Source organism: Sus scrofa, chromosome 1 (genome assembly GCF_000003025.6).
Source record: "Sus scrofa isolate TJ Tabasco breed Duroc chromosome 1, Sscrofa11.1, whole genome shotgun sequence".
Lineage (NCBI taxonomy): Eukaryota > Metazoa > Chordata > Mammalia > Artiodactyla > Suidae > Sus > Sus scrofa.
This window is the reverse complement of record NC_010443.5, coordinates 236,776,718-237,065,075: the sequence shown is the minus strand read 5'-3', so window position 1 is coordinate 237,065,075 and position 288,358 is coordinate 236,776,718. Positions and strand designations below refer to the sequence as shown.

Genomic DNA, 288,358 nt, shown 5'->3' with positions numbered 1-288,358 from the left:
TCAAGTGCAAATTACCATGTTTATCAATATAAATATATGTCACATAGTGTGCTATATTATAACATAGTGGAGTTCGCCTAAAATTTTTATTGAGGCATGTGGATATCCAGGTGTTTTAGGCAATCACCACATTTCAGTTTGATGATTTTTTAAAAAATAGCTCTATCTATTCAATTTAAAGATCATTTATAAAGAATTGGCTTAAAAGCACTTTTCAACCAAATGATGGCATTTATGCCATCACTTTTCAATACAAGCTACTTCTAGTTATATCACTAATGCCTAATTTCAATTTGCCTTCTTCAGTGAGATTTTCTTTTTATTATTTAGTAGCTCTTGCACTCACTTTAAATTCAAGATGAGATTTTCTGAGCTTTTGGCTGGAACGTCTTAGTTTTTTTTACCCCCCTCTCATTTCTTCCCTGAAATGTAAGAAATTGTTTTCTCTGATTACAAAGGTAATAGTTGCTCTGATTCCTACTTTTCAAGTGACTGATTTTTTAAAAAATCATCCTGAAATGACTTTTTGCCTAACATTTGGTGGTTCTACAATCACATCAGCTCTGAAATACTCCCTGTCCTTAATATAACTGTCCAAAGTACTCTCCCACTTAATAATCCAAGTGTATTTTCCAATATTTCTCATCCCTCTGGGCTAGTCTCACTCCCTTCTTATTACCTTCAATCACACCATGTGCTCATCTAGGAAAATGCTTGTTTAAAATGTAAAATAGTAGAATTTCATAGCAGCCTGAATTAGAGAAAGGAGGAGAAGTCAGGGGTGGCCCTCAAATGACTGGGAGGGCGAGAATAACATCCCTGAGAATAAGAACGGAGAAAGCCCAGGTTTATGGGGAAGAGGAAAACATTGTGGCAAGTTGCCTTAAAGTGCCCATGGAAAATATCTGATTAAAGGTGTCCTAAAAAGAAGCCAGAGGAGTTCCCGTTGTGCATGTTCAGTGGTGAATGAACAATTAGCAACCATGAGGATGTGGGTTCAATCCCTGGCTTGCTCAGTGGGTTAAGGATCTGGCGTTGCCATGAGCTGTGGTGTAGGCTGCAGATGCGGCCCAGATCCCGAGTTGCTGTGGCTCTGGTGTAGGCCGGTGGCTACAGCTCTAATTAGACCCCTAGCCTGGGAACCTCCATATACTGTGGGTACTGCCCTGAAAAGACAAAAGACAAATAAATAAATAAGTAAATAAATAAATAAAAAGAAGTTGGATATTTGATATGGACTGAGCAGACTGGGCTAGGCTTTCAGATTTAGAAATGATGTTGCTGGTTGTTTGGCAAGCCTGGCAAGTGGATGAGGTCACACTAGGTGTAATCTAAAATGAGATGAAAGGAAGGCTAAATAGGGGATCCTAGGAAACTTAACTTTTATTTTTTTAATGATCGCACCCATGGCATATGGAGGTTCCCAGGCCAGAGATGGAATCTGAAACACAGCTGCAACCTATGCTGCAGCTGCAGTAATGCTGGATCGTTTAACCCACTGCGCTGGGCTAGGGATCAAGCCTGCCCCTCCACAGCCACCCGAGCCACTGTGGTGGGATTTTTAACCTACTGCGCCACAGCAGAAACTCCAGAAACATTAACTTTTAAGTAGCGGGGCTGAGGAAGTATAGCAGCCAGGGAGGTTGAGGTAGGTGGGAAATTGGGAGCTGTCATGAAGCCCTGGAAGAAGAAAGTTTTAAGAATATAGCTGTAACCAAAAGTGTAAAGAAGGGGTTAAGAGATCAAAGTGGGAGGGCAGAAAAGATTATGTGCATGGGCGGGCAGTTGGATAAAGTGAGTTGGAAAGGAAGGAACGTGGCCAGGAAACACCCCGGAAATCCAAGGACTGTAATGCAATAAAGTACAGTCCCTGGATTTCCACAGAACTTTACTCCCTATGAAATTAAATTGCCTAGTCCTAGAGTCTGATTGTCTAAAACTTTGATAACTACTATATGTAACATATTATTAAAAGAGTTCTGAAGTGGCCAAGAGTGAAAATATAACAAACTGGGAGACAAGAGCTTTGGAAAAATCTAGTGAAACAGGTAGGACAAGGAAAGCAGTTGGGTGTGTTGGGCTAAGGATGAGTGGGGTATATTTCCAAACAGATACCCACTGGAGACCCCACTGTGATGCAGTGGGTTAAGAATCCAACTATTAATGGTTCAGGTCACTGTGGAGGCTTGGGTTCGATCCCCAGTCCTGGAGCAGTGGGTTAAAAGCATCTAGTTTGCCGCAGCTGTGGCTCAGATCCAGTCCCTGGCCCAGGACCTTCCAAATGTTGCAGGTGTGGCCATAACAAAACAAAACAAAACAAAGCAAACATTGTATTGAGTTATGCCTCTCACAAGTCTGTCGCTCCAACCCACATCTTTCTCCAGGTCCTCAATCTTATGAAAATGTTCTTTGGGGACTAAAATTTCAACAACATATCCAAATCAGATCTTTTCTTCTGGCTTACCCCAGCCCACCACCAACCCACTTCTCTATTTCAGAAAATGGCAGGACCAGCCAGCCCATTATCTGAAGTGGAAACCTCCGTCATTCATCCTCTTCTGTCCTCATCTCTTTGGTCTCATCTCATCTCATCTGCCATCATGTTCTGAACTTTCTCCACATCTTTCTTTCTTTCTTTCTTTCTTTCTTTCTTTCTTTCTTTCTTTCTTTCTTTCTTTCTTTCTTTCTTTCTTTCTTTCTTTCCTTGCTTCCTTCCTTCCTTCCTGTCTGTCTGTCTGTCTGTCTGTCTGTCTTTTTGTCTTTTTAGGGCCGCACCTATGGCATATGGAGGTTCCCAGGCTAGGGATCAAATTGAAGCTACAGCTGCCAGCCTACACCACAGCCACGGCAACATGGGATCCTTAACCCACTGAGCAAGGCCAGGGATCAAACCCACAACCTCATAGTTCCTAGTCGTGTTCGTTTCTGCTGTGCCACGACAGGAACTCCGTCTCCACATTTTCTTGATTCCATCCTCTTGCTTTTCATTCCCACCACCACCACCAGCTTATTCAGGTCCTGAAATACTCCTTATCCGTCTACCTTCTTGTAGTCGTTTCTCCTTTTCCCGGTCCATTTCCCACAACTCTAATGAAGCATATCGGATCCTGTCCCTCTGCTGAATACAAAATCTCCCAAGGAGCTCCTGCCGTGGTGCAATGGGATAGGCCAAATCTTGGGAGCACTGGGACGCACGCAGGTTCAATCCCCAGCCTAGCATAGTGGGTTAAGGGGTCTGGCATTGCTGTTGCTGTGGCTTAAGTCAGGACTGCAGCTCAGATTGGATGCCTGGCCTGGGAGCTCCATGTGCCTCGGGGCAGCCAACAATGAAAAAAAAAACAAAAAACAAAAACCCTCCCAATTCCAGTGATGAGAAAGGGAGTCTGACCTCCCTAGCATGACATCATGCAAAGCCCCTGCTGACTCAGCTTTGCCCCACATCTGAGTGGCATTTCGGTGACTTTCTGCCTCCACACTCCTATCTTATCACACCACTAAGTTTCTCCTTGATCTGCAGCTCATCGAGCTCTTTCACACTTGATTCACTGTAAAGATGGAGCAATAGTGCTGTGCTACTAAGATCATAAGCTTGGGTATTGGAGGAGGTTAGATGGGAGAAGTTGATTATAAATGATATGGAGCAGCCCTAGAGACAAGAATAGGGGTGGCAGTGACGCTTTGATAAGAAATGTGATCTTCTCCCATTGGACTCTGTCTTTATTCGACTGTATCTCTTAAATAAATCATAATTCAAGGGAGACAAGTATATCCAACAGAGCTAATTTGGCAGAATTTATGATCTGATGAGAAACCTAAGACAAATAAAATGAGGTAACTAATTTGACTGATTTTCTTGGGTTCATAACAAAACAACAGATTCATGGCTTGACACCCACCTCCATACCTTCAAACATACCAGGTAATTAATAGTAAGTGTGACAGGTGTCGCCAAGACAAGTCCTACAGGAATTTAGAGGAGAAAGAGATTATCTGGGGACAGGGTGTTTAGTTTAGGTTTCACCAGAGAAGTAGGACTTGAAACCCAAGGAGGGTGAGCATGGCAGGAGGAATGCTGTAATTGACGGGGAAGGACACAAACAGAGGCAGAGGAGGATGTGTCCAGGGCAGAAGGGTCTGGGCAGGGGAATAATGTTGGTAAGAATCGGAAGAAGTCAGGGCGTGATTGGGGCGGGACCCTTTAATGACAAGCTTGATCCCCTAGGCATACTTTACCTAGCAAGGAATAGAAGCCACTGAAGTTTTCCCTAAACAAAGAAAATGACTTAAACCAATCTTTTTTTTTTGGCCATGCCCATGGCATTGAAAGTTCTTAGGCCAGCAGCACAGCAGTGACCCGTTGTCAAGCTATGGTGTAGGTTGCAGACACGGCTCAGATCCTGCGTTGCTGCGGCTGTGGCTATGACATAGGGCGGCAGCTGTAGCTCCGATTTGACCCCTAGCCTGGGAACTTCCACATGCTGTGGGTGTGGCCCTGAAAAGCAGAAGAAAAAAAAAAAAAAAGAAGATGAAGAAGAAGAAGCCCCACTGCAATATTTCAAAGGAATGTCCATGTGGGCCCCCACTTTCATTCTTGGCTGGATGTTGACAATTATCTGTAGGCTCTTCCCCAACTCCAGGATTTCTGGACCAATGCCTTGGCTGGTTCCTCAGCCTTGGTTGAGAAATCATGAAATTTCTCCAAAGGATTATTGCTGGCATTGAGTGCAGTTGATCTTAGCCAGATCCTTCAAAGTCCAAGAGAACACACTTCCCACATAGCTCTTTAATGAGCAGTTTTTTAAGAACGTAATTCTGTTGATCCAACATTTTATAACAGAGTCAAAGTTAAAGGCAAACTAGTTCTTAACACTTTTCCAGATCAGCTGGAATAGCTGTGCCAATTAAACTTTTTGAACCCCTATTTGTCAGGGATGGCTGAGTTCTCTCTAGTTTACCTCGCTTCCTTAGCAGACAGGTAAGAAGTAAAATTATTTATTGGCTTAAAATGTAATACTTTCATAGCCTGTAAAAATGCATTTAAAATTTTCCAATGTAGGGCAGTGTTTCACAAAAACATAGTCATTGTATTTATTTGTACTTTTCATCTATAGTTGGGAAAGCTAGCCCAGAGCTGGCTCACTATCACAGGAGCCCTAAAAAACTGATTGGCTAATGGGTAATTGGGCATGTGAATAGTGATTCTATGGTCCAAATACGAATTTCACAAAGGCTTCTCTTCCTGTCATGAGTGCCTTCTTCAGGACATTTGTAAGCCTGTCTTTCACACGCATGGTCTTCCAAAACTGAAGTTGGTAAAATCATTCAGTTTAGGATGTTACTGAATTCTTTTCTTTTCTTTCTTTCTTTTTTTTTTTTTTTTTTTTTTTGCCAGTTTCTTGGGCCGCTATTGCGGCATATAGAGGTTCCCAGGCTAGGGGTCGAATCGGAGCTGTAGCCGCTGGTCTACACCAGAGCCACAACAACTCGGGATCTGAGCCGCGTCTGCAACCTATACCACAGCTCACAGCAACGCCGGATCGTTAACCCACTGAGCAAGGCCAGGGATTGAACCCGCAACCTCATGGTTCCTAGTCGGATTCATTAACCACTGAGCCACTAAGGGAACTCCAGGATGTTACTGAATTATTTTCAGCGGGTGTAAACGTAATCCTCACATGGCTTTCCCAAGAGGTAAAGAGCTGTTTTCCCCTCTACATAATGTAGCCTCGTCAGTGGGAGAGGAACAGTTCTCCCTGTTCTGGGGAGGTGCCCATATGATTTCGTTAGGCTATAAACCATCTGGCTTATGCCGTGATATCTGGCTTGTAAGGTGAGCTTTACCTCTTTATGGACTCAAGAGACTCTGGCAACAATTAAACATGTTGTGGCTGACAGAGTTCCCGTTGCGGTGCAACGGAAACAAATCTGACTAGTAACCATGAAGTTGCGGGTTTGATCCCTGGCCTCGCTCAGTGGGTTAAGGATCCCATGTTGCTATGGCTGTGGTGTAGGCTGGCAGCTGTAGCTTCAATTCGACCCCTAGCCTGGAAACCTCCATATGCCATGAGTGTGGCCCTAAACACACACACACAAAATGTTGTATCTGAGCTAAGCTACAGAGTGGGCTGAGGGGAACAGCAAAGAGAAGGGTATTTTTTAAACAGAAATATCCAGTTTAATCCGGTGATTACTCAGTTTTTTCCATCTGTTAATTTTATCACGATGGAGGTACTTCCCACTAGCCAATCCTCTTTGTATTCAACAGTCAAATGCTTCCGAGAGCTGGTTTAACAGGCTTTGTTAATCGCCACTGTGTCTCTTCCTAAGCATGTGTTTGGTGCCAGGTTTTGTCATGGGTCATGGATAGGTAGCCCTTGGGTAGGCAGCCCATGGATACTGGTCCCGTTTTCTTTCTTTATAAATGGTGGTTATCCAGATGTGTCCACCACAGGAAAATTCAAAATTCAACACATGGTTACTATGTGCAGCTTCCTTTGGGTTATTTTCAATCAGCTTATTTTTTTTTTTTTTAAGTTTTGCCCAACCGATCTCATTTTCTTTTTGAAGGCTTTATCAAATTAGTACATCAGGAGAATGTCATAGACACACATCTTTATTTTAAAGAAGATAGTTTTAAAAATTTCCCGGGACCATTATGTGCAATTCAGAGAGATGGGGGCAGGATAATAGAAGAGTTATGTGAATTATTTTTTTTCCTTTTTTTTTTAGGGCCTTACCCGTGGCATATGGAGGTTCCCAGGCTAGGGCTCTAATCAGAGCTACAGCTGCCAGCCTACACCACAGCCATAGCCATGCAGGATCTGAGCCATGTCTGCAACCTACACCATAGCTCACAGCAACGCGGGACCTACACCAGAGCCACAGCAACTCGGGATCCGAGCCTCGTCTGTGACCTACACCACAGCTCACAGCAACGCTGGACCCTCAACCCATTGATCGAGGCCAGGGATGGAACCTGCAACCTCATGGTTCCTAGTCGGATTTGTTTCTGCTTCACCACGATGGGAACTCCTGAATTCTTAACTAGTAGAACCACTTACCCCTAAGCCGATGATCAAGATCACCCTGAAGAGAGGTGTCTGTCACTGTATGTAAGGGCTCTGTTTAGTGTGTAGAGAGGAAACATAAGGGAGTTCCCGTCGTGGCTCAGTGGCTAACGAATCCGACTAGGAACTATGAGGTTGTGGGTTCGATCCCTGGCCTTGCTCATTGGGTTAAGGATCCTGCGTTGCCGTGAGCTGTGGTGTAGATTGCAGACGCGGCTCGGATCCGGCGTTGCTGTGGCTCTGGTGTAGGCCGGTAGCTATGGCTCCGATTCGACCCCTAGCCTGAGAACCTCCGTATGCCGTGGGAGTGGCCCTAGAAAAGGCAAAAAAAAAAAAAAAAAAAAAAAAAAAAAAGAGAGAGAGAGGAAACATAGGGTAGCAGCCAAGCATATGGGATCAAGAGCTGGGCTCTTTTGCTTAACAGCTGTTGGACCTTAGGGAACTTGTCCTTCTGTACTTCAGTCTATCTATAAAATGGGGATGATAGAATCTACATCTTAAGATTGTTAGGAGAACTAAGTGGGCACAAATAAGGTGTTAAGAATAGTAAGATACTAATCAGTGGGTAGAATTTGTAGAGAGGCAGAGTGCTTTATAATTCAATCACAAGTTGAAGAGCAAGACAAGAAGTTCCCATCATGGCTCGGCAGAAATGAATCTGACTAGTAACCATGAGGTTTCGGGTTCAATCCCTAGCCTTGCTCAGTGGGTTAAGGATCCAGCATTGCCGTGAGCTGTGGTGTAGGTCACAGACGGGGCTCGGATCTGGCATTGCTTTGGCCCCTAGCCTGGGAACCTCCATATGCTGCAGGTGTGGGCCTAAGAAGACCAAAAGAAAAAAAAAAAGGCAAGGCAAGTCTCCATGAGAAGAAATGTCCCCCCAAAGTGGCCCAATGAACAGGGGTGCTATAGAGAGATCATTTCCTTTAATGGGAAGGTTGGATTAGATGATTTCTTAAGGTCTAGGATTCTTTGACAATCTAGTTGTACCCTGAACACTTGACGTTATAATTCTGCTTATATAATTCTACAGAAAAATCGATTATGCTACTATATGATCCTATTATTTTGTCAAGCCATAAGTACTTTTTTCAACTTTCGAGCCCCAGATTAAAGCCAGAGGAAATCAAACCCAACCAACACAACATAATGACTTGAGGAGGAGTGGCCAAGACAGTGGAGCAAGATCCCAAGCTCCCTTCCTCCCAGGAACACACGAATTTTGCAACTATTCACAGACCAACTACCGGTGAGAGCCACCTAAAGACTCGCAGAAAAAGTCTCCTAGGAGCTAAAGGTATCAAGAAGGAACCCCGGGAATTCTCCGGTGGCTTAATAGGCCTTGTCCCTGCTATGGCTCTGGTTATGGCTGTGGCACAGGTTCAGTCCCTGGCCTGGGAACTACCACATACGGTGGGTGTGGAAAAAGAAGAAAGCTGAGTAGAAGAAGAGCAGGAGGAGGAGGAGAAAGAAACCACAGTGAAAAGAGGAGAAGGGGCAGAGGTGCAGGATAGTCAAGACCATACATCTGAGTAGGTGACCCACAAACAGGAGGATAATTATAGTTGCAGAGGTTTTTCCCCCAAAGTGGGGGTCCAAGCTCCACATTAGGCTCCCCAGACCAGGATCCTGAACTGGCAAGATGAATCCCCAGAATGTTTGGCTTGAAGGCTGGTGGGGCTTTCTTTAGGGAGACCCAGAGGGCTGTGGAGAATAGACACCAACCTTAAAGGGTGCAAACAAAATCTTACACACTCTGAGACCCAGGGTGGAAGGAGTTTGAAAGAATCCTGGGTCAAGCCTACCTGCTGCTCTTTGAGAGCCTCTTGGAGAGGCAGAAGCAACTGACACTCACTCTGGGGACAGAGATACTGGCAGCAGCCACTTTGGGGGTTCAACCCACCATAAGGACACTGTGGCTGGTAAGCACCAATTTGAAATCTTCCCTTTAAAAAACAAACAAAAAACAAAGGAAAAAGGGAGTTCCCGTTGTGGCTCAGTGGTTAACGAATCCAACTAGGAACCATGAGGTTGCGGGGTTTGATCCCTGGCCTTGCTCAGTGGGTTAAGGATCTGGAGTTGCCCTGACCTGTGGTGTAGGTAACAGAGGCGGCTCAGATCTGGTGTCGCTGTGGCTCTGGTATAGGCCGGCAGCTGTAGTTCCGATTAGACCCCTAGCCTGGGAACCTCCATATGCCGTGGTTGCGGCCCTAAAAGGACAAAAGACAAAAAAAAAAGAAAAGAAATCTTCCGTTTAGCTTATGAATGCCAGAACCCACCTGTCTACCAGCCAGTCAGCACCAATCCTGGGATAGCCCAGGTCAGGCTGCTAGCTGGGGAGGACATAACCTCACCCACCAGCAGGAAGGACCCCTTAAACGCCCCCCCCCAAGACACATTCCCACCTACCAGAGGGCCCAGGACCAGCTTCACCCACCTAGTGGACCTATACCAGCTCCAGAACCTCTGACCCCTCAATCAGAGACCCCAGGACTCATCTCCACCTACCAGTGGGTAGACTTGCCTTGAGAAGAGCCTCACCTACCAGTGGGTGGACACCAGCCTTGTAAACATCCAGAGCCTGCGGCCAGCTGTGGCAGGACATGGTACACTCACTAGCAGGCCAATACCAACTCTGAGAGCACCAGGGCCCTGCCCCTTCCCAATATGAGGCCGACATTGACTCCAGGACACCTTGGGGCCCACAGACAGCCATGTTAAGATCTGGCCCCATCTACCAGCAAGCCATCACCAGTTCTGGGTTACCCTGGACCTGTAGCATGTTCAGAATCAGCCCCACCCATCAGTAGGCTGACACTAACTACAATACCCCCAGCCCAGCAGCTAGCTGCCCTGGGATCCAGCTCCCACCCATCCGTGGGCTGGCCCTATCCCTGGCATGCCCCCCCTCCCCCGCCCCGCTCAGGGATCTGTAGGCAGTTGCCTCATGATCTGGCCTGGCCCACTGGTGAGTTGGCACCAGGACCAGGATGCCCCTGGCTGTGCAGACAGCCATGCCAAGACCTAGCCTGGTCTACCAGTCGCTGACAGCCTCTGCACAAGTTAGGGCGTTGCGAGCAACCAGAATGGGCACCAACCACACTTACTAGCAGGCCCACAGTAGTCAGCCCACTTACAACAGAAATTCTCAAGCAGCCCATAGGGAGGGCACCCTAAAGCAAATAGCTCTGGTAAGCAGAGACGTGTGTGCTGCCAGGAACCGTAGGATGTGTTCTACATAAGGCCAATTCTCCAAGATCAGGAAGCACATCACTGACCTACCAAATGCATAGAAATAAAAGTAGCAAATTAGGCAAAATGAGGCAACAGAAACTTATGTTCCAAGCAAAAGAAAAAAAAAAAAGAGAAACCTCAGAAAAAGAACTACATGTAGTGGAGATAAGAAATCTATCAGATAAAGAGCTCAAGGCAATGATCCTAAAGATACTCAAAGAACTGGAAGAACAGTGAATAGAGTGAGAAGCTGGAAGTATTTTTTGTTTTGTTTAGTGGCACTTGTAGCCTGTGGAAGTTCCCAGGCCAGGGACCGAACCCACACCACAGCCATAACCAGAGCCCCAGCAGTGACAATGCTGGATCCTTAACCTGCTGAGCCGCAAGAGAATTCCTAGAAGTTTTGTTGTTGTTGTTCTTTTGGGGGGGCGGGGTTTAGAGCCGCATCTGCAGCACATGGAAGTTCCCAGGCTAGGGGTCAAATTGGAGCTATGACTGGCCAGCCTCAGCCACAGCCACAGCCACAGCCACAGCAATGTGGGACCTGAGCCGTGTCTGCAACCTACACCACAGCTCAAGGCAATGACAGATTCCTACTTTCAAGGGAAAAAAATTAATGTTCAATTCTGGATGTTTGGTGGTATGGCATGTACCTTTATATTCCCATCTGGAACATCTTCTGGACTTTCAGTATCACTTGTGGTAGGCAAAATAATAGCTTCCCAAAGATAGCCACATCCTAATCCCCAGAACTTGTGACTATGTTTCCTTACATACCCAAAGAGATTTTGCACATGTGACTGAACTGAGGATTTTTTGAGATGGGAAAATTATCCTGGACAGAATGAATCCAGTGTAATCATAAGGGTCTATTTTATGTGAAAGAGGGAGTCAGGACAGTCAGAGGAGGAGATATGACAAGGGTAGCAGATGTCAGAGAGGCCATAAGCCAAAGAATGGGGGCCGCCCCTGGAAGCTGGAAAAGGCAAGAAAGCAGATTCTCCCCTGCAGCCTAAGGAAGATAAACCTACTGATACCTTTTTTAAAAATTGAGATATATTTGATATATAACATTATATTCGGTTCAGGTGTGTACTGCATGGATCCGACACATATATATCTTGTGAAATAATCATCACAAAAAATCTAGTTAACATCCCTCACCACACATAATCAAATTTTTTTTTCTTGTGATGATACCTATACTGCTTCTTGGATTTTAGCTCCTCAAAACCCATTTCAGACTCCTAACCTCCAGGACTGGAATACAATTGTGTTTTTAAGCCACTATTTTTTTTCCCCCTTTTTACAGCCATGCCTGCAGTATATGGAAGTTCCCAGGCTATGGGTCGAGTTGGAGCTGCAGCTGCTGGCCTATGCCACAGCCACAGCAGCACCGGACCTAAGCTACATCTGTGACCTATGCTGCAGCCCGAAGCAACAATGGATCTTTAACCCACTGAAGGAAGCCACAGATTGAACCTTCATCCTCATGCACACTACGTTGGGTTTGTAACCTGCTGAGCCACAGCGGAAACTCCTTAAGCTACTAAGTTTTATGTAATTTGTTACAGCAGCAATAGGAAACTAATACACCATGAATCTGTGTCCAGATATCTTATTGCCTATTTGACAGCTTCATGTGACTGTCTCATAGGGATCTCAACCCTAACATATTACAAATTAAAACTTTACTATTAACTCCCCAAACCTGGTCACTCCACCAGCTTTTCTCATCTTGGTAAATGGCACCAATCAACCAATTATTAATGCCAGACATCTGGAAGTCAACCTGGTTTCCCTCCTTTTCTCTGACATCCTCTCATACGTAATCCATAATTAAGTTTCATCAGTTCTACTTCCAAACTAAATATCATAGCCATCCACTTCAACTGAATTCCACTGCCACCATTTTTTACAATTAATTTTATTTTATTCTTTTTACTATGGGATGTGTGCATATACTATACAATACAAAAGATATTATAAAAAGGAATTCAGTGAAAAGTCTGTCTCCTCCCAGCCCTGCCTGATGCAGTTAGTGGTACTAGGGTTTTTGGTTGGTTGGTTGGTTGGTTGGCTTGGGGTGTGGGGGGGTGTATCCTTTCAGATACTTGTTTTTCACTGCCACCACTCTTGACTCCCACCCAATTCATCCTCCACAGAGTAGCCAAAGTGATATTTGAAAAAGAAATCCGCCGGCACTTCCTTGCAGGAAACCCATTAATGTCTTTTTTATAGCTGATGCGACGTTTTGGTGGCTCCAGGCTAGCTGCAGGAGAACTAACAGTTCATGAGTTCACATGTATTTTGTAAATTAGAACATCATTAATGGAAATACATCCAGTGCAAAAGTTTGATTGGACTTGAAATTCACTTCATAGCAAGAACCTTCAATGAATTGTTAGATTGTTTAAAACAGTTTCACCCAGGCTAATTTAATGGGTGTGAAAAGAGTTTTAATGTTTTAAACCGCCAATTCAAACTTCTTATCAACGGCAACTAAGACATCTGAAAACATCATTAGAAAGTCTTCATCGGGAGTCCTTTGAGCCTTTTCCTGCCACTGCAATGTTCCTCTCTGCAAGTCTCTAGGGCAGGTAGGCAGGGGGTGGGGAGTTCCCCCGCCCGGGAGGCGGAGGCTGACCTCAGTCTGAGGATCAGCTGGTTTCGGCCTTGCCTTGGTCATCATCAGCACTCCACAGAACCTTCTGGCAGACACCGTTCTGGAGTGGCACGGCTTTACTCTCGAAAGGGCCCTGGATGGACGGCAACACGAGCGAAGTGTTTTGGTCATGCCAATGCAATGACTGGGAGAATGGAAGGCGAAAGAAACTGCACCTCTGACGCAAAGCCAAAACAACCAGCCCGTTGGGCGTTTGGGTTCCAAGCACTCGGTTGGCAAGCGGAGGAGTGGCTCCGGGGCGGGCACTCGAGCGGGCAGCCCACGGCTATGCCACGATCAAGGAAAGCACCGCCCCGCCCCGGCCCGGCCTCCTGGCACAGCCAATCGCGGAAATCCTCCCCGCTCACGTAAGGCGCGGTCGGCGATTTGGCGCTCGGTGGGTGTGCAGCGCGAGCGGGGCGAAGGGGGAGTGCGGGGTGGGGGTCGAGCGCGTCATCGCCTGCGGGGCCGAGTGGCGGAAGCCGAGGGGGCGGGCTCGCGCCGACCTGCTTTCCGGCGTGACACTCGGCTCTCGCCCGTGAGGCCCGGTGGAGGCAGCGGCGGCGCGGGAGGAGCGGTGGACCGGCGTCTGGTGAGAACCGCGCGCCAGCTGGGCACTCGGGGTGGAGGAGGCGGGCTCGTGGAGCGCAGTCTCCCGGCCCCGATCCTGAGGCCTCAGCTCTGTGGCCCGCCCAGAGCTCGCCCCGGCTCCCGCGGGCCTGCACGCCAGGGCCGCTCTTTAGTCCAGATGTGGGCTCTGCCTTTGGCAGGTGGCACAGAGAGGTTGAGTGCGGACCCCGGGGGAATAGCCGGGAAGTTGGGGCGCGGGGTGTTAAGAGGGAGGTCGGGTTGCCTTCCATCCCTACCCGCTGTCCTGAAAGATAGCGAGCATCCCGAGGCGGGGGTGGGCAGGAGAGCGCAGAGAGCTCCAAGGCAGGCAAGTGGCCCTGGGGTGTAAAGCATTGGATTTAAAGATGATCTTGAGGGTCTGCGCCCAACTTTGAGTATTCTGAGTTTCCTTGGAAGTTTGGTAGGCGTTTGTTTTTACCCCCAATCTTGAGCACTCTTGTGTAATTGTAAGAGCACGAGAAAGTATTCTTTGGAATACTGATGGAGAAGAGGGGTGGGGTACAGAGTAGCATTTGGAGAGAATTGGTTAACCTGACTATGCAAGCTCTGGAAGAAGTCACCCCGGAGTATAGCTCAAGATAGGGTTCTGGACTTCAGATCGTTTTATATGGCTCCCTGCTTATTCCTGTGCGTCTCATCCCCTCTGCACTGAAGGAAGTGTGATACATCGCATGTTTCATTTATTCCCATGGTGCCTGGCAGTTCCAGGCACAAGGAAGGTTCTCAGTCATGGGTGTTTATGAAATGAACAGACACAGGCAAACACTGGATATACATGCTATCCTGAATGCTGATTGGGTGTTCGGTTCTGGCAGTTAACTGTGATTCGGGGCAAGTAAATTGGGTTTCACTGTACCTCAGTGTGCCCATCTATAAAATAGGACTTATAGGCTAGGGCTGTGAGGATGAAATGCGTTAATGCTTGTTAAGCTTTTAACACAGTGCTTGGCAGCTAATGACTGTGATGGTTTCTTCTGCTCAGAGCCTGCTGGAGCCAGGTGTTCGTCTTTTTCCATAGTTGAGTAGGAGTTAATTTTTCTGGAAAAGGTCACTTACCTTTTGTCAATATTTATAATGTTTAGTGATGGGTTGAGAGATTGCAGGTTTCTCAGAGTTTGCCTGTGAGTTCAAAGTGAAGGCTTCAAAGTGAAGGCTTTTTTTTTTTTTTTTCTTTTTTGGTATCTTTGTTTTAGTAGCTCTGGTTACTATTAAGGAATTGAGTGAAATGGATGTAAATATCCAATTCCACCTGCTTCCTGAGCTTTAGTCTTTAAGGTCTGTGGATAGTGCATCTTCAGGGACAAAGATTTCTTGTTTTTAATATTTCAAGTATACTGAAAAGGACAGAAGACAATATGACACCCTCTACCAATTATCAAGATTTAACGTATGATAACATGTTACTGTATTTATTTCAGAGCTCTACTTTGTGATTTAAAAAAAATAAATGTTTGGGAAGTTCCTCTTGGGGCTCGGTGGTTAACGAACCCGACTAGTATCCATGAGGGTGTGGGTTCGATCCCTGGGCTCTCTCAGTGGGTTAAGGATCCGGCGTTGACATGAGCTGTGGTGTAGGTCGCAGACGTGGCTTGGATCTGGAGTTGCTGTGGCTCTAGCGTAGGCTGGCAGCTACAGCTGCAATTCGGCCCCCAGCTTGGGAACCTCCATATGCCGCAGGTGCAGCCCTAAAAAGCAAAAAAAAAAAAAAAGTTTGTATAGAGAACAAAAATTCTTTAAGCTCCCTTTTCCTTTCCTTTCCCTCCTCCTTCACAGCTAACTGCTTTCCTGAGTTGATGTGTAATTTTGCTATAGATCAATAAACAGCATATAGTAATGTTTTACTTTTTTTTTTTTTTTTTTTTTTTTTTTTTTTTTGCCTTTTAGCCGTGTACCCGCGGCGTATGGAAGTTCCAAAGCTGGAGGTTGAATCAGAGCTGTAGCCGCCGGCCTGCACCACAGCCACAACAATGTCAGATCCGAGCTGCATCTGTGACCTGCACTGCAGTTCAAGGCAACACTGGATCTTTAACCCACTGAGCGAGACCAGGGATCGAACCTGCGACCTCATGGATACTAGTCAGATGTGTTTCCCCTGAGCCATGATGGGAACTCCATGTATTACATATTTTTAAATGGTGCCCTTTTGTATCTAACTTTTTAGAATTTTCTGTTTGCCTCTAACATGTTTTTTGAGATCGATTGATCTATCTATATTTGCCACACCCACAGCACTTGGAAGTCCCTGGGTCAGGGGTCAAACCTGCACAGGAGTGACAACACTGGATCCTTAAGCTGCTAAGCCACCAAGAGACTCCTAGATTTAACAATATTGATACCTTGAGACATTCCATTTTTTGTTGCTGACCAGGATTCCACTGTGTAAATAAATATTTTTATCTTGTTTTACGTTGCTCTTTGTGCAACTGAAACCCTCCTATTATAGTTAAGTCTATGGGTCACATTTATTCATTCCTTACTGCTCATGGACACTCTGGTCACAGTTTGGTATAAAAAGGGATCTTTGGGCATGACATTTTGTCCAGAACAAATAATAGTGTATACAGGGCTGAAGAAAAAAATTATGCTGCTTGCAGTGCTTCTCTTTGGGAAAGTGAACTGGCAAAGATCTATTATGTAGCCTGGTGTCATGTATTAGATTGTAAGTTTATAAAAATCAGAGGTAAGGTCTTCGCTCCACGTCTCTAAGTTTTCTTCACAGCGCTCCACACAGATTCGATTCTCAACAATTGTGCCATTGGCCGTTTTTACTTTCAGGGTTCTCATAATCCTACATGTATTTGAAAAGTTGTGGCTAGCAGTTTTCAAAACTACGCTTTTGGAGTTCCCGTCGTGGCACAGTGGTTAACATATCCGACTGGGAACTATGAGATTGTGGGTTCAATCCCTGGCCTCGCTCAGTGGGTTAAGGATCTGGCATTGCTGTGAGCTGTGGTGTAGATGGCAGATGTGGTTCAGATCCCGAGTTGCTATGGCTGTGGCGTAGGCCGGCGGCTACAGCTCTGATTAGACCCCTAGCCTGGGAACCTCCATATGTCACGGAAGCAGCCCTGGAAAAGGCAAAAAGACAAAAAAAAACCCCCAAAACCGAAAAAAACTGTGTAATAGCTTTTTTTTTTTTTTTTTTTTTTTTTTGCTTTTCAGGGCCACACCCATGGCATATGGAGGTTCCCAGGCTAGGGGTCCAATCGGAGCTACAGCTGCTGGCCACAGCCACAGCAACACAGGATCTGAGACACGTCTGTGACCTACACCAGAGCCCATGGCAACGCCGGATCCTTAACCCACTGAGCAAGGCCAGGGATCGAACCTGCAACCTCCTGGTTACTAGTTGGATTCATTTCCACTGTGCCACAATGGGAACTCCTGATATCTCTAATGCCTTTAAACTTTCCCATTTTCCCACTTAATTAAGAAACATAATTAAGGGCAGTTTAAAAATCAAAGTATGCACAACAGCTTATAGATTATATTACTAATTGCATAATACTATATGTATAAAATATATTTGTATTTATATATGTGAAGAAATATATGTGCATTTATTTATTACGCATAGTTTATGGAAGGATAGATAAGAAATTAACTCTAAGCCTCCAGGGAAAAGAACTACTTTTCTGGAACAGATGAGAAGACTTTTTGCTCAACAGTCTCATGATGATTCTCAGTTTTAAGCCACGGGAATGTACTACCTAATCAAAAAATAAGTTAATTAAATTAAAATTATTTTTTAAAAATTCTCCCCTTAAAAAAGGATTTTAGTGGTATCATTAAGATTTAATTTTTTTCCTTTATACTTCGTCCTTAGTACATTGTTGTACTTTTCATAGTGTGTATATCTGGCTACCTTACTTTCAGTTATGGTAGAAAAATCTGTTGAGTTACCTTGTAAATGCTAAGCATTTTAGTATTGCCAGATGGAAAGTTTATTGTTCTTTTAAAAATAAATATAGGGAATTCCTGTTGTGGATCAGTGGACATGAACCCTGACTAGTATCCATGAGGATGTATTTGATCCCTGGCCTTGCTCAGTGGGTTAAGGATCCAGAGTTGCCGAGAGCTGTGGTGTAGGTCACAGATGTTGTTCGGATCCAGTGTTGCTGTGGCTGTAGTGTAGGCGAGTAGCTGTAGCTCTGATTCGACTCCTAGCCCGGGAACTTACACATGCCATGGGTGTGGCCCTAGAAAGCACAAGAAATGAACCAAAAACTCCAACAAATTTGCCCACCATAAATGAATTGCTTTGCCTTGTCCAGCAAAATTAAATACCACCAAAAATTTATTCAGCTCAAATTTAATGATGAGTGAAAGTTTATGTGCTAGAAGGCTTAGGACAACCATTTTTGGAAAAATATTTTTGTCTGATGACTAGGTAGTGGTTGGATTGTAGAAATACAACTCCCTTGGCAGAATGCTCATTTCATTATCTTATAAATGCTTTCTGTTGGGTAGGATTAGCTCTCACTGGAGATTATAAATTCTGAATCAGCCTATTGATGGGCAGTTGGTGTGCTTCCAGATGCTCTAGCCTAAGAGAGATGAAGTGTCAATAGCAGAAGGCTACTAATGGGATTTCCACTGAGTTTTCTGAGCTTCCCTTTTTTTTTGGCATCCTTGCTTAAGCTTCTCTGGATTCGTGATTGAAAATTCTAAATGTTAGCACACCTCCTGAGACATAAGCATTGAGATCAGTCCATGAAGAGAAATTTTACATGGATGAAAAGAAGTTTAAAAAGCTCCAGAAAGCATAGCTCTTATCCCTTGTCCCTTTTACTTTTTGAATGGAGGGTGTAGAATGGCAAGGGGGTGGGTGGGCAGTGTCATTGAGCAAGAGTGTACATGTTTGTGGTAGGGCCATAGTGCTCAGAGGTAGGCAGCAACTGGGGTGAAGATGAGCTGAGGTCTGTGCGAAGGCTTTCCTGAAGAGGTGACCCTTAGTCTGAATTTTAAAGGATGAAGCAAACAAACAGACAAACAGGAAGTTCCCGTCGTGGCGCAGTGGTTAATGAATCCGACTAGGAACCATGAGGTTGCGGGTTCGATCCCTGCCCTTGCTCAGTGGGTCAAGGCTCTGGCGTTGCCGTGAGCTGTGGTGTAGGTCGCAGACCTGGCTCGGATCCCACGTTGCTGTGGCTCTGGTGTAGGCTGGCAGCTACAGCTCCGATTCGACCCCTAGCCCGGGAACCTCCATATGCCGCAGGAGCGGCCCAAGAAATGGCAAAAAGACAAAAACAAAAAACCAAAAAAACAAAAAAAAAAAACAAAAACAGACAAACAAAGAGTTCCCGTTTTGGCGCAGTAGAAACAAATCCAACTAGGAACCATGAAGTTGTGGGTTCAATCCCTGGCCTCACTCAGCGGGTTGGGGATCTGGCATTGCTGTGAGCTGTGGTGTAGACGGCAGATGAGGCTCGGATCTGGCGTGGCTGTGGCTGTGGCATAAGCTGGCAGCTGTAGCTCCCATTAGACCCCTAGCCTGAGACCTTCGATGTGCAGCAGGTGCAACCCTAAAAAGTAAAAAGAAAGAAAGAAAGAAAACTTTATTGGAATATAGCTGACTTTACAAAATTGTGTTAATTTCAGGAGTACCACAAGGTAAATCAGTTAAATGTATATCTATATTGCTCATTCCTTTTCAGATTCTTTTCCCATGTGGGTTATTACACAGCACTGAGTAAATTTCCCAGTGCTATATAGTAGGCCCCTGTTACCTATTTGATATATAGTAGTGTATATATTACCAATCCAAACCCCCTAATTTATTGCTCCCCACATTTCCCCTTTGGTAACCATAAATTTGGTTTCACAATCTGAGTCTTTCTGTTTTGTGAGTTCTGTTGTATCATTTCTATTAGATGCCACATTTAGTGATTTCATATGATATTTGTCTTTCTCTGCTTTTCTTCACTTAGTATGGTAATTTCTAGGGCCATGCATGTTGCTGCAGATGGCATTGTTTCATGCTTTTTTATGGCTGAGTAATATTCTCTTGTAGATATGGACCACATCTTCTTTATCCAGTCTTCTGTTGATGGACATGTAGTTTGCTCCCATGTCTTGGCTGTTGTAAATAGTGCTGCAGTGAGCACTGGGGTGCATATATATTTTGAATTATGGTTTTCTCTGGATACGTGCCTAAGAGTGGGATTGCTGGATCGTATGGTAGTTCTATATTTAGTTTTTAAAGAACATCCTTTCTGTCCTCCATAGTGATTGCACCAATTTGCATTCCCACCAACAGTGTAGGAGGGCCCCCTTTTCTCCACACCCTCTCCAGCATTTATTGCTCATAGACTTTTTGATGATGCTGTGAGGTGATACCTCATTGTAGTTTTGATTTGCATTTCTCTAATGAGTGATGTTGAGCATCTTTTCATATGTTTTTTGGCCATCTGTATGTCTTCTTTGGAGAAATGTATGTTTAGGTTTTCAGCTCATTTTTCAGTTGGTTTTGTGTGTGTGTGTGTCTTTTTTTAGGGCCGCACCCACGGCACATGGAGGTTCCCAGGCCAGGGGTCCAACAGAGCTGTAGCCGCCGGCCTACGCCACAGCACAGCCACGCAGGATCTGAGCCGCATCTGCAGCCTACACCACAGCTCATGGCACACCACAGCTAACAGAGCCTTAACCCACTGAGCAAGGCCAGGGATTGAACCCCCAACCTCATGGTTCCTAGTCGGATTCGTTAACCACTGAGCCACGACAGAACTCCAATCTTTCTTTTTTCTTTTTTCTTTGTTTTTTTTTTTGTCTTTTTACTATATTTCTGTTTTTGTGTCAATATTGTACTGTTGTGATGACTGTAGCTTTGTAACAGTATATTTTCTTAAAATGTCAGAGAAAGGGTTGGAGTCATAGTTGGTCTACTGGAATTTTATAACTTGATATGGGTATATCATACAGAAGTGAGTGTAGAAAAAGGTTTAAGAAATCATTTTGGTAAATGATTAACTATAGGACTTAAAACTAAGGACTTAACTGAGGACTTAAAACTGCAAAATTTTATGTTTATATTTAGGATCTGTTGTTCTGATTATAAATAATTTTTATTTTTCCACCTTTAGGAACTCTATTTTGAGAACCTCTCAAAAAGGAAAACACAAATCATGGAAAAGAAGGAGAATAACCGAAAGCTTCGGGTTTGTGTGGCTACTTGCAACCGTGCTGATTATTCTAAACTTGCCCCAATCATGTTTGGCATTAAAATGGAACCTGAGTTCTTTGAACTTGACGTGGTGGTACTCGGCTCTCACCTGATAGATGACTATGGGTAAGATGAAAGCTTTTTCTTATGATATTCTTCACTGCAACATAAGGTACTGGAGAGAACATGGATCTTGGAGCCACACGGACCAGCTTCAAATCCCAGTTTTACCACTTAGTTTATGTATTGGCCTTGGTGAAGCTGCCCAGCCTCTTTGAGCCTCAGGTTGCTCAGTTGGAGTGAAAACTTGTGTTGTAGGTTATGAAGAATAGAGACAGTTTTATAATTATCTATGCAGTAATGCTGCCTAATAGATGCTTGGTAAATTACAGCTACTATTACTATTATTTGCTATTCATTTCAGAAATGGCATTTATAAAGAGAAATTGTGTAACTCTAATGTGAGTCTATGCAACCTGTTTTGTGAGTTCTAATGGTACTTCTGCATTAATGGTAATAAGAATTACTACTGCAAATAAAGCAGTAGATATGGAATAAGATTTTTAAAATCTAATTGATCTACAAGTTAAGTAGAATTTTATATTACCATTACCATTGGTACTTACTTTGGTGACATTAGATTTGTTATGGATCACAGTCTAAAATATGAAAAACAAAACTTGGGAGATCTTTGAGGGAGCAGGATCTATAAACCAAAGATGAACATTCATTTTGTTCTATGTAATCAAGTGGCATTTAGTGCACCCTTGTGGCTTGATGACATTAATGCAGCCTCCAAAGATGGTAAAAAAAAAAAAATATATATATATATATATGTATATATATATATATATATGAAAGATATATGTATATATGTATATATGTATCTGTATATATGTATATATATATATATATATGAAAGAAGCTTGTATTAAAGTAAAATAATCTAGGAGTTCCTGTTGTGGCTCAGTGGTTAACAAATCCGACTAGGAACCATGAGGTTGTGGGTTCGATCCCTGGCCTCAATCAGTGGGTTAAGGATCCGGTGTTGCTGTGAGCTGTGGTGTAGGTTGCAGACGTGGCTCAGATCCCACATTGCTGTGGCTCTGGTGTAGGCTGTTGGCTACAGCTCTGATTAGACCCCTAGCCTGGGAACCTCCATATGCCGAGGGAGTGGCCCTAAGAAAAGGCAAAAAAAAAAAAAAAAAAAAAAAAAAAAGACAAATAAATAAAGTAAAATAATCTTTTTCAGACTGTCCTTTAAAAATAAGATAATGGGGAGTTCCTGTCGTGGCGCAGTGGTGAACGAATCCGACTAGGAACCATGAGGTTGCGGGTTCGGTCCCTGCCCTTGCTCAGTGGGTTAACGATTCGGCGTTGCCGTGAGCTGTGATGTAGGTTGCAGACGCGGCTCGGATCCCTCGTTGCTATGGCTCTGGCGTAGGCCGGTGGCTACAGCTCCGATTCAACCCCTAGCCTGGGAACCTCCATATGCCGCGGGAGCGGCCCAAGAAGTAGCAACAACAACAACAACAACAAAAAGACAAAAGACAAAAAAAAAAAATTAATTAAAAATAAATAAATAAATAAATAAAAATAAGATAATGGACTTCCCGTCGTGGTGCAGTGGAAACAAATCCGACTAGGAACTGTGAGGTCGTGGGTTCGATCTCCGGCCTCCCTCGGTGGGTTACGGATCTGGTGTTGCTTAGTGGGTCTGGATCCTTAGTGGGTTAAGGATCTGATATAGGTTGCACATGTGGCTCGGATCTGGCGTTGCTGTGGCATAGGCCGGCAGCCGTAGCTCCAGTTAGACCCCTAGCCTTAGGAACCTCCAAATGACTTGGGTGTAGTCCTAAAAAAAAAAAAAAAAAAAAAAAAAAAGCAAAAACATAAATACAAATAAGATAATAACAATAGCAAAAGTGAAAACTTGCCTCTAAAAACCAATTTAGCAAATTGCTCTAAGAAAGTACTTAAAGAATAGAGAAGAAACTTCAGGATACTGCAGAATTTTTTTAAAAGAAATTTTATTGGGGTATAGTTGATTTACAATGTTGTTTTAGCTTCAGGTTTACAGCAAAGTGAACCAGTTATACATATATCCATTCTTTTTTCCCATATAGGCTATTACAGAACATTGAGTAGCTCTCCCTGAGCTATACAATAGGTCCTTGTTACTTATCTATTTTATATACAGTGGTGTATATGTATCAATCCCATCCTCCCAATTTATCTCTCCCCTCCATGCTTTCCCTTTTGGTGACCCTAAACTTGATTTCAAAATCTGTGAGTTTGTTTCTGTTTTATAAATAAATTCTTTGGTATCATTTTTTATTAGATTCCACATCCAAGTGATATCATATGATATTTGTCTTTCTCTGACTTACTTCACTTAGTATGATAAGTTCACAGATTTTTTTTTTTTTTTTTTTGTCTTTTCTAGGGCTGCTCCCTCGGCGTATGGAGGTTCCCAGGCTAGGGGTCAAATCGGAGCTGTAGCCGCTGGCCTATGCCAGAGCCACAACAACGCCAGATCTGAGCAGCATCTTCAGTCTACACGACAGCTTATGACAACGCTGGATCCTTAGCGCACTGAGCAAGGCCAAGGATCAAACCCACATCCTCACGGATCCTAGCTGAGTGCATTACTGCTGAGCCATGACAGGAGCTCCTGTAGTTCTAAACCATGTGAATTTATTATTTAAGAAAACATTAAACCAACAGAAACAATAAGCTACCTTTCTATTTCAACAAGTTGTATTTTAAAAAAAACACAGCATTTTTATGCTCTTAAGAATTGGGCATTGGAGTTCCCGTCGTGGCTCAGTGGTTAACGAATCTGACTAGGAACCATGAGGATGCGGGTTCCGTCCCTGGCCTTGCTCAGTCGGTTAAGGATCCGGCCTTGCCGTGAGCTGTGGTGTAGGTCACAGATGCGGCTTGGATCTGGTGTGGCTGTGGCGCAGGCCAGTGGCTATAGCTCCTATTAGACCTCTAGCCTGGGAATCTCCATATGCTGCGGGAGCAGCCCTAGAAAAGGCAAAAAGACAAAAAAAAAAAAAAAAAAAAAAGAATTGGGCAAAAAATCAAATAAATAACATAGACTATTTAGAAATTCATTGGTTCATTTATTTACTCAGCACATTTTTTCAAAGAGGCTAGGACTGTTTCTAAGCATCCTACAATACATAGGTCAGCCCTCCTCAACAAAGATCTATCTGGCCTAAAGTGTCAATAGTGCTGACACCGAGAAACCTTGCTCTATAGTATTCCCCCACAAAAAAAAACGTGAAGAAAATGATGGAAACAGTGCTGTATTTTAGTCTGTAGAGTTGGCTTAATTGTGAGTTAAGTGACCTGCTCCCCTATTAACAGTAACCTCAAATAGATGGGATTCAAATTCACGCTTAGCAAAATTGCACATCACTTTATGGCTCTATGACTTGGCACTTGAGGAGTGCTTGAGAATTTTATTTATTATTATTATTTAAAAATTTTTTGTCTTTTCCATCATAGCTGGTTTACAGTGTTCTGTCAGTTTTCTACTGTACAGCAAGGTGACCCAGTCACACATACATAATATACATGCTTTATCTCGCATTATCATGCTCCATCATAAGGGACTAGATTTAGTTCCCAGTGTTCTACAGCAGGATCTCATTGCTTATCCATTCCAAAGGCAACAGTTTGCATCTTGCTTGAGTTTTTTTTTTTTTTTTTTTTTTTGGTCTTTTCTAGGGGCGCACCTGTGATATATGGAGGTTTGCAGGCTAGGGGTCTAATTAAACCTACAGCTTCCAGCTTACACCACAGCCACAGCAGTGCAGGATCTGAGCCAGGTCTGCGACCTACACCACAGCTCACGGCAACGCCAGATCCTCAACCCACTGAGTGAGGCCAGGGATGGAACCTGCAACCTCATGGTTCCTAGTCGGATTTGTTAACCACTGCGCCACGATGGGAACTCCTTGCTCGAGAATTTTAAAGTCATACACACCAACTCTGCTGTACTGTCTCTGTGTGTGTGCGTATAAATGTAAATAACCTTCTTCCCTCCCGACCCATCCCCACACACACAGTATTTAACACAGAGCCCTGTGCTCATTACATGTGAGCCCTGGCTTCACTCAGTGGGTTAAGGATCTGGCATTGAGGTGAGCCGTGGTGTAGGTCGCAGACGTGGCTCAGATCTGGTGTGGCTATGGTGTAGGCTGGTGGCTACAGCTCCGATTAGACCCCTAGCCTGGGAACCTCCATATGTCATGGGTGCAGCCCTAAAAAGCAAAAGCAAAAAAAAAAAAAAAAAGATTAATGAGATAATCAGGTGTGGTGGTTATGAGTACCCTGAAACCCCTACTGCTGTGAAGAGGGTCAGTTTGGGGACTTAAGATAAATGCACTGGATCAAGTCTAATTTCATTCAGAGAATATATTGATGGCCTGGTTTTGTTACAGTCCCATGGTTTTTTTTTTTTAAATGTTCACGTTGGGCAGCAGTTCAAACTAAATACTTAAGACATCTTTGTCTATTATGGAATTTAATTTAGAAATAAGCTCAGTATTTTATTTTAAATCAGGCCTTGGCAAATACTTCAAGTCTACTTGGTGTTATGGGATAAAGCGTTTTGGTGTTTGAGATCCTCTTCTGGGGGGATTCTAATTCTGGTTCCTGAGAGATTCACATGGTCAAGACATAGCATAGGCAATTTGCCGAAAACAAGAAAATCATGATAGCACCAAGACAAAAATTACATTTCTTCCAGGGGAACAGTGATATGTTATAACTGACTCCTTGACACAGTGAAGACCAGAAGACAATGGAACATATTTCATGCGCTCAAAAGGGGGCGGGGGGGGGGACCTGGTAACCCAGAGTTTTTAATTCAGTATAATTATTTTTCAAAATAAAGTTGCAGGAGTTCCCGTCCTGGCACAGTGGTTAACGAATCCGACTAGGAACCATGAGGTTGCGGGTTCGGTCCCTGGCCTTGCTCAGTGGGTTAAGGATCCGGCGTTGCCATGAGCTGTGGTGTAGGTTGCAGACGTGGCTCGGATCCCATGTTGCTGTGGCTCTGGCGTAGGTTGGCGGCTACAGCTCCAATTCAACCGCTAGCCTGGGAACCTCTATATGCCGTGGGAGCAGCCCTAGAAAAGGCAAAAAGACCAAAAAAAAAAAAAAAAGACAAAATAAAGTTGCAGCTATATTCAGAAAACAGCTAAGCAAATTATCACCAGCCTATGCACTCCAAAAAAGGCAGAGGCAAATTTTGCAAACTAAAGAGGAATGATACCTGTGGGGAAGCTAGATCTACAGGTAGAAGTGACTAGACATGGTAACATACATGGATATATATATAAAAGAGAATGCATTTGAAAGAGTAGACTTTATTCTTTAAAACAGTTTTAGGTCTAGCAGGAAAATTGAGCAGATGATACAGGAGTTTCCCATATACCCCTCTCTCCCCACACATCCCCATTATCAATATCACCTCCCACGCCGCAGTGAGACATTTTTGTTTATAGTTGACAAACCTACATTCATACATTGTCACCCAAAGTCCATAGTTTACGTTAGGGTTCAACTTGGTGGCGTAAGTTCTCTGGGTTTGGGTGCATGTATAATGATATGCATTTATCATTTTAGTATCACAAAGTCATTTCCCTGCCCCCTGCCCCACTCTCTTCAAGCTACTCATCCCCTCCTCTCCCCCACAAACCCTGGCCATCACTGATCTTTTCACCCTTTCCATCATTTCCATGGATTTTTGCCTTTTCCAGAATGTCGGTTGGAATCATGTAGTATGTAGCCTCTTCAGATTTCCTCTTTTCATTTAGTAGTATGCATTTAAGTTCCCTTCATCTATTTTCATAGCTTGAAGTGCAGAATAATAGTCCATTGTGCGGGCATAGGATAGTTTATTTATCTGTTCACTTACCAAAGGATACTTTAGACGAGATTGGATGCGTTCAGGATGGCATGGCCATAGACCTGAAGGATATTTTAATTGCTTCCAAGTCTTGGCAGTTGTGAATAAAGCTGCTGTAAACATCCATTTTGCAGATTTGTGTGTCACATAGGTTTTCAGCTTCTTTAAGAAAAAAGAAGGAGCATAATTGCTGGATTATGTGGTAAAAGTATGTTTAGTTTTGCAGGATACTGCCAAACTGTCTTCCAATGTGACTGTTTTTTTTTTTAATTGAAGTATAGTTGATTTACAATGCCATGCCAATTTCTGCTGTACAGCAAAGTGACCCAGTCACACACACACGTGTGTGTGTGTGTATTCTCTGTCTTATATTATCTTCCATAATGGTCCATCCCAAGAGACTGGATATAGTTTCCTGTGCTATATAGTAGGACCTCATTGCTTATCCATTCCACATGTTGGCTGTATCATTTTGTAAACCCCCCAGCAGTGAATGACAGTTGCTGTTGCTTCACCTCCTTGCCAGCATTTAGCATGTTAGTGTTCTAGATTTTGGCCGTTTTACTAGATGTGCAGCAGTATCTCCTTGTTTTAATTTGCATTTCCCTGATGATATATGATGTGGAGCATCTTTTCATATGCTTACTTGCCATCTTTATGTCGTCTTCGGTGAGGTGTAAAGGTCCTTAGCCTATTCTAATTTTTATTTATTTTTAAAATTTTTATTGGGGTGTGGTTGATTTACAGTGTTGTATTAGCTGCAGGTTTATAGCAAAGTGAATCTTTTTTTTTTAAATACACATACAGGTATTAGTTTGTTTCTTTGTTTTGGCTGCTCCTGTGGCATATTGAAGTTCCCAGGCTAGGGATCGAACCTGTGCCACGGCAGTGACAAAGCCAGATTCTTAACCTACTGCACCACAAGAGAGCCTCAGTGAATCAATTATACATATACATACATCCATTTTTTTCCTTATAAGTGATTACAGAACATTGAGGAGGCCTCCCCGTGCTGTACAATAAGTCCTTGTTGGTTAGCTATTTTATATATAGTGGTGTGTATGTGTTAATCCCATCCTCCCAGTTTATCCGACCCCTTCCCCCCATTGTTTCCCCTGTGGTAGCCATGAGTTTGATTTTGTTTTTTTTGTTTTTGTTTTTTTGTCTTTTTGCCATTTCTAGGGCTGCTCCCGCGGCATATGGAGGTTCCCAGGCTAGGGGTCAAATCAGAGCTGTAGCCACCAGCCTATGCCAGAGCCACAGCAACGCAGGATCCGAGCCGCGTCTGCAACTTATACCACAGCTCACGGCAACGCCGGATCCTTAACCCACTGAGCAAGGCCAGGGATCGAACCTGCAACCTCATGGTTCCTCATCGGATTCGTTAGCCACTGAGCCATGATGGGAGCTCCGAGTTTGTTTCTGTTTTATAAATAAATTCTTTGGTATCATTTTTATTATGTTGCACATATTGGTGATATCATATGATACTTGTCTTTCTCTTTCTGACTTACTTCACTTAGTATGATAATCTGTAGGTCCTTCCATGTACCATTTCATTCCTTTTATGGCTAATATTCTGTTGTATATATGTACCACATCTTCTTTATCCATTCCTCTGTTGATGGACATTTAGGTTGCTTTCATGTCTTGGTTATTGTAAATAGTGCTGCAGTGTGCGTTGGAATGCATATATCTTTTTGAATTTTTATTTTCTCCAGATACATGCCCAGGAGCGGGATTGCTGGGTCATATGGTAATTCTATTTTTAGTTTTTTATGGAACCTCCATAGTGGTTGTACCAATTTATATTCCCACCAACAGTATAGGAGGGTTCCCTTTCCTCCACACTTTCTCCAGCATTTATTGTTTGCAGACTTTTTTTTTTTTTTTTTTTTTTTTTTTTTTTTTTGGCTTTTTAGGGCCGAACCCACAGCATATGGAAGTTCCCATGCTAGGGGTTGAATAGGAGCTACAGCTGCCAACCTATGCCACAGTCACAGCAACGCAGGATCTAAGCCACATCTGTGACCTATACCACAGCTCACGGCAATGCTGGATCCTTAACCCACTGAGCGAGGCCAGGGATCAAACCTGCAACATTATGGTTACCAGTCGGGTTTGTTAACCAGTGAGCCATGAAGGGAACTCTAAGTTTGTAGACTTTTTGATGATGGCCATTCTGACTGGTGTGAGATGATACCTTATTATAGTTTTGATTTGCATTTCTTTAATTATTAGTGATGTTAAGAACTTTGTTTTGTTTTTTTAGGGCTGCACCTGCAGCATATGGAGGTTCCCAGGCTAGGAGTCGAATTGGGGCTGTAGCTCATGGCCTACGCCACAGCCACAGCAATGTCAGATCCAAGCTTCGTCTTCAACTTACACCACAGCATGTGGCAACGCCAGATCTTTAACCCACTGAGCAAGGCCAGGGATCGCGCCCTGGTTACTAGTCGGATTTGTTAACCACTGAGCCACGATGGGAACTCTGAGAATCTTTTCATATGCTTTTTGGCCATCTGTATGTCTTCTTTGGAGAAATGTCTGCCCATTTTTTGATTGGGTTGTATGCTTTTTTGATATAAAGCTGTATGACATGTTGGTTTATTTTGGAGATTAATCCCTTGTTAGTTGCTTCATTTGCAGAGATTTTTTTTCCAGTTCTGCAGGTTGTGTTTTTATTTTTTATTTATTTATTTATTTTTATAGATTAAAGTGTGTTTTTTTTTATTTTCCCACTGTACAGCAAGGGGATCAAGTTATCTTTACATGTATACATTACAATTACATTTTTTCCCCCACCCTTTGTTCTGTTGCAACATGAGTATCTAGACAAAGTTCTCAATGCTACTCAGCAGGATCTCCTTGTAAATCTATTCTAAGTTGTGTCTGATAAGTCCAAGCTCCCGATCCCTCCCACTTCCTCTCCCTCCCATCAGGCAGCCACAAGTCTTTTCTCCAAGTCCATGATTTTCTTTTCTGAGGAGATGTTCATTTGTGCTGGATATTAGATTCCAGTTATAAGTGATATCATATGGTATTTGTCTTTGTCTTTCTGGCTTATTTCACTCAGTATGAGATTTTCTAGTTCCATCCATGTTGCTGCAAATGGCATTATGTCATTCTTTTTTATGGCTGAGTAGTATTCCATTGTGTATATATACCACCTCTTCCGAATCCAATCATCTGTCGATGGACATTTGGGTTGTTTCCATGTCCTGGCTATTGTGAATACTGCTGCAATGAACATGAGGGTGCATGTGTCTCTTTTAAGTAGAGTTTTGTCCGGATATATGCCCAAGAGTGGGATTGTGGTGTCATATGGAAGTTCTATGTATAGATTTCTAAGGTATCTCCAAACTGTTCTCCATAGTGGCTGTACCAGTTTACATTCCCACCAGCAGTGCAGGAGGGTTCCCTTTTCTCCACAGCCCCTCCAGCACTTGTTATTTGTGGATGTATTAATGATGGCCATTCTGACTGGTGTGAGGTGGTATCTCATGGTAGTTTTGATTTGCATTTCTCTTATAATCAACGATGTTGAGCATTTTTTCATGTGTTTGTTGGCCATCTGTATATCTTCTTTGGAGAAATGTCTTTTCAGGTCTTTTCCCCATTTTTCCATTGATTGATTGGCTTTTTTGCTGTTGGGTTGTATAAGTTGTTTATATTGTGTTTTTATTTTTTTAGTGGTTTTCTTTGCTATCCAAAAGCTTTTAAATTTAATTAGGTCTCATTTGTTTATTTTTGATTTTATTTTCATTACTCTAACGGGTCGATCAAAAAAGATACTGCTTCCACTTATGCCAAAGAGTGTTCTGCCTGTGTTTTCCTCTAATAGTTTTATAGTATCAGGCCTTAAGTTTAGATCTTTCATCCATTTTGAGTTTATTTTTGCATATGGATTGGAGAATGTTCTAATTTCATTCTTTTACATGTAGCTGCCCAGTTTTCCCAGCCCCACTTATTGAAGAGACTCTCTTTCCTCCATTGTATATTCTTGCCTCCTTTGTCATAGATAAGTGGGGATTTTTTTTGCCACACCCATGGCACATGGAAGTTCCCCAGCCAGGATTGAATCTGAGCTGTAGCTGTGATCTGTGCCACAGTTGTGGCAATGCTGGATCCTTAACCTGCTTTGCCACAGTGGGAACTCCTGTAATAGGCTAGGGGTCTAATTGGAGCTGTAGCTGCCAGCCTCCATCAGAGCCACAGCAATGCAGGATTCAAGCAACATCTGCGACTTACACCACAGCTCACAGCAATGCCTGATCCTTAACCCACTGAGCAAGGTCAGGGATCGAACCCACAACCTCATGGTTCCTAGTCAGATTCGTTAACCACTGAGCCACAGCAGGAACTCCCTGTCATCTCATTTTGACTAACTTTCTGTGTTTATGGTCTTTTTTCCACAGGCTGCAGGATTGTAGTTCCTCTCGTTTCTGGTCTCTGCCCCCTGGTGGGTGGAGCTGGATCTTGTCCATCTGATGGTCAGGGCTGTGTTGAGGGGTATGTTTAGAGGTGACTACAAGCTCTAAATGACTTGAGGGAGCCTGTCTGCATTCAATTTCATTTATTTTTTGGTGTGAGGGCTGTTTTTTATATGGATGTCTGTCACCTCTTTGCTCAGGGTATGCTAGCTTTTATCCCCTTGATAGATGCAACTGATGTTGTAGTGACCAGAGCCTGTACTGGATATTGAGGGGGTCTCTTCTTTGCTCTGTGGTTGTCACTGGCCTTTTGGGGGCAGGGTCTGTATCCTAGTTGTTGGAGTAGTAGTCCCCAGATGTTTCTGAGCTGTATTTCTGTGGCACGAGGTAGGTGGGATTGGAGCACTCCCAGTAGGAGAGGAATCCCTGAGTGTCTCTTTGTCGGTCCTGTTCACCTGTGAGTATGCTCTGTTGTATCACCTTTGACCCATTTTGCAGATTCACAGAGTACACTGTTATTAGCACTGCTCTGCTGGCAATTGGGCCTGGTGTCTCTCAGGCATTGTTTTCACTGGGCTACCAGTGAAGATTCACTAAGGTCAGGTCCCAGGACTGCAGTAGTTGTGTACCTGGGCCTGGTGTGGGCGCTAGGGAGGCAGCTCAGACTTTGTTCTGGCCCAGACCTGGTGTGTACATGCCCACAAAGTCCACAACTGCTAAAGCCAGACCCGTCTCAGTCTTGAGGACACTTATTTGTTCACATGCTCCCCAACTGCTGAATGTACAAAGCCAGGAATGGAGTTGCCCATCTGTGATTCTTGCAGCCGGGAGGAGAAGTTTCAGCTCTTCTTCTTCAGTCCAAGGCCCCTTGGCCTCAGCTGTAATTTCAACTGCACATCCTCGTGTGGGCAGTGCACTGAAGACTGCTTCCAAGGCAGCAGACATCGGCCCTATCCAGGCAGGAGGGAGGGTGGGGTGGTGTCCTGGTGTACAAACCTGCTCAGAGGGAGGTGAGCTGGGGATCAGGCACATGGGCTGGGGATCAGGTACACAGGCTTACTCCATGGGAGTGGGCTGGCAGAGTTTGCTGTGAGTGAACTACTCCGAAGGGAGGCTTGGGTGGGGCATGCCTGCTCACTCTGGCAGGATTTATTCAGCCCATTTTTAAATCTGGATGTTTATTGTTGAATTTTAAGCTAAGGGGTCAAATAAGAAATCCTGTAGCAAAATTAGACAGTATTTTGAACTGAGTAATAAATATTACAATATGTCAAAATCTGTGGGTATAGGTAAAGCAGTGCTTGTGGAGAAATATGTAGATTTAAATACTTATTTTAAAAAGAAAAGTTTAGGAGTTCCCAGGTGGCTCAGCGAGTTAAGGGTCCAGCATTGTCACTGCTGTGCCTTGGGTCGCTGTTGTGGTGTAGGTTTGACCCCTGGTCTCAGAGACTTCTGCATGCCCCAGATGCAGCAAACAAACAAAAAAACAAGCAAAAAACATCAAAAGTTCAGAGCAAAGGATCTGTCTCCTCTTTAATAAATAAGAAAAGAGAAAACTGAGCCCAAAATAAGTAGAAGGGAGGAAGATAGAGTGGAAATCAGTGAAATATAAAAGAAGATTGGCGGTTCCCGTTGTGGCGCAGCAGAAACGAATCCGACTAGGAACCGTGAGGTTGCAGGTTCACTCCCTGGCCTCGCTCAGTGGGTTGAGGATCCGGCGTTGCCATGAGCTGTGGTGTAGGTCACGGATGTGGCTTGGATCTGGCTTTGCTATGGCTGTGGTGTAGGCCAGCAGCTGTAGCTCCGATTAGACTCCTAGCCTGGGAACCTCCATATGCCGCAGGTATGGCCCTAAAAAAAAAAAGTAGATTAAATAACAGAGAACATTAATCAAGGGAAAAGTTATTTCTTTGAAAATACTAATAAAATTGACAGACTCCTGCAGAAATAATAAAAAGGGAACACAGAAATCACCAACAGAAGTTGACAGAGGATATCACTACTGATCTTACAGCTGTTAAAAGAATAAAAGGGGAATGTTAGGCCAGTAAATTTGACAGTCAGTTTAGATGAAGTAGACAAACTCCTTGAGAAACACTGCTTACCAGAGCTGACAGAAAAAAGAGAAAATCTCAATAGCTCTATATCTATTAAAGGAATTGGATTTATTATCAAATACTTAAAAATAACTTCTTACAGAGATGGCTTCACCTTTGAATTCTATCAAACGTTTAAGATCTTCCACAAACTCTTTGAGAAAAACAGAGGAGCCAGGGGACTTCCTTGATTATTTAATAAGGTCACCATAATCCTGATATCAAAATCTGACAAAGGTATTATAAGAAAATTCAGATCAGTATCCCTCATGAATGCAAACATCAACATTTTAAACAAAAAATTAGCAAATCATATATAGCAATATACAAGAACCAGATAATACATCATGACCAAGTGGGTTTATCTCAGGAATTCAAAATTGATTTAATATTTGAAAATCATTTAGTGTGATTCACGTGTTAACAGAATAGAGGGGAAAATCAACACAGTCATCTCAATAGGTGTTAAAAAAGCCTTTGAGAAAATTCAACAACTAGTTATGGTAAAAAACAAAAAACAAAAAAAACCCACTTTTAGCAGACTTGGAATGGAAAGGGAATTCCTCAGCTGATAAAAGTAAAGGAAATTCCTCAACTGATAAAGGCAATCTGTGAAAAACCTATAGCTAACATAAAATTTGTTTTCCTCCTAAGATTGGGAATAAGGTAAGGATACCCCCTTTCACCACGTTTCCATGCACTACATGTAACAGCCAATGAAGCAAGAAATGCAAAGACACAAAGTTTGTCTTTATTACAGACATCATCATTGCTTCTGTAGGAAAATCCAGAGGAATCTATAATATGACTGCTAGGCCAACTGTATGATGTATGTAAAAAATCCTTCATAATCTGAGAAAACATCATAGTGTCATTAAATGGATTAGGTAGATACTGAGTTGTGCTATGAATGCATTCTCAACCATGTTAACATGCATAAAATGGCTAGAAAGAAATATATCAAAATGCTAATACTAATACTGCAGAGTGGTAGGTTTATGCATGATAATTTTCTATATTTTCCAATTTGTTAATATGTATTTTTTTTAAATGTTGTATCTTTGGAGTTCCCATTGTGGCTCAGTGGTTAATGAATCCAACTAGGAACGATGAGGTTGCAGGTTTGATCCCTGGCCTTGCTCAGTGGGTTAAGGATCTGGTGTTGCTGTGAGCTGTGGTGCAGGTTACAGACATGGCTCAGATCCCGTGTTGCTGTGGCTCTGGCGTAGGCCGGCGGCTACAGCTCTGATTCGACCCCTAGCCTGGGAACCTCCATATGCTGCAGAGGCGGCCCTAGAAAAGGCAAAAAGACAAAAAGACCAAAAAAAAAAAAAAAAGTTGTGTCTTTTAAAATCTAGTCATAACAGACAGGAAACTTTCAGGCATTGAGAACTGCTATTGTTATTAAAGCATGAAACAGACCTGAAACTGCATTTCACACATAATTTAAAACCTACCTTTTCACCCCAATCAGAATTATGCTGCGTTAATGGTACCATATAAAAAGAATTCAGGAAATAATTTCCATCATTCATACAGTGACATATAAGGTATCCTGGTTCCATACTATTTTTTAAATGAGCGTTGCTTTTTGTTTTTGTTTTTGTTTTTTTGTGGCCACAGCATGCAGTGGCTTGATTCGGGACCTCAGTTCCCAGACCAGGGGTTGAACCCAGGCTGCAGTGTTAAAAGAGTGGCTAAGTCCCAACCACTAGACCACCAGGGAAGTCCCAGTGAGCTTTGCTTTTATAAGTAACATTTTTTTCTATAAGTAGCATATTTCTTTTTAAAAATTATATATATATATATATATATTTTTTTTTTTTTAAGAAGAAAAAGTTGCGACCACTATACAACTTGGTCTCTTTTTTTCCTAATGAAAATATTCTCCCTCCGATGTTTCTCTCTCCAGGGGGTCACTGAAGGGGGCGAAAGTAAGACCCCCGCCCTCCCCCCACCCCCGAGGTGTGGGCTGTGTTGATCTGGGTGGTGGCCTCAGGGGTGTTTGTGTAGAAAAATTAAGCAACCTATCTTTATGGTCTGTGCTTTTAATTTTTTTTCCTGAATGTGTTTTATTACTTTTAGAGTTGTACAACAATCATCACAATGTGCTTTTAATTTTTGTGTATAAGTTTTACTTTTTTTTTTTCTTTTTGCCATTTCTTGGGCCGCTCCTGTGGCATATAGAGGTTCCCAGGCTAGGGGTCTAATCAGAGCTGTAGCACCAGCCTACGCCAGAGCCACAGCAATGCGGGATCCGAGCCACGTCTGCAACCTACACCACAGCTCACAGCAACACTGGATCCTTTAATCCCCTGAGCAAGGCCAGGGATTGAACCCACAACCTCATGGTTCCTAGTCGGATTCCCTAACCACTGAGCCACGATGGGAACTCCAAGTTATACTTAATTTTAACAAGGAAATTTTGTGAAATATTTTTCCCTCCAGGGTTGACATTAGATTGCTTTTGTCCAGCGTTTTTATAGCTCTGTACTTAAGAACATGCTTTTTCGCCTTTTCATTTCTCTCCCACTTTAGAAACACATACCGCATGATTGAACAAGATGACTTTGACATTAACACCAGGCTACACACGATTGTCAGAGGGGAAGATGAGGCAGCCATGGTGGAGTCAGTAGGCCTGGCCCTTGTGAAGCTCCCAGATGTCCTTAACCGCCTGAAGCCGGATATCATGATTGTCCATGGAGACAGGTTTGATGCCCTGGCGCTGGCTACATCCGCTGCCTTGATGAACATCCGAATCCTTCACATTGAAGGGGGGGAAGTCAGTGGGACCATTGACGACTCCATCAGACACGCCATAACGAAACTGGCTCATTATCACGTGTGCTGCACCCGGAGTGCCGAGCAGCACCTGATATCCATGTGCGAGGACCACGATCGCATCCTGTTGGCAGGCTGCCCTTCCTATGACAAGCTTCTCTCCGCCAAGAACAAGGACTACATGAGCATCATTCGGATGTGGTTGGGTGGGTATCAGTCTTTATTCAGCCTAATCCCTGCCTTTGTCAGAAAGGTCGGATGTGCTTCAGTCCTTTTGGAGACTTTGGTGGGTAGAAGGTTGCATTAGCAATCAGGAGGCTAAGGTTTGTAGCCCATATAGATCTCACTCTATGGTATGACGTTAGCTTTCTGAGACTCCCCTTTTCTATAAAAGAGACTTAATGGATTGAATTTTTAAAATCTATGCTGTATTTATACAAGGGAATGCTTTTAATCCATTATATATGATGTTAATGGGTGAATAGTTAGTAGTTACAAGAACAGATCCTGACATATCAAAAAGGGAAAAAAAGCAGGCTATAAAATTATAAAATACGCTATTTTTATAAAAACAATAACATAATAAAAGGTTGAGAAGTGTGTATGCCAAGCCATTTATAATATTTCTGGTTAGTAGAATTATGGGTGTTTTTTCCCCTTCGTTTTTTAGCAAAATGAAAACGATTGTTATTTTTAATTTGAATGCCTTTCTTATGGGCTTGTTGGAATACTCAGGTGAGATAATGAATATTGAAAGCAGTTAATAAGCCATAAGTACTTAATATAAAGAATTAGGATTATTCTTAAAAAGCAGAAGTCATAGGTTACCATTAGCATTTGTTACTCAGTAAAGAAGCCTTAAGGCCTATTCTTAGTGATCTGGATTTTTGGAAATTACTCTTTGCTAATCAGAGGTAGAGAAAATAGGTTTACAAACAATGTCCATTGGTTCATTTGTAGTGAGAGTGCTATCTGAGAGGACACCTAATCTAATCACCTATTAGGTATTTAGGACTCTCCTCCCTGAAGAGGTAGATCTGTTGAAGAGTGAAGTTAATGAATACTAAGTGGAGTTGATGATTGTGTAATCACAGTGATTGTGTATATTTTAAACCCAGAACTCATTAGAATAGGAAAGAAATTGGGCTGTTCTACTATATAAATTAATCCATTCTATGTATTGTATTTCTTTCTTTCTTTTTTTTTTTTTTTTTTTTTTTTTGTCTTTTTAGGGCTGCACCTGTGGCATAGGGAAGTTCCCAGATTAGGGGTCCAGTCGGAACTACAGCTGCTGGCGTACACCACAGCAACATCAGATCCGAGCTGCATCTGCAACCTACACCACAGCTCATGGCAACACCAGATCCTTAACCCACTGAAGCCAGGAATGGAACCCAAAACCTTATGGTTCCTAGTCGTATTCATTTCCACTGAGCCACAACAGGAACTCCCATTCTATGTATTTTTTATCCTTGGACAAATTTCGTAGCTATCAGGGAACCTGTCAAGATAATGCTGATGGGACAGACTTCTGTCTTTTCAATCTCCCCTTTCTGAAAGCTTCTAAGTAAACATTCTTGCATTCTGTTCTGATTATAGTGTTAGCTCTGTCTTCTGAAAAACTTTTAAGTGAATAGAAAATAACCTTTATAAAGCAGAATGCAGCTAAATTGTACTTGTAAGGCTTAAAGTTCTATTTGGAACCATTTAAGCAGTTTCTTTGTGAAATGAAGAATGACAGAATAGAAAAAACTAGATTATTATTATTATTTTTTGCCTTTTTGCCATCTCTAGGCCCGCTCCCACGGCATATGGAGGTTCCCAGTCTAGGAGTCTAATCGGAGCTGTAGCCACAGCAACACAGGATCTGAGCCCCATCTGCAACCTACACCACAGCTCACGGCAACGCCGGATCCTTAACCCACTCAGCAAGGTCAGGGATCCTGGTTGGATTTGTTAACCACTGTGCCACAATGGGAACTCCAAAACTAGATTATTTTTAAAACTAGTTGGGGAGTAAAAGGCATTGAGCCAAAGCCACCTATTCCTGGCAGTAATACCTTTTGTGCAAAGGCTGTATTTTTTTTTTTTTCCACAGATGAAGCATATGGAAGTTCCTGGGCAAGGGGGCTGAATCAGAGCTACAGCTGCCAGCCTATATCACAGCCAAGCCATGTCTGCAACCTATACCACAGCTGAGGGCAATGCCAGATCCTTAACCCACTGAGCAAGGCCAGGGATCAAACCTGCGTTCTCACAGATGCTAGTTGGGTTCTTTTCCACTGAGCCGACTAGGAACCATGAGGTTGCGGGTTCCATCCCTAGCCTTGCTCAGTGGGTTAAGGATCCAGCATTGCTGTGAGCTGTGGTGTAGGTCGCAGACGCGGCTCGGATCCTGTGTTGCTGTGGGATAGGTAGCTCCAGCTCATGGTCCTGTGTTTTCTTTTTCTTTTTTCTTTTTGGTTTTTAGGGCCACACCTGCAGCATATGGAGGTTCCCAGGCTAGGGGTCGAATCGGAGCTGTAGCCGCTGGCCTACACCACAGCCACAGCAACTTAGGATCCGAGCCGCATCTGCGACCTACACCACAGTTAACACGGGATCCTTAGCGACCTACGCTCACAGTTAACACCGGATCCTTAACATACTGAACAAGGCTAGAGATCCAACCTGCATCCTCCTGGATCCTAGTCAGATTCGTTTCCACTGAGCCCCAGTAGCCACTCTTGTCCTGTGTTTTCTTTTTCACTGTGTTTTTTTTCCTTTTAAGATGTCTAGTTTTTGCTCTTTTGTTACCCCTTTTAATGAAGAAACCGCTTAAATGGCTCCATATAGAGCGTTAGGTTACAAAGTGCAATCCTGCTGCTTTCTGCATTATAGGGTTATTTTCTAAATACTACAAATCTTGCTTAATCACACTTAAAGTGAAAGATAAATGAGGTGTGGAAAGCTCTCATGGGGTACACTGCTGGAATTTTTCTTCCTTTTCACCTTCCACTTGGCCCTTAGCAATAAGTCGTGTAGATTGATTCTCTGCACGGGACCAGAGAAGCTCCATTCGTCCTCACTGCCAAAGAAAAATTGCTACCAAGAAAGGAAGCCGCAAAGAGACTTGCCCTATAAGTGCTCTCAAGACCGAGTACGTGAGCAAACTGAACCCGGAAAAGGAGTGTGGGCTGAAGGGACCTTGTGACAAGTACTGTATTTTGCCACCACTTGTGTACCTGTGCTTTAGGGTTTTTTGTATCAGCCACAGGGAATCATGTATGAATAATTCAACTGCTACATTAAAGGCTGACGTCATTCCTCTGTTTACCAGTCACAGAGGAGCTGATGCACATTGTAGAAATACGTGTTAGAGCAAAACTAGCTTGTACTTGTGGCCAGATTTTGGCATCTACATAATATTTCCAGATCCTTTACAACAAATACACCTCTTTTAATGCTGTTTTTCCTCACTTTTTTTTTTTTTTTTTTTTTTTTTTTTTTGTCTTTCTGTCTTTTCCAGGGCCGCAGCCGAGGCATTTGGAGGTTCCCAGGCCAGGGGTTGAATTGGAGCTGTAGCCACCAGCCTACACCACAGCCACAGCAATGCCAGATCCGAGCCACATCTGTGACCTACACCACAGCTCCCGGCAACGCTCGACCCTTAACCCACTGAGCGAGGAGGCCAGGGATCGAACCCACGATCTCATAGTTCCTAGTCAGATTCATTAACCACTGAGCCGAGACGGGAACTCCATGTTTTTCCCTCACAATGTTTTAATCCTCTTTGAAATAGTTTCTTGGTAATGGCCCCAGTCTCTACCTAGTGGATTATCTGAGTTTGTGTTGATTGCATCTTTCTAGACTTATGTTTCTAATCAATTCTTCTAGGCCTTTAGGTCTTTTTTCTACTTTGTTCAAAAATTGAATAATTATATTTCCACCGCCAATGTAGAACATGATGGGACCAATTATTTTTTAAAATACAATTGTGGAGCCTGAGTCTTATAAATCGAATACTACTGAAGATGATCAGCAAAAATTTTCTGATACCGTTAAATCATTAGAAATAACTGCCACTGTTTGAATTTGGATTAATAAACATAGTTCATGAAAAGTTGATCATTAAAACGAATATCAGGAGTTCCCATTGTGACTTAGAGGTAATGAACCCAACTGGTATCCATGAGGACATGGGTTTGATCCCTGGCCTCGCCCAGTGGGTTAAGGATCCAGCATTGCCATGAGCTGTGGTGTAGGTCGCAGATGCGGCTCGGATCTGGCATTGCTGTAGCTGTGGTGTAGGCTGGCAGCTATAGCTCCGATTCGACTCCTAGCCTGGGAACCTCCGTATGCCGCGAGTGCAGTCCTAAAGAGCAAAAAAAAAAAAAAAAAAAAAAAAAGGAAAAAGGCAAGTAGAGCTCATTTTCAGTTTTATGAGGTAATATAGGCCCTGCTGCAAAATGTTTTTGTGTTATTTGGCATAGCACTGTCCATCCAGATTTTTTACATTTTTGCCGAGGAACTGTCCTTGGGATCTTCATCTGGGGATGAGTGAAACCTTTCTGGTCCTTTGAACAGAGTCAGAAGCACCAGCCAGTTGTTGCATCTGGTGCGTGATGGTATGGGGAAGCTGCTTTGCATTGTATGAATTTATTTAATGCCCATTCAGTCTCTAAATGTCCTGCTTTGCAACACATCGTTCTTCATTAATAGTGCTGATAATTCATTAGAAACACTGGTCAGGAGTTCCCGTCGTGGTGCAGCAGCTAACGAATCTGACTAGGAACCATGAGGTTGCGGGTTTGATCCCTGGCCTTGCTCAATGGGTTAAGGATCCAGCGTTGCCATGAGCTGTGGTGTAGGTCACAGACACGGCTCGGATCCTGTGTTGCTGTGGCTCTGATGTAGGCTGACAGCTACAGCTCCGATTCGACCCCTAGCCTGGGAACCTCCATATGCCACGGAAGCGGCCCTAGAAAAGACAAAAAGACAAACAAACAAACAAAAAAACACTGGTCAGAAACTGGGAAGCATCATATTTTCTCATGCTTTGAAGTATTCTGGATTTTAAAGCAATGAGGTCTCATGTCTGCTACCTAACATTCCAAGCCCTGTTGTAAAATGGGAAGTTTGCTGGAGAATCCTTGGACTTGGGCTCTCAGTTCTCATCCTTGGCTCCTAATTTGGATGCCCTGCTTAGCATGTGACGAAACAGTTGTGCCTTAGAATTTTTAAAAGCAGACACGTTGGAGGCTTGCTTTCTGGAATGTGTTTCTTCTTCCTCCCTGAAGATGCTTAACTAATGAAGCACTGTGGTTTGATTTTTCTTTAAACAGGTGATGATGTCAAGTCTAAAGATTACATTGTGGCCCTCCAGCACCCTGTGACCACTGACATTAAGCATTCCATAAAGATGTTCGAGTTAACCTTGGATGCGCTTATCTCATTTAACAAGCGGACCCTAGTTCTGTTTCCAAATATTGATGCAGGTAATTGCACTCGAAAATGAATGAATGCCACCTACCTTTCCAGTGTGATGTGTCTGTGATGTCTTCCTTTGACTGTCTTTCCTGTCTTTCTCACCTTATCCTTGAGAACCGTTCTGTTCTGAGATACATTCTGATTTTCAGAGGATCACCAATTTTGCATTAGATGGAAGAGTGTGTGATATTACTGTCAATCCTGGTAGAATAGACACTTGAAAGAAAGAAATACTTGAAAAAAAATGCCACATCTCCACTCTGGTTTCATGGTTAGTCTCTTGCCTGCAGTGTTCATCCATGAGAAAATGGAACAGGCAAGAGATAGACACCTTAGAATTGGAAAGAGTATCTCTAGGAATGTAATGATCCTACTGACCACAGTAAAATAGCCATTCTTGGTGTTTCTTGTTCTTTCATTTATGTTAGCTATACTTTAATCATTTTTTTTAATTAAAAAAAAATTTTTTTTTGTCTTTTTGCCGAGGGCAGCTCCCTCGGCAAATGGAGGTTCCCAGGCTAGGGGTCTAATCGGAGCTGTAGCCACCGGCCTGCACCAGAGCCACAGTAATGCAGGATCCAAGCTGTGTCTGCAACTTACACCACAGTTCATGGCAACGCAGGATCCTTAACCCACTGAGCGAGGCCAGGGATCAAACCCACAACCTCATGGTTCCTAGTCGGATTCGTTAACCACTGAGCCACCATGGCAACTCCCAGCTATACTTTTATCTTGAGCTTAGGCAGTTTAGATCTGTGGTCCCCAACCAGTTGATCCTTAGGCCTACCCTGATAGATCACCTCCTAGTGGATGGAACCGTAGTCTCTGGTGTTAGTGAGACCTTCGGTTAATGGTGGAGATATGAGAAATAAATGAGAAACGCCAGATCAGGGCCTGATACTGAGGGAGTTTCAAATACTGGTTGTTGTTAGCTGACAATAACTCATTGCTAAGCTTTTAGGTATTTCTTGGTAGAGGAGGCAGGACCCTTTCACCCTCTTACTCTGAAAGAATCCTCTTGGTGTGGCTGGAGTAATCTTTTCTTTTCTTTTTTTTTTTTTTTTTGGTCTTTTTGCCTTTTCTTGGGCCACTCCCACGGCATATAGAGGTTCCCAGGCCAGGGGTCAAATCGGAGCTGTAGCCACCGGCCTGCACCAGAGCCACAGCAACGTGGGATCCAAGCCACATCTTCGACCTATACCACAGCTCACGGCAACGCCGGATCCTTAACCCACTGAGCAAGGCCAGGGATCGAACCCACAACCTCATGGTCCCTAGTCGGATTTGTTAACCACTGTGCCACGACGGGAACTCCTGGAGTAATCTTTTCTTAACGTTAGAGGGAACAAAGTGGGGTGTCAGTAAGGAAAAAAATTCAAGAGCCCCCAATCCTGGAGTTCCTTGGTAGCTCAGCAGGTTAAGGATCCAGCATCATCATTGCTGTGGCTCTAGTTACTGCTGTGGTGCCAGTTTGATCCCTGGCCCAGGAAATTCTGCGTGTCACGAGTGCAGCTGGAAAAAAAAAAAAACCCACCCAGATTTCATCCAGGTAGTATATCAGAATTTCAAAAACCTCATTATTTATTCTTTTCTAATCCTTTAAAATTTTATATATATATTTATCATATAGTTGTATCTCTTGTTCATTATTCATTGTTGGCGATATTTTGTTTGTAATACACCTGCCTTATTGTATATACTTGAGAATTAGAGATACTTTACCCCTATGAAAGGAAAGGGTCTCAGCAATGCCTGAACCACGTCTGTCACTCACGTCTCCTTCTCACAGGGTTTCTGATAAAATGTATACAAGGAACAACAGGGCAGTGAGCATCAAAGCATCACTTTGTCATGATCTGACCTAGTGCCCAGTTCCCTAATGTGGGATTCTCTGGAGAACAGGGTTAGTGCCTGTGGTTTAGACATAGGGCCAGAGAGACACCTTCACCTGAGCCCAAATCTGAACCTTGGAACAGTAGCACCTTCTGGTGTGCCCTGCGTTACAGTTATAGGTGATAACTGGCATGCTGTGGCAGGAGAAAAGTCACCAGGCCTGCTTAAAGTGGCCAGAGTCCTCTATCTACCTTGCCACAGAGAGAACACATGCAGCCCAGCTTCTGTTAAACCAGTGGCTTCTGGAGTTCCTGTCATGGCACAGTGGAAACAAATCTGACTAGGAACCGTGAGGTTGCAGGTTCGATCCCTGGCCTCACTCAATGGGTTGAGGGTCCAGCGTTGCGTGAGCTGTGGTGTAGGTCGCAGATACAGCTCGGATCTTGCATGGCTGTGGCTCTGGCGTAGGCTGGCAGCTGTAGCTCCGATTGGACCCCTAGCCTGGGAACCTCCCTATGCCGCAGGCGTGGCCTAGAAAAGGCAAAAATACAAAAAAAAAATAATAATAAAAAAATAAGTCACATACTATATAATTCACCCATTTAAAGTTTAATATTCACCAACTATTACATATTCACAGCTTGTACAATCCTTGCCACAGTCAATTTTAGAACATTTTCATCACTCTAAAAATAAACAAAAACAACCTTGTACCACTTAGCTGTAACCCTCTAATCCCTAAAAAGACAAAAGACAACAAACAAAAAAACTGGTGGCTCCTGCCTGGTTGCGAACACTGAGTGGTGGCTGTCCTGCTCTCTAACCAGTCAGACTAGCCGTGTTGCCTCCCTTGGTGGGCAGCAGCCAGGAGGGGTGAATAGTGAGGCAAGCAGCAGAGAGGCCTTAAATATTGTCTCCCCCTCCCGCAATGCATCTGTAACTTTTTTAAAAACTAGGTATTTACAATAAACTATCAGCCACAGTATCAGGATCTCTCTGTGTTTTCTTGGAGCTTAGTCCACATAGGTGGGAGTGCTTGCTGTTCCGTTGAGCTGTTGTTAGTGTAACTGTGACCATAGCTGAGGCAGAGGCCCCCCATCACTTTGGTGTCAGGACCCAGAGACCCTTCCGTTTAGGCCCTCACGGCCTGTCTGGAGCCTCTTAATTGTTGAGGTGAAGGCTTTTCCTGGGAAATGAGTGTTTGCATTGTACAGTGCTGTCTGAAGAGACACAACTGCTGCCGTTTAAAGTTTCTAGATGAGTTGGAGTTCCCGTCGTGGCGCAGTGGTTAACGAATCCGACTAGGAACCATGAAGTTTCGGGTTTGATCCCTGGCCTTGCTCAGTGGGTTAAGGATCCGGCGTTGCCGTGAGCTGTGGTGTAGGTTGCAGACGTGGCTCAGGTCCCGCATTGCTGTGGCTCTGGTGCAGGCTGGTGGCTACAGCTCCAATTAGACCCCTAGCCTGGGAACTTCCATATGCTGCAAGAGCAGCCCAAGAAATGACAAAAAGACAAAAAAAAAAAAAAAAAGTTTCTAGATGCGTTGAAGCAGAGGGCTGACCAGATTTTTTTTTTTTTTTTTAGATATTCATCATTCATGAAAAGATCAGTGATTAAAATAACTATTTCCCTAATACCTGTTAGACGTTTTTACAGGGGAGAGTCTTTAAGTAGGGCTGTACCTGCCAGTGCACAGTGCTCCTTTATCTCATAAGCCATGTAACAGTTCTTTTCATTTTCACAGGGAGCAAAGAGATGGTTCGAGTGATGCGGAAGAAGGGCATTGAGCATCACCCCAATTTTCGTGCCGTGAAACATGTCCCGTTTGACCAGTTTATACAGCTGGTTGCCCATGCTGGTTGTATGATTGGGAATAGCAGTTGCGGGGTACGGGAGGTCGGCGCTTTTGGAACACCTGTGATCAACCTAGGAACACGTCAGATTGGAAGAGAAACAGGTAGTTACCTTGGCTTCTATTTCCACTGACTAGGTTTCATATGTATGTATGAGGTCTTACAAGGTATGCATGCATCCGTGCCGGCATAGGTGTTCATCAGTAAGCGAGTGAGTGAGGTGACTGACCCATTCTAGCCTGAAATCTATAAAGAGCACACCATGATGATCAATTTTTTAAGGCTCGACTTACATCTTTATTGTCTTTGTGATTTCAGAGCCAAGAGTTTCTTAATTATGGCCTTTGATGGCTGTGTTTAAGAGAGAATGTGGTTGAATGGGTTGTAAGTCTACGAATGCAAGTCTTTCATTTTCTTGGGCCCAGGAGAGTCCCTGTAGTCAGCACTTCAGAGCATAGCGGTTCTAAGATGCCTCCTTAGTAACTAAAGTGTAAGTAGGATATTATTAATGAATTTCCTCACTGAGCTAGGTCCCCTTATTAACATTAATTCAAATTCTCCTGCTTTCTACCTGCAAATATATTTCTGTAGCTAGTGAAAAAATGTATATAGTTAATAGAAAAAGAACTGGACTGGAATCAGGAGATTAGTTCCAGCTCTGCTCTTTCTCCTCTTCTTCCTAATTGCCATCCTAACTTTCTGTTATCTTTGAACCTTCTTTCCCTTTGCTTCCCAGCGCAGTTCTTTGCTTCCTGCTTCGAAGAAAATAGAAGCCATTAGATAAAAATGCTTTCAACCTCATTAATTCATTCATTAAGAAAATACATAGAGGAGTTCCCGTTGTGGTGCAGTGGAAACGAATCTGACTAATATCCCTGAGGAGGCAGGTTCAATCCCTGACCTTGCTCCGTGGGTCAGAGATCCGGTATTGGCTGTGGGCTGTGGTATAGGTCGCAGATGTGGCTCAGATTCCACATGGCTGTGGCTGTGGTATAGGCTGGCAGCTGTGGCTCTGATTTGACCCCTAGCAGTACCTCTCTATAGCCACAGTGAAGACAGATGCCTTTTAAATTAATGAAGGTTGGAGTTCCCCTCGTGGCTCAGTGGTTAACAGATCCAACTAGGAACCCATGAGGTTGCGGGTTCGATCCCTGGCCTTGCTCAGTGGGTTAAGGATCCGGCGTTGCCATGAGCTGTGGTGTAGGTTGCAGACAAGGCTTGGATCTGGCGTTGCTATGGCTGTGGCGTAGGCCAGTGGCTACAGCTCCGATTGGACCCCTAGCCTGGGAACCTCCATATGCCGCGGGAGTGGCCCTACAAAAGGCAAAAAGACAAAAAAAAAAAAAAAAAAGAAAGAAAGAAAGAAAGAAAACTGGTGTGCAATATCATTAAAGTCCAGAAAAGAAAGTGTTTCAGGGAGATGGTGTTGAATGCTGCTGAGAGTTCAGATAAGATGGGAACAGAGGACTGAACTCGGGATCTGGCACCGTGCTCTCCTATCAGAAGCCATCTGTGGCATTGCCGTGAACTGTGGTGTGGATCACAGACACGGCTTTGATCCTGCGTTGCTGTGGCTGTGGTGTAGGCTGGTGGCTACAGCTCTGATTAGACCCCTAGCGTGGGAACCTCCATGTGCTATGAGTGTGCTCCCCCCCCCCAAAAAAAAAAAAGGAAGCAGCAACAGTCTGTATTTTCTGTCACCATGCTTAACAAACTCATGCCCCTACATCCTTTCCTTCTTACCTTCTTGTCTTTGGAGGGTGTGGGGTGTTGGGTCACCCCTGCCTGTCTGCTGCTCAGCCTCCCGCCTGTGTCCTAATCCCCCACCCCTCTTGCCTTTTTAAGCACCTATCAGCCGTCTTTTCTTTCTTCATCCTTTAGCCTCCTCATCATTTAAATTTGCCCAGGCTTCTGGTAGCTTAAAGACAAAACAATACCAAACAAACCTTGCCCTGACCCCACCACACCCTTGTCCAGCCATTAGCCTTCTGCTTTTGTCTTCTATAGCCAAGTCTTTTGAGAAACATGTCATTACTACTCCCTCACATTGGTCAGAAAATGTATGGAGACAAAGTGACTACATCAGCAGCCCACTGGCTCATTGACTAACTGAACAGCATGGCCTGACTGGCTGATCGAACCCCTGGCTGAGCAGATGGAAGGCAGGGCAGGTGGAAAGAGTGGATGGGCTGGGTGATCAGATGAGTGGCAAGTGGACAATGGGTTAATTACCTGGTTTATTTCAATAAACAAAAGCTGAATTGACTCTCTTTGGTGATAAAGGAACCTAGAGCCCTTCAATATTTGATAGACGGAAATCTTGCTGAGAGTGCTTTAAAAGATACAAAGAAAGTTCTCTCCTAGAAGACTTGTTTGAAATCTTCTGGATGTCAGGGCTAAATCTAAGTGCAACAGACTGCTAATTTCTGTATTTTTTGGTTTTCCCCACTTCTGAATCATTGTAATGGCACTGGATTTACCTAGGGGAGAATGTCCTGCATGTCCGGGATGCTGATACCCAAGACAAAATATTGCAAGCACTGCACCTTCAGTTTGGGAAACAGTACCCTTGGTGAGTGTATACTTTTTTTAAAAAGTGAGTTAGGGAGTTCCCGTTGTGGCTCAGTGGTTAATGAATCTGACTAGGAACCATGAGGTTGCGGGTTCGATCCCTGCCCTTGCTCAGTGGGTTAAGGATCCTGCGTTGCCGTGAGCTGTGGTGTAGATTGCAGACTTGGTTTGGATCTGGCATTTCTATGGCTGTGGCGCAGGCTGGCAGCTACATCTCCGATTGGACCCCTAGCCTGGGATACGCCATATGCCGCAGGAATGGCCCAAGAAATGGCAAAAAGACAAGTAATAATAATAATAAATAAAAAAGTGATTTACATAGTGGTGGGGGTGGGGGCGCCTCCATTATCCAGCTGTGATCACTGTCATTCCATATCCCTAGGGGTCCCTAGCTGCTGGTGAGACAGGGCTCACTAATATACCCCCTGTTATTCTACCAAGGGTTCCATTGGAGAATCATTTGTTTATCTCAGTTAATTTATAGCACTTCTGCTAGGAAGTACTGCTGTAGCCTACTCTGAATTTCTATAAATATTAAAAAGTAAAATAACTGAGTTTTTAAAGAAATAGTACAGTTTGGAGTTCTCGTCGTGGAAACGAATCTGACTAGGAACCATGAGTTGTAGGTTCAATCCCTGGCCTTACTCAGTGGGTTAAGGATCTGGCGTTGCCATGAGCTGTGGTATAGGTGGCAGATGCCGCTCAGATCTGGTGTTGCTATTGCTGTGGCTGTGGTGTAGGCCAGCAGCTGTAGCTCTGATTAGACCCCTAGCCTGGGAATGTCCATATGTCACAAGTGCGGCCCTAAAAAGCAAAAAAAAAAAAAAAAAAAAAAAAAAAAAAGGCACAGCATTTTAATTTAGATGGTCATCCTTTCTATTTCAAATTAAAGAGATTTTCTGGTATTTTAACACTTTTTTCTGAAAATAACTTTTTCCCCACAAAAGAAAAGAAACTAAAAAAGCAAAAAAAAAAAAAAAAAAAAAAAAATAGTACTGTCCCAAACTGTGAAATTTTCTGAAATTGGCTTAACAAAGATAATTTTTCTTTGATGAAACAGGCATTTTGTTAGTGGTATTTCCAGCTGGACATAGTTGTATTTCAATCAATAATGATATTAGAGGAGTTCCTTTCATGGTGCAGCGGAAACGAATTTGACTAGGAACCATGATGTTGTGGGTTTGATCCCTGGCCTCACATAGTGGGTTAGGGACCCGGCGTTGCTTTGAGCTGTGGTGTAGGTTGCAGAAGTAGCTTGGATCTGGTGTTGTTTTGGCTCTGGCGTAGGTTGGTGACTGCAGCTCTGATTGGATCCCTAGCCTGGGAGCTTCCATGTGCCTCAGGTGCAGCCCTGAAAAGATGAAAAAGCCAAAAAAAAAAAAAATGGTATTAGATACTCCATTGATAACATGAAGGTATTTAGTTACAGTGTTGTGGAAGAGATCCAGATGTTACTTTAAAAAGGAGACGGATAAATTACTTATTACGTACGTATTACCTAAAGTTTCAGATTCCATTAAAACCATGTCCTCAATATAATTTAATATGTACAGGAGATGCATTTAATTTAATTGACTTTTTGGATCTTGCAGTTCAAAGATATATGGGGATGGAAACGCTGTTCCAAGGATTTTGAAATTTCTCAAATCTATTGATCTTCAAGAGCCACTACAAAAGAAATTCTGTTTTCCTCCCGTGAAGGATAACATCTCCCAGGACATTGACCATATTCTTGAAACTCTAAGCGCCTTGGCTGTTGATCTTGGTGGGACAAACCTCCGAGTTGCCATAGTCAGCATGAAGGTAAAATAACTCCTAAGGCCTTAACTTTATATCCCATAGGAAAAGTTGATTTTTTTTTTTTTTTTAAGTGTGGTTGGAATGTAGAACCAGAAACTGATAAAAGAGCCTGTAATCCTTTGGCCACCGGAGTGATTTTTGGATCCATTTCAGTGGTTGCCTCACTATTTTACTAAGAACATTGTAAGGAGGAAAAGTCTCAGGGATTCCAAGGTAGTAGCCTTGAGTCAACTCTGGGGAACCCATTAGGTATCAGAGGAAGCATACGCCACCCAGGAGACGTGAAATTCTGTACTCGGTAACAGTTTGGAGCATGGAGTATGCTGCCTACTATCCCTGTCCAGGGCGGGGATCTGCAAATGGTGAAAGGAATTGCTTCTCCTCTAGAACATGATTTTAGTGGAGAACTGCCTACCTTCAGTCTCCTAACCAAATCATCACCATATGGACAGAGCCTCTCTAACACACCAAATTGTCCCTGTTCAAATGATCTCTGATGACTCAACAAGGAAGGATAAACCTCCCAGAAAAATCTTTGTTCGAAACCTTATAGGTATAAGAAGGCACAGGAGTCCATGAGAAATAGCAAGGGTTTTAAACAAAACAAGGTTGTTGAAATCCAATCGAAGCAAAACAAAACATGATTTTATCTGGTGAAGCCCAAAGTCCTCCTTTAGAAACACTTTTTAAAAAGTCGGAGTAGGGAGCTCCCTGGTGACAGAGCAGCTAGGGACTTGGTGGTGTCACTGTTGTGGCTCGAATTACTGCTGTGGCATGGGTTCGATCCCTGGCCTGGGAACTTCCACATGCTGGTGGCGTAACCCTAAATAAATGAATAGATATTCCTAATAGAATATTTTCTCAACATGAACATGACGTATATTCCGTATCAGTGGCCAGCACGCTCTGGGGTGGCATTTCTAGAAGCATTCCCATTAAAATCAAGAGGAAAAGATGGATTTTTCTGCAACATTATTTAACTTAATTCTCAAAGTTATAAAGGGGGTAACGCAAGGAACAGACAGAAATGGCACTTGTGGACGGGGTAAAACAAAGTACATTATTTATGGACAATATGAATAAACCAACAAGCTTATAGAATTAATAAAACAATGGGGAGTTCCCGTCATGGCGCAGTGGTTAACGAATCCGGCTAGGAACCATGAGGTTTGGGGTTTGATCCCTGCCTCACTCAGTGGGTTAAGGATCCAGCATTGCCATGAGCTGTGGTGTAGGTCACAGACGTGGCTCGGATCTGGCGTTGCTGTTGCTGTGGTGTAGGTTGGCAACTACAGCTCTGATTCAACCCCTAGCCTGGGAACCTCCATATGCCTCAGGTGTGGCCCTAAAAAGCAAAAAAGAAAAAAAAAGAAAATACACACACACACCCAGCTCCAGCCCATACTAATTAGATGCTGGCCAGGTGATTCTGGTGCACAGTGAAGGCTGAGAAGCACAATAGGTTTATTTTTAATGACAGTCATTAGTGAGCTTTAACCCCTGTAAGTGGATAAAAATCCGTTAATAATAGAAGAATGGAAAAAGATCCTGTTGAGAACAACAACAATCTAAACCAGAAAACCATGTAATATTGATAAAGAAAATTAGAAAACTACTATAAAATATAAAGACTTGAAGAATATCCTGGGAGTTCCATTGTGCCTCAGTAGTTAATGAGCCCAAATAGTATCCATGAGGACGCGGGATCAATCCCTGGCCTCACTCAGTGGGTTAAGGACCCAGCATTGTCTCGAGCTGTGGTGTAGGTCGCAGACTCAGTTTGGATCCTGAGTTGCTGTGGCTGAGGTGTAGGCTGGTGGCTACAGCTCGGATTAGAAACCTTTGTATGCTGCGGGTATGGCCCTAAAAAGACCGAAAAAAAAGAAAGAAAGAAAGAAAAATATCCTGGATGGGAATGCTTGTCAGCACTTTTAAAGTCAGTTGTAAGTTTAGCATAATTTCTGTCAACATTTCACTGAGGTTTATTTATTTATTTACTTTATTTTCCTTACACTGTACCTGCAGCGTATGGATGTTCCCAGGCTAGGGGTTGACTCAGAACTGCAGCTGCCAGCATATGCCACAGCCACAGCAATGGGGGACCCTTAACCCAGAGTGAGGCCAGGGATCGAACCCATATCCTCACAGACACTATGTCAGGTTCTTAACCCTCTAAGCTACAACAGGAACTCCTCAGTGAGGTTTTTCAAAGCTGAACAATGTACTGAAACTTACTGAAATAATGCAAGAAGAGCAAAGGAAAAAATTTAAAAGCAAGAATAATTGGGACTATCCCTGATTGGTATTAAAACGTATCACAGAGCCCAGTAATTTAAACATCATAGTATATACCTTTATTGGCTTCATTATGGGATAAGCTTAACGATTAAAGCTTAACGACTGAGAATATTTATTTGATTGCTTCAGTATATAAACAAAGACATTTTGTCAACCTAAAAGAGTAAAATATGACTTTTTAATGAAGATTCAGGTGAGCCAACACTGACCTTATGCTTAAGAGAGGGGCACATCTGGGTGGCTGTGGAGTTGTCACTGCTTCAACGGCCATATGCCAGCCTGGCTTCCCAGGAAACGACGTGGGTGTGTCCCAGGGCTGGCCCAAGCCAGACAGTGTCCCCCTTGCCTAGCAGTCATCTAAATCAGCAGCACTGTCCTAGAGCAATGTCTGATCGACCTTGAAGAAGGGCAAAAGAGTCACCGTCTGCTTCTTAGCTAAGACCAGTGAGACACATCTGGTTTTCTCTTTTAGGGTGAAATAGTTAAGAAGTATACGCAGTTCAATCCTAAAACCTATGAGGAGAGGATTAATTTAATTCTACAGATGTGTGTAGAAGCCGCAGCAGAAGCTGTCAAACTGAACTGCCGGATTTTGGGAGTAGGTGAGATTGTGAATCCCACATCCAAGCAATGTTCATTTTAATGCACAAAGTTTGCTGAGCTGTGATGCGTGACGGAACGTGCAGTCACTGTGTGTGTAGGTGGCTCCAGGTCCTGGAGCGGGGCCTTCCTGGGACCCCAGGGAGCACTATGGGAGAAGCAATGATGGCACTATCTGTCTAGGGGGAGCTCCAGGTTTAGCTCAGAACCGCCTCCGTTTCCTTGCAGGCCCTGGTAATGTTTTTCTTAGGAGATCTGGGCTGAATTCATTTATGTTGCAAGCCCAGAAAGTCGGCACACTTTTCTAAGGTGGCTCATTGGAATTATTTTCCTTGTGTTTGTGGTGGAGCTCAGGCATTTCCACAGGCGGCCGGGTAAATCCTCGGGAAGGAATTGTGCTGCATTCCACCAAACTGATTCAAGAATGGAACTCTGTGGATCTCAGGACCCCCCTGTCTGACACTTTGCATCTCCCCGTGTGGGTAGACAACGACGGCAACTGTGCTGCTTTGGCAGAAAGGAAATTTGGCCAAGGAAAGGGCCTGGAGAACTTCGTGACGCTTATCACAGGCACAGGTAAGAGGAGTAGAAGGCTGCCTCAGGAGCTCGAGGGTGTGCACCACTCAGCCAGGCAGTTGACACGTCTGCTTTCACGTCTGCTTTCGCTTTGGCTTGAGTAGAGCCTGAAAGTGAGAGCTGAGGGCCCGCCCAGTTCCTGGAGCCACCTACACACACAGAGCTTGTGCTTGACTCTGTGCCGCATCTGCGGTCTTCTAAATTCCCAGGAACTTGTCAGAGCTATTCAAGGCCCCCATTCCCCAAAGCTTCTCATTTCTTGGCTTTTTTCAATTTTTTTTTCCACGTTTTATTTATTTATTTATTTATATTTTTTTGGTCTTTTTGCCTTTTCTAGGGCCGCACCCGCAGCATATGGAGGTTCCCAGGCTAGGGCGCGAATTGGAGCTGTAGCCTCCGGCCTATACCACAGCCACAGCAACTCGGGATCCATCCGAGCTGCATCTGCGCTGCATGTCCAGCTGCTTCCGCAACCTACACCACAGCTCCCGGCAACACCAGATCCTTAACCCACTGAGTGAGGCCAGGAGTGGAACCCGCAACCTTATGGTTCCTAGTCAGATTTGTCAACCACTAAGCCATGACGAGAACTCCACGTTTTAATTTTTTTATTAAAGTACAGTTGATTTACAGTGTTGTGCTGATTTCTGCTTATAGAGCAAAGAGACCCAGTCACACATATACATACAGGCTCTTTCTTATATTATCTTCCTTTATGATCTATGCCAAGAGACTGGATATAGTTCTCCGTGCTACACAGTAGGACCTCATTGCTTATCTATTCTTTTTTTTTTTTTTGGCTTTTCTAGGGCCGCTCCTGCGGCATATGGAGTTCCCAGGCCAGGGGTCTAATCAGAGCTGTAGCCACCGGCCTATGCCAGAGCCACAGCAATGCGGGATCCATCCGACCTGAATCTGTGCCCTGTGTCCAGCTGCTTCTGCAACCTACACCACAGCTCACGGCAATGCCAGATCGTTAACCTACTGAGCAAGGCCAGGGATTGAACCCACAACCTCATGGTTCCTAGTCGGATTCATTTACCACTGCACCACGACAGGAACTCCTCATTGCTTATCTATTCTAAGTGTAATCGTTTGCATCTATTACAAATGATTACACTTAGTTTCTTTTTTTTTTTTTTTTTTTTTTTTTTTGGTTGTTGTTGTTGTTATTGTTGCTATTTCTTGGGCCGCTCCCGCGGCATATGGAGGTTCCCAGGCTAGGGGTTGAATCGGAGCTGCAGCCACCAGCCTACGCCAGAGCCACAGCAACGCGGGATCCGAGCCGCGTCTGCAATCTACACCACAGCTCACAGCTCACGGCAACGCCGGATCGTTAACCCACTGAGCAAGGGCAGGAACCGAACCCGCAACCTCATGGTTCCTAGTCAGATTCGTTAACCACTGTGCCACAACGGGAACTCCTACACTTAGTTTCTATTACAAACTCCCTGTCCATCCCACTCCCTCCCTTCCCCCCCTTGGCAGCCACAGTCTGTTCTCTCTGTCTCTGAGTCTCTTAATGTTTTGCAGCTTCTCATTTCTCATTCCCCAGCTTTTCCTCCCACTCCCTTTGGTTAATACGTCATTTGCCCCAACTGTGGTCCAATGCCCTGGCAGCAGAGACCAAGAAATATACTTTGCTTTGAAATGTTTTTGACACGCTGTGGTAAATGGAATGACTGGCTTACAGGACCTGCTCTCCCCAGTATTCTGTGATAGTCTATATGGGAAAAGAATCTGAAAAAGAATGGATTGTGGATAACTGAATCACTTCATGGTATGCAGAAATGATCACAATACGGTAAATCAACACTACTTCAATAAAACTTTAAAAAATGAAAAAAATACATTTAAAAATGTTTCTGACAAGTGGCCCCTGGGTAGCTCCCTCTGCTCTCAGAGAGTTCAGAGGTGGGTGAGAGAAAGGCAAGCCCTCAGAGCTGGCCCTCCAAGAACTACCGCAGTCTTTGAGAATAGGGTTTAGTATTGGCATCTGTATTGGGCATGGAGTCTGATGTTCAAAGCCACTGCCAAGCTGAGGATGAGGGTAGCGGTGATGGGACCAGAAAATGCCAGAAATCTCCTATTAAGATTCAGCTGTTTTTTTCCTAATTAGTCCCTTGGTCATGGTAAACTTTCTCAGAGTTGCAAAAAAAGTTGATTCTGCCAGTTTATTCACTGCTTTGGTGGAAGGATGGACTTTTGGGGTTCTCTACTCTGCCCCTTTTGCTAATATCCCAATTTTTAAAATTTCTCAAATGAATTTATCACGTCTGTAGTTGTATAATGACCATAACAATCCAATTCCACAGGATTTCCATCCCATAACCCACGCACATCCCCCCACCCCACAAATTGTCTCCTCCAGAGACCATAAGTTTTTCAGTGTCTGTGAGTCAGCATCTGTTCTGCAAAGAAGTTCAGTCTGTCTTTTTTTTCGTATTCCACAAGTCAGTGAAAGCATTTGATGTCAGTGTCTCATTGTATGGCTGACTTCACTTAGCATGATAATTTCTAGGTCCATCCATGTTGCTAAAAATGCCAGTATTTTGTTCCTTTTAATGGCTGAGTAATATTCCGTTGTGTATATGTACCACATCTTCTTGATCCACTCCTCTGTCAATGGACATTTAGGTTGTTTCCATGTCTCAGCTATTGCAAATAGTGCTGCAATGAACATCGGAGTACATGTGTCTTTGCGAGTCATGGTTTTCTCTGGATAGAAGCCCAGGAGTGGGATTGCTGGATCAAATGGTAATTCCATTTTTAGTTTTCTGAGGAATATCCATACTCTTTTCCACAGTGGTTGCACCAATTTACATTCCCACCAACAGCGTAATAGAGTTCCCTTTTCTCCATACCCTCTCCAGCACTTATTGTTTGTAGACTTTTTGATGATGGCCATTCTGGCTGGTGTAAGGTGGTACCTCAGAGTGGTTTTGATTTGGATTTCTCTAATCATGAGTGATGTTGAGCATCTTTTCATGTGTTTTTTGGCCATGTGTATGTCTGCCTTGGAGAATTGTCTGTTTAGATCTTCTGCCCATTTTTGGATGGGGTTGTTTGTTTTTTTGGTATGGAGCAGCAGAAGGTGTTTATAAATTTTGGAGATTAATCCCTTGTCAGTTGATTCACTTGCAAAGATTTTCTCCCATTCTGTGGGTTGTCTTTTCGTTTTGTTTAGGGTTTCCTTTGCTGTGCAGAAACTTTGAAGTTTGATTAGGTCCCATTTGTGTATTTTTTATTGTCCATTTTTATTTTATTTTGTCTTTTTTTGCCATTTCTTGGGCCGCTCCCGCGGCATATGGAGGTTCCCAGGCTAGGGGTCGAATCGGAGCTGTAGCCACCGGCCTACACCAGAGCCACAGCAACGTGGGATCCGAGCCATGCCTGCGACCTACACCGAAGCTCACGGCAACGCCAGATCCTTAACCCACTGAGCAAGGGCAGGGATCGAACCCCCAACCTCATGGTTCCTAGTCAGATTCGTTAACCACTGCGCCATGACGGGAACTCCCCATTTTGTTTTTTAACGGAGGAAACAGATTCATCTAGTAAGTGTATGAGGCAGCACCTGATCCCATGTGTGCCTGACTTCAAAACTTGTTTGCTCTTAAACTCCATGTATACTGCCTCCCTCCACGAAGCTCATGCACTTGTCTTAGGTTCATGGCAATTTTAGCAAGCTTGGATATCATTTCCTAGTTCAGAGAGTAATAACCTGCAAATTATAGGGGCTGGTGTTAGGGAGTAGGTGCCACAAGAAGTAAGAGATGGCGGGACAGGAGGTCCCATTGTGGTGCAGTGAAAATGAATCTGACTAGGAACCATGATGTTGTGGGTTCGATCCCTGGCCTTGCTTAGTGGGTTAAGGATCCGGCGTTGCTGTGAGCTGTGGTGTAGGCCAGCAGCTGTAACTCTGATTTGACCCCTAGCCTGAGAACCTCCATATGCCAAAGGTGTGGCCCTATAAAGAAAAAGAAAAAAAAAAAAAAAAGAGAGAGAGAGATGGCAGGACAATTCCAAAATGTAGAGCCTGTTAAGGCAAAATGCCCTTTACTCTTTAGTAATGCCTCAACTCCATAACAAAAGATAGTCATTGATATTCATAATTATAGAATCATAGTTTGTTTTTTGTTTTTGTTTTTGTTTTTGTTTTGGCTGTGCTTGTGGCATGCAGAACTTCCTGGGCCAGGGATCAAACTCAGCCACCATATCGGCGACAAGAGTCCCAGTAATGGCAACACCAGATCCTTAACCTACTGAGCCACAAGGGAACTCCTGAATCACAGATTTTTAGACATGATGGTATTAAGTAGAAGCAAAACTGTATTTTGTATTCTCTAAGAAAAGAAGTGATACATAAGACCTTTTAGATTGTCTTTAGTTTCCCCCAAAAGCAGAGCCTGAGACAGGGATTTCGGTGGGGGTATTTTATTTTGGAGGTGATCCTGAGAGGCAGCAGCGAGGAAGTGGGAAGAGTGAAACAGAGCAGGAGAGACATCGGAGGATGCATTATCAAAATTGCCTTTAAGGTACTGGGGGTTCACGCAAACCAGAACCTCCCAGGAAGCCTGCCCAGTACCATCCAGAGTTATCTACTTAATCTGCTGGCTCCAGCCTCTCTTTGGTTGAGGGTTACCTCTGGGCAGTGTGCTTGCATGGCTGTCAAGCTCGTACCTATGTGTTGGAGAAGACTTTGGTGAGAACGGCAGCCGTGTGTGCCTGAGGTGGTACCCTGCCGTCGCGAGGGGAGTCTGAGCTTGCAGGGACTGTCTGCCACAGTCATGGCAGACATGAGCCCATAGCGAGCCAAGCAGATACAGGGCATCGGAAGACCAGCTAAAATTATTTCCATCCAAAATGGGAGTTCCCGTCGTGGTTCAGTGGTTAATGAATCCGACCAGGAACCATGGGGTTGCAGGTTTGATCCCTGGCCTGGCTCAGTGGGTTAAGGATCTGGCGTTGCCATGAACTGTGGTGTAGGTCGCAGACACGGCTCGGATCCTAAGTTGCTGTGGCTGTGGTGTAGCCCTGTGGCTACAGCTCCGATTCGACCCCTAGCCTGGGAACCTCCATATGCCATGGGAATGGCCCTAGAAAAGGCAAAAAAAAAAAAAAAAAAGATTCCGGATAATGTTCTGGTTCTTAGTGCATTTCAGCTGTCTAGGAAAGTAGACACTCCACAGAACCTTACATCCCAAAGCCTTGTAAGCGGAGGAGGCATTGCCACAGCAGTTTTTTGTTTCAGGTGCAGAGCCACCTCAGTGATTGTCATCTCTCCCTGTAGGAATTGGCGGAGGGATCATCCATCAGCATGAACTGATCCACGGAAGCTCCTTCTGTGCTGCAGAGCTCGGCCACATTGTGGTGTCCCTGGATGGCCCTGACTGTTCCTGTGGGAGCCACGGGTGTATTGAAGCCTATGCCTCTGGAATGGCCTTGCAGAGGGAAGCCAAAAAGCTACACGACGGTCAGTTTCTTTCAGCTGAGGAATTCAATCCCAAGTACTTCCCAGTACATGTGCCAAAGAGAGCGGATGGCTCAAGTCAGAACTTGCAACCTTTTCACTCCCTAGAGGAAAAGCGGGGTTCCCTCATACTGCAGCTCAGAGACTTCTTGGACCTGACCTGTATTAACACTCGTAGTCTCCAGCAGTGAAGGTGGACTGGGGTCTTGAGCTTCAGGACAGCAGGGGAGATTTCTTTGTTTTTTGTTATTATTTTTTTGCCTTTCAGAGTTGCACTCGTGGCATATGAAGGTTCCCGGGCTAGGGGTCGAATCAGAGCTACAGCTGCCGGCCTACACCACAGCCACAGCAACATGGGATCCATGTTGGGAACCTACACCACAGCTCACAGCAACGCCAGATCCTTGACCCCCTGAGCAAGGCTGGGGTCAAACCCGTATCCTCATGGATGCTAGTCGGGTTCATTAGCTGAGCCACGATGGGAATTCCAAGATTTCTTTCATTTTTGTTGTCTTGGCCCGTAGCACAGGTTGGGTGAGTCCTTAATACAGATTTTGATGGAGAATTAAATGGATGACAGTTTTTGAACTCTGAGAGATGGATTCATTACAGCTATTTCTGGATATGTTAGAAAAGTCAGGATGTAGGTTAGTCCAGGGCAAGAGGGAGTCATTTAATGTCATTACAACATGATGTGTCAAGTGCAGTGAGAATGATGGCCAGGAAACTTAGATCCATGTAGGAAGGACACCAGTGTTCCCTCCCCACCCTCTCCATACAGGGAAGGGAGCATTAGGGGGCATCCTGGGATTTGAGAGTCAGAGGGTAAATGGAATTAGCGAGGCAAAGGTGGATGAGCAAGAGAGCACTTCCAAGCCCAGGAAACAGTGGTGTTGGTGCATAAAGGGTAAGGCTGGGTATAGTGCAGCTAGAAGTAAGCCAGGACCAGCAGCTAATGGAGTAGCTGCTGAAAATTTTTAGGGAAGACACAGATCAGAATTTTATTTTATTTTTGTCTTTTTGCCATTTCTCGGGCCAATTCCACAGCATATGGAGGTTCCCAGGCTAGGGGTCAAATTGGAGCTGTAGCTGCTGGCCTATGCCACAGCCACAGCAATGTGGGATCTGAGCCGCATCTGCAACCTACACAACAGCTCACAGCAATGCCAGATCCTTAACGCACTGAGCCAGGCCAGGGATTGAACCCGCAACCTCATGGTTCTTAGTCGGATTCATTAACCACTGAGCCACGACGGGAACTCCCACAGATCGGAATTTTAGACTCTTCACCAAACTGTAACCTGTGTTTTCTGGTGCCAAAATGGTAGCTGAGTGGAGGATGGCTTTTAATGACATTGCTAGCATGACTTGCAATTTTCTGAAAGTGCTCCCTTTGGATAACTTTGGGGTTGGGAACATTTGTGGAGGAACTGAGTTTGGCAGGTGGTGGCTGGGAACCAGGGGGACATCCAGGTGGTAATGGATAGGAGGCAGCTGGCTGCAGGGGGCTGCTGCTCGGGAGAGGTGAGTGGGCCCATGGTGGGGATGTGGAATCCTTGGCATTGAGGTGGTCATTCAGCCTGTGAATGAGACTTGGAGGGAGACAAGAGTTAAGAGTGGCATCCTCTGAAACATCAGCAGGGCAGGGAGGAAAACCAGGAAAGGGTAAAGTCACAGGAGCCAAAAAGGGAGTGTTTCAGGGAGACAGTAGTCAGCAGTGTTAAGTGCTAAGTAAGAGAAAACCAGAACAGGTCATTGGCTTTGACCATGAGAAAAGACATCATTTGAAACCCTGAAAACACTGAATTTTTTTTTTTTTTTTTTTGCTTTTTAGGGCCGCACTGGCAGCATATGGAGGTTCCCACGCTAGGCGTCAAATCGGAGCTGTAGCAGCCACAGCCACAGCCACTTGGGAACCGAGCCTCATCTGCAATCTACATCACAGCTCATGGCAATGCCGGATCCTTAACCCCCTGAGCAAGGCCTGCATCCTCATGGTTCCTAGTCGGATTCCTTTGCACTGTGCCACAACAGGAACTCCCCAGTGGTGATTTTTAACCTTTCTTTTATCCTCACCCCTGCTAAGAAGCCTGAACGATTAGACACTTTTTCCTAATCATTCTACCCCATGATACTATAATACCACAGATATGTTGTTTATCCGTTTATGAACTGTCTGTCCGAAAAGGCTAAGAATTTTTTTGCCTCCAAGAACCAACTTTCACCCCCCACCCCCCCTTGGGGGTGAATGCATGTCTGAAAGAAGTTCAGTCAAGGAGTTCCTGTCTGACTAGTAACCATGAGGTTGCGGGTTCGATCCCTGGCCTTGCTCAGTGGGTTAAGGATCCGGTGTTGCTGTGAGCTATGGTGTAGGTCACAGATGGGGCTCAGATCCCGCGTTGCTGTGGCCCTGGTGTAGGCCAGTGGCTACAGCTCCCATTAGACTCCTAGTCTGGGAACTCCACATGCCGCAAGAGCGGCCCTAGAAAAGACAAAAAAAAAAAAAAAAAAAAGTTCAGTCAAGTAGTGGGAACAGGAGCCTAACAACCCTGAGTTAGAAGAGGGAGGAGGCATGGAACCTGTGAGCACATACAGATGGAAAGGAGACGGGGAAATGGAATTGAGGGTTGAGAACGCAGGAGAGGGAAGGGTGGTGGAGAAAGGCTCAGGAGGGGAAAGAGATGAGCGGCAAAGCCTGGGTGGAGGGTGCAAGAGGGGGAAGCAGCGAGGCTGTGCAAACACAGACCTGTTTGCAAGCAGGTGCAGAAAAGGAGGGGCGTTCCTGCCTGCAGGTATCCTTTATCTGAGAGGTCAGAAATAGCGAAATCTTTTGGTTGTGGAGGCGGGGGTAGAAGGTTTGAGGAGATGAAGGCTGAGAAGGGGCAGTGAGTGGGAATGGTGGGAGAGAGAGTGGTCAGAGCAGCTGTGAGGGATCCTGGACGATAGGAGACCACCGCGTGGTATCTAGGTACCCTCTGCTTGGTTGGAATCATCTCCCATCAGTAACAGCAGCTTGATCTGGGTTGGTAACTGGCAGAGTGAGGGGCAGAAAGGCAGAGACTGTAGATAGCAGAGATTATCTACCGTTCATTTAGCATTTACTGTGGCCAGCACTTAACTGAGTTCTTGATGTCATTTTCTCATTTAATCCCTAAAAGAATCCCGCAAGGGTAGTATAATATTACCCCGGCCTTCGAAGTGTGTGGAGGGGACGTGACATGGACAGGGTAGTGCGGCCAGTGGTGGCAGAGCTGGCAGCTGAACCAGGTCTTAAGCACTGCTGCACCTTCCTGCCCTGTTGGACCCTGGCAAGTAATGCAGCTTCACCTTGGGACAGATAAGGAGGGAGATGACGGCAGAGGAGTTCCAGTAATTTGGGATTTGAAAAAACGCTTCAAAACTCTGTTTCATACGGAAGAGAGGAGTGAGGGAGGCTCTGGTCCAAGTTGAGGGTTTTGCCGTTAGGCAGCAAGAGGGCAGCAGAGGCCTGTGGCAAAGGTACGTGGATGGGAGGGCTCGCTACCCACAGGCACAGTTGTGAGCTTGGCCTCCCCACAGGGCGGCCACAGAATGACGGCTGCTTCTCACTTCTGCTTAAACAGAAGACCAGCTCTTGGTGGAAGGGATGTCCGTGCCCAAAGACGAAGCTGTGGGCGCGCTCCATCTCATCCAAGCTGCGAAACTTGGCAATGCGAAGGCCCAGAGCATCTTGAGGACAGGTGAGCATGCAGCACTGGGCAGCTCTGGTGAGCGGCTCGGGGTTGGGGGGGAGCCCTTAGATGCCCAGCTGCCCTCAGGACCAGTGCTCTGGAATGTCTGTCCGAAAGTAATTTCTCTTTCTTCTTTTTTTGCATTTTAGGGCTACACCGGCATATGGAGGTTCCCAGGCTAGGGATCGAATCAGAGCTACAGCTGCTGGCCGACACCACAGCCACAACAGTGCGGGATCCGAGCCGTGTCTGTGACCTACACCACAGCTCATGGCAATGCCGGATCCTTAACCCACTGAGCGAGGTCAGGGATTGAACCCGAATCCTCATGGATCCTAGGCGGGATGGTTAACTGCTGAGCCATAAAGGGAACTTGCAGTAATTTCCTTACTTACTGAGACAAGCAAAAGTCTAGAGCCATACCACCCTGAACGCGCCCAATCCCATCTGATCCCTGAAGCTGAGCAGGGTCGAGCCTGGTTAATTTTGGATGGGAGACAAACAAAAGGAATTGCATTGAAGGTATTCAGCAGCATTGCCTTTTAAAAATTTTATTTACTTATTTAAAAGTATATTGATTTACAATGTTGTGCCAATTTCTGCTATACAGCAAAGTGACTCATTCATACATATGTATACACACATACACATTCTTTAAGGGAAAAAAAATACTATTTTCCATCATGGTCTATCCCAAGAGCTCTCATGGCAGGACACATGAGTTCCCAGGGAGGTGTGGGCTCCTCAGGTGGCGCTCAGTTGCAAGGCTGTCCACCTTGGCAATCTCTGGGGGGACTCTTTGTTTTTGTTTTACGACTGTGCAAAAACTACTTGTTCATTTTCTGGGAATTTAGAGAAATAGAGAAGAGTGAGAAAAAGTATCTTTTGGCTTTACCATTTAGAGATATCAACTATTAACATTTCCTTCCAATCGGTTTTTTTTTTTAACATAGATCACATAGTATAGTACATAAATAGTTTTTTACCCAGCTTTTTTCATTTCAAAGTATCCCATGACCATCTTTTCATCTTAAGGATAAGTCATAAATAGCTTTAGAAGTACAGCTTCTAAGGTAATGCAAACGAACTGTTCCTGGCTGGTGCTCTTTTCACTTCCTCTTTGACTTTTTTCTTTCTTTTTTTTTTTTTTTAATGGCTGCAGCCACAGCATATGAAAGATGCAATGTGGGATCCTTTAACCTACTGTGCCAGGCCAGGGATTGAACTCATGCCTCCACAGCAACCTGAGCTGCTGCAGTCAAAGTCTTAACCTACTGCACCACAATGCAAACTTCCCTGTCGGGCTTTTAATTTGGCTCTCTCCTAGATTTTTTTTTTTTGTGCTTTTTAGGGCTGCACTTGCAGCATATGGAGGTTCCCAGGAATAGGGGTTGAATCGGAACTACAGCTGCCAGCCTACACCAGGGCCGCAGCAATGCGAGATCTGAGCCGCATCTGTGACCTACACCACAGCTCATGGCAATGCCAGATCCTTTACCCACTGGGCAAGGCCAGGGGTCGAACCTGCAACCTCATGGTTCCTAGTCGGATTTGTTTCCACTGGGCCATGGCAGGAACTCCTAGAAACTTTTTTTTTTTTGCTCTGCCAGGGATTGACCCCATGCCACAGCAGCTCCCCAAGCTGCTGCAGTGACATCACCAGATTCTCAACCCACGGCACCCAAAAGGACCTCCACAACTCATTGTAATTTTTGTTTTCCTGTAGCTGGAACAGCTTTAGGTCTGGGGGTTGTGAACATCCTCCACACCATGAATCCCTCCCTTGTGATCCTCTCTGGAGTCCTAGCCAGTCACTACATCCACACTGTCAAAGATGTCATCCGCCAGCAAGCCCTGTCCTCGGTTCAGGACGTGGACGTGGTGGTTTCGGATTTGGTGGAACCCGCCCTGCTTGGCGCCGCCAGCATGGTCCTGGACTACACAACACGCAGGATCTACTAGGCTTCCCGGCAGTGGACATGGACCGAGACTCAAGAGCTCCTTGGCGGAATCAGGTTGTCTTCTAGATGAGCATTTCTTAAAAAAGCAAATTTGGTACTTAGATTTGTTATTTGGCAGGTGACTTTGGCAGGGATGTTGTTGCTTTTAGTCTCCTTTTCCAAAGTCCCTCTCTTCCCAACCCCCATTTTTGTAGCTGCTGCTCTTTCTGGGGTCCTTTCAGCTCAAACCTTGGAAGGACCAGTCACCATCTTCTGTACCAAAAGGACCTGCAACAGTAGATGAGGAAGCCTTAGGACGCTGCTTTCCAGATGTAGTGCTTAGACCTACAGGCCTTGCTGGGGTGTGACCTTGATACCAGCGTTTGGCTCATTAATCCTTCTTCCTCTGACCCTAAATTCAGGACACATAAATGGATCGAGTCAGGGAACAGAAGGAAATCGCATCATGAAAGGCTTATGTAAACTTTGTAAAGACCGTTTTATCAAGGTATTTTTTTTTTTTTACAGTGCACCATTTGAAAAGCTTTGACATACGTACATACCTGTAAAACCATGACCACAATTAAGACTCAGATGAACTCTTCCACCCCCACGTGATACCTGTCGAAAGATGTTATTTGCTAGTACTCTTGCAGAACCTTGAGCAACTTTAGACCAGGGATCTGAGTTACAGTGGCCTTATTGACCTTGTCCTTACCTTCTTAAGGACAGCTGAGAAGCCACTAAGACTTAGAGCCTCTGAAAGATTAGCCTTCCCAGGAGTTGCCACTGTCACGCAGTGGGTTAAGAATCTGACTGCAGCAGCTTGGGTCTCTGTGGAGGTGCAGGTTTGATCCCTGGCCAGTCACAGTGGGTTAAAGGATCTGGAGTTGCCATACCTGTCGCTTGGATTCAGTCCTTGGCCCTGGAACTTCCATATGCCACAGGTACAGCCATTTAAAAAAAAAAAAAAAAAAAAAAGATTAACCATCCCCAAAGAATCTTTGCTCCTGAAAAATAGACACCTATCTCTTCAATAGCTTCTCATACTATGTGGAATGTGACCCTAGCGTGTTGATTAAAGCCGTGTTTGTTGTGTGTCAGACCTAGAGGCCACATCTGTGAATCTGGATTCTGGCTAAGTGAGATTCCATGCTCGCACTGGTGTCAAGTTACAAAAGCCAAGGTGCTTGCTATAAATATCAACCTGGAAGAAATACTAATAGCCACCATTTCTTAAGTGCCTACTGTGTGCCAGGCTCTGAACTTGGTGCTTCATATACATTATTCTAAATTCTTACAATGAATAAGGCAGGTGTTTTTAATTCCCATTTTATAGAACCCCAAACTAAGTTTTTAAGTGGCACGCCGAAAGCCATGTGGCTAGTCTGAGACACCGTTTGATCTGGGGTCCCTCTGTGCTTTTTCTGCTACGCCACACAACCTCTACTCATATCAAAAATTTTCAAAGTGCAAATATATTCAGATTTACTCCAGGCTACCAAAAGCTTTCACAAGAATATCTCATTAGCAGATGAAGTGTTTTATCCCTGACACCATCTCTCAGTGGTGAAGTGAATCATATTTCTGTAGGATGTGGAAATTTTGCCAGTGCCGTATTTGGTCTAGTGACAGATTTTTATGGGTACTTTTTGATGATGTAAAAAAGCATATGCATATGTTTTCCAGATTGTTATTTTAGGAAAACCTGAAGGTTTCTATAACACATTGTTTCAGTGTTAGCATATAAAACAATCAAGATTGCATTTGAAGTATTTCCTTCCTGGTGGGTTAATGTGAAAAGATAGGTTGATTGACTCCTACAACTCTATCAACTCTGATCATCTCCAGGACCTGGTTATGGTTGAAACATTCCACGTCGATTCCTGGGAAGGAAGCTATCTGGCTTGGCTTCTCAGTGTCTGGCGCAAGTTGGTGTACTGTGAAGGGGCATTAGTCATTGTGTTGTGTAGACAGTTGTGTTGCTACCAAGTTTCACACCAAATATTTGGAAGAATGGTATTGAATCTAAAGCCAAATCTTAGTTTTTATTAAATTCGTGGAAAGGCTAATATATTCCAACATAATTATTACATATAATTAAGTGATCACATCTTAATTTATTTTAATGTACATATGTTACTATTCTGAGCCACATTCTAAAGAAAAAATAAATGTCTTTCCTTGTGGAAATTCCGACATTTTTGTATTTTGTTTTTGTTCTTAATTAACTCATTAGCTAAAAGCATTTCCCTTCCCCGGAGGGATTTATTTGTTGCGCTGCTTACTTTTTGAAGGTCATGTAACTTCTGTAAGGCATTTAATATGAACAACTCCCCCCAAAAAACCTTTGATCATAGAAAGCATGGGTATATAACTTTAAAATATATATATATATTGCAAAATGATCACCACCCTGTCTAGCTAACATGGTTACCATACGTAGTTTTTTTTCCTTGTGATGATAACTTTTAAGATCTACTTTTATAGCAACTTTCAAATATGCCATGTAGTGTTAGCAACTGTAGTAACCAGGCTGTACATTTTCATGACTTACTCTACAACTGGAAGTTTGTACCTTGAGGCCCTCTTCACTCACTGCATCCACTTCCCCATCCCCTGCTTCTGTCAACCATCAATCTGGTCTCTTATCTATGAGCTTGGTTCTGGGGGTTTTTTTAGATTCTACAGAGAAGTGAGATCATATGGTATTTGTCTTTCTTAGTCTGACATTTCACTTAGCGTAATGCCCTCAAGGTCTGTCTGTTTCACAGGTGGCAAGATTTTTTTTTTTTTCCTAGTCTTTTTAGGGCTGCACTCTCAGCATATGGAAGTTTCCAGGCTAGGGGTGGGACTGGAGCCGCCACAACCATAGCCATGCTAGATCTGAGCCACGTCTCCAACCTACATCGTAGCTCACGACAACGCTGGATCCTTAACCCACAGAGTGAGGCAAGGGATCAAACCCACATCCTCATGGATATTAGTCAGGTTCATTACTGCTGAGCCACAGTGGAACTGCCAAGATTTCATTTTTTTTTATGGTTGAATACTATACTGCTGTATATATACTTACACATTTTCTTTATCCATTCATCCTTTGATGGACATTTAGGTGGTTTTCATATCGGCTATGTAAATAATGCTGCATAAAAGGGTGCTGTATCTTTTTGAGTTGATGTTTTTCTTTTCAGATAAATACTCAGAAGTGGAACTGCTGGATCATATGGTAGTTCCATTTAAAATTTATTGAGGGACCGCTATACTGTTTTCCATAGTGGCTGCACCAATTTACATGCCCAAACAGTGCACAAGGTTCCCTTTCTCCATCACTTGTTATTTCTTATCTCTTTTATAATAGCCATTCTAACTTTTTTTTTTTTTTTTTTTTGGTCTTTTTGCCTTTTCTAGGGCCGCACCCATGGCATATGGAGGTTCCCAGGCTTGGGGTCCAATCGGAGCTGTAGCTGCCAGCCTACGCCAGAGCCACAGCAATTCAGGATCCGAGCCGCATCTGCAAACTGCACCACAGCTCAGAGCAACACCGGATCCTCAACCCACTGAGCAAGGCCAGAGATCAAACCTGCAACCTCATGGTTCCTAGTCAGATTCATTAACCACTGAGTCACGACGGGAACTCCTATAATAGCCATTCTAAGAAAGGTGACATCTCATTGTGGTTTATCCAAAAAAACAAAAAAATTTTTTTGTCCTTTTTAGGGCTGCACCTGCAACACAGGGAAGTTCCCAGGCTAGAGGCTGAATTGGAGCTACAGCTGCTGGCCTATGCCACAGCCACAGCCATGCCAGATCCGAGCTGCATCTGCGACCTACACCACAGCTCATGGCAACACCAGATCCTGAACTCACTGAGGAAGGTTGGGGATTGAACCCATATCCTCATGGATAGGAGTCAGGTTCGTTTCCACCCAGCCACCATGGGAACTCTTGATTGTGGTTTTGATTTTTATTTTCCTTGATGTTTATTGATGTTGAGCACCTTTTCCTTTACCTATTGGCTTCTTTGGAAATTGTCTCTTCAGATCTTCCGCTTATTTTTAAACTGGACTGTTTTTATGCTATTGAATTTTAAGAGTTCTTCATATACGTGGATATGAACCTTTATCAGATAAATGAATTGCGGACATTTTCTGCCTTTCAGTAGGTTGTTTTTTCATTTTGTTGATGGTTTCTTTTTAAACTTGATGTAGTCCCACTTATTTTTGCTCTTGTTGCCTTTGCTTTTGATGTCCAGTCCCCAAAAATCATCACAAGATGGATGTCGGGGAGCTTACTGTGTGTTTTCTTCTAGGATTGTTACGGCTTCAGGCCTTCCAGTCAAGTCTTAAATCCATTTGGAGGTGATTTTTGTGTATGGTGTAAGGTAATGGTCCAGTTTTCCCCATACCATTTACTGAAGTGACTGTCCTTTCCCCATTGTATATTCTTAGCTCCTTTGTCATAAATTAATTGACCATATATGTAGTAGATTTATTTCTGGGCTCCCTACTCTTCGATTGATCTGTGTGTCTTTTTATGCCACTGTCATACTGTTTTGATGACTACAGTTCTGTGTAATATGGTGTGAAATCAAGGAGAGTGATACCTTTAGCTTTGTTCTCTCAAGATTGCTTTGGCTATTGGGCATCTTTTGTATTTACATGCAAATTTTAGGACTGTGTGTTCTAGTTTTGTGAAAAATGCCACTGGAAGTTTGATAGGGACTACACTGAATTTGTAGATTGCTCTGGATAGTATGGACATTTTATTTTTATTTTTTTGTCTTTTTACTATTTCTTGGGCCGCTCCCGCGGCATATGGAGGTTCCCAGGCTAGGGGTTGAATCAGAGCTGTAGCCTATGCCACAGCCACAAGCAACACAAGATCCGAGCCTCGTCTGCGACCTACACCACAGCTCATGGCAATGCCAGATCCTTAACCCACTGAGCGAGGCCAGGGATCGAACCCACAACCTCGTGGTTTCTAGTCAAGGATTTGTTTCCACTGAGCCACAATGGAAACTCCAGTATGGACATTTTAACAATATTAACTCTTCCAATCCTTAAGCATGGGGGTCTGTTTTTGTCTTCGGTTTCTTCATTGGTGTCCGAAAGTTTTCACTGTACAGTTCTTTCACCTCCTTGGTTAAGTTTATTCCTAAGTATCTCATCCTTTTTGATGAAATGGTAATGGGATTATTTTCTTGATTTCTCTTTCTGATAGTCCATTATTAGTGTACAGAGATGGAAAAGATTTCTGTATACTGATTTTGTATCCTGCAACTTAATTCATTTATTCCAACAGTTTTTTGGTGGACTCCTTGGGGTTTGCTATATATAAAATCATGTCATCTAAAAATAGTTTTAGGAAGTTCCTGTGGCTCAGCAGGTTAAGAACCCAGGCAGTGGAGTTCGAGCTGTGGCTCAGTGGTTAATGAACCTGACTAGGATCCATGAGGACACGAGTTTGATCCCTGGCCTTGCTCAGTAGGTTAAGGATCCTGTGTGGCTGTGGTATAGGCCGCAGCTGTAGCTCCAATTGGACCCCTAGCCTGGGAACCTCCATGTGCCATGGGTGCAGCCCTAAAAAGGCAAAAAACAAAAAAACCCAGGCATTATCCCTGAGGATGCGAGTTTGATCCCTGGCATTGCTCAGGAGCCACGGATCGAGCCTGAATCCTCCCTGGCCTACAGCTCAGATCTGGGGTGGCTGTGGCTGTGGCTGTGGGGAAGGCTGGGAGCTGCAGCTCTGATTGGACCCCTAGCCTGGAAACTAAAGAGTTTTATTTCTTCCTTTCCTTTTCTTCTTTTATTGCCTAAGTGCTCCGGCTAGGTCTTCCAATACTATGTTGAATAATCTCTAAAATTTGACAAAAGGCAAAGTGGCCCCAAGAAAGTAGTTTGAAACTAAGTGTTGAGCACTCATGGATCAACTCCTTTTTATGAAGCCCCATGTGGGTAACACAGGCAGCAGAAATGATCCGAAGTTACTACTGCTGTGTTACAAACCACCTTAGAACTTAAAAGGCTTATTAAACAGTAGTCACCTTCTCTCAGGGTTTCCATGGGTTAAGAATTTAGGAAAGGCTCTACCTGGCAGTTCTGACTCAGCATCTGATGCACTTACCCTTAGACAGTGGCTGGAGGTGGCTGGAAAATTAGGGACTGGCTGTGCATCTCCTTTGCTTGTAGTTTCAGGGCCTTTCAATCTGGTCTCTCCACATGGGCTGATTGGGCTTCCTCATAGCATGGATGCTTCAGGATGGTAGAGCTTTTCTACATGGTGGCTCGAGGACTGCCAGCTTGTGTGTTCCAACACACCAGCAGTAAGCTGCATTGCCTTTTACAACCTAGCCTTGGAAGCCATATAGCATTACTTTTGTCATTATCCAGTTACTTCTTGATTTGGAGACAGTCATAAACTTTACTGACACCTTATAACTGCCACGTCCACCCTCATGAAGACCATCCCAGGTGGAAGGCAAGACCAGTCCAGATGACACCAAGAGTATGAGAAGGTAAGCTGTCCCACATAGGTGGCCGTGAGAGCTCAGGGGGAGGAATTAAGGAAAGGCATGGTGGCCATTGCCTTTGAGCTTGTTCCTAAACCAGATTTTGACATTTTCAGTGGCCTCAGCAAGGCCCAGAAGAAACAAATGGTTGGTGAGCAACAGTGATTGCTTGATTGCAATCCAAAGTAGCTAAAGGAGAGGAATAAGCAAAGAGGCCAGAAACTGGGCCAGATCAAGGAATGCCCAACTGAGAAGCTTGGATGGGGGAGATAGGCAGAAAAGTAAAAGTTCCTTTTCCTTACAGACTCAATTACCATAGGAGATATGGTGGACTTTGCTCTTTGGCAGTGGCAAGACCTACCCCTCGCTCCCCCACCTCCTGAGTGTGGTGTTACAGGAGTTCACATCAGTCTCCAACTTGGGCTACCTAATAGTACCAGGTAACTATTAGATTTCTGAAATACAGCTTTGTTAGTCACTGCAACTATCACCTAAAATGTGACAGGTTCTGAGGGTAGATAATCAGTGTGTTGATGTCTGAATGGAATATACAGTCTCCTGCAGGCACCTGATGAGCAGAGTCCAGAACGCTATGATGACGCAAATGTTCTATAATCGGCCCTCTGCATGTGGGTGCTACCTACCCACATGTGGCTACTGTACTGGCCAGCAAGGTCTAGATGAAGGATCTGACAAGAGAAATAAAATAAGCAAAGTACGAGGGGTGGCACAGACCCCCGAGTAATGCTCTGGGGATTCAGAGTAAGGGGGCCAGCCCACAGGCCAGCCTGACTCAGGTTTACTGGCCGAATCCAAAGGAATAAAAGGTCTCACTAGCCTCTATCCCCCAGAGAAACCCCTGCTGAAACAGACTCTCCAAGGTCCTACAATAAGGGACAGAGCCAAAATGTCTAGCATGGTGAGGGCATTCACAGCTCTACTACGTCTGGTAGGCAGTGAAGGGTTAACTTTTAGGCAAGGGGAACTCCCTTTTCCAGTGGGAACTCCCACAGACAGGAGCTATTTCAGTTCAAGGCAGGTGTGGGCACCCAAGGGCTGTGCCTCCTCTCCCCTGGAGAAGAGAAAAGGAAATTCCTTACCACTCCGAACTGCAGCACATTTTGAGGCCAATAATTATGCTTCATGTTTGTTTATAGTTTTAAACAGAAATTTATTCTCAGAATAATGCACAAAAGCAGAGGTTGAGGCTGCCCTTGGGAGGCCTCCCTCCCTTCCCTGGGCGCCTCCGCTCCTCTCTGAATGCCAGGGAGAACACAGTTGAAGGAAACATGCAATCACAAACAATGATCAACTCTAAAGACAAAAAGGTTTGGTCCAAAAGAACTCAACATAATTAATCCAATTACTGTGAAGAGCTTCACTGAGTAGGATTAAGATATTGCAGATGTAGTGTTTCCACATGGTGGCTCTTCAGTGCACCAGGGGGGCCTGCTTGAGGGAGATGAGGACAGAACGCATGCGGGAGACATCTTTGGCCTGCTTGCTGGACTTGGGGTTAAAGTCACACAGCCGGGCCACCCGTTCCCACTCCGTGCCTGGGGACGACTCTTCAATGTCATTTACAAAGGCTTCTTCTGCTGCCCTGGAAGCAACAACAAAAGATGTTGATTGAGTGCAGAATCCCCCTGTGCTCTACCTGGTGGCTGCCTTGTTATGGAAGCAACTGCCTCTTCATGCCTGACTTAATGGCATTCTGGTTTTCCAAAGAGCAACAGCCCCTGGCCCAGGTAAGACTCGGGGCAGATGCGTGGCCAGCTTTCTTAGGCACAGGGTGCCTGGGCTGCTATGTAAAATGTTGGAATACAGGTGTTTGGTTCAGGGCTCACTCTCTCTGTTGATACAGAGAATTTGAAAACTCCTTAGCCAGCTACTCACTGCCTTCAAGGGCAAAGCAGCAGGCTGGCCAAGAACTTCCGTAGTTTGTTGGGCTATTCTAAGTTTCAAGTAAATTTAGAGACTTCTGAGAAGCCTGATAGCCTCTGCACAATAGCCTCTGGATTTATTCCTAAGGCTGGAGAGAAACAGGGCAGATCAAAAGGAATTCAAGACAAAGCTCCCATGCTAGCAGGCACTAGAGACTAAAAGCCATTCTGGAAGGGGTTTGTTCGGACATTCTCCAGTTCAGCCAAAAGTTTGCCATTTTCCCTCCAGCCTGGTGCCGCGGGCCTCTCAGGGCACACGCTGCCAGCAGCAGGCACCCAACGGCTGAGAGCCAATCCATATCAGTCGCTTTTTGGTAGGATGCTGCTCCAACATTCTTTCACACCAAGGTCAGCCCATCCCCAACTGGTAGGAGCTACAGCCTAAAAGGACAGTGGTAAAAGGAGGGAAGACACAATACTTCATCTACTCCAACAGGCATCACGGGCAAAGCGAAAGCAATGGAGATGACTGGTCTGTGGGGACAGGGGTGGCACTCTCACAGGGATGGCCGTGGCAAACACCGCTGAAGCCCAGAGCCACTACAACACTGCGACTTCATGGCACACACAGGGGCGGTGAGAAAGGTTTACTTAACTGTTCTAGGCTGTAGCAAGGATGGTTTATGTTTGTGCTTAAAGGTGAAGAGAAGAAAAGAAACGAGAGAAACTTTAGGTCAGATACAGAAAATGAGAATGAGCTCAATGCAGATGGTCAGTAAGCTAGACATGCCCTTGCCACTCTGTACGCTTAGGGACGTGCCGCTGGCTTTGCTGGGCCACCCTGCTGCCCAGCAAACCCAGACTCGACCTTTCCAGTCTCCATTTCTACTCCAGAGAGAATGTGCAAAAAGCAAACCCAACACCACCTGTAAATCCAGCATTTCACAAGTCTCGCTGCAAATGCACCCAGGGGCCCAGCTCTGTCTCCCAAGGGGAGGAAGAGCTCAAGGTCACGGGCCCTCAGAGGCTCTACAGCCCTCAGCCTGTCGCCTGTCCTTCCCACAGGTTCTTCTTGCTCCATTCCATCCTTGCCTCCCTTCTAGCAAAAGCTAGTCCTAATTTTGAGGAAACAGAAGTGATTCAGGACTACTGTTTTGATAATAGGAATTCTTAAAAAACAAAAGACTTTTCCAGAGAAGATGCAGTTTTCGTGAGGGGGGGGAAAGCCAAAGTGGCCCAGATCATCAGCTCTGGCTCTCTTGACCTCAAAGCCAGGGAGTGGGGGTGGGGTCTCTTTATGCCAGGGTGGGACATAGGGCATCAGAAGCCAGCCCCCGAACTACACTTTCTGGTACGTGAGACCACAGAGAAACAATTACACAGCCCCCTCTGCTCTGATTCTTCTGCCCTGAGGGAGAGGCAACCAATTCCACATTCTTCAAAGGCACCCAGTGTAGACAGTGCTGCCTTCACTGGCTCCTAACCCAGGCCTCCCCCTCCCCCAGGTAGGGACACCCCCCCTTCCCGCCTGGGGCAGGGTGGTGGCAGCAGCAGTAAGAGGTCAGAGCCCTCCCCCGTCCCAAAGCCTTCCCAGACACTATCACAAATGACCCACATTTTGGAAGGGTGTCAGCTTCCTTCCCTCCTAAACCCCGAAACAGAAAATGGCACCCAGAGTTGCAGGGAGTTGATTCTTAGCGACAGACAATGGAACAGAACCCCAGCTTATCAACCCCTAGGCAGCCCCCACTGTGCCGATTTGAAAATTAAGTTTAAAAGCAAACAAACTGGTGACATAAAAAGAGCATTAACTAAATGAAAAGTAGAAACAATCAAAACAAGAAAAAGGAATTAGTGTTGCAACATACACATAACCAATCACGTCAGCGAAGGGTTGTTTGTAGAAAGCTTCATCTGCCACCCTAGACAGCAAGAGGTCCAAAAGGCAGGCAAGCAGGCAGGAAAAAAGAGAGAACATTGAGAAGCAGAAACATCTCAAATCCACGATAGAGGCACGACTGTGCTCTGCGGACCTGCTCCCAAGGCACCATCCTAACCCAGGCAAGGCTTCCAGGGCCAGACCCTCCAGCAGGGCAGTTTCCTGCTGGTCCTCCTCGCAGGAAGGGTTCTCCTGAGGGAGCGCTGCCACCTTCATCCCCAGGCCTTTCCCACAACGGCGAGCATCTTCTAGGCACCCACTTAGAGCCCCTCAACAGACATGTGTCCATTCGGTCCTCGACCCTAACAACCTAGTGTTCACCCCACACTGTACAGATGAGCGAACAGGGAATGGAGGCCTAGAGAAGAAATAACCTGTTCAGCAGCAATGGAAGAATTCACGACCAGCCAGCCCCCTCCCTGCCAGCCTCGCCAACTCACTGGGCACCCATCCTGCCAGACAGCAGGCACACTAGGTCCCAAAGCCTGTGAGCTTAATCTCAGATTATCCGACTCCTGCTCCCCCACACGGGGCTGGCTGGGATCACCTCCAGCCTCCTGTGGTCATTTCAAAATGCTCATCACCTTAAAAAAGCACCTGGAGGCAAGTGGGGGGAAGACCCGCAGCCAAGGGTCCAGGCTCTGGTCTGTCTCTGAACCCAGCTCCTGTCCTCTCAGGCCCTGCCAGACGCGACAGCTCTGTCCAAGTACAACCCAGCAGGCAGAACGTCAGCCCTCCTTACCCCTCACATGGGAATGGATCAAAAACGGCAACTCCGGGACAAGAAAGAAAGGGGGGCAACCTGGGCTAGAGTTTACACCACAGGGGACAAGGCTGGACTAGACTCTGGGCCCAGCTGGCCCCCCTCACCCCACATGGGTGGCAGGGAACCTCCCCCCAGGAGGCTTACCCTGTCCTTTGCCAGGTCGGTTTGAGGGGTAGGAGTGTGAGGGGTGTTTTTTAAGGAGAGTCATACCTGGTCATTAACCGAAGCTCACATATTTATGTGAAGGGAAATTCTAGTAATTTTAATTTATTTTTAAACTTACACATACCCCTGCTTTTCTCTCATTTTGGTTTTATACATAGGAGGTGTTTTGTGGAAATTTAAGGAAAGCAAAAAGAACAACCGGATTTTAACTCCAAGTGAGTCAGCAGGAAAACAGAGTTGTTTGTGGGCACAATGGGTGGGAGGGAGAGGAAAGGCAGGCCAACTTGTAAGCCTATAATCCTTTTAGTTTACACAAAGGGCTAAATCTAATCAATCTCAACTTGTGCTGGCTTTGACTGAGAGAGAAGAAAGGTTTCCTGATTCCTGTGCAAGGCCTCACTAAGACAACAAAAGCGTGTATGTCAGGCTTTGTGCTCCTTTGCAGTGACAGTAGGGTTACGGCCCCAGATACAAAAGGCATATCCCACAAACACAGGCGGGCCCTCCACCTATTTGTTCTTCACCCACCTGAAAGCAGCACACCTCAGGGGAGCAGGGAAGGAGCTTCGGGAAAGCTGGGAAAGGGGAGAGAAGGAACAGCTTCAGGCCTGACCCTGTGAGCTCAGCAGACCAACGTGAACAGCCCAGGGGGGGCATGGAAAATGTTTGCCACCACTGAGAATCAAGGATTCCCCACACTCTTACAAGCCCTGAAAGAGGTGAAACCTTACGAAAGGTGCAATAGGCTACTGTTTGCAAAGTCGCCACTTGCTGGGTGTGAGCCCCCTCAGTTCCTTTTCTCAAAGTACTCACTATTCACCTGAAGACAATGAGAAAGATGAGTCACTTTATAAATGTTTAGGTTAGAGGGGAAAGGGAGAGCACTCCACACTGCCAAAATCTCCAGGGGAAGGTGTGCACCACTCAAAGACGTCCCTCTGGGTGTTCTGTGATGGCTCCCACCCCAGCCCACTGCATAGTAATTGGAATAAGGTGTACCAACCCACCCTTGTGTCCTGGAACCCTGCTGACAGTGACTACTGGCAAGTGACCCACTTCGAAGGCCTATGTTCTCAGTGTGCGCGAGTTTCAGTCTCTTCCTCTCTCTGGAATTTGAGAGCTTCATCTATTATAAGATCATCCAAACCAACAGTCTGCAATTCTAAGAAAGGTCCCCAAACTCTCAAACAATGCTGGGGGGGACTAAACCTTCACAACTGAGCTCCTAAAAGCAGGTGTGATTACTCTCTCCAAAGACCACTGACTATAGAGAGAGGTTTTTTTTTTTTTTTTTTTTCCTTTTTCTCTTTCAACAGAAGAGATACAAGTTAGCAACACTGGCTTGAAAAAAATTTCTGCAGTGGGAAGCCTATTCCCAACATAATCATTTTTTTTTAAGCCTGAGAATCTGTACATCAATGTGCTTCAACATTAGGGACACTGAACATGGCGGGTCAGCCTTGTTTCTCCATGTTCTTCAGAGCAGGCTCACAGCCTGAGGTGCCTCACCAGGGCAAACAAGGTCTCGGAAGTTCTTTGCACAAAGCACCCACCCATCTGTGTTTAGAAATCTGAACTTACCTCTGGGAGCACTCATCTTGAATGAGCACAGCTCCTTTAGAGCTTGGACCTGTCAGCACTTCAAAATGACCACCATCTCAGCAAAAGCCCCAGTAGCTAATGACACCCTTAGCATCTCAACCCCGACCAGACAACAGCCCCACTGTACTTGTCACAGACCTTCAAATGGAATCCAACAGGCACGCTTACAAAGTCCATGCCCCACAGGAAGGTGGCCAGGACACAGGCTTGAGCCTGGCACCTGGGGCAATGACAGAAATAAGGACAGGAGACAGGTGGCTGAAGGCTGCTACACAAACAGTCCGTCTGTTCTGCCATAGCTGCCCCACAATGACAGAAGCTGTCTGGCAAAGCGGTCAGCTCCCTCTTTTCTGGCAGTGGGTTCCAAGCGCAAAGCATTTAAGACCACAGCTGCTGGGTGGTGGTAACACGAGAATGACTAATTTCTCCTATAACTACTTAACCTTAAGTAAGAGTAAATTCTGAAAAGAACATTTAAAGAAAGTCAACCTGAGATTTTCTTAGACACAAATAATAAGCACCCAGAGAATCCTTAATCCTGAAGTCACTGTGTTGGATCATCTTGGCCACCTAGTGAAAAAGCACATGTCCCCGCTAGCGGACCCTCTGGGAAGCAGCCCTCGGAGCGCTGGGCTGTATTTAGGGGATGTGACACAACCCAGTCGACGTGATCACCTCCAAATACTGAAATCCTGGCAGAGTCATGAAAGCGGCCTTTCACTCCAGGGCTACATTATGACACGTGGACTTGACCCCTGAGATAACTCTTTCTTCTGCGGAACCACAGCATTACAGGATGTGCATGTCAACTCAGCTCTAGTGGCAGAGCTAGACTCACTACAATGGGGGTCTGAACTATTCGAAAGACCACAGAGACCCATGACCCTCATGTTTTAAGTATTTCTTAGAAAACCTGCAAAGACACTCCACACTACAAGAGGTGGCAGCTGAAAGCCCACACTGGCTGCTGGAAATGGACCCGACTCGGTCTTGGCAAATGAGCTGTGCTAGAAGCGGCGCGGACTGACCTGTTGTTTGCTTTCGTCTTTTGTAACTGCTCGTCCTGCCTTGCATACCACTCTTCCAGCTCCTTTATTGCTTTTTCTTTCCACTCTGCTTCCTGCTTCCGAGAATTGGCATCTTTAAAGGGAATGAAAAGAAAGACAACACAAATGAGGCAAAATACAAACTGAATGTTTACTTCACTGTTTATTTGGAGTTTACTAATTTTTCTTTTTTTTGACTTTTTGCTATTTCTTTGGGCCGCTCCCGCGGCATATGGAGGTTCCCAGGCTAGGGGTCGAATCGGAGCTGTAGCCACTAGCCTACGCCAGAGCCACAGCAACGCGGGATCCGAGCCGCATCTGCAACCTACACCACAGCTCACGGCAACGCCGGATCATTAACCCACTGAGCAAGGGCAGGGACCGAACCCGCAACCTCATGGTTCCTAGTCGGATTCGTTAACCACTGCGCCACGACGGGAACTCCTGGAGTTTACTAATCTTATGCTACGTTCGAGTGCATGTTTGTGTTAGAGGGAGAACAGTCAGGAGGGAAGGAAAAAATTCTATTTTCCCTGTTTGTATGTCCAGCTCTGGATCTCGGCTATCTAGTCAAAATGTTTCACCACAATTTCTCCTGGTCCATCTACCCTTTAGTGGATCTCTAGTTTGGGGGTTTTTCTGAGGGAGGAGAGGTGGAAGTACGGCCTTTTTACTTAAAAAAGACTTTGGGGGCACCAATTGGGGAAAATGCAATTACAGGCAATTCTTTAATAATGCTGCCAATACTAGTTCAGGATGGACTATTCACATTAAATAATCTTTTATTATTATTATAAGTTGATTTACAATGTTTCAAGTTCTGATGTACAACAAAGTGACCCAAACACGTTTCCCTGTGCTGTACAGTAGAATCCCATTGCCCTTCCATTCCAATAAATAATCTTTTAATAAAATCTCGTATTTTCCGCACCCCAGGTTGGACCATGAGTGGTTCTGTAAAAGACAAGGTGGCACTCTCTTCACTAAATATGGTAGAAGTACTTCTATGACATAGGGGGGAGGGGGAGGGTTCATTCTTAATAGCTCTCCAAAAAATTCTAGATGAGAGAGAGAAAATGCACACCTAGCAGGTCTGCCAAATTGTTTTCTGAACCATGAACTTTCTCAGGACTAAATATGGGGTTTCCCTAAGACACTGACCTAAAGAAACATGTTAGTAAATGGTAGAAAAGAAAGAAGTACAGGTCACACTATTGCTGCAGTTGACACAATGTTATCCTAATATTTCAATTTAAGCGTATTCCTTTTTGGGGGGCGGGGGGGCGCACCCGAGGCATATTTAAGTTCCCAGGCTAGAAGCTGAGTCAGAGCTGGCACCACAGCCATAGCAATGTGGGATCCAAGCCACGGCTGTGACCTCCACCACAGATCACGGCAGCACCAGATCCTGAACCCACTGAGCAAGGCCATGGATTGAACCCTCGTCCTTACCGATGCTAGCTGGGTTGGTGACCACTCAGCCATGACAGGAACTCCCATTTCAGCATATTCTTAAGGACGTCCTCTCTGGCAGGTGTTTTACAGATGCCTCATTTAATCTTTACAAAAATCCCAAGAAGGCAAACTAGTTCCATATTCAGCAGCAAGTCTGAGCAACTTTCCCAAAGGTTATAAGCGGCAGAGTCGAGATTCAAACCCAGGGTCAACTCTAAAGCACACATGTTTTTACTTGATTATGCTGCCTCCAGAGGGAAGGACAAGAAGGAAAGCAGGCCCAGCAAGAATCACGAGATGCGACCAGCAGGTAGGCACCAGTGATCCAGACCAGAGTCTGGACAGTGCAGCGCCAGAGCCCAAGCTCTAATGAGCATCCTTGAGGAGGAAAGTAGAACGCAAACAACCACTCAAAGAAATGAAACGTTCAGGGCAACTGCAGGCATTTATAAGAAAATTTTTGGAGTAATAATCCATGTCTGTACTACTAGAAACAGCTTAGAAGCAGCCAGAATCTACCCAAAGTTTCAGATTAATAAAGATCTTTATTCGGTTAGCTTAGCAGAAGATGACCTATCACTCAGAAGAAGAATTATTTTGCTCAAATTTTCCACCCAATACTCAAGTGTGATGTGTGTCTGTCCATGGCATCAGGGGTATGTAGAAGAGAGGGCACTGTGAAGCAATGCAGGGAGAGATGCTGTGGGCCAATTGCACCCTGTAGACAAGACTGAAAAAAATTTAAAATAGAAGGTCTCCTTTTCAGAGTTGTGGAATTACTTGCAAGAAATTACAGAGATGTAGTTTTTTGGAAGTAAGTTCACTTTTTGATTGGAGAGTATTTCTTTCTGCATAGTCTAATAATCACATTTTAAATGTTATTATATATTAGGATTAAAAGATGGAAATTTACTGCTGAAAAATTAACCTAATAAAAATTGTGTCCATCTGCACAGATTGTGCATAAAATATTTCCTTTAAATCATCTTCTTGGAGTTCCCATTGTGGCTCAGTGGAAACGAATCTGACTAGCATCCATGAGGATGCAGGTTCAATCCCTGGCCTCGCTCAGTGGGTTAAGGATCTGGTCTTGCCGTGAGTTGTGGTGTAGGCTGCAGATGCAGCTCGGATCTGGCATTGCTGTGGCTGTGGCACAGGCCAACAGCTACAGCTCCAATTTGACCCCCAGCCTGGGAACCTCCATATGCCGTGGGTGCAGCCCTAAAAAGACAAAACCCAAAAAAACCATCTTCTTGTTTTTACAGCTTTATGAAGTGATGCTGGTAATAACAATTTGGAATTCTTAAATGCTTAACCAAGCTGTCATACAATCTCTTTGAGAAGAAGGGGGAGGGGAGGGTGAAAAATCCTCTTAGAGAGCAGGGCACACTGACAGCTGTCTTCTCTGGCCATCCTCATTACCCGATCGCAGTAAATTACCGGAGAATGCAGCCTGCAGCTGAGCTGAAAACCATGGACAGCTATGCTTCTCTATTTTTAGCATCTTGTACTTTCTCACAGTTCTTTCAAGTATAAAAGGTGAAACTGCAGCAACACCTAATTCATGGATCAATTTAATTTGATTCTGTTGGAATATGAGGCCAAATGTTTGACTTCCCTCAGGAAGGCATCCCAAGAAAACAACAGTTTATGGAATATTCCCAAAGAGGCTAATTTGCTATTGAAAAAGAAAATGCAATTTTTTCTAGATATCAAACTATACTCTACTCCCTCCATGGGGAAAATAATTCTGCTACATTTTGGGGGAAGGGAAAAGATAAAGCTGGGTTCTGCAACATGAAAAATACTCCACTAGTACTAATACCAGCTACGTCTTGCCTCTAGGCCTACTCAGAAGAGATGTTCAAAGAGTAAGTATGGACAAAGGCTGCTAGCTAGCACCATGAAGACCTACTGACCTAAAGACCACCATGAAGTCCTATAGACCTAAAGCTGCTATCCAGTACAGTGGCTAGAGTGATTCAAATGACCTGAAATTTAAAATTCAATTTCCCAGTCATACTAGCCACATGTAGCTAGTGGCTACCATACCGAACAACAGAATATTTCCATCGTCAAAGAAACTACTATTGGATAGTGCTGTAAAGGTTCAAACCTAAGTGTGCCTTTTGCTCTGCAAGCCATAGAAATTAGGCTGGAGAGAGAAAAGATTTTATACTAATTGACGGTATTATCCGGGTCAAGTCCCTTCCTATTTCTAGGTGTCAGTTACACCATGTGAGTCATGTTTTTACTAGTTTAGTGATTCGCAGGAAGGAGTAATAAAGCCGACACTATGGTTACATAGAAGACTGTCATTTCTAGATGTACAATAAGATATTTCAATATGAAGTATGTGATGTCTATATCTTAAAGTGGATCTGAAAAAAATGACATGGATATTCACGATACACATATACCTGTGTGTGCACATGAATGTCTAAAATATACACACACACATACATGCCTCACTTACATAAAGATAACCCAGTATGGCAAAATATTTATCACTGAATCTGGAGGAGGAGCACACGTTTGTTATACTCTCACTATGTGGTTTGAAATTTTAATAAAAAGTTGAGAAAACACCATCCTGCGGATAACATTCCCCCCCCCAGCTCTGCCGTATGTTTCCAACCCTCAAGTACAGATACCAATCTTTTCTGATCTTAACTAAGAGATGACACTCCATGGAGAAGGCTCTTCATCAAAGGCCAGGCTGGCTGGCACTGATCTCAGGCTCGGCCTGCCCTAGAGATGGTGTAGGCTAAAGGTAATGCAGCAGAAGGGATGGGTGTGGATTCTGATGCAGGACAATCTTAAGCTGAAATTCTGACTCTACCAACCTCTAGCTGTGTGATTCGAAAACTTACTTGTCCTATGATCCTCACTTTCCTCACCCGTAACTGTAAAAACTTATCTTGCAAGGATATTAGGGTAAGAAAACCAAATTGTACATGTCAGGGTTTCCTGACATCCCTCACATTTTCCTCTTAGACATTACCTTAAATTCAGCCTTCAAATGGTAAATGGGCTGTGAAGTCCCTCCCATGGATATAATACCTTCAGGTTCACAAAGCACTCTCATAAATACCATCTCAGACTCCCTTTGGGTAACACTGATCTTACTTCACTGATGAAGAAACACACTTGGTTTGAGCAACCAAGTACCCATAGCTGCTAAGAGTTAGGGCTGGGCCTGGAACCCCTGTCATTCATTCCAAGTCTCAGGCTCTTTCTGCAGCACCACTCTGCCCTTCCTGAGAGGAGATGATGCACGTGTGGCTCTCTGGGCTGCCTCAATCTCCACACAGTCACCTGTGATCAAGCATCTCCATGTGAGTGGCCTGTGACCTTCACAATAAGAAGGTTATCTTCCCCAAAAGTGGACAAGGACTTTATGGCTAATTCAAGTTAAAACCAGATCAAAGCAGAGTCAAGGTCAACTATTCCACTGAAAACAGACACCCAAAGACAAAAAGGGATTCCTTACCAAGGGCTTCCAAGCGTTCCGTTTGCTCTTCTCTCCATTTACGGATACTTTCAGGCTCTGACTGCAATCGATCCACTTGTGAAATAGCTGCATAACTGTCTGTCGGCCCATTACTCTCCTTTACACAAAACACAATTGTGCTCTATCAGTACTGAAACCTCCCCGCAGAAATGTGTTTCACCCCAGTTAGAACCCCTGGTAATGTGCAGGGGATGACCTCAAGGAATGACCTCTTGAAGGATGACCTTAAGAGCAACAACACAACTTTAAATGCTGACAGGGAGCTTTCAACATTATGCACTCAATTCTTGCAACCCACAAGGGAGGCAGAATGGTTGTTATCCTGTAAATAAGTGGGACATGGGAAAGCTGGGTAGTGGACTTACTGGAAACAGTCTTATCAGTTTTTTTTTTTTTTTTTGGTCTTTTTAGGGCGGCATCCATAGCATATGGAAGTTCCCAGGCTTGGGGTCCAATCAGAGCTACAGCTGCTGGCCTACACCACAGCAATGCCAGATCCTCAACCCACTGAGCGAGGCCAGGGATCAAACCCACATACTCATGGATACTAGCTGGGCTTGTTATTGCCAAGCCGTCAAGGGAACTCCAGAAACTAATCTTTAGAGAATTATTTCACCTATTGAATGACAGAATTAACCTAACGAGACCATAAACAAAGATGAAAAGAGGAGTTCCCTATGTGGCACAGTGGGTTAAGAACCCAACTGCAATGGCTGGGGTTCAATTCCAGGCCAGGTGCAGCAGGTTAAAGGATCCCACATTGCCACAGCTGTGGTTCGGATTTAATCCCTGGCCTGAGAACTTCCGTGTACCATGGGTGTGGCCATTCAAAAAAAATTTATTTACAGTAGTATTAGGAACAAATTAGCACTTTCCATGTGTAAGTCACATGAAAGCTTTATTTCCCAAACATCCTGTAAGCAAGTTTTTATTCCCATGTCACAGCTGAGGGATTAAACAGAGGCACAGAGAAATGACATGTTCAAATTCACAGCCCAGTAAGGGATAAAGCCAAGACGGAACCCCATTCTGTCTCACTCTAAAGGCCAAGCTCTAAGCCAGGGATTGAAAACTACAGCCAGGTCAGCCCCCCATTTTTTTTTTTTTTTTTCTTTTTTGCTGTTGTTGTTATTGTTGCTATTTCTTGGGCCGCTCCCGCGGCATATGGAGGTTCCCAGGCTAGGGGTTGAATCAGAGCTGTAGCCACCGGCCTACGCCAGAGCCACAGCAACGCGGGATCCGAGCCGCGTCTGCAACCTACACCACAGCTCAAGGCAACGCCGGATCGTTAACTCACTGAGCAAGGGCAGGGATCGAACCCGCAACCTCATGGTTCCTAGTCGGATTCGTTAACCACTGCGCCACGACGGGAACTCCGAGCCACCCATTTTTGTAACGAACTTTTACTGTACATAGCTGTCTTCACTCACTTACATACTGTCCATAGATGCTTCCAAAACAGAATAGTTTGACAGAGACCTCCTGACCCACAAGCTTAAAATGTTTACTATCTGGCCCTTGACAGTTCATCTTTGGCTTAAACCAATTCGACTAACCTCGTCCTTCTTGACAGGTAATTGGCTGAAGAGGGGACAGAAGCCCAGGCAGAAGCAAGGCAAGCAAGCTATTTCCCCAGGCCACAGTGATCACCTCCATCTGGTCCAGACGGAAATACAGGACTTTAAGTGGTCGGGAAAAAACTCCACGTTGTTCTAGCTAGTATGACATGCACACAAGAGGCCCAGAGGTGCTAGAGCTATTCTGCCACTATGACAGAGGACAAAACTGCACACTGAGCCTGCAGAAACAGAGTCCTAGAGGAAATGAGTCCGAGTCCCAGTCCAAGGACCCTGAGCCTCGCTTAGAACTCTTTCAATTCTATCGACTAGTAAATTTTCTATAATTAAAGCCGATGCAAGGTGATCTGATAACCAAAGCTTAGCGATACAGAGGGGAAATAACGGTAGGCATCACGAATATCAGCCACCCTCACCCTCAATACAATCTGAAAGCTCAAAGGATCAAATGCTGGCCCCACCACATACTACCTGTTATTTTCAGGCTCCTGGTTTAATCTCTGTGTGCCTCAGTTTATTCATCTGTAAACGGGAATAATAATAGTATAGGTCCCTCAGGTTGTTGGGAGAACTGAAGATTCAGCATGAACAGTGCTTGACGCAGTGCGCGGCACATAGTGTATAAATTAGCTGTGGCTACTGCTGCCACCACCACCACCACCACCATCATCATGAAGGGTCATTTCTTGAGAATAAAGTTGGTACCACTAGGGCCGGGTCAATCACATTTTAAAAGAAGGCCCTATCAATGTCACTTCTCTTCAAACCCTTCTACTTTGGGAGGTAACATACCAGTTACTAATATATCCAGGAAAGTCAAAGGAGTGCAGTCCTTTCTAGGCCAATCAATTCGAATCACAGGAGAGAAAGACTCTCAAGCACTATCATTCAACATAATCATATTCTGTACCTGGTAGTATTCGCCATTCATCACTCCATCAACGGCATCTGCAAGACATAACATTTCAATCTGTCAATCGGGGCTGGTCAAATGCTGGGCCAAACAGTTTCAGAGCACGATACAGTATTGTGTGCTATAGGTACTCTAAGTTGCCAAATGCTAGCCCCATGCTCGGCACAAGACAGAACAATGGACAACTTCCTAGTTAATGAAATCAAGATGTGCTCATAAACAAAAGACTTCACCAAAATGTGGACAAATCTGTCTCAAGCCCCCAAGCCCCAAAGCTTCTGATATTGTCTTCTGGCTCAGAGAGACAACACTTAGGAGCCTGGCAGAAGAGTCTCACAGAGCAACAGTTTCTCTGTGAAAGTTCTGGAGAAGGCAAAGGAGAAACATGCATGGAATCCTTCACAGTGAGCAGAGATGTGCAGCTTCATGTTTAAACCAAGATGCTTTTGGGGGCGGGGGGTGGGGGGGTGGGGGTTAGGACTCTCCATCCTGTGGAGTAGGTTTGGCACCTGAGGGTCTACACTTGAGACTTCTTGCTAATTCCTCTAGTCCACGTGAAATCTGGAATTAGCCCAGAACAGTAAGATTTGGGCATACCAGATTAAATCAGTGTTTTCAAGGATGCAAGTTACAAAAACTCAAAGCATGTACAATCTGACCTTATTAACACAATTAATTGTTCATGAGCTAAAAGAGAAAGTCTATTTCAGAAATATGAAAAATGTCTAGATAAGACCCAGAGATTATCAATCTCTGGTGGTCCACAGTTAGTACTTAAGAGATTTTACTTAAGATAGAAAGTACTAGACCAGGACATTTCACAAAATCAGGATTTCCAGGACTGGGGGGTACAAACAGAAGATCTGGCAATACTGGCCCTGCATTCCTGACACAAAGGCAGCCCTAGGTACAGTATGCTCTGGTCAATTTGCCAGATCCCACTAGCCTCATTTCCTCTTTTAAAACCCATTCTGTATGTCCATAGTTCAGTTACGTGATTGGCCCAATAAGTATGTGTTTCTAACCCATGCCCTGACCCAAGAGCCATCACTGAGACAGTCTGTACTGGGTTCCACACAGCCTTTTGGAGCGGCTGCTCTGCCTCCCCTAAAAGCTTCAATATAGGCAACATAAAAATGGAGCTTCCGGGAGTTCCTGTTGTGGCGCAGTGGAAACGAATCCGACTAGGAGCCGTGAGGTTGCGGGTCCGATTCCTGGCCTCGATCAGTGGGTTATGGATCTGGTGTTGCCGTGAGCTGTGGTGTAGGTTGCGGACGAGGCTTGGATCTGGTGTTGCTGTGGCATGGGTCAGCAGCTGTAGCACCAATTAGACCCCTAGCCTGGGAACCTCCATATGCTGCGGAAGCCACCCTAAAAAAAAAAAAAGAAAAAAAGAAAAAGAAAAAAAATTGGAGCTTCCACCTACATATTCTATGTATCTGTTGGCTGACACCTATTTACTGCCTACTATGTAGGACTTCTGTTATTTTGTCCAACCGTTTTCAAACTACAATGATCATGTCATCACATGGGGTGGGAGAGGAAGAGTAGAGGAGATGAAACTAAAAGATACAAGAATCCAAGCAGTAAAAGGCATGCAGAGAAGCTAGTGTGGGTCCCCATCACAAGGCCCTCGAATATGAGAACTTATCCTAGAAGCCAGAGGGAGGGTCTCTCAGCCGCATTCTTCCCTCTGAACAGGTGAAGATTTTATCAAACCACTCCGCCAGTCTTCTGGGTTGTTATCTAATTAAACCCAACAAGAACTGCCTATTTTGCAAATCAGCCCTAACATTTTATCCATTCTTTTCATTCTCTGGCTCCTCCCAATGACCCTCCTTTTGGCTTTGGGAAGATTAAAAACTCTCATTTCCACAGCGTGTTCCCCTGATAGCAAAACACTGTTTTTACAAAAAGGAAAGTGGAGACAGAAAAAAATGCCTTACCATTTCATTACTCAGCCTATTGGTTTCTTTCTCTCTCTCTCTCTTTTTTTTTTTTGGTTTACCTAATGCATATACATGAAATTTCTCTCAGCAAAATGTGACTCCTATAACATATGCTTTTTAGTAATTCATTTCTATCATTAAATTCTCAACTTTTGAGTATGAAAACACCTACCACTTACTGCTTCCAGTGTGCCAGACACCATGTTAAACGCTTTCTATACATTAAATTTTAATCCTCAGAACAAATCTGTCAGCACTTTACAAACAACCTTAATATACGTGTAGGCTTGCTTCCTTGAAATGAGTAAGGTGTTCTTGAAGGGGCCGGTAATTGATGACAATATTCTCTCTAAATTTTTTATGTTTAAGACATATAAGAAAAATATTAAACTCATGTATTAGGAGACAATCAGAGTTTAAAAACTGGTGGAACACCTGACCAAGCAGGAAGTCAGAAGAAGGATCCTCTGATAATCTGAGGCATGAAAACAAACCACAGGATCTAAGCACTTGCCAACCCACCACAGCTCTGATCCACCTTTCATGTGCTGGTTCTGTATCAATTATTTCAACCTATTTCTCATGCTTTTCTTCATTTCCCTAATTGTTTTATTCCTATGTTTTATTCATGATACTACAAAAATGAGTTTCTTATTCATGATACTACAAAAATAGTTTCCTTGTGGCACAATGGGTTAAGGACCTGGCATTGTCACAGAAGTGGTTCAGGTCACTGCTGTGTTGTGGGTCTGATCCCTGGCTTGGGAACATCTAAAGGCTGCGGGCACCGTCCAAAAAAAAAAAAAAAAAAGGCATTTCTCCTATTTTTTTTTTTTTTTTTTTTTTTTGTCAGTGGCTTTTTACTACTTCAAGCTGTTTGTATGCCACCTACCCAGAGAAATTTAAAGTATTCTATCAGGTTTTGGAGCTATGAAGTTTAGCAAAAAACTAATGAAATTATTTGGGGGCATATTCAATTGGTTCTCAGTAATAAATTACTTGCTGCAGAATTAATGGTTCACAGAACATTTATTATTGTTATTATTATTATTTTTGTCTTTTTGCCATTTCTTGGGCCACTCCTGCGGCATATGGAGGTTCCCAGGCTAGGGGTCAAATTGGAGCTGTAGCCGCCAACCTATGCCAGAACCACAGCAACTCGGGATCCAAGCCCCATCTGTGACCTACACCACAGCTCATGGCAACGCCAGATCCTTAACCCACTGAGCAAGGCCAGGGATCAAACCTGCAACCTCATGGATTCGTTAACCACTGAGCCACGATGGGAACTCCCAGAACATTTAAAGACCTCTAAATACCAGCCATTTTTGCCTCCTTTGGTCTCTCATGTGTTTTTCCACCACCAGCACGAGCACCTAATTTTTCAGGCCTTCAGTGATACTACAGACTGAGTTTTATCATATTTTAAAATTTGTGCTAATCTGATAGCAAGAAAAAGAAATCTTAAAGTGGCTCTGCTGTGCTAATCTTTCCTGTGAGGTGTTTAAGTGACATTTGATTTTCTTCTTTAACTAAACTGCCTGAGTTTCCCCCATTTTTCTGCTTCTTTTGTTAAGTATTCTTTCCATATTATTTGTGCTCTCATGGTAAAAATATTCTCCCTTCTATCTTTTTGTATGGTTTATGATATTTAATACCTAGAACTATTTAACTTGTATGAGATGCTATCCAGTTTTTTTTTCCTTTATGATTGCTCTTTCTGCTTTTATGCTAGCAGACTGTCCTACTCTAATCACTTTTCCTCTTTTCCTCTGGTACTTAAAAAAAAAAAAAGCCTCAGAGTTCCTACGGTGGTGCAACGGCATTGGCAGTGTCTTGGGAGGACTGGGACGCAGGTTCGAGCCCTGGCTGGGCACAGTGGGTTACAGATCTGGTGTCGCCGCAGCTACGTCTGAGGTCAAGACTGCAGCTCGGATCTGATCCTCGTCCCAGAAACTCCATATGCTGTGGGGAACTGAGGGAGGAAGGCAGGCTGGCAGGAAGGAAGGAAGAAGAAAATCTGGGAGTTCCCACTGTGGCACAGCAGGTTAAGGATCCTGCATTGTCTCTGTGATGGTACAGGTTTGATCCCCTGCCTGGTGCAGGGGATTGGTTAGGGATGCAGCGTTGCCACAGCTGTGGCATAGGTTGAAGCTAGCCAGGGAACCTCCATATGCTGCTGTGGGTATGGCAAAAAAAAAAAAAAAAAAAAGCCTCTCTTAATCTACCTGAAATTTATTTTTGTGTAAGAAAAAAGAGTGAGATAATCTTAAATCTTAGCACTTAACAATAGCTCGTCTGTCCAGGCCTACATTCTGGTTAATATATTACAGTTAACACCCCAACTATCCAGTTAATATATTCCAACCCAGGGCCATTGCCAGTAGGAGAGACTTTGATCACTACTCCAGACACAAAACTCAACGCAATTCTTAGCCCATAGCTCCTTCCAGGTCACGTGCTGCCTGTCCTTTAGGTCTGAAGACTCATTCAGATCCACTGGCAAGGGCTTTGAGCTTTTATTTGTTACTGTACTACTGTACCAACATTCAACTGGCTCCAGTCAAAGGATTGTCTGTTGCTGTAGAAACATGCAAAAGAAAAGCCATCCAGGGCCTTGATTTAGTAAGTACAACTAAGCCAAGCAACTTGATGCTCCAGAAGGAAACTTTCTAGGGCATCAGGAACTCTAGACAGAAACAAGCGCCGGGACAAGTTTCCAGAGATGAAAGACTGTCCCAAATCCACCTTCAATCTCCCATGTCTCCCATGTTCCCCAACCACTGGAAATCAAGCAGACCTGGGTGTGAATTCCTGTGCAGTCACGTATTAGCTTGCTACCTTAGGAACCCTGCTTAAGTGCCACAATTGGTCAGTTCTCACCTGAAGTAGGATGACGCTACCACTCTGCCTGTAGAGCTATTGTTGCCGGGATCTGAAAGTTCAGAGAATCTGGCATACTGCAAATGTGCACTATTACTAAGTATCATGCCTGAGGTTTCCCTGAACTTCCTTCCACCACTGCTACCAAGAAAATTCCTCTCCAAGTACAGAAACCTTTCCTTTACGTACCTCTCTTCCCGCAGTCACTGCCTCACTGCCACACTCTCTCAGCAGCTCCTTAATCACATCTCTTATCCTCCTCCATCCTCAGCCCTCATGATTGAAGGCTTTTCCATAGCTCTAGACTTGGCTGCCTCTCTCTTCAATAACTCCGAGCCACTTCACTCCAAGCCTCTCACATCTAAACTTCAGTTTTTCTGATCTTCTGAGAATAACACCAGGCCTAGCCTGTCCTCCACGGGAGTTTTCCGTAAGGCTGGAGTTTAGATATGTTCCTCTCTCCTCAAACTCACTTAGAACCTCCTGCCTATACATCCCTGTCTAACACATCAGATACAGAGATCCCTCCTAAAATCTGTTTCTCATTACACTCCAAAGCCTATAGGGTTTGTAACACCTTTCTCATCCCACTCCCAAGGAATAACAGGTACTGTGTTAATAACACACCAGGTTGTGTGTGTAAGCATTTCACAGGTGCTCACATAATCCTAGCAACCCCGGGAGGGTTTATATCTGCACCTTTTACAGAGGAGAAAACTGAGGCAGGGCAGTGGCAGTGGTGTTGGTTATATAAATTGTCTGAGACCACAAAGCTTAACTCACATTCAAGCAGTCTAGGACAGCACAGAATCTTAACCACAAGAGTGAGTGACTGAGAGAGAGAGAGAGAGAGAAGAGGTAAAGAAAATGTCTAACCACTTCTCTACTCCCCAAAGGAAGTGCTGACCACTGCATGATTTTTTTTTTTTTCTGACCACTGCACTATTACCAACCTCAATTACACTGTTAGAGATCTGGCTTTAAGTCACTAAATGCTTAGTTTACTAAGAAAGGCCTTCGTAGGAAATAAGTCAGCAATCGTCCCTTCCTTCCCTTTGCTGAAAGCTCGATGCACAAGGGATCCATGTCCAACTTTACTCTTTCCCTTCTCTCTCTCCAAACTGTCCATCACCAACAACTGCTGGTTCTACACAGGACCCCTGTACCTGACATTTTCGCACATTCCTGTGAATCTACTACATGCCAGACACCCTGCTAGGCACCGGGGATACAAAAGCGAGCAAGAGCTAACACTGTCCTGAATCAGGACAGCCTTCTGCGAGTCCTGATGCTCCCAACTCTGTCCTCATCAGGGCAGCCACAACTGTCTTTCAGAGATGGCAATCTCTCATCCCACCCCACCTCTGCCTAAAAACGCCACCAGAATATGGTACAATCTAAGGCAGGGAGACTTGGAGCTCAGCTGTTAACATGCCCTTTTTTCTTAAGCAAGTCATTTCTCTGTAGGACTCATACTTCTTTCTATCAAATGAGGGGAGATGAACTAAGGATCTAAAATAAATTTTGATTCTCAGGCAAACAGTGAAGACCACCCATAGCAACTAAGAAACCCTAATCACTGAAAGCCAACTTCGTTTTCCCACCATAGCCTAGAGTTCAGCCCAACATGCCGGCTGTAAATTACCTTTTTTGGCCTATTACCTGTTCTGTAAGTTCATATGGGGGAACTGACTTGCTCTGGAGGCAGCATGGTGTAGTTTAAAAATTCAGGCTGCAACCTAGCAGTCTCCCCAGACCCACTTCCCCAAAGGTTCTGGCTGGCTGAAGACAGACTCCTTAGTCTGACTGCTTTTACAAAGACCGCTCATCGAGCGCACCAACGCCCCAGTTTCCAAAATTCCTCATCATCTCACTCCCAACAGGTTTCTCTCATTTATGTCACCTGCATGGCCCCCTGAAGGTTTGGGTTTAGTATAAACACACCCATCTGCCCCGCTAGCACCCTATTCTCCCTTAATTGGAATGTTTTTTTAAGCAAATGAAAAGCCAAGTCTCCTTTCTTCTACCGAATTTCCTACTTCCTTAAACGATTGAAAAGGTCTCTTGCACTCGTTTCCTCCCTCCTACCACCACAATCCTAAACTCTGCACACCGGTAAGGCATTCAGAGGTCAAACTGGTAGCTTACCACGTGCTCCCTTTCCCTCCTTTTTGCTGGAGTTTGCGTGGGGAGAGGCCACGCCACATTTTCTACTCGCCTCTGGGAAGACTGGTCCAGGCTAATCTCAGGTTCTGTTTAGGCAGCACTCCTACCAAAAGCTGTTCCCGTAGGAAGTTGAGCTTCGGAAGTCCTAGCCGCAATACGTTCGACAAATGGCAAAACTCTTCTTCTCTCTCCAGAGCTAGACCATCTTTCCTGCATTCCTTACTCACTCCTCCTTTCCTCCCTCGAACCCAATATTCTGTACATTAAGTGCTGAATTGCACTGCAATTTGTTTGTGTGTCTCAAAAACAATACCACTATTCTTATCTTTTTTTCCGTCTTCCTTCCTGCTAACTGGTCTGTGTTAAGCTCAGCCTTGTCTGTTAACTCTGGCCAACTGCGCCAATGCGGCTGTGCCTCAGAAGCCAGGTTCAAGTCAAAGCAAGTGCTCAATGAAAAGTTCCTGAATTGAACAGGCTTCTTAAGGCTCCTCAGCCTGTCACCTTCTTTTCTTGGCTTTCTGGCTCCGCCTGTACCCAGGAGGGTTCACACACACTCACAGAACAGACTAGGCTTCTCGAGCCCAGGTTTCTGCATGACTGAACTGGGGTCTCGTTTCCTCTTTGACTCCTCAACCTCCCGGTTAGCCAACAACAAGAGTTACACGGAGCTCTCAGACGCACTCCGGACCGAGTTTCCGGACAACCGCTCCCGCCCCGAACGCGCCGGCACTCACCCGGACCCCCCGGCGGCTCGCCGTGCGGCTGGGGCCCAGGAGCGCCTCCGTCCAGGATGGCGAAGGCCTCGTCGTTCTCGATGCCAGCAATCTCGCTCTCCTGCTGCGCCAAGAAGGCCGCGGCCGGGTCCTCCTCGCCGGCCACTCCGTTCCCCAGCGAGGGGCCGGCGGGGGCGCCGAACGGATCTAAATCAGCCATGGCAGGCGTTCAACTGCACAGAAATCGACGCTGAAAGACACACCAACCGACCCGCCGTAACCGCGCCCGGCAGCGGCCGCTGTGGTGGCAACGCGACCGGAGGACAAGCTGGAGGAGGGAGAAGACGGAAGCGGAAACCCTACCCCCATATCCGGTTGATATAGGCAGTGTTGGAGAGCCGAAAAGGTAATAACCAATCAGAGGACAGAAATGGTTCAAGTGCTAACCAATCAGCAGGAGGAGGGGAAGGCCCCCGAATAAAACTCGTGACTCGGGAAGCACCTGCGTGGAAGGCGCTAAGCCCCTCCAGCCCCCGGGAGCCGGAAGTGGTGTGTGTCTGAAGGCAGCCTTGCCTGACCCGCCTTAGGGGCTGGACTGACCCAGGACAGCCACCTCAGAAGGGACGCTCTGTGTTGAACCGGGAAGTGAGGCGAAGTCAGGGCGGTGATGGCTGGCCGATTGCAAAAGAGTCTAGACACTTAGGCTTTTGGGATCTCATTTTCCGCATTTGTAAAATGGGAACAAGAGTCCTGCACTGCCTCCTTCCAGGATTACTGAGAAAACCGAGTCCTTTTATGGCTCTGTTCTGGCTTTCTAAAGAAAAAAAAGTTTGTTAACCCATTCACCCAGGGGTTATTTTGTCCTTTAGAGCTGCCTGACTTAAATGTAATCGCTTCCCATTCATTGTGACTTTTCTCCTCCATAGTATTGTTATAAAACGGAGAATATAACCCCTTTTACAAAGCCTTTCGCATACAGTACTCTTTTCAGAGCTAGGCAGGAATTTCTAGAACTGAAAGATGCCTTAAGGATTATCTGGTTCATAGGGAAACTGAGGCCCCTGCGTGAGAAGACGTGGTTTTCACGGGGAGTCAGTGGCCAAGAGGAAACCCAGGTCTCCTGAGCAACTCCAAATGGTTCTAGCCACAATCTTTTGTATCATACTCCTTTCCCACCTAAGGGAGGCAGGAACTTTACTTTTTTTATTTTTTATTTTATTATTTTATTTTATTTTTTGTCTTTTTGCCTTTTCTAGGCTGCTCCTGTGGCATATGGAGGTTCCTAGGCTAGGGGTCTAATTGGAGCTGTAGCCACCGTCCTACTCCAGAGCCACAGCAACGTGGGATCCGAGCCTCGTCTGCGACCTACACCTCAGCTCACAGCAGCGCTGGATCCTTAACCCGCTGAGCAAGGCGAGGGATGGAACCCTCAACCTCATGGTTCTTAGTCGGGTTCGTTTACCACTGAGCCATGACAGGATTTCTTTAAACTCAGGTGCATGTTCGTAACATGGCTAATTTTGTCTATACCATAGACAAGATAATAGAGTGATTCCAGTTACTCATGCTCATAGGGGGAAGGTTGCTTATGCACTGGCTAACAGAAGGACCTTCTCCACCACCACCCTAAAAAGTCAAAAACAGAGACAAACCTAAAAGCCAGCCAGAGGTCAAAGTTGCCTCCAGAGGTAGTCCACAAAGGAGAAGAAAGCGGTTTTTGAAAGTAATCATGTATCTTTGTTGACACAAAAGGGTAATTATTTTCTTACAGTATGTACTTACTTTTAAAGTCATTTCAAGTATGGAGTGTAGGAAAGTTTTGAAGAAAAACACATAAGAAACTAAAAACTTTAGGGCCTGCAACTGACTCAGTTACCTCCTCTCCTTGTTTTAATGCTCATTCTAACAAATTGGCAACAATGCATGAAGTAATTTCACATTCACCTTCTCCTTAAAACAACCTATCCTATTCCTGTTAGGAGGATAAGGGACAGTGACTCCCATGCGAGGGTCCAAGGAAGATAACTTTTGGTTGCTCACTAGAGTAGCAGCTAAGTGACAGCATTCTCTCCAGGGCAGATGCCTCACTCTGGAGAAGCTTCCTGAGAGTCACCAGGAGGAGGCACCACCTGTCATCATCCAAAATTAGCAAAATTCCCAACACTCAAAATTGGGAAAATCATCTGAGGTGTTTAGGGATGATGATGTCACAGAGGATGTAGCTTGGAGCTCAGTTATGGAATATGGGTAAGATTTAGAAGAGTCACTTGTAGTGGCCTGCTATTACTGTTGTGCAGAGTTTCACAGCTTGGCATGTTTGGAGGAGGGAGAGTAAATTAGTTTGAGGTTCTTATGAAGAGGAATAATTAAAGGTAGATCTGGAGGCAGGAGTTCCCATCATGGCTCAGTGGAAACGAATCTGACTAGTATTCATGAGGATGCAAATTCGATCCCTGGCCTTGCTCTGTGGGTTAATGATCCAGCATTGCCGCGAGCTGTGGTGTAGGTCGCAGATGTGGCTCGGATCTGGTGTTGCTGTGGCTGTGGCATAGGCCAGAGGCTACAGCTCCAATTCAAAGTTCCCACCCTCTAAACCCCAAAAGGATCTGATACAGGAGCAGGGCAGTGAGAAATGCATACAAATTACTGTAAGAGAGGGGCAGATGGTGATGGGGTAGGGGTGTGGAGAGGGCAGAGAGCAAGCAAAGAACTGAAAACATGGAAGGGAGGCAGGTCATATGTGCGTATATAGAAATAGTTTCATACAGGAAAGTTCTTTCTCCGTGTCTTGTCTCACCACGTAGACCTTGAGGTGAGGGCAGGGGCCATGTCTGCCTTGCTCATCTTTGTATGCTCAGGATCTAGCATTATGCCTGGCACGTAGCAGGTGTTCAGTAAATATGTGTTGATGGAATGGAGTAGCATTTGAGACGGATCTCAAAGAAGTGTTGAGTGAGACGATGAAGAGGGAGAAAGTCCGGGGATGGTGCTGTGCTCTGAGAAGTAATTTGGCCAGATGATGGAAGGTCGGGAAAGTAAATGGATACAGCTGAAGAAAGCGCGTTGGCATCAAATCACGGAGGGCTTAGTGCCCAGGTGAGAAGCATAACCACATTTGCAGAGGAGGAGCCTTTGAAGGACTTTGGGGAGCCAAGGACTTGGTCAGAACCCTGTTCTGGAACAATCTTCGGGCAGCTCAGGCAGCATAGCCCAGGAGAGGGTTCTGAAAGCAGGAAGGACAGTTAGGAAAGACTGCTGCAGTGGCTCAGAGGGAGATGTGGGGCACCAAGGATGATCATCTAGGCCTCAGGTGGGAGGAGAATAATGGAGGTACTATAATTAGTACTTGGTAAATGATAGCATTTGGAAGGCAGAGAGAGGGAGGGAGAGAGGGAAAGAGGAGATTCAAGATAACATTTATAGCTTGGAAAACCCTGGACAGAAATAGCCACAACAGGAAAATCTGGTTGTGTGGAACGGGGAAGGAGATGAGACATATGAAGAGTTCAGTGTGGCCGTGGTGAGTACAAGAGACCTGTGGGGTATTCAGGAGACATTCAACAGTGTGCTGGTAATCTAAGTCTGAAGTTCAAGGATGAAGTCCTCATTCCAGCAATGGTGGGCCAGTTGCTGAGGGCCAACTCTCCTGTTGAAAACAACTAGAAGAAGCTGGGCAGAAAGTTTTTAAAGGGAGTTCCCGTCGTGGCACAGTGGTTAACAAATCCAACTAGGAACCATGAGGTGACAGGTTCGATCCCTGGCCTTGCTCAGTGGGTTAAGGATCCGGCGTTGCCATGAGCTGTGGTGTAGGATGCAGACATGGCTCAGATCCTGTGTTGCTGTGGCTCTAGTGTAGACCAGTAGCTACAGCTCTGATTAGACCCCTAGCCTGAGAACCTCCATGTGCCACGGGAGCAGCCCTAAAAAACAAACCAGTCAGGAAAAGTGATCTGAACATTTGGAGCCACAGTTCCTCTCAAGGAAACTGGTAGTTCTAAAAGCAGAGGCTGAGAGCTGATTGGAGTTTTCAATACACAAGGCTGGTGGAGTTCCCATTGTGGCTAAGCATAATGAACACGGCTAGTATCCATGAGGATGTGAGTTCGATCCCTGGCCTCACTCAGTGGGTCAAGGATCCGGCGTTGCCATGAACTGTGGTGTAGGTCGCAGACACGGCTCGGAACCTTCGTTGCTGTGGCTGTGGCGTAGGCTGGCAGCTGCAGCTCTGATTCAGCCCCTACCCTGGGAACTTCCCTATGCCATGGGTGCAGCCCTAAAAAACAAACAAACCAGTCTGGGAGAAGAAAATAGCTGAAGGCCTCCCAAGAAGAAGATGCCTTGATAAATGTATCAGGATTTTTCTTGGGCCCCCCAAAGGGCTACACACTAGGAAGAAAAGGGGGGAAAGTCCTTGCTTGAATTAAAATGATCAAACTTTCTAGTTCCCTTGAGTCTGGAGCTATTTGCTAGAGTAAATTCTCTCTGATAGGAAAAAATTTTCATCCAAAAATAACTAAGCATGTAAAGACAAAACATACTCAGAGATGTGTTCAAGGACAGACATAGAGTAGAAATCCCAGGGGATTCAGATAATGAAGTTATCAGACCCAGACTTTTTTTTTGTTTTTTGTTTTTTGTTGTTGTTTTTTGTCTTTTTAGGGCTGCACCTGTGGCATATGGAGGTTTCCAGGCTAGGGGTCCAATTGGAGTTGTAGCTGCTGGCCTATGCCACAGCCACAGCAACTCTGGATCTGAGCTGTGTCTGCGACCTATTACCATAGCTCAAGGCAACGCCGGATCCTTAACCCACAGAACGAGGCCAGGGATTGAACCTGTGTCCTCATGGATGCTAGTCGGGTTTGTTACCTGTTGAGCCACGACGGGAACTCCCGACTCAGACTTTAAACTAACTATGATTAATAAGTTTAAGGAATTAAAATATTGAGTTTCAGCAGTTTAAAAATTTGAGAACTAAAATTTACAGTGTCTGATATTAAGAATTCCTTGGAGGGAGTTCCTGTTATGGCTCAGTGGTAACGAACCCAGCTAGTATCCATGAGGATTTGGATTCCATCCCTACCCTTGCTCAGTGGGTTAAGGATCCAGCGTTGCCGTGAGCTGTGGTGTAGGTCGCAGGCACAGCTCCGATCCCATGTTGCTGTGGCTGTGGTGTAGGCTGGCAGCTGCAGCTCCGATTTGACCCCTAGCCTGGGAACTTCTATATGCTGCAGATGTGGCCTTAAAAAGGCAAAAAAAAAAAAAAGAATTCAGTGGATAGATTTAAAAATGGACATAGCTGAAAAGAGAGTTAGTGGGCCAGAAGATAGAGCAGAAAAATATCCAAGCTGAAACAGAATGAAAAGGATGAAAAACAGAAAAGAGCATTAAAAACATGGCATATGTAATTTTAGCAAGGAGAGGAGAAAGAACGAAGCAATAATAGAAGAGAAAATGGCTAAGAATTTCTGCAAATTGGTAAAGGAAAACAAACCACAGATTCAGGAGAATCACCATAAACTCCAAGCACGATAAAACAAACCTCCCCCTCCTCCCAAAAAACAACTTTAAAATCTGCATTCCTGGGGTTCCTGTTCTGACTCAGCAGAACCTGACATTGCCTCTGTGAGGATGTGGGTTGGATCTCCAGACTGGCTCAGTGGATTAAGCATCTGGTGTTGGAGCATGTTGCAGCACCGGTCAAAGATGTGGTTCAGATCTTTTGTTGCCATGGCTGTGGCATGCGTTGTAGCTGCAGCTCCAATTCTACTCCTGGTCTGGGAACTTCCATATGCCAAACAAACAAACAACAACAACAAAAAACCCTACATGCCTGTTATGCTTTTTTTTTTTTTTTCCTTTTTAGGGCTGCACTCACAGCATGTGGAAGTTCCCAGGCTAGGGGTCAAATCAGAGCTACAGCTGCTGGCTTATACCACAGCCACAGCAATGCCAGATCTGAGCCACGTCTGCGACCTACACTGCAGCTCACACAATGCCAGATCCTTAACCCACTGAGCAACCTACTCTGCAGCTCACACAATGCCAGATCCTTAACCCACTGAGCAATGCCAGGGATTAAACTTGCATCCTCATAAATAGCAGTCGGATTTGTTTCTGCTGCGGCACAATGAGAACTCCTGTTGTGCATTTTTAAATTGACATCTAAACTTTTTCATAACTTAATTAGCTGCAAGGGATGTATTTTCTAATATATTGTAAATATCGATGCTTTCGAATAAAATTGTTGCATTGCCCTTTTAAATATATCTGGTGACATCTAAATACCCTGTGATTTGATACTCACCATGATCCATTTCAAAAATGATAAAGCTGTTCATTAATATTTAGAAATTTCAGATTCTTAATTTTGCTCCATACTATCATTCTAACATTTGCCCCTTATCATACTTCCTTGTATGTAATATAATTAACTTTTAAAACTATCCCATAACCATAGGGCTCTGAATGTTAAAATTTTGTTTTGGATTGACGTCATTATTAGTAGTATACGTTTAATCAAAGCAACAAAATATACCAGAAATTTTCATAAATAAAATATTAAATATGTTAATATTATTACTAACTATAAAAGTAAAATTTTGTTAGAAAGAGCTATATAGGCTTGTTTATTGCTGTGTAATTAGACATTAGTACCTTAAAATAACAAACATTATATCACCGTTTCTGAGGGTCAGGAAACTGGGGGGGCTTAGGTGGGTGGTTCTGACTCAGGGTCTCTCATGAGGTTCTCTCACATGGCTGTTGACAGGAGGCCTCAGTTCTCTGCCACATGGACCTCTCCAAAAATTTGCTCATGACACAGAAGTTGACATCCTCCAGAGTCAGTAATCCAAGAAAGAATGACCAAGACAGAGGCGCAGTGTCTTTTTAAGAGGTTTATTAGGTAAAACTCACTTATCATACAGTTCACCCATTTAAAATATTTATAAAGGTCAGTGGATTTTATTATATTTACAGAATTGTGCATCCATCACCATTCTCAATTTTAGAATGTTTTATTACTCCCAAAAGAAACTTTGTACTTTTAGTCACCACTTTTCAGTACCCTCAACACCCCTAGCTCTAGGCAATCACTCATTTTCTATTTTCTGTCTCTATAGAGCTGCCTATTGTGGGCTTTTCATAAAAATAAGAAGGGAATGAGACAACATGTAGTCTTTCGTGACCGGCTTCTCTATTTAGTATAATATTTTCAAGTTTCATCCATGTTGTAGCATGTATCAGTATTTTTTTTTGGCCATGCCCATGGCATACAGAATTTCCCTGAGCCAGGGACTGAACCCATGCACAGCAGCAACCCATAACACTACACCACCACAGTGACAACAACCCCAGATCCTTAATCCACTGAGCCACATTTTTTATTTGCTTTTTTTAGGGCCTCCCTGCAACATACGTAAGTTCCCAGGCTAGGGGTTGAATTGTAGCTATAGCTGCTGGCCTACACCACAGCCATAGCAATGTGGGATCTGAGCCATGTCTGTAATCTATAGCACAGCTCATGGCTACACCAGATCCTTAATCTACTTACAAGGCCAGGGATCAATCCAGCACCCTCATGGATGCTAGTCGGATTCGTTTCCAATGAGCCACAACAGGAATTCCCCCCAAAAAAACACATTAAAAAAAAGACATTATAAAGGTCATAAAAGGATATACTGACAATTGTATGTAATAAATTTGAAAACAAATGAAATAGAGAAATTCCTAGGAAAACACAACTTAAAAATAATGTGAGGAGAAATAGAACTGAATAGTCCTATAAACTAGTGAAAACATTTTTAAGTAAATTAAAACTCCTCACACAGGAGTTCCCATTGTGGCTCAGCAGTAAGGAATCTGACTAGTATCCATGAGAATTCAGGTTTGATCCCTGGTCCCACTCAGTGTGTTAAGGATCTGGTGTTACCATGAGCTGTGCTGTAGGTTGCAGACGCGGCTCGGATCTGGCATTGCTGTGGCTGTGGTGTAGGCCAGCAGCTGCAGCTCCAATTCAGCCCCTAGCCTGGGAACTTCCATATGCCATGGGTGCTACCTTAAAAAATAAAATAAAACTCTTCACACAAAGAAAATGCCCTTTGGCTTCATTGGCAAAAATTCCAGTCTGCACAAATTCCTCCAGAGAATTTTTTAAAAAGATAATATACTTCTCATTTTATGGGAAGCATAATCATGATACAAAACCCAACAAACACGGTAAGAGAAAGGGAAATTATATGTAAAGTCATTCATGAATATAGTTGAAAAAACCCTGAGTGGGAGTATGATGGAGTAAGCAAATGCCTCCTGGCTTTTCCCACTGAATGCAGTCATAAAACCCAGCCAGAATGCATGAAGCAGAAGCAGCTATCTGAGGACTCTGAAAAGTAAAAGTGGCGGACAAATTGGGGACGTTAGGAATGTGAAGCACTGAAGTGGTAATGAGTTCACCGTTTTTTATCCTCTGCTCCTCTGCCACTATGAAAGTGCATGGCAGAGTGGGCTAAGCAAAGCCCTGGCTTTTACTTTTCTCTGGGTGGAGGACCAAAAAGAGAAACCGTGGGGAACTGATTAGTACACAGGAGATCAGAGTGAGTGAGGAGCTTGGGAGCATGACCCCATAAAATTGTTTACAATTTCCTGGGCTCAGCCCTTACCTGTGGTTCAGTTGATCTGGTCCTAGTGGGCATATAAAAATCTTAACTGAATTTACCATCAGCCAGGTCCCAGAGTGGTCGCTGGGTGGTGCAAACTTGGGACAGATCCAAATATTTTTGTAAAGTCTTTGAAGATTGAAATGAAATTCTTTTTTTTGGGGGGGGGTCTTTTTTTTGTTTGTTTTTTCTAGGACCGCACCCATGGCATATGGAGGTTTCCAGGCTAGGGGTCTGATCAGAGCTGTAGCTGCCGGCCTACACCAGAGCCACAGCTGGATCCTTGACCCACTGAGTGAGGCCAGGAATTGAACCCGCAACCTCATGGTTCCTAGTCAGATTCGTTAACCACTGAGCCACGATGGGAACTCCTGAAATGAAATTCTAACCACAGTCCACAACATGTCAGTTGGAACTTATGGCTTGAAACTAATTAGGTCAACTGCTTACTTATACTAAAATTTCAACATCTTTGTAGGATTTAAACAAGACCCAAAGTCTCATATCATATATCTAAAATATTTAAGATACAGTATTTAAGAACTATTTGGCATATGAATGACCAGGAAAATCTCAACTCACAAATAAAAAGAAATCAATAGATGTCAATACCAAGGTGACTTTGACACTGGAATTATCTGCCAAAGACTTTACATCAGCGATTATAAAACTACTCTAAGAAATAATTGCAAGCACCCTTGAAACAAATGGAAAACTCAAAAGTTTCAGTAAAGAAATGGAACAAACAAAATGGAACAATGGAAAAAAATGGAATTTTTTTATGCTTTATATTTTTTACAAAATGGAAATATTTGAACTAGAAAATTTTAAAAACAGAAATTTCGGAGTTCCCGTCATGGCACAGTGGTTAATGAATCCGACTAGGAACCATGAGGTTGTGGGTTCTATCCCTGGCCTTGCTCAGTGGGTTAAGGATCCGGCATTGCTGTGAGCTGTGGTGTAGGTCACAGACATGGCTCGGATCCCTCGTTGCTGTGGCTCTGGCATAGGTCGGTGGCTATAGCTCTGATTAGACCCCTAGCCTGGGAACCTCCATATGCTGCAGAAGCAGCCCTAGAAAAGGCAAAAAGACAAAAAAAAAATAAAATAAAATAAAAATAAAAACAGAAATTTAAAAAACATCACGGGTTATACCCCAAAGCAAAACGGAGATGACAGAGGTAAGAGTTACTGAACATGAAGATTGATCAGTAGATATTAATCTGGACAGTGAGGGAAAAAAAATGCTGAAAAGAGCCCCAGGGACCTGTGGAACAATAAGTCCAACATTTGTTCCATCAGACTTCCAGAAAGAGAGGAGAAAGAGCACAGAGCTGGAAAAATATTTGAAGTAATAGCAACTGAAAAGTTTCTAAATTTGGCAAAGATCTAAATCTACAGATTCAAAAAGCTCAGTGAACCCCCAACAAAATAAAACCAAAGAAATGTACATCCAGTCACATCTTAGTAAAACTACTGAAAGCTAAAGAAAAAAAAAATCTTTAAAGCTGCCAGACAAAAATAACACATTACCACAAGGGGCCAGTGATTTCAATGAGTGTTGAATTTTCATCGGACACCACTAAGGCCAGAGGAGGTGGCACAACACTTGTAAGTTGTTGGAAAAAAGAACTATCAAGTGAGAATTTTATATCCAGTGAAAATATTTCACCTTCAGTGAATATTTCATGAAGATAAAATAAAGACATTTCCAGAAGAAGGAAAAGTAGGAGAATTTATGGTCGGATGATATGCTCCAAAAGAACTGCTCATGAAAAGTTTTCAGAGGAAGGGAAATGACACCAAAAGGAATCTTGAAACATCAGGAATGAAGGAAGAGTGGCAGAAATGATAAATATCTAGGCAAAAACAGTAGACTATTATTTTCCTCTTGAGGTCTTGAAAATAAGCTTGATGTTTGAAAGCAAGAAAGAAAAGTGTCTGACGGGGTTTCCAGACACCATTTGTCTTATATATGACAACTGTAATATAAAGGAGGGAGGGGAAAGGGGCCTAGATGGCAGTAAGGTTTTTATATTCCACTTGAAGTAGGAAAATATTAATTTAAAAAAGATCATTAAGTTCAGTATGTACTTTGTAATCCATAAAACAACCTCTAGAACTTTTACACCAAGAGATATAGTCAAAACACAATAAATTAAAATAGGATAGTAAAATTTTTACAAATAACCCCAAGTAAGGCAGAGGAATGATAGAGGGGAAAGGGGGAAAACAAATTATAAAATAGTAGACCTAAATCCAAACATGTCAACAATTGCATGAAATGTATTTTAAACACACCCATGGGGTGGGGTGGGGTGGGGGGAACAAATGGTTAGAATGAATAATAAAACATGAACCAATTATATTCTGCCTATAAGGTACTCACTTCAAACATAATAATATAGATAGGTTCATAGTAAAACGATGGAGAAAGATATTACCATGCATGTCATGTCATGTCAAAGTAGACTCAAAGCAAGGAAATTTACAAAGGATAAAACCATTTATTACATAATGATAAAAGGATCAATTCACCAAGAATTCATTACAATTGTAAATAATATGTGTGTGTTACAACAATGGTCTTAAAATAGATGAAGAAAAAACTGACAGAAAGGAAAAACACAAATCCACAATTATAGTTGAAAAAAAGTATAATGGATGCTCTTTGACTGCAATGGAATGAAAGTAGATATCACAAACAGAAAGATATTAGGAAAACTCCAAACCTTTGGAAATTAAACAGTACACTTTTAAATAATCCATGAGTCAAAGAGGAAGTCTTGGGGGAAATTAGCAAGTATTTTGAAGTGAGCAAGTGAAAATACAACATTAAAGTAGTTCTTAGAGTGAAATGTATAGTATTAGATCCTTATATTAGAAAAGAAGCAAGGTCTCAAGTAAATAATCTTAAGTTTTCACCTTAAGAAATAGAAAAGAGCATAATAAAGTTAAAGCAAGCAGAGGAAAGAAACAATTAAAAGCATAAATCCATAAAACTGAAAAATAAAGAAAACTTAGTGAAATTAAAATCTGACTCTGAAAAAAATTCCATGAATCTCTATCAAGACTTACAAGTAAAAAGACCCAAATTAGCAATATTGATTGAAAGACACTGGAAACATTAAAAGGATAATAAGAGAATGTTATGAACAACTCAATGTATAGAAATGGGATAATTTAAGTGAAATGGACAAATTCCTGAAAGCTATAATGTATTCAAGCTCAGCACAGATGAAATAGAAAATCTAAATGGCCCCATAACTCTCTAAGAAATTGGGTTTGTAATTTAAAACCTTTCACAAAAATAAACCTCCAGGGCCAGAGAGCATTGCTGGCCAGTTCAATTAAATATTTAAAGAAGTATGACCAATTCTACACAATGTCTTCAGGGAAAGAGAGAGAGGGAAATGTGCATTTCCCAATTCGTTTTATGGGGAAGCATTACTCCAATACCAAAAGTAGACAAAGGCAGTATCCCAAAAACAAAACAAAACAAAAAACACCAAAACAAACAAAAAACAATAAAACTGTAGACCAATATCCCCTAAGAACAGAAATGCAAAAATCCTACAGAATGTTAGCAAATTGAATCCAGCAACATATAGAAAGAACAATACATCACAACAAAATGGAGTTTTTCCCAGGATGCAAAGATGCTTCAATATTTGAAAAATCAATGTATTCTATCACATTCACAGTCTAATGAAGAAAACTCACATAATTATATTAATTCACACAGAAAAAAATGGACAAAATTCAACTTTCACTTTTTATGAAATAATCAGCAAACTAGGAATATAGGAGAACTTCCTCAGCCTGATAAAGGACATCTATGAAAAACTCATTATTTTTAATGGTGAAAGGCTGACTGCTGTCCCCCTAGGGTCAGGGACAAGTCAAGGATGTCCTCTCTCATCATTCCTGTTCAACATTGTACTAGAAGTCCTAGTCAGCACTGCAAGACAAGAAAAAGACATGAGGCATACAGATTGGAGAGGAAGAAATAAAACTGTCCCTATTTGTAGATGAGATGATTGTCTACATAGAGAATATCAAAAAATCTACCCAATAAACTCTCAAAATAAGTGAGATTAGCTAAATTGCAAGGAATATGATTGACACACAAAAATCAATTATATTTCTATACAGTACTAGCAGTGTATGAAACTAACACTTTTAAAATACCACTCACTAGATTTACAAGGAGATTCTGCTGAGTAGCATTGAGAACTATGTCTAGATATTCATGTTGCAACAGAACAAGGTGGGGAGGAATGTACACATGTAAGGATAACTTGATCCCCTTGCTGCACAGAGGGGAAAAAAAAAAACCATTCACAAGAGCTCCATGTGATAATTCTACAAGTATAAAACTAAATGAATATATAGTGGATGGAATCCAGTAATACTTTAAAGAAGTTATATAATTTGAGTCTAATAGTTGTATAAATGTATATTGTATTTTATATAAAAATATATGCATAATATGTCACAACCAAGTTACATTGTCCCAGGAATGGACAGATGGTTTTACACTGATAGATTAATAAAAGTGACTTGTCCTAAAACAAGGAGAAAAAATACTCTTTTTAATAAGGATGCAGAAAAAGTATTTGATAATTCAATATCTATCACAATAAACTTTTAGCAACTTGGACTCAAGGGAACCTTCTTTAAAAAACAAAGTCATTATTTATATATGATAAAACTGTTTATACAGAAAGTATGGAAATATCTACAAATAAATTATTACAAATTTCTTTATATATTCTGGATACAAGTTTTTTGCCAAAGAGGTGATTTGCAAATATTTTCTTCAGTTGTGGTTTGTCCTTCTATCCTCTTAACTGTGTCTTTCCCACTTAGAGTTTTTCATTTTGATGAGGTCCAATTTATCAATTTTTAAATGGATCATGCTTTGAGTGTTCTACTTAACCCAGGTTACAAAGAATTTCTCCGTGTTTCCTTCTAAAACATTTGTAGTTTTTACATTTTACATTTAGAGCTACGATTCATATTGAGTAAAGAGAAGATATTTACTACATGTACAACTAATAAAGGGCTCACATTCAAAATATCTAAAGATCTACAATCTGCGAAATGGAAAATCAATATCCAGAAATCAACTGTATTTCTATAGACTAACTCTAAAAAGAAGAAATAAATTTTTAAAAGGAATACTACATATATATTTTATTTTATTTTTTGTCTTTTCTAGGGCTGCACCCGTGGCATATGGAGGTTCCCAAGCTAGGGGTCTGATTGGAGCTGTAGCCACCGGCCTACACCAGAGCCACTGCAACACGGGATCTGAGCCACGTCTGCAAACTACACCACAGCTCACGGCAACGCCAGATCCTTAACCCATTGAGTGAGGCCAGGGGTCGAACCCGCAAACCTCACGGTTCCTAATCGGATTTGTTAACCACTGAGCCATGACAAGAACTCCTACATATATGTTTTAAAGGAATACTATATATAAGGTATATATTTTAAAAAATATTATATAATTTTTAAACATCAGGTACCTGGGAATAAATATAACAAAAGTTGTGTGAGACCTCTAGAAAGTAAAGTATAAAAGAGAAATTAATGAATACTCTCCCAAATGGAGAGATATATCATGTCCATGAATTATAAAAATTGATATTCTAAATACATGAAATTTTCCTACATTGATCTATAAATTCAGCAGGATCACAACCAAAGTCCTCACAGTTTTTTTGTGCATCTTGACAAACTAATTCTAAACTGAATAGGATATGATAAGGCTGTAAAAATGGAGGCAGTGGTATAAGGCTGACAAATAGGCCAACGGAATAAGAAAGCTCATCATGGACATGTGATTTTAAAAGGTGGCACTGCAGAGAAGAAGGAAAACTGGTACTGGGACAATTACATTTCCATGTGGGATATTTGTGACCCTAGGCTAAAGAATGATTTCTTCAAGTATCAAGAACAGTAACCAGGAGTTCCTGTCGTGGCGCAGTGGTTAACGAATCTGACTAGGAACCATGAGGTTGCAGGTTCGATCCCTGCCCTTACTCAGCGGGTTAAGGATCCGGCATTGCCGTGAGCTGTGGTGTAGGTCACAGACGTGGCTCGGATCCTGCGTTGCTGTGGCTCTGGCGTAGGCTGGCAGCTACAGCTCCGATTCAACCCCTAGCCTTGGAACCTCCATATGCCGTGGGAGCGGCCCAAGAAATGGCAAAAAGACAAAGAAAAAAAAAAAAAAAAAGAACAGTAACCAAAAAGGAAAAGACAAATCAGATGAATTAAAATTAAAATATACCTTTATGAGTTAAAAGGCAAGCCACAGAATAGAAGATGTTAACCACATGTGAAACCTATAAGGAGCTCATATCCAGAGTATATTCAGAATTCCAACAAATCAAAAAGAGAAAATAGTCAACCAAACAGAAAAAAGCAAAGATTTCACAAAAGAGCAAATCCAAACGTCCAATTAACAGGAAAAGGTGCTTAACTGTAATTATCAATCAAGAGAATGCAAATTAAAACAGAACTGAGATAACACTTCATATCCAATTGGCTCTTATTTAAAAATCTGACAATCGCAACTACTGGCAAGCATGTAGAAGCAACAGGATTTCTCATGTGCCGCTGATGGCAAAGTAAATTGGCACAATCACTTTGCAAAACAGTTTAGCCTTATCTAGAAATGAAGACAGTAATTCCACTCCTGGCTATATATCCTAGATAAACCTGAGTACATGTGCACCAAGATACATTCACAAGAATTGCATTGTCTATAATTGTCCAAACTGGAAACAACCCAGATATCTATCAAGAGGAAACTGAATAAATAAAAGGATGTGCCTACAGAACACTATACAGACAAGGCGTGGGAAGAACTACACCTACATACAACGTGGATGAATTGTAAAAACACAATTCGAACGAAAGGAGCCAGACACAAAATAATTCATATGCTACAATTCTCTTATGTAAAGTTCAAAAACAGCCTGAACTAATCTATGTTTTAGACATGCCTACTTGGATGGGCAAAACCATATAGAGAAGCAAGGGCTATACCATAAAAGTCAGAGGGGAGAGAAGGGATTAAAATCAGGAAGGGGGCCACATAGGAGACATTTCAGGTATTGGCAATATTCTATTTCTTGAGCTCGATAATGATTACATGGATATATGCAATATTGAAAATAATTTATGAAGCTATACAGTTATGAGTTGTGTGCTATATTATCGTTTTTGGTCTTTTTGCCTTTTTAGGGCCACACCCACGGCATATGCAGGTTCCCAGGCTAGGGGTGAAATCAGAGCTGGAGCCACCCACCTACACCAAAGCCACAACAATGTAGGATCTGAGCTGCGTCTGCGACCTACACCACAGCTCATGGCAATGCCAGATCCATAACCCACTGAGCAAGGCCAGGGATCAAACTCATGGATGCTAGTCCATGAGCCACGATGGGAATTCCATAGACGTGTGTTATATTCTTAAAAAGATTTTAAATGTTTCTGAGGAGTCTGAATAAAGCCTTCTAATAATAAGTGTTCTAGTTTACATGTGATATATTTACTTTTGTTCAAAGATATAATACTGTTCTTTTGAAAGTAAATGTGGAACTTTTTATGTTTCCTTTAAATGGTACCAAATACACATAGAGCCAAGAGAATGGGAGCTCTTTCTCATTGCCAGGAATAGTGAAGATGCAGAGAGGACATGCTTAGCAGTGGATATTTTCTAACGTACTTTTAAAAAAGTGCAGAGGAAACGAATCCACCTAGCAACCATGAGGTTGCGGGTTCAATCCCTGGCCTCGCTCAGTGGGTTAAGGATCTGGCATTGCCATAAGCTGTGATGTAGTTGCAGACACAGCTCGGATCCTGTGTGGCTGTGGCTGTGGTGTAGGCTGGCAGCTGTAACTCCAATTGGACCCCCTAGCCTGGGAACCTCCATGTGCCGCAGGTGGGGCCCTAAAAAGAAAATATATATATATTAAATATTCTAAGGTAGATGGCTAGGTGGTAAGGAATAGACTCGTCATGATTCTGTGGCCTGAATGAAACAATGCACTATGACTGTCATGTTTCTGAGCCATGCTACCTGTGTTTTGTCCTACAGAACTCTTCCTCAGGAATAAAACTTTCTCTGATAAGAGTTGAGCATGGAAGAAGCAAGGTTATTAAACAACAGTCATCAAAAGTAAGCCCATGAAAAGACATCCAATATCATTTAGGCGTCAGGGAAATGTGAATCAAAACCACAATGAGGAGTTCCCGTCGTGGCTCAGTGGTTAATGAATCCGACTAGGAACCATGAGGTTGCAGGTTCAATCCCTGGCCTTGCTCAGTGGGCTAAGGATCCGGCATTGCCATGAGCTGTGGTGTAGGTTGCAGACACGGCTCAGATCCCGAGTTGCTGTGGCTCTGGTATAGGCCGGTGGCTACAGCTCCGATTGGACCCCTAGCCTGGGAACCTCCATATGCTGCGGGAGTGGCCCTAGAAAAGGCAAAAAGACAAAACAAACAAACAAACAAAAAACACAATGAGAAACAAGAACCTACTGTATAGCAACAGGGTAATCTACTTAATACTGTATAAGAACCTATAAGGGGGAAAAATCTGAAAAAGAATGGAGAATGTACATGCATGATTCCTTTACATTGCTGTACATCTAAAACTAACACACCTTTCCTTTTTTTTTTTTTTTTTTTTGGCTTGCCATTTCTTGGGCTGCTCCCGTGGCATATGGAGGTTCCCAGGCTAGGGATCGAATTGGAGCTGTAGCCGCTGGCCTATGCCAGAGCCACAGCAATTTGGGATCTGAGCCTCGTCTGTGACCTACACCACAGCTCACAGCAACGCCGGATCCTTAACCCACTGAGTGAGGCCAGCGATCAAACCCGAAACCTCATGGTTCCTAGTCGGATTCGTTAACCACTGAGCCACGACGGGAACTCCTAACATACCTTTCTAAGTCATCTATTCTCCAGCCAAATTTATTAAAAAAAAAAAAAAGCACAATGAGATGCTACTTGCTCCCAACAGGATGATAATAAGTAGAAAAACAGATAATAAAGAGTGTTGGTAAGGGTGCAGAAAAATTAGAAGCCTTACACATTGCAATTGGGAATATACAGTAATGCTGCTGCTTTGATGATTAAACATAGAGTTAAGGAGTTCCCGGTCATGGCGCAGTGGTTAACGAATCCGACTAGGAACCATGAGGTTGTGGGTTGGATCCCTGGCCTCGCTCAGTGGGGTAAGGATCCGGCGTTGCCGTGAGCTGTGGTGTAGGTCGCAGATGTGGCTCAGATCCCATGTTGCTGTGACTGTGGCGTAGGCCGGTGGCTACAGCTCCGATTCGACCCCTAGCCTGGGAACCTCCATATGCCGCAGGAGCGGCCTAAGAAATAGCAAAAAGACAAAAAAAAAAAAAACAACAACAACAACAAAAAACACAGAGTTAAAATTTGATCCAAAAGTTTTATTCCTATGTATATACCCAAGAGAAATGAAAACACATGTGAACACAAAACCTTGTACACAAACGTTCATAGGGCTCTATTCATAATTGCCAAGAAACGGAAACAACGCAAATGTCCACAAACTAACAGATAAATGGGTACATAAAACGTGACATATCCACACAATGGAATATGATTTAACTTTGTAAAAAGGAATGAAGTACTGGCACACACTGGAATGTGGCAGACCTTGAAAACATTGTGCTAAGTGAAAGAAGCTAGATAAAGGGTCACATTTTATATGAATGTCTACAATAGGCTAATCCATTGAAACAGAAAGTAGATTAGTGGTTGCCTAGGACTAGGAAAGTGAGGGGATGAGAGGTTTACAGCTAAGTGGTACAAGGTTTTTTTTTTTTTTTTTTAGAGTGATGAAAATGTTCTAGAATTGATTGTGGCAGGGATTGTATTGGTCTGGGAATATATAAAAGTTGTTGAATATTTTAAATGGGTGAATTATATGTGACATATCTCAATAAAGCTTTTTATAATATGTCATCTGGGAGTTCTCGTCATGGCTCAGTGGTTAACGAATCCGACTAGGAACCATGAGGTTGTGGGTTCAATCCCTGGCCTTGCTCAGTGGGTTAAGGATCCAGCGTTGCCGTGAGCCGTGGTGTAGGTCGCAGATGCGGCTCAGATCCCGCATTGCTGTGGCTCTGGCGTAGACCAGGGGCTACAGCTCCAATTCGACCCTAGCCTGGGAACATCCATGTGCCGTGGGAGCAGCCCAAGAAATGGCAAAAGACAAAAAAATTAAAAAAATAATAATAAAATAAAATATGTCATCTGGAGTTCCTCTTGTGGCTCAGCAGAAACAAATCTGACTAGTATCCACGAGGATGCAGGTTCGATCCCTGGCCTCACTCAGTGGGTTAAGGATCCAGCATTGCCATGAGCTGTGCTGTAGGTCACAGATCTGGCTCGGATCCGTGTTGCTGTGGCTCTGGCTGTGACGTAGGCTGGCAGCTGCAGCTCCGATTCAGCCCCTAGCCTAGGAACCTCAACATGCTGCAGGTGTGTCCCTAAAAGATAAAAACAAACAAACAAGTAAATAAATAAAATATGTCATCCTTCCATTGTGCTTTTTAATACTTCTGAACAACCCAACGTGGACCAAAATATTGCAGTTTCTAACTTCACATGTTAACAGAAAGGTATAAATAAGACAGAAAAATACAATAGACTCTTCTTTGGATTTTGCTGTCTTGATGGAAGAAGGCTTCGCCAATGCTTCACTGACACCGGTTTAAACCCTTATGTGGCATCCTGGGAACATTTGGGATAGGTAAAGTTTGCTCTGTGTGTGTATATGTAAAGTGTTTGACAAATAATTTTGAAAGGGAAGATGGGAAAAGAGAACTAGAATGAAATCTCCACCACAGGTCTAGTCTCAGATCGATTTTAGGAAAAAGGTAAATGTTTACACTGAATACTTGTTTAAATAATAATTTTTAGATATCTGAATTAGATGAAATATATTATTAAAATTAATTTCACCTGTTTCTTTTTACTTTTTTTGGTCTTTTTAGGCCTGCACATGCAGTTCCCAGGCTAGGGGGTCTAATGGAGCTGTAGCTGCCAGCCTGCACCATAGCCACAGCCACATCAGATCCAAGCTGTGTCTACGACCTACACCACAGCTCACGGCAACGCCGGATCCTTAACCCACTGAACAAGGCCAGGAATCGAATCTGCATCCTCATGGATGCTAGTCAGACTCTTTTCCACTGAGCCACGACAGGAACGCCCTCTTTTTTCCTTTTTAACATGGCTACTAGGAAAAAATTGCAATGAACAGGGGTGGCTTGCATAATATTCCTGTTACATCATGGCACTGGTATAGATACTCTTCTCCCAGGACAGGGACTGTGTCATCCCCACAACCCCAGCACCTGGCACAGGGACCTGCACAGAGAAGCCTCAGTGAATGGCGTGTGTGTGTGTGTGTGTGTGTGTGTGTGTGCGCGCAACTGAATTGATAAATACATTCATGAATGAATGAGTGAATGAACAAAGGTTATAGATGGTTTTTAAGGACCTGGTCAGTTTCTTCTAATTTGCTGAGGATTGTAAGTACACAAATAAATGAAAGGGAAACAGAGGTAGTTAGAAGTGAGGAGGCTTTGAGGTAGGGAGTTTCAGAGAATATTTTATGGGAACCTCACTTAATATAAGGGCCCGTGAACCTGGACCCTTGCTTCACCATCTTTCTTTTTCTTTTAAAAATGTCCTCCTGCGGCACTTTAATAGATGCCAGAGATTTAGCACATCCCATCACCCTGGGAGGTAGGCCCCTTCTTGACGTCTTTTTACAGATAAGGAAACTAAGGCACAAAGATGTTGGTAACTTTTCCAGGATTACCCAGTAAATGGTGGAACTGTTACTTGAACCAGGCCATCTGTCCTCAATGTCCAAACCCCTAATCACTACACCATCCTGTCTCACATCCTGTCATCCTGCCTAAACATCTCTCCAGCAGAGATGTAGGTTTCTTTTTTCTCCCTTTATTCACCTCTCTCCAGCCCTAGTTCCTCAGATCTTGTATTCCAGGAAAAAGTTCTCCAAGAACCTTGCTTAACTGGGAACAGTTGTAAGGAAACCCCAACTTCCCCACAAATGAGACATACACATACACACCATAGCTGCACAATCAAGCACAACAGCCAAGGAATCCTGCCCCCTCTCCCGTCCCAACACTGTTCCTTCTGCTTCCATCCCTGAGCCTGCCCACCCCCATCTCCTCCCTCCCCAGCCCAGGTGGCTCCGCTCCCAGGCCTGGAGTTGGCCCTCCCCTGCTTTCCGGGCAGACTCAAAGGAAACGGGTGTTGGAGGAGCCTGAGGCTTCACGACTCTAAGCAAATGCTTTACCTGCCAGTCGAGCAGATGCCTGTATGGCAACTACCCGGGTACAGAATAGGGACCTTCCAGACATCACCTTGGCCCATGCCCAGGAGATGCCTCCATCTCACCCACCATCACTCACCAGGGACTCCTTTCCAGCCTCTGCTTGGATGCCTCCAGGAACAGAGTGACCCTGAGTTTCCACCCACTGGGAATCAGTGCCCAGGAGATGCCTCATTCCCACCCACCAGAGACTTGTTTCCAGCCTCAGATTGGATCCCTCCAGTAAGAGCCTGACCCTGAAGTCCCCCCACTGGAAGGAGCCCAGGATCTCCACTTTCAGGGCCAAACAGACTAAGAAGGAACCAACAGGCCATCTTCCTCTCTTTCTCTCTCTCAATAAACTGTGAATAATAATGAATTTACTTATTCTCCCACTTAAAAAGCTGTTTAAATCCTTTGAAGAATCTTGCAAGGTAGCTTGGCCAGACAGCAGGCAGGACAGTCCAGTGCCTCTGGTGGTGGGGCCAGGGTCTTCCACTCGCCTGTCTTTTGGTCCAGCAGGTAGGCGTTTGGATTGATAGTGTAGTCCTTTGTCTGGACATCGCTGGCTGTGGTGACGCCTCCACACACAAACACCTTGCTGTCTCCAATGGAGCAGATCGCATGGGACACATCCAAGGGGCAGTTGTTGGGCAAGAGAGGCACCGAGGTGGTCGTCTTGTTGGCCTTTATCTTCTGCAGGTTGATCTCCACACTCTGCCGGTGGCTGTACACACAGAGGATGTTGTCCTGATGAAAAGAGAGCAGGGGCCGGTGGTTGAACTCGATGGGGAAGGTGATACACTGGACCACGTCCCCAGTGTTGGTGTCGAAGCAGTCCACCACCCCAACCCGGGAGATGTAGCCCTTCACCAGGCACCGCCCAGTGACAATGTACAGGTTCCGGTCACCCTTGGTGATCACGGCTGTGCCGTCCATAGGGATGCTCATCTTCCCTGCGAGGCACCAGGCCTCCTTGCGCTCGTCATAGCGAAAGATGTTGGAGACATACCGCCTTGGGGCGATGCTCCCGCCCACTGAGTACACCGTCCCCCCGCAGGTCACCATGGTGTGGAAGACAAGCCCAATGGGCAGGTCAGGCAACTTGGTCCAGGAGTTGTCATCCATGTCATACCGCCAGGCCGTCTTCAGCCCTGAGATCTGCTCCGTGGTGCCACCAGAGATATAGATGTAGCGACCGGCCGCAGTGGCGCTAAGGGCTGCCGCCCGATAGGGCATCTCTGAGAGCTTCAACCACAGGTTCTCCTGGATGATGTAAGCGAACACGCCATCGTTGAACTTGCCGTGGGCCTTCTGGCCTCCGAGGATGACCACCGAATCAAGCAGGGCCCCTTTCCGCTGGTAGCTCAGCAGACTGGTTGGCCTCTCCTGCTTGCGGTCCACAAGGACACTCTCAATCAGGGTGGAGTGGGCTGAGCTGTTCTCCATGCCCATCAGCTTGTTGCTGGCATACATCAGCGTCTTGTTGGAGACGGCGTTGAGATTGATGTAATTGAAGAACTTCTTGAAATACTTCTCCCGCTCATCCTTCCGGAAGTATACCCAACTGAGGAGTGCCTGGAGAGCCTGGTCCTCGTTGAGCACGTGCAAGTTTTCATCGCGCAGCAGGCGGCCGAAGATGACAGGTGGACAGCGCATGAAGTGCAGGGAGCCCTCGGGGCTGGCCCAGTAGTGGAAGTTGTCGCGAATGCCGGAGTAGGCCAAGTCCGAGACCTCTTTGAGTTCAAACAACTCGGCCAAGAAGAGGTAGCGCAAGCAGTTGGCACGGCGGATGGACTTGATCAGGAAGTCATTGCAGTGAATTCGAAGGCGGGGGGTGTTGAAATACTGGGCCCCGCGAAGCAGCTCCTCCACGTTCTGCTCGGAGATCACCACCTTGCCGCTGTAAAAGTAGTCTAGGAGGTGGTCCACCGTGGTCGGACTCAGGTAGTTGGGGTCGATGGTGATAAAGAGCTCATCGGTGGTTTTCATGTCGTGGTTGGAGATGAGGCTCTTCACCAGCGGAGAGACGGCAGCCAGCACGTTGCGATGTGCAAAGAAGACGTGGTGGTCCACAGTCAGGGCCATGTCCCAGTATTCTTTGCGTTTCCTCTGTTTGTTCAGGTTCTGCAGCACAAAGCTGTTGTAGTTTTTCTCGGTGAATTCCAATTTCATGGTGCTTCTTGCTGGCTGAGGCAGACGATCAGCAGCAGGTACTGGAGAACGGACTTTCTCAGGCCTTTGGGATTCAGATGGATGGTTGTCTGCAGCGCAGTTGAGCAGGGAGGCGGGCGGGTGGGAGAGAGGATGATGTCATAGAGTGGACGAGGTCATCACAATGCCGACCCCCCCACCCCAGGCCTCTCTCAGAGGCACAGGGCTTTTCTCCCCTCCGACGGCCCCGACCTGACCTGCCAAGGCCAGGACGCGTGCTGGGGTCCAGAACTCAGGAGGACACGCAGATGGGTCGCAACTCCCACCTGGGACCCTCAGCCATAGTTCACCGTTGCTGCTAGAACGCCAGAGCCACTTTGGGCAGGAGTTGGTGGAGGGAGGCTGAGGGAGGCTGGGGGAAGGAAAGGGATTATTAGATCATCTAGAAGAATGTACTTTGTGCAGGAGGGAAACTGAGGCTCGGAGAACAGAAGGGGTTTGTCCAAGGTCATGTAGCCAGTCAGAAGCAGAGCAGGGCCTGGGACCCAGGCCTTCTGTAATGCAGCACTTTCCCCACCTTTCAGGACACTCCGAACTACTCAGCTCCTCTGTCTCTGATTCTCAAGCCCCAACGCTCTCTTCTCTGCCAAGGCCCCTGGGTATCAGAGAAAGAGAGCTCTGTTCTATGGCTTCTTACCTTTGGGTCCACAGAAAACATTCCTTATAAAACTGAGAGGTAGGAGTTCCCGTCGTGGATCAGGGGTTAACAAATCTGACTAGGAACCATGAGGTTGTGGGTTCAGTGGGTTAAGGATCTGGTGTTGCCGTGAGCTGGGGTGTAGGGCGCAGACTCTGCTTGGATCCCGCGTTGCTGTGGCTCTGGCGGCGGCTACAGCTCGATTGGACCCATAGCCTGGGAACCTCCATATGCTGCGGGAGCAGCCCTGGAAATGGCAAAAAGTCCAAAATAAATAAATAAATAATAAATAAAATCAAATAAATAAATAAAACTGAGAGGTAGAGGCCAGTCACTGGAGCAAAAATGCAAGTGTTATCCTTGCCCCGGGGGATGGGAGTGGGTTGGAAGCCCTGATTATTTCAGTATTCCCTGAAAACCGGACAGTCTCTCTACATTTCCAAGCCTGTAAAATGTTGGGGGCTGTGATGGGTCAGCTCTCTTCATCACGTGTGGACTTGGACAGGTTGCTTTTTCTCCTTAAAACTCAGTTTTCTCATCTGTGAGATGGGAATCATCATAGTACCCCCCCCCCTTTAAAGATTATTAAGGATTGTGTTACAAGAGAAAATGACGAAGTGTTAAATCAGAGCGTTTGGCTCGAAACAAACGTTCAAAAACGCTAGCTGCCGTTATTATTACATGAGTTCGCCAAGCTTTGGCGTTCCTGGCTGCTCCCTTTGTAAACACTTGTTTACCTGGTTCTGTTCCCTGGAGTTGAGACCTAGCATCCCCCGTCCCCTCCCGGCAGGCTCCCTGCTCTTCCTCCGGCCACGCGGTGGCGCTAGAGGGTCATCTCCCACTTGGGAGCCGGGGCGCCGCCAACGCCTGCGGCCCCGCCCGGGTCCAGCGGAAGAAAGAAGCGGAGCTGCCACCCCTTCTAGGCGCCCCCTGCGACCCTGGGATTCCCTTGGCTGGGCCTCCTACGATCGCCACAAAACACACCTGTGCCCTTTTTCCAGACGTGGGTACTCTGCCTCAGACGGCAGGCGCTTGGCCGGGCAACCAGAGAGGAGCCATCGGGACTGGGGGCATCCCCCTCAGTGTCCGCGGGTTGGTTTCTTCGCAGGCTTGGCTGGCTCAGACTCCCGCAGCACTGCGCCCCCGCCTTCGGAGCACACGTGGGGCTCCCCGAGTTCCCGGGGCGCGGCTGTGCCCAGGAAGGGATAGGGACTAGCCGGAGCCTCCCACGGAGGAGGGCCGGCTCCTGCAGGCCCTACCAGGACCAGCCTTTTAGAGAGCTCCTGGGAAGGGGCTCAACACGCAGACGCTGGTCGCATTGGCGACACCTGCAGAGAGGCCTGGCTCGGCCCGCGCCCTCGATCCCCTCCAACGCGGCCCTACGCCCTGCTCCTGACCCTCAGGCCATCCTAAGCGCTCCTACTAAAAACGCGCCTGTTACTGGAGCCTGGGGAAAGTAAGCTTTTCCCCTCCCTTGGGGCAGTCAAGATCTCATTATTATTCACTCTTTCCCTTATCCTTTCACTTCGGACCTAGCTTTGTCTTTATTGGGGGATTTGGTAATTTGAAAATTATTTAAAAGTGCTTACCTTTTGGAGTTCCCACTGTGGCTCAGTGGGTTAAGAACCTGACAGAGTATCCGTGAGGATGCGGGTTTGATCCCTCGTCTCGCTCAGTGGGTTAAGGGCCCAGCATTGCTGCAGGCTGTGGTGTAGGTTGCAGATGCTGCTCGTATGGTGTAGCTGTAGCATAGGCCGTCAGCTGCAGCTTGGATTTGACCCCTCGCCCAGGAAGTTCCATATGCCACAGGTGCAGCCTTTAAAAAAAAAAAAGAAAGAAAGAAAGTACCTACCTTTGCATGCTGAATTTGTTCACCTTGATGCCTGAATGAGTTAGAGTCACTCTGACTCTTGAGATATGTGTCTGCACAGGGCTAAGACCTTCTATTTTCTCTGAGGAAAGAAGGCTTAGATTCCAGCCCTCCACAAACTAGCTATGTGGCTTAGGTGGGTCCCACCAGGTCTGTTGTCTCCCTATGAGGATAAGTGAGCTCTAATTGCTTCAGCAGCCCAGGTCTGGAGAGGAGAGGCCAGAAGCAGCGGCAATTCACGTGGAGGATGAAGCCTCCTGGTGCTGATGCTGGGTTCTTGCTTTTCACTCCCATTGGCCTCCTGGCCGGCCCACCCAGTAGGAGATGGATGGGTCAGGCCCTGGTGTTTCATCAGTCCCTTGCCCCACATCCACTTTGGTGGAGGAGGCAGCCATGCCCCTTTGTTTTTCTTTCAGGCTGCAGAACACAGGGGCAGGAAGGTCTCTCATCAGATGCTTCCTTCAATTAAGAAAATTGGGCTTATGGAGTTCCCTTATGGTGCAGAGAGTTAGGGACCTGGCATTGCCACAGCAGCAACTTGGGTTACTGTGGTGGCATGGGTTCAATTCTTGGCCCAGGAACTTCCACATGCTGCGGGCATAACAAAAAAAGGAAAAAGAAAAAGAAAAAAAAGCAAGGAAGAAGAAAGTTGGGCTTAGGAGGTGTTATGGTGACCTGAAAGGATCCAGCAGACTTTACTCCATGTGCCAGACCTTGTGCACTGGGATAGATTGGGGCCCAGAGAAGGAAAGAGGCTTGTGCACCTCTGAGTGCACAGAACTAGGGCTGGGACCCAGGTTTCCTGACTCCTTGCTCTGCTCTCTGGCTGCAAAGGGGAGCTGGCTATCTGGCTCGTCTTCTGCTCTCGTTGAACTTGTGGGAGTTGCCGTCTTGAAGAAGTCCATTAAAGTTAGATTAGTGCCCACCTGCTCAGCCAGCTTTCTTGTGTGGCTTGTCAGCATCCTGAAAGCTCCCCAGTTAGGATTTTCCTTATTCCAGCAGCCAAGGAAACAGACTCCTGCCTAAAGAGGCTGGTTGCCTGCCAGTGTCCACCACCTGTTTATGTACGTGTGTGTCTTGGGTAGAGGAACCACTTCCCTGGTCATTGAGTATAGGTTGTTTGTGGTGGGCACTAATCTAACTTCTTTAAGGGACTTCTTCAAGACGGCAACTCCCACAAAGTCAACGAGAACTTGTGAACCCAGGTGTGGTCAGAATAGGACCTTAGCCCCAAGCCCCTCAGCTGGGTCTCTTTACTCCACCCATTCTGTTTCTTGCCCAGCTCAGTATTTTCTGTTCATGGAAGACTCCTAGGGGAGGGGATTCTAATATTCTAACCTTCTGGGGAATCATCAGCTGATAAATCAATTTGTTGGAAAGCCCTGAAAAAAATGAAAGGTATGTTTTAAAGATAAAAATTTGGGGGGTTCCCATCTTGGCTCAGTGGTTAATGAATCCGACTAGGAACCATGAGTTTCAGGTTCGATCCCTGGCCTCGCTCAGTGGGTTAAAGATCTGGCGTTGCCCTGAGCTGTGGTGTAGGTCGCAGACACGGCTTGGATCCCAAGTTGTGGCTGTGGCGTAGGCCAGTGGCTACAGCTCCGATTTGACCCCTAGCCTGGGAACCTCCACATGCCGTGGGAGCAGCCCAAGAAATGGCAAAAAGACAAAAGAAAAAAAAAAATACAGATTTGGCCTGGAACTAGAAAGATCAGAAGAGTCTTTCAGCATTTCCACCCATTTTCTATCTCTTAACAACTGGCTTTCTCACTTGTCTGTATTTCCAACCCCTAACGGCGCTTGCATATAGCTTTGGCTTGCCATGGCCCTAATTCAAATTCATGGCATCCTTATTTTTTCAGTTCAACTGATAAATGCTCCCCATATTTCTTAGCTCAGGTCCCTGGTCCATGGCCAACCCAGGGATTGGCTGCCCTTGGATCACATGTCCACTCTAGTCGGTCAGCTGGGTGATGGAAGATCACATGGTTCAAAACATGGCCACCTAAGGAGCAAAGTCTATAGAAGAGAGGTTAGAGATATTCGGAATCTTCAGTTACCTGAGACGGGAACTGAGAGTTATGGTTTACTTTAGCCACTGATGGAGAATCAGGCATGAGGAGTTTCCTGGTGGTTCAGCAGGTTTAGGATCTGGCATTGTCACTGCTGTAGCATGGGTTCAATCCCTGGCCTGGGAACTTGTGCATGTGTGGCCAAAAAAAAAAAAAAAAATCAGGCATGAATAATGTGGGAGTAAGATATTTCACAAAAGAAAAAGATTTTATTGTTGCCTTAGTCAGTATCCCTGGGTAAAAGGAAGGGCACAGCATGAGACTGTTCACAGTGCAACAGGGCCCTTCGGGACTCATGTTTCAAAGGCTGACCATGCTATCCTACCCCTTGGAGATGCTAGGGTTTCAGGAATACTCAGCATGGCCCCTGGGTTGGTCCCTCCCACATGGACCAGGTCAAGTGGTTATTCAAGAGGACTTCGTGTAGTCTGAGGCAAAACTCAGAAACTAAATGAGCGACTCTAAGTCCCCGCATGGGATATCTCCTGGAACATTTGGGCCTGTCACACATTCCTGGAGGGAGCAGCAGCACAGCTGCAGCCACAGCTGCCAGGAACAGGCCTGGGCTCCCACCCTGTGTGGGGGGAGGGCAGAGGCTGGAGGGCTTCCTCTGGGGGCCCTGAGTGAGCTCACCCTCACCCCCACGCTCACTGACTTCATCGTCCAAGGCTGCTTGGCCAAGAGCCCAGGCTGTGTGAGGGGCTTTCTCTCAGAACAGGCCCTGAGCCACCAGGCAGAGTGGGGGATGGATGAGTTTCAGGCCTGGCTTACTTACTCCCTAGAAACCAGGATGAGGGGGGTGGGGTGGCAGGGCATGAGCTCTGAAATGCCAGAGGGTTTTAAGAAAAAAGGCGGGGTGGGGGAGAGGGAGGGGTGGGGGTAGTGATATTTTCCTATTTAAAGGTAGAAAAATGCAAGGAAGCTTTTTTCTCCATTTGTTCTTTGGCAATCCCATTAGAGAATTCCAGGAGGCGTGTGGATGACATCATGTCTTACATATGAGAAATCGCAATAATTCAGCAAAATGGAGCCCCGGCCTGCCCTAGGTTTCCCGTGGAAGCTGCTTTATATTTACGTGGTTAAAGCCGTCGTTGGTGTCACCTTTCGGTGAGGGTTTAATATTCTTAAACATCTACCAAAAGTAGATTACAATGCATGAAGGTCACGTAAAATGAACTTCGCTGTCTCAGCATCACAAACATGTGGAACACACAAAGCCCAGGGGTGGTGTTCGGAGCAAGAAAGTACAAAAAAGGTGGCTTCGAAAATTTTTAAAAAAAGTTTAAAAAGGGATTTTTTTCCCCCCAAAGTCCAAATAATTGCGGTCTAGGGAATCACCAGAGTGAAGGCTGCGGATGCTCGTCCCTTTGATAAGAATGAAATCAGGCCGACCTGCCTAATCGAGTGTGTGAGCCAGACTCACAGCATCACATACGCAAGCACATACACCCCCAGGGACAGACACACAGCTGAGTTTTTGTTGTTCTAGGCACTTCATATCCACATTCTTAGGTCTGCCGCCTTCCGTTACATTGCACCAATTACTTCTTCGGAGGCAGGACGTTTTCTTCAAAGTAGCCCTGGTTGACGACATTCCCTGCTGGGAAGTATCTGGCCACCACGAAGGAGGACCCATCACTTGCAGACGCCTTCCCCACTCCCATCTTCTTTGTATTCTTCCACACCATGGCCGTGAAGTGTCCTGGGGTGGGACAGGCATGAGGAGGGGGAAACCGTTAGTTGGCAAAGCCTAGAGTTTCAAGAGACTCTTGAGCCCTGGTACCATCTTGCTGTCCTGGGGGAAGCTTGCTCTTTAACCACCAGTCAGAGGAAGGAGACACAAAACACACCAACTGGATGTTCATCTGATGCATCAGGTCCCCCACAATCAGCCACCCAGACCCTACTCATCTTAGGACTTTCCGTTGCCCAAAGGTTTCATGGTCTCCCAGAGATCATGGCAAAGCCCAGTGACCGCTCCCCCAAATTAGGATGCCACCCTACCTGGTGCCCACTTCCACCCCACCTCCCCCTGGCAGATGGCACTCTTCAAGGTCATCAACAAGCTCCCTGTTTCCCCATGGTCACTTTTTGTCTTCGTCTAACTTGCCATCTCAGGAACATTAAAAAGATCGACTCCTCCCTTTTCAAAGTACTCTTGTTTTTGGTTTCCATGATGCCACCCTCTCTGGCGTTCCTCCCATCTCACTGCCTCTTCCTCCCTCCATCTCATCTGTGAATGGTGGAGGACCTGCATCTCCCAAGGCTCAATCCTGGGCTCTCTGCTTTTCTTAGTGCACACTTCAGGCAATTTCATCTTTCTCTGGCTCCCAAATTTCTGTCTCCAGCCCAAATCCCTCCTCTGTGTTCCAAACACAGCTACTTACTTGACATTTCCATTTGGATGACTCACAGGCATCTCGCATTGAACCTACCCAAACCTCACGCTTGCTTTTGGTTCTTCCCATTCTCTTGAACGGCACCTCTATGCACACCTGCCTCGGGGTTGCTCTGCATTCCTCCCTCTCCCTCATTTCCTCACAACAAGCCATTGTCCAATCCTGAAGAATCTATCTCCACAAGATACCTCCAGTCCATCCACTCCCAAAACGCTTTTCTCACTTGGACCATTGCAATAGCCTTTGACTGCTTCTCCAGCCTCCACCCTGCCTCCTCAATTTACTTTCCACTGACAGAGCCAAAGTGATCGTTTTCAGACAAATTACATCTGTTTACTTCCCTGCTCAAAAATCCTTCTGTTGTTGGAGTTTCCGTTGTGGCGCAACAGAAATGAATCCAGCTAGGAACCACGAGGTCACGGGTTCAATCCCTGGCCTCACTCAGTGGGTTAAGGATTCGGCGTTGCCGTGAGCTGTGGTGTAGGTCGCAGACGCAGCTCGGATCTGGTGTGGCTGTGCTGTGGTGTAGGCCAGTGGCTACAGTTCCAATTGGACCCCTATCCTGGGAACCCCCATATGCTGTGGGTGCGGCCCTAAAAAGACAAAGACAAAACAAACAAAAATACCCTTCTGTTGCTTCCAGTTTCACCTAAACTGAAAGTGAGTGCTCTAGCCCAGTGGCCTCCTTTCCATTCCTTCAACACATCTGGTTATTTCCCACTTGGAAGCTCTTCTGATGACCAGGGATTTCTTGTCCCTTAGGTCTCAGCCCAAATGTCACTTGTTCAGAGCGGCCCTTCACAATTTCTCTTATTCCCTGAACACTTCCCTCCCAAGATAGTCTTACTGCACCATTTTTCCCCTCCTAGCATTCTTACATTTGCGATGATATATATGTCTGATTGGTTATTTGCTAATTGCTTGGCTCCTTCACCAGGCTATGAGCCCCATGTGGGCAGGAACCGAACTGGCTTATTCACTCAAGTATACCCGGTACCCTGGCACAGCCTGACACATGAGTGTGTGAATGAATGAATAAATGAATGAATGAAAGGCATATGGAAGAACTGCCATGGACTCGGTTCTGCCCTCACAAGAAGTGCAGGTCTTCTATGGTTTTTTAAAATTTTATTTATTTATTTATTTATTTATTTGCTTTTTAGGGCTGCACCTGCGGCATATGGAAGTTCCCAGGCTAGGGGTCCAATCGGAGCTATAGCTGCTGGCCTACGCCACAGCCACAGCCACGCCAGATCCAAGGTGCATCTGCAACCTACACCCAGCTCATGGCAATGCCAGATCCTTAACCTACTGAGCAAGGCCAGGGATTGAACCCGTGGCCTCATGGATACTGGTCGGATTCGTTTCCACTGCACCACAACAGGAACTCCCAGGCCTTCTATGTTTTGAGCTCTTAGAGACTTTGACAGGCGAAAGCCTCCTTCAGTTCCATCTGCTCTGAGCCACACAGGCCAGATCCTTCTCAAGCTGCTGCTTGCTCCTCCAGACACCTCTGTGGGGCTAGCTGGAGCTTCTCAGCTTCATTCTCCCACTGTTCAGGCTGCCTGACCCTCTGGCAGCCCAAACAGTCTTTTCAAGCTACTAACATAGCTTAGCTTCTAAGTCCCCTCCTGCTTTTGGGTCAAAGAGTTGATGCTGTAACATACTCTTGGCTCAATGACCATAAATGCTCATCTCCTGGGAGTAGAGATCAGGAGTTGATTCTTCCCACTTTTTTGCTGAAGACTCATAGAGATCCTTTAGCAGGTCAATGGGACACTTACTCCCATGCATTTTCTAAAACAACCTGAAAAGATTAGGTGTTCTTTTTGAGGGCAGGCACCACACATCTGTCTTATTGACCACTGGGCTTGGCACACAGTAGATGCTCAATAAATAGGTGATGAACAAAGGAAGAGACAGAGGGAAGAAGGACGGAGGAAAATTGTGATCAGAGTAGCTAAGCTTCCCATTGGGTGGTTAAGAAAGAAAGAGGGTAACCATTTGACAATCCATTAAAATGGATATTATTGTATTTTATTTTATTTATTTATTTTTTGTCTTTTTGCCTTTTCTGGGGCCGCTCCTGCAGCATATGGAGGTTCCCAGGCTAGGGGTCTAATCAGAGCTGTAGCTGCCGGCCTACACCAGAGCCACAGCAATGCAGCATCCGTGCTGAGTCTGCAGCCTACACCATAGCTCAGGGCCACGCCGGATCCTTAACCTACTGAGCGAGGCCAGGGATCGAACCCTCAACCTCCTGGTTCCTAGTCGGATTCGTTAACCACTGAGCCACGACGGGAACTCCAAAATGGATATTATTTTTTAAATGAAACCAAATAACAAATGTTGGTGAGGATGGGAGAAATTTCACTTTGTTGCTGGAAATGTAAAATGGTGCAGCCAGGGTGGAAGACAGGATGGCATTTCCTAAAAAAATTAACCATAGAATTACCATATGATCTGGTAATTCTACTTCTAGGGATACACCCAAAAGAACTGAAATCAGGGGCTCTGATATTTGTACACCAATGTTCATAGCAGCATTATTCATAATAGCCAAAAGGGGAAAAAAAAAAAAAACCAAACACCTGTTGATAGATTAATGGATAAACAATTTTTTCTTTTTTCCTTTTTAGGGCCACACCTGCAGCATATGGAAGTTCCTAGGCTAGGGGTTGAATTGTAGCTGCAGTTGCCGGCCTACATCACAGCCACAGCAATGCCAGATCCTTAACCCTCTGAGCAAGGCCAGGGATCGAACTCACATCATATGGATACTAGTCAGATTCATAACCCGCTGAGCTACATGGGGACTCCTAACAAAATGTTGATATATACATATAACGGAATATTATTTAGCTTTAAAAAGGAATAAAACTCTGATCCATGCTACAACATGGGTAAACCTTGAGGGTATTATGCTAAGTGAAATAAGCCAGATACAAAAGGATAAATATTGTATGATTCTTACAGGTATATAGATAACCTATATAAGTTACCTGTAAAAAGTCCAACAGTCAAAATCATGGAAACAGAAAATAGAATAGTTGGAGTTCCCATCGTGGCTCAGCAGTTAGTGAACCCGACTAGCCTCCATGAGGACACGGGTTCGATCCCTGGCCTTGCTCAGTGGTTAAGGATCTGGTGTTGCCGTGAACTTTAGTGTAGGTCACAGATGCGGCTCAGGTCTGGCTGTGGTGTAGGCCAGCAGCTGCAGCTGTGATTGGACCCCTAGCCTGGGAACCTGCATATGCCTCAGGTGGAGCCCTAAAAAGACAAAAAAAAAAAAAAAAAAAGCCAATAATTCCCATTGTATCTTATATTTGGTAAGGACTAAATAATTGTTCACTGATTTCTGCACCCCCCGTAGATGAACTCCATGTTTATAATTTTGAAATTGAGGTATCATTTATTTCTTCATCTATATCTATAAAAGATCTGAGGTTTCCTTATTTCTATAGGAAAATAACTAAACATAAACACTCATCAATAGAGTTGATGTGATATAAAGCAAAAATTAAAACAAACACCAGGTACGGTTATGCATTCTTACCACTTATCCTTAAACTCATGTCAACTGTTCCTCAATAAATTCTGATTTTCACCTCGGAATAGAAAAAACACTTCTTTCTAATTCATCCTTGGTCCTTACACTTTTGAATCATATCTCCTGACTTTCAGCAGCTTGATCAGGTGTCACTGTTTTTAGAGGCTGTCTTTTCATTAAAGCTCAACCCCGACCCCCCTCCCCTTATTTTTATGCTTTTTAGGGCCGAACCCTCTGCATGTGGACGTTCCCAGGCTAGAGGTCAAATTGGAGCTACAGCCGCTGGCCTACGCCACAGCCACAGCAACTCAGGATCCGAGCCACGTCTGCGACCTACACCACAGCTCATGGCAACACCAGATCCTTAACCCACAGGGTGGGGCTGGCGATCGAACTTGTGTCCTCTTGGCTACTAGTTGGGTTTGTTACTGCTGATCCACAACAGGAACTCCAAGTTCAAGCCCTTTCCATACATACCTTTTCTCCTGCTTTGACCATTCACCCACCCAGGCTCTCTGTCACTCAGACAAGGAAGAGCAGCCATTTATCCACTGATGTCCAACAAAATGATTATAGATGCCACATGCACACCAATGCCATGAGTGCGGGTGGTAGCCTTTTCCAAGCCGATGAAACTAAGTGCTTTTCTTCTGACCTAGGAGGTTTCTGTTTGCACAGAGATAATTAGGTCTGGGTATTTAGAGACGAATTAAAGGACACAACTTCCTTAGCAACCATCAGATACACTCGGGTTTCTAACTCTAAACAACTTCCTTTTTCTTTTTTTCCTAAAGGGATCACATCCTCTTTCCTACTGTGGATCCAAACTTCCTAGAACATACATTTGAAAAACACATTAAATAAGTTTCGGCGTGGCCTCCTAAGAGAATAATGTATAAGAAAGAGAAATCTCTTTCTGTATGGATAGCGAACAGTCTCTGCCAAAGAGAAATCTCTTTCTGTATTGATACGGAACAGCCTCGGCCAACCTGCTGTTTGAAGAAACCAAGTGCCGAACAGACCATCTACCTGACACCAAAGTATAACAAAAGGGGACAAGAGAACACTGACACAAATACTGGTTCAGAACAACCCTAGAATGATATACCAGAAACTGGTATTACTGGTTGGGAGGGAAAGCGCTAGAGGCCAGGGATGGAAGAAAGACTTTGTACTTTATGCATCTTGCAAATTTCATGTCAAGTAAAAGTATTACTAATTCAGAATAAATAGATAAACAAACCTACTTATTAAAAGAGAACACGGGAGTTCCCGTCGTGGCGCAGTGGCTAACGAATCCGACTAGGAACCATGAGGTTGCGGGTTCTACCCCTGGCCTTGCTCAGTGGGTTAGGGGTCCGGCATTGCCGTGAGCTGTGGTGTAGGTTGCAGACGTGGCTCGGATCCCGCGTTGCTGTGGCTGTGGTGTAGGCCGGCAGCTACAGCTCTGATTAGACCCCTAGCCTGGGAACCTCCATATGCTGTGGGAATGGCCCTAGAAATGGCAAAAAAAAAAAGAGAGAGAGAGAACACGACAAAGGGATGGCCAGAAGCTATTTCCCTCTGCTCAGCACAGAGCATAGAGCGGTGTCTGTCATCACCAGACTTTGATCTGGGTGGGGACAGATTGTAGGATATGTCAAAGGCCCTTTCGCCAACAACACGGACTCGGGTCTGGAGCAGCAAGAAGCAGCTCTGGAGGAGGCTGACCATGTAAGATGGGCATGAGCAATTTTAAGGGTCTTGTAAGCACCACTTACATCCCACCCAAAGCTGTGCTCCTGTCTGAGGATCAGACTCTGTGTGACTCCAGGCATTGCCCACGGCCCCCAGGGATGGCACAGGGGCTGCTGGCTCTGTGGTTTTCCTCCTTGGGGGCGGGGGGGAGATGTGGGGCTATAGGTGGGACAAGGGGTCGGTGATCACGGCAGCTTGAGTCCCATTCCCAGCTCTGACACTTGAGAGCTTCCCACTTTGGAGCAGGAGCCACGGGAAAAGCATCAGGTTGAGGACAGAAGGTGAAAAGAAGTCTCTTTCTTCCCCTTTTGGGGGCCTCAGTTTGCTCCTCTGCAAAATGGGTGGAATAAAGCCCCACCTTCAAATGGTGTGGCAGGGTTACACGGTCCCCGAGGCCGAGAGGCTTTGAACTGTCGAGTGGCGTGCACGCATGAGCAACACTAATAACTCACTGTGACACACGTTCAATGGCTCAAGAACCTTGCTCACAGGAAAAGCAGATCCAGATGCTGTGAAATAAAATGTCCTCTGGACACTGATCTTTACGAAAAGAAGACGGGGTTCTGCCAACACATCCTTAGTCACGGGTAAGAGGCTGTCACCATTTCCTCCCTAACCTCTCAAATCTAATTGCTGCAGAACCAGCAATTCTCATTCAGGGCTCGGCAGCAGCCTCCTCATCCGGCCCCGCAGGCCTGAGAGGAGAAAGACCTGGGCAGTTGCCTCTACCTCTGCCCCAGAGTCCGGCCCCCACGATTGCAAGATGCCCTGCTCAGAATCCTGGGCACAAACCACAGGAAACGCTGACTGGCTCTGAGACCATGTCACTTCCTGTTTCTAAAGAATCCTCCAGAGGGTGGGAGGCCACTAACAGCTCCACCCATGGGTGGGATGGAGGCGGGGAGAGGAATCAGGGGGCCCTGTGACTCCCCAGTTCAGGTGCCCTGCTGCTTTCTGCTCAGAAAATCCCCAGCCCCTTCAATTCATCCCGGGCCCTGGGTGGATGTGAGGAGAAAGAAAGGAGCCTGGTGAGGAGTAAGAGGGAGACCAGAGCTCAGAGCACCTGCTGTGGGCTGTAGTCAGCGAACCATTTACTGATCACCAGGGAAAGGCTGGATGCTCCCATGGCAAGCTCCTTCCTGCCCCTACATACCAGCTCTCAGAATTCCCCATAGAGGCCACCACCTTGTCCTCTCCCTTGGGGACAGGGAAGGATGGGGAGTTGACCCAAGTTCACACAACTAATAGGGCCAGAGCTGAGACTAGATGCAGGCTTTCTGCATTTCAAACGAGAGCCACAAACTAGAGCATAAAGGTAAGGGGATGCCTGGGAGGCTGTGCGGAGTGGGGCGCTGGGAGGAAGGATGTGGGGGTGTGAGAAGAGGGAGTGAAGGCCAAAAGAGGAGGCAGCAGCTTGGCCCTTTTCTTGAATGAAGGAAGCCACTGGCAGTTTAATCAGAGCAACGTGGGCAGAGAGGGTCTTAGAATATTCTGGCTGCTGCAGAGCCTCTGGACTGGAAGGAGGCAGGACCAGAAGTAGGTTGGCCATGGAGTTCCCCTCGTGGCTCAGTGGTTAATGAATCCGACGAGGAACCATGAGGTTGTGGGTTTGATCCCTGGCCTTGCTCAGTGGGTTAAGGATCCGGCATTGCCGTGAGCTGTGGTGTAGGTTGCAGGCGCTGCTCGGATCCCCCGTTGCTGTGGCTGTGGTGTAGGCTGGCAGCTACAGCTCTGATTAGATCCCTAGCCTGGGAAGCTCCACATGCCACGGGAGCGGCCCAAGAAATGGCAAAAAGACAGGAAAAAAAAAAAAAAAAAAAAGGAAAAGAAGTAGATTGGCCAGTTAAAAGTGCTGAAGTGTATTCCTGGGGAAAGAAACACTCAGCGGCTTTTATTTATTACTATTATTTTTTTGGTCTTTTTAGGGCTGCACCTGCAGCATATGGAGGTTCCCAGGCTAGAGGTCCAATCAGAGCTGTAGCCGACGGCCTACACCACGGCCACAGCCATGCGGGATCTGATCTGTGCGGCCTATACCACAGACCAGAGCAACGCTGGATTCTGAACCCACTGAGCGAGGCCAGGGATCAAACACGCAACCTCGTGGATGCTAGTCGGATTACTGTTGAGCCAGGATGGGAACTCCCCACTTGGCGGCTTTTAAAATCCACAGCCTCCGCAGACCACATGCCAGTCATTTGAAGAGCTCTGAGCTTGTGGGGCAGGAATCAGCAGCTTGGCTGTCCTTGGACAGATGTGTGTGTGTGTGTGAGTGTGTGTGTGTGTGTGTGTGTGTGTGTGTGTGTGTGTGTGTGTGTTGGGAGAGGTGTTGGGGAAACAGAATTTTGCCCTCTGGGCAAAGTCTAACCAGAGAAATAAGGAAGAGGTAAAGCAGATAGGAGGGAAGTGACTGAATTTCCGAGGGTTAGTTCCTCTCTGAAGTCAGATCCAAACTGCCACCCAGTCCAGGGCCAGGTCACTGGCGTGACTACATCACTCACCTGTCCCGGAGGTGAAGCCAGGCTGCTGGAAGTTGTAGTTCTTAATTTCACTGTACCATCTATCAGCCACTTCCTTTCCTGTAAGGAAAAGACAGTTTCAAACTCACCAGCAAGGCGTTCCCATTGTGTCTCAGTGGGTTAAGAACCGAACATAGTGTCCATGAGGACAGAAGTTCGATCCCTGGCCTCGCTCAGTGGGTTAAGGATCCAGTGTTGCCGTGGGCTGTTTTGTAGGTTGCACACACAGCTCAGATCTGGTATCACTGTGGCTGTGGTGTAGACCGGCAGCTGCAGCTCTTATTCAACCCCTAGCCTGGAAACTTCCATATGCCGCAGGTGAGGGCATAAAAAGAAAAAAAACAAAAACCAAAAAAATTCACCAGAAAAAGCAACCAACTTCCTCCCTTCTTCTCCCGTTAACCCCAAACCACCCACTCCACAGTTAGAGGTCTCATAAAGCACCCACATGCTGACACAGGAACTCTGCCCATGAGCACATCCAAGCTGAAGAGAGGGCCTTGTTGGGGTGGGGAAGAGCCCTGGCCCGACTCCCTGTCTTGCCACAAATTCTCCATGTAATCCTGGGCAAGGTCTGCCCCATTCTGGGTCTCTGTACAATAGGGACGAATGCAATGTACTTCAAGTGCATATTTTTTTTTTTTTTTGGTCTTTTTTAGGTCCACATCCATGGCATATGGAGGTTCCTAGGCTAGGGGTTGAATCAGAGATGTAGCTGCTGGTCTACACCACAGCCACAGCAATGCAGGATCTGAACTGCACCTGCAACCTACACCACAGCTCATGGCAACGCCGGATCCTTAACTCACTGAGTGAGGCCAGGGGATGAACCTGCATCCTCATGGATGCTAGTCAGATTCATTTCTGCTGAGTCACGATGGGAACTCCCTTCAAGGGCTTTTAATGATTCTCTGAGTTTCCAAGAGACTCTGCCCTCATTCCATCCCAAGTCGGCCTCCTGAAACAGCCACAGGATGAAATGTAATAGGGCTGGTGGGTCAGGATCTCCACTGCAAGCAGGGGGATCCTCACCTGGAGCATCCACTGGCCACAGAATTTCCCTGGGAGCTGCTGAGCTCAGGGCCAGAGAGCAAGGAGCCTTGGACCTCAGAGCCGTAAGTCTCAAACTTTAATGAGTGCACGAATCACCTTGTTAAAATGCAGATTCTGACTCCCGTAGAGCTAGGGTGGAGGCTTTGAGTCTGCATTTCTGACAAGTTTCCAGGTGCTGCTGCTGGTCTGTGGCCCACACTTTGAGTAGCAAGGGCTTCAAGAACAGTGGTTGCACACTGGCCTCAGCTGGGGAGCGTTTCAAAATTATGGATGCCTGAGACCTGCCACAGACTAATTGTATCAGTGCCTCTGGAGGAGTGATCTAGGGAGGCACGAGTATTTTTCAAAAGCACCACAAAACAAAATACAACAAAAAAGGAGTTCCCTGGTGGTGTAGCAGGTTAAGGATCAGGCATTGTCATGGCGGTGCCACTGGTTACTGCTATGGGGCAGGTTTGATCCCTGGCCCAGGAACTTCCACATGCCTCAGGCATGGCCAAAAAAAATAATAAATTTCATTTTTTAATTAATTAATTTTTTTTGCTTTTTAGGGCCACACCCATGACATATGGAGGTTCCCAGGCTAGGGGTCGAATCAGAGCTACAGCTGCCCGTCTACGCCACAGCCACAGCAATGTAGGATCTGAGCCGCATCTTCGACCTACACCACAGCCCATAACAACGCCAGATCCTTAACCCACTGAGCGAGGCCAGGGATCGAACCCACAACCTCATGGTTCCTAGTCGGGTTCATTTCCGCTGCACCATGATGAGAACTCCAAAAAATAAATTAATTTAAAAAAATGCATGGAAAAACAAAATAGAATAAAATAAAATCTCTACCTAAGACTCCCCTGTGCAGCGAGGGTGGGGAGCTACTGACTTAGAGGCTGCCTACTTAGCCTTTCTCTGTAGAGATGGGGAAACTGGGGCGGTAAGGGTAGCAGATTTGCTCAAGGCGCCACAGAGAGTGAGTGCAAGGCTGGGATGGAGCAGTTGCCTCCTGCCGGCTCTTTCCTATTCCCATCCAATCTCCCTGGACCCACCAAGACCGGCGGCCTGAGCCGGGGGAGGGGCCGCAGGCCTGGGGCTCCTGCCTTCCTCGGGAGCATGCGCACACTTGTCCTGGAGGGATGGCCCTGGGGAAACCAAGAGGACTCCCAGGGCCTCCCCAGGGAACTCCCAGGAATGTGAGGCCAGGAAGGGAGCAGTTATTCTCCCGTGGGGGTTTGGAGAGAACTTCAGAACCCGAGGTAGCTCTCTCCAGCATTTTTCCTAAAAAGCCACGACAGCTCTGGCTGAGCCAGGAAGCTCAGGAATGTTTGGTGAGTGTGGTGGGATCAGCATTCCAGGCTGTGACACTGGATGAGGAATTGTCTTTCCATTATTAGTATGTTTTCCAACATGGAAAAAGTTCTATCGTGGTTTTTCTCGTCAAAAAAGTTAATCCACCAGCACTGTAAATTAAACGTCTTTAGAAAAACATGAAAGTAAAATTCTGCGGCTGGAGGTGTTTCAGGGCTCAGAGGGTCAGGCTGAGACTCAGCACAGAAACTGTCTGCCCTGCCCCCACGCCTCAGCTGGAAGCGCTTCTGAAGGGGGGCCGGGGGGGCTGTCTGACTCATCTCTGTGTCCCTGGCGCCCAGCACAGGCCTGGCCCTGAGCTGACAATCACAGACTTGTTGTGAACGGCTGTCATCCCTGGGAGCAGTCAGGGAGTACTGGGCTTCTTTTCCCTTTCTGGGCCTGTGGCTGCATCACGGCTACACCAAGGGGCACCGGGGCCAGGAGCAGCCTGAATGTTGGATGGATGCCCTAGGCCCGGCTCGGGCAAGGGGAGGGGAGCCAAGAAATGACCCACCTGTCTGATCGTAGGACGCCCAGGCCAGGTTCTCTCCGCACTGGCCGCGACTGGACTCCGGGCTGTGTTTGAGGATCCTTGTGCTGGCCAGGGCCTCGGAATACCTGCAGGAGTCCATGGTGCTTCCTTAGGGTAGGCATGGCCCAGGGAAGCCCCCAACATAGGACCCCTAATGGGAGATGGCCGAGCTCCCCTCCCCACCCTGGGCTGGCTGAGAAATCAGAAGCATCACACCTGCACCGCTTCTGAGCACCTGCCCTCAGCCCTATTTTATTTAAAAAATTTAATTAATTAATGATTCTTCTCAGGGCCACATCTGCAGCATATGGAAGTTCCCAGGCTAGGGGTGGAATCAGAGCTATAGCAGCCAGCCTACATCACAGCCCTGGCAACGCGGGATCCGAGCTGCATCCAAGACCCAAAAACTGCTTGTGGCAACACCGGATCCTTAACCCACCAAGCAAGGGCAGGGATACAACCCCCTTCCTCCTGGATACCAGTCAGGTTCTTAACCCACTGAGCCACAACGGGAACTCCTCAGCCCCATTTTACAGAGGAGCAAAGTGAAGCTCAGAGGAACAAAGGGACCCGCCTAGGTAAGTGGCAAAGTGGTTATTCAAGGGTGGCTGTATCTGCCCCCCAAAACCCATGTCTCTCCAGCCACCCAAAGCCCATCTGTGATTGCAGCAGTGGCAGCACCCTGAAGGGTCCGATTCGCTGGGGGCACCAGGGTGGGGGGACTCACTGCTGAGCCTCCCGGTTGAGCTTCTTGCAGAGCTTCAGCGGGGGGACACCATGCTTCTGCCGGTACTCATTGTGGGCCTTCAGGACCTCGTCATTGAACTGCTTGGAAGCTGCAATGGTTTCAAGAAGGAGAAGGTCTCACCGTGGAGAAAACAGACCCACTGAACATACCTCCGCAGACTTCAGGGCGAACCCAGCATAAACCTCGGGCTGTGGGGCCAGGCTCTGCCCCGCATCTCTGCACGGGGACACTCCCTGGACTATGGGGGGGCCTTATGGGGCAGGTTAGGGATTTGGGTCTTTATCTGAGGCAATGGGAAGCGAGTGGATGAGAGCAGGGGAGGGAGCTGAGGAGATCTGTGTTTCTGGAAGACCCTGCTGGCTGCTGAGGGGAGGGTGGGCTAGAGGTGCAGAGCAGACATCGAGGGGCTGGACGGGGAGGGGCAGCAGGACTCCTGAAAGACAATGTTTGAAGGAGACTGAACCTTGGTGCATTGTGGGGGATGCTGGGAAGGGCTGCAGGTGGGAAACCAGAGAGAACAGGCCTGACTGGGGTGGAGGGGTGCCTGCTCTGGGCTGGTGAGACCAAGACAGAGGGACAGCCAAAGACAAGAGGACCAGGGCAGGAGAACACCAGCAAGTGGTGAGAGTGGAGAGTGTGGGAAAGACCGTGGTGGGGGGAGGGGTGTGATGCGCTGGGCTCAGGGTTGCGCCCAGGGCAGAGGTGGAACCTGTGCCCCCTGGGTCAACACCTCAGAAGGGGCAAGGTTGGGGACTGGAGCAGGGAGGGAAGTAAAGCCAGGGACAGGCCAGGTCAGTCGTGGACAGAGGTCACGTCCGTTTGGATCTGCAGTGGAACCTCCCATCCATCCCGCATCCTCCATCCATTTCTCCATCACTCATCCATCCGGCTATTGATTCATCATCTATCCCCTTTATAGGCTGGGGGTCCAGAGACAAGTCAGCCAAGTCCTGCCCTCAAAGAGCTCACACACAGAAGGGGGCAGCCTCATAAACAGACCCAAGCCAATGGTGTGGCAGGGCCAAGGTGCAGGTGAGCATCGATCAAGAGGAACTTGGAGAAAAGCAGCCTAACATGGTCCGAGGGATCGAGAAAGTGACCCCTAATTTGGGGCCCCACACATGTCTGGACAGGAGGTGGCCAGGCCAAGGTTGTGAAGAGCCAGCCTTAGGAATCTGGGCGTTCCCCTCCATGGAAAGGGGGAGTGAGTTGGGTGAGTTATGCGTGAGGGCCACAGAGGGTCCTTAAAACTGGTCCCAGAGTTCCCGTTGTGGCTCAGTGGTTAACCAACCTGCCGAGCATCCATGAGAATGTGGGTTTGATCCCTGGCCCCACTCACTGGGTTAAGGATCCGGCGCTACCATGAGCTGTGGTGTAGGTTGCAGATGCAGCTCCGATTGGACCCCTAGCCTGGGAACCTCCATATGCAGTGGGTGCGGCCCTAAAAAGACAAAAAAAAAAAAAAGGAAATTCCAAAAAACTGAGCTGATCCCCTCTGGCAGGAGCCTGTCCTTGAGGCCTGGCTGTGGGCAGAAAAGGTGAAAACCAGAGGCCCTCCTTGCACTGCCCCAGGGCCCCTCCACCAGCTACCTTTCTCCTTTGCTGTCTTTCCCCCGAAGAGGCTGAGGAGACGCACCAGCAGGAGACCCCATGTCTCCTAGGCTTTCGAATCCCATTGGGTCTCTGAGGGGACATGAGGAAAGAAGACCCAGGGCTTGTCCTCAGGCGCCCTGGGTGAGACGCAGACCCGGGAGAGGAAAGGAAACGGCAGGTCCTGCCACCAGTGGGTGGTTGAGTTTCCAAGGAGTCTCTGAGAAATGGACAGTGAGGGGTCCTGGCCCACTCTGAGGCCCAGCAGGGCTGTGCAGTGAGGTCCAGTCACAGGGACGTGGAGTGGGACAGGGATGGGAGAGGGGCACTGACTGCCAGGATCTGGGAGGTCTGGGCAGAGATGCTGAGATGGGGAGATGCTGGGAGCAAAGGCATGGAGGTGAAAACCATGGTGATGGTAACGGGGCACAAGGTGGAGGGCGGAGCTACCACCTGAAGTCTTTAAGCCTTGTGGCCAAAAGATGTCAAGTTTATTGGCGGGAGGGGGAAAAGGAAGGTACTGTTTAATGGGTACAGAATTTCAGATTTGCTAGATGGAAAAGTTCTGGAAATCTGTTTTACAGCAATGTGAATATACATCACTGAACTGTACATGTTAAAATGGTTAAGGGACCGGGAGTTGCCAGCGTGGAGCAGCGGAAATGAATCCAACCAGGAACCATGAGGTTTCGGGTTCAATCTCTGGCCTCGCTCATGGGGTTAAGGATCCGGTGTCACCATGAGCTATGGTAGAAATTGCAGACACGGCTCGGGTCTGGCATTGCTGTGGCTGTGGCATAGGCCAGCAGCTGTAGCTCCGATTTGACCCCTGGCCTGGGAATCTCCATATGCCGTAGGTGTGGCCCTAAAAAGACAAAGAAAAAAAAAAAAAAAAAGACAAAAAATAAAATGGTTAAGAAGGGAGGGAGAGCCCATGGTGGCTTAGCAGTTAATGAACCTGCCTAGCATCCATGAGGATGAAGGTTCAATCCCTGGCCTCGCTCAGTGGGTTAAAGATCTGGTGTTGCTCTGAGCTGTGGTGTAAGTCACAGACGTAGCTTGGATCCCACGTTGCTGTGGCTGTGGTGTAGGCTGGCAGCTGTAGTTCCAATTCAGCCCCTAGCCTGGGAACTTCTATATGCTGCAAGTGTGGCCTTAAAAAGCCCAAATAAAAAAAAAATAAATAAATAATAAAATGGTTAAGAGGGTAAATTCTATGCTATGTGTTTTTTAACCACAAATGAAAAAACAAAAGTTTTGTGGTTTAGCATGTTAACGTGGATGATGGCGTCACAGAGGCTTTTGAAGACTATCTCAGGTAGAAGTGGCGGGAGTCACAGCAACTCCTGGGAACCACACTGGGGCCTTGCTGACAACATGCTAAGGAGTCAGCGGGGTGGCATGGCAGCCAGACACCCACAGGCTCCTGCATGATTTGATGCTTGCCCTGCATGAGCCAGCGTCCAGCAGGAACGCTTTACCCGGCCCAGCCCCTACTTTTCGAGAGAGGCAGCGATGCTCTGAAGTGTGTTCAGAGGTGGGGATGCGGCGAAGGAGGAACTGGATATGGGGTCTTCGAAGAGATGGTTGCAAAGACTGGGTACGTTCATCCTGGAGAAGATCAGACCTGGGAAGGTGCAGTAGAGGGCCCTGTTGGGTCCTGGGACCCCGAAGGGCACAGCCAGGGCCAGTGGGTGGAAAGGGGAGGATGACGGATTTCAGTTCAGCCTGAGAAAGATCTTTCTCTCCATCCAAGCTTTCTGAAGAGAGAAAGGGCTACTTCACATGAGAGTGAGCTTTCCAGCACTGGGGGGAATATAAGCAGGTGACACCTCTCAGAGGGATTCAGGCACTGGAAGCTCAGTTAGATGACCTTCAAGTCCTTTCCAATCCTGAGATCCCATAAGGTCCCATCAGGGTGGGGGTAAGAAGAGGCAAGATGACCAACTGACTCCAGACTTCCAGGAGTTCATAGCTTCTTTAAGGAGACAGAGTCAAAGTGGCAGAGGGTCTCTATCTGAGTGACAGGTCTGGCCAGGCTCATACTAATATACCTTCCAGCTCCCATGTCCCAGGCAGGCCACGATGGGACACCACAGAAGATGTGTGCAACTGAGTGGCATGGACAATGGGGACCACAGATGTATCAGGGAAGGCTTCCTGGAGGAGGTGGTGAGGTGGCATAGGTGCAGAAAGGGCCAGGGTGGAAGGCATCTGGTGTATCCCGGGGCTGTGAGGAGGAGGTGGAGATTAAGAGGAGTGGGTAGATCACTAAGGTGAAGCCAGTTTATTTATTTATTTATTTATTTTAGGGCCACACCCGCGGCACATGGAGGTTCCTAGGCTAGGTGTCTAATCAGAGCTATAGCTGCTGGCCTACACCACAGCCACAGCAATGCCAGATCCAAGCTGCGTCTGTGACCTACACCACAGCTCACGGCAACGCTGGATCCTTAACCCACTGATCGAGGCCAGGGATGGAACCCGCAACCTCATGGTTCCTAGTCAGATTCCCGCTGCGCTGCAACGGGCACTCCAGGTGAAGCCAGTTTAAAGGCAGCCCTGAGTGCCGAGGTTAGGATACACTGCACTTCCAGATCACTCAGGCCCTGCAGACTCCTTGGCAGAGAGGGACATATAAGGCTGCTAAAAACTAGGTCACTGCACTCCCAGAAAGAGGGAAGTAAAGAAATAAAAGTGAAAGTTCTTGTGCTCAGACGCTGAAGCCTGTCACTGTCCCCAGCAGGACAAATGCCCTGGGCTAGGGTCCCCAGGAAGGGGTCAGGAGGGGAGCCCTCTCTCCCTGCCCCTGACTGGGAGGCCTGGGGGCCCCATGACCACACCTCTGGCTGACCCAGGGGTCTCCTCCCACCACGGCAGCCAGTCCCAGCCCAGGTGGCTCCTGTGAGCAGAACCACAGCCTCAGGAAGGCAAGATACCGCTGGTGACCACACCCAGCGTAAGGCACACCCCAGCTCTGTAGAAAAACCCAAGAGGAACGATCAACATAAGGAAAAGGGTCAAAGGAAATCCACTCATCCTCGCACTGGGCAGGGGGAGCCCTGAGAGCCACCACCCCACCAGAGGGGAGCAGAGAACTGAGGCTCAGAGAGGGAACCCAGCCTGGAATGAGGGGAAGTCCTTTCTTCTGCTCGCTGGCTAGCCATTTCCACATGCCAGGCCTGGGCACGATCTGATTTACTCCTCATCCCCTTTGTGGAAGCACCCGCTTCTGTACCCATTTTTGGATGAGGAAACTGAGGCTCAAGAAAGAAGTCACCTGTCCACATTTCCATAACCAGTCAGGGGAGGGGGTCAGCACCTGGGGAGGGAAACCCTGCCCTTATCCCCCACCCCACTCCAAAGGTCACAAGACAGAGGAAATCACTAGCAAGAGACAGAGGGGGGGTCCCAGACCCAGGAGGAGGATCAGGCCCAGGGGGGCGCTGGCAGCTGCCTTCAGATCTCCAAGCAGAGAGAAGAGGAACAAGGAAGAGGAGCAAAGAACTAAGATTTCTCAAGAGCCTCCTCTGTGCCAAGCCCTGGACAAACAGACCTGCCTGAGGGGCCCCAGAGGAAAATCAGGGGCTGTGGAGTAGAAGCTCCAGGGGGCGGATTTGGGGCTTAAGGTCAGAGCTGATGAAAGGTGGAAGGGGCTGCCTGGGCTTGGCTCCTGCGGCTAAGGAAGCACATATCTCGGGTGGGGTTGGACTGGGGGCCCCTGAAGGTCCTTTAGGGCAGAGCCTGGAATGGTCCCTGCCCCTCCTCCCTCCGGGCTGTAGGCTGGGCCGGGCTCCTCCTCCTCAGAGACCTCCCAGAACCCAGCTGACTCACTTCTCTGCCCTCTGCAGACTCACACCAAAGGGGCCCAGGACTGCCAGGGGCCAGAGCAGGAATTATGGACAGGCCTTTTCTGTCCCCTTGGCAAGAGGCTAGAAAGCCTTTGGGGGCAAAGCTGGTTTTGCTAGTTTATCAGGAAGGAAGAATAAAAAGTTGACTTAAAAAAAAAAAAAAAATGAGTTCCAGATGGGTAGCTCTTTCAACCTGGGTTCCAGGAAATTTCAGGGCAAATCCCAGCTCTGCCTTTCACTAGCTGTGTGATCTTGGACAAGTTGCTTTTATTTTATTTTATTTTTGTCTTTTCTAGGGCTGCGCCTGCGGCACATGGAAGTTCCCAGGCTAGGGGTCCAATCAGAGCTGTAGCTGCCAGCCTACACCACAGCCATAGCAACACCAGATCCGAGCCGTGTCTGTGACCTACACCACAGCGCACGGCAACGCTGGATTGTTAACCCACTGAGCAAGGGAGGGATCGAACTCGCAACCTCATGGTTCCTAGTCGGATTCGTTAACCACTGAGCCACGACAGGAACTCCGTTGGACAAGTTGCTTTTAATCACTCTGCGCCTCATTTCCCCCATATATAAAACAGTGATCGCAGTACCCACCTTACAAGCTTGTTGTGAGAATTAAATGAATGAAATTATATAAATGCTTTAGGACAGATCAGAAACAGAGTGAACAGTTACTAAGTATTAATTACAATTATTATCATTACTGTTGGGCAGAGACCCTGGAGGCTCTGGCTTTGGGGAGAAAGGGCTTGTCAGATCCCCTCCCAGATTTTAATGGGAACAGGGCTCCTGGTATTTAACTTGGTCTTTGAGGACCTCTTTCAGTACCTCTGAGCTCAGTGATTTACTAAGTGAATAAATCAGTGAGCACAAGAATAAATGCATGCGATTCTTGCACCAGCACTTATAGGAAATTTGGTTTTTGGGAGGACAGGTGAAATTGCCTGAGGTCACACAGTGAGTCCACATTAGAGCCAGACCTAAAAAGGTCCCTCCCATGCTCCAAATCTCCCACATTTTCAGCCTCATGTACATTTTCCTTTCCCTAAGCAAGAATGACAAGGATGTCCCAGAGTATTCGCCCCAGGCTGCCCCTTTGCGGCTGGACAGTCGTCACTGAAGGGTTGCAGGAGCCAGGGCAGGGAGAGCACTTGCTCCCGCCAGCAGAGAGGCGGGTCCCCTCTCCAGCCCTGCCTGCGGCCACTCAGGGCTGCCCACCAGTGCTGGGCAAGCCCCTGCCCTTCTGGGCCCTGCTGCCCCATCTGTGTGAGAAGGAAGGATGACATCTGTGGTTTTCAAAATATCTTCAAAGCAGGGAAACCCTTTCTTTGAACCTTTCTTTAGAAGCAACAGATAAAAATGGAACTACTGGGGCTGACGTGGCCACACAGCCTTCCCCTGCAGAGGTGTGAAAGCCCCGCTCAGCAGAAAATTCCTGAATTGCTGGGTCCCTGAAGGTCTTTCTGCTCTGATGACCTCTGGGGCCAGGAGATATGGTTGAGGGACAATACGATTCTTGAGATAATTAGAGGGATGGAGATATCCCTATGGGCCGGAGTCCAGGCTGAAAAGCAGGATGACAAGTGGTCAGTGGGAGAGAAGGGACAGCGGCCAGCTGGCAAGTCAGAGAACTGGGTACAAATCCCAGTTTGTCTAGTTACTGATCAGGGCGTGAGACTGGACAAGGTACTCAACCTCTGTACATCTATGAACCTGAGAGTAACTGCCTCGCAGAGCTGTTAGAAAGGTTGGTAAAACATATGAAATACCCACCTCCAAGCCTGCCACACAGTAGGAGCTGAATAACTGGTCATGCTTCTTAGGGACTAGAGGTTTCCACTGAGGCCCAGGCCATTGGCCTTTCTCCGCTCAGCTGCAAACTGAAGCCCAGCACAGAGACCAGGGCCAGGAGCCGGACCCGGGAGTCTCTGAGCCCTGGGCCAGGTGACTCCTGGAATGTGGGCTGTGTTGGTTATGCGACACTTTTCCAGCCATGCTTGATACCCCAACAACTCTGGGGTATATCTGAGGTTGACAATTAAAAAGAGCCAGGCTCCTCTGCAGTGATGAGGAAACTGAGGCCCAGAAGAGGCGGACTCCTTATGAAGGTTTTTATGGAACCACAGAAAGCCCGTGTGAATATGCATCTGTGATGCCTCCTGTCCCTTGGGCACAGACAGCCTCAGGCTGGTGGCCTGGAATGGCAAGGTGGGGCCTGTGTCACCCAGAAAAGTCATTTTCTCTTGGGACCCTTAGGGGAGCCAGATACCATCTGGGGGCTCAGAGTCTTGGAGGGAGACAAATAAAATGCATGTGGCTATGGGCCAGCATTCTGGAAGGTCCCTGGGCATGCGGATGGAGGGAGGGGGCATGGCAACTGCCTGAAACGACTCTAAGCTGCCTTCCACCACCATCCGTCTCTACTCTGCATCTTGTTCTAGAAGCTCTCACCACCTTCCTGCACCTATAGTCACACCACTGACCCTTCTTATTTACACATTAGTCATCAAGTCACAATCTCGAAACCCCCCCCAGTCCCTTAGCTGTCTCTGTCATCTGTTGCCTGAGTAACAGCCACAGCCTCTCCCTGACCCCCCCCCACCCTCTCCCCATCTGATTCACCTCCACCCTAGCACGACTCTGGTCCTGCAGCTTCCAGATTGAGCCTTTCCATGGCACCCAGGTCCTACAGAGCAAATCCAAAGCTCCAAGACACTCTGGGATTGAACCCCCTCTTCCAGGAGCCTTCACTGGGTCCCTGGGCCAGAACCTTGCCCTCTGCTGAGCTCCCACGGCTCTTCACTTGCATCTGTCTTATGGCTTGGATCACTTTCCACCTCTTACTGGAACCATGCGAAACCTGTCTATTCGCCCCGGTCAGCTTTATGATTCATTTCTCAATCCTAAAGAACACTCCTAAAGATGGGGCCATAGCTTCTGTGGCACTGGGTCCACAGCTTGGTCAAGAGCTGATAGGTGTGGGATGGTGGGACAAGACGGAGGGAAGAAAGGATGGATGGAGGGATGAATGAACAGACAGAAGAATGGGCAAGGAGCAGTTCTTAAAACAACAAAACAAAACAAAACAAAACTGTTTCTTAGGGAAGAAGCCAGAAACAACTGATTAAAGTGCAGCTTTAGAGAATGTGTGGGTTTTCTCCTATCTATAGAGAAAGGAACCGATTTCCCAAGGAGGGATTTCAAAGTGCTCTTTCACATCTGCCAGCCTCTTGCCCTACCACCACCTTCCATCCTGTTCTTTAACTGCATGACAATTCTTTATGTCCCCTTTCCGACCTGTGAAAGACCCTGGAGATGATACGGGCCATTCTCACTGTATAAATGAGGCAACTGAGGCACAGAGAGGAAAGGGCTTTGCTCAAGATCACACAGCAAGTGATTAGCAGAGCCAGGGCTGAAAGCCAGACCTGTCACTACAAATAAGGCAGATTAGGACCGATGCCAGAGAAAGCCAGGTACTCCTAACACTGGTATCTCATAAATGCAGATCTCAAGAACAGATTCAAGAAGATCCCCAGCCTTATCCATCTGAGGCTGACAACCTCAGCTTGCCCCGAAGCAGAACTTTTGAACACTGTTCCAAAGCAGTTCATTAAAAGCCTCCTGTGAGGCAGGAACTATGCTGAGATAGACATGCCCCCTCACTGCAAGAAGCCAGGAGTCAGTGGGAAATAAGTCTGTGGCTGGGTAGTGTCCCCATCTGGCTGCTGGGAGGGCTGCAGCAAAGACGTCAGGTGGGAAAAGAGGGGAGGGGCTCCCAGCCCAGGAGTTGAGCCTAGAAACATGGGGAGGATTTTCAACTTCAGAGAAATCGGAGAGGCAGAGTGGTGGTGGTGGTGAGTGCCAGGAAAGGGAAACCAGGGGAAGGGACCCTGTGCCAGCCTCCGCACAGCTGAGTGCGGGGGAGGAAAGGTTCCATGGAGGCAATGAAGAGTTTGTATCCTTTCAACTGTAGACAATGGGATGGAAAGTGTTAGGGAATGAGAGGCGGAGATCCGTATCTTAGAAAGTTCACCAGGACAGTCACGGCGGTGAGGATGGACCGCGACAGGCCAGAGATAAAGGGGAAGCCCTTGTCTGTACCCAGGTGGAGCCTGACTGAGCCTCGCATGCAGTCTGGTACGGGGAGGTGCTCAGGAGAGGAGGGATGACGACAGAAGGATGCTCAGAGTGTCTTTCGGAGGGGGTGGTGGGGCAAGCCGCTTTGCAGCAAGAGATGCTGTCACAGTTCTGAAGCTTTTTCCAACTCTAACTGTCCTGAAACAAAGCAAAAGCCACGCCTGGGCCGGACGCCGAGCGCTAATCCCATCAGCGCCTGGAAACCCTCCCTGACGCAATCTCTGGCTCGCAGACAAGAGGACCCTCCCTCAGTCTTGCCTTCCTTCCCTCTCTCCCAGTGGCCTGCCAGCCACCCGGGTTTCCTGGCTGCCCCGGAAACTGCCCGTGTTGCGCCTCGCGGCCCTTCGCCCCGCGCGCCCCTCCATCCTGCACCCAGTGGTCCCACAGCGCGGCCGGAGCCGTGTCCCCTCGGCTTAGGTGGTCGACTGGCACCCAGGGGGATCCAGGACGCCGCAGCAAGAGTGACAGCGAGCACCCCGGAGCTCCCGTGCTACCCCCGCACCCTGGCCCGGCTGGCCGGGATGGCTTACCTGACTTGCCCATGGCCGGCTCGGCGCGCTCTTCTGCTCCCGCTGAGCTTCGCTGCGCTTTCACCCCGCCCAGCGCCGCTCCGAGAGCCGAGGAAGGAGGCAGGGCGGCCGCAGCCCCTCCCCCGGCGCCGCCCGGCCCCCCGCCTTATAAGGCAGCGGCGGCTGCAAGGGGAGGCGCCCGGGGCCAACCCGCCGGCTGCCTGGAGGAGGCACCGGGCGCCCTGCGCTCCGCGTGCCTCCCCGCCCGACTCCGGAGGACTCTCCCCGCGTGGGGATCCCAGGGATCGTCTACGTTCTCCCAGACCGGGAGCCCGGGGCCTTCGGGATCTCTGCCCCGAGCTGCCCCTCTAGGGACGTGGCTTGGGGGTGCAGAGGGAAGCCCCCGCCTCCCACGCAGTTCCCGGTAGATCTCAGAGGCTGACGCTCTCTACCAGGGCCGCGGGGCTCCCTGTCCGGGTGAGAGGAATTGTTTCGACCCGCGTCACCGTGCTCTCCCAGATGCGTTCTGACCCCCACGAACACCTAAGGCCCCAAGTGTGCCGCCTTCCCCTCCCCAGTGACACGGGGCTCCTCCGAAGGACAGCTCCCTCTTCTCCCCAACACACCCCCTCTGGGGCAAGTTAGGGTTGGAGTTGGGCACCCTCTTACCCTCCTGCATGGCTGTCCCAGGAAGGCTCCTGCAGCCCCAATCTGACCTGTCCTCTTGTCCCTCATTGCGTGTCACACCAAGCCAAATCCCCATCCTGAAGTCTGGCCTCAGACCTGTCTCAACTCCCTAACTTCATCTCCTGCTCCAGTCAAACTAGACTTTTTTGATATTCCCCAAACATACTCAGAGATGCCCCACCCCAGCTGCCTTCCTTAGGCTGTTCCTCCTCCTGGGCTGCTGACCCATTCAAGTCCTACCCACCCCTCAGTCCCTTCAACTTCCACAGGCCCTGACCTTTGCTGACCTTGGGACAGTGGTCAGTACACACCTGGCCCTGGGGAGACATCTTGGTCACAGCCCCACCTCTGTGTGAGAAGAGTGCTTGTGCAAAGACATAGCCTGGGGCACCTGTGTGAAACTCCTCAGCCTAACACTTTACTGGGGAAGGGGCTCAGTAAAGCCTCATTGAAGGAAGCTAATATTAAGACCTTTCAATAAGTGGGCACTGAAGTGAACTGACTTGCTGATTACAAGGGTAGAATTTGTAACACCAAGGGCTTCAAATGTCCAGTAGGGCAAGTGCAAGGCTGGCTGCTGCCCTTTACATCAGGAAAAATACACTTACTGTAGTTTTGTACTTTCAAACAGTGATAGAGTGGGCCATGCTGCTGCCCACTCTTAATCCAGAGCCTTCTGGTGCTAAGTGGGGATCTAATCCCCTCTGATCAATTGCCATTTTGCCAACAAATTCCCAATGAAATGACCACATGAACCCACTAGGAGGAATTCCTTATTACCTCTAGAATCTCTAGCAGGTGGTTTCCATTGTAAATAAAATGTGAAGGCAGTGCCTGGGCTGAGATAGGTGAGCACAATGGAGCCACTTTATAGAGAGGGAAGCCCAGGCGGGGACCACCAAGTTTCACCCACATCTCCTAGTACAGTTTGAGGGCTAGAAGTGAGAGAGAAGTTGAGAGTGGGTAGGGGACAGCAGAAGTTGAGAGTGGGTAGGTGGCATTTCTGGAGTCTGTGTGGGGTGGGATGCAGTGGGCTTTATTTATTTATTTATTTAATTTTTTGTTCTTTTACCTTTTCTAGGGCTGCTCCCACAGCATATGGAGGTTCCCAGGCTAGGGGTCTAATCGGAGCTGTAGCTGCAGGCCTATGCCAGCGCCACAGCAATGTGGGATCCGAGCCACATCTGTGACCTATACCACAGCTCACGGCAGTGCCGGATCCTTAACCCACTGAGAGAGGCCAGGAATTGAACCCGCAACCTCATGATTCCTAGTTGGATTCGTTAACCACTGTGCCACGATGGGAACTCCTTTTTATTTTTATTTATTTATTTATTTTTGGATGCAGTGGGCTTTGGAGTTGGCTTTAGCAGGAGGCATTTGGAAGGGACAGTGTGCTGAATGGAGTTAGGGCAGTGCCAAAGCTGACCCCTACCAAGACCCGTGGGCTCGTTGGACGGAGAGTTACTGCCCCGCTAGCCCCAGAGACAAGAGATATGGCAACAAAATCAGAGAGAGTGTTTGACACAAGTTATTGTTTTTTATTTGTTTTATATCCTATTTAAGAACACCTTACCTACTTGAAGATCATGAAAAGTTTCTATCTTTCTTCTAGGATTTCACAGCCCCCACTTGTGGCATACAGATGCGGCAACGCAGATCCTTAACCCACTGCACCTAGCCAGGATTGAACTGGTGTCTCTGCAGAGACAAGCCAGATCATTAACCCACTGCACCACAGCGGAAACTGCTTACGTTTTGGTAATGGTATGGTGGGAAGTCAGGGTTGCAGTCCTCTCTGTGTCTGTGTCTCTCTTTTCCTATTTGGCATATAAACATGCAGTTGCTCCAATACAATTTCTTGAAAAGATTATTGTTTCCCGATTGGCTCCATGTGTGTGTCTGTGAGTGTGTGTGTACCCTCTATTCTGTTTCCTTGATCTATATACCTATATTTACTAATACTACACTGTCTAGATTACCGCAGCTTTATAATGTCTTGAAATCAGGTAGGGTAAATCCTCCTACCCCCTTTTTTTCTTTTCAAAGTTGTTTTGTTCATTTTAAGTACTTTTTATTTCCATGTAAATTAAAAAATCCTTTTGTCAAAGACTGTTTAAAACAATAAAAAAAATAACCTGCTGGGATTTTGATTGGGATTGCCTTGAATTTATAGATAAACTTGGGGGCGAACTGCCCTCTTAACAATACTGAGCTGGCTGATTCATCAGCATGGTATATCTTTCTGTTTATTTATATCTTCTTTAATCCCTCTCAGTTATGTTTCATGGAGTGTTGGTCTATAGTTAGTTTTCTATTCTTGTAATGTCTTTTTCAGATTTGGGTATCGGGGTAACGTCGGCCTTATAAAATAAGTTGGAAAGTGTTCTCTTCTGTTTTCTGGAAGAGTTTGTATAGAATTTGTATTATTTATTTTATTTTAATTTTTTGTCTTTTTGCCTTTTCTAGGGCCGCTCCTTCGGCATATGGAGGTTCCCAGGCTAGGGGTTGAATCGGAGCTATAGCTGCTGGCCTATGCCACAGCCACAGTAACGGGGGATCCGAGCAGCGTCTGCAACCTACACCACAGCTCATGGCAACGCCAGATCCTTAACCCACTGAGCAAGGTCAGGGATCGAACCTGCAACCTCATGGTTCCCAATCAGATTTGTTAACCACTGCACCACGAAGGGAACTCCAAGAATTTGTATTATTTCTTAGATATTTGCGGCAAATCTTCAGTGAAGGCATCCAGGCATGGAGGTACTCTTTTGAGTGGCAGAGGGAAGATTTTAAATGATAAATTCAGCTTTATTAATAGATACAGAACATTTCAGATGAGGTATTTCTTTTTTTTCTTTTTGTCTTTTTAGGACTGCACCTGTGGTATATGGGTGTTCCCAGGCTAGGGGTTGAATCGGAGCTATAGCTGCCAGCCTACGCCACAGCTACAGATATCAGAACCAGCTGTGTCTAGGACCTACACCACAACTCACGACAACAGCTGGATCCTTAACCCACTGAATAAAGCCAGGGATGTAACTTGCGTCCTCATGGATGCTAGTCAGGTTTGTTACCTCTGAGTCACCAGAGGAACTCCAGAGCTATTTCTTCTTGAGTGAGCTTTGATAACTTGTATCTTCTAAGGAATCTGTCTGTTTCATTCATCTAGGTGGTGGAATTTATAGGCATAAAGCTATTGATAATATTATGTTATCCTTGTCTTCTTCATAATTTCTGACTTGGGGAGTTCCCGCTGTGGCACAATGGATTAGGAATCCAACTGCAGCTGCTGGGATCACTGTGGAGGTGCAGGTTTGATCTCTGGTCCAGAGCGGTGGGTTAAAGGATCTGGCATTGCTGCAGCTGTGGCCTAGGTCACAGCTGTGACTCAGATTCAATCCCTGGCCTGGGAACTTCCATATGCCATGGGTGAGGCTGTAAAATTCAAAAAAAAATAAAAAATAAAATAAAATGACTTCTGATTTGGTATATTGTATCTTCTAGAGGTTTATCAATGAGTTGATCCTCATTATTTGTGGATTCTACATTTACAAATTTACCTACTCACTAAGACTTATTTGTAACCCCCAAATCAATTTCTTTGATGCTTCCATGGTCATTTGAGGGCCTGCTTAGAGCAGTGAAAAATTTGAGCTGCCCAACACACAAGTTCCCAGCTGAGGTGGAACAGGAGACACTCGTCTTGTTTCAGCTCCCATATTGTAAACAAACATCCTTTTCATGATCTATTTAGCACATGTTTTTGCATTTGGGGGGGGGTTAGTTGTTGGTGGTGTGACTTTTCTGCTTAAAATGGCCCCCAGATGAAATGCTGAAGTGCTGTCTAGTGTTCCTAAGTGCATGTGAGAAGGCTGTGGTGTGCCTTATGCAGGAAATGGATGTGTTAGATGAATTATAGTGCTGAGGGCCATGAGTCCAACATTGATGAATCAATAATATGTATCAAATAGAATGTCTTTAAACAGAGATGCACATAAAACAAGGTTATTATTGATTGATGGGCAAAAATGTGACCAGAAGCTCGCAGGAACCTACCTGTGGTACTTCCCCTAGGAGCAACAGTTCAGTCTGTAATTCAGTATTTCTGCAACTTTATAAAAAACATGATTAGTGCAAAAAACATGACTAGTGCACTATTGATCTAAAAAACCCCCCAGCTTCTGGCCTAATTGATTTTCTCAATGTTTTCCCATTTACAAGTTTGTTGATTTCTATTTTTATATTATTATTTCCTTCTGCTTTCTTGGGGTTTAATTTGCTTTTCTTTTTCCAGTTTCTTAAGGTGCAAGCTGAGGTCATTAATTTTCAGCCTTTAAAAAATTTTTTTTTGAAGTATATTTGATTTACAATGTTGTGTTAATTTCTACTGTACAGCAAAGTGACTCAGATATACACACACATATTCTTTTTCCATTATGGTTTATTACAGGATATTGAAGGTAGTTCCCTGTGTTATACAGTAGGACCTTGTTGTTTATCCATCCTATATATATTAGTTTGCACCTGCTAATCCCAAACTCCCAATCCTTCTCCTCATCTTCTTTTCTTTTCCGTTTTTTTTTTTTTTTTTTTTTTTTTTGCTTTTTAGGGCCACACTCGCAGCATAGGGAAGCAATGCAGGATCCAAGCCACATCTGCCACCAACACCATAGCTCACAGCAATGCCAGATCCTTAACCCACTGAGTGAGGCCGGGAATTGAACCCAAAACCTCATGGTTCCTAGTCAGATTTGTTTCTGCTGTGCCACAATGGGAACTCCCCACCTTTTTTTCTAATATAAGTATTTTTAGTGCTATGAATTTTCCTCTAAGACTGTCTTTAGCTGCATGTCACCAAATTTGATATGTTGTTCTTTTCATTTTCATTCAGTTCAAAATAATTTCTAATTTCCCTTGTGACTTGTGCCTTATGAGTTATTTTTAAATGTTATTTACTTTACAAATATTTGGGAAACTTCACTTTAATTCTATGTGGACAGAGAATATAGTTTAATGATTTCAATCCTTTCTTACACTTACTGAGAATTGTCTTATGTCCCAGAATGTGGCTTATCTTGGTAAATACTCTGTGTACACTTGAAAAAATTGTGTGTTCTGCTACTCTGGGTAGAATGTTCTATAAATGCCAGTAAGGTAAAGTTGACTAATAGCATTATTCAAGCCTTTTATATCCTTACTGAATTTTTGTCTTTTTCTTTTTTTCTTTTTTTTTTTTTTTGCAGCATGTGGAAATTCCTGGGCCAGGGATCAAACCTGTACCATAGCAGCAAACCGAGCTGCTGCAGTGACAGTGCCAGATCCTTAACCCACTACACCACAAAGGAATTCCTTTTGTCTACTTTTTTTAAAAAAAATCAAATATTAAGAGAGGCATGTTGAAAGTTTCAGCTATAATTGTAAATTTGTCTATTTCTCCTTTATGTTCTAATCAGTTTTGCCTCATATACTTTGAACCTTTAAATAAAAAGGTTATACTCCAAATAAGGAGCATAAATATTGACAATTCTTATACTGTTTTGAGAAACTGACTGCTTTATCATTATGCCTGGATCTAACTCTGGCAATATTCCTTCCTGTGAAATCTACTTTGTCTAATATTAGTATAGTCACTATAGCTTTCTTTTATTTATTTATTTTGGCCACATCCACAACATGTGGAAGTTCCAAAGCCAGGGATTGAACCCAAGCCACAGCAGTGACAATGCTGAATCCTTAACTGCTAGGCCACCAGGGAACTCCTAGCTTTCTTTTAATTAGTGTTAGTAGGGTCATGTAATATCTATCCTTTAACTTCCCCCCCTTCCTTTCAGCAACTCAGAAGACTACTCTTTTTTTGTCTTTTTAAGGCTGCACCTGCAGCATATGGAAGTTCCCAGGCTAGAGGTTGAATCAGAGCTGTAGCTGCTGGCCTACACCACAGCCACAGCCACTCCAGATCTGAGCCATGTCTGCAAACTACACCACAGCTCATGGCAACGCTGGATCATTAACCCACTGAGTGAGGCCAGGGATTGAACCTGCGTCCTCATGGATGCTACTCAGGTTCATTTCTGCTGAGCCACAACTGGAACCCCAAGACTACTCTTTTACATAGTAAAACACCATTTTGCTTTTGCGTTTTATAGAATTATAGCTTTCCTGGCATAAAGCTTGATTTTGATGTCGTTTGAAGGTTATATATATTGACTGGTATAGAAATATATAAGATAAAATTTGCACACATAGGCAAAAAGATGTATACATTTTGCTTTATTGCAACATTAAATCTCCTGTAACTGAATCTCTGTAAACAAATATAAAAATACAAACTGCCTTTGTCCACTATGTGACTTTGGACAAGTTAATTGACTCTTCTGTAAAATGGGGATAGTAAGAGTATCTCCCTCATAGGATGACTGTGAAGATAAATGAGGTCATACAGGTAAAGTCCTTCATAGTGCTTCATATTAAGCACTGTAACATATTTACCACCACTCCATTCTTTAACTTTTTTTTTTTTACGGCCGCATCTGCAGCATATGGAAGTTCCCAGGCTAGGAGCTGAATTGGAGCTACAGCTGCCAGCCTACACCACAGCCACAGCAACGTGGGATATGAGCCCCATCTGTGACCTATGACTGGACCTGTGGCAACCCTGGATCTTTAACCACTAAACAAGGCCAGGGACTGAACTACATCCTCATGGACACTGTTGGGTTCTTAACCTGCTAAGCCACAAGGGGAACTCCCATTCTTTACCTGTTGACATAGCTGTTTTCTTACATTGAAAATGGCCAGCTTGGATTTCCCATGTGACACAGTGGGTTAAAGATTGTCACTGCAGTGACTCGGATGGCCAGTTGACGAGATATAGTTGGGTCTTTCTTTTTATCCAGTCTGACAAAATCTGTCTTTTACTTTGTGTTAAGACTATTTATATTTAATAACATCATTTTTCACATTTCTGTGGAGCAAGAACAAAAGTTCACCAAATATTAGGTGTTAAACCATGATAAATCTCTAAGAGTAGAAACTGGTCAAAGTTTTTGTATACAATGTAATAAAACCAAATTTAACAAAAGGTTAACTGAAAAGTTTTGAACTATTTAGAAATTAAAAACAAAAGTTCCTCCTAGAGCACTGAAAGGCAAAATCAAAACTGGTGTTTAGAGATGAATGACAGTTCGAATATTCAGTTAAAAGCCTGGGGCGTGGACTTGAAGTGGTGTGGCCCAAGTCCATGTTCTGGCTCTCCTGCACACTCTACGATTTTGATCCAAATGTTTGAAACAAAAAACAATAATGCCTATCTTAGAGGATTATTATTATTATTATTTTTTTTTGTCTTTTTAGGGCTGCATCCAAGGCATGTGGAAGTTCCCAGGCTAGGGGTTGAATCGGAGCTGTAGCTGCCGGCCTACACCACAGCCACAGCAACGTGGGATCTGAGCCATGTCTGCGACCTACACCACAGCTCATGGAAATGCTGGATCCTTAACCCACTGAGCAAGGCCAGGGACTGAACTCAACGTCCTCATGGATACTAGTCAGGTTTGCTATTGATGCGCCATGACAGAAACTCCAAGGATTTTTTTTTTTTTTTTTTTGGTCTTTTTTTGCTATTTCTTGGGCCGCTCCCACGGCATATGGAGGTTCCCAGGCTAGGGGTTGAATCGAAGTTGCAGCCACTGGCCTACGCCAGAGCCACAGCAACACTGGATCCGAGCTGCGTCTGCAACTACACCACAGCTCACGGCAACGCTGGATCGTTAACCCATTGAGAAAGGGCAGGGACCGAACCCGCAACCTCATGGTTCCTAGTCGGATTTGTTAACCACTGCGCCACGAGGGGAACTCCACAAGGATTTTTTTTTTTTTTTTAATTAAATGAGATGGGGTTCCCATCATGGCACAGTGGAAACGAATCTGACTAGGAACCAGGAGGTTGTAGGTTTGATCCCTGGCCTTACTCAGTGGGTTAAAGATCCAGTGTTGCCGTGAGCTAAGGTGCAGGTTGCAGACATGGCTCAGATCTGACATTGCTGTGGCTGAGCTGGCAGCTGTAGCTCCGATTAGACCCCTGGCCTGGGAACCTCCACATGCCACGGGTGTGGCCCTAAAAAGCAAAAAAAAAAAAAAAAAAAAAAAAAAAAAAAAAAAAAAAAATTAAAAGCACTTTTTAAACCTCACTTATTTCTATATCTACACACACAAAAATAAGTATTATTAGGAGTAGCATTTGGTAGTCACAATTTAGATATGTAAAAAGGTAACTGTTTCTCTGTATAGACAAATCCAAATTCTGCTGATGGTAGAAAACTTGCATATTGATAGAAACTTAGTCATATTTACTTCAGTTTCTTGGGGATAAACATCCAAGCAATCCAGAATCTTTCCTGGCCCCCTGTTCACCTCTGGGTCAACTCTTCCAGACTCAGATTCTTGGGCAGGAGCACCTGTTTGGCTGAGCCTGGGTCATGTGTCCTTACACAAGCTTTCAGAAAGAGAACAAAGGAATGTCAGCCCCACTTCAGCTTCCATAGTTAGATACAGGATCTTTTACACTCAACTAGAGACTTCTCCACATGCTGAACAGCCAAACACCAGCAGATATCTACAATTATCTCCCTCTTCAGAAGAGGGAATTTTGTTTCTGTCCCAAATGTTTCCCCATAATGGGCTAAACTCCATGATTCAGCCCTCCTCAGTATCTAAAATCTTATACTATTATGAATTCTCCCCTAAACTATGGCTGAAGATATATATAAAGTTTTTGGAGCTTCTACTATGGCTCAGCAGGTTAAGAACCCAATTAGTATCCATGAGGATGCAGGTTCGATCCCGAGCCCAGCTCAGTGGGTTAAGGATCTGGCGTTGCTGTGAGCTGTGGTGTAGGTTGTAGATATGGCTCAGATCCTGCATTGCTGTGGTGTAGGCTGGCAGCTGCAGCTCTGATTCGACACCTAGCCTGGGAACTTACATATGCTGCAGGTGTAGCCCTAAAAAGAAAAATAAAAAGTACAGATACATACAGTGTTTTAAGCCTTTTAGACTTTGGGTCTTGATCCACAGAGTTTTCTGGAACAAAAAGTTCATTGTAATAGCTCAATGAATACCAGGGCATGACAATGAGAAAAGCAGGGGAAAGAAAAACCATGGCAGAAAATCTCCTTATTTTATTGGGTTATGTTCTTTGTATTATTGTTGTAAGAAAATACATGGGATGCAGACAAAGCTGTACTTAAAGGAAAATACACAGTAAAATAAATATGAGCATAGTTTTTTTAGACCTAAGTTCAAAATACTCCTGCTCTGCCACTCAGCTTTATGACCTTGGAGAAAATTATTTAATCTCCTCAAGCCCTAATTTCATCAACTATAAATGGCATTACTAATATTATTTTATTTGAATTTTTTCTTTTTACAGCCACACTTGCTGCATATGGAAGTTCCTGGGCCAGGGGTTGAATGGGAGCTACAGCTGGGGCCTATGCCATAGCCAAAGCTACATCAGATCCAAGCCATATCTGTGACTTAGGCCACAGCTTGTGGCAACACTGAATCCTTAACCCACTGAATCACAATGGGAACTCCTACTAATACTATTTATCTCAGAGACAGGCTGTAAGAATTGCATGAGCTAATTCATTTAAAATACTTGTCCACTGGAGTTCCTTGGTGGCCTAGCAGTTAAGGATTTGGTGTTGTCACTGCTGTGGCTTGGTTTCAGTCTCTGGCCAGGGAACTTCCACATGTCATGGGTGTAGCCCAAAATAAAACAAAACGCTTGACCATTATGCTTGTGTGAAAGGAATCTTCAGGATTATTCAAGGATTCCCTGGATATCGAGTAACAATAACACTATTCCGAGTTCATCTCTCATTGTTTCAAATAAGAAAGAAAAGCTGTAGTTAGATGATATCACTGTCAAACTTAGATAAGGAAGAGGAAGGTAGGAAGGTGGAAGGGAGAGAAGAGGCCAGCACATCATGTCCATGGGCTAAACTCTAGATGAGCTTCTTACTGTTCCCCCTTCTTAAGAGAAGGGATGCATCTGCCTCTCTGCCCAGAACTTGGAAATCAGTAAAGAAAGATGCTTCACCATCAAAGGGCTGAGAAAAATGTATAGAGGCTGACATTACTTTGATTTAAAAATAAGGGGACTTCAATGAAAATCCCTTCTTATTATTACTTGTATTGCTGTAGACTGAAAGTTTGTGTCTCAGTGAAATTCATATGTTGACACTTAATCCCCAGGGTGATGGTATTTGGAAGTGGGGCCTTTGGGAGGTGATTTGGTCATGAAGGTGGAGTTCTCATGAATGGGATTAGTGCTCTTAGAAAAGAGACCCCAGAAAGCTCCTCTCTCCTCCTGCCATATGAAGATACAACTAGATGTTGGCAGTGCAGTCTGGAAGAGGGCTTGCCCCAGAATCTGACCATGCTGGTATTCTTATGATCTCAGACTTTCAGCCTTTAGAACTTTGAGAAAAGAATTTCTGTTGTTTCAAAGCTACCCAGTCCATGGTATTTTGTTAGAGCAAACCAAACTGACTAAGACATGTATCTTAGAAATCTGAACCATATATATATGTTGTATATATATGAACATATATATATGTTGTCTTTTTAGTTGGATTCGTTTCCACTGCACCACGACGGGAACTCTGCATTTGCTGACTTATAAAAACAATCTACTGGAGTTCCCGTCGTGGCTCAGCAGTTAACGAATCTGACTAGCATCCATGACGTTGCAGGTTTGATCCCTGGCCTTGCTTAGTGGGTTAAGGATCTGGCATTGCCGTGAGCTGTGGTGTACTTTGCAGATGAGGCTTGGATTCTGCGTTGCTATGGCTGTAGCAGAGGCCAGCAGCTGTAGCTCCAATTCGAGACACTTAGCCTGGGTGTGGCCCTAAAAAGCAAGCAAGCAAGCAAACACATAAACAAACAAAAAACAATCTATTACCTAATTTGGGGCCTGGAGGAAGAAGGCTCTCCCTAAAATGGTCTGAAACATGATAGATGGCCAATAAATCTTTAACATTATTTTCCAATTATTTAAAAAGAGAAAAATCAGTAAACACTAGGCAAAAGGAGCTAGACAAGTTACGAAAAAATAAAGAACCATAAACGAATATTGAACTCTAAGGAATGAATGAATGCTAAAATATTTAGGGGTGAAATGTGTCAATGTTTGTAACTTACTTAGAAGTGCATAAAATATAAGATGGATGGATAGAAGGATAGATGGAGAGATAGTGATAAAGCAATTAGCAAAATGTTCATTGTAGAATCTAGATGGTGGGTATATGGATTTTCACTTTCAAATTGTCTATAGGTTTGAAAACTTCCATAATAAAATGTTTAAAATTAATTGAATAAAAGGATTAATATAAAAACAGAAGAGGTAAAAAAAATACATCCTAGAGCTGGAAGACATCAAAGAGATACATTTCTACAAAATCAATCAATAAAGAAGTCTCGAAGGAGAGAAAACTCAAATGTACTACATTAATAATAAAAAGAGGGTGTAACCTCTTTTTTTAGAAGTGTTGAGAAAAATAACATCAGCTCCATTGAGAGTTTTTCTGAATTGGGCAATTTTCTAGGTAAATACAAATTATAAATATTTATTTAATTAGAAGAAAAAAATCAAAACGAACTCATAAACCATAAAAAAAGGAAAATATTACTGCTTACCTAAATAGAGCTGGACACAGGTAAGTTTGCAGGTGAGTTCTCTCAAAGCTTTCAGAGACAGATGCTTTCGGTACTATTTATATATCCTGAGGCATAGAAAACCTCCCCCTTTCATTTAATGAGGCTAGAATGATCCTGATTCCACAACCTGAAAAATACATTTATGAATATAAACACCGAAGTCCTAAATAAAATAGCAGCACCTGAATCTAGCAGTACTTTATTAGAATAATACATCACAACCAGATAAAATTGATTTCAAGGATAATTAAGAAATATAGTCACGAGAGTTCCCTTCATGGCTCAGCTGTGAAAAAACCCAACTAGGATCCATGAGGATGCAGATTGGATCCCTAGCCTCGCTCAGTGGGTTAAGGATCTGTTGTTGTCGTGAGCTGGGATGTAGGTCGCGGACACAGCTGGGATTTTGTTGTTGCTGCAGCTGTGGTGTAGGCCAGCAGGTGTAGCTTCTATTTGACCCTTAGCCTGGGAACTTCCATATGCTGTGGGTGTGGCCCTAAAGAGAAAAAGAAAAAAGAAATATAGTCACAATTCATGTCAAAAGACAAATGTTGTTTAAATGGATGTTGAAAATATCTTTGATACAATTCAATATCCATTACTGATTTTTTTAAAAAAAACCTCTCTTGTTTTCCCTTAGCAAGCCTCCTGGAACAAACAGTAAAACATCATACTTAAAACAAACATCAGGGAGTTCCCGCAGTGGCGCAGTGGTTAACGAATCCGACTAGGAACCATGAGGTTGCGGGTTTGGTCCCTGGCCTTGCTCAGTGGGTTAAAGATCTGGCACTGCCATGAGCTGTGGTGTAGGTCACAGATGCGGCTCGGATCCCGCGTTGCTGTGGCTCTGAGGTAGGCTGGTGGCTACAGCTCCGATTAGACCCCTAGCCTGGGAACCTCCATATGCCACGGGATCGGCCCAAGAAATAGCAAAAAGACAAAAACAAAACAAAACAAAACAAAACAAAAACCAACCAACCAAACAAACAAACAAAAAACAAACATCATGCTTAACAGTAAAACAATGGGGGACATTCCCACTAAAATAAAAAACAAAAGGTTCCTTGTTAACACAACTGTTATTCAACACTATTTTGGGAGTTCTAGCCAACACTAGGACAACAAATAGAGATAAGAAATGTATAGTGGAAAAAGAAAAGCAAAGTTTTCATTATGGCTTCTCCCTGGAAAAACCTAAGAAAATTCATTAACCTAATATAAAAACATTCAAATGATAGCCAGGACCAAGAATAATATTTTTAAGAATCAGTTTTTTTTTTTCTTTTTTTTAAACATGGTATCAATACCATGGGAGAAACTGACAACATCGACGAATGACCCCTTTTTTTTTCTCTCTCTTTTGGCCACACCTGTGACATATGGAAGTTCCTGGGCCAGGGATCGAATCGAGGTGCAGCTGTGACCTATGCCACAGCTTCAGCATTGATGGATCCTTAACCCACTGCACCACAGAGGGAACTTGGCAACCAACCTATTTTAAAACCACTGGAGTATATAGACTTATTTCACTAGACACATGACCAAATTCATTTTTTATTATGAGGATTCTGTGCCTTTCTCACATGTGACAGCCTGGGTTCTTTTGGGAAGAAACTGAATATGCACCCCAAGGAAGGTGCTTGCTCTTGGGCTGCTCCTTGCTGATGGGAAAGGTGAGCTGGATCCTGAGCCAGCTGCCGGCGACCAGAGCCTGGTCCTCTGCTTTGGAGCCATCACAGCCTGGCAGGAGAAAGTTTCTGCCAGGCTGAACTAGTGCAGGCTGTAGCTCTGCTCTAGTGTGAAGCACTATAGGATGAGAGCCGTGTCTGTGGGACTCAGGCAGGGGCAGAGGGCTTTGGGGGTGGAAGGGTGGGGATTCTCGGGGAGCTGGGGAGAAACTCTGGGGCATGTGGGCATGAAGGCAGGCTATGAGAGGAGGATGGAGAAGAACTGAGGAGACTGAGTGAGGTCAGGAAAGGAGGAACACTCAGTGGGACACCTCCAAAGAGCCCTTCCCATCCTGAGTGTGTGCTGGAATGAGTGGGCCAATATTGTCACATCTCCCGTCCTGTCATTGCCCTGGCCTGCTGGGGCATCTTCTTTGGTTCCACTTCCTTCCCTAAATTGACTGTACTCTGCTCTCCACTGGGAAGGCTGACCTATGTAGTTGCCACGGGCTCCCTTGTCCTCTGGTTTCTGACCAGGTTCAGCGACAGGAGGAGACCGGAAGGAGAGGAGGAAATGCCTGCTCCATGCAGTGCTCCCCTTGGGTTCTGGTACCCACCTCACTGCTTTAGGCCTCTGGGTGCTAACAGCCCCACCTGACAGCTCATGTCCTGTATACTTCCTGTGGTTTCTGACATCCTGCTTATACCTTTGTAAATAGTCCCTTCCTCAATTTATCCTGACTGGGGTGGGCCACCTGTTTTCCTGCTGGGTGTAGGTCCAGACAGGATCTCACATTGATGTGGCTGTGGCATAGGCCAGTGGCTGCAGCTTCAATTCCACACCTAGCCTGGGAACCTCCATATGCTACGGGAAGCGGCCCTAAAAAAGACGAAAGACAAAGAAAAGAAAAGAAAACAATATTGGGAGTTCCTGTTGTGGCACAGTGGAAACAAATTTGACTAATATCCATGAGGATGCGGGTTCGATCCCTGGTCTCACACAGTGGGTCAGGGATCTGGTGTTGCCATGAGATGTGGCGTAGGTCAGACACAGCTTGGATCCAGCGTTGCTGTGGCTGTAGCTCTGATTCGACACCTAGCCTGGGAACCTCCATATGTCGAGGGTGTGGCCCTAAAAAGCAGAAAAAAAAAAAAAAAAAAAAAAAAGAAAAAGAAGAAGAAGAAAGAAGAAGAAAACAACACAGCAAACTTCACTTAGGAACAATGAAAGAATGGGTGGCACTGGGGGCAGAGGTGTTAGCGTCCCTGTGTGGAGGCTTCCTGCCTCACCCTTACCCCCACCAGCCTAACTTCCTGAGAAGTTTTAAAGTTTGTTTGGAAGCACAAAAGACCCAGAATAGCCAAAGACATCCTGAAAAAGAAAAATGGAGCTGGAGGAATCAGGCTCCCGGACTTCAGGCTATACTACAAAGCAACAGTCATCAAAACCGTATGGTACTGGCACAAAGACAGAAATATAGATCAGTGGAACATGATAGAAAGCCCAGAATTCAACCCACGCACCTACAGCCAACTAATCTATGACAAAGGAGGTAACAATATACAATGGTGAAAGGACAGCTTGTTCAATAAGTGGTGCTGGGAAAACTGGACAGCCACATGGAAAAGAATGAAAGTAGAACACTCCCTAACACCATACACAAAAATAAACTCAAAATGGATTAAAGACCTAGATATAAGACCAGACACTATCAAACTCTTAGAGGAAAGCATAGGTCAAACACTCTCTGACATAAACAACAGCAACATCTTCTCAGATCCACCTTTTAGAGCATTGACAATAAAAACAAAAGTAAACAAATGGGACCTAATCAAACTTCAAAGTTTCTGCACAGCAAAGGAAACCCTAAACAAAACGAAAAGACAACCCAAAGAATGGGAGAAAAATCTTTGCAAGTGATTCAACTGAAAAGAGATTAATCTCCAAAATTTATAAACACCTTCTGCAGCTCCATACCAAAAAAACAAACAACCCCATCCAAAAATGGGCAGAAGATCTAAACAGACAATTCTCCAAAGAAGACATGCCGATGGCCAAAAAACACATGAAAAGATGCTCAACATCACTCATTATTAGAGAAATGCAAATCAAAACCACTCTGAGGCACCACCTTACACCAGCCAGAATGGCCATCATCAAAAAGTCTACAAACAAAAAGTGCTGGAGAGGGAATGGAGAAAAGGGAACCCTAGTACACTGTTGGTGGGATTGTAAATTGGTGCAACCACTGTGGAAAAGAGTATGGAGATTCCTCAGAAAAGTAAAAATAGAACTGCCATTTGATCCAGCAATCCCACTTCTGGGCATCTATCCAGAGAAAACCATGACTCGCAAAGACACATGTACTCCGATGTTCATTGAAGCACTATTTGCAATAGCCGAGACATGGAAACAACCTAAATGTCCATTGACAGAGGAGTGGATCAAGAAGATGTGGTACATATACACAATGGAACATTACTCAGCCGTTAAAAGGAAAGAAATAACAGCATTTTTAGCAACATGGATGGACCTAAAAATTATCATACTAAGTAAAGTCAGTCATACAATGAGACATCAACATCAAATGCTTTCACTGACATGTGGAATCTGAAAAAAGGACAGACTGAACTTCTTTGCAGGACAGATGCTAGCTCACAGACATTGAAAACTTATGGTCTCTGGAGGAGACAGTTTGGGGGGTAGGGGGATGTGCTTGGGTTATGGGATGGAAATCCTGTGGAATCAGATTGTTATGATCATTATACAACTACAGATGTGATTAATTCATTTCAATAATAAAAAAAATTAAAAAAAAAGAAGAACAAGAAAACAATACAGCAAACTTCACTTAGGAACAATGAAAGAGTGGGTGGCGCTGGGGGCAAGGGTGTTAGCGTCCCTGTGTGGAGGCTTCCTGCCTCACCCTTACCCCCACCAGCCTAACTTCCTGAGAACCCAACTCAGCCTTATACTCAGCATGTGCTGTCCCTGTGCACGCTTTTGCTGTGGGTCAATGAGAAAACAAGGTGGAGAGCACAGTGTAGACTGTCACAGAAAGGGCAGGAGGGCCATGTCTGTTACCTTTATGACCCCTGTTGCTCCTTGGACTTGTCTGTCAGACCCCACCCAGTGACCTGTCTTATCAGTCTGGCCTGACATGGAACCTAGTTCACTCAGTCCACCTCTGGCATCCACCTTCCCGGAGCTCTCCTGCATGGCAGCTCCATCCCTGAGAAGCACAAATGCCACCTAGTTGCTTTGTGCTAGGGAAAGCCCAGACCTGGCCTCAGGCTTGGCTTTGCCTCAACTTGCTTGGTGACGCCTGGGTTAATATTGCTTTCTGGGCCTGTTGCCTTCTGTGTACAAAACAGAAGCCCCCTCTCCAGCTCCATGACAGCTGGACTAGGGAAAGGAATTTCCCTAGGAAGGACCCCTCGGTGTTCCCTTTCCCGGGCCTGGCAAAGCTCACGATGCAGCTGGGAGAGAGAAGAGACGGCAGGGTCTCCAGTCCCTTTGAGAAATAGAGTGTCCTCTGGGAATGTGTGGGTTTGACTCCCAGGGCTAAAGGAAAACCATTCGATCAAGTGGAGGAAAATAAAAGGTTTTCCATGGATCTTGTGGCAAGGCCATCAGTGTTGTTGGTGGGTTTAACTTTCTTCCCAGAGTGGAGCTGAAACAGAGCAGTCTGAACCCTGAGGGAGGAGGGCCAGGCCCAGGGGAAGCCTGGCACCCAGCCTGGCTCCGTTAATATTTCCTCCGTTGAGTCCAGGACGTTCACAGGACAGAAGGAAAGGGAGCATAGCCTGATCTCCCTCATGGGGAGATCTTGAAGGTCCCTTGTGACACTGAAGTTCGATGGCCATAGCTGTACGCACAGGAGCTATCCAGGTGGTCAGTGTAGCTAGGATGGTGAGGCCAGAGGCTTGGGTGCCACTCTGGCCTGGCATTCCAGGCTGCACAACCTGACCTGCCTTATACCTCCCCTCACCACCCTTCCCACGTTGTCAGCCTCACTGCTCTACAAGTGGGATGGACCCAGCCTCTCCTGCTCCTCTGTCTTTGCTCAAGCCGTGCCTTCTACTTAGGGTGCCTTGTCTTAAAGAAATCTGGCAGACTCTCCCTATTGCTACCTGGCCTAGCTCAAGTCAAGCCGCAGGAAGCCTTTTGTCTTCTCCTTGTTAGATTTTCTCACCCTCTCCTTGCACTTCCCATGGCATGGCGTCTGTACAGTTAGATTACCTACTCCCATCTTGTACAGGCAAACTATAGCTGAGGGCAAGGCCACCCAGCTCTTGATTGACAAACTTTCTTACTAGAAATGAATGTCCCACAGTTAGCACTGAAGACATCCGAATGACTGTCTGATACCAAGAATGACACTACGACAAGCTCACCGACTCCTTGAGAACTGAGCCTTGCCTGCCTCCCCTTCCCCTACACTGAGCAAGCATCTAGTGGAGGCTGGAGGCGGCAGAAGAGGCTTTCACATTAGATGCAAGATTGAAGGTTTTTTTTCTTTTCTTTTTTTTTTTTTGGTCTTTTTGCTTTTCCTAGGGCTGCTCCTGCGGCATATGGAGATTCCCAGGCTAGGGGTCGAATCAGAGCTGTAGCCACTGGCCTACGCCAGAGCCATAGCAACGTGGGATCCGAGCCACATCTGTGACCTACACCACAGCTCATGGCAACGCCGGATCTTTAACCCACTGAGCGAGGCCAGGGATCGAACCCACGACCTCATGGTTCCTAGTCGGATTTGTTAACCACGGAGCCACGAAGGGAACTCCTTGAAGTTTTAAAATAACAAAGACAGAGGCCTGAGAAATGAAGCAAGGCTTTTTAAGTAACTGGAAGAAAGTACTCAAGCTATGAAATCAGACAGAATTAGTGTACCTGTCGTGGTTCAGCAGTAATGAACCTGAATGGTATCCATGAGGACTTGGCCTTGCTCGATGGGTCAAGGATTGGGCATTGCCGTGAGCTGTGGTGTGGGTCGCATGTGGCTTGGATCTGGCATTGTTGTGGCTGTGGCGTAGGCCAGCACATGCAGTTCTGATTTGACCCCTAGCCTGAGAACTCCCAGGTGCCTCGGGTAAAGCCCTAAAAAGACAAAATAAATAAATAAATAAATAAATAAAAAATAAAAAATCAGCGTTGTCATGGGGTTCCACTACCTAGCTGGAAACAGGGGTCCACCTAGCACAGCTGGAGGCAGTTACGGTGAAAGCAAAACTTTTTAGATTTATATTCTCACAAATTGAGACTGCCAAAAAACTGGCTTTATCTTGAGGTGAATGCCGTTGGTGGCCTTGGCCTTCTGATGCTTGCCCTCCTGCACCCCGCCTTGGATGGGGCAGTTGCGTGTGCAGCTCCTGACTAGCCAGCTATGGCTAACCTGTTCCCCTTGGCCAAATGTCTGGGGGTGGGAATACGACCCGACTCTGGCCAAGGAGATACAAGGGACAACTGCTGAGGGATTTCTGAGAAATGTTTTCTCAGTCATAAGAGGTGCTGGCAGCAAAGAAGGCACCGAGGCTCTCACCCCCTTTCTTCTCACTCAAAATGCTGTGCTTGAAGCTCAGCTTGGAACAGAGACAGCCACCAGGTGACCATGACAGAGAGGTACTCTCTTCACCATGGACATCAAATGAGGATTTGGTGGCAAGAATGACAAGCATTTGTTTACAGAAAAATGATGACTTAGGAGAGACCAACTAGTTAGTGTCATCCGGTGACAATGAAGCCTTAAAGCCTGGGTCTTTTGTCCTGAAGTCCTTGGGAAGCCCCTTGATAGAGGTGGTTCTGGAACAGGCATTCGGGAGGCAAGTAGAATCTTTCCAAGCTGGCCTGCTTCTTTTTGCACTGATTTAAAATCTCTGCCCTCATCACAGAGGAGAGACTGTGATGAGTTATGATATTTGCTTTGGGGATAACAATTACTTCATTATTTGTCATGTTGGAAAACTCCCTTTTTCAATAGTTCAGCCTTAGAAAGCACCCCAGTGGTTGTTCCTGGACTCCGGAGCTGATGGCCTGACACCTCCAGCAGTGTGCCCGGCCTGAGGGTGAGGCACGGCTGTGTGCTCACCGGCTGAATTGGTTTGGGGGCTGGCAGCAAACAATTGGAGAAATGCACCCTCTTCAGAGGACATATCCAGCAGAAGGCTTCTTCTAGAAACTGAGTCAATTTTCCATGAAAAATCCATTCCATCTGGTTTAGGTGGGGCTGAAGCTACCCTGACTTTCCTTCTCTGTCAGAGGGGTGGGCACATGACCCAGGCCAGGTCTATGGCCCAAGTACTTCTGTAGGCTGGAGAGGGGGCTAGTTCATCTGCTTTTGTAGTATCTTGGTTTCATTACCTATGGCTGTAGGAGCCTCTGAATCTTTCTGTGGAGTTCACTTCTCATGTAGTTACCTTACCAGCTAAATTATCTCTCTTCTGCAGAGCTGCTCTTTCCTGGAAAAGTTCCAGGGGCATAGGAACCTCATTTCTCTCTCTTCCTCTCAGCCCGCCTTTCTCCCTTAGGATCTCGATTCAAGGCCTCTACCAGCCTGACATACTTGACCTTGGGCAGAGCCAGCCAGCAGGGGCTCCGTCCTGCTCCAAGGCTAGGCAGCCACTGACACTCTGTCCACCAGGCAGCCTGGCTGTGCTCACCAGAGATACCATCTCCCTGAACTGACCAGACCTGGGCTTGTTTCACCCGAAACCATCGTAACCATCATCAGAGTTCTCATGAGTGTGTCATCAGGGCAGGATCAAACTTTAGATCTTTTCCTCCCTTGATAGTCCTCTTCCCCCAAACCCAAGCACTTCTCTCATTGCTCTTATTTCCTTCCCAGATCATGGAACTTCTTCCACTGCTTTTCTAATAAGAAATTGAGTCAGTCCTGGTTGCTGTCCTATTCTGATGAGAAAGGACCTCTGCGATAGATTGTATTATTGTTCAAAATGCCATGGTCCCTCCCCCAGCTCCCTCCCTGCCATCTGCCCCCAATGTGCTCGCGCGCACAAACACACACACACACACACAGAAGATGATACATCCCTACCTTCTGAAGTCAGGAGTGGCTATGTGACTTGCTTGGGTCAGTAAGATGTAGGCAGAAACAACAGTGTCGCTTCCGAGCAGAGCCCTAAGGGCCAGTTGTGGTTTTCTGTGCCTCCTTCTTCCCTTCATGAGGACATTGGGTCCTGGAGTGAAGACAGTATAGAGAAGAAGCGAGGCTGAACCAGAGCAGCCCTGTGACAGGAATAAGATGGAGGGTTTGGGCTTTAGCCTCAGCGGATTGATACAGCATTTCAAGCCCTGATCAGCAGGCCCTTCACCTCCACAGCGCAAAGTTCGCTCTGCCAGAGGACGTACCTTGGGGCTGGAATATCAGTCAAGGCGGTGAGGAGTTGAACCGCCCAGTTTGTTCCGGGGTCTTAGAGGACCTGAAGCTCTCTGGGTCCTAAACGCCAAAAGTCAGGGTCTTTGCATTTGACTTTCTGCCACAGCCTGGCCTCTGGTCATGCCTGGGTCTGCTCTGACCAGCTCTGTTCCAGCTGCTCCCTTTCCCAGCTTTGGAATAACAATACTCACACGACTTCTTATTCCAGAACAAAGGATGTAGCTCACCCAAGAGTGATCAGTGGTTTCATTTTACATGTGCATACTGCTTGGGAGTACACATAATCATATAAAAATTATTTTATTAAAATAGAAAGGCTTTCCAGTATATTGCATTGAAGACATTTTTATAGAAAAAGCAATTGCAACAAACATGCTACATCAGCACTGAGATATTCTGAGAGCTTTAAGTGCCCACTTTAAAACAACATTTTGGTATAATAAGCATATGCCTATATATTTCAGAGGGTACATATAACACTGAAAAAAACACTTCATGTAAAATCTAAGTTTAGGTGCATATAAACAAGAAGTATTACACTGAATAGCTTATTTCAAACTGTGAAACACATTCAAAGTATTTAATTACTTAGACAACATGCAAACATTTTAATACTTAGATTGACATTTTTAAATATATAAACCACACTTCTTTATAATTCTATATCAAAAAAGAAGGTCAGAACACTTATCTACACTGTGCATATCACAAAAAGCAGATGTGTCTTCATGAACGGAAAGTACTGGGTTAACACAGATGATTGTCACTTTACAAATATGGCTATTCACCTTCATAATAAAATAGAAAAATCGTGTATTATTTACATGAACTACTAATTATTTCACTTTTTGGCAATTATATAAGTAGCAGCAATTGGTTTAAAGGTTGATGTTTAAAAACTCTAAATTTAACTTGGATGATACCAAAGAATAAACATTTGCTTAATATAAAAATGCATAATGCAAGACACTTTGATGCAACATAATTTCTCCCTTTCACGAAAGTCACAGACACACACGAGGAACCACTGAGACTGTCACTTACAATAGATCATGTAAGTGCCATATACTTAGCTTGCTTTTACTTAACACGATAGATGGATCCTGAATTATATTTCTGTAAATTAAATTTGCTTGATGATCTACGTGGTAATTCCAAAGATGCCTTATCTTTATTTCATTGTCTAGTCTAATAGCAGTGGCTCTTCACTATGACCCCTCACTTCTAGACAGGGTAGGGAATTATCTGTAACACACACACACACACACACACACACACACACACACACACACACACACACACGGCACCTTAATACTGAGAACAACCCTGAAGTGAAGTTTCTGGGATACAAAGCCCATAAAGTGAGTTATCTTTTTAAAAAGTGATCATCTCATTTATCAGTGGCATAGAATTTGTTTCAGAGTGGGGGATCCATCAATGAGCAAATGTAAATTGTAAATTGTAAGGCAGTGATCCACCAGAAGGAGACATCCTCTTTTCATCAGTCATCTGAAGAAGATATTGTGACATCTGTAGAAACAAAACAAGACCCCTACTAACATTGGCAATAAAGAAAAATACTGTGTGGTGAATAGAGGTGAAAAGTGCTTTGACTTGGCCACTATTCAACTACAGACCGGCAGTCCTGTATGTCTTTTCCCACGTAGAAAAATTAGATGGAGGAACATTTCGCACATTTTCTGGCCAGTCAGTTGTGTGTCCAGACCCTGTGCAAGGTGAGGCCCAAGCTGAGGAGGAAGAGGTGGGAGCGGCAGGGCGGCAGGGCCCTGGGGGCGGCCGAGGGAATACTGCTGGAGACCTGCACCTGGGAAATGATGAGGGCAGAGAGAGGGACGTGGGCCGCCAGCGTAGGGCTGTCAGAGTTGATAAGGGATTCGATCTTCTCTGCCTCCTTGTTGCAGGCCTCGATCTGGGAGAGAATAATCAGATTCTTTTAATACAAAACCACAGAACCCATGAAAAGGTCAAGTCAGACAAACTGCACACACATCCCACCATTAGGAAGCTGCTTTCCCTCTGTCCTTTTCTTAGCCAAAGTAACGTTTTAATACAGTCTTAATTTATTATACAAATAACAACAGCATCAGTGGAAATCAAATCAGAAAAGAAATGATCCACACTGCCAGTGCCCTTACCCACTATCCTGTTCGCTGCTTGTCCACACTTAGACATTAACTTTACATGCTTAAACACAGTCACGAGGAGTGACCTTTCAATGCTCACCTACACATAAGGAGGAAAGCAAAAAAAAAAAAAAAAGAAAGGGAAAGAAAAAGGGATAGGATGGCGGCTGCACAGCACATGCTGACACCCACCTGCAAAGCTTTTGGAGAGTGATCCACAGGAGTGATGAGGATGACAATCTCCGATTCAATGCTGAAGTAGCCAAACACGTCACACTGTGGGACAGACACATGCATGCGGATTCTCTGAAGTATTTCCAGAACTGTTATTGGTTTCTTGTTTGTTACCTAGAAAGGGAAAAAAAAATTTCTATTACCTGAACCAAAGAACTCCTTATTACTGCCTAAGTGCCTTGCTACCTTGCCCAAGCCAAGGAAGCTCTTTTAAGCAAAGCACCCCTAAGTGTGGGGCCCGCGCAGGGCCTTGCAGGCTGAACTCTAACTATCCATAGATGGAGTTCTCCTGTGGCATAGCGCGTTAAGGATTCGGCTTTGTCACTGCAGCAGCTTGAGTGACTACTGTGGCACGGCTTCAGTCCCTGGCCCAGGAACTTCCACCTGCCACAGGCGTGGCCAAAAATAATAATAATAAATATCCACAGAACCCATTCCAATTTTTTTTTCCCCCCTGACTGCTAGGTTTTGTGGCTGAGATAAACACTCTTGCCAGGAGCACTATTTTTTTAAGTGACAGTTCTGAGTCGGAGACCATAGGGAAATAACTATAGCCTTTTTGAGAAAATACAGGTATCTTAATTCAAATGGGGATAATTTTCTAAGTAGTGGCGGGTATTGGCTGCTGCATTTCTAGAACTCTGTCTCCACAAGAGTGAGCAGAAAAAGGGATGGTACAGAAAAGAGTAAGGGACAAACTTATCACAGGAAGGTGCCTGGCTCTGGGTGCACCCCTGGAGGAAGGAAGATCTTGTGAGGGTAGGCAACCTTGAAACCATCTGGGCATCTACCAGTCTCCAGCTGCCTGGTTCTGCCTCCAGCCCTCACTCTACCCACTAGGCCAGCAGGGGATCTTTTTTAAGAAATGTTCAGAGCAAGATCACTATATGGCCAGGTTGTAGAGGGAAGGAACACAGGACTGGGAACCAGAGAGCCTGAGCTCAAACCCCAGTTCTCTTATCGTGAGCAGTACAGCTTTGAGCAAGTTGCTTCCTGCAAATTAATTTCCTCATTTATAAACTGGATGACACATTCTGTCTGTAGGATCATTGACAGGTTTATCAATAAGGTTTCAACAATACATGGCACATGAAACAACTTACCTTGGCAATAGTATCCAGTTTTTCTTTGTCAAATAAAACTCTTAACATCCCAGCACATAATGGGCAACAAGCACCTGTGTAACAGAAACAATGTTATGTGTGTTTTGAATTAGAAATGAAAAGAATTCAAAATAGTTGGTGAGGGAGTTCCTGTCATGGTTCAATGGTTAACAAATCTGACTAGGAACAATGAGGTTGTGGGTTCGATCCCTGGCCTTGCTCAGTGGGTTAAGGATCCAGCGTTGCTATGAGCTGTGGTGTAGGTCCCAGACATGGCTCGGATCCCGCGTTGCTATGATTCTGGCGTAGGCCAGCTGCTACAGCTCTGATTCGACCCCTAGCCTGGGTACCTCCATATGCCACGGGAGCGGCCCTAGAAAAGGCAAGAAGACCAAAAAAAAAAAGAAAAAAAAAAAAAGCTGGTGAAATTACCAGCCCTTCATTTTGCGCTAGGAAAGGTATAGGAGCCTTTCCTGACAGCTGCACTTTTAGATATGTTCCCTTACCACCCTGGAGTCTTATAACCTATACATTTACCAAAATCCTTCCTCCACCCCTGCTTCCCTCTGGTACCACTTCTCGGATGAGGCAGCTATGGTGTAATGCAAGTACAGTACAGACAGAGAGACGTGGGGCCTAGACCTGGCCCTGCTCAAAACTCACTGTGTGATCCCGGGCAAATATTTCCTGCCTGCAAAACATGGGGGCAAGTGTTTCAGGGATTCCATGAGTGTTTCATCCAAATTTAATTTTAAAAATTATTTTTTAAATGTTAAAAAAATAACAAAATATAACATGGTTGGAGTTCCTGTCGTGGCTCAGTGGAAACGAATCTGACTAGTATCCGTGGGGTTTAATCCTTGGCCTTGCTCAGTGGGTTAAGGATCCGGTGTTGCTGTGAGCTGTGGTATAGGTCAAGGATGTGGCTCGTATCCCGTGTTGCTGTGGCTGTGGCACAGGCCAGCAGCTACAGCTCAATTCTACCCCTAGTCTGGGACCCTCCATATGCCTCGGGTGAGGCCCTCAAAAAGACAAAAACAGGAGTTCCCATCATGGCTCAGCAGTTAACGAACCCAACTAGCATCAATGAGGACACAGGTTCAATTCCTTGCCTCGCTCAGTGGGTTAAGGATCCAGCGTTGCTGAAATCTGTGGTGTAGGTCACAGACATGGCTCGGATCCCCCATTGCTGTGGCTGTGGCATAGGCCAGCGGCTACAGCTCCAACTGGACCCCTAGCCTGGGAACCTCCATATGCTGTGGGGGCAGCCCAAAGACAAAAAAAAAAAAAAAGAAAAAGAAAAAAAGAGAGAGAGACAAAAACAAAACAAAACAAAGGTTTCCAGGTGGAAAGAGGCTTTGTTTTGTTCACTGCTGTGTCCCCAGGGCCTAGAAGGTGTCTAGCATATAGTAGAAGCTCAAGAAACATTTGCTGAGCTCATGGATGGAGGAATAAACTGGTTAGAGTCCAGATTATTCTGTTCTGTGCAGACTTGAGATACAGTCTCTTCTGCCACCCCTGTTTAACTGAAGAGTATGAGACTGTAAGATAAGATGCTTAAAAATTGTTACCGCTTATATCAGCCTGTATGAAACAAGACTTTCTGGATTATATGCAACCAAAATAATTAAATTAGCTGTTAAGGCCAATCGAAGACAACAACTATCTTCTGTTTTTCTCAATTTAAAATGTTTTTATTTATCAAAACTACTTCATTCATTCATTAGTTACCAATTCTTTATTCATTAACCATATAATATGTAAACATTATGCACTTTTATACTTTAATAACTATAATTGTAGCATTTATATGTTGCTGTTTATCCATTGGTGTTTGGGGTAAGACCGAACAAAGCTTTCCATATTGTTTTAAGACCACCAGACCAGATGATGTCTAAGATAAATCCACAGCTTTTTAAGGTTGGCCCAGAGTATGCATCTAATCAGCATCAGGTGGAGTCAAGACTTTTTGAAAAGTTTCAAGAAGCTAGTCAACTCTCTTCTCAGTGACTCACTCTCTGGAGACAGATAAGCAGATCTTCCCAATCCCACCCCTGCCCCACCCCAAGTACCGCCAGCCTACCGGGTGGGATGATGGGTTTGCATTCGGTCGCTGAGAGCGAAGGACACTTCACAGCAGCACACTCAGCAACAGAACTGTATTCAGAGAGGACCCCGACGGCCTGGCAGGGCCCATAGTAGTCGACGGCCACCCGATCCGAGTAGGCAGCACACACACTGCTGTAGGTCTCCCCGTTGTGCCCGCAGACGGGCTCTGAGGCTCTGCAGAAGGGCTGAGGGCAAGCAAAGCACGTTTAGTCTATAAATATCTACGGTGCGCTTTTCCTAACCAAGAGTGCAGAGTAGGTCTCCCCATTTTCGGGAAGGCAAAAAGAGAGTGTAAATTTTTGGACCCTCTAAAGTAAGGTTCTGAGGTTGCTAAACACGAGGTGGGGGTGGGGTGGGGCAATAGAGCAGCCCCAAGATGAATTGAAGAGATTACTTTTCTCAGCTTCTTGGGCACTTGGGTGCTCATTCTATGCGAACTGATATGAGATAAAAATCCTCCCTCCCTCCAGACTTCTATTATTACAGAAGAGCCTGTTTGAAGCAAACAAGACCAATCTTTATGCAAATGCAGAGGCCTTATCATCTTATGCAGGGTATGGGATAAGGAGAGGGAAGAGTGGAGATCTGCAGAGAGAGAAGACAGACTCTGGATCCATGAGGTCGGTCAGGAATATGGAAGAGAAAACCAGAAGCCAGGAGGAGGGAATAAAAAGAAAAGAAGCCTGGGAATGCAGAGTGACTGTATCAGGGCACTTGGAACATGAGCTCTGCAGGGAAAAGGCCCAGGCAGACGAGCTGAAGGGATTTTCTGACAATGAAGACCAGGAAATGAGAAGCCAGCACGTCAGGTGTCAGCTGGCTGTGGGCAGGGAGTGCTGGCCCAAGGCTGGGCTTTCCCCCCGGGGACAGAGGGGCCAGCACACAGAGCAGCGGAGTGTGTGAAGGCCTCAGTGGGATCGTTCTTGGAGTTATTTTAAAATATGAATACAGATTTCACAACTCTAAAAGACTGGACGATAAACTGATGAAAGACATTAAGTTTTAGAGAAAATTTCCAGTTACTTTTCAGTACTATGGGTGGGACTTCAGTGGGAAGAGTGGAAAAAAGCTCTTTTCTTGGTTGTTTTACCTCACATTCTTCCTGGGCTGCTTTCTAACGAGGGCCCTCAGAACTAGGGGAAGTGAAAAATGCTGCTGACTCATGCCTGGGTTGTGAGACTTCACATTCTTCTCCTAATGGCTGTGGCAAAAGGCCACTCTCTTCTTGCAATAGATGTGCAAAGGCTTACACATGAGCAAGGGGGCCCTCCAGTGTTAGGAGGAAAAGCCAGCTTTGGGATGACCCATTTTTGGTGGAGGACAGAGTGCCCTAGATTTGACGGGGTTCACAGGAGACCCTCAAGGGGTCTCACTGCTGATTCATAAAAAAGATCATAAGCCCATTTCATGCTCAGCACACTTGGGTTGTCAGGCAAACAACAGTACCTGGCACGGGCCTTTGTATAAGAGGCTTTTCCCTCTCTGGTACAAAGTACAGAGATTGTTGTGCTCCATGTGGTTTGTGTCACAAACAGGATCTCGGACCTGGTCACAGGTGAGCTGTCTTGGCAAACACTCATACTGGCTACATCCAAATTTATCAAAAGTTGTCAGGCAGACTTGTGGTTTGGGTATGCATCTGAAAAACACAAATGCCGCACCATGAGCCAATGTCGGGAGAGACTATGGGGAAGGCCAAGCACTGATGGGGGGACAAGAGGCCAAGCAGAAAGTGAGAGAGCAATCAGAAACAGTCCCTGTGCCCAAAAGCTTATGGAGAGTGGGGACTTGAGCATGCACGTAAAACAGGCTATTGGGCAGAAAATCACACACCAAATGAGTCATTCTGACTGGGCAGCGTGGAGACAGCAAGGAGAGAAGGTAGAACCAGGAGGATGAGGACCTGCCAGACCTAGGGGGCAGCAGGGGAAAGATGTGATGCCTAAGACCCTGTGGTGCTGGGGAAAAGGGGACCCCGAGGGCAGGAGCAAAGGATGCTCGGGGAGGAAGAGGCATGATTTGAGGAGACAGAGGGGCTGCAGCCCGAACTGGAGGCCATCTAGTCAATAATAATGAAGCATTTTTAGGGGCTTACTTTTCAGCTTGGCTAATATGAGTCTATCTTAAGAGAAAGCTTCATAGTATGTGCTAAAAAATGCAGGCTTCTGTGCTCATATGGCTGAGGACCTGATGTTGGCTGGTTGCAAATCACTGTTGGGTTTTCCTTGTAGTACCTGGACCTTGCTTCATTCTCAATCCCTGAACTTCTTGAGAAGGTTAGGGAAAATGGTTCCTTTCTTCTTTAGACTTTTTTGCCTCCCTCCTTTCTATAAAGGGTACTTATAATTTTCTATAAGAAGAAAAGACCTATTAAAATGTTAGCTTTCGCTAGGTATCTGAAACAACAGGATACACACATGATAGTAAAATAAAATAAGAGAGGAATATAGTAGGTAGCATCATTTAATTTCAAAGGGCATTACTTCTACTCTTTTTAGGGACAAGTTTCCTGCACTAAAATGACCACCATCACCATCACTATTACCTGTGGTCACCTTGTCTGATGGGATTTAAATGAGAATGCACATAAAAAATTAAAAAAACAATCCCATTTACAATCATATAAAAAAGAATAAAATACCTAGGAATAAATATAACTAAGGAGGTAAAAGACATGTACTCAGAAAACTGTAAGACTGATGAAAGAAACTGAAGATGACACAAACAGGTGGAAAGATTCATTACCATGCCCATGGATTGGAAGAACTAATATTGTTTAAATGTTCGTATTACCCAAGGCAATCTACAGATTCAATGCAATCAATATTTAAATACCAAGAACATTTTTCATAGATCTAGAACAAATAATTGAAAATTTTGTATGGAAATTTTGTATTGTTTTGAAGAGCCAAAACAATCTCGAGAAAAAAGAACAAAGCTGGAGGTATTATGCTCCTTGATTTCAAACTATACTACAAAGCTACAGTCATCAAAATAATATAGTACTGGCACAAACATAGACACATATATTAATGGAACAGAATAGAGAGTCCAGAAATGAACCCATACTTATACAGGCAATTAATCTATAACAAAGGAGGCAAGAATATACATGGGGAAAGATAGCCTCTTCAAAATGGTGCTGGGACAACTCGATGACTATATGCAAAAGGATCAAGCTGAACTAATTTTCCAACCATATACAAAAATAAGTTAAAAATGGATTAAAGGACTTCCCGTGTGGCTCACAACATAACTACTCAGCGTTGCTTCTACAGTGGTTGTGGCTCGACCCCTAGCTTGGGAACTTCCATTAAAAAAAAAAAAAGGATTAAAGATTTAAATGTAACATGGATCAGTGGAACAGTACAGACAGCCCAGAAATAAACCCAATTAATCTTTGACAAAAGAGGCAAGAATATACAACAGGGAAAAGACAGCTTGTTCAGTAAGTGCTGTTGGGAAAGCTGAACAGCTGCATGCAAATCAATGAAGTTAGAACACACCCTCACAATATATAAAAATATACTCAAAATGGCTTAAAGATGTACATATAAAACATGATAACATAAAACTCCCAGAAGAGAACATGGGCAAAACATTCTCTGACATAAATCATGCCAATATTTTCTTAGGTCAGTCTTTCAAGGCAATAGAACTAAAAGCAAAACTAAACGAATGCGACCTAGTCACATTTACAAGCTTTTGCACAGCAAAGGAAACCATAACAAAACTGAAAGATAAACTATACATTGGGAGAAAAGATTTGCAAACACTCAACCAACAAGGGCTTAATTTCCAAAATATACAAACAGCTCATACAGCTCAATAAAAAAAAAACAAACAACCCAATCAAAAAATGGGCAGAAGATCTTAAATAGGTATTTCTCCAAAGAAGACATTCAGAAGTTAACAGGCCCATGAAAAGATGCTCAACATTGCTAATTATTAGAGAAATGGAAAACTACAATGAGGTACTACCTCATGCTGGTCAGAACAGCTATCATCAAAAAGTCTGCAAGTAACAAATGCTGAAGCAGGTGCAGAGAAAAGGGAACACCCCTACACTGTTGGTGGGAATGTAAACTGGTGTAGCCACTATAGAAAACAGCACACAAGTTACTCAAAAAATTAAAAATAGAATTACTATATGATCCATCAAATCCACTTCTGGGTATATAACCAAAGAAAGTGAAAACTAATTAGAAAAGATAGATGCATCCCTATGTTCACTGTAGCATTATTTACCATAGCCAAGATAGGAGAGCAACCTAAGTGTCCATCAGTAGAGGGATGGAAAAAGAAGTATGTGTACACATGTACACACACACACACACACTGAAATATTACTCAGCCATGAAAGGAATGAAATCTTGCAACAACATGGATGGGCCTAGAGGGTGTTATGCTAACTGAAACAAGTCAGAGAAAGACAAATACTGTATGATTTCATTTTTTCAAAAACAGATGGACAAACATAACAAAACAGAAACAGAAGCATACATACAGAGAATAAGCAGGTGGTAATCAGAGGGGGAGTGGTGCAGGGAAAAGAGAAAAACTGGTGAGAGAGATTAAGAGGTACAAACTTCCAGCTGCAAAGTAAGCGAGTCATAGGTATGAAGTGTACAGTATAGGGAATACAGTTGACAACTATGTAATATCCTTGTATGGTGACAGTAACTAAAAACTTATTGTGGTGATCATTTCAAAGTGTATAGAAATACTGAATCACTATGTTGTGTACCAGGAACTAACACAGAATTGCAGGTTAATTGTACTACAAAAGAACAAACTTATAGAAAAAGACCTGATTTGTAGTCACCAGAGGGGATGGAAAAATTAGATGAAGGCAGTCAAAACGTACAAACTCCAGTTATAGGATAAACAAGTACTAGAGATGTAACATACAACATGGTAGATATAATTAACATTGCTCTACAATATATATGAAAGTTAAGAGAGTAAAAAAATCCTAAGAATTCTTATCAAAGGAAAAATTTTTTTTCTATTTCTTCAATTTTGCATCTATATGAGATGACAGATGTTCACTAAACTTAGTGTGGTAATCATTTCATGACGTATGTAAGTCAAATCATTGTGCCATGTACCTTAAACTCCTACAGTGCCTTGTGTCAGTTATTAGCTCAATAAAACTCGAAGAAAGAAATTAAAATGCATGTAGTTATGAATTTATGGGAATTTAAGACATTTGAAGAGAAGTAATAAAAGAAGAATATTTAGAACTTCATGATCTATTAACATGGAAGGGATGAACTTATACTATATGGTATTTGGTAGCTGGAGTTACTCCAACTAACAAAAGCATCTTTTCAAGTGTTTAAGAACCATGTGTATTTCTTTTTCTATGTTTATGTCCTTGGACCATTTTCTATTGGTTATTGATCTCTGCCTATTTTTATATTAAATTGTTGCTGTTTTTCATATTGATTTGTAGGGGTTCTTAATATTGATAAGGACATCAGCCCTTTCTTAGCTTGTCATTTTCTTAATACCATGCAGAAAGTTTTCATTTTATTTTGTTTTGGCCACACCTGTGGAATGTGGAAGTTCTAGGACCACAGATCGAACCTGAGCCACAGCAGTGACAATGCTGAGTTCTTAACTGTTAGGTCACCAGGAACCTCCTAGAAAATTTTCATTTTCATGTAGTTACATTTTTCAAACTTATCTTTTATATTTGTTTCATATTATACCCAGCAAGCCCTTTCCACTTGGAGGTGTCATTGTTCCATTATAAAAGCAAGCCAACATTATTCCAGAAAGGTTAGCAAATGGGGACAATAAGCAAATGAACAAACACGAAAACAACCCTCAATTCTACCTCCCAGCACAACTATATTATCCTTCAGCTTATTTCTTTATCTTTTCTTTTCCTTATGTACAGCACCCTGTCTGTTTTCCATAGGAACTTCCTGGGCTTAGTTTTCATGATGTAAACTTTATCAGGGAGGTGACTAATTCTCTTTGCAATTTCTTTTTTGACACATGAGAAAACCTTCCCCTCCCTCCAAACTGCACCAGGGTTTTCAGGATGGAGAAGCAACTGCTTAGTCTCCACAAAAACTTCACATGCCAAAGACTGAGGCACTGGGATGTGTTTTGCTCAGGTCTCTGAGATGGTCGGTGAAAACTCCAGGTCTAGAAGCCTGAAACCTAAGAGAATCAGCAGGACCCTTGCGCTGCAGCCACCACATGCAGAAATGCATCACTAAGGTAAGGTAAACTACACTTTGAGTTCCTGAGGGAACCACAGAGAAAGGAGCCCCTACTAAACAAATGACTCCATATAATACTGAAGTTGCACTTCCAGAGATTCTCATGTGCAATCCCTGCAATGGAGGCAGGTAAGTAGAATATTTCCTATTACCTTCAGGCCTAAGGAGCTCATAATAAGAATGCATCCATTTCTCTTGGCTCAGCTGCCGCCTCTCTTTGCCTCACACTGTGTTTCAGTCTTCAAGAACTGCTCTGGCTCCTGGCACATACCACGTTCTCTCCTTCCTTCCAGCAGCCAAGACCTTTGCTCCTGTTACTCTCTTTGCCTTCACCACCACCACCTTTCCTCCACTCTGAACCTTGCCTTCAGTCCCTTCCTTTTTCCAGCTGACTATCACATGCTCCAGAGCTTCCCCAGGTCTCCCTGGCTGCATCAACTGCCAACCTCTGGGCTCCCAATCACAGCATGTCAGCAAGCAACTTTACCAGGATCTTTTTCTCCAGACTCCAACTTTTTCAGGGCAGAGAACATCTTAATTCATCTTTGTATTTTCATTGTCTGGTACACAAGAGATGCTAAGTGGTGACCTTCAGTTGAAAAAGATAAGGAGGTATTTGACTTACCTTTGGCTTTTTGGGCAGGGGTTAGGATTACATGGATCCTTTGAGATGCATGATCCAAACTCAAACTGATGGTCTTGGAGGCCCACACAGCGAGCAATGCAGGCGCTGGGGTAAGTGCGTCCATTCTGCCCACACACAGGGACAAACTGATCTGCACAGTTACAGGGCAGACCTGGAGAGAGAAGAGCCTCAACATTGTACACTTGTGCGTCCCCCTTCCCCTCATGTTTCCTTATTAAGGTAAACCACCAATAAGTATGCAGAGGTCTCAGGTTAAAACAGAATTTTACATTGTCAGAAAAAAAAAAAACCTTCCAATCTCTGAGAGTTTTTAAAGGGGCCAAGGTTCCATTTGCCTAGACAATGGCTTTCCTTTGTTCCATATATTGCCACCTAAGTGAGGGCCTCCAGCTCTTGATCCCATGGGTAGAGACCCTTGTAAACAAACCTCCAAGTAGGAGAAGTAAAGAATATTTCTCCCAATTTGGTATATAAAATCTGGAATTTGGATTTTTTTTTTCCCTTTTTTAGGGCCACAACAGTGGCATATGGCGATTCCCAGGCTAGGGGTCAAATTGGAGCTACAGCTGCCAGCCTACACCACAGCCACAGCAGGATCTGAGCCGTGTCTGTGATCTACACCACAGTTCCGGATCCTTAACCCACTGAACGAGGCCAGGGATCGAACCCGCGTCCTTATGGATCCTAGTTGGGTTCGTTAACCACTGATCCACGAAGGAAACTCCTGGAATTTGGATGTTTGATTCTGGCTTGGGGGATGTCTAAGATATCGAAGGGTAATACCCAAAACAAGATAAAGAATGAAGGCTCTAAACACCTCACATAGATTCCTTCCATCTCCACAGGGAGGGAGAAGAACAAGAAGGTATTAACTTGGGAAATTATAATTTGAAACTTAGGAATGTCTATGAACATCTCCTCTGAGTCATATTATGAGACTATCTGGGTCCTCCAAAATGCGGTACACTTTGGGGCCAATAAAATCTCCTTAGTCTGTTAGCTAAAGAGTCATTAATGTAATTTATCCCGAGACATGAAGAGCTCTCCACTGCAAGGAAAAAGGGTCCTACAAGTTGTAAAGTTCATCTTCCCCAAACACTTAGCTACAAGTAAGTAAATAAATAAAATTCGGGAGTTCCCATTGTGGCGCAGTGGTTAACGAATCCAACTAGGAACCATGAAGTTGCAGGTTCGATCCCTGCCCTTGCTCAGTGGGTTAATGATCCGGCATTGCCGTGAGCTGTGGTGTAGGTTGCAGATGCGGCTCGGATCCTGTGTTGCTGTGGCTCTGGCATAGGCTGGCAGCTACAGCTCCGATTAGACCCCTAGCCTGGGAAACTCCATGGTGTAGGTTGCAGACGCGGCTCGGATCCTGTGTTGCTGTGGCTCTGGCATAGGCTGGCAGCTACAGCTCCGATTCGACCCCTAGCCTGGGAACCTCCATATGCCGCGGGAGCGGCCCAAGAAATGGCAAAAAGACAAAATAAATAAATAAATAAAAAAAAAAATTCTTCTATGTAAATCTTTTTTTTTTTTTTTTTTGTCTTTTTGTTGTTGTTGCTATTTCTTGGGCCGCTCCCGAGGCATATGGAGGTTCCCAGGCTAGGGGTCGAATCGGAGCTGTAGCCACCGGCCTACGCCAGAGCCACAGCAACGCAGGATTCGAGCCGCGTCTGCAACCTACACCACAGCTCACGGCAACGCCGGATTGTTAACCCACTGAGCAAGGGCAGGGACCAAACCCGCAACCTCATGGTTCCTAGTCGGATTCGTTAACCACTGCGCCACGACGGGAACTCCCTTCTATGTAAATCTTTAGTTCATTTTTTATCCCTGCATCATCCTACCATTTCTCTAAGCAGAATTAATTGTCCTCATCAGAGCGGAGCAGAGCAGAGCAGATAAAGGCTAAAAGTAAAGGACAACAACAACAAATCAATAAAGCAGCAAAGGCTGGTACTCGCAGGGTGGAGAGAGGATGGGGTGGAGCTAGTCCCGCCTTTACTTCCCCATCAGTCTCCCGTTCACTTCTTACTTCTGACCTCCTTTTTATGTCCAAAGAGGCTGGAGATACAAGATCGGGAAATCCCTGTTCTGTCCTCCTCCTACCCCACTCCATGTGTAATGCCGACTCCATGGCAGGAGAATCAAGTTGTTTACAGCAGCAAGAAATGGGGTAAGAGGAGTTACCTGGTTCCTCTTCGCTCAGAACCAAAGGTATTTCAGATGTGGGAAAAAGCAGATACCAACAAGTGCTACTATTGACAACTGCAGCTCCTTCTCGATAAAAGAACATCTTATCTCACTAGCCTTTTCGCTTATTGTAACTGATGCGAGTATAATACCAGCAGTATAAAGCATAGGAAAGTCAAGAAAGTGGTATTCTTTTTTATTTGTTTATTTTTGGGTTTTTTGTTTGCTTTTTAGGGCTGCACCTGCAGCATATGGAAGTTCCCAGGCTAGGTGTTGAATCAGAACTGCAGCTGCCGTCCTACACCACAGCCACAGCCACAGCAATGCGGGATCCAAGTCATCTGTGACCTACACCATAGCTCACAGCAACGCTGGATCCTTAACCCACTGAGTCGGGGAGGCCAGGGATTGAACCCACATCCTCATGGATACTAGTTCAGTTTATAACTTGCTGAGCCACACTCTAAGAAAGTGGTATTCTTGATTGATTGTTCATAAAAATTCTTCTTAAGTTTCAAAATTACAATAATTTCCCAAGCTACTTGCCTATATCCTCCCCTCTCTAAGGAGAAATGAATGGAAGGAATTTACGTATGGAATTTACAACCTTTGCCTTTGTCTTGCTTTTGTTATTGCTGTTAAACATTCCAAAAATCTCCCAAGCCAGACTTGACACATTTAAATTCTACATTTTATATACTAGATTGGGAGAAACATTCTTTACCTTTTCCACCTATAGGTTTTTTTATAAGGGTCTTCGCCTGTATGAACCAGTAAGCTCAGGTAGGTCAAGGAAGGTGGTTAAAAAACAAATAACAGAAAACAAAACATTAGAACAGAAGCAAATTTAGAAAATACTTGGACACTTTAGATCATAGCAGTAGGGGAAAATGGGTATTTTATCAGGTAGAAAATTGCATTTAACTAAAACCATTCCAATTATTGGCCCCGTCCTTTCTGACTCATGGAATTCCAGAAGGAGCCCAAGAAACCATTTAACTTAATGCCTTAAATTTATAGAGGAGGAAACAGACTCAGAGAGGAAAGTACCTTGTTCTCAGGTTATGTATTTACTTTATTATGCACATTTTCAGTTAAAGCAAGACCAGAGAAGCTGATTTGCAGGGAAAATGGGTATAAAGGGATGACGGCCCGCTGAGGACAGCTTCTGGGTGACGGTTACCTGTGAAGGTACGACGGTCATCTTCTGAACTGTCTGCACTGAGACACAGGCGGGTAGAACACACCAAATTGCCAGCAAAACAAGAGCAGATATTACAGTCAATATTAAAGGAAGTTCCATGACCTGAGAGAAAGAGAAATAAAAAGTTCATCTATGTCATGCATTTATAAATAAAAATTTAATAGTTTAAAGAGTTTTAAAATAGAAATTCTTGAAAGATATCTTTTTTTTTTTTTTTTTTTTTTTTTTTTAATCTTTTTAGGGCTGCACTTGTGGCATATGGAAGTTCCCAGGTTAGGGGCTGAATCAGAGCTGCATCTGCTGGCCTATGCCATAGCCACAGCAACGTGGGATCTGAACTGCGTCTGCAACCTACACCACAGCTCACGGAGATGCCAGATCCTACTACCCACTGAGTGAGGCCAGGGATTGAGCATCCTTGTGGATACTAGTCGGGGTTATTACTGCTGAGCCACAACGGGAACTCTGAAAGATAACTTCCGAATATACAAACTAGGAAGTTAAATTTGTAATATTTATATTTTCAAATTTATCTCCCGCCATATCATAGAAACCCCTACTGTGCACTGGTCTCACCAGACTGCTCCTTATTCTCTGGGAATGTTTCTGGCTACCGCTTTTGCCTCAAGCATTCCTCTCCTCCTTCTGAAACTTCACTTATCTTTCCAGGACCAGCCCTGATGCCATCTTTGGATTGGAGAGTCTCCTGATGCCCTGGAAGGAATGACTAGCTCCTTGAGGTACATGTATGTGGTCTGCTCCTTTGGTGGCTCAAATTCTCTCCCATCTTAGGCAATGCATGATCTCAATCTCTCATCACTGTTTCAGATCCACAAGGCACTAGTCTGTTCTTTTGTATAGACTAGGCATTTAATCAGTGAAAGCTGATGGAAGGAATGAATTTGTTTATCTTTAGATGTACCTTACTTTTTAATAGCTAAGTAAAATATAGACTAAGCAATGAATACCTGACTTGCTGGTCTAGGTAGGAAATCTGCAAGCTTTTTGGCCAGGGACACTCTTCTTAAAATAAGACTTCACACAGAAGACTAAAACAAGAAGCACATAAAAGCTGAACTGCTCTGGTTTATGGATAGGGGGGCAGGCACAGAAGTAAGGGTAGCAGAGTGAGCAGGTGTGAGGGGAGCACATTCTGAACAGCAGTGTTTTTTCCACAATTTTTGAGGTCATATTGACACAAACAGTTATTACGGCTATAAGCAAGAGATGGCTAAGGAAGCAGTGAGAAAGAAGACCCTCGACTTTTAGAGAAGGCACTCAAAGCAGGGGGCACCTTTCACAGTGCTCTCTCCCAACCCTTAATCAACAGGGTAGTTCCTGGAGTTCCTGCTGTGACTCAGTGGGTTATGGACCCAACACTGACTCTGTGAGGATGTGGGTTGGATCCCTGGCCTTGCTCAGTGGGTTAAGGATCTGGCATTGCCATAAGCTGTGGCGCAGGTTGCAGACAAGGCTGGGATCTGGTGTTTCTGCGACTGTGGTGTAGGCCGTTAGCTGCAGCTTGAATTCACCCAGGAACTTCCATATTCTGCAGATACTGTCCTAAAAAACAAAACGGTGTAGTTCCCATCCCCCAGTTTGCTTTCCATGACATCAAACTCTGAATCTTACTTCTGGCAAAGAGGCACAGGGGAGAAAGACTGTGGAGGAAGGGGTGGGGAGAAGACCTATGTCCCTGCCTGCGGAAGGCTTTGGAGTCAAAGAGGCCTGAGACTGATTTCTGCTTTAGTCACTTACTAGCTGGGTGACCTCTGAGCATCAGATTCTTTATAATAGTACCTGTTTCAAAGAGCAACCGGGAGTAAATCATGAGATAATACAAGCCAAGACTTAGCATAGTGCTTGACACACAGTTAAGAGTTCAATAAGTATTAGTTATCATTAGCTTTAAGTCCCTTCTTAATGAAGTTTCTAAGAGAGTTCCCTAGAAGTCTTTGTGTTCTGAAGAGTATAGTTTGAAAAATACTCCCCTGCAGTATCTGATTTATAGACTTTATTCTTTGGTAAAAATCCACCCAATGTTCTCCCTACAAAGTTAATATAACTAATCCCATATTAAAAACAAACAAACAAACAAAAAAACCCAGGGAGTTCCTGTTGTGGCTCAGCAGCAATGAACCCGACTAGTGTTCATGAGGAGGTAGGTTTAATCCCCGGCCTCACTCAGTGGGTTAAGGATCTGGCGTTGCTGTGAGCTGTGGTGTAGGCCAGCAGCTGTAGCTCCAACTTGACCCCTAGCCTGGGAACTTCCATATGCTGCAGGTGTGGCCCTAAAAAGACAAAAAAACAAACAAAAAAAGAAAACAGTTCGACTCACTTTTTCTTTTTCCTCCAACAATACAAGACTTCTGAAGGTCTATACAGTGCATCTCTATGCAGTTTTCTAGGAGTCCACTTTGTCCGCATGAGCAAATTTTGTAACAACCAACTTCCCCTGCTGATGATGGCACCTGGATTAGTGTCCCTTGACGGACAATAAAATCAGAGGCTTCTCCCAACTTGCAACCTGTGCAGACAAAAATTAGCTAAGAAAAATTGTACTGTGCTCTGATATTGTTTTATGACACTAGGTACACCTCACATACATCTTATAGGTACTGCGTGGCCACTAATGATTATATAATAGAACCTCCAATAAACTAAGGAATTGCTTTGATACACAGGCCAAAAACATATCCTTTCAAAGGGAAATTTCATGTTCCGTGAGATAGTGGTGATTAAAGGGCCCATACCCCAAAGTTAGCTATAGTTCTATGCCAAAAATATTGTAAGATATGTAGTTTTTTATTTCTTTGGGTTTATCAAATATATTTTAAAATCATAGATTTTTAAAAATGGAGTATGGAAACTGACAGTAGTTTCAGAATAATCTTGATCATAAAATTTTACTGATAGAATACAAGCAATATCTTAAATTCAAAGAAAAGTTGCATACTTGAGATTGGACCCATTTCTTTACAATTTTAACAAGATGTATTATGATGTTATAGCTGATATACTGTAGTACAATACAAGTATTATAAGGGTACTTTGAGACATACTTATTTAATCTTTTGTTCTTTTTTACTTCACATGTGTTTAAAAATTTGATTCTAACATGAAAAACATTTTCAACTGGGAAATAGATAAAAAGAAGTAAAGTGTTGCCAAAACTACATTCTAAAGAGGCCCACAGGGAGATAAAGATCATAAAAATTCTGTGGGATCAAAATTTTTGAGCCTTGAAATCACATGCATTTCAGCACATTAAATTTATGAAGATAGTTACATATCCTATTGAGAATGCTATTTCTCCATGTATTAAAGGAAAGAAAAGAAAAAACATGAACAACATGCAGTACATTTTCTCAAACATTACAACATAGAAAACGAAGTATAAAAAGCTGGCCTAAGGTTATTTTTTCTTTTGTTGTTAAGAACCCTATAACTAAACCTATACAATGTTCTAAGTCAACTACACTACAGGTACAATTAAAAAAAAAAAAAGAGGAGTTCCTGTCAAGGCTCAGTGGTTAACGAACCTGACTAATATCCATGAGGACGTGGGTTCGATCCCTGGCCTTGCTCAGTGGGTTAAGGATCCACCGCTGCCGTGAGCCATGGTGTAGGTCGCAGACGTGGCTCGGATCCTGAGTTGCTGTGGCTGTGGTGTAGGCCTGTAGCTACGGCTCCAATTCAACCCCTAGTCTGGGAACCTCCATGTGCCACATGTGCGGCCCTAAAAAAGACAAAAAAACAGAGTTCCCGTCATGGCTCAGTGGTTAACGAATCCGACTAGGAACCATGAGGTTGCGGGTTCGATCCCTGGCCTTGCTCAGTGGGTGAAGGATCCGGCGTTGCCGTGAGCTGTGGTGTAGTTTGCAGACGTGGTTCGGATCCCGCGTTGCTGTGGCTCTGGTGTAGGCTGGCGGTTACAGCTCCGATTCGACCCCTAGCCTGGGAACCTCCTTATGCAGCGGGAGCCGCCCCCAAAATGGCAAAAAGACAAAAAAAAAAAAAAAAAAAAAAAAAGACAAAAAACCAAAAACAAACAAAAAAAGAACGCTATGACTCATTATGAGAGTCTGGTTTTGGCTCTCATGAGATTAGTTCACAATCGAAATGACTATTAAAAATTACATTTGTCTTTGTCTTTTTTTGCTTATGTAAATAACACCTGTTTATTGGTAAAACCTTGACCATTACAGAAAAACATAATTTAGAAAATAATCTCATTCCAAAAATAACTCTTATAAAGAGCGAGCAGTGGTACATACCCATGCCCACCCCACGCCCCACTTATCTACCTCTTACCTTGCACACAAGAGTAGGGAAGACAGGGATCTCCAGCTGGACACCCCTTCCGGTTGACCTCACAGAGTTCATGGGCGGGGCAAGGATTTGGGTTACAGGGATGAGTCACCTCTTCCACAATGTTACCTAAAGTGCTTGGCCCTGCAAAAACCAAAAACAGATCAGTTTAACCCACCCAAAAGAGTAACAAAGTTCTGTACATTGTCTGAATTAATGACATCTATAAAAAATGGTGAGGACTGATTCTAGGAAGCTTTTAAAATACTCAGATTCCCTAATCATTAGTACATTTAGCATACACATACATTTATTCATTTATTTACTTATTGGGTGCCTACAATATGCCTGGCAAGGTTCTTGGTACTGGAGATAGAGTAGTGAACAAAATAGACAAATCTCTGATACAGAGTTTACATTCTGGTCAGGAAGTAGACAATGAACAGACCTGGTGTGTGATTAAATTAAAAGACAGATAATGATTAAATAACAAGTAGAGTAAGGGGAAGGAAAGTAAAGGTATATATATATATATATATATATATATATTTTTTTTTTTTTTTTTTTTTTTTTTTTTTTTTTTTTTGGTCTTTTTGCCTTTTCTAGGGCTGCTCCCCTGGCACATAGAGGGTCCCAGGCTAGGGGTCTAATAGGAGCTGTAGCCGCCGGCCTACACCAGAGCCATAGCAACGCCGGATCCTTAACCAACTGAGCAAGGCCAGGGATAGAACCCACAACTTCATGGTTCCTAGTCAGATTCGTTAACCACTGAACCACGACGGGAACTCCAGTAAAGGTGAAATAAGGTGGTCAAACAGGTGCCTATGTATAAGAGGGATAATGTAGCATATTTTACCATAAGTAATAATAATTTACTATGGTAAGTTGGAACCTATACAATGATTATATTTATTAACTTGTTAAATAATGACCAAAGGAGTTCCCATTATGACTCAGCAGGTTAAGAACCCAACATAGTGTCTGTAAGGAAGCGGGTTTGATCTCTGGCCTCACTAAGGGGGGTTAAAAATCTTGCGTTGTTGCAAGCTGCAGCAACATAGGCCCAGATGCAGCCCAGATCCAGTGTTGCTGTGGCTGCGGAACAGGCCTGAAGCTGCAACTGTGATTGGACCTCTAGTCTAGGAACTTCCATATGCTGCATGTGCAGCCATAAAAAGACCAAGGAAGAATCTCACTTGAGATACAGCTATCCTTCAATATCTATGGGGGATTTGTTCCAGAACCCCATAGAAACCAAAATCTGAGGATGCGCAAATCCTTTATATAAAATGCACAGTATTTGCATATAACCTAAGAACCTTTTCCTATATACTTTGTCACCTCTAGATTATTTGTAATATGTAATACAATGTAAATACTATGTAAATAGTTGTAAATACAATGTAAATGCTATGTAAATAGTTGCCAGATGTACAGCAAAATTCAAGTTTTGCTTTTTGCAACTTTCTGTAATTTTTTCCTAAATATTTTTGATTCGCAAATACAGAACCTGTGGTTATGGAGGGCCACATATGTGGTCATACGATACTGAAAGAGAGTTTTTTTGGAGGCGCCGTACCTGCAGCACGTGGAAATTCCCAGGCCAGGTATTGAACCCATGTCACAGTTATGGCCTGCCCCACAGCTCTGGCAATGCCAGATTCTTAACCTGCTGCATCGTAAGGGAACTTCTGAACAGAATATTGAAATTTATTTATTTTTTGGCTACACCTGAGATATGTGTAGTCCCCAGGCCAGTGACCAAATCTGTGCCATAGGTGTGACCTGAGCCACAGCAGGGACAACTGTGTGGCTTAACCACTAGGCTACAAGAAAACTCTTGAGTATTGAAATTTAAACAAAAGTATTTCTTTAAGTTTCCTCCCACTGAAATAGTTTCCTTCTACACATGTGTCTGCCTGCTCTAGTAGAGTCCCAGATTGTGAATACATTCATTTCGCTTATTTGATTTTAGGCCAGACTCAGACTCTAAGGCTAAGAGAGGCTCTTGGAGTTTATCTCATCCATCTCAATCATTTTACAAACAGGGAAGCTGAGACTTGAAGTGATCTTCTTAAAGTCACAGAAGCCTATGCTTCTAGTCTAATGCTCTCTTTTTTGCTATACTGGTCACAAAGGCTAAGGGACATAGTTCATTGGTCTTGAGAAATATAGCAGATATTACTAACTGCAAATCTAGCATCCACTCTTTTCTTCTTACTTACTCTCATAACTCTAATTTTACCCAGGTTGGCAATGGGTCCAAAGGTAAAAAAATCCCAGTTTCCCTTATAACTAGGGGTGGTTTTCCCTTACAATAAGACAGGGTGGCTAGAATTACAGCAGTCATGTTGTGATGATAAAGTACATGTGGTAACCTTGTTGATGGAAGCCAAGCGCTAAGGATGGTGGAGAAAGAAAAAGAAGCCTGGATTCCTGATGATGGAATCGTTATAACATCCCTCTGGACTATTTACTTCTGGGCTTGCTTTTGCTTCTATGTGCTCTATTATTTGCAGTTGAATTTAATCCTATCTAACACAGGCAAACAAAGCAAGCAGGAGCTGAATTCACTGGCTTTCCAGCCAGCTCACAGCACTAGCGCCCCCTGGTGGCAACCAAAACACTTCTCCTACCCTAACTTACGCTGTGTGAGTCTTACTTGTTACTCCCTGGTTTCTACCATATGTAGTCACCTCTGGCCAGGAAGCTTAGCTCCAGAATCCCTCAAGGAGATAGCAACTTTTTCCTCTAGCTCTTGGCAGGAGTATTTGGCACAGAGAAAAGTTCTATTTTCATGTACTAACCTAGGCCGTCATTCCTCACTCCCTATGTGGTAGGCGAGTCAAGCCAACGCCTGGCTAAGGTCCACTGATATTCTGATGACAAAAAGCTGAAGACTCCCTAGGGGAGATTCCACTTAGTCAAATCACGGCAAGGAGACAGCAATGATGTAGAGCTGGTTATGTGAGTACGCTGGGCTTCTGACTGACCACTTGGAATTCCTGACTGACAATGGTTCACTACCTTTCTCAGACTGATGTGATAACTGCTTCTGTGTACATATTTTAAGATGACAATTCCTTCCTGGGCCAAAAAGTCCAAGAAAATAAGATAAGAGCCTGCAATTGAGATACTATCATTAAACCACATGTTCTCAACAGACAGATGTTCATCCAAAGCAAGGATGGCAGAGAGAGAAAGAAGCGTTTGAAATTAAAAAAAAAAAAAGCACTTACTGAGGTAGGTATCCAAAGGTATGCAATTCTCCAGGTCATCTGTAGGTGACAGGAGCTCACAAATACTTTCAGCTGTGTGGTCTTCAGGGAATTTGTTCTGGTCCCCACATTTCTTGAGAATCTCTACACAGTCTGATCTTGAAAAGGAAAATACACACAAATTGAGGGTTCGAAGAATCTCCTCATGTTGTCCAGTTAATATCAGTTCTGTTTCTGAAATTTTCCAGGAGGTGGGTCTTCATAGCTCAGCAATGTTTCACACTTTGTTAGGTGTGAGTATGCCAAAACAGAACAGGAGTGACAGCACACCTTAGGTTGAGGAGTAAGTAATGTATTACACTATCAAAGCATCCCTAACTTTCTCTGACCTGAAATCAAAGGCCTTGCTCAAATTTTACACTCATACTTACTGTTGTTATCATCAATGTGGCTTTTCACTGTCTTTGAAAGGAAATTAGTCTGATTTGCTCTTTGCAAAAATCATATATCCTTTCTCTCAGGACTTTATGCATGCTTGCTTCTTTCTTTCTTCTTCCCTCACTCCTTTCCTTTCTTTCTCTTTTAAAATATCTGTTTAGTTATCAACATTAAGATGTCCGGCCTATAACTGGAAAATCCACGACTTAAAAATTTTCTGTCTTCAACAGGGATTTGACCCCTATAAATTTCTGTGCTAAGAGTTTCTACTAATTTCCCACTTGCTTCTTTGTGCTTATCACCCAATCATCTCTCCCCGACTCAGGCCATCCCCAAGTCAGGTCAGAGGCTGGACTCTGTTCAAGGTTGAAATAATCTGCAACCAGTCATTAAGTGTCCAGCAGCACTGAATGAACCACATACCCACAACTAAGCAACTGAATGTTAATTTTGTTTTGGAAAAGGTTTTTGGAAAAAAAGATGCTTGAAGAGCAGCTGACATATTTTACTATGTAGTTCATGCTTTTGGATTTGCCCACCATAGCAGCTTTCATCTCTACTTTAACATAGATCTTAAGCAAACCAGTCACAAAATGTTTACTAGGAATAGGATTCAATGACTATATTTACTAACTCTGGTACTCATCAGACATTTCTGGAATACCTCTTACAGGTTAGGATTACGTTAATCCCTGAAGAGGAGAAAAAAAGGAAAGAGGTGATAAAAGAGGCACAGAGAATAAACTCCTCAAGGAGAGCAAAGTCTAACAGAATATAAGACAAGTACACAAATTGAAATATGCAAATAGAACTGTGCACTGAAGATACTCAGTTGTACTTGAACTAAGCTCCATAAGAAAATAAAGGTCTAGAGGAATTTGTGGTAAGAATAAACCACTATCAGCTGGAGAAATCCAGGATGATTCCATAGGAATGACTGGTATTTGAGAGGGGCTAAGAAGGATGGGCAATGGGCAAGTAGAGATTGGGGGGGGGAGAACATTTTAAGCAGAGGGGGAAAAAGCAGGAAAGCATTTGACATATAGAGGTGATGGGCAAAAGGAAGTGGTGGGAGAGAAAACTCTAAAGACAGGCTGTGGGTGGGGACCATGGAGGGTCTGAACCAAAACTAGAGAGTCATTATTACGAAAGGAACTTACTTGCAAATAATACTTCCCCGGGATTTACTATGACAAGGTTTGATCTGCAGTGAACAAGCTATTGCTTTCCACATTTCTGGCTGGCACTTTTTAATGTCAAGAACAGGTATGCTGATAAATGGCATCTTTATGCTTCCCTTCTCCCACAGCTTCATGTCATTCATGGCTCCTTGATCTGACTGAGCATTGCAACTCCTGAAAAGTTCTGTTGGCCTGAAGGAAAAAAAGGCCAGAAGGAATCAAGAGAATTATTTCCTAGAGAGGAGAAAACCCTGACATGCTAATGAATCAGCAAAATTATTTTTTTCAAAGAAGTGCATACAACTCATCAAAGAATGTCAGCTTTAAATGTAAGAAGATTCAAAGTAGACACTAGCATTAAGATTTTTTTTTTTTTGGAGTTCCCACTGTGGCTCTGCAGTAACAAACCCAACTAGTATTCATGAGGATGTGGGTTCGATCCCTGGCCTTGCTCAGTAGGTTAAGGAACCAGAGTTTCTGTGGCGTTGGCTGGCAGCTGCAGCTTCAATTTGATTCCTAGCCTGGGAACTTCCATGTGCCATGGGTGTGGCCCTAAGAAAGAAAAAAGATTTTTTTTTTTAATTTTAAATTTTTTTACAGGTGGCACCTGTGGCATATGGAAGTTCCCAGGCCAGGGGTCGAATTGGAGCTGCAGCTGCCGGCCAACGCCACAGCCACAGCAACTCGGGATCTAGCCATACCTGCAACCTACACCCCAGCTTGTGGCAACACCAGATCCTTAACCTACTGAGCCAGGCCAGGGGTTGAACTGCATCCTCACAGAGACATCATCAAGTCAACCTGCTGAGCCACCATGGGAACTCTACAATTTTTCTTTTTAATATGGATTTTTGTGAGCTAGTTAAAAACTTCAAAATACTGTGGACAGGACTGTTACCTCCACCAATGCTATTTCTTTGATTTCACAAAATACATGATGTGATTTGACAAACATGTACATTCACACAGGCATATCCAAATCAATTAAGGAACATTTCCATCATGTCAGAAAGTTCCTTTGTGTCCCTGTCCAGTCAATGCCTTCCCTGTTGACTGCATTCCAGAGGCCACCAACATTTGTGCTTTGATCACCGTAGATTAATTCTGCCTGTAAATACCTGTAAATTCTGTCTGTAAATTCCTTCATAAAAATGGAATCACACTGTATGTACTCTTTTGGGTCTGGTGTCTTTATTTTTCTTTATTTTTTCTTTTTGTCTTTTTAGGGCTGCACCTGCAGCACATGGAGGTTCCCAGGCTAGGAGTCCAAATGGAGCCACAGCTGCTGACTTATACCACAGCCACAGCAACACAGGATCCCAGCCAAGTCTGCGACCTATACCACAGCTCATAGCCACACCAGATCCCCGAACCACTAGGCGAGGCCAGGGATCGAATCCAGGAAACTCCAGGGTCTGTGTCTTTAGCTAAACAATCTTTTTGAGATTTACCCATGTTGCTGTGCATATAAATTATGATTTTTATTATTGAGTAGTATTCCATTAAGAAATGTACCACAATTTGTTTACTTCAGCAGTTCCCAAACTTTTTGATCTCAGAATCCACCTACACTCTTGAAATTACTGGGTTCTCAAAAAACTTCTTTTGGGAGTTCCCGTCATGGCTCAGTGGTTAGCAAACCCAACTAGTATCCATGAGGACTTGGGTTCGATCCCTGGCCTTGCTCAGTGGGTTAAGGATCTGGCATTGCCATGAGCTTGGATCTGGTGTAGGGCGCAGATGTGGCTTGGATCTGGCGTTGCTATGGCTGTGGATCAGCTGACAGCTGCAGCTCTGATTTGATCCCTAGCCTGGGAACCTCCATATGCTGCAAGTGCGGCCCTAAAAAAAAAAAAAAAAATAGACAAGCTTCTATTTATGTGGATTATATCCATCAGTGCTTATCACATTATAAATGAAAACTGAGCTAAGAGCTTTTTCAAGTACTTATTAATTCATTTAAAATGATAATAAATGTATTACATCTTACATGTTATTTTTATGAAAAGTATATTTTCCAAAACAAAAACCAATGAGAAGCATAGGTCTCTTTTAGGTTTTGAAAATCTCTTTAATGTCTGTCATATTTGAAAACAGCTGGATTTTAATATCTGTTTTTGTATGTTAATTTTGTATCCTGTGACTGTTAAATTCAACGATTTAAGGGGAGTTTGTATGCAGATTTGGGGGCCTCTCCTTCTGTGGTTCTTTCTTTTCTGGGATTTTCCACTTCCGGATCCAGTCACTCCGGCAGCTCCAAATCTGATCTCTTAACTTCTGAGCCCAAGACTGCTGCTTTTTGTTTGAATTCTACCCACGGTGCCAGGGGACTGAGGCCCATGAAGGGAAGACTGGATAAATGTGGTCCTCAGTGTGGTTTCTATCTTTCATGAGATGTAGCACCCCCTGTTTGCCACTCTCGAATGCCTTCGATTTTTTTTTTTTTTTCTTTTTAGGGCTGCACCCATAGCATATGGAGGTTCCCAGGCTAGGGGTCCAGTTGGAGCTACAGCTGCTGGCCACAACCACAGCCACAGCAATGCAAAATCTGAGCCATGTCTGTGACCTACACCACACCTCAGAGCAACGCTGGACCCTCAACCCACTGAGCGAGGCCAGGGATCAAACCTGCAACCTCATGGTTCCTAGTCGGATTCATTTCCACTATACCACAAAGGGAACTCCTCAAATGCCTTCAAAACAATTTTTTTTTTTAAATTTTGTGCAGAGGTCATAAATAGTAATTGACAGGGGTGTTAATCTGATACAAACTATTACCAGAAGCTAGAACTCAAATTTAACTTCAAACATTTCAAAGATTTCAAATTTGCTCAACCTATAAACCAGGGCCTCATTGGCTAACACTAGTTGTAAAGACAGCTCAATTTTCTTAGTCGAAATAATAACCTGAATACATTGCGTGAACATCCTCTGAATTTCCTTCTAGCTCAACTGAATGATTCTCTTTCTCTTCTTTTTTGCCCTTTTGATCTTGAGCTGAAGCTCATAAAACCAGCCACCCCCCTTTCCTTCAGGAACTCTCCCCCTTTGGCTCCTCTGATACAGCATCCTCTAGGCTTCTGGATGTACCTTTTCTGTTTTCTTCACTGCTTCTTCAGCCATTAATTCAGTTCTTGGCCCTTACTTTTCTTACAAGAATTGACATTTCAGGAAACACCTATTCAAATTGCTTCTGTAAAGACAGTTTTTATTTATTTATTTATTTATTCATTACAGCTGGTTTACAGTGTTCTGTAAAGTTTTTGTGTGAAACAGGGGACTCCAAGTGGGAACTTTAATCTGAAGGTCTTTCAAAGCAAACTGTCCACAACAGGGCATTCTGAATGAACTGTTTACAGTGTTTCATTCTGCAGTGAATTATTTGCGTGTGTGTTTTATTTTTTATTTTTGTCTTTTGTTTTTATTTTTGTGTTTTTAGGGCCACACCCCCAGCATATGGAGGTTCCCAGGCTAGGAGTTGAATCAGAGCTGTAGCTGCTGGCCTATATCACAGCCACAGCAACGCCCGATCCTTAACCCACTGAGCAAGGCCAGGGATCGAACCCACAACCTCATGGTTCCTAGTCGGATGTGTTTCCTCTGCACCACGACAGGAACTCCCATTCTGCAGTGAATTATTTCCATTGATGGAACAACAGAAGGAAGAGGGTAAGAATGACATACTGAAGGCAAAGGAGACTCTTTTTCTTTTCTTTTTTTAATGGCCACACCCATGGCATATGTAAATTCCTGGGCCAAGGATTGAATCCAAGCCACATCTGGAGCAACGCTGGATCCTTGAACCCACTGCAACCGGCCAGGGATCAAACCCGTAGCTCCGCAGCTATTGGAGCTGCTACAGTCAGATTCTTAACCCACTGTGCCACAACGAGAACTCCCAGAGGAGATTCTTTGAATTCCAAAAGTTTGAAGTATCTCTGGATTAGAAGGTACTTTGTTATAGTGCTTCCTTTCCCAGGTGTGATTTATCAGATGGAATATAGTACTTAAAGACAAAATGATAAAAGATATACTATTTCCTTTTAACGAAATCAGAGTAAAATGGTCTTTTCACTTATTTAAAAACAAGACAATTAAGATAAAATACTTTCATTCCTTGTACAGCAATTTGCACCTACCTGTTGTTAAAATTAGTGCAGTAAGTAAGGTTCCTACAACCCAACTGGCAAGGTTCTCGAACATCTGCTAAACAGGTCAACATGGACACTTCCACTGGATTATATTCGCAAAAGCGATCAAAGTCTTGCCAACTCTGTGTATTGCCCCAGCTCATGCTATAAAGTTTAGTGCACAGTTCCCTGAAACAAAAGCACAAGTGCAAAAACATATAGATAAGCCAAATGAATAAATATTTTACTTGCATAAACCTTGGACTCTATAAACTGTGCTTTAGAACATAAATGAGAAAAAAAGTACAAAACCCAAAACATTAAGCTCTTCTAGAATTTAGAGTCAGGAAAATAATCTTTTCCATGAAAAGCTTTCTTTTTATCATCCCTTTCCTTTTTGACATGGTTGCTAGAAAACTCGGCACTAAATTTAACATTCAATTATAGTATTTGTAGATCCTATTCTTGGAACAATTGTTTCCCTCTATATTTCTTTCTTTCTTTCTTTTTTTTTTTTTTTTTTTTTTTTGTCTTTTTGCCATTTCTTGGGCTGCTCCCATGACATATGGAAGTTCCCAGGGGTTGAATCGGAGCTGTAGCCGGCGGCCTACCCCAGAGCCACAGCAACGTGGGATCCAAGCTGCGTCTGTGACCTACACCACAGCTCACGGCAATGCCGGATCCTTAACCCACTGAGAGAGGCCAGAGATTGAACACGCAACCTCATGGTTACTAGTTGGATTCGTTAACCACTGAGCCATGATGGGAACTCCTATTTCCGTCTATATTTCTGATCTCTCTTTTATCTTTACTTAAAGTAAGGTAAGGCATAAGGTTTTGCCTCCACAAAGATGTAGTTCACTATATTTGTGTTCCAATCACAGGAGGCAAAACTGTGACATGGTTCTCAAACTCCTTTCAATAAGCATTATAGACTTAGGGTTTACTAGTTTCTCCGTGAAAAAGTACCCCTAAGTCACTTCTAGTGCTTAAGATATATCACAATAGGCTATACGTAGAGACTTTATGAATTCCAAAGCTGCTATATACTACTGCATACAGCAATATTTACCATATAGACTATATATATATACTATTGTGGCATGTGTGTATTCTTATTTCAGTACTAGATGGCTACAAAAGAACTTAAGTGGATGTAATAACTAAAATAATACGATTTCCAAAGTACATCCATACATTATTAGTTTAATTTTCAAAATTTATAAGTGTAATACAAGTGTAAAAAACTATGTAATACAGAATTTTAATACTACTGAAATAAGCAAAGTCACAAGTAAAAATTCTCCACTCCCATCACATTTTGACTCTTATAACTACCCCTATGAGGAAGGGATCTTTACTTCTATAAGTTTGCTCATTCACTCTACCAATGTTTATTGTATTTTGCATGAGGCCCTGTTCAAGGCACTGGATACTCAGTGGTGAATAAAAGAGACAAAGTCCCTGCTCTCGGTGGGTCTTACACATAATGGGGATGAGGAAGCTGAGGTCAAGATTCATTAGGTACCTTGATCTGGAAATCAGTCCTTTCTCTAGTCCTAACTTTCTGTATGACCTTGGAAAGATTAACATCTCTGAGTTAGGTTTTTTAATGTAAACAAGCATTATACAAATTGACGTCAGTCATCTTGTAAGGTTTCATGAGGATGAAACAAGATGAAAGTGAAAGCATTCAGTAAACCATAAAATCTTAGATCAAGGTAAGACATGCAGGGAGCTTCTGCCTTGGCACAGTGGGCTAAGAATCTGACTGCAGTGACTTGGGTCACTGTGAAGTGTGGGTTCAATCCTGGCCCAGCATAGTGGGTTAAAGGATCCAGTGTTTCTGCAGCTGTGGCCATGAGTAGCAGTTGTGGCTTGGATTCAATCCCTGGCCCAGGAACTTCCATATGCTTTGGCCAGAGAACTTCCATGTGCCTTGCAGGAAGGCATAAAAAGAAAATAAAAAAATAAAATAATAAAATAGAGTATGATTTTTTTTAAAGGGTAAGACATGCAGTGTTTCTTATGGAAGTTCTGGGACAACACAGCCATTCCAATCTCCAGTGACTACAGGGCATAAACTCTTCTGTGGCCATTCAAAAATTACTCAGCATCCCTTCCATATGAACATTTATTAATTCCTTATAATAGTCATATTTTTTCCTAAAGTCTGTCCAATCTAGAAACCACAGGAAAGATTATTTCACTCCTTGTTTTTTTTTTTGTTTGTTTTTTTGTCTTTTTGCCTTTTCTTGAGCTGCTCCCTCAGCATATGGAGGTTCCCAGGCTAGGGTCTAATCGGAGCTGTAGCCACTGGCCTATACCAGAGCCATAGCAACTTGGGATCCAAGCTGCGTCTGTGACCAACACCACAGTTCATGGCAATGCTGGATCCTTAACCCACTGAGCAAGGCCAGGGATCGAACCCACAACCTCATGGTTCCTAGTCATATTCGTTAACCACAGCGTCATGAAGAGAACTCCTATTTCACTCCTTGTATATCACGTTCATTTCACGATATCTAGTAATATGTGGTACCTTTTCAACCAAAATATATCTAATAAAGTAAACTTGTTTCACCTGTGTTCTACCATTACCTTATCTCCATTTATTCTTGTTTAGCTTGTTTCCTCCACCTTATATTTGTATTGTTAATTTTTTGTCCCTAAGTGTATCACCCAAATGAATGCCAATATACTGCTGTCTAATTTGGGGTACAAGTGTCAACCCAGGTTATTCACTAATGTATACAAAAGGTTGATTAAATTCAAAGTTTCATAATTTAACAAAAAGAACATCCTTTAGATGTCGGGTCAAAATATCTTCTAAATTATAAGCTTACTTAATGATAACTGAAGGATAGAATCCATACTGCATCATCTTCAAATACTTACTGCCCTGACAATGCTAATCCTCCACACCCCAAAATATAGTGTTTTTAGCTCAATGTACAAAAACAACGTTCCACATACACATGCTCTCTCTCTTCCTCCCCCCATACACACACACTCCGTGCCCCCCCTCACACCCACGATGCTCAATAAATACCTATTGGATGAAAGAATGAAAGATTTTATATTTCCTAAATTCTTTTTTTTTTTTTCTTTTTCTTTTTATGGCTGCACCTGCAGCATATGGAAGTTGCTGGGCCAGAGGTTGAATCGGAGCTGCAGCTGTGGCCTATGCCACAGGCACACCAACACCAGGTTCGAGCTGCATCTGTGACCTACGGCAGCTCACAACAACACTGGATCCTTAACCCACTAATCGAGGCCAGGGAGCAAACCTGCATCCTCACAGAGACAACAGCAGATCCTTAACCCACCAAGCCACAAAGGGAACTCCACATCTTCTAAGCTCTTAAGACTACACAGTACAAGGATATAACACACATTTGCCACACTTAAAATCATTAATTAAAACGCTATTTTCTACTGGTTTTAATAAAGGAGAATGAGGTACTGACCTACATGTTGAAGTGTTTGCTTTAGAACAACAGTGCAATTTAGCGCCATCAAGGCCTGTAGAAGGAGGAGGGTGCAGAGTGACTCCAGGGTGAACAGACTGTGAGCTTTCAAGGAAACACTGCCACAACGGATCCTGAGGCAAGGGCTGGGTCTTACAACCCTCGATGAGGCCATCAACAATCTCCATTTCTGTTTTCTTAGACATCAAAATTCTCTTGCAGGCATTTTGGCAAGCATGATCTTCGGCTCTGTCACAGCAATATAAACCTACATTTTCAGAATATAAGTGGCTTAATCAGCTGGGTTTAGGTCAGGCATTGCTCAGACAGAAGAACCTAGTGGTGTACGAGAACCCACTACCACTCTGAGTCATGGCAATAACTGCAGTATCCAGAGCCTACCAAATTCTCTCTCCATTACTTTGCAGTGCAGCAAATAAATGAAAAGCTAAAGGGGGACTAGGCATCCATTACCAGATTCACCACTGTCCACAGTCATCAGATCTCCAGCACCATTCCTATTCCTACATAAATGAAAGGTCCTCTTCCACCCAAGAAGGCCTTATATGCAAGGTAGTTTATGTTCCTGGAAAAGGTATTGCAGATCAAACTGGAATTATTTTATGCTAGAAACAACTACCTAAAAGGGAATATGTTCTTGACATAATGAGAAAGATGACTAATTTAACAGCAATAACCACAAATACTGTATTTCATCATATTCGGAGCTATAAAGCTTTTATAAATCTGTACAAATTAATTTGTAATTTAATAAAACAGCAAACTCTGACAAGATATCATTTGCTTCTGCATCTAAGTTTCTACAAAAAAAATCACAAAGCAAGCGAATAGAGTTCCCATCGTGGTGCAGTGGAAACAAATCTGATGAGGAACCATGAGGTTGTGGGTTCGATCCCTGGCCTTGCTCAGTGGGTTAAGAATCTGGTGTTGCTGTGGTGTAGGCCGGCAGCTATAGTTCCAATCAGACCCTTAGCCTGGGAACCTCCACATGCTGCTAATGTGGTCCTAAAAAGCAAAAAAAAAAAAAAAAAAAAAAAAAAAAAAAAAAGAAGAAGAAAGAAAGCAAGAGAACACTTTTGACCAGGCTACAGAATTCAGAAGGGCTTCTTTGAAGTAGTTTTCTTAGGAGTTTGAATTTTTAGGAAGCCTATTCAAGCATATCTGTCTGTAGTTTTCTTTTCCAGATTTCCTGTGTATTAGTATAGACATTTGAGATGGTTGTTTTTAACCCTCAAAACATTTTTCTGCCCTTTTTTTTTTTGAGTTGCTATCTACCAACTTAGCTTCAGCAGTACCTCTCTATAGCCACAGTGAAGACAGATGCCTTTAAAATTAATGAAGGTTGGAGTTCCCGTCGTGGCTCAGTGCTTAACAATTCCGACTAGGAACCATGAGGTTGAGGGTTCGATCCCTGGCCTTGCTCAGTGGGTTAAGGATCCAGCGTCGCCGTGAGCTGTGGTGTAGGTCGCAGATGCGGCTCGGATCCTGCGTTGCTGTGGCTCTGGCATAGGCCGGTGGCTACAGCTCCGATTCGACCCCTAGCCTGGGAACCTCCATATGCCGCGGGAGCGGCCCAAGAAATGGCAAAAAGACAAAAAAAAAAAAAAAAAAAAAATTAATGAAGGTTACTTATGGCAAATGCTTCACTCTCTGATTATCATCACATAACCCCCAAAATGTCATGAGCCTTAGAGTTATGCTTTAGATGGTGGGCAAACAAGGCACAGAGCACTGCTTTTGACTTTACAAAACAGTCTTTCGATATTCCACTGTAAATCAAAACACTGGCAATCTCGCTTAAGAGTCTTATAAGACTTTTTCCAGTGTGCTTAATTAGTCATTTCTTTGAAGTTTGATCACTCAAAGTTTAAATGAAGAAAATGGATTAGAGGCTGAGATTTTGAAGATTTCATGAGGAGCAAATTAATTGAGACCCTAATTTTTTAAAAGTATTATATTGATGTTTTCATTATAAAAGTAATAACTGTTCATTGGTAAAATTCAAACATTACAGAGATATAAAATGTGGAAGAAACAGGCAGATAACTAAAAAAGTACCTTACTACATACATTTAGTTCTGCAACTTGCTTTTTTTGCTTATCATATCTTGGACTTCTGTAAACATACATCTTTTTTCTGTATTGAAGTAAGGTTGATTTACAATATTGTGTTAGTTTCAGGTATATAGCAAAGTGATTCAGTTATATATATATATTTATATATAATATACATATGTATATATTCTTTTTTGATCCTTTTCCATTATAGGTTATTACAAGATATTGACTGCAGCACCCTGTCCTATACAATAAATCCTTATATCTATTTCATATATGGTAGAGTGCATCTGTTAATCCCATACTCCTAGTTCACCCCTCCCCTCACTTCCCCTTTGGTAAGAATAAGTTATCAAGTAGGTTACTCTAGGTCCATCCATGTTGCTGCAGATGACATTGTTTCATTCTTTTTTTATGGCTGAATAATATTTCATTATGCATGTACACATCTTCTTTATCCATTCATCCGCTGATGAGCACTTGGTTGCTTCCACGTCTTGGCTATTGTAAATAGTGTTGTTATGAACACTGAGGTACATCAAATTAGAGTTCTGTCTTTTCACGTATCTTTTCAAATTAGGTATTTTGTCTTTTTTGGACCCAGGAGAGGGACTGCTGGATCATATGATAATTCCACTAGTTTTTTTTTTTTTTTTTTTTTTTAACATGTGGACATGTGGTTTTTGTTTTGTTTTGTTTTGTTTTGTCCTTCATCTTTTTAGGGCCACACCTGCGGCATATGGAGGTTCCCAAGCCAGGGGTCTAATCGGAGTCGTTGCTGCAGGCCTACGCCACAGCCACAGCAGTGCCAGATCCGAGCCACGTCTTCGATCTACACCACAGCTCACGGCAACACTGGATCCTTAACCTACTGAGTGAGGCCAGGGATTGAACCTACAACCTCATGGTTCCTAGTCGGATTTGTTTCCACTGCGCCAAGATGGGAACTCTGACATATGGCTTTTTTTTTTAAATTATTTTATTGAGGTATACTTGATTTACAATGTTGTTAATTTCCACCACGCAGCAAGTGATTCAGGTATACATATAAACATACATTTTCATATTCTTTTCCATTATGGTTTATCACAGGATATTGAATAGTTTCCTGTGCTATACAGTAGGACCTTGTTGTTTATTTTTATATAATAGTTTGCATCTGCTAATTCCAAACTTCCAATTCATCCCTCCCCATCCTTCCTTCTCCTTGGCCACCATAAGTCTGTTCTCTATGTCTGTGAGTCTGTTGCTATTTTCTAAATAAGCTCATGTGCATCATATTTTAGACTCCACACACAAGTAATATCATATAGTATTTGTCTTTCTCTTTCTGACTTACTTCACTTAGTATGGTAATCTCCAGGTTCAACCATGTTGCTGCAAATGGCATTATTTCATTCTTTCTTATGGCTGAGTAATAATCCATTATATATGTACCACATCTTTTTTATCCATTCATCTGTTGACAGACATTTAGATTGCTTCCATGTCTTGGCTATAGTAAATAGTGCTGCTATTACGAACACTGAGACATATCAAATCAGTTTTGTCCATATATATGCCCAGGAGTGGGAATCCTGGTCCAGATAGCAACTCTATTTTCAGTTTTTTGAGGAATTTCCATACTGTTTTTCATAGTGGTAACACTAATCCATATCCCCCCCAACAGTGTAGAAGGGTTCCCTTTTCTCCGCACTCCCTCCAGCCTTTGTTATTTGCAGACTTTTTGATGATGGCTATTCTGATTGGTGTGAGGTGGTAACTCACTGTAGTTTTGATTTGCATTTCTCTAATAATTACCGATGTTGAGCATCTTTTCATGTGCCTGTTGAGTGACTATATGTCTTCTCTGGAGAAATGTCTATTTAGGTCTTTCGTCCATTTTTCAATTGGGTTGTTTTTTTTTCTTGATATTGAGTTGTATGAGCTGTTTGTTTATTTTGGAAATTAAGCCCTTGTCGGTCCCATTGTTTGCCAATATTTTCTCCCAGTCTCTACGTTGTTTTTCATTCTATTTATAGTTTCCTTTGCTAGGCAAAAGCTTTTAAGTTTGATTAGGTCCCATCTGTTTATTTTTGCTTTTATTTCTTTTGCCTTGGGATAGCGATCTAAGAAAATACTGCTATGATTTATGTTAGAAAATATTTCACCTCTGTCCTCTTTTAGGTGTCATGTCTTTTTTCTTTTTTCTTTTTTTTAATGGCTGCACTCACCGTATATGGAAGTTCTTGGGCCAGGGACTGAATCCAAGACGCAGCTGTGACCTACACCAAAGCTGTGGCAATGCCAAATCCTTTAACCTGCTGCATGGGGCCAGAGGCTGAACCCGCTCCTCCACAGCGACCTAAGCTGTTGCAGTCAGATTCTTAACCCACTGCACCACAGCAGGAACTCCAACATACATCTTTCTTTATGTTGGTTATATAACATTGTTATTATACAGATATATAATTTATTTAATCAATTTAAAAATCAATAACCTATTGATAGATGTTTAGGTTACTTCCAATTTTTCTCTATTGCCAGCAATGCTGTAGTAAATATCTTTTATATAGGTAGATGTATTTTTGCAAATTTGTGAGTTTCCTTGAAGGACAAATTCTAAGAAATGGAATTGCTAGGTTAAAAGGTATGATTATTTGAAGTTCTCTTGGTCATAACCCAACTCCCTCCCTTCAAATATCCATACTAATGAATTCTCCCACTTCATAAAAGAATGCCTATTTCTTCATGCCCTTGATAACTCTTTTTTGGCATCTTTTACCTGTGACAATAATGTCCAACCTGCCAAATCTAAAGACCAAAGGAAGTTTGGTGTTTGCCAAATAACCCAGACTGTAGACACCATCAAGAATTTACTTCCTTTTACAAAATTATTTAACCAAGGATTGAAACGAGAGGAATATGTGCCTTTTACTTACTATCTGTTGGGTTCCTCATTGGATAAGATTGGGTATAATTGTTCACACAGTGTATTAATTGTGGACTAATAGAGGCACAGTAATTTTCCACTGCTTTGATCTGAGAAGGACCAGGAGAAGAGTCTGTTCGAAAAATGGCTTGACAGTATTCTCGGCAGTTTGTGTGATGGCCTGCATAACTGCAACACACTGAACCCACTAGGGGAAAAAAAAAAAAAAAAAGAGATGAAATGAAATCAGTTATATGCTAACATTAAATCACCATAATAATAATGGGACAATATATGTCTTTTTGAATTTGACAAATAAAACCATGCCATAGAAGACAAGCAGTTAAAAATCAGCACTACTCTAAGCATGGTCTTGGGGACATTCAGGTGCTCACCAATCTAAGTCATAATTTGTCAACTTATAGTCTAGTACAGTGCTTCTCAGGAGGAGCAGTACAGACCCCTGGGAGAATCTGGAGGTATGTGGAAGTATGCATTTTTTTAAATTAAGGAGAACCATTTAAGGTATCTGGGAAGAGCTAGATGAGTGGCTGGGGGTGAGATGCAAAATTTATAATGAAGAAGAGCAAGAGGCCCTCATAAGAGAGGCTAAGGGGGCTTTGGGAGGCTAAAGGCAACTAAAAGGTAGAGGTATAGCAGGAAAAGGTTAAGAAAAAGGCAGGTAGGGAAAATCTCTGATAAGTTTTAGGGATGGTTATGGAGGAACCAAAATCAAGTTTCTGGTGAATTCCATAAACCAGGGAATAAGTGGGGAATTCAGGTGGCTTCCAGAAATACGATGATGATAAAATCATAGACTAGTGAGCTAAACTGACAGCAAAACAAGCCTGTTTCCTGGAAGAAGAAACTGTTTCATACGTACTGTGCCACCTAAATTTTGGACTTGAAATTACTACCAAACATACTCTGTTCTTTGCAGGATTGTTCATTTTCAAAACAAGAATAATCATTAACAGCTACATTTATCACTGTCAGCCTCAATAGGGCTAAAACTGGGGGTGGAGGTGAGGGATGCTGAGGACGAAGAGACAAGTGAGGACAGGACAAGGCTTAATGGGCCCATCTTCTGAGTCCCCCATTAAGCTGGCTTCCCTGTGGTATGGGAGGATATAAGATCATGTGCCAAGGACTATCTGGGAGATCTTGACCTAAACCCCAATTAGAAAGGGTAGGAGATAAAGTACAGACAGCGAATGTTTCTTATATGCTAACACGCCCACTGCCAAGTTCACCTAAACAACTCTTTACTGATCAGACGTGTTTCGCCTTCGCTAACTGCTCTCACTGTTCCCTTCACCGGGAATGCCCTTCCTCCAATCTCTACTGTTCACATCGTGTCCACCCTTCGAGGCCCAGCTCAGCTAACGACTCCATGAAGTCACCTCCAAGCACCCCTGTAGGACATGATCCCTCCTTCCTCTGAACTCCCACAGCATCTTATCAGTAACGCTATCCCAGAGCCACCACGTCCCAGAGCTCTTTGTGTACAGGTTGTGGTCCCAACAGATGTACATGTGCCCTGCACAGGGCGAGGAGTCAAGGAATGTCTGCTGAATGAACGAAGGCAGCCCTCAGCAAGCGCTATATACTATATTACATTATATCACTGAAAGTGATCCCGTTGCACCAAACGGGGCATGATCTGCCTCTAGAACCTTCAGCACTAATATCTACTTTGTAGATCTGCAATTAGGACATGGGAATTGTTACAATTCATGAATGGCCCAAACACTGCCTGTGAGAACACTGCTGTGCGCATTCCTCCAGCCGAAGTCATAATGTCAGAGTTTGGGCAACATTTAGAACAGCTGCATCATACTCTGCAAACTGTGCTTTGCTCTTTGGCTTGTTGTATAACCATCAACAATGTACTTACTTTCATTTCTGCTAATGCAACTGAAAAGGGCATTCTGCAAATTAAAGAGAAACAAACAAACAGAAATTAACCACACAGAATTTCTAATTTTATTTCACTTTACAGTTATGTGGAACTCAGGATATCAAACTACTTAGTGCTTCTCTAAATCCAAGATTAAAAACAAAGAAACTGTGACATGGCATCTTGGTGAAAAGAGAAACCATCTTCTAAGAGAGGATGGAGGTCGCGATTACCACCCCAACCACAAACTGACCACGTTACAGCAAACCAAGTTCACGTAAAGTTGTACCAATGAGCTTATGTGGGGGAAACTACAATGTGGTAATCTCAATTATTTCTTGCAGAATATAAAAAAAGCTTTCGGAAAATAATATAATAAAGGACATTTAGGAAAATACATATTTCATATTTGCCTTTTAGAGCTGAAAGGACCTTAGAGATCATCTTTAATTGTTCTCAAACATGGCCATGCACTAGAATCACCCAGGCTTTCTAGGTCGTACTCTCGACTACAGAATCAGAATCTGGGAATGAAGCACAGAAACCTAAATTTTAAACAAGTCTTCAAAGACATTTTTTATGTAGCCACCCTGGGGCCAGAGGTGGTAAATCTCTACCATTTTACAGTTGAGGAAACCACTTCCTTGGCAGGGGAGAGATTGCCCCAGGTCACAGAACAAGTCAAAAGCAGAATCTAAGACTAGAATCAATGTTTCTAGATCTCTTAGATCATTGTTCAGAAAATATCACACTGTGTTAATGTCACTGTAAGGGAAATAAGCTAACAAGACAAGCAAAAATTTCCTTGTACAAAGTGATCTGGGTGATCAGGGCTGTTGCCTAGGATTAATATCACACACTTAGAATGAATGAATTTTTTTCCTTTTCTTTTTATGGCCGCATCTGTACAGAAGTTCTCAGGCTAGGGGTTGAACTGGAGCTGCAGCTGAGGCCTGTGACACAGCCTCAGCAATACCCAGTCTGAGCTGAATCTGTGAGCTAGGCCACAGCTTACGGAAATGCCAGTTCCTTAACCCACCGAGCAAGGCCAGAGATGGACCCTCCTTCCCCACAGAGACTACGTTGGGTTCTTAACCCACTGAGCCACAATGGGAACTCTGGGGATGAAATCTTAATAGAAGTAATACAAGCATAAATAAAAGGTAGATGGAAATCAAGTGCACTCTTACTAATGAATAGAAATAATTTTGGCTTTTAACTGCAGCTAACTTTCAAACTGGTTATATGATTCGGATTTATTAAAGGACCAGCTTTACTAACATTTAAAATCTAGCTTCAAGGATCCACCTATGTCGTCATATGAAGCTGTGCTGCATTTTCTCCACTAAATAATATTCTATTGTAAGAGTAAACCCCATTTGATTTATTCTATTTAAAGCAAAACAAAGCAAAACAAAACACCCAGGCCCCAGAGCTAAGAGCTAATGAATTCACCTAGTATAAATTCTTTCTGTTAGAAATCTCACCAAATGCTATAAAACAGAGAAAAATAAATATTCTTGGTGTTCTTTAATAGTGTCTTTTTTATATCTCTCTTCATCCATGTTTCTTTGCTTTGGTTTGACTTTTCAGCTATCCATTACAGGCAGCTCTCTATTTTGGTTCAATGGTTTTAGGAACACTTTCAATGAAATGATCTAAATTAATATTAAAAAGCCATATGCTACCAACTTTCCAGCCCCTTTTAAGCAGGTTAATAAAATTCTCATTGCCTTTCTCTTTCTGATATGCTAGATGTTCCTTTTGGTTTTGATTTTTTTAGACCTTGTTCCTAAAGAAGTATGTTTATTATCTTGGTGGCCATCCTGGGTGGCACAGTCTGATTTCTTTTTTTTTTTTTTTTTCTTTTTCTTTTTTTGGTTTTTAGGGCCACTCCTGTGGCATATGCAAGTTCCCAGGCTAGGTGTCAAATCGAATCTACAACTGCTGGCCTATGCCACAGCCACAGCCATGCCAGATTTAAGCCGCGTCTGTGACCTATACCACAGCTCATGGCAACACTGGATCTTTAACCCACTGATCGAGGCCAGGGATCAAACCTGTGTCCTCATGGATACTAGTCAGATTCATTTCCACTGAGCCGTGATAGGAACTCCCTGATTTCCATTTTTTATTCTTCTTCCAGTTACTCTTAAAGTCTCTAGGTCTCTGGCTATCAAGTAGGGGTGATCTTGCTTTACAGGGGACATTTGGCAATGTCCAGAGGCAATTTTGGTTGGCATAACTCATGGGTTGGGGCAAGGGACTGACATCTGGTGAGAAGAGGAGTCCAGATATGCTTCTAAACATCCTACAATGCACAAGACAGCTCCCCCTACAACAAAGGATTATCCAGCCCAAAAATGTCAATAGTGTTAAGGTTAAGAAATCCTGCCCTAGAAACTTACCAATTTGTTTAAGTTCGATTTTTTAAAATTTGATTTTAGAAATAAGAGAAATATCACTTTGGGTCAGCCTTATGGATCATGTAGCTTCAGAAAGAGGTACCAAAGGACACAAAATCTGACAGAAGCCAGAGACTGAGACCTAGAAAGGAGAAATACTTATGGACATTGAGCTTTCACCCACAAGTGGGTGGGCAAACTACAGCATCTTGCCTGTTTTTGTAAATAAAGTTTTATTGGAAAACAATCATACCCATTTATTTGCATATTGTATATAGCTACCTCACATGATGTTAGTGGAGTTGAGTGGACAGAGACCATACGGCCTGCAAACCCAAAATACTTGCCACCTGACCCTTTACAGAAAAAATTTGCTGACCCCTGATATGGAAAGGCACAGCTGTCTCACTTGATGTCACAATCAGACTCAGAGATGTTGCCCAAGCATTTCTTGTTTTTCTTACTGTTCCGTGATAGACATTTCATGTGTAAGTTTACTCTAATTTGTTTTGTTTTTATTTTTAGGTCCACACCCACAGCATATGGAAGCTCCCAGGCTAGGAGTTGAATTGGAGCTGCAGCTGCCAACATACACCACAGCCATAGCAATGCAGGATCCAAGCTGCATCTGTGACCTATACCACAGCTGACGGCAATGCTGGATCCTTAACCCACTAAGCGGGGACAGGGATCGAACCTGTGTCCTCATGGATTCTAGTTGGGTTCATTACCACTGAGCTACAGGACTCCATTTACTGGAATTTGCTTAACTAAAACCTTTTATTTCCACATGATGGCACCTCTAGTGTTAATAAATACAATTTTTACATATCTTTATTTTTACTAATTTTAGGTTTAAAATAATGTTTCCTTCACTCGAGCATACTGATATTTGATTAATTCACCAATTCTGTTGCTTACTTTACACCCATAATGATTTTATAAACTCTGATCATACCCCTCTTTTTGATAAGATTCCTAACCTTAGGTAATTATACCTAAGATATAAACTATAGGTAACTACCTTTTCGCTGCTTAAATTACGGATGATTAGTTTGACAGGGCTTAAAACATACACGTAATGTGTTACAGCACTGGCTTAGTTTCTTCATTTCTTAAGACAGTCAATCTTGAGGTCTTAGGCTAGTCAGTTCTTAAGTCAGATGTCTGAACGCCATCTAGTGGCAAAAGTAGGCAGTAACAAGGTTTATACTCAGGCTTAAACAGAGCCTCTTTTGGATCTTCTGCCACCAAGACTAAACTCTATGTGACTCCATATAACAGCTCCCTCACCCCAATCATCTTACTCTAGACTATATCAAAATTAGAGTGTTAATTGAGGTGAGGATCTACCACAACCTCAGAGACCCAAAGAACAAGTCAGCTTGTGGGAGTTGACAGCATCCCAAGAGTTCTTCAAGTCCCAAAGCCTTCACTACACAGCTGGAGAGACAGAGGAACACAGAAAGGGTAGAGCTGGGGAGAGAACCCAGACTGCTCTCTGTGCCGGTGCTCTTTCATGACACTATCCTGTGAGAAGACTTTGGACTTAATAGTCCAAATTATTCTGAATGTAGCCAATGCCAAGGTTGAATTCCATCTATAGAATAATCTATTTTAAGTCTATTTTTATTTATTTATTTGTCTTTTTATCTTTTTAGGGCCACACCTGCGGCATATGGAGGTTCCCCAGCTGGGGTCTAATCCAAGCTGTTGCTGCCAGCCTACACCAGAGCCACAGCAACGCCAGATCCGAGCTGCATCTTCGACCTACACCACAGCTCATGGCAACGCCGGATCCTTAACCCACTGAGCGAGGCCAGGGAGCAAACACGCATCCTCATGGTTCCTAGTTGGATTCGTTAACCACTAAGCCATGACGGGAACTCCTAAGTCTATTTTTAAAATCAGCATCTTAAAATATGAAAAAAATCATTTTCTTTATGTTATTATTACTCCCCTTAAAATATATGATCATGAATTCTTTCTTCAGGCAGCTGCTTTCCTTAACCAGTTCCCTACCAATAAGCAGTTCTCTTCACCTAGTATTGGGAGCAGTTAACCTGTGGAAAAACCTGGCAGAAAAACTAACATACAGAGTAAATGTCAAGGGAACCTTATGTGATCCTTCAGGCCACAGTGACCTTCCTTCTTGGGGGAAAAGCCTTTGGGTCCATCTGGGAGGTAGACTCTTTCCAACCTCTTGTTCAGAAGTTGGCTCTGCAGATTTACTTTCTTGCCCAGCCACCCACTTTTTCACTTGTGACCCCTTCTAACATTTCTCCATTTGTCTCTATCCTTTCACTGTCCATTGCCCTTCTACAACTACTGGCCCCTCGAGCTTCTTTTCCATTCTCATCAATGATGAAAATGAAACAAATATGGAGCATATGAATCTTATAAAAAAAACAAACAAAACCAGGTTTGAACCTTGGATGCTTTAGTCACTTCTGAACAAAGACCCAAAAGAGCATATTTTATGAACTGCTATTTGATGTTTCCTATTCCCAAGGCTACTGCTTAAAAGTAATGGGGTTGCTTTGTTCTTAAGGCTTCAATAAATAAAATGTGTTAGCTTTTCACAGATGGACTGAGATTTCTCCCAGTTTGAAGTTTTGCATGAAAAACCTAGATTATCAAATGCTAAGTCGGAGAGACCAAATAATTAACCTTTTAAAAATACGTTTTTGTGGGGAAATAACAATTAAAAAAACTCTTTATAAAAAATAAAAATATGTTTTTAAAGCTTGACAAGATGTTTTCTCCTTGTTTTGGACACTACGGCTTTTTAGTGAAAAAAGAAAAGTCTAAGGACTAGAATATGTAAAGGAGTTTAATGTGACATGCATATCACTAAACAAAAGATTCTTCAGTTTCTTCAGCCTCCCAAAAAAGAAATATCATTTCAATAGCTGGATAAAAATGAGCATACCAAATTGAAATAAGATTAATAGGTCTAGACTGCTCGGAGAAGTTTGCTATTATCACCACAGAGCACCAAACCCAGCTGGAAGCAAATTTTTTGGCAAATTAACATCTGCAGCATAACACAAGGTCTAGAACAGAGCTTACAAAGAATATGTGTTTGTGGAAAACTGATGGTGGCAATGGCCCCAGTTTTTCACATTCTCTTATCTATTTCTCTCACACTAACTCTGGACTTAGTCGTGTGATTTACTTTAGTCAAGTGGACAGAAAGTGTGAAATAAGTAGAGGCCTGTGTATATACTTGCATGATTCCACCCCCTCTCTGGGGCCCCGTCACCACCATGGGAATCTGCCTGAGCTAGGCTACTAGAGGGGCTGGAAGAAACACATGGAGGAGAGCTGGAGAGCTGAGCTGATTTAGGCAAGGACATCCTAAACCAGCCATGCCCTGCGTGACCTGCCAGCTGACCACAGCTGCATTAAGTGAGCCCAGCCAGAAGCAGCTAAGCCTGCCTAGATCAGAACTGTCTAAATCTGTGAGAAATCACAAATTGTTACTGTTTGTTTAGGCTATGGAGTTTTGGGATGGTTTGCTACACATTACTGGGATACAGATACGGTATTCAGCGCTTTCTCTCCTCGTTCAAAGAATGCCTAATTCATGGACATTTACACAAGGTTTTCACATAAAACTGCTATTTACTCTGAAACAAAGAACCTTGTGTACCATCCAGAGTGGAAAATTCTTCTGTTAGAAAAAATTCTATCCATGGAGTTCCCGTTGTGGCTCAGCAGAAACAAACCAGACAAGTACCCACGAGGACACGGGTTCAGTCCCTGGCCCCGCTCAGTGGCTTAAAGGATCAGCACTGCTGTGAGCTGTGGTGTAGGTCGAAGGTGTGGCTCAGATACAGCATTGCTGTGACTGTGGTGCAGGCCAACAGCTATAGCTCCAATTTAACCCTTAGCCTGGGAACTTCCATATGCCGATAGTGCGACCCCAAAAAGAAAAAAAACAAAAAAACTATCTATAAAAGTAACTGTAGCACCTATCTACAGGCAACAAATTTTTGTTCATCCTTTAAGTCTTACCTGCTCTGTGAAGACTTCCCCAATACCTTGGGCAGGGTTTTTTCTTCCAGGCTTCAACTTGTCCTGTACAGACATCTAGCAATGTACTTGCCTCACTGTTGTGTGATGGACTATCTGCATTTCTCTATTTCCAAGGACTAGGCTATGAACTTCTCACAGAGAGTGGCTAAATCCTCCCATCTCTGTACTCTGAGAACAGTGCCTAATACACATTAAGCATATCAATTCAATGAATGTTGAAGGAATGAATGAATGACAGATGCAAAGGCAACTGAGACATGGGCTCTGCTCCCAAGAACTCATGAGTTTAGTATTAAAAAGTGACATGTAAACAAAGAGTTACCCTGTATGGTGACAAATGCTATAATAAAGCATGAAAAGTGTTTATAAGTAGCAAATAATTTTTTTGTGTGTGGAAGGAAGAGGACTGGGCTGGAAAGATTTTAAAGAGGAACCATATAAGCCAGGTTTGGATAGGGGCTGTAGTATGCTGGGGTGGGGAGACATTTCACAGGGGTGAGAGTAAAGAGGAGATTTGACTTATAATATTTGCTGATATTTTATGGTATAAATATCCCCATCACAGCTGCTTCCAAGTTAAAAACAGGCTTGCAAAATTCCTGAACATTTAACAACCAGCTCTCCCTAGCTGGTAGGAGCTGGCGCCAGCCTATTACTGGGCAGGGATGCTAAGATGGATTCAGGGAAAGGGAATTCCAGCAGGACAAGAGGTGGTACAACTATAACCTGGGACGTTATAAGCCGTGAGCTGCTGAAGTGTTAAGGAGGGAAGAGTCAGGTCAGGGGCTAGATCAAGAAAAGATTAGCTATACCAGGCTGAGGAACATGAACTGTATCTTACAGGTGAGTCATTACAGAGTATCAAGACAAGGAGTGATAAGACCACGTTGGGTCTTTAAAGAGGTCACCCTAGGAGAAGTGGAAACAGTAAATTAGAGGAGAAATTAGGGATAGGAAAGCTAGTTGGGCAGCTATTATAGTAATTTCCAAGTTATATAAAGGCCTGAGATAGGCAGTAATTGAGGATATGGAAAGGAGACAAATTTAAAACAATTTCAGGGGCAAATCTTTAGGGTTTGACAGCCAGTTTTTCTGTAAGCGGTGGTGACAAAGAGGAAATGAGTAGACGATACTTCTTAGGCTTTTAGTTTGTGTCTGGGAGGATTGCACTGGAACAATCAAGCAAGAAATATAAGGAAAATGATGAGTTTTTGTCTAGGGATGTGTATATGTGTGGTGTTGTGTAGCAGAAAGGTGGCGGGAAGGAAAGTTAGGGAAGGTAACAGGTGTCTGGCTGATTTGAAATGTTAGTTGAACATCACAAACACACATAACCAGGAGTTCCCGTCATGGCTCAGTGGTAATGAACGCAACTAGTATCTATGAAGATGTGGGTTTGATCCCTGGCCCTGCTCAGTGGGTTGGGGATCTGGTGTTGTCAAGAGCTGTGGTGTAGGTCAAAGACGCAGCTTGGATCCCGCGTTGCTATGGCGGAGGCCAGCAGCTGCAGCTCCAATTTGACCCTTAGCTTGGGAACGCCCTTAAAAAAAAAAAACAAAAAACAAAAAAACAAAACCACACACATACCCAGTAGTGACTCAGGAGCTCAGAAAAAGAGGTTAGCAAAGATTCTGGAGTTATCATATTGGGGCAATTCAAGTTATGGGAACAGATAAGATGGCCTAGGGAGAAAAATCTGGCCATCTGGATTAGACTAGGTCACAATCTAATCAGACTTGATCAGATTTCCCCTCTGGAATTATCTCATTCAGGCAACTTCTGAGAAAAATGGACTGGAGAGGAAATACAGTAGCTCAAGGAGACTAAACAGGAGTTATTCTCCTCCCCAGTACAAAATATGACAAAACAAAACAACATACAACTGGAACACAATCAAAGTTTTACACTACCTTAAGCCAGTACTGCAGGACCTAATAGGTTTCGCTCTTTTTGGAGCTCATCAGCTGCAGGTAACGGCTCAAGTCCAGTCTGATATAGCATAACCTGTATGGCATTTTACCATTTACAAAGCCTTCATTCAACCTTCTATTTACTATGTACTGACAATTCTCAGAGTTTCCTCTGTACGAACTAAAAGAAGCTTTACATCCAGGTCCCGAAGGCTCTGCTAGGGCAACGTACCACATGATTCTTTCTGCTAAAAAAAAAAAAAAAAATTCTACTTGCCACAAAGCCAACTGTCCACAGCCTAGCCTGTCACCTGCCATCTAAGACGGCCTATTTTTGGATCTACTGCAGCACTGAGACAACCCCACTGAGGAACAGGAGCTCTCCAGTTGTCCAGAGAACCCTGCTCGTCCTACATCCCTGCCCTCCCAGCTCTAAATTTTTAGGGCTATTTTTTCATCCCTTTTCCTTTATGTTTCTGGTAGTGAATCTAGAATCAAGGTTAATTTGAGAGAAAGGAACAAATAAAATTAAAACTCAGAAATCTTTAAAGCAGAATACTTTACTGTTACAGTTCCTGTGTAGCCCATATAAACATTCATAAATATGCACCATATACGGGCATCCAGGGGTATGACAGTGTGCGGTAAGCTAACATGTGTGTTACAGAGGTGTAGAAGAGGAATATATAAATACACACACACATATACATATATATATATTTACTTTTATGTGCATAAAATATCTCTAGTGACTTTAGGAACGGGGCTGTGGTATGAGAGGTAGGAAAGAGACTTTTTATTGTACACCATTTTGAATTTTGAACATGTGAATATTCAAAAAATAAATATTCAAAAAATAAAATTTAATTCATACCTGCCTGCTCTCTTATGGATTTAGTTGTGTGTTGATAGGATAGTGCTTATAGAACTGAGCCTGGAACTTGCAAGGCTGACAATCTTTCTTTTTTCTGGTTCTTAGAGCCTCTGTTTAATATCCTCAGAGTCTTAATTTTATTCAACATTCTCACAGAACCAGAGCCCCAGAAAAGAACATTATTTCAGTTTTCTTTAGCAATAGTTTAGTTTACAACTTAAATGCCTTAAGATTTCTTAACAAAGGCAAATCTTTACAAAAATATCTCCTACTGACTTCCCTTCATAGTTTCTCACCTATGTTATTTCATTAAAAACAACATCAAATAAGTGGACTGAAGAAAAGCTAGGAAAAGTGGTACCTGAAAAACTGCATTTCTGAAAAGAGTATAAAGAAAAGCAGAGAGAAGGATCAGTGAAAGAAGGAACTTAGGTAAAAACAAGTTTGATGACAAATTTGCAGTACTGTATTTCAGTAGCTCATGCAGTAAAAGGTATAATATATTTATGGTCATTATGTTAAGAGAATGGCAGATAAGGTCTAACACAAAAGTACGAAATGGATTTATGAACCTGAAACTAAAATTTATCTCATCATGTTACAGATATTGCCAAGTCTCTGGCAAAACACCAGCCTCATATCATCTTGATATTTATTCCGACATTCAAGAAAATAACTACCAATGACCAAGTTTTGTTTTTAATCACCATTTTGCTGGCTAGAAGAAAATGTTTTTTTTTTTTTTTGTTTTTTTTTTTTTTTTTGGTGGCTGGAAGAAAATGTTTTCAGCCAGTTTTTAGACAGACTGTGCAAAAAGAATTACACCTCATGGAAAACATAATAATGTTTTTACTTTAGTTGTAATCAGCCAATTTGTCCTAGTACGGCTAAACTAGCATGGCTCTAGTTTATATTCTGCATCTGTTCTGACTGTTGGTGTCTATGTCATTCCAGTTGTGGAAGATTTTGAATACTGTCCCTGATCTGGTATCACACATCCATGAACCAACTGATCAATATTTCTGGGTGGGTCATGGACCAAAGCTGTGAAAATGGATGGTGAACTTAGAAGTCAGCATGCCCATGACACTTGAACATGCCCATGATGGCGTTATCAAGCCACTGGTTGATTTTGGTACCTCTAATCAAATGGATGTGATTCTGAAAGAATTACTCCCAAGTACTGAAGGAAGTACACTTTCTTAGGTTTCCGTCAAAATAAGAGAACTGCAGAGATGAGAGATTAGCCAAATCTCCTGTCCTCTGCAGGAATCCCCTCCAAATGTGTTTATCCAGTAAGTTTTTCCTTGAACGCTTCCACTAATAAGAATTCTCTTTTTCTTGGAATATCTCAATGCAATTTCTCAGTGAATACAGGTGGGGTCCTCCTACCGAAATGTCAGATCTGTATGTAGCTCCTTCTCTTTCAGTTCCCTAAAAACTCTCTCTCTTCTCTCTCTCTTTAACTAGCTATGTCTTTTTAGGGCCATACCTGCAGCATATGGAGGTTCCCAGGCTAGGGGTCGAATCAGAGCTGTAGCTGCCGACCGATGCCACAGGCACAGCAACACCAGATCCGAGCAGCATCTGTGACCTACACCACTGATCATGGCAACTCAGGATCCTCAACCTACTGAGCGAGGCCAGGGATTGAACCTGCGTCCTCATGGATACTACTCATTTGATTCCACAAAGCCACGACAGGAACTCCAAAAATGCAATTTTAAAAATTAGCTGTTTTTTTCTACACTTTTCTCTTTCACAGAGCTTTCTTTCACTCTTGAGGTTCAGGGGTTACTTCATGGTTGATGTTGGGAATATCTCTCCTCGTCTTTAGTCCAGAATTCCTAACTACCTCTGAGATATGGGTTTTTACATTTAAAAAGACCTAACACTCAATATAATTCAATTTATTTAAAATCTCTTCCCATTGTATATGCTGTCTTTGCTGTGTATTTTTTCTCTCTCTCTTTTTGAACTAATACATTTTCATTGTTTTATACAACCTGTCTGCATGTTTTAACTCAGTCACTTTTTTTTTTCTTTATTGGCTGCACCCATGGAATACGGAGTTCCCAGGCGAGGGATCGGATCTGAGCTGCGGCTGTGGTAATGCTGGATCCTTAACCCGCTGTGCCAAGCTTGGGATCGAACCCATGTTCCATCGCTCCATAGACAACACTGATCCTGTTGTGCCATGGTGGGAACTCCATGTATTTTTATCATTCTCATTTTCTCTTACATCTCAAATAATTGTAGATATTTTAGAACTTCCTTTAGAGAAGGACTTCCAAAAGGGTCACAACAATGGTTTTTGTTGTTTGCAAATACCTTAATTTTGCCTTCTTTCTTGAAAAGTATTTTTGTTACATATGGAATTCTAGGTTGATGCTTTGTTTTTTTGTTTTTCCAGAACAGTTTAGGTTTCATTCCACTGTCCCTGGCTTCCTCTGTTGCTACTGAAAAATCAGCTGTTGCTCTCCTTTGAAGACAACGTCTTTTTTTCTGACAGCTTTTAAGAACTTCGGCTATGAGGTATTATCTGTAATGCATGGATTTTTTAAAAAAATCATCCTGGGCATTTCTTGAGCTCTTTAAATACTGCTTCTGCCCCATATTCTTTCTTCTTCTTCTAGTATTACAATTAGAACAATTTCTCTATCCTATATCTCCCCTAAACTCTTTCAGCCTGTCCTTCTACGCTGCTTTTCTATAAATTTCTTCGGTCTTATCTCCCAATTCACTAACTGTTATATCGCCCATATTCAATCCATCATAAATCCTATATGAGGGACTCTGCTTTCAAATCTCTGATTTATCCCCAAATTCTCAACTCTATTGCTATCATCTAGCTTTGGGCCTTATTAGTTTTTAGCAAAGTTAGAGTAATTTGGGGGATCTGTAACTTCGCCTGCATACACCTTAGACTTGAAGCTTTGTAAAATATTGGACTTGTTATTTGTTATGTTGGTCTCCTACTACAGAATTTTCATCATCTCCCTTCACTTAATAATGACCTGAGTCCAAACTATCATTTTTCCAGGATCTGGTCCCACTTTGCCTATACAAGCAGATTCTCAGCTCAGAAAAGGCCTATATTCTTTTTGCCCCCTGCATAAGCCATGTGCATTTTTGCTAACATGCTTTTGATCCACAGTCTTCTAACCTAATCATACCAATTCTTTCAGGCATTTTTCTTGCAAAGTATTCCCTGATAACTCCCAACATGCTCAACTTGCATTCTGATTTCCTTGAGGCCATCCATGTGAGTATAGTACAAATTTTAATTAACTTCACTCAGATATAATTCTTCGGTATTTTAGGTTGAGCTATATCTAGCTTAACCATAAGTCTAATCTGGGTCTGACTCCAAAGTTTGTTTTCTTTCTAATATAATAAAACTGGCTCTCACTATTCAATAATTATTTGTTGATCTGCATAAAAAAGAAACAAGATGATATAAAATCAGACATAAAAATGCTTTGCATTTAACTATCTTAGCTTGGTTGGAACAAAAGAGAGTCTTAAAGGGCATTAAAATTTTTAAACTTTGGAGTTCCCGTCATGGCACAGTTGTGGCACAAACAAATCTGACTAGGAACAATGAGGTTTTGGGTTCAACCCCTGGCCTCACTTAGTGGGTTAAGGATCCAGTATTGTTCGTGAGCTGTGGTATAGGTCACAGACATGGCTTGGATCTGGCATTGCTGCGGCTATTGCGTGGGCCGGTAGCTGTAGCTCTGATTAGACCCCTAGCCTGGGAACCTCCACATGCGGCAGGTGTGGCCCCAAAAAGAAAAAAAGAAAAAAAATTTTTTAAACTTTATTCATGTTAAGTAAATTTCTCAGGAAATCCCCTCAAAGGGGATTCTGTAGCAGCTTATAAGTAAAGATAAACATTAGCGCCTTTAAATATAACCACTTATTTTCTGAATCTCTATTCAAACAGCACACCACCATCCTTCAGGGTAAATGTTACCCCTAAAATTGTAAACCTAAAGTACTAGCTTACATGTCTGAAAGTTCACTTCCCAGGACCATTCCAGTATTAAGGAAAAGGTACTAAAAGTTTAGTTTTATAAATTATTCTCAGGTTGGTAAACAACTAATCCAGTTAAAACAGGTTACACTACACCAAAGTCACCCAATTCACTTTTTAACAAATAGCCATAATGTCTATACTAGACTTTAACAATCTAATGAATAACTGCTATTTGCAGTTTGTAATGCAAAACCCTCTTTCTGTGTTAAAGTGCTCTTGACTCTCTTTTTTTTTGCTAAATAACATTAAAAAAATCAAATTGAGTCTTGAATTATCTTGAGTAATTTACACAGTTTTTTTTTTCTTTTTTTTTTGAAGGCATTTTATTTATTTATTTATTTTTTTTTTGGTCTTTTGTCTTTTTGTTGTTGTTGTTGCTATTTCTTGGGCCGCTCCCGCGGCATATGGAGGTTCCCAGGCTAGGGGTTGAATCGGAGCTGTAGCCACCGGCCTACACCAGAGCCACAGCAACGCGGGAATCGAGCTGTGTCTGCAACCTACACCACAGCTCACGGCAACGCCGGATCGTTAACCCACTGAGCAAGGGCAGGGACTGAACCCGCAACCTCATGGTTCCTAGTCGGATTCGTTAACGACTGCGCCACGACGGGAACTCCCTTTTTTTTTTTCTTTTTACAGCCACGGCTGTGGCATATGTAAGTTTCCAGGCTAGGGGTTGAATCAGAGCTGTAGCTGCAGGCCTATGCCACAGCCACAGCCACAGCCACAGCCATGCAGGATCCAAGCCACATCTGTGACCTACCCCATGGCTTTTGGTAATGCCAGATCCTTAACCCACTAAGCAAGGCCAGGGATTGAACCTACATCCTCAAGGAGACAATGTCGGGTCCTTAACTTGCTGAGCCACAACAGGAACTCCTTCAGTCAGTTTTATATATATATATATATATATACATATATATATATATATATAAAATGTATCTCACATACATACTACATATATGTTTTTTACATTTACATATATGTGAAAGAACCTTCTTGGCATGTCCATTTTTGGAAGACATTTGCTTAATTCTAGGCCAAGTGAGGGAGGACAGACTGGAAAAAGTAAACTACTCTTAGTATTTCTCTCATAGGACAGTGTTTATCTCTCTTACCTTTCCTGTCCCGTCCTTCATCAACACATAGTGGCAGACTTCCTAGGGCAATGCAGATATCCAGACAAGAGAAGGAAGCACACTAAAATAGTGGAGGACAGGCTACAGGAGATGGACAGTGTCAGACATCATGTGGGAGAAAAGGAATTATCACAGTTAGCCACTTTGTTCAAGAGAAACTAAAACGAGTTATTTCAAAGGTAGAGAGATAAGAAAAAAACGAAAGATCTTTTACTTCTTTGTAGAAAGGCTCCTTTCAACAAGAACAGAGAAGAATTGCAGTTAATTTGGGAATCTGTCTTCGGAGAAACAGATATATCTCAGTAAATAGTACACAGGGACGAAAGATAAAAAAGACTGTTTTCCAATTCAAAACATAATTATAGGCTTTGAGAAAAGAAAAAAAATCAGAACTATAATTCAGAAGCAGTTAACAGAGTTGCTCTTTCTTTCTTCTCCAAGAGAACACTGATTATTAAAAGCAATAGGAATCCTAATGTTTATACATAAAAATGATGAATGAGGCATATGCACTTAAGTATGCTTAATTACAGTCTTACACTATGAAAAGCAATAAAATTATTCATTGTTTAACAATCAAGTTCTAAGAACTGAACGAAGTACCGACGAGGAGTTTTTCACATCAGGAACAATCTTTTGTATATATCTGCATGGTATCAAATACCTCCTATACCTCTGCCCCTCCTCAACCCGCTTTCCCCTCCACTCTACATACCACAGTGCTTGAGACACCCCACTGGGAGACAAGAGTCCTTTGGATTTAATATACCCTTTGTAATTTAGTAGGTACTTTTTTCTCAAATGTAAGATGCTAAGAAAGTGTGAAGCTACTCACACTAGCAATGTGATTTTGTTTCTTCCAATTAGAGGTAGCTGATAAATGGATACCTGGATGGATCAAGGGACAGGCAAAAGAGGATATGGAACCTAAGAAAAAATGTTTTAGAACCTTAGGTACAACCAGTTGCTTTATTATGAAGACGTTATAGGTTAAATCCTCTGTATGTGTGATTTACGCATTTCTTTCAAATTAAAGCTTAATTTCAAGTTAATTAAAATCACAACATTTCTAGAAAAGGTAATGGCATTTTTTGTCCCAACTATATTTTCTGTAAAGTAAAAGGCAATTTATGTAAGTGTGAACTCATTTTCAAAATTTGAGTGATTTTTATCTATTCTAATTAGTCTATCCAAATTGGTTAGATAAAATGCATACCTCATATTCTTTTCTGCAAACTCTGGAAATATCATTTTTTGAAGATGCCTAAAAGATAACAAATTTCTCCATTAATTTATTACACATGCTATTCAGCACAGGACAAAAAAGAATGCAAATATAAGTATACATTAATTGCTGGCATAGTAGTCTTTACTTCATCAAGGAAAACTTAATGGTCAAATATTTTAAAGTTCCTAAAATCCAAACAAATTTCATGCAATTTCTTTAAAAACAAACATCAGCTCCAGATATGCTAGAATTTAACTCTGTTATGGCTTTAATCTCACGTAATGACAGAGTCCTTTTGTTATTTCAGAAACTAGATAACTCTGAAGGAAATGTAAATCAGAGGGCTTTTTTTTTTTTTTTTTTTTTTAGCTGAATTCCATTCTGTAGCAAATTTTCTTGTGCAGCTCTGCTGCAGTGGATTTTCTTGTGAAGCTCTGCCAGTGCATTTATGGTCTACTTTGTCTTTAACCCTTCATATTCTAAGCCAATGCTCTGAAAAGATCCATTATACTAGAGGCAGCAACTAAAGAGGGAAAGGCAATGCCAGGCAACTAATAAAAGTTATTTTTAAGTAATTTTCTTAAGTTTATGAAGAACATATTATCCTTTCTACAGATGCGGAAACTGACACCTAGAGAAAAAGAAAGTTATTTACCACATTTCAGTATATACTCTCTATAAAAAACAAGCCAAAACAAATCTGCAAAGGGATGGCTGTTCTTCCACATGGTATCAGTCTCTATTTAGTGATGTGGTTCCAGAGCCATAGCTAGTCCCTCCTGCTCTGTCACCTAGGCCCATGCAATTCTGAACAGGCCAGCTGATGAAGGTGGGGAAAGCAAGAAGCAGAATGGACTGACAACTATTCTATGTCCCACTACATGCATTACAGTTAAAATTCTCTACAACTCAGTTTCATCTCAATGCCTGGAGGAGAGCAACAGATAGCCGGGCTGTATGCTGCCCAAAGAGTATGTCTAAGGCTATACAGTCCAGTAGTCTGTATGAAAATGAAGGTGTCAATACGTCTCATATACTCCCATCCAGAGACCAGTCACTCAAAGAAAGTAAGAGAAGGCTTTCCAGCTATAGTTTCAGGGCCACCCTAAATTTCCCATTTAGGTCTACACCCACCACTTGGAATATGAGGAGCCAAGAGACGAGTTTTCCTACAACACTCTGAAGAACCACCATGAAAATACACACAGTGAGAAAGAATTCAGGGGCCTAACTTGAATTGAACCAGAGACATATCAAATCAAAGAGAAGTCATAATTCACTGTAGGAGTCATGCTCACCTCAGGAGCAAAGAAGGAATACAAGAACATATTCAGAGTAAATCCATGATGAAAGACAGAGGGAAGATGAAAGCAAAATAAGCCAACTGTGTCAAATGCTCTCATCCAAGCATGCTTGAAATTTACGCGAGCATTTGGAGTCATTCAGCACTGACAAAGCATGACCACAGGCAAAGTACAAAAGGCCTTGATTCCTACAATATTCTTTCTTTGTGTGGCAGAGGGAAGTTAAGAATAAAAGAAGGTTGAGTGTCTTACATGCAGTAGCCATAACTGAAAAAGTAGCATGTCTAAAAGGAAGTGGTCTATGCAAGAAATGCTAAATTTTGTAGCTGTTATGGATCATTTCTCCAAAGGCATGAGGTGGGGTAGGTCCAAGACACACGCGCAGCTAAAACTCAAACTACTCCACGCTGCTTAAGAGCCTGATTGCCAAGTGTTACCTGCTTGCATGCCTGTCGACACTCCAAGGTAATAGCCAGTTCACAGCAGCCTAAGCCAACCCAGCCATCAGACTTCTTAAATACACCTTAAAAACAAAATGTTCAAATGTTTTGGTCATAAGTAGTGACAAACACAAACAGCATGCCACTGTCACTGAGACTGCTACAAGTCAAAGCAGGTTTCCATAAGAAAACTGGCTTAGACAGCAGGGCCTCAAAAGCAAGAAGGCTCTCCTCCTATCCTCATTCTCAGCATAATTATCAGGCCCTTGTTTTTTTACTCCTCTTCCCACCCACACTAAACTCTCTTTAGCTCATTCTCACTCTTAAGTACATAGCATCTCTCGAGGACATACAGGTTATGGAAAGCAAGGAGAGGCCTTCCTCACCTTTGGACCGTGAACAGAGGCAAGGATTCCAATTTAACTCAATAAGAAAACAAACAAAAACAGGGTATTATTATGTCCAAAATATTAAATACTTAGACTAGCATAAAACCCATCATGCTGTTTTAAAACTGATACTTAATAAACAGACAGGAACATCTCCTGTGAGCCACGACTGATGTTAATGGGCACACTTTATTAGGGGCGAAATGATTATTGTGGTTCAGTTTATGCACAGCAGCTATTTCTCCAAACAAATTATTGTGATACCAAAAGGTGATAAAATATAAAAAGTGTTATAACGCAATTTTTAGACCTCTTTTTTGATCCCTATGTCAGTGAATAATTCCTAGGATAAAATTAGGAGATATAAGTAATAATTATGAAAAAAGATTTATGTTTGTAGGAAAGCTGCAAATTCCTCCTTATCTCTTTTAAGAAATGCTTTATGCTTCCATGTAATACATAGATCTGCAAATCCACATGGGCATTAAATTAGATTATTTCCATTTGAAAAAAATGTCAGGGTTTCAAGGCAATAGATAACGTATTTTCCACATGAAGCGCAGGCTTAATATAACAATTAGAAGCATTCTGCTAAACCAAAACAAAGCAAACAAATGGCTCAGGGATAGACAAAGCTCTCAAAATACAATCATAAACCATTCCAATAGTTAAAACCAGCTAAAAAGACTGCATATCATAAGCCTCTGTATCTCTACATGTTTTAATGGTATAAAGGGCAACAGACTCTCATTTAGCCCTATTGCCTAGTATAATTTCCTCTAAATCTTTGCTGCTTGCTATTCAGAATCACTCACATTCTGGAAAGAATTTTGAATGTAATCACTGTGGGTCATAAACTCTGAACTTTCATACCATAATGCAGTATACTGCTGTTTTCACATACCCAGTGCCTCTCAGGAAATATTAAATTACTCAACAAGCATTTTTTTTTTCTTTTTTTAGGGTTTCTCCCTCAGCATACGGAAGTTCCCAGGTCTAATTGGAGCTATAGCTGCTAGCCTACGCCACAACACGGGATCCGAGCTGCATCTGCAACCTACACCACAGCTCACGGCAATGCCGGATCCCCAACCCACTGAGCAAGGCGGGGTATCAAACCCATTGGTATCCCCTCGTGGATACTAGTTGGATTTGTTTTCACTGCACCGCAATGGGAACTCCCTCAACAAGCATTTACATTCACTGAGCCCCTATTATGCACAAGGCCTCTATGAGGCATTGTGTGGGGTATGAAATAGCATATGTGATGTATCCTTTAACAAGATTATAGTTTGGTAGGAACAATATATAAAATTACAGGTTACTAGGTAGAGGGATTATTAGGAGAACAGGCAAGAACTCAGGCAACTCTAGGAAGCCAAACAGTACAACTTATTTAAAATGACAACTTCAAATAGTGTGAAAGCCTTTAGAATTCAGAGATACATAAGATATACTCCCTTTTTTCAAGGCACTGGTTTTAGCCAGGACTGGAAAATGTGCTTTAATCCTAGGAGACCGTGAATGCTGGACTAGGGAATTTGGGCCTTATTCGGACAAAGTGAATATTCCCTGAGGATTTTTTTTTTTTTTTTGAAGGGGATAAGGAGGACAGCTATGGCATATTCAAACACCAGTTACAAGGTTATTGCAATCATCTACCCCAAGAGTGTAATAACAAAGGCATGAATTAGGAATAACAAGGACAGATGCAAGATCTTACAAGGGCAGGGTCAATGGAGCTAAAAAGAAACAGCAATCAGAGATAATGACTTGAGGGTTTCCAGTCTAGTGTCATTCACAAGAGAAGCAGTTACGAATCTGGTTTTGAATATGCACTTCAGATGCTGCTTGGATGCAGAGACTCAGGTAGAGATGTCTACAAGTTACGACCAAAGACTTGGATTTGAAAGTGATCTTCCCAGAGCTGATTAGATCACAGTTCTGAGATAGAATTCAGTTACCAGGGTGAGTGTGAAGAAAGAAGGGTAGAGGACCACACGCAGGAATAACTATGGTAATTATGGGGGGAAGGGGAAGATAAGAGATGACAAGGTCACAAGGCCAGGGTGAAGTCACAAGGAGGTAGTGGTCAATAATATCAAGAGTCACAAGGAAGTCAAAGAGAGTTAAGTACTGAGCAAAAGCCGTAAGATCTAGGAACCAAGAGATTCTGGAGATCTTTCAAAGACCAGTTTCAACAGAATGGTAGAAGTGGAGACAGGAGTACTACTAGGATTGAGTGAATGAGGATAAATTATATATCTGAAAATCTGGATGCCTAAAGGAAGGAGAGGACAGAAATTCAAGGGTATATACAGGGTTATGGGATTATGACAGATCTCACATCACAAAACTAGTTTTAGAAAATGAAGTGTGAAATGTTAACACTTCTATTGCTTACCTGGCAAAGATGAATTCATACAGCTCCAAATTTCAACCTAAAATTGTAATCAGCGAAAGGCTTTTATGTAGATAACCAGTTCCTAAATATGACAATGTCTACAGAAATCTGGCACAGCTAATTTGATTATGTTTGTGTCTATACAGTCAATGATCTAGAACTATATGCATATCTTCAGGGAAGAAAAATACAACTGAGAAATGAAAATACTGCTTGTTGTTTTCTCATTCTCCCATCTAAGAGAACTAAGGATGCGTATGGTTACCCAGGATGCTTATTGGAATAACTATTTCTAAGCTCAAAGACAAAAGTGCCTATTCAGTGACTAAAGGAAAATGTGTCAAACAAAACCGTTTGATCATCAACTTTTTCCCCTTTTAACCCAAACTACTTTACCTAAAGAGGCTCTCTCCTGGCTCGTGAGCACCTTGAACACTGAGGAAGGCCCAAGCATTAGACACGTTTTAAGTTTCATGACTCAGGGAGGCATGCAATGTAACTATAATAACCATAAAATGGGAAGATGGTAATGACAAGTCACACATTTTCCCTCACCCCAAATTCAACTTTAAAAAAATAAAAATAAACATGATTTAGTCATTACAGTTTTCATAAAATTGTAAAAATATAATAACTAAAATGTCCAAGTTCAGATAAATTAGACTTTAATGAAATTTAAATACTGGAATACATTTATATGTAATATTATTTTTATATCTACATCATAAAAATTTTAAAAAGGTGATAGACAATATTCTATCTAGCAATTTGTGTGCAGATTTTTTTAAAATCTAACATTTCACTTTGACCACAACTTCCAATCACATTGATAATTTCACTATATCTAAAAGGAAATCATGGGAGTTCCCATCGTGGCGCAGTGGAAACTAATCCGACTAAGAACCATGAGGTTGTGGGTTTGATCCCTGGCCTTGCTTAGTGGGTTAAGGATCCGGCACTGCTGTGAACTATGGTGTAGATCACAGATGTGGCTCGGATCTGGTATTGATGTGGCTCTGTCATAGGCCGGCAGCTATAGCTCTGATTAGACCCCTAGCCTAGGAACCTCCATATGCGTGGGTGCGGCCCTAGAAAAAAGACAAAAGACAAAAAATAAAAGTAAGTCATTAGAGTACTTCATTTAGACAAAAGTTTCCATAGGTTAAGTTAAACAAAACCTACCATTGTTTCAGGGCAATAATCTGGGGCTCGCTGCAACAGGTGTTTTAGTCGGGATTCACTTTTTGAAGAGAATATCTATTTGACAAAAAAAAAAAAAAAAAGTTTTGTGGCATTTTTTTTCATAAGACATAGAAGAGGTAAATTTATTATACTCTAGATCTACCAGTTGTCTAGAATATTTTTTCTTTGTTTTTTTGTTTCTTTGTTTCTTTCTGTCTGACTGTCTGTGTGTCTGTCTGCCTTTTTAGGGGTGCACCAGAGCATATGGAAGTTCTCAGGCTAGGGGTCGAACTGGAGCTGCAGCTGCTGGCCTATGCCACAGCCACAGCAACGCCAGATCCAAGCCACATCTGTGACCCACACCAAAGCTCACAGCAACACCGAATCCTCAACCCACTGAGCAACGCCAGGGATCTAACCCACATCCTCACGGATACTAGTCGGATTCGTTACCACTGAGCCATGGAATTCCATCTAGAATATTTTCCAATTTCCTTTTATAAATGAAAAACATTTGGAAAGATCTAAATTAGGCTGAGGTAATATTTCTTGAACAGTTGGTTAGTTTGGCAAATAATCAAAAAAGTCTAAATATAGCAAATCAAGATCCTTTTCTAAGGATTAAAAATGGAGAAAACCAGGCTATAACGTGTGATAGGGGACAAAAAGAAAAAAGAAAACATGAAAGGAAGAAAAAAAAAGATAGATTTATTCTAAACTGTTCTACAAATTGTTTTTAGTCAACTGACCACAGTGAAAAATAGACTATTGTCATACCCTTGACATCAGTGAAAAACAAATTTGTGAACAGCATTATAGCAAAAACTTCTCCATAGAAGCCCGTAAAATAGAGACATAGCTATTTTTAAAAATAAAGATGCTGAGCTGTTGATAAGTTCACTCATCAGGCTAACTGGTTCACTTCCAAATACAACTTTAGTTAATGCAATTATAATTTAACATCTCTGTAAATTACAAATCGTTACATATATTATTATTTACAAATAGTTAAGATTGTAATATCTATGAATGCTAAGGACAATGAAAAAAGATTTATCTTTAGTTAGTTTTAATGGCCATTTTCCTTCAAAACCAACTATTATTATTGAAGAGAGCTAGACCATCACCATTATGCAGCTCCTAGTGAATTAATGCATTAGGACAATTACCGACAATGACTGCCAACATTATACTTATGAGTAAGACTTGCCAAACAAAACAGCAATAAAATCTAACCTGAAATGATCAAGCATCTCTTAGCTTAAGGTAGCTGACCGCCATGTGTGGCTAAAAACTTCAATCAAATAAAATGAAATAAAACATAAATTCATTTCTTCAATCTCTTTAAGCACATTTCAGAAGTTTACTTGGCACATATAGCTAGTGATTTCCCTATTGGATCATAAAGATATAAAAATACTGTCATCACTGCACAAGTTGTATTGGACAGCTCTCCTCTTAAACATACCTATCAATTAGTAAGAAATACAGAGGAAAGAAGAACACATTAAATGATATCATAAGGATACAAACAGCATAATGCAGACTGTGAAAAACTCCACAGGATAAATGATCAGATTTATCCTGCAGAAAAACTGCAAGGAAAAACCTACATTAAAAGGTCTTTAAAAGACATGTAACCAACTGCAATGCTTATATTTCACTTGCATCCTGATTTGCGCTTATAAAACAAAACTTATCAGACAGTATATTTGAAAAATAACTAGATATGAGTATTACATTTTTAAAGAAGTGTTATAGTGTTTAGAATAAGTTATAGTTAATTTTGTAAATGAATACTTATAATTTATATAGATACAGACTGAAAATTTATGGATCAAATGATATGACAACTGGGATTTTTTTCAACATAAATGTTCCTCAATATAATGGGGGGAGGATTAGATGGGAGTATAAATGAAACACAACTGGCCTTGACTTAATAACGCTAAAGCTGAATATGGTAGAATTTGTTATATTTTTCTTTATGTTTGTATACATTTGAAAATTCCAATTATAAAAAGATTGAAAAGAAGAAAGAGAAAAGAAAAAGACAACAATGAAAGGCAAGAAGGAATAGAAAAGAGATAGGAAGGAAGGCAGGCAGGCAGGAAAGAGGGTGAGAGGCAGGGAGGGCGAAGGGGAGGGGAGGGGAGGGAACACAGGACATTGGTAGTAGAAGGTGAAGAGGCAGAGTTTTGACTTATGCATTATTCTATGCACTTGGGAATTCAGCATAAACAAAGCAAACAGAAGTCCCTGCTCCAGAGTATCTTCCCTAACAGTCTTCTTTTTAAAATTGGGGGACTTTCCTCAGATCTCAAACTTCTTGACTTTTATGGCATCTGACATCTTATTGTGTTGACTATCATGTAACACCAGTCCTGACTTCAGATTCAAATTCTAAGTTTTTTTTTTTTTTTGGTCTTTTTGCCATTTCTAGGGCCACTCCTGCAGCATATGGAGGGGTGTAATTGGAGCTGTAGCCACCGCTCTACACCACAGCCACAGCAATATGGGATCCAAGCCACATCTGTGACCTACACCACAGCTCACGGCAACGCTGGATCGTTAACTCACTGAGCGAGGCCAGGGATTGAACCCGCAACTCATGGTTGGATTCGTTAACTACTGAGCCACGATGGGAACTCCATCAAATTCTAAAAGTTTTAATTCAACTGTTTTCACACAGTGGTTTTCGCTGATAATTCAGCAATTCACCTCCTTCCATCCATTTCCTAACCTTCCACAGCCATCAGGGCACTAGTATCCACTCCAATTCAAAGCTTAAATATCAGCAGGACTCTACCCTTCCTTCATTTCCTACTGGTTGAAGAAATAATGATTCCTCACTCTTGGTAATTCCTTTCATTTTCAGGAAGCTCTACCAGTTTTAGCACCCTGGCCTCTCTCCACACCACTCACTCATTTGCCTTGTGATTGGGATGACTGATTTACTTGACTGTTGAGTCTGGCAGGGGAAAATGAACATATATAACCCAATCCTCAACTCTCCTCCCCTGGAAGTAAGTCTAATTCTGTAGTTCAGTGTGTATCTGGAGATGAAAGCTACATTCAACATTTGTGTAAATGATAATAAAGGTGGTATTGGGGGTCTTACCTGTCTTGGTCCTGTGCCTCATTTCTCAGTTAAGAACTTGGTCAGGGAAGAATTTTTTTATTAGGGTGGACTGGAGTGTTCACTTAATTTGCTAAGTTATAGAATTTCTAACACTTCAGATTTTAAGAATTAGACCTTGCCTGGTGCAGGTGCCTCATAAAAATCATTTACTCTATAGAATGTCAGTGGAAAAAAACAAGAGGAAACGAAGCAAAATGTCAGGAAAGCAGTGCTTCCATAAGGGAGCAGAGCTTCTTAAAACCTCTGTTATGGTGATACCATTGAGGCCATTTTTGTTTTTAAAAGCTATTTTCTTGGCAGTAAATCTACAGAAAACTTAATTTGCTATAAGTGTTTTGACAAGAATTCTCTAGCAGCTATTTAAGATGAGCTGAGTCACTGTCTTGTCTTATATTTAGTCTCCCGTAAAATCTTTCTAGGAGTTCCCTTTGTGGCTCAGTGGTTGACGAACTCGACCAGCATCCATGAGAACGTGGGTTTGATCCCTGGCCTCACTCTGTGGGCTAAGGATCCGGTGTTACTGTAAGCTGTGGTGTAGGTTTAAGACATGGCTCAGATCCCACAGTGCTATGGCTGTGGTGTAGGCCAGCAGCTACAGCTCCGATTCAACCCCTAGCCTGGGAACCTCCATATGCCATGGATGCGGCCCTAAAAAGATAAGTATATAAATAAATAAAATCTTTCTAAATTCATAATATTGTCTGAGGGAAGTTTTAATCCCAGTCAAGTAGCTCTCTCATTTTGAAGAAGTAAAAAAATCCATGTTATTACTTGAAAAACTCAAAAGTCGACTGAGGTCATTAATTCTCAAGTGTTAAGGTTAGACCTACACAATCGAGATGATGAAAGAAAGGTAAGGCATTATGAATGAGTATTGTCTCAGTGGACTATCTGAGGCTCAAGCTCGAGGCTCAAGCAGAAAAATTCAAACTACAGAAAAGTTTCAAAAGTAGTATAAGGAACACCCACACAGTTTTCATCTAGACTCACCCGTTATTAACATTTGCAACATTTGCTTTAACTTTCTCTACCTATACACACTATTACTATTATTCTGATGAAACACTTTAGAATTCATTGCAGGCAAAATCATTCATTCCTAAATGTCACCATGTATCTCCTAAGAACAAGGACACCATCCTACCTAACCACAATACAATCACCAAATTCGGATCACAGCACTGATACAATATTATTACAGTTCATATTCAAATGACACCAATTTATCTCAATAATGTTCTTTGTGGCACTTAAAAAAAAAATTCCAGGACCCAATCTAGGATAATACACTGCATTTACTTGTCATGTCCCTTTAGTTTCCGTTAATCTGGACGTTTCTTCGCCTTTCGTCTACCTCTGAAGAGTGTGGGTAGTTGTTCTGAGGAATATCCTTCAATCTCGGTTTGCCCTATCACTTCCTCATGATTCAGGTTATGCATTTGGGGCAGGAATCCCACTGTGTTCCTTTTCAGTGCATCATGTCAGAAGACACACGTTAATCTCTTTCATTACTGGGGATGCGAACCCTGACCACTTGTTTTTAATGCTGTACAACAGATTTTTCTGAAACAGTTATACTAAATAGTTACATAGCTAATACCCTCCATCATCATTATGTAAGCTTACCTGCTCACATACATCACGGCACATTTGGTTATCCTTAGAATGATTACAACACAATGCACCTAGGGAGAAAAAATAAACACCTAATGTTGCCTACTGTTAAATAAACAAGATGATTAAGCTAAGCCAGATGGTTACACAAAGCATTTACGCAACAGATTATTATTATCCATTTTAACTCAACAAAACTTTGCTGCCTACCTATTATAAGCCAAGGGAAGTGCTATGTTTGAAGATATGGGTCTGGCCCTCAAGAATCCTGCAGTCTAATAGGGGAGACTGTCATGTAATAATAATAGCTATTATGTACTGTGTACTTTCTACATGTCAGAATTTTATTGCTTGCTTTACGGATTGTTTCATTCAAACTTCACAATTACCCTATGGGCTATATTCTATTATTAAACCTATAATGGAAGGTTAAATTATAAAAAAAGATACAAATTTGTTTTGGATATGTTAAATATAGGCCTCCATTATCTAAGTGAAATAGAGATTAGGTCGGAAGACTAAAAGGGTTGAGATGGGGTTGGGAGCTTGGGGTGAAGTTGTAGAGGTGGGGAAACAGCCAGTGTGGAAAGCAATGGAGGCAACTATAGATGTTTCTCAAATCTGTGTTCTATGAAACACTGTTTCATGAGTTGTTATTTATCTATCCCTCAAGAGAAAATGTTTCATGTTCAACTAAATTGGAAATGAAGGATGAAAAAGTTAAAAGGAATTCTTTACTGCAGGACTTCATGAAGGCTTTAACATGTTAACATGCACCATTAATCTCCTAAAAAGGGATCTAAGAAGATAGATTTCTCAGAGCACTGAATACTTTTTTCATGCCATTTATTAACATTTCAGATGGCCAATTTGGGAAACACCACAATAAAGAAAAAATGTGGTCCAGCAGCCTTATGGGCCCTGAGAAATTAATAATTTGGTGACAGAGATAATCAGCAAGGATGTGTTACTATTCTAGAGTGTAGCTGACTGGACAAAAAGATACAGGGGGCATATGTGCCTGTGTGGCACAGCAGGTTGAGGATCAGTGTTGCCCTAGCTGTGCCTCAGGTTGCAACTGTGACACAGGTTCAAAGCCTGGGTAGGGCACTATAACTTGCCACAGGTGCAGCCAAAAAAAAAAAAAAAAAAAAAAGATATAGCTGGATTGATCAGGGCCTGTTTAGACTACCAAGTCAAAAGATACAAGGACATGAAAATATTACATTTCAAGCAGCTGGATCTAATCCAATGGTTTAAAATATATTTGTGGAGTTCTCATGTGGCTCAGTGTCTTAAGGATTCAGCATTGTCACTGTGGTGGCTCAGGTCATTGCCATGGTGCAGGTTTGATCCCTGGCTTGGGAACTTCCACATACTGCAGGTGCAGCCAAAAATGAAAAAAGGAAAAAAATATATATTTGCACATAATCTCTTCAGTGAAATCTATATAATTTCAGTGTACAAATTAGATGAAAGCTGAGTTTTTTTGACTGAAGGTAGAATTAGTACTGGGGAGAAATGAATGAATAATAAGGGAACAAAAAAGGTCCTCTTTAGTTCTTATGAACAATGCTCTTGAGTTCAAAACTAGAAATTGTTAGTCCACAAAACAATGATGGGGTATATGATATTAGTGACATCACTATAGTTTAGTTTCATAAAAAACTATTGTATATTGTGGGGCTGGCTTTCTAATACTATGAGAAAAGGTGTCTTAAAGTTCTAAACATTTGACTTAAAAATTCTGAAAAAACAGGATTTCATTAAGCTTCAGAAATCCAAAAAAAATTCCTTGCTGTAGTTACTTTCTTAGAAGCTCTAATTTGAGGGAGAGCCCAAATCACTCAGACTTTCTAACAACACCTCTTCTCCCCTGCCATGCCACATCATGCCAACCACCCCTCCAAGATTCTGTTATGTCCCCAGCCTTACCAGAAGGGAGAAAGCAGGTGGGGGAGGAGGGAGATTTCCCATGTGATACTGACGTGCCCTTTCAAAGTGCTCAAGTTGTTGTCACTTTCTACCATCCTCCTACACAAAGGTCATAGGAGGGCAGAAAATTCAGCTGATCAAGAGCAAAGATAACTCAAGATAACATATGGTCCCAATAAGTACAGGCTTAGCAAAAAGTAAACAGTCAGGCAGACAAGAGTCTGACTTGGGCCTAGGATTTTTGGGAAAAAGGTTCTTGGAGCAAAAGTCTATTTAGAACAGAAACATAAAACATGCCATAAAACTCCAGTAACAATGGAAGGTTTTATTAAAAACAGAAAAGCCTATTTTTTTTGTCTATTTAATGGTGAAGGTCAAACTTAGAGTGACATGACTTCCAAAGTTAAATTTTTAAAATAATTTTTATTAAGAAACCCTAAAATTTGGAAAATAAGAAAAATGATCTAGTATTCCCACTGTCGTGCCAGAGCATGTGTTGACATTTTGACATACTTCCTTCTAGTCTTTCCAAAAGCCTTCTGAAATATTTGACAAAATGGGATTAAAGAGAGCAGCCTGAAATCTTCGGGTAAAAATGCCCTCCCCCCTCCCAACCAAGCATTCCTCTGCAACAGTACATTTCCTCCCCCGAGAGGACTGCCACCGTCCTAGAACAGACTAGGAGACCTACACTTCATCACATTTTCCATACTCTATTTTTAACCTTAGTCATCATTGAATTAGTGACATCTTTCATTCTCTGAAAAAATAAAAAAACTTATTAGAATCTTAAATGCTGCATATTTTTCCAAGAAATACAGGTCTACAAATAGACATCAATTCGTAAGCCTTCATTAAGAATGAGGGCAAAGGATTCAATGCAATTAATGTGGCAATTAAAGGTCCTTTTTTTTTTTTCAGAGCTTTTAAAATGGATTAATTGGGTCATTCAACTATTAGAGTGCAAAAAAACCCAAAAAACAAACAAACAAACAAAACCCTCTCCAAGGCCTAATGCTTTATACAAGAAAAGAGTGAATTCTAGAAATGTTTTGTTTTTATAATTTGATTCTAAACTAATTTCTTGTTATTCAAGAAAAATAGTTTAAAACTCTGGTTTTCACAAGATGGAATTGAACAGTTAAAGTCAGTTCAAAATAACACTTGATATTGACATGATGAAAATATATAACACAGGTTATTAAAGACATAAGGATGAATGTCATATTTTACATTCTTATTCCAAGAGTCTGTAGTCATAAAATTAGTAAAAAACAAAACCTGATCACTAAAGACCAAGTACACTGGGTTTAAGAAGGTATTAGCATAACCTAGAAATACACGAGCAGAAACATCCAGTAATTAGAAACATCAATGGCTGCTGGTTTGGGCCACAGGTCTATTAAAGATAGGCAAGTAGGCAGGAAGCACATGCTCCAGCCACAAGGGAAAAATGCAAGTTCTAAGACCAACCAGCATCTAAAAAAGCAAATATACACCCTAATCTAAAACTAAAATATTCATAGAATTACAGGACTTTTGAAGTTAAAAGAGATTTTGCCACAGAAGCCTCTCCAAAGCTATAATTCAATTTGGTTAATGAAAAGCCATTCTTGCTTTCTTTTCTAAAGAAAATAAAGATTCCTTCCAATTAAGGTATTCCTAAGGAATTACTAAAGGGTAAAAAACCAAAATCCTGGAAAAAGATCATTCCAAATAAAAAAGATGCTAATTAAAATATATGATTTTACTTTCAATCAAATTTATATCTTCAAAACAGCCTGGAAAGTGACAATAATCACTTTTAAAATATTTAAACAACTGCAACTTTAACTTATAAATGCATTCTTGCAATTATTACGACTTCAAAAAATATAAGTACTTGTGTATATTCATGAAATATACACAAGAAAGAGCCAAACAGTAAAATGATTATCTATATACCCACCAAATGGATTCAACACTGCTAAAATCTTTTCATATCACTTTATTCATCTAAACACATACACATGATGGTTTTTTTCTGAATCATTTACAAGCTACAGACATCCTTCTGCATTGCTTGCTCCATTCTGCACTACTGCCAACTGTAAATTAAGCTTCTAGTATCAATATGACTGCCAGCTTAATTGTTTTATATAACCTTCCATGACATCACTTTTTCTAATCAAGGGCCTACCATTGCTTCCTACCATTCCATTTTTAATTTTTTTCCAAGTCTTCTCACCATCCCTTCCCTGATTTTTCATTATTTTTTAACAAGGAAAGCCTAAACATTTACCTTGAATACAGCCTTCTGTCTGAAATGCCCTCTTTCTGCTGACCTAAATTCTAAATTTTAAGCTTTGTTTTTCAAGGCTTAAATCCCATCTCAACTCTTAGTAAACCTTTCTTTTCCAACAACTCCAGGTCATGTTGGTTTTCTGGTTATTTAAGGTCCTACTATTCTAGTCAGAACTGGAAACTTTAACACCTCTTAACTCCTCTCTAATACTTTCATGTGTGTACTGATGATAGTTCCAGATTGAATGGAAACTTCCTGTACCCATTTAGCATAGTGCTCAGCTCAAAAAAAATTATTTATTCATTGGTTAATAAGTAATAATTTCCTACTTATACAATGGATGTACAAACAGTTTATTTCTTTCACTGTACCACTGCCACAGCACATTTCACATGGTGACCAAGCCATAATTTAGCAAACGTAACATGGAGTTGGTGACCCAGGTCAAAAGACCATATGCACAGGCACAGAGGTATGTAGCCAGCTGGTAGTCGGCTCTGCAGGTTAAGGTCAAAATGAGCTGGGGCTGGGAAAGTTTTATGCTGTGCAGAAACCTTGAGGAAATGGAGGAAGCTGGCTAGTGGGGAGTGGGAAATGCAAGAGATTCACATAGAGAAGCTCTGAGAGGTAGAAAGACTGTCTCTAAAAGTAGTCTTGGTTCTTGGCAGCTTTCCAGTTCCCAGAGCAGTCCCTGAGGTTGTGCTGTGTTCAACTGCCTATGCTTGGATGTCCATGTGTTCCCTTTAGATGTGACATAACTAGCTACCTAATCCTGAGCTACCCTGGTTTCTGCTCATTTCAGAGTCAAAAGAACCTTAACATAGACATTCATCACTAGGAAACAACAAACCAAATGATTACCAAGATCCCCCCCAAAGATGCTAACAGCCAGTATTCTCAGATAATTACCTTCTTTATCCTATGCTGCAGGACTTCTATTTATAAAACAAGAGATCTAAAAGTATGTGTGTTTGGCTCTGAATGGCATATTCCATCATCAGACTGTTTCTCTTAATACTTAATATACTTTTCTTGAAGTCTTCTTCATGTAATCTATGTGCTCTACAGCATCCATCATATTATGTTCTATATACCTGACTAAATCACATGATTTTTTCCCTCAAATACATTCAGATTAAGAATATAAATTGACATGTACTAATACAACCACATAAAATTAGCAGTGTAGATATTATACACTTTTTGATGATATTTATGCCTGATTTTCTCACTAAGCCATAAAACTCACGAAAGCAGAGACCATGTCTGTTTTTGCTTACCACATTGTATATGGAGTGCCTATTACAGTGTCTGACACTATAAATAGCTTAACAAATATTTGCTGAATGTAATACTGCTGGGTATGAATTTAGTCTAACAAGCAATAAACCAGGGGGAGTTATTCCATCTTAAACATATAAAAAAAAATGGAAAATTTGAAGTTCCCATTGTGGCTCAGCAGTTAACGAACCCAACTAGTATCCATGAGGATGGGGGTTCAATCTCTGGCCTCGTTTAGTGGGTTAAGGATCTGGTATTGCCGTGAGCTGAGATGTGGGTTGCAGATGCGGCTGGGATCTGGGGTTGCTGTGGCTGTGGTATAGGTGGGTAGCTATAGCTCCGATTTGACCCCTAGCCTGGGAACCTCCATATGCTGCCAGTGTGGCCCTAAAAGGACAAAAATAAATAAATAAATAGTGGAAACTTTGATTATCTTCCTGGATCACCTGCCAGCTCTCTAATGTGCTCCTCCTTATCTTCTCAACCTCAGTAAATGGCATCATTTTTCACTAAGTTGCTCAAGGTAAAAATCTGTAATCTTTAATTTCTCCTTCTTTCACTTCCCACATCCAGTCCATGAACAATATATCTTGAATCTCTCCTTTTCTATCTCCACCACCACTCTAAGTCACCATTATCTAACTCTTGCTTCAACTACTACAATGACCTTCTAGCAGCCCTGCTTTTACTTCTACACTATTAAAATCACTTTTTTTTCATTCAGCAGCCAGAGCGATCCAAAGTAGAAATCAAGGTACATATGCCTTATCAACTATACTTTAATTAAAAATTAATTTAAAAAGAGGAGTTCCCGTTGTGGCGCAGTGGTTAACGAATCCGACTAGGAACCATGAGGTTGCGGGTTCGGTCCCTGCCCTTGCTCAGTGGGTTAACGATCCGGCGTTGCCGTGAGCTGTGGTGTAGGTTGCAGACACGGCTCGGATCCCGAGTTGCTGTGGCTCTGGTGTAGGCCGGTGGCTACAGCTCTGATTCAACCCCTAGCCTGGGAACCTCCATATGCCGCGGGAGCGGCCCAAGAAATAGCAACAACAACAACAACAAAAAGACAAAAGACAAAAAAAAAAAAAAAATTAATTTGAAAAGAAATTAAAAAAAATAAATATGTCTTATTTCAAAGTCTATTGGTGGAGTTCCCGACGTAGCTCAGCGATTAACGAACCCCACTAGCAACCATTAGGACAGGGGTTCAATCCCTGGCCTTGTGCAGTGGGTTAAGGATGCGGCGCTGCCGTGAGCTGTGTTGGAAGGTCACAGATGCAGCCTGGATCCCATATTGCTGTGGCTGTGGTGTATTCCAGCAGCTACAGCTCCGATTAGACACCTAGCCTGGGAACCTCCATATGCAGCAGGTGAGGTCCTAAAAAGACAAGTAAGGAAAAAAAAAAAGTCTATTGGTTTCTATCTGCACAAAAAATAAAATCCACAACCCTTATGTGGCTTTCTGTACTGTCTATCCCTGGCTTACTCTTACTATGTTGCAACCATACTGACCATCTATTCCTTCCTGCCTTAGGTCCTGGTCACCACCCCAGTCTTTCCTAAGGAAAGCACCTTTGGGCTTCAGATTTCAGTTCAGAATTTTACCTTCTTAAAGAGGCCTGTCCTGTTATCACTATGTAAAGAACCATTTCCCTCTACCCACACAATTCTCTGTGCTATTATCTAGTTTCCTTCATAGTATACTTAACACTATCGGAGATAATTTTATTTATCTGTTTGTTGTCTATCTTTCCTCTGCTAGAATAGAAGCCTCCTGAGAGCAGCAACCCTGCACCCAGAACAGTGCCTGTTCGTAAGCACTCAAATATTTTTTGAGTAAACAAACCCCTGTAGTATGTTTTGCTCTTTTTTTTTTTCTTTTTAGGGCTGCATGTGGAAGTCCCCAGGCTAGAGGTAGAATCAGAGCTACGGCAATGAGAGATCCGAGCCATGTCTGTGACCTGCACCACAGCTCATGTCAATGCCAGATCCTTAACCCACTGAGCAAAGCCAGGGATCAAACCCCATCCTCACGGATCCTAGTTGGGTTCATTAACCACTGAGCCACAGAGGGAACTCCCTGTTTTGCTCTTTTAAAAAAACCACATTTATAATATATCAAACCACCTCCTTGACATCACCCCACTTTCTTCTAGAAGTAGCAAAAAGTATGATTAATTAAAAGTATGATTACTGAAAGATTGTTTAAATCTATGGCTATAAGACAGGACCTTTTAGTAGCACACCAGAATAAACTATCATATCTGGTCTATCACCAATTCCAGCTCTTTTTACAGTGTGGGCCAACATAATTCTTTCCGAAGAGATCTGCTTCTTATTACCTTCCTCCAGATAGGCGGTTGCTTTTTCTAACTTAAAATTCATTACATTTTTTTTTTTTTAGGATTCCACGTTGACTATTACATAATTTCTTAAATGTCAACTTATTGAAACCTAGCCTTTAATGCTACATCTTGCCCTCTTCTGCACTATTACAAAACATCTTAAATAGAAACAGAACTACTATCAGGTGCCATAACACACAGATCCTGAGACTGCAGAATAGGGTCCCATCCCATTCTCCAAAGGGAACACTCTAGGTGTTGGGGAGGAGAGTTGGGGGGTTGAAGGGATCAGAAAGTACACAGAATAGGAAGTGTGGCACTATTCCAATGTAAAGGATGTGGCCAAACTTCACAACAGATCACAATAATTAAGCAAGTCAAATCATCCCTCCTGCACCCCCTCCCCAGTGCCTCTCTCCCCTCCAAGAGGAAAAAAATCTCTAAGTCAGAACAGATAAGACTTGTAAAATGCCTTATATCAGGGGAGACAGGAGTACCCAACCCTGGATGGGGTAAGGAGATGAGAAAGAAGTCTGGACAGGAATACAAGCCAGGGCTTCAATGAAATACAATTTAATATTGTGTTCTTAATTTCTGTTTAGGATTGAAGAACATTTTCCACATTTTATACAAATCCACAGTGGAAGCCTTTTGTCCATTGTATTACTCAATGCCTTTATGTAAGGAACCAGGCAACATATGCTTAAGAATTTAGTACAAGGGACAAATCTCACTTTTAGATCAAACTAGGAATTTTTCCTTTTACCAAACAATGCAAACTTTATCTTGCCATGGACTTTGAGAACTGGAAGGGCCTTGAGAAATCAGTCATCTAGCCCAGAACTTTCTAAAGAAAGTTTTTTTTTTTTTTTTGGCTGCACCTGGAGCATATGCAAGTTCCTGGGTCAGGGACTGAATCCAAGCTTCAGCTGCGACCTACACCACAGTTGTAGCAATGACAGATCCTTAACCCACTGTGCTAGGTGGGTATCGAATCTGTGCCTCAGCAGCAACCCAAGGTGCTGCAGAGACAATGCCAGATCCTTAACCCACTGTGCCAGAGCAGGAACTCCAGAAAGAAAAGAATTATCTAAGCAAACAATTTTCATCCTTCCTGTGCATAACAATTTTATTGAGATGTAAATCATGTTAAAATAATTAAACAAGGAGGCCATTAGACTGAGGTGGCTGCAATGCCTTAGTAGCCTACCTAAGCAAACCAAAACCTATGTCTATAATGCCTCAAGGTTAGGAAATCAGAATCCTAAGGACAATCAACCACAAAGAGCCACCTAGGCTCGCCCATATAAGGCACCTACTGAAGTTAGAGCCAATCAAATAATTTCCTTGCTTTGCTTCCACTTCTATAAAAGTCTTTCCCCAGGGGCTGTTAATTTCCATTTGGCACTGCCCAATTAAAATCAATATTTGCTCAAATAAACTCTTAAAATTTTAACATGCCTCAGTTTATTTTTAACAATTACACACCTCAAAATTTATCCCTTTAAGCTTTACAATTCAGCTGTTTTTAGTATATTCACAGAATTCTGCTCACCACTATCCAATTTTGAACATTTTTATCACCCGAAAAATAAATCCCATACCTTTTAGCAGTCATTTCCCCATTCTCCCAGCAACAAGTTTCTTTACCACAGGAATCCTTGCCAATTATTGTGAATCTAATGTATTTTGTTAATTTATAAGAGAAGGGTACAGTGTACAGTGTTTCCCAAACTTATTTAATAGCTAACATTTCAGAGCTTACTAGATGCTATTCTAAATGCTATACAAGTATTACCTCAATTAATTATCACAATAAAATCTATCAGAATTTTACATACAATAAATGTCGATATTTAAGCACAAAAAGACTAAAGCTAAGTAATTTGTTCAAATAGTCTAAACTATTCTACTTTACAGAGTCTCCCTCAGAACTGACTAGTTGTGGGGTAAGAATGCACAAGCAGTATTCTTTTTTTTTTTTTTTTGCTTTTTTTTTTTGCTTTTAGGGCCGTACCCTCGGCATATGGAAGTTCCCAGGCTAGGGGTCAAATAGGGGCTACAGCTGCCGGCCTACACCACAGCCACAGCAACTGCAGGATCTGACCATTAGCGACCTACACTACAGCTCAGGGCAATGCCTGATCCTTAACCCACTGAGTGAGGCCAGGGATCAAACCCACATCCTCATGGATCCTAGCTGAGTTCGTTAACTGCTGAGCCACGAAGGGAACTCCAGGACAACGAGCATTCTATGAATCATAACTCTGGAAGTGCTTTAGTTCAATTTCTTTAACTTAAGAAGAAAAATGGGGACCAGAAAGGTAAGCTGATTTAGCCACAAATACAGCATTCTCTCTCCTCTGATTTGTCTAATTGACAGCTAAAGTTTAGAACCAAGTTAAAAATAAGGAGCCACAGGTTCTTGACAATTCTCTCCCTTCTTTAAACAGTCTTGTCTCTAAAACAACAATAAAAAACAACAAACAAACAAAAAAACCCAAAATTTTAACTCTGTAAGTTAAACTTTGTTGAGATTGATTTTGCTCTTTCTAGGTGTGTCTCCCTGTAAACAGTGCTCTTCACCACTTTTTCGTGTATAAATCCCAGCCATCTTTCAATGGCTAGTTAAATTGGGGGAAATCAATTTTCTTCCCACCCTAGGCGGAGGTCATCTCTCTCCCTCCGTGCACTCACAGCCTTTCTTCTCCTCTGGACAATTCGAGCTGCTCCATCCCTGCTGCACCCTACCTCCTAGCCAGAGCTGCTGAAGGGCAGGAGTTGGCATCAACTCCTTTAAAAAGCCCAGCACGTGGGAGACACTCAAAAAGCACTCTCTACTCCTGGTCTAATTCCTCCAGAGCAAGAACAAAACTCTCCTCAAGCCTTCCAGCCCCCAAAGAGAGCGTTTACTGATTTGTAATTTGTCTCCTGCCAGAGCTCAGCGCTGTGTTGGAAACACCGCATACCCAGAGCGAACGGCAGCAGAATCGGATTTACAAGGCTTGACCCATTCTCTTCTGAGACTTGAGAAGTCAGGCAGCCTGTGGGGGCCCATCAATGCTCGCTGCCCGAGGTCGGCCTTTCTGAACCGAGGGTCAAGTAACTAGTAAAAATAACTGGCCAGGGCGGTGGAGCCTCCGAAATCCCATCCAACCCTCGCGACGTTCCTGAGCGACGGCATTTCACCCTCTTCGGACAGAGACCCGAGCCGGGTGAAGGGATATGGGCCGAGCTGGGGTCCTCGTTCGGTGGGTGACAGAGCAAGGCCTCGAACCTGGGTCATTACTCCCAGTTGAGCAGATCCGCGCGGGGAGAGTAAGGGTGGACAAGGGTTCCGCCCGTCCCGCCTCAGCAACCCCGGCCGCCTGCTGGGACCTCCGGACCCTGGGTTGCCAGAGCGGGCCGGGTCTGGGGGTCGCACGCACCCCCGCCCCCTGTCCCGCGCCATCTTGGAGCGCAGAGGCGGCCGCTCTGGACCGCCCCGAACAGCTGCTCCAGCAGTTACTTACCCGCACTGCCCGGGGCCAGGCTCCCTATCACCTCCGCGACCCCCGCCACGGCTAGCAGAAGCAGCAGCGTGCCTCGCGGGGAGGCCCGGACCGTCGCCATGTCCGGGCCGGGGGATGTGGAGCCGCGGGATGCTCGGACCCAGCCTGCCTGCCTCGGCCGCCGCAGCCGCAGCTCGCGGAGGCCCCGCCCCGGCGGCTTGGGCCCTTGGTGATTGGCTGCGATGCATCCAAGCCCCGCCCCTCGGCAGCACGGACTTTCCAAAACCTGCTGGGGGCGGGAACGTGCCCGAGACGCCCGCTCTTTGTTAAGGGCCAGCTGTGTGTCGACTTCTTCCTCGGAGTCCCGCTGCCTGCATTCTGCAAGAGGGAGTCAGAGGGTGTGAGAGCTGGAAGAGGCCTTTGAACACCTCGACCTCCTGAAGTTTGCAGATGGGATCACGGAGGTACAGAGAGGAGAGCACCTGCCCAGAGTCACACTCAGAGTTCGCCTGAGAAAGACTGAACCAAAGGGACCTCTCCCTTTCAAGTACCCACAATGATCCACTTAATATCCTTTTGGCTTCACCCTGAAGAAAGGGTGTCACCGGGGACAACCCTGATACTTGAGGGACTCTTCTGCAGACAAGGACTCGAAGCATAGATTCACCACCAAAGCTCTTTGGCATGTGTAGCCTTAATGTCTCTTTGATGTATTAAGTACCTATTCGTATCAGGAAAATGTAGGGGGATGAATGCTCTTGTGTCTACACATGCAGAGCCTTGAATGTCAGGTTGGATTTAGACTTTAAGAGACAAGGAGGTGGGTCCCCACTCCTTATCCTCACAGATAAGGAATGTTTCAGAGGATTCACTTGCTATCAAAGCATTCTCCTCCCCCCTCAAAGCTTTCTCCTCCCCCCCTTGTCTGACCTCTCTCTTCCTTCCCCCCTCTCTCTTCCAGTCCCGAATTACATAATACCCTTTCCCTTTCCTTTTTGAAAAAGCACAACCACAGTTACATTTTTAAAATTCCTTGGTATCATTAAATAGCTAGTGTTTACATTTTTGTGATTGCCTCATAATTTTCTCTTACAGTTTTTCAAGTTCAAACCAAAGTCCATATATTGAAGTTGGGTGTATGTCTTTTAGGTCTCTACCTATTCTCTCTCTTCTAGGTTTACAAAAGGAAACTATGAATAAGTTAGGATAATTTTTCTAAAACATTTGCTCCGGCAACAACTCTTATGCGTCTCTTAGAGGCCACCTCTTTTCTTACAGGATCAGGTGACATGCACTTATGCAACATGATGTCAGAAGTTCTCAGCATGTAGATCAAATTACCTTTTCTAGCTTCATTCCACATTCTCCCTGCACCCCTGCCACCATCCTTTCAGAACTTCTTACCTTGTCTGAACCTCATATTTCCTTCCCCCCTCTGTCACAACCATATGTCCTCTGCCCAGGATTCCCCAATTCTTATGGGAACCCAACTCAGCTGAGGGAACTAAGACGGTTGCTCTAGGCCCAACTGTGCCCTGAAAAGACTTGAGCAGGAAGTCTTGAGCCTGAGCAGATTCTGTATGAGATAACCAACACATCTTGGTTTGTGTGGGATTGTCTTGGTTTTAAAACTGAAAGTCCCATGTCCCAGGAATCTCATCAGTCCCAGGCAAAATGGGACAGTTGGTCTCTTTAGTTCTGTGTACCTCAGAAAATGTCATATGGGAGACCCAAAGGAGGCTTCCAGATGGAAAGATTGGGTCATACGGATACTAGATCCCACTCCCAAGGTAATTCAATAGGTGAACTGATTATTAATAAGCTTTGGAGATGGGTCATTAGATCACTGGGTTCCTGTATTTGTTTCCTAGGCTGCTGTTAACAAAGCACCACATACTTCATGGCTTAAATAACAGAAGTCTATTGCCTCAGAGTTCTTGAAGCCAGAAGTCTAAGATCAAAGTGCTGGCAATGTTGGTTCCTTTTGTGAGCTATGACGGAGAATCTGATTCATAACTTTCTCCTAGCTTCTGCTGGTTTGCTGGCACTCTTTGGCACTCTTTGGCTTGTAGACGCATCACCTTGTTCTCTGCCTTCCTGTTTACATGAAATTTTCTTTGTGTGTGTATTCATGTCCAAATTTCTCCTTTTTAAAAGGATGCCAGTCATATTGACTTAAGGGGCCCACCCTACTCCAGTTTGACCTCATAGTAACTTATTACATCTGTGATTCTGAGGTAGGGGGATTATAACCTCAACATAAGAATCTGGGAGGCACATAATTCATCTCATAACAGTCCCTAAAGGAAAGACCATCTACGTGCCCCCTCAGAAGTTATTGACTGAAGGGGAGGCTGAAGAAGGAAGATAAGGATAAAGGACTGACCAGTTGCTACTGGTCAGAGCATCACATGGTGGCTTAAACAACAGAAGTTTGTTGTCTCTGAGTTTTTGAAGCTAGAAGTCGAAGATCAAAGTGATTCTAAGTCCCCTAACAGTAGGAATGGTTGAGCTCATCTCTGTCGACTCACAGAGGTGACACCTGAGGTCTTATGTACAAAGTGAATGCTTGAATACTTGGAGATTTCTTAGCTATAGAATCAAAAATGACTTACTTCCAGGTAACTTCATGAAATATAATGGCAGAGTTGCTCTGGAAAAGCAAACCAATGTAGCTGAGGGACCCTGACAGTAAAGACAATTTCTCTACTACTGAGATGTATAATTGCAATAGATGTATTTTAACAACATGACTGAGATTTGAGTTGTGATCCTGAGCGGCTAAGTGGAAGCTGCTTGAGATCCGCCCACCCCAAAAGATGGCTGGCCTTATCCCGAGGGAAGTCAGAAAATAGGAAGATTGATGCCCTTCTTGGCCAAGTGTTCTCAGCCTGCTATTTGGCTCATCCACCCTCCTGTGAGGGGATCCCATAAAGCAGATGGGATCTGGGGATTCTATTGATTACTTCTGATTGAGGCAAGTAGTCTGACACTGGTCTCGGCATGAGCAGGAGGCCTGAACAAGTAGGATGTCCATTTTAGGATGACCTTGTTGTTTTGTGACAAAGCCAATAACATATTTCTAGTTTCCCACTGTTCAGACCACCAGAAGCAGCTAGCTTTCCCATGAGACAGAGATATGAGCAGTATAATATGGTGGAAAGAACGTGGGGCTCAGACATACCTGCGTCCAAGTTGCACTTCTCTGAGTCTCAGTTTGTCCCTTCCCTTTGATCTTAGACTTCTTGTGAATACTAAAGAAGATACTGTATTTAAAATGTCTAACATAGTGCTTGACAGAGAATGATGTTAAATACTCTAGAACAATGAAAGGTAGGGACCACCTTCCACTTGGGCCACAGGACTCCCTGGCTGGATTTACTTCCTACTTTCTCCCCAACTCCCCAGGAGCGAAGATTCAAAAGCCTAGAGTTGCACTGATATGGTATCCATTAAGCACATGTGCCTATTGAGTACTTGAGATATAGCAAGTCCAAATTGAAATGTTCTGGAACAAACTTAAAGAGGATTTAAAGAAATGAAAAGATAGCCCATGCTCCTGGACTGGAAGAATTAGTATCATGAAAATGGCCATGCTACCCAAATAAATCTACAGATTTAATGCAATCCCTATCAAACTACCCAAACATTTCACAGAACTAGAACAAACAATCCAAAAATTTATATGGAACCAAAAAGGCCCAGAATTCCCAAAGCAATTCTGAGGGGGAAAAAAAAAACAAGAAGAAGGCATAACTCTCCTAGACTTCAGACAATATTACAATGCCACAGTCATCAAGACAGTGTGGTACTGGTACAGAAACAGACATACAGATCAATGGAACAGAACAGAGAACCCAGAGATAAACCCAGACACCTACTGTCAATTTATCTTTGAAAAAGAAGGCAAAAATATAAAACGAGGGAAAAGATAGTCTCCTCAGCAAGTGGTGCTGGGAAAATTGGACAGCTGCATGTGAATCAATGAAACTAGAATACATCATCACACCATGCATAAAAATAAACTCAAAATGGCTTAAAGACTTAAACATAAGACATGACATCATAAAAGTCCTAGAAGAGAATATAGACAAAACACTCTCTGACATCAACTGTACTAATGTTTTCTTAGGTCAGTCTCCCAACGTAGTAGAAATAAAAACAAAAATAAATCAGTGGGAACTAATCAAATTGACAAGCTTTTGCACAGCAAAGGAAACCATAAAAAAGAAAAGAAAAGAAAAAGACAACCTACAGGAAGAGAGAAAATAGTTGCAAATGATGCAACTGACAAGGGCTTAATCGCCGAAATATACAAACTCAACAACAACAACAAAAACTCTACCAAAAAGATGGGAAGAAGGCCTAAATAGACATTTCTCCAAAGAAGACATACAGATGACCAACAGGCACATGAAAAAATTTTCAACATCACTAATTATAAGAGAAAGACAAATCAAAACTGCAATGAGGTACCACCTCCCAGTGGTCAGAATGGCTACCATTAATAAGTCTACAAATAATGAATGCTGGAGCTGTGTGGAAAAAAGGGAAAGAACCCGCCTACACTGTTGGTGGGAATGTAAATTGGTACAACTACTATGGAAAATAGTATGGAGGTTCCTCAGAACACTAAATATAGTACTACCATGTGATCCATCCATCTCACTCCTGGGCATATATCCAGACAAAACTTTCATTCAAAAATATACATGCACCCCTATGTTCACTGTAGCACCATTCACAATAGCCAAGACATGGAAACAACCTAAATGTCCATTGACATATGAATGGGTTAAGAAGATGTGGTACATATATACAATGGAATACTACACAGCCATAAAAAAACAATGAAATAATGCCATTTGCAGCAACTTGGATGCAACTGCACATTCTCATACTAAGTGAAATAAGAAAGAAAAGGACAAACACCATATGACATCACTTATATGTGGAATCTAAAATATGGAACAAGTAAACCTATCTACAGAACAGAAATATATTCACAGACATGGAGAACAGACATGTGGTTGTCAAGAGGGAGGGTGAGGGAGTGGGATGGACTGGGAGTTGGGGGTTAGTAGATGCAAATGATCACATTTAAAATGGATAAGCAGGAGTTCCCGTCGTGGCGCAGTGGTTGACGAATCCGACTAGGAACCATGAGGTTGTGGGTTCGATCCCTGGCCTTGCTCAGTGGGTTAACGATCTGGCGTTGCCGTGAGCTGTGGTGTAGGTTGCAGACACGGCTCGGATCCTGCGTTGCTGTGGCTCTGGCGTAGGCCTGTGGCTACAGCTCCGATTCAACCCCTGGCCTGGGAACCTCCATATGCCGCGGGAGCGGCCCAAGAAATAGCAACAACAACAACAACAAAAGACAAAAAAACAAAAAAAATAAAATAAAATAAAATAAAAAAAATAAAATGGATAAGCAATGAGGTCTTGCTGTTTGGCACATGGAACTATATCCAATCACTTGTGATAGAACATGATGAAAGATAATACAAGAAAAAGAATACATATATGACTGGGCCACTTGTCTGTACAGCAGAAATTGAGAGAACATTTTAAATCAACTATAATAAAAACATTTAAAAAATTCTCTGGAACCAGAATTGGAAGACTAAGTATGAAAACAAGAATGTAAAATATTACCAAAATTAATTTCACCCTTTTTAAAACTTGCTTTTGTTTTAAGACTTTCTTTTTTAGAGCACTTTTAGGAAAACTAAGCAGAAGGTATAGAGATTTCCCATATCCCCCTCTGCCTCAACATAACAACCTACTTAGACTCCTCCGCTGCCAACATCCCACACCACAGTGTACATTTGTTACAAATGAAGGTCATGCACTGACACATCATTATCACCCAAAGTCCATAGTTTACATCAGCATTCATTTTTGGTGTTAGACATTCTGGAGGTTTTGACAAATTATAACAACATATAGCTGCCATTATTCTTTTTCCTTTTTAAAATGCGGCTATTAGAAAACTTAAAAATTACATATGTGGTTCACTTTGGGGTTTACATAATTCTATTCTACAGTGCTGATGTAATTATCTTTCATTCTAAATAAGGGTTAATGCTTAGAGATTACCTTTAAAATAGCACCTTTTTTTGGGGGGGGTTCTTTTTTTAGGGCTGCACCTGCAGCATATGGAAGTTCCCAGGCTAGGGGTTGAATCAGAGCTGTAGCTGCCAGCCTACACCACAGCCACAGCAACTGTGGGATCCAAGCCACATCTGCAACCTACACACAGCTCACAGCAAGGTGGGATCCTTAACCCACTGCGTAAGGCCAGGGATGGAACCCAAGTCCTCATGGATGCTAGTTGGGTTCGTTACCTCTGAGCCAAAACAGGAACTCCTAAAGTGGCACTTTTAAAATGTTACCAGTGATTTTGCCCTGAGCTCAAAAACAGCTTTCTGTATTTCAGATAAATAAAACCTATTACATCTTTTGATTTGTCTTTGTATAATTTCCCCATCATTTTACTTCTGTTGCTTTATATTTAAAGACAGTTCCCTGAAGAAATCATATAGTTGGCTGCTTTTTTCTTTTTAATTTAATCCAACAATATGTGTCTTTTAATTAGAGTGTTTAGACCATTTTGATTTTATATAATTACTGATGTGGTTGAGTTTAAATCTATCTTACAATTTGTTTTCTGTTTATTCCATTTGTTCTTTTTTCCACTTGTCCTACCTTCTTGAAGAATAATAGTGTTTGGAGTGTTGTCTGTATGATTTCATTTTATCTCTATTGGCTTATCAGCTCACCTTCTTTGTTTCATTTTTCATAGGTGCTGTAGGGTTTGCAGTACACAGTTTTTAACTTACTACAGCCTACTTTTAAATAATAATTATCATTTTATGTCAAGTGTGAGAACATGACACCAGTATACTCCCACTCTCCCCTCCCATTTTTTGTGCTGAAATTTTCATACATTTTGCTTCCACACACTGTTATTATTTTGCTTTAAATGGTCAATTATCTAAAGAGGAGATTATAAAATGAGAAATAATGTGTTTTATATTTACCCATATGTTAAGTATTTCTGATACTCTTCATTCTTTTATGGAGCTCCAAATTTCTCTCTGTTATCTAGGGGAAGAGAAACATTTTAATTAAGAACATGACAGGTTTTGCTGATTTTAATTAACTGGGACCCCGTACATTGTTTTTTGGAGTTTATACATAGTAAATTCCTGAAGATAATCTTTAATGGAAATAACTTTTTTCTGGGTTTGTTTAGCCTAAACACATTTTCTTATCATAAACGGACCTATCTTGGCAAAGGATAGGTCCATTTTGAATTCTTTAAGACTTTATGGCTTTGGAGTTCCCGTCGTGGCGCAGTGGTTAACGAATCCGACTAGGAACCACGAGGTTGCGGGTTCGGTCCCTGCCCTTGCTCAGTGGGTTAACGATCCGGCGTTGCCGTGAGCTGTGGTGTAGGTTGCAGACGCGGCTCAGATCCTGCGTTGCTGTGCCTCTGGCACAGGCTGGTGGCTACAGCTCCGATTCAACCCTTAGCCTGGGAACCTCCATATGCCGCGGGAGCGGCCCAAGAAATAGCAACAACAACAACAACAACAACAAAAGACAAAAAGACAAAAGACAAAAAAAAAAAAAAAGACTTTATGGCTTTATTCTTTAAGGCTTCATGTGTGTACAGCGGGCCAATTTTTGGAAATATTTCTTAATTTCTTTTATGTTCCCAGTAATTTCTTTACAAAAACTAGACATGAGAGTAAGGCATTCATTTCCTCATTCCTTAATAAAGGGAGGATTATTAGAGTAGAAAAGTAGACAAAGAGGATAATTCCTAGCCTTTTGGATTTAAAAAGAAGACATTTGAAATTCCAGGCAGAGGAGTTCCCGTCGTGGTTAACAAATCTGACTAGGAACCATGAGGTTGCAGGTTCGATCCCTGCCCTTGCTCAGTGGATTAAGGATTAGGTGTTTCCATGAGCTGTGGTGTAGGTTGCAGACGGGGCTCAGATCCTGTGTTGCTATGGCTCTGGTGTAGGCCAGTGGCTGCGGCTCCGATTAGACCCCCTGGCCTGGGAACCTCCATATGCTGCAGGAGCGGCCCTGGAAAAGGCAAAAAGATCAAAAAAAAAAAAAAAAAAAAGAAAAGAAAAGAAATTCCAGGCAGAGACAGCGGTTTTAAGAATAAAATCTTTTGAGATATCAGAAGGTAACCCCAAAGGCTGAGGGCATAAAATAATTGAACAACAGACTTGTAAGAGTACCGTGATCAGTCAGATACAGTCTCTCTTCCCACATCAGTTCCCAACAAAATGATGGACCCAGTGGAGGAGGAGGAGAGGTGCTGGAGGAGAAGGGCCCCCTTGAGGGAGGCTGCAGTGGGGTGGGACACAGAACCCCAGAAAGGCTCGAGGATACGAGAGAAACGCTTGTTTTCCATGGAGCTCAGGGAAGGGACACCACCTCCTAAAGATCCCCTGCATTCGGCATGATGGGAATGTGGAGGAGAAATGGTTTCAAGTATGTCCTTTTCCTCGCTCCCCACCTAGAGTGACACAGAAGAGGAGCTGAACATTTTCTGTGCACGTGGAGGGGGGCAAGGCAGGAGGTGAGAGAGAGATAAAGGCTTGGCGAGGCCTCAAGATCAGAATGAGGAGGCTGTGTCTGCATGGTCCCTACAAGTGGACACCAGATGAGAATGCAGGTGTCAACAGGGATTGAGGATGACAACTGAGGGCCCGATGTCCTGCCTTCTCCCCCAGTCCCAGTTGGGGGTTTGGCTCTATGTATTCCTCTTAAAACTAGGAAGGGAAGTGGGGAGCAGCCTTGATTAAGCTGAAATCCCACTGAATTGACTAAGATTTCATCATTCAGCAGGAAGGGAACTTGCAGAGACAACTAGCTGCCCATCAAAGTTTTGTGCAGCCCTTCTAGAAGCTGTTGCTTGAAAGCAACTGCCCAGCCACAGCAAACATTTTCTAACTGCTGTTATGTTCTCTATTAATTTACTAACTAGGAGTATGGCCTTGGAAAACAAAGGATCCCTTGCCTTTGAGCAGCCTCGGTGTATTTGACAGCCCCACTGGCCCTTATAATCAAGATCTCATAGGAGGAAAAGAAGCCCAACACCAAGGCATCCAACACTAACACATAAAATTGAGCTTTGTGACCTCAGTCTGTGACGCTGTTATGATATCCTGCCAGCCACGCGGAAGCCCTCTAAACATATGGGCCTGTGAGTGTGAAATTGTCCCCATGCTCTACTCTCCTTGCCTGTTTATTTCAGTAATTTTCAAAGTAAAAACATACTGTTATTTTTTGGTGGTGGAATCCTTTTCCCAACAATATCTTATAGAGTCTTTCCATATCAAATAGGAAAAAAAAGAGCTGTGTTTTATATGTTTATAAGTTCAAATTTATAATAATTAAAAATAATTAATTGGTTCAAAGATAATAAATGAGACTTTTTGTTTGTTTGTTTTCATTTTGTTGTTTTTTTCTTTTGGGGCTGCACCCTCAGCATATGGAAGTTCCCAGGCTAGGGTTCAAAACAGAGTTGCAGCTGCCAGCCTATGCCACAGTCACAGCCACATTAGATCCGAGCCATGCCTGTGACCTACACCATGGCAATTAAACATCTTTAACCCACTGAGTGGGGCCAGGGAACAAACCCGAGTCCTCGCAGATGCTAGTCAGGTTTGTTACCACTGAGCCACAGTGGGAAGTCCTAATAAATGAGATTTTTTTTTTTTTTTTGTCTTTTGGTCTTTTTAGGGCCACCCCTGTGGCGTATGGAGGTTTCCAAGCTAGGAGTCAAATTGGAGCTGTAGCCCCCAGCCTACACCAGAGCTATAGCAACTTGAGATCCAAGCCACGTCTTCGACCTACACCACAGCTCATGGAAATGCCAGATCCTTAACCCGATGAGCGAGGCCAGGGACTGAGCCCAAATCCTCATGGATGCTAGTTGGGTTTGTTAACCACTGAGCCATGACGGGAACTCCCTAAATAGATGAGATTTTAATGAACACAAAAACTTGAAGTCTGGAATTATCTGGATGATAACTGCAGTCACATCAGTTTCAGCTTTATATCTGCATTTTGTATTGGTTGCCTGCTATAGAGAAAATCTTGATTCACAGAGATGCATGGTTTGCAAAGGGTCAGGGTTTTGAACTAGCCTACTTTGCAATCTCTTGATTCAAATTAAGATAGTACCTTGAAAAAGAAGTACTGAGAAGTTCTTATTTCAGTATTAACTCATGAATATTTGTTGTCCATACCAAAACCTGCCCATGGATATTCATAGCAACTTTGTTCATTATTGCCAAAACTTGGAAGTAACCAAGATGTCCTTAGTAGTTACGTGGTTAAATAATCTGTGACATGCCCAGACCATGGAATGCTCTTCGGCACTACAAAGAAATGGGCTATCAAGCCACAAAACGACACGGAGGAAACTTAAAATATTACTAAGTGAAAGTCAATCTGAAAAGGCTGCCTACGAAATGATTCCAACTCTGACATTCTGAAAAGGCAAAATTATGGGGACAATAAAAAGATTAGAGGTTGCAAGGGCTTAGAGGAGGAGGGAGGGATGAAGAAGCAGAGTACAGAGGATTTTTAGAGCAGTTTAACTATTTTGCACAAAAACTGTAACACTGGATACATGGCATTACACATTTGTCCAGCCCCAGAGAATGTACAACACCAAGAATGAACCCTAAACTGTGAACTCTAGTTGATGTGTCAAGGTAGTTTCACTGATTGTAACACCAAGAATGAACCCTAAACTGTGAACTCTAGTTGTGTCAATGTAGTTTCACTGATTGTAAGATAACATTCTGCTGCTGGATGTTGATGGAAGGAGAGGTTGTGTGGGGTCGGGGGTGGTATATGGGCATGCTGTTCTTCTTGCTCAGTTTCGCATGAACCTAAACTTGCTCTAAAAAACAAACTACAGATTTTTAAAATGCCAGTTAGACATAAAAGTAAAAAATATTGATTCACTAATAAGATTGGATAACTGCTCAAATTCCTTATCATCAATGTAGTTAAGAGAAGTAACACCCCCAATTTATGGTTAATCCCAACGCTATAATGTGACATTATTACTATGTAACCCGTTATGTGTTCACTTGTTATTGTGCAATTGGCTGTGACACCAAGATGAGAACATGCACCAAGCAGATGATTCTGAGCTTCGTCTGACACTTAATTGAGAACAGTGCACTTTTGTACTCCCTGGTACAATTATACATGAGCAGATGAGCACAGGCTTAGATTAAAGAAAAGATCAGTGCAGAACTACACTTTTTCTAATCAAGGACACATTTAAATAGACAAAATAAACATGCAGAAATGTCCGGAAAAGTTTTCTTCTGAGGTCTATGCAAAAGGAATCAACTCAACAACACTTTACGCTATTGTGGTAATGGCCTCTTGCGTGTCAAAAATCAAAAATAAGGTTGTGTGTGTCCATGGTCTTGCTAGAGATGAAAAGTTGTTTAGAATATATATTTATTAGGAGTTCCCATTGTGGCTCAGTGGTTAACGAACCTGACTAGCATCCATGAAGCTGCGGGTTCCATCCCTGGCCTCTCTCGGTGGGTTAAAGATCCGGCATTGCCGTGAACTGTGGTGTAGGTTGTAGACGCGGTTCAGCTAGGATCCCGAGTTGCTGTAGCTGTGGTGTATGCCAGCAGCTACAGCTCCTATTCGACCCCTAGCCTGGGAACATCCATATGCCATGGGAGTGGCCCCAAAAAGACAAAAAAAAAAAAAAAAAAAAAAAAAAGAGTTTTGTATAATGTACATTTAAATATGTCTATTTTAATTCTGATAACTTCTTTCTCTTCCAAAATAATGAATCATGCTCTTTTCCACAGCTGCAATAAATATGTTATCTGTTCTCTCTCTCTTTTTCTTTTTGTAATCATGATGGCATTTTATGTTTAATTCTAAGTTTATGGCAGCATGTGGTACGATGTATGGATCAAAGGCAAACTTTCATTCAATTGAATGTTGCTGCTGTCCTTCTATTTGTTAAAAAGCGCTTCCTTCTTCAAGCTATTAAGTTTGATCTGACATATGTGTATTAAAATCATATAGCTGGTATTACTTTTCTGGTATCTTTGATAACCACTGATTTTACAAAACTTAAAAAAAAAAAAAAAAAAAAGCCAGTGAGGAGTTGACGTCATGGCTCAGTGGTTAACGAATCCGACTAGGAACCATGAGGTTGCAGGTTTGATCCCTGGCCTCGCTCAGTGGGTTAAGGATGCGGCCTTGTCGTGAGCTGTGGTGTAGGTTGCAGACACGGCTAGGATACCGTGTAGCTGTGTTTCTGGTGTAGGCGGGAGGCTACAGCTCTGATTAGACCCCTAGCCTGGGAACCTCCATATGCCACTGGGGTGCAGCCTTAGAAAAGACAAAAATGAAAAAACAAAAACAAAAGCCAGTGATATATTGCTCAGTAATTGTTACTTTGTAATAAGGTCAAATCTTAGGAGTTCCCATAGGAAGAATCTAACAATCTAACATCTTCACCTTCAAAAGATACTCCTACTGCTAAAGATGCAGCCTTAAAAAACAAAAACAAAAAAGATACTTGTACTTCTTTGCCAGCCATTTATGCAGTTCAGTAGACTTTAGGGGAATTTAAAACACTAAATTACTTTGTTTCTAATCCCAGGTTTCCTATTGGCTTTATCTAAGACACAATGAAACTTGAATCTTTGGGGGGAAGAGCCCAGGAATGTGTGTATTAAAGAAGTTCTATTTGTTCAAGCTGAGAGCTTTCAACTCAGAATTTACGGTCATTTTTATATTACTTATTCTCTCAATCACTCTGCCTTCCTTTATAATTCCCAGAACATTCATCATTTTTTTCTTGACACAGTCTGTCATGTCTGGAATTATGTTTGTTCCCAATTATTTGATATTTGTTACTATAATAAATAGATATCACTTCTGTTTTGTTGTTTTCATTCTACATTGATGGTATGTAGGGATACAATTGATTTTTGAGACGTTACTTTTATCTCCTTAACTTTTCTGAGCTCATATTACTGATAATATTTTTCTGGCTAATTTTTAGAAACACAATCATTGTGTTTTCTGCAAAAGTTGACAGCTATTTCTTCCTCTGCTATGTTATGCGTCTTATTTGGCACTGGACCAGATTTCACATCTATCGGCACTTGACTGCCCTTCAGAGCTCTCTGAAGTGGGACTGGCTGGTTTTTGGAAGGAGCCTGAAGTTGTCTCTCTGTGCTAACAAGTGAAAAACTGAACAAACTGATAAATCAACAATTCTAGACCTGGGAGAGAAGAGAGGTCACAGGGCAAGCCACGTCCCCCCAACCTGGAAAGAGTAGCCTCAGTTGCTGGTGCTGGAGAACTTGGCACATAGAGGAGTTGCATCCCTGCTTCTTCCTTCAGTCCTTCTTCCCTGGTCCCAAGTCTTGGCAGGGCCTGCCATTCAAAGTGTGGTCCACAGATCCTCAGCAGCAGAGGCATCACTGAGATGCAGAATCTCCTGTCAGAGATGCAGAATCTCTAACCCCAGCTCAGACTCAATGAATTTCAACCTGCATTTTTGTAATAGGGAGGAATAAATCTGATTCCAAACTAGATCTGTTTCTTTTACACTAACCTTCAGATTCTATTGCTTTTTCTGAGTTAAGAATGTTGCCTATAGCCCCAAATACACAGAATGGCCCATGATAGCCCATTCTCAAGGCTCTGGCCCTTAGAGGTAGAACACTTTTCCTTTCATATAGAGATAAAAGTTGCGGCATAGAGAATGACACTTGTCTTGTTGGAGGTTTACAAGGACATCAGGACCTGACCTACATGGACAGTTGCAAAAACAAAAGATGCTGACACCAAGAAGTTTGTAACAATGAATCACATCCCTTCCCCTTTTAGTGTAAAGGAAGCCTGAATTCTAACTTGTATAAGATGGTTCTCTGGAACATTAGTCCACTATCTTCTCAGTCTACTGGCTTTCCAAATAAAGCCACTATTTCTTGCCTCAAAAACTCGTGTCTTGATTTATTGGCCTATTGAGCAGCATGCAATAGAGCTTGGACTTGGTAACATTTTCCCAACATCCCCAGGTGACTCAGGAGCATATTAAGGTTGGAGAAGCACTGATCTCAGGAGCTTGCAGAGATGTCCACCAGATGGCAGATTTGCAGCAGGGACAGGTATCCAGAGCCACAACCAGCCACCCAAGTCTCCTTCAAATAGTGCCATCAGTGGCCTTAGAAGTTTGGAGCCATTGTTCAGGATCTGCGGAGGGTACGGATGGTGAAGAGAGCCTAGAGGAGACCTGTAATCAATGAGCAGGAGTTTGTGGGCATGAGCCATGAATTCCTCCCCTCTGGGCTTTCCCCAGGTACTTTCACACACATAAGCCCTCATTTTACAGACCAAGGATCTGAAGCCCAGGGAGAGGGACAGAAACTTAGACAAGCGCTCAGCAGTGGCAAATGATGTTGGAGGCAGAATTGGAAGGCAGGTGTCTGCCTACCTGGCCTGGGCTAAGAGCATCTCTAGAGGGACAGGGCAGGGTGGCTCGCCCCAGTGTGCGCTGACCTGGGTGGCCTGCCTATCTCCTTCCCTGTCCTTTCCCACCCAGCTGCGTTTTGAACAGCTCTCTCATTTTTTCTCTGGGAGTGCTGTAAGTAGCTTTGTGATAATACAACAATTTGGAATGTTAGTGGGCTTTCCCCCATACTCAGGGACCTCAACCTAACCCCCAAGGAAACAAAGCAGCAGGCTTAAATGGGAACAAACAGGACTAGCTGTGGTTCCCAAGGGTCCCTGAGTCCTTGAAGGTCCCCTAGTCTATGGCCAGGACCCGACGTGAGCCACTGTCACTTTAGTGCACGTTTATCCTAACCTACTTAGTCTTACTTTTTTAGTTATGAGAACAAAGATTCACTTGCCTACGCTCAAGTAAATTTTTTTCTCATTTTTTTTTCCTAAGTAAGAATTCATTTGGATTGATTAGTGAAATCACATAAATTTAAGAACAGAAGTCTTTCTTTTTTTTTTTTTTTGGTCTTTTTGCCTTTGTCTAGGGCCGCTTCCTCGGCAAATAGAGGTTCCCAGGGTAGGGGTCTAATCGGAGCTGTAGTCACCAGCCTATGCCAGAGCCACAGCAACACGGGATCCAAGCCGTGTCTGTGACCTACACCATAGCTCATGGCAATGCCAGATCCTTAACCCACTGAGCAAGGCCAGGGATCGAACCCGCAACCTCATAGTTCCTAGTCAGATTCCACTGCGCCACAACGGGAACTCCAAGAGCAGAAGTCTCAATAGAATTGAGGCTGATGGAGCCTGAACTGTGTGTACTCAGACTAAAAGAAAAATTTTTTAAATATTTTGATGGAAGCAAAGGCTGATGATAATCCGCACAAATTTGGAGATCACAAAACAAAGGTAGATACAGATAGGTAACAAGGACCTGCTGTATAGCACAGGGTAATCTATTCGATACTGTGTAACAACCTACATGGGAAAAGATTTTGAAAAGGGAGGGATATATGTATATGTATAACTGACTTACTGTGCTGTATACCTGAAACTAACGCAACTTTTTAAGTCAACTATACTCTAATAAAATTTATTTAAAAAAAAAAAGGTAGACACAGAGCCAACACGGAGAATGAGAGAGAAGCAGGGACCCCAACAAAGAGTCTCCCCATGTCCCCTCGTTCATTTTCTCCTGGGTTCCAGCCACTTTCTTCTTCTTGGCAGAGGCTCCACCCACCTCTGGGAGGTGAGGAGGTTAGCCCTGTGCCCACCTCAGTCAAGTGGGGTCCTCATTTTATAGACTTGTAGGGAAGGATTTCTGACAGATGCCCTCTCCCTGTGCCAAAGCCCAAAGAGAAGTTCAGTAGAGCTTGGTTTTCTCTTACTCCTCTGCTCCTAGAAAGTCCACAAGAAGTCCAATCGTTGCATGCAATTTGGTAGTCTGAGCAATTCTACATGAAAAGGACTGCTGCCACCATCCACAGTCTGGGAAGGAACAGACTCTTTTGAGTATAATTGCCAGACAGTGCAGACATACCTTTGGGGGTATCCACAACAAAGGACCTGATATTGAGAGGATGAAGTAGGCACAGGTAGTTGTAGAAGTCCCAGTAAAGGATCATAGATAGAAAGGGGAATCTAGGGGATGTTGGGAGATGACTGTAAGCTAATAATTGCTCAAGAAAGCCATCAGAATGAGGCAGGCTTGCTAGACTAGTGGAGGCATGAGATGTTGGGTGAGGGATGGGATGAGGCCTGCATTCAGATTTAGACCAACGGCAGGAGTTTGGGGACTGCTTTTCTGCTGATTTGAATACACACCTTTGAGTAGACACCAAAGAGGATCTACTACCTCCAGAAAGGAAGAGGGGTCTTTTCCGACCCCTGCTCCCCTCGGATGATAAAACTGTAGCCCACCAGATTCTCAGGGCAAAGCCTCCTTTCATGCCCGCTTGCATCTCTCACAAGTGTCCTATTTTTTTTTTTTTTTTTTTTTGGCTTTGCTTTTTAGGGCCACACCCGCGGCATATGGAAGTTCCCAGGCTAGGGGTCAAATCGGATCTATAGCTGCTGGCCTACACCACAGCCACAGCAACATAGAATCTGAGCTGCATCTGCACCTACACCACAGCTCATGTCAATGCCGGATTCTTAACCCACTGAGTGAGGCCAGGGATTGAATCCACATCCTCATGGATCCTAGTTGGGTTTGTTAACCACTGAGCCATGAAGGGACCTCCACCAGCGTTCTATATTAATAAATCTATTTCTTGCCTATCACTTTGCCTCTCACTGAATTCCTTCTGCATGGAGGCATGAAGAACCTGAACCTCAGTAAGTCCAGACACCGGGTGAGGGATTCTAATTTAAAACTGTGGGTTTAAGTCCCAGTCTGGGTTTTGGCTGGGTTTGAGTCCTGACACATAGATTCAAGTCCCAATCTAGGTTTTGGCTGGGTTCGAGCCCTTACACGGGGGTTCGAGCCCCAATCTGGGTTTTGGCTTGGTTTGAGTCCAATCTGGGTTTGGGCTGGGTTCAAGTTCCGGCACGTGAGTTCAAGTTCCTGTCTGTCTTCTGGCCAGGTTCAGGCTGTTAATGCTGTCAAGTTCAATATCAGCCACAGAGGTTCATATTCTGGTAAATCTAAATATATATGTGGGACTATGATAAAAACCATCTCCTGTATAGGTCCATATGCACATATAGTAAGTCCAGGGGACTGGGAGTTGAGGGGGAAGCACAGGGCAAGGATGACCTGGGGACCATGACACAGGAAGGTGACTCTTACTTAGTTCCATTTCCCCATCCCTAGTTTCCTACCAGGCTTGAGGCTGGGGTTAGAATCACTGCCTCAGAAGATCAGCCTTGAAAGGAACTAAGGGCCTTCTGGTCCCTAAGTAACTTGCAGCAGGTGAGAGAGATGGCAACAGAGAAAGGAGATGTGAGGGGCCGTCGCCCCCAACAGCCAGCCTGCTGCCCCTCAGCAGTGCCATGTTTTGTCATTTGCCATTTGTTTTTGTTTGTTTGCTTATTAGTTGCTTTGTTTACTTGTTTGGTCTTTTAAATTATGCCTGACATCATCCCTCACAGTATTTGAGGGAACTCAAAATACACCCAAGGCCAAAAAATAAATATAATTGATAAGTGAAGAAATAGGGCAGAAGGAAATTAAATGTAGAAATATTAAATTAAAAAGTCAGGGAGGCCCCATCAAAAAATGGGCAGAAGATCTAAACAGTTTTCCAAAGAAACATACAGATGGCCCAAAAAACACATGAAAAGATGTTCAACATCACTCATATTAGAGAAATGCAAATCAAAACCACTCTGCCAGAATGGCTATCATCAAAATGTCTACAAACAAAAAGTGCTGGAGAGGGTATGGAGAAAAAGGAACCAGTACACTGTTGGTGGGATTGTAAATTGGTGCAACCACTGTGGAAAGCAGGATGGAGATTCCTCAGAAAACTAAAAATAGAACTCCATTTGATCCAGCAATCCCACTTCTGGGCATCTATCCAGAGAAAACCACGACTCAAAAGACCATGTATCCATGTTCATTGCAGCACATTTGCAATAGCCAAACATGGAAACAACCTAAAGTCCATGACAGAGGAGTGGACAAGAAGATTGGTACATATACAAATGGAATATTACTAACCATTAAAAGGAAGAAATAATGCATTTTAGCAACATGGATGGACCTAGAAATTATCATGCTAAGTGAATCAGCCATAAATGAGACACCAACATCAAATGCTTCACTACATGTGGAATCTGAAAAAAGGACAGACTGAACTTCTTTGCAGAACAGATATGACTCACAGACATTGAAAAACTTATGTCTCTGAGGAGGTTTGGGGGGTAGGGGGATGTGCTTAGGCTGTGGGATGGAAATCCTGTGAAATCAGATTGTTTTTTTTTTTTTATTTTTGTTTTTGTTTTTTGTCTTTTCGCCTTTTCTAGGGCCGCTCCCACAACATATGGAGGTTCCCAGGCTAAGGGTCGAATCAGAGCTGTAACTGCCAGTCTACGCCAGAGCCACAGTAACGCAGGATCTGAACCGTGTCTGCGACCTACACCACAGCTCACGGCAATGCCGGATCATTAACCCACTGAGCAAGGCCAGGGATCGAACCCACAACCTCATGGTTCCTAGTCGGATTCGTTAACCACTGCGCCACAACGGGAGCTCCGAAATCAGATTGTTACGATCAGTATACAACTACAGATGTGATAAATTCATTTGAGTAATAAAAAAAAAAAAAAAAGTCAGGGAGGGCTAAAATTACCTCAAAATGCAGACCATCTAGAGGGCTTGTTGGAGTTCCCACTGTGGAACAGTGAGTTAATAATCCAACTCCAGTCACTGTGGAGGTGCTAGTTCAGCCCCTGGCCTGGGACAGTGTGCTTAGTGCTGCCAGTAAAAAAAAAAAAAAAAAAACAAAAGGCCTTCTCAACTGCAGAATTGACATGTGCTAGAAACACACTTGGAACAAGTTCAAATCTAAGACAAAACTCCAATGTACAAGAATATTCTCTCTCTCTCTCTTTTTTTTTTTTTTGTCTTTTTGCCACTTCTAGGGCGCTCCTGTGGCATATGGAGTTCCCAGACCAGGGTTGAATCGGCGCTTCAGCTGCTGGCCTACGCACAGCCACAGCAATGTGGGATCCAAGCTGCATCTGTGACATACATCACAGCTCACCGCAATGCCAGATCCTTAACCCACTGAGCAAGGCCAGGGATCGACCCTCATCCTCGTGGATAGTAGTCAGGTTCATTAACCACTAGCCACTGTGGGAACTCTGAGATATTCTTGTGTTTATTTTCTTTATTGAAATTAAGTCTAACATTGAGCCCCCATCTGACCAGGCTGATGAGAATATTCTGTCTCAGTATTTAATAAGAGACATTCTGCCCTCCGAGGGATTTCCCAGAATCAGGAAGCTGTACCCAGGGCCCAGAAAATGGTGGACATTTGTTGGTTGCCCCCCAAGATCAATTGCCTCTCTAGATCTTTCTTAACAACTATAGACTTCCCTTTGCACTGCAGCCATAGACCTAAGTCTGAGACTGACCTGTTCTTTTTCAGAGGAAGGTCCTGCTGGTCTGAGTTACACTGCATAATCTTATGCCACCTGCCAGAGAAATTAGTTTGTGGTTTGCTCAGTCAGCCTGAGAAAACCTTAGGAAACCTGTTCTCTGGTTGGGGAATCAATGGTTTATATCCTGTAAATGAATGGTGAAATGCAGGCCCAGGGCTGATGGCAGCCTTCTTGTGCCCATGAGAAGAATCAGCCTGTGAACAAAGCTGATAAATGGAAGAGTGAAGTGTGAAGAGAATCTCAGAGCAAAGGAGCTAGAGCCTGATTAATGCGCCTGAGCTGTCCTATGCTTTTGAATAAACCCACATTCTTAAAGCAGATTGAGTAGAATTTCATCTTTTATGCAATCCTAGATCTCCTGCTCCAACAGGAGGTGGGCTCCAACCTCCATGCTACTGACAACCCAAGAGTCCAAACCCATAGACACCAGTCTATCATACCTATGCATAACCAGTGGGAAGCAACTCTTACTAAAACTGAAGATAGCTGTGGAATTGAGGATTATTACAAGCTTTGTCTTCCTGCAGATATTTTTTGGATTTCCTTATAGCCTGGACACCCTTATGGGAGTGTTTGATAGGTGTTAATGCTGTAGGTCATGCAGTTTGCTTGGGGAAGAAGAGATTGAAAGGTGCTGCCTCTCAGCCATGCAGAGCTGTAGTACCACATGATCAGAGCTGGGGTGCGGGGAGGAGAGTGCAAACATCATTCTGTGCTTCCACACTGGTAAGTCCATGGTGCAAGGGACGAGCCCTCTTTTCCTGCTGCTAAGACTTGAGAATTCTACCATGGTGCTATTAGGCAATTCACTGAGATGGCCTGGATGACATTTTTCATTTCTTACCAAATACATGCCTCTAGGATACAACAAAAGCAGGTACAGTAGTCAGCAATTCTAAGAACCCAGTTCTACTAGGACCAGGTTCTATAACTCTTTCCCAATTTTGCACATGGCCATGACTCTTCACAGACTGCACCAACTTCTAGTTGCAAAGGATCCTAGATGTCATTGGCATAAAGTAGCTACGATCTGATGTCACTGCTTATGCACAAAGCCAACAGCTAGCCAGCCTTTCTAAAAATATGAAGCTCTTTCCTTCTAGGTTCTTAGATAGAAGCTTCCATTGCCTATGGAACAAGGGCAATGAGGCAGTTTCCTTTTTGGTCTTAGCCACGTGGTCCAAAGCATGAACTTTGGAAAACCCCTTCTCTATGCTGGGTTACACCTCAGTTAGGTGTTTCTGATGTACTAGTTTCTTCATAGCAGCCTTTACATCTTTGTTCCTGAGGCTGTAGATAATGGGGTTGAGCATGGGGGTCACCACCCCATAGAAAAGGGAGGTGAGCTTGTCTGCAAGGTCCTGTTTATCTGTCCCCAGCGGGTCCTTAGACTTGGGCTTGGCATACATAAAGACAATGGTCCCATAGAAGATGACTGCAACAGTGAGGTGGGCAGAGCAGGTGGAGAAAGCCTTTCTTCTCCCCTCTGCTGAAGGGATCCTCAGGATGGCAGCAATGATGAATACATAGGAGAAAACAATAAACAGAACTGGGATGCCCAGGAAAGCAATTGGATACCACCATGCTGATGACATTGATGGAGATGTCAGCACAGGCCAGCTTCAGGACAGCCAGGATCTCACAGCTGAAGTGGTTGATGACATTGTCCCCACAGAAGGGCAGCTGCATTGCTTGGAGTGTTTGCACTGCAGTATTGATGATACCTGCTGCCCAGGAGCTGGCAGCCATGGGCACATAGGTGGCCTTTGTCATGACCACTGGGTACCTCAGGGGATTGCAGATGGCCACATAGCGATCAAATGCCATCATGCCCAGAAGCACACACTCTGTGGCTCCCATGGCAAAGGAGAGGAACATCTGCCCAAAACAGGCTGAGAAAGGGATGGTTTTCCTGGGGGTCAGGAAGCTGTCAAGAATGAGGGGCACTGAGGAGGTGGTGTAGCAGATGTCGAGGAAGGAGAGGTTCCCCAGGAAGAAGTACATGGGTGTGTGGAGGCGGGAGTCCAGGATGGTCACCAGGATGAGGAGCCCGTTGCCCAGCAGGATCACCAGGTACATGAGCAGGATGAGCACGAAGAGCGTCTTCTCCAGCTTTGGGTGGGCTGAGAGGCCCAGGAGGATGAAGCCTACCAGGGAGGAGGTCTGATTAGACCTGTCCATGGTACATCTGCTCTGTCACCTGCAGGAAATCAGAAGGTCAGCCTCAGCACTCTCTGACTCTGAAGTGCTGGCTTGCCAGTGAGAAATGCTCTCTCAACTGAACAGAAGGGAAACAGCTTTAACAATGGATGGTCTCTCTGTGGTTCTAAATAACATTCAGGAGATAAGAGTCTACTTTGTCATCTAAAGCTGCCCCTGTGTAAGAGACATTTGAAATGCCCCTGTGGTGATTTAATTTACCTGATCAGACATTCATTTCTATCTCTATGTATCATCTGGTTAAACCTTGGCCAGAAAGTTGAGACTAAGTTCACATAATATTTTTCTTCCTTGGTGTCCAGGCTGATGGAATGATCAGTTCTGAATCTCCAGCTCTCAGCAGGCCTTCTTCTCTTCATGTTACCCTCATAGAAACATCTTCTAACCTTCTCCTTATTCTCCTGAAATAGACAGCCCAGGTCCATGGCCATCCTATCCACTTAACCCATCCTGTCTTCCTTTCGCCATTCATCAGCCAACATGACTCATTCATGCATGACTCTAAAAATCCACAGTTTTTCAGGGAAGGATGCATTGGCTCCAGAATAGACCACAGTTCCAGAGAGGGGGCACAGATAGGTCACTTTGGAAGGGCAGGATAGACAGGAAGGCCATCTGGGGAAGGTGACACTCAATCAGGTCCTTGAAGAGGGTTGAGGGCTGGACTTGGGCAGATGTGTTGTAGAAGGTGGTTGCATTCAAGGCATGTATCAGCCCCCCAGCTGCAGTGCTGTCCTGGCCAGTTTGACCCAATGCTCTGGGAAGCCAGGCTGCGTTAATAGAGAGCCCTGGTTCCTGGGTGGCTTTTCATACTGTTGACACTGAAGTCAGGCTAATGCCTTGTCCTTGACTTCGAAGATCCCCAGCCTTGGAAAAGGGACCTCCAAACATCTAGTCTACCTGATTTTTTTCTTTGCACATTCAAGCTCTGACTATGCAGTGTTTGCCTGATCCAATCCACCAATGAAGATCTCATTACCTTTTTTAGGAAGCCTATTCTAGCCCCGTAAATATTTTATCATCTGAATATTCTGAATCATCTGAATATTCAGATTATTATTCTGAATATCATATGAATATTCTGTCTCATGGGCGAAATCTCTTTATATTTTCCTAGTTCTAGTTCTGCTTTCTGGGGACACATAGAATATGTCACCCCTTTCTGCCCCATAATAGTCCGTCAGAGAGCTAAAGATAGCGATTCCCTTAATTGTCCTCTTTTCCTGGGTCACACCCTGGGCCAAGCAAATCCAAATGTCTGTGATGGAATCCAGGCATCAGGACTTTTTAAAGCTCCCCAGATGGTTTCAATGTCCAGCCATGGTTGAGAACGCTGACCTAACTTTGTGTTCCCAGGTATTCCATTCTGCTATTATAACCTTTTTAAAGCAAACAAACAAACCAACAAGCAGATGAAAAGCATTCTTTAGAGACTTTTATAATTTCTTCCTGGACATTGGCTTGATCAAAAATTTTCCCAGAATAAATAATGGCCACTGACAGGTTTTTGAGGACAAGCCATCCTCGCCTTCCTTGGGCTTTTCTGAGGCCGTATTACTAGCTGTGTTATCCCTTCTGTCCCTAAATGCAAAGGTCAGGCTACATGACTGCATGTCCATCTCCCCTGACCTCTTCTCCACATATGTGAGGTCTATAGGAACTCTGTCTCTGTACCTCCAAGGTCAGAGTCCCTCTCAGTCCAGGGGTTGGATGTCATGAATCCCCTTGAGCAGCTCCTCTTCTACAAGAGAAAGGAAGGCATTTGGTTTATTCATGAGTGGAATCATAGTTCCAACCTCTCACTTTCTATAGTAAGAACAAAGATGAGGAATGCTTCCCTTTATGATCACTTCGCTCAATTGATTTGGAAGCACTTCGTGTTTGGAAAGGTTTTCTAAAATATTTTCTTTCAGCGGAGGTGCAAAAATAGCCATAGGAACAGCCATGGTTGGATGCCCCCTGCTTTTCAGGGCTTCCTAAAATACACCATGTGGTCATTCTTCAGTTCTGGCTGTTGTTATGCTAACAGACAACTGTACACCAGGCTTGGGAGGGGCCTAAGGGTCTAAGCAGGTCACCCTTCCCACTCCACTTCCAAAGCAGGCAGACACGCTACTTCTTTGCAGTATCCTCTGGCCTCAGCTGGAGTCTTTGGGTGAAGCAGCCTCTCTGCTTGCTGAGGGGGATTATTTCTTTTTAAAGCAGTTCCTTGGCTAGGAAATTCTGCCTCACTACAACTTCTACTCAGCTCTGCCATCTGTAGTTCCCATACAAAGTTAGTTCCTCTTCTCCATGCCCTCCAAATATTCATAAATACATTGGTTTTGGCACTAAGATGATAGAGAATCAACTTACTCTTATAGCATTCAAAACAAAAAACAAAAACAAAAACCTCATATGGTTGAGGGGCATTGTCTACAATTCCAGAATAATCTTGAGATGTCTTTCAGAATATTATATCCCACCAAGAGAGTCTGCACCACTGAGATCACTTCTCCCCCCGATACCATTTGAGCCCTTTTCTACCGAACAAGCAAATCTATTCTTAGAAACGAGCTTGTGTTATTAGGAATCTCAGAGTCCTCTTATGAAATCTCCACTTACCTTTTTATCAGAAATGATATGAAAGAATGATCACTTTCCTAAGGGTTGCAAACAGGCCACATGTCAGAAATAGCCACAATGGGTCTCAGGCACCCAGAGCAAGAAAGGAGGGCGCTTGTCAGTCCCTGTGATGGGTGAAGGTCCAGGCTTCCCCACTTCACTTGCCTCGGTGCTCCAGGAACGATCTCCAAAGAACCGGCCATTGCCTATAGAAAGTAATTTGAGTCTCAGTTTCCTTTGGGGAATGAATGTAATCCCTAAAGTCATTTAAAGTTTGGAAAGTGAGTTGTACGCAGTTTAGAAACTTTGTATCCTTCTGGGATAACATCCCCAAGATGCAATTATGCCCAAGGCCCTGGAAGAAGTTTGCTGCCTGCTGCCTCCCTCCCTCCTTTAGTGTCCTATCTCCTTTCTTTGGGCAACATGTTCCTATGAACACATCACCCAGAGTCCAGAGCCTGCTTATCAGACATCCCGCAGCTCACTCAGCACTCAGGGCCTTTCCCTCGGCTATTGCTGGAGTCTGTCACCCCCAGCTTGGACTTGGCAGTGGTTTTGGGGGGAGAGGCAGAGTTTGATTTTGGGATGTCTACTCATCCTCATAGTGGTTAGGCTTCTTCTTCTTTTTTTTTTTTTTTTGTCTTTTTGCTATTTCTTTGGGCGCTCCGCGGCATATGGAGGTTCCCAGGCTAGGGGTCGAATCGGGGCTGCAGCCACCAGTCTACGCCAGAGCCACAGCAACGCTGGATCCGAGCTGCGTCTGCAACCTACACCACAGCTCACGGCAACGCCGGATCGTTAACCCACTGAGCAAGGGCAGGGACCGAACCCACAACTTCATTGTTCCTAGTCGGATTCATTAACCACTGCGCCACGACAGGAACTCCTGGCTAGGCTTCTTGAAGCATCATGCTCTGTTCTTTCTGGATCCTCACTCTGCCTCCAGTTCATCTCTGTCCTTTCAGCTTCCTGTCCTCTGTGCATGCTCAATGCCTCACCTGAGTCACTGATAGGAGTGCAACACAGGACAGGAATGGACAGAGAGCCCTGAGGCACTCCATGAGAGACCATCACTGTGGACATTACTTTATTCAGGGGGGAGTGGAGGCAGCCACATGTAGAGGAGTAGGACAATGGCTCCGTCTTCAGGGCACTCACCTTCTGTGTTGAGAAAAGTGACTTAAAAGTTAATTATGGCTCTTCATGAGCTGGAATGCCATCTTCTTCCCTCAAACATCAGAGCTCCTTGTTCCAGGCCTTGAGACTCCAATTGAATTACCCTTTAGCTTTCCCGGTTCTCTAGCATACAAATGGCAGACTGTGGGACTTCTCAGCCTTCATGACTTTTATCAATACAGTACATTCCACCCCAAAGCAGCAGAATATACATTCTTTTTTAGGTGGACATGGAACTTTCTCCAGGATAGATCACATCTTAGCTCACAAAACAAATCTTTACAGGGATTTCCCTGGTGGTCTAGTGGTTAGGACTCAGAGCTTTCTCTGCTATGGCCTGGGTTTAATTTCTGTCTGGAAAGTGAGATTCCACATCAAGCCTCTACAGGCTACAGCCAAAAAAAGTCTTCACAAATTTAAGAGGAATGAAATCATTCCAAGTATCTATTTTTTTTTCTTTTTACAGCTGTACCTGTGGTATATGGAAGTTCCCAGGCCAGCGGTTGAATCAGAGCTGCACTTATGGCTTATGCCACAGCTAGCAACACCGATCTAAGCCACATCTGCAACCCAAACCACAGCTTGTGGCAATGAGAGATCCTTAGCCCACTGAGTGAGGCCAGGATTGAACCCACATTCTCATAGAGGAAATGTCAAGTCCTCAACCTCCTGAGTCACAATATGAACTCCCCAAGCATCTTTTCTGACTATAATCAAATGAAACTAGAAATCAATAGCAGATGTAAAAACTGGAAAATTCAAATATGTGGAAATTAAACAACACACTTGTGAACAACCATTGGACAAAGAAGAAATAAAAAGAAATTAGAAAATACCTCAAGACACTACCACCTCACACTGATCAGAATGGCCATCATTATAAGTCTATAAATAATAAATGTTGGAGAGGGTATGGAGAAAAGAGAACCTTCCTACATTGTTGGTGGGAATGTAAATTGGTACAACTACTGTGGAAAACAGTATGGAGTTTCCTCAGAAAGCTAAATATAGAAATACCATATGATTCAGCTTCCTACTCCTGGACACATATCTTGACAAAACTATAATTCAAAAAGATACATGCACCTGCATGTTCATAGAAGCACTATTCAATAGCCAAGGCATGGAAACAACCTAAATGTACATTGACAGATGAATGGACCAAGAAGACATAGTACATATACACAATGGAATACTACTCAGCCATAAAGAGAATGAAATAATGCCATGTGCAGCAACATGGATGCAACTAGAGATTCTCATACTAAGTGAAGTAAGTCAGAAAGAGAAAGACAAATACCATATGATATCATTTATATGTGGAATCTAAAATATGGCACAATTGACCCTATCTATAAAAGAGAAGCAAACTCACAAACATAGAGAACAGACTTGTAGTTGACAAGAGGGATGGGGGAGGGAGTTGGACAGACTGGGAGTTTGGGGTTAGTAGATGCAAACTATAACATTCTAAATGGATTAGAAATTAGGTCCTATTGTATAGCACAGGGAACTACATCCAATCTTTTGGGATAGAATTCGATGGAAGATAATATGAGAAAAAGATGTGTGTGAATGAATTCATAGATAGATAAATAGATAGATAGACAGATAGATAGATAGTTTACAGTAGAAATTAGCACAACATTGTAAATAAACTATACTTTAACAACGAATAAGGATAAAAAGAAAAAAAAAAGAAAATACATCAAGACAAACAAAACAGGAGTTCCCGTCATGGCACAGTGGTTAACGAATCCAACTAGGAACCATGAGGTTGCAGGTTCGGTCCCTGCCCTTGCTCAGTGGGTTAACGATCCGGCGTTGCCGTGAGCTGTGGTGTAGGTTGCAGACGCGGCTCAGATCCCGCGTTGCTGTGGCTCTGGCGTAGGCGGTGGCTACAGCTCCTATTCGACCCCTAGCCTGGGAACCTCCATATGCCACGGGAGCGGCCCAAGAAATAGCAAAAAGACAAAAAAAAAAAAAAAAGACAAATAAAAACAAAACACAATATACCAAAACTTATGGAATGCAGCAAAAGCAGTACTAAGAGATGTGTTGAAGGTTACTGGTTGTATTTGGCAACAACTGATCTCCAATGACACTAGAAATCAAGTATTTTGGTTAACTCAAGAATAGTATAAGGAACTTGGATGCTCCTTCCAGTGCATGTTTCTAAAACTTCATGGTGCAAGTGATAAACTCAGACAAAGTAGTACAGAGGAGAATTTACTGAATGTGAAAGACCAAAGGAAAAGACAGATGAACCTATGACAATGACATGGAGTCTGTGGATTCTGCATTGAATGTGGAACAGAAGAACAGGTAATCACACTCATTGCCTGTGAAGTAGAGCTGAAGAAAAGGTATATCTGGGATTGTGAGTTCAAACAAGACTGATGATGAATCCAGAATGAAGGATGAAGTATGGCTGTTGACCCTTCTACAACAATGTTTATGTAAAGAGAAGAAGGAGGTTGGAATTGGCTGGGCAAAGAAAAAATGGCAAAAACAAAGGCCTGTCATCAGAGACAACTTATTCTGACATCTAAAACTGATGTGCTCATAATAATGGTTTCATTGTAATTTTGCATTAATGAGAGCTGGATTAAAATACGCTCAGATTACTTAGGCAAGGTTATACAAATATATGGGCTTTTAAAAAAGGGCAATCTATTGAATCATAGATTGGCTTGGGTAGTATGGTTAATTTTTTTCTCAGAATTATTCGTGTTAATCTATCATGATTTTACCCTCATAAAGGTAAAATAAAAAATGATCGACATTGGAGGTTCTTTGTGGCACAGTGGGTTAACAATCTGGCATTGCTGCAGTGGTGGTGAAGGCCACACTTCACAGAGTTCGATCCCTGGCCCCAGGAACTTCCATATGGCATGGGCATGGCCAAAAAAAAAAAAAAAAAAAAAAAAAAGAATAAGAAAGAATAAAGATCAGGGAGTTCCCGTCATGGCTTAGTGGTTAACGAATCCAACTAGGAACGATGAGGTTGTGGCTTCAATCTCTGGCCTTGCTCAGTAGGTTAAGGATCTGGCGTTGCCATGAGTTGTGGTGTAGGTCACAGACGTGGCTCAGATCCTGTGTTGCTGTGGCTCTGGTGTAGGCCAGCAGCTACAGCTCCGACTTGATCCCTAGCCTTCCATATGCCATGGGAGTGGCCCAATAAATGGCGAAAAGACAAAAAAAAAAAAAAAAAGATCAACATAAATCAACTATACTTCAATTAAAAAAATAGATTTCTTTGAGCAGGATAATATCGGTATTATAGTTATTTGTAATAATATTAATTCTTCCAAGTTGTGAACATGGTATATCTTTCTTTGTGTTTGTGTTGTCTTCAATTTCTTTCATCAGTGTCTTATAGTTTTCTGAATACAAGTATTTTACCGCCTTAGGTAAGTTTATTCCTAAGTATTTCATTTTTTTGATGCAATTGTAAATGAGATTATTTCCTTAACTTCTCTTTCTGATATTTCATTGTTAGTGTACAAAAATGCAACTGATTTCTGCATATTGATTTTGTATCCTACAACTTTACTGAATCCATGGATGAGCTCTAGCAGTTTTCTGACAGCATTTTTAGGATTTTTGATATATAATATCACTTCATCTGCCAACAGTTTTACTTATTCCTTTCCAATTCAGATTACTTTTATTTCTTTTTCATATCTGGTGGCTGTGGCTAGGACTTCCAATACTATGCTGAATAAAGGTGGCAAGAGTGTGTGTATTTGTCTTGTTCCTTACATTAGAGAAAATGCTTTGAATTAAATTTACAGAGTCAATGCAATCCCTATCAAAATACCAATGGCATTTTATATATTTAGAATAAATAAATTTTAAAATTGTATGGAAATACAAAAGACCCTGAATAGCCAAAACAACCTTGAAAAAAGACAGAACTAGAGGAATCATGCTCCCTGACTTCAGACTATGCTACAAAGCACCAGTCATCAAAACAGCATAGAGTTGGCACAAAAACAGACACATAGATCAACGGAACAACATGGACACCCCAGAAATAAACCCATGCACTTGTGGTCAATTAATCTATAACTAAAGAGGAAAGAATATACAATGGAGAAAAGATAATTTCTTTAATAAGCGGTGCTGAGAAAACTGGACAACTACATATGAAAGAATGAAATTAGAACATTTTCTTGCACTCTACACAAAAATAAACTCAAATTGAGTTAAAGACCTAAATGCAAGCCTGGAAAGCTAAAACCGAAAGAAAAAAAATAGGCAGAACACCCTTTGACGTCAATCATAGCAATTCATTTTTGGTTCTGTTTCTTAAGCAAAGGAAACAAAAGCAAAAATAAATAAATTGGATCTAATTAAACTTAAAAGCTTTTGCACAGCAAAGGAAACCAACGGCAAAAACGAAAGAACAACCTACTACATTAGAGAAGATATTTGCAAATGATGTGACTGATAAGAGGTTAACATCCAAAATACATAAACAGTTCATATAACTCAATATCAAATAAGTAAACAAGATAAAAAAATGGGCAGAAGACCTGAAGAGTCATTTTTCCAAAGAAAATCAGATGGCCAACAGGCACATGAAAAGATGCTCAACATCACTAACAATCAGAGAATTGCAAATAAAAACCACAATGAAATATCATCTCACACGTGTCAGAATGGCTATCATCAAAAAGGCCACAAAGCAAAAACGCTGGTGAGGATATGGAGAAAAGGGAAGCTTGTACACTGTTGGTGGGTATCTAAATTGGTGCAGGCGCTGTGGAAAGTAGTATAGAGGTTCCCCCCAAAAGTAAAAATAGAGCTATCATATAACACAGTAATCCCAACCCTGGATATATATCTGAAGAAAATTTAGACAGTAATTCAAAAAGACATATGCGCACCAATGTTCACAGTAATAGTGTTTATAATAGCGAAGACATGGAAACAACCTAAATGTCCAACAACAGAAGAATGGATAAAGAAGATGTGGTACAGGAGTTCCCTTCGTGGCGCAGTGGTTAACGAATCAGAACTAAATGAGGTTGCGGGTTCGGTCCCTGGCCTTGCTCAGTGGGTTGAGGATCCGGTGTTGCTGTAAGCTGTGGTGTAGGTTGCAGACGCAGCTCAGATCCTGCGTTGCTATGGCTCTGGCATAGGCTGGTGGCTACAGCTCCAATTGGACCCCTAGCCTGGGAACCTCCATATGTCATGGGAGCAGCCCAAGAAATGGCAAAAAGACAAAAAAAAAAAAAAAAAAAAAGATGTGGTATATATATATAATATAATACTATTCGGTCATAAGCAAGAATGAGATCTTGCCATTTGCCACAACATGGATGGACTTGGAGAGTATTATGCTTGGTGAAATAAGTCAGTCAAGAAAGACAATACTGCATGTTATCATATGTAGGCTTTAAAAAATACAGCAAATGAATATAACACCAAAGAGATTCACAGATCTAGAGAACAAATTGTGGTTACCAGCTGGGAGAGGGAAAGGGAGGAACAATTTTGAGGTAGAGTGTTAAGAGGTACAACTACCATGTGTAAAATAAATAAGCTATGTGGATATATTGTACAGCGCAATATAGATGATCAATATTTTGTAATAACTACAAATGGAGTATAGTCTTTAAAGATTGTGAATTACTATGTTGTACACCTGAAAATTATGCAATATTATAAAAACCTATACTTCAATTTAAAAATTCATTAAAAAATCTTTTTAAAAGGGCAATCTAAAATCTTTTCCAAATTTAAAGTTGTGGTTTATAGGCAGTGTGATGCCATGGGCTGTTTTTGCAGAAAGAAAATAGTTGAAAGCATTTTTGGACAGTGTTTCATCAGATGTGGTTGCTACAGATTTTGCTTTCATGTGTTCTTTTCACAGAAGAAAGTCAAAAACCATGGGAAAGGACTGATTGGAACAAAGGTTTGTGTGCAGGAAATAACAGAGTTATGTTAGTAAATTGTGGGAGAAAGCTTAAATAGGGAAGCCATAAACCAACGCATTGTTATTAATCTTTTTCCATTCCAATTATGCAATAAAACTTCAGAGACACACATGTGAACACACACACATAAACCATTCTTAAAAGAGATGCCATTTGCAATATGATGATTTTTTTCCAGAATTGTAAATGGTACAATTACATTAGTAGGTAATATGGATTCCAAACTTCTATTTTCAATTCAAACAGATTTTAAATACGTAAACTTTATATAGCTCTCATGTCTGCTATCCCTATTTTGAAACTTTGTGTGGGAAACAAAGTTGATTTTTCCAGAATATAACAACAGCTGGTTTCCAAAATACTGGCAATAAAAACATTTAAAGGTATGAGCAAATATTTTTTGGTGAATTTCTATGGCTCTTTTTCCTTACTTCATCTTCTTGCATTTTTTTTTTTTTTCCATTTCTTGGGCCGCTCCCACGGCATATGGATGTTCCCAGGCTAGGAGTCTAATCGGAGCTGTAGCCACCGGCCTGCGCCAGAGCCACAGCAACGCAGGATCCGAGCTGCGTCTGCGACCTACACCACAGCTCATGGCAACGCCGGATCCTTAACCCACTGAGCAAGGCCAGGGATCAAACCTGCGACCTCATGGTTCCTAGTCGGATTCGTTAACCACTGAGCCAAGACGGGAACTCCCCTTACTTCATCTTCTAATCCTATGTTTTCTCTTAGGACATAAACACAATGCTAACTATATTAATTTATAATTATAGTATATTTCTTATTTGTATTAAAATAGCTGTCATAGCATTAGAAATAATAAAGTGTGATATTTTGGCTAGGTTCAGTTTTACTTGGTGTACTTAAAAAATACTTGCATATGGAGTTCCCGTCATGGTTCAGCAGTTAACGAACCCCACTAGCATCCGTAAGGACATGGGTTCGATCCCTAGCCTTCCTTAGTGGTTAAGGATCCAGCGTTGCCGTGAGCTGTGGTGTAGGTTGCAGATGCGGCTCGGATCCTGCGTTGCTGTGGCTCTGGCGTAGGCCAGTGGCTACAGCTCTGATTGGACCCCTAGCCTGGGAACCTCCATATGACACGGGTGCAGCCCTAAAAAGACAAACAGACCAAAAAAAAAAAAAAAAAAAAACTTGCATATATTCAGAAAACCCAAAACTGATTTTTCTATTTTCTTGCTTTTTACTAACTTTATGTAACATAATTCATGTGATTTACAGTTTTATAATCCATTAAAATATTGTTTTGAGGGTACTGGGTATTGAGTGAGACAGAGAGTAATAACATGAAAGCGGCACCATGCAAACGCAGTTCGTGTATGGGGGCGCCTTATCCTTTGACGTAATGGGTCAGGCTGGCAGTTCTTACCATTCCAGGCTTGCACAAGTGGACAAAGAACAAGGTGCTTACTGACCCATGGACTACTTTGGGCAGCAATTCATTTGAGACTTCCTGATTGCCCCAGAGCCAAGGAAACGCCTCTGATAATCATCCAGAATGAGGGGGATGTTTATGAAGCTCTTATTGTGGTTGTTCCCATCCTTCAAAGTCCAGCTCTAACACTCTCTCCCTTTTTTTTTTTTTTTTTTTGCCTTTTCTAGGGCTGCTCCCGAGGCATATGGAGATTCCTAGGCTAGGGGGTCTATTCAGAGCCGTAGCCACTGGCCTACGCCAGAACCATGGCAACTCAGGATCCGAGTCTGTAACCTACACCACAGCTCAGGGCAACGCCGGATCCTCAACCCACTGAGCAAGGCCAGGGATCGAACCCACAACTTCATGGTTTCTAGTCAGATTCATTAACTACTGCGCCACGACGGGAACTCCTAACACTCTCTCACTTGAAGCCTCCCTGAGGATCAGTCTCAAGTTGTGTTTTTCTCTGGTGGTACTCATGTACATCTAAGAGGAATCAAATTCACTTTCACTGCACTCTCTTTCCACTCTGTCCCATTACAAGGACAGCCAACAGACTGCTGTGTGCTGGTCCGTCTTCACAGCCCTTAGCCGGCAGGAACTTTGTTTGATGGATTCCTCCCAGTTTTCTTTCAGCACCCGGTACTAATCAGAGCTCTACAGAAGTGGGAGAGATTTGTTTGTAGTTTGTTTATGATTGGGCCATCCAAACCATTCATTCTCCAGAAGTAAATATCTTCAGGGTGAGACGAGCCATAGAACCTCTATTTTTCTGTTTACATCCCCTGGTTCCTAACTCGACCCATGTCAGTTGCTCCAAGGTTGCTCCCTCCATTTATATCTTCATCAGCTGCCTTTATTCCCTTCTGCCTTCAGACATACCCAGGCCTTTGATCTAGAACGGTTGTGGAAAAGGTGCCCATTTGTTTTTGCACAAAAAGCCTTGGATGTTACTTCCTTCTGAATATGCCTGAACCTAGAGTCTGTGTTACCTAGTGTCAGAGTCACAGCGATATCTCCCAGCTTATAGATAAAGCAACTGAAACTCAGATAGGAAAAGGAGTTTGATCAAGGTCATAGCCTAGTATATAACGCCAGAGGCAGAACCGAAAGGCAGTGGTCCTCTTGGCCATGTAGTCTGGGATGGGACTTCCTCAAAGAAGGGCAAATGAATCAGCCTAGCCTATGGTGGCCTTTGCGGTCTGAGAGAGGCAAAATCTATCTCATGTCTACCTTCTCTGAATAGGCATACTGGGAGAGGGATAGAGGCAGCTGTTGTCGTAATTTACTTGGGGATGGATCCTATTCCCTTCTCCTCCTTCTCATAATACTCAGGATCCTCCGAGTTAACCCTCAAGGGAACACGGAACCAGCACTAATTGGGAACAAGCAGACCAGCCGGAGTTTCCTCACTGGGGTCCTCCAAGAATCCTGTTTGTTTCTCAACTAGGGGCAGGACTGATGGTGAGCAACCATCTCTCCGTAACTCTCATCCTGACCTTGTTTAGTTTTGCTCTTTTGGTTGCTAGAAACTAAGACCCATTAGGCAAGATCAAAAAGTTCCCATCCTGGCTTAGTGGTTAACGAACCGGACTAGAATCCATGAGGATGTGGGTTCAATCCCTGGCCTTGCTCAGTGGGTTAAGGATCCGGTGTTATCATGAGCTGTGGTGCAGGTCGCAGATGTGGCTTGGATCCCGCATTGCTATGGCTGTGCCTGTGGCTGTGGCTGGCAGTTATAGCACAGTTTCAACCCTTCACCTGGGAACCTCCATATGCCTCAGGTACGGCCCTAAAAAGACAAAATACAAAAAAAAAAAAAAAAAAAAAGTAGAAAAGGAAGGAAGAAAGAAAGAAGAGTCTGTCTCGTTAATAGAGAAGATTCAGAGGTGAACGCATGAACCGTTTCTAGGTTTCCTGGAGCTGCTTGCTATCAAGGACACTCTCCATCTCTGCAATCCTTCCATTTTGCCCTGTTAAGAATCTGTTCTTTGATTTATGTAAGAGTCCATAATTGCCTGCAATGCGTCTCTATTTAGAACCACCACAACAATAAAACTTTCCTTGATCTTTGAACTTTCTTTCTTTCTCTCTCCCTCTTTCTTTCTCTCCCTCTTTCTTTCTCTCTCCCTCTTCCTTTCTTTCTTTCTCTCCCTTTCTTTCTTTCTCTCTCCCTCTCCCTCTTTCTCTTTCCCTCTTTCTTTCTTCCTTTCATTCTTTCTCTTTCTTTCTCTTTATTTTCTTTCTTTCTTTCTCCTTCCTTCCCTCCCTCCCTCCTTTCTCTCTCTCTCTTTCTTTCTTTCTCTCCCTCTTTCTTTCTTCCTCTTTCTTTCTTTCTCTCTCCCTCTCCCTCTTTCTCTCTCCCTCTCCCTCTTTCTTTCTTCCTTTCATTCTTTCTCTTTCTTTCTTTCTCTTTATTTTCTTTCTTTCTCCTTCCTTCCTTCCCTCTCTCCCTCCTTTCTCTCTCTCTCTTTCTTTCTTTCTCTCCCTCTTTCTTTCTTTCTTACATTCTTTTTCTTTCTTTCTTTCTTTCTTTCTTTCTTTCTTTCTTTCTTTCTTTCTTTCTTTCTTTCTTTCTTTCTTTCATCTCCATCTCTTCCTTTCTTTCTTTCTCTCCTTCTTTCTTTCTTTCTCTCTCCCTCTCCCTCTTTCTTTCTTCCTTTCACTCTTTCTCTTTCTTTCTTTCTTTCTTTCTTTCTTTCTTTCTTTCTTTCTTTCTTTCTTTCTTTCTTTCTTCTCTCTCTCTCTCTTTCTTTCTTTCTTTCTTTCTTTTTCTTTCCTTCTTTCTTTCCTTCTTTCTTGTCTCTTTAGGACCTCACCTGTGGCATATGGAAGTTCCCATGGTAGGGGTCCAATCAGAACCATAGCTGCCAACCTATGCCACAGCCACAGCAATGCTAGATCCTTAACTCACTGAGTGAGGCCAGGGATCAAATCCGCATCCTCATGGATACTACTCAGGTTCCTGAGCCACAACAGGAACTCTCCAAATGTGTTCTTTAATGAGGTTAGGCTTTTAGGAAAATGAAGGGACCTGATGAATGCCAGCTCTGGCTCTCTGTTTTGGTTTTCTGGACCATCCCCTCTATGGTCCCATTGCACTCCCACCTACAAAAATATATCTGAGGCAAAGACCTGGGGCTGATTTAACATGAAGATAAGATGAGGGAAGAAAGAAAAAGAGGGAACAACCAACCTCTTACATACTACAAAAGTTAAAGGACCAAAATTTGGCAATAACTGCCCTTTAAAAATACAAATTAAAGTGGATTAAAAATAATAGCTATAAAAAATAATAGCTATAATCAATAGTAAATCCCACGTCTATCTCAGTATGTTCCTTGAGCTTAGGAAGAGTCATGGACATAGAGCTCTGAAAGCGGCACTGGTCCCACAGCCTACCTTGCCTGAGCCACAGATGGTAGGGGTAACAATTCCTGCTGGTCCCCTTATTAGCTGTAGGATTGAGAAAGATTTTTTCATTTGTTTTCCCACAATCTTTCTAGGGTTTCATTGCAATGTGGGCATGCTCACGAAGTGTCTGGCATGCATGAGCCACGTCGGTTGCATGGACACAAGTTTGGGAGCTGCTGGCACCCAGTCCTGCAGGACTCTGCTTCTGCTGCAGCAGAGCAGCATGCTTGCCTCTGACTTGCCTGCAGTGACAGCAAAGAGGAGAACGTGGTGCATGATGATATTCTTAATGTCCACTAGATCAAAACAAAAGCAGCTGCTCAAGATCAGTCCCACTCTTTCTAGTGCTACCATATGAGAGTAGTTCCTGCCATGGTGCTAAGGGATCACTATTGTATACTGAGGCAGATGGCATTTTCCAATGTATTAGATGGAATCAAGGTCTCTGGGATGACACCAAAGCAGAACAGAAGAAGCAGTCATTCTACACAGAGAAAAACAGTATACTCAAAGTCCAGTACCATCAAAACATCTGTTTGTTTCCTTTGACTATATTTATCATCTTTTATGGATATTCATCAAATTCTGTTATCAGAGCAAGATTTGGTCAGCAAAAATACAGCTATGATATGATACAGTATAGTTCTGGGTAAAGCCAACAAACTAACCAGCAGCATCAGAAATGAAAAGGCTCTTTCCGTTGACAACCTAAGGACCATTTCCCCCATGAGGACAATGAGGATTGTGGAGGTCTTGCACTCTGACAGTCTGAGAATCTGAGCCAGTCACTCAGTTAGGTGTTTCTGACGTACTAGGTTCCTCACAGCTGCCTTCACGTCCTTGTTCCTCAGGCTGTAGATAATGGGGTTGAGCATGGGGGTCACCATCCCATAGAAGAGGGAGGTGAGCTTGTCTGCAAGGTCCTGTTTGTCAGCCCCAAGGGGGTCCTTGGATTTGGGCTTCCCATACATGAAGAGGATGGTTCCATAGAAGACAAGCACAACTGTGAGGTGGGCAGAGCAGGTAGAGAAGGCCTTTTTCCTCCCTTCTGCTGAGGGGATCCTCAGGATGGTAGCGATGATGAACACATAGGAGATAAAGATGAACAGAACTGGGACCCCCAGGAAGATCACATTGGATACCACCATGCTGATCACATTGATGGAGATGTCAGCACAGGCCAGCTTCAGGACAGCCAGGATCTCACAGCTAAAGTGGTTGATGACATTGTCCCCACAGAAGGGCAGCTGCATGGCCTGTGATGTCTGAACTACAGAGTTGGCAATACCAGCAGCCCAGGAACTGGTAGCCATGGGCACATAGGCAGCCTTGCTCATGACAATGGGGTACCCAGGGGTTGCAGATGGCACATAGCGATCGAATGCCATCATGCCCAGAAGCACACACTCTGTGGCTCCCATGGCAAAGGAGAGAAACATCTGGATGGCACAGCCTGAGAAAGAGATGGTTTTCCTGGGAGTGAGGAAGCCATCCAGGACGAGGGGCACTGAGGAGGTGGTGTAGCAGATGTCGAGGAAGGAGAGGTTCCCCAGGAAGAAGTACATGGGCGTGTGGAGGCGGGGTCCAGGATGGTCACCAGGATGAGGACCCCGTTGCCCAGCAGGATCACCAGGTACATGAGCAGGATGAGCACGAAGAACGTCTTCTCCAGCTTTGGGTGGGCTGAGAGGCCCAGGAGGATGAATTGTACCATGGGGGAGGTCTGATTGGATCTATCCATGGTGCATCTGCTCTGTGACCTGCAGGAACTCTCTGAGGTCAACCTCAGCACTCTCTGACTCCAAAAGTGCCTGGGCAGCAGGGCAAAATTCTCCACCTTGATGAGTGACTGGAGAATAGCTCTGACCATTTGGCCATATCAAAGGGGTGCTAGGAAAAATATCGTAGAGATCAGTATTCAACTTTTTTTTTTTTTTTTTCTTGCCATACTGTGCAGTGGTTTGATATGGGATCTCAGATTCCAGACCAGGGATAGAACCCCAGGCTGAAGTGGTGAAAGCACTGAATCCTAACCACCAGACTACCAAGGAATTCCATTATTCAGTTTCTCTTTCCAGTAAGAATGAAGAGTTAATTTGGACTAACTTATCTTTGGATGAGAATTTTAAAAACTGGGCAAATAGAAAACATCTGTGTAAAACACTGGCAAGGTAAACATGACAATAAGTAATCATAGGGTGTGATTCTGAGGTGGAGGAAGGGAATTCAGAGAAGTCAGTCCAGCATTTAAGACTATGTTTCTTTTTTTCTTTTCTTTTTTTTTTTTTTTTTTTTGTCTTTTGTCATTTTAGGGCCACACCCTTGGCACATGGAGGTTCCCAGGCTAGGGGTCAGATCACAGTTACCATCCTACACCACAGCCATAGCAATGCCAGATCCGAGCCACGTCTGGGACCTATACCACAGCTCATGGCAACACTTGATCCTTAACTCACTAAGCGAGGCCAGGGATCGAACCCGAGTCCTCATGGATACTAGACAGGTTCATTAACCACTGAGCCGAGAGGGGAACTCGGAGACTATGTTTCAGCTGGGCAATTTCAGCTTCTGGAGGCAGTTACTGAGAGGCTGGGAAGTACTACTCACAGCCTCCTGGAGGTGGGAATAGGTTTGGAAGTGCAAGACCCACTATGAAGGGCCCCTAACTAAACTTCTTCCCACTGGTAGGAGACCCCAAGGAAAGCACCATAGGCATAAGAATGAATCAGAAGGAAAGATGCAATTGCAAGTGCAGAAATTCAGCTTCAAATCTTCTTAAGCCCTGAAATTGGAGTGAGGTCGGGCCCCAGATTTGTGGTGCTCCCAAATATCTAACAGAAGCAAACATAAATCTACCTTGAAAGAAGGCAACATCACCCTGGCTTCTAAGTCATTTCTATAAATAATTTTGCAAGTACAACATCTGGGATATATTGCAAAAGAACAAGGTGCACAGGAGACAAGACAGCATAAATGAAAACCAATAGGAAAAGGCAGAAAATCAAGCTTCCCTTTATTTTTTAATTAATTAATTAATTAATTAATTGTCTTTAGCCCTTTCCTAAGAAGAGATAGGAACTCCTCTGCCCTGGGGTCGCCTATTGAGAAAATGAGCCCAGACACAGGGCCAAGGTCTTAACCTCCTGTTGAGCCTTTTGCACATTTGGGGCACAAGTGAGCCTCTTGGGCACTGGGGCCAAGTTGAAGGAGCGTTTGACGGAAGGTCCTTTCTTTTTCTTCACTCTCCATCTGCCTCACCAGGGGCGTTGGCTGCTCCTGGAAATTATTCACGGAGCCCTGGGTCCTGCTTTGTTAGCCCTTCTTTCTGGGAAGGTTGAATCTCTCCTCAGACTTCTAAGAGCTCCCCAAACTAGGATTTACCTGAAGCAGTGGAAAAACTATAGGTAACACCGAGGGTGGGGGGCATTCAGATTTATTTGCTCTATATTTAAAATACTCATGCCTGGAGTTCCCGTTGTGGCGCAGTGGTTAACGAATCCGACTAGGAACCATGAGGTTGCGGGTTGGTCCCTGCCCTTGCTCAGTGGGTTAACGATCCAGCATTGCTGTGAGCTGTGGTGTAGGTTGCAGACGCGGCTCGGATCCCACGTTGCTGTGGCTCTGGCGTAGGCTGGTGGCTACAGCTCCGATTCGACCCCTAGCCTGGGAACCTCCATATGCCGCGGGAGCGGCCCAAAGAAATAGCAAAAAGACCAAAATAAATAAATAAATAAATAAATAAATAAATAAATAAATAAATAAAATACTCATGCCCTTCCCACATCTCCATCTCTCCAAGTGCTCTGGGTCATCCAGGCCCTCCTTCAGTGTATGGGAACTTCCTGCCTGGGGAGCTCTGTGATACTCCTCTGGCAGTGCTCAGCATTGTAGCTGTGACCAAGTCAGTGTCACAATAATTCAGATCAGATGAGAGACATTTATTGAGCATCTGTGCTGGGCCAGGCATAATTCTAGGTGCTGGGACCATGGCAAAGAAAGGCAGAGGCCAACAACTTCAAAGAGCTCAAAATCTAGCTGGGGAAAGAGTCACGCAAATAGTCACACAAACAAGTAATTACATTTTCCTTCTCATCACCAACCAAAATAATCACGCTAATGCTACTGACAACAGGCCTTAGGATCTATGTCGCAATCTGCTCCCTTTCCAACACGGAAAGCCCTTTGCTGCATCCCTTGTGGTCCTCTGGCCTGCATTTGGCTCCCTGGATGATGTGGGGCACTGTATTCCTGGCGAGGCTCATTTTGCTTTGAAGTAGTTCCTCTTTGATACTGAGCCAAAATCTGCTCCTTTGCAACATTAATCCCTCTTCCACAGACAGCCTCCCAAAGGTCCAGAAACCGCTTGGCTTCAGCATGAAGATAAACAAGAGTCCATCTCTCTTATTCTCCCAGGGCCTTAAAACAGATATATCTCTCATGGGCAAACGTACCATCCAGAAATTGACTACAAGGGCTGGTCCATACTGAGAACAGCCCACAGCCTGAGGGTGGCTCATGTGCCCAGGACACATTGCTCCCTGTGACAGATGGGCTGGGGCAGCAAATCAGTCCCCAGGCTGGGTTTTTACTTTCTGTCAGCCAGCCCTCTAGCCTCTCCACCAAACCTGTATCATGTGGAGAAAATGTTCCCTTCATGTCATTGTCACCAGATCCATAATTGTGGCTCATTATTATTGCTGAATTTTTGATTCTCAACTACAAAAGAAGAGCCCCCACCCTTTTTAATCAAGAAGGGATGAAGTATGACCAGACTATGAGCTGTGAGGTCCCAGTGCAAGCCCTCTCCCCTCTGCACAAAGAGAGATGAAGCTAGATGACCTCAGGGACTCTTGCAGTTAGATGGACCTATTTGATTCTGTGAGAATAACATCAAATCAGTGAAAGGGCTTCCTATCTCTCCTTTTCAACCCCACTCTGCTACAAGTCTGATGTGCTAATGAAACTTGGTGTGATCAGACCCTGTGCTTACCGCTATCAGATGTGTTGAGCTACAAGTATCCTCTTCCTAAGGGTCAGGAAGAAGCCATATGTCAGAAATAGCGATGCCAGGTGGGAAGTGTCAAGGAGAGGGTTCAGAACGTATGACAGGTGAAGGGTCCAGCCAGTCCTGAGCCTGCCACCTGTCTCCTGTGCTCAGGGCACAATCTCCAAAGGACTAGCCATTGCCCTTAGAAGATAATTTAAGTTCCAATCTTTTCCTTGAGACCATTTTAGTCCCTGAAGTCATTTAAAGTTTGAAGAGTAAGTTGTACTCAGTTTAGAAGCTTCCTATCCTTCTGGGATAACATCCCCAAGATGCAATTATGTCAAAGGCACCGGAGAAAGTTTACTGCCTGCTTCCTTTCTCCTCGCTCCTTTTCTCCCTCCCTTCTCTCCGAACATCATAATCCCATTAACAGAGTCTAACAGCCTGCTGGTCAGTGAGTACAGGACTCATTCAGACCCCAAGTCTTTCCCCTATGCTATAGTCAACCCCATCACCCCAAGTCTGGGCTTACATGGTGGGTTTTAGTCATCTGAGTGAAAGACTTAGAGTCTTCTCCATATTTTCAATGTGTTGGATTAGGTTCTTGAAGTAATCTGCCCCATTCTTCCTGAATCCTCACTTGGCAGCCATCTACGTTGCTGTCCTTTCTGTGTCCTATCATCTGTGCATGCACTCCCACAGGCATCAGGGACAAGATGCGACCCACATCAGGGATGGGTCCAGAGAATGGGTACCTTCCTTCAGTCAGCATATGATTATCGGGCACTACATAGAAAGCAGAAATGTGCTGAGAACTACAGTCCAGTGGCAAGAGACAGGAAAAGAAAATTACCAAACAAGGAACTGCAGGCCATGGAGAATGCCCATGCTAGAGGAACATCCCAGAGGGAGGCAGGGCCAGATCTCATGGGGGAGGTCACCCAAAGTCCAGTTATTCACATCTCCTCCTAACTCCCTTTCAGGGACTACACTGGTAGCTTGAAATGAGACATCCTGGGAGTGTTCACACCACAGAAATCAGCAAATGCTCCAGATCAGGGCTTTTTTTGACCTGGTGATTGGGTTGTTAAACATTTACCAGCATATCCCTGGAATGGAGGAACGGCTATTTGTCTACGAAGGGGAGTGGGGAACCATCCTAGACAGAAGAGGGTGCACAAACGAAGGCACAGAAATAAGAAAGAGCCCCAGGAGTGGGGAGTGACCAGCAGTGTAGTGCTGCTGAGCTCAAATGGGCTGCTGATGGAGAGGAAGTCAGGGCTAGACCCACCTGGTCTTTTGGTGCATCCTGAGAAGTTGGGACTTTGTCTTGTAGGAGATAAGGAGGCACTTAGGGATTTTAAGTCAAGATGTGCCATGATGAAATCTGCATCTCAGGTTGATCCTTCTGGACACAATATGGAGGGAAGACTGGGGGCAGGAGGACAAGGTCTAAAGAGATAGGGAAGGAGTTCCTGTTGTGGCACAGTGGTTAACGAACCCGACTAGGAACCATGAGGTTGCAGGTTCGATCCCTGGCCTTGCTCAGTGGGCTAAAGATCTGGTGTTGCTGTGAGCTGTGGTGTGGGTTGCAGACTCGGATCCTGAGTTGCTGTGGTTCTGGTGTAGGCCGGTGGCTACAGCTCCGATTCGACCCCTAGCATGGGAATCTCCATATGCTGCAGGAGTGGCCTAAGAAATGGTAAAAAGACAAAAAAAAAAAAAAAAAAAAAAAAAAGGGATAGGGAAACACTTCATGCAAATGAAGATAAGAACATTACCTTGGACATGATTGAGGGGTGAAGACAGGGAGACCCAAGAAATGTTTGGTGGATACAAAATATAATATTAGAGTGGCTGGATATAGCAGGCAGGAAAAAGGACAGAATCAGTATTTCTAACTCATATGATGGGTGGATGATGGTGACACCAATGAAGTAGAGAAGACTGACCAAGTTGTTGGTTTGGGGGGAGAAGATGAATTCATTTTGGAATATAGTCTATTTGAGGCACATCCAGGTAGAGATGGCAGGAGTATCTGAGCTGAGGAGACACTGGCTTATCCATCACTTAGGGATAGTGGCTGCAAAACCTGAGATGCTGGCACTGCTCTGATGTCTGTAGGTACAACTCTAACCAAATGCCATGGGAGATTTTTGGAGGACCCCTGAGATGCAAATTCATAGTATCTACAGCGTTTCCTTGACCTCCAGACCAATAGGGGCCCATCTGCTTTGTTGTGAGAACCCTCTGAGAAAGTGGATTCTGAGGACAGGAGAGAGGTTCCCTGCTGACAGAGACCAGTGATCCAGAGGAGGTCAGCATGGGTGTGGACAGTCAAGGTCAAGGGTTAGGAGTTACAGCCAAGCAAGGACTGAATAGAGCAGTTGACTCCAGAGCAGAGGAATTGTAGACAACTGCTCTGATCATTCATAAAAAAATACCCATGGATTTTTTTTTTTTGTCTTTTTGCCATTTCTTGGGCTGCTCCCACGGCATATGGAGGTTCCCAGGCTAGGGGTAGAATCAGAGCTGTAGCTACCAGCCTACGCCAGAGCCATAGCAACATGGGATCCGAGCCGTGACTGCAACCTACACAACAGCTCATGGCAATGCCGGATCCTTCACCCACTGAGCAAGGCCAGGGATCAAACCCACAACCCCATGATTCCTAGTGGATTTGTTAACCACTGAGCCATCATGGGAACTCCATCCATGGAATAACTGGGACTCCAATCCCAGGAAAGTCTCAATAGACCAGTGCTTCTCAGATAGCATGCATCAGGATTAGCTAGAGGACTAAAACACAGATTGGAAACACAGGCACAAAGACATGCACACACATGGTACACATGCAGGTTGCCAGGCCCCACCCCCAAGACTGCTTTCATAGGTCCAGGAAAGGGCCTGGGAATCTGCATTATGAACAAGTTCCCAGGTAATGCCCATGCTACATTGAGCAGCCCAGGACTAGACTTCTTCCTAACTCAGTGCATGGTGTCTCAGGGCATTGAGCTTTGAGGTATTGCTGAAAATATTTCTCACATTTCTCCTCACTGACTAAGGAAGCCTTGGACAGACCAGTCTAGGGCATATTGGGTTTTAATTGGCCAAGATGAAGTTTTGTGTGTCATAGATCTTCCTTCTGAAAGTGTGTTTATGAGTATGTGTGTAAGTGTGAGTTTTCCAAAGATAAGTGGACCAAGGGGGTAGTCTGAATTCCAGCATTTCCTGGAGAGGCATCTGTTTCTTGTGACTTTGTGGGCAAATGTGGATGTGACACTCTGCAGAATTCACAAGGTCTGCAACCGGATCCCTGCTCAAAACACTTTGAGATTCTGAGAGTTCCCTTTGTAGCTCAGCGGTTAATGAACCTGACTAGGATCCATGAGGATATGGGTTCGATCCCAGGCCTTGCTCATTGGGTTAAGGATCCGGCGTTGGCGT

General features: G+C 43.7%; 5 protein-coding genes, 1 long non-coding RNA gene and 2 pseudogenes across 18 annotated transcripts in view; 2 read left to right on the top strand and 6 right to left on the bottom strand.

Annotated features, from left to right (window-relative positions):
- GNE (glucosamine (UDP-N-acetyl)-2-epimerase/N-acetylmannosamine kinase) overlaps positions 1-66,322 on the top strand; it is a 67,066-nt gene extending 744 nt beyond the window's left edge. The window contains exons 1-12 of one of the 5 annotated variants that reach the window (XM_021083990.1): positions 11,875-13,363; positions 20,679-20,884; positions 35,755-36,206; positions 41,325-41,477; positions 45,047-45,259; positions 47,640-47,727; positions 49,319-49,529; positions 52,297-52,426; positions 52,779-53,000; positions 58,294-58,476; positions 62,076-62,192; positions 63,910-66,322. In XM_021083990.1, coding sequence (XP_020939649.1) covers positions 20,721-20,884; positions 35,755-36,206; positions 41,325-41,477; positions 45,047-45,259; positions 47,640-47,727; positions 49,319-49,529; positions 52,297-52,426; positions 52,779-53,000; positions 58,294-58,476; positions 62,076-62,192; positions 63,910-64,145 — 2,169 coding nt within the window. In that variant the 5' untranslated portion in view covers positions 11,875-13,363; positions 20,679-20,720 and the 3' untranslated portion in view covers positions 64,146-66,322. 5 annotated transcript variants of the gene reach the window in all.
- On the top strand, positions 69,678-71,942 carry LOC110255880. Its single transcript, XR_002336807.1, has 2 exons — positions 69,678-70,640; positions 70,939-71,942. It is a non-coding gene; the product is annotated as an uncharacterized LOC110255880 (long non-coding RNA).
- CLTA (clathrin light chain A) lies at positions 71,785-93,759 on the bottom strand. 5 transcript variants are annotated; one of them, XR_002336806.1, is made up of 7 exons: positions 93,227-93,573; positions 85,492-85,529; positions 82,984-83,101; positions 78,018-78,129; positions 75,916-75,962; positions 73,174-73,209; positions 71,785-72,237 (listed from the first exon to the last, which is right to left on the bottom strand). XR_002336806.1 is itself a non-coding variant. In XM_021066009.1 (7 exons), the coding sequence occupies exons 1-7, from the start codon at positions 93,423-93,425 to the stop codon at positions 72,066-72,068; spliced, it is 729 nt and encodes a 242-aa protein (XP_020921668.1). In that variant the 5' UTR covers positions 93,426-93,573; the 3' UTR covers positions 71,785-72,065. The 5 variants fall into 5 exon arrangements, 4 of the variants coding, with proteins under 4 accessions (XP_020921668.1, XP_020921669.1, XP_020921672.1 ...); XM_021066009.1 differs by lacking the exon at positions 75,916-75,962 and adding an exon at positions 74,386-74,439; XM_021066010.1 differs by lacking the exons at positions 73,174-73,209; positions 75,916-75,962 and adding an exon at positions 74,386-74,439.
- On the bottom strand, positions 114,629-117,205 carry CCIN (calicin). The gene has a single exon (XM_003121999.6). The coding sequence runs from the start codon at positions 116,438-116,440 to the stop codon at positions 114,674-114,676; it is 1,767 nt and encodes a 588-aa protein (XP_003122047.1). The 5' UTR covers positions 116,441-117,205; the 3' UTR covers positions 114,629-114,673.
- On the bottom strand, positions 121,248-145,255 carry GLIPR2 (GLI pathogenesis related 2). The gene is made up of 5 exons (XM_003121998.4): positions 145,058-145,255; positions 134,923-135,031; positions 134,178-134,281; positions 131,246-131,323; positions 121,248-122,760 (listed from the first exon to the last, which is right to left on the bottom strand). Exons 1-5 carry the CDS (start codon positions 145,068-145,070, stop codon positions 122,600-122,602), a joined length of 465 nt encoding a protein of 154 aa, XP_003122046.1. The 5' UTR covers positions 145,071-145,255; the 3' UTR covers positions 121,248-122,599.
- Positions 166,796-243,833, bottom strand: RECK (reversion inducing cysteine rich protein with kazal motifs). 5 transcript variants are annotated; one of them, XM_021065979.1, is made up of 21 exons: positions 243,493-243,833; positions 232,148-232,206; positions 227,380-227,454; positions 226,198-226,234; positions 223,402-223,487; positions 221,649-221,696; positions 206,019-206,052; positions 204,132-204,329; positions 199,132-199,399; positions 195,671-195,850; positions 191,511-191,723; positions 189,934-190,070; positions 186,698-186,838; positions 184,722-184,910; positions 182,363-182,485; positions 178,966-179,137; positions 173,548-173,740; positions 172,076-172,286; positions 169,993-170,066; positions 168,848-169,003; positions 166,796-168,441 (listed from the first exon to the last, which is right to left on the bottom strand). In XM_021065979.1, the coding sequence occupies exons 1-21, from the start codon at positions 243,590-243,592 to the stop codon at positions 168,220-168,222; spliced, it is 2,916 nt and encodes a 971-aa protein (XP_020921638.1). In that variant the 5' UTR covers positions 243,593-243,833; the 3' UTR covers positions 166,796-168,219. The 5 variants fall into 5 exon arrangements, with proteins under 5 accessions (XP_020921638.1, XP_013849109.1, XP_020921642.1 ...); XM_013993655.2 differs by lacking the exon at positions 232,148-232,206 and having other exon boundaries at positions 243,493-243,627; XM_021065983.1 differs by lacking the exons at positions 223,402-223,487; positions 232,148-232,206 and adding an exon at positions 220,412-220,513 and having other exon boundaries at positions 243,493-243,627.
- LOC100514559 lies at positions 263,579-265,316 on the bottom strand (annotated as a pseudogene).
- LOC100514385 lies at positions 280,485-281,793 on the bottom strand (annotated as a pseudogene).

Excerpts from the sequence above, each read along its gene's own strand:
- CLTA (XM_021066009.1), bottom strand. The coding sequence starts at position 93,425 with ATGGCTGATTTAGATCCGTTCGGCGCCCCCGCCGGCCCCTCGCTGGGG. Across the intron at positions 85,530-93,226 it reads CGAGCCGCCGGGGGGTCCGG|ATGCCGTTGATGGAGTGATG; the intron begins GTGAGTGCCGGC and ends TATGTCTTGCAG. Across the intron at positions 74,440-78,017 it reads AAGACGAAAGCAAACAACAG|GGTGGCAGATGAAGCTTTCT; the intron begins GTCAGTCCGCGC and ends CTTGCTGTCTAG.
- CCIN (XM_003121999.6), bottom strand. The coding sequence starts at position 116,440 with ATGAAATTGGAATTCACCGAGAAAAACTACAACAGCTTTGTGCTGCAG.
- GLIPR2 (XM_003121998.4), bottom strand. Across the intron at positions 134,282-134,922 it reads CTCAACCGGGAGGCTCAGCA|GTATTCCGAGGCCCTGGCCA; the intron begins GTGAGTCCCCCC and ends GGACTCCTGCAG. Across the intron at positions 122,761-131,245 it reads TGGCTTCACCTCCGGGACAG|GACACTTCACGGCCATGGTG; the intron begins GTGAGTGATGTA and ends GTCCCACCCCAG.
- RECK (XM_021065979.1), bottom strand. The coding sequence starts at position 243,592 with ATGGCGACGGTCCGGGCCTCCCCGCGAGGCACGCTGCTGCTTCTGCTA. Across the intron at positions 170,067-172,075 it reads CAAACCCATCATCCCACCCG|GTGCTTGTTGCCCATTATGT; the intron begins GTAGGCTGGCGG and ends TCTGTTACACAG. Across the intron at positions 169,004-169,992 it reads AACTGGATACTATTGCCAAG|GTAACAAACAAGAAACCAAT; the intron begins GTAAGTTGTTTC and ends TTCCCTTTCTAG.